At 40.8% G+C, this 288,358-nt stretch overlaps 8 protein-coding genes across 23 annotated transcripts; 4 read left to right on the top strand and 4 right to left on the bottom strand.

Annotated features, from left to right (window-relative positions):
* Positions 1–11,231: 11,231 nt before the first annotated feature.
* On the top strand, positions 11,232–76,156 carry FANCC (FA complementation group C). Of its 3 annotated transcripts, none has more exons than XM_051777364.1 (16): positions 11,232–11,285; positions 12,518–12,614; positions 19,500–19,673; positions 21,260–21,347; positions 26,982–27,076; positions 51,002–51,121; positions 51,898–51,962; positions 54,590–54,754; positions 57,682–57,838; positions 61,354–61,406; positions 63,991–64,090; positions 65,984–66,059; positions 66,863–66,944; positions 70,199–70,370; positions 72,958–73,158; positions 74,961–76,156. In XM_051777364.1, exons 3-16 carry the CDS (start codon positions 19,509–19,511, stop codon positions 75,102–75,104), a joined length of 1,683 nt encoding a protein of 560 aa, XP_051633324.1. In that variant the 5' UTR covers positions 11,232–11,285; positions 12,518–12,614; positions 19,500–19,508; the 3' UTR covers positions 75,105–76,156. The 3 variants fall into 3 exon arrangements, with proteins under 3 accessions (XP_051633324.1, XP_051633325.1, XP_051633326.1); XM_051777365.1 differs by having other exon boundaries at positions 11,272–11,345; positions 12,573–12,614; XM_051777366.1 differs by lacking the exon at positions 12,518–12,614 and having other exon boundaries at positions 11,279–11,345.
* Positions 76,157–78,268: 2,112 nt separating this feature from the next.
* AOPEP (aminopeptidase O (putative)) lies at positions 78,269–239,905 on the bottom strand. 13 transcript variants are annotated; one of them, XM_051777340.1, is made up of 19 exons: positions 239,421–239,898; positions 236,916–237,058; positions 235,487–235,552; positions 233,839–234,801; positions 228,206–228,372; positions 221,609–221,765; positions 217,887–218,135; positions 186,892–187,081; positions 185,041–185,150; positions 181,947–182,049; positions 181,721–181,828; positions 176,259–176,302; positions 170,243–170,303; positions 161,497–161,559; positions 160,787–160,870; positions 107,481–107,597; positions 91,712–91,798; positions 89,094–89,238; positions 78,269–79,731 (listed from the first exon to the last, which is right to left on the bottom strand). In XM_051777340.1, the coding sequence occupies exons 4-18, from the start codon at positions 234,642–234,644 to the stop codon at positions 89,098–89,100; spliced, it is 2,487 nt and encodes an 828-aa protein (XP_051633300.1). In that variant the 5' UTR covers positions 234,645–234,801; positions 235,487–235,552; positions 236,916–237,058; positions 239,421–239,898; the 3' UTR covers positions 78,269–79,731; positions 89,094–89,097. The 13 variants fall into 13 exon arrangements, with proteins under 13 accessions (XP_051633300.1, XP_051633306.1, XP_051633307.1 ...); XM_051777338.1 differs by lacking the exon at positions 78,269–79,731 and adding an exon at positions 85,454–86,205 and having other exon boundaries at positions 239,871–239,905; XM_051777337.1 differs by lacking the exon at positions 78,269–79,731 and adding an exon at positions 85,454–86,205 and having other exon boundaries at positions 239,393–239,898.
* A 4,060-nt stretch (positions 239,906–243,965) lies between these two features.
* Positions 243,966–254,362, bottom strand: CCDC125 (coiled-coil domain containing 125). Its single transcript, XM_051777302.1, has 12 exons — positions 254,336–254,362; positions 253,715–254,096; positions 252,555–252,613; positions 251,853–251,939; positions 250,902–250,979; positions 250,150–250,235; positions 248,094–248,176; positions 247,452–247,567; positions 246,757–246,864; positions 245,628–245,799; positions 244,444–244,577; positions 243,966–244,331 (listed from the first exon to the last, which is right to left on the bottom strand). Exons 2-12 carry the CDS (start codon positions 253,980–253,982, stop codon positions 244,044–244,046), a joined length of 1,479 nt encoding a protein of 492 aa, XP_051633262.1. The 5' UTR covers positions 253,983–254,096; positions 254,336–254,362; the 3' UTR covers positions 243,966–244,043.
* A 739-nt stretch (positions 254,363–255,101) lies between these two features.
* On the bottom strand, positions 255,102–257,577 carry AK6 (adenylate kinase 6). 2 transcript variants are annotated; one of them, XM_051777617.1, is made up of 5 exons: positions 257,492–257,577; positions 256,910–257,002; positions 256,227–256,339; positions 255,999–256,144; positions 255,102–255,886 (listed from the first exon to the last, which is right to left on the bottom strand). In XM_051777617.1, exons 1-5 carry the CDS (start codon positions 257,517–257,519, stop codon positions 255,697–255,699), a joined length of 570 nt encoding a protein of 189 aa, XP_051633577.1. In that variant the 5' UTR covers positions 257,520–257,577; the 3' UTR covers positions 255,102–255,696. The 2 variants fall into 2 exon arrangements, with proteins under 2 accessions (XP_051633577.1, XP_051633578.1); XM_051777618.1 differs by having other exon boundaries at positions 256,227–256,285.
* A 26-nt stretch (positions 257,578–257,603) lies between these two features.
* Positions 257,604–270,266, top strand: RAD17 (RAD17 checkpoint clamp loader component). The gene is made up of 16 exons (XM_051777597.1): positions 257,604–257,901; positions 260,023–260,289; positions 260,954–261,037; positions 261,631–261,787; positions 262,255–262,391; positions 263,474–263,526; positions 263,620–263,745; positions 263,831–263,900; positions 264,481–264,592; positions 265,685–265,879; positions 266,285–266,370; positions 266,661–266,807; positions 267,262–267,408; positions 268,153–268,273; positions 269,128–269,185; positions 269,455–270,266. Exons 1-16 carry the CDS (start codon positions 257,869–257,871, stop codon positions 269,711–269,713), a joined length of 2,052 nt encoding a protein of 683 aa, XP_051633557.1. The 5' UTR covers positions 257,604–257,868; the 3' UTR covers positions 269,714–270,266.
* Positions 270,267–274,494: 4,228 nt separating this feature from the next.
* On the top strand, positions 274,495–276,500 carry EXOSC5 (exosome component 5). The gene is made up of 6 exons (XM_051777616.1): positions 274,495–274,628; positions 274,923–275,036; positions 275,739–275,860; positions 275,960–276,100; positions 276,172–276,261; positions 276,342–276,500. Exons 1-6 carry the CDS (start codon positions 274,523–274,525, stop codon positions 276,432–276,434), a joined length of 666 nt encoding a protein of 221 aa, XP_051633576.1. The 5' UTR covers positions 274,495–274,522; the 3' UTR covers positions 276,435–276,500.
* An 832-nt stretch (positions 276,501–277,332) lies between these two features.
* EMC4 (ER membrane protein complex subunit 4) lies at positions 277,333–279,104 on the top strand. The gene is made up of 5 exons (XM_051777619.1): positions 277,333–277,445; positions 277,526–277,625; positions 278,054–278,207; positions 278,718–278,878; positions 279,030–279,104. Exons 1-5 carry the CDS (start codon positions 277,366–277,368, stop codon positions 279,063–279,065), a joined length of 531 nt encoding a protein of 176 aa, XP_051633579.1. The 5' UTR covers positions 277,333–277,365; the 3' UTR covers positions 279,066–279,104.
* Positions 279,105–281,744: 2,640 nt separating this feature from the next.
* TOMM5 (translocase of outer mitochondrial membrane 5) lies at positions 281,745–282,477 on the bottom strand. The gene is made up of 2 exons (XM_051777620.1): positions 282,288–282,477; positions 281,745–282,173 (listed from the first exon to the last, which is right to left on the bottom strand). The coding sequence occupies exons 1-2, from the start codon at positions 282,406–282,408 to the stop codon at positions 282,139–282,141; spliced, it is 156 nt and encodes a 51-aa protein (XP_051633580.1). The 5' UTR covers positions 282,409–282,477; the 3' UTR covers positions 281,745–282,138.
* Positions 282,478–288,358: the final 5,881 nt, after the last annotated feature.

Raw genomic sequence — 288,358 nt, 5'->3', positions numbered from 1 at the left:
AAGCCCTGCTGCCTCCTCACAACTGTATATCACCCAGGGACTTGCTTAAATTCTGGTGAAAAAAAAATCTGTCATTTGACAAGAGTGGAACTGATTATTTGTACCAATCAGGCTCAGAAACTTCATTTAAGTCATCTGACTTTTAGTCTAAAAATCAGTAGTGAGGTAGAAAACTCAAACATTATAGAATTGCCAGCATGAGAGGCTTCAGCTTTATCAGTACCTGGGCTTATTTCTCTTATCAGAGTACAAACACACTAAACAGTAAAAACCAATATATTTTACTAAACATAAAAAAATTCTTTTTTTTTACCCCAGCAGCAATAGCAAATTTTCAATAACACAGTTTTTACTGTGTTTTCATTCTATTTCTTGAAATCTGAGTATTACAAAAATATATACCCATGCGTGGATGGCTGTTCTGAAAGATAGCTGACTTTTTAGACACAAAAGTTCAAGATCTATTCAGTAGTTTGTAGAGCTTAAGTCAACCTATATTTATTCCTAACTGTGCCCACCTCCACTTCTGAGCAGGATTACTTCCACTGAATGCTCCTCTTCTGTTCTAGCAAATCAATTCCAAATGTATTTTCTTGAATTCGCCTTCTGCTACTACACTGTCTCCCCAAAAGATGTTTTAAATGGAACTATTTATTATTTATAGGCTCTTGTTAAAGCCTATAAAACCCTGCCTGTGTTAAATTTTCATTTTGGCCTGCTGGCCAGCTGGTGTTCTGAGTGATCATGTCTTCATGCAAACACACTAGACAGTTAGGAGAAGATGGAGTACTTACTTCCTTCTGAATAAATGCTCATATCAGGGTTTTTGTTTCCTCAGTAGGCAAAAAGGATGCCATATCTTCCAGTAGATCTGAAATGATAATCAGATAAACTGATCTGAAGGTCAGAGTGCTACATATCCATGTTTCACAATAAGTATAATTAAAACTGTATAACTGGAATGCTGACAGGTGACTCAAATAATTGACGAATTAATGTTAAGAAGCTTTAAATTCTCCAGAAAAACCCTATGCATACCAGCTGAAAATGCAACCCAGGAAATAAATCCATCTGCCTACATTTGTTTTAACAGTAATAGTGACCTCTGAGCAAGGCATTTCTGAAGGATTCTTAATGACCAGCTGGAGTTAATAGGCTCTGGCTGTACCTCAGGCTTTAAACTCTGCCTAGCAAGCCATTAATTCCTATTAAATGCTCTGTTCCTTGATTGTTACTGCTTAACAGCATGACAACCTAGACTGTGAATAGCTCTTAGCAGAGAAAATAATATTATTCTTAAATGCACACAGTACCTTCCTTCAGAAAAGATTCCAAAATATTTACAAGCTGAGGGTTCTGAAAAAAAAAGTAAGCAGGATGACTGTGTTGCTGGGAAAACAGTCTTCCATAATGGACAGGTCCAAGAAGATGCATATTCTCAGTATATTTCTGAGCAATTAGACACCCTTAGGGCTTTCTCATTACCTACTGCTGGTGTTTCTGGCTATAGGCTGGAGAAGTATCAGCATCACTCTCTTCTAGCCCTGGCTATTGGCCAAAGTGATCTGAATTTTGTGGGTATTTACCAGTCTTCAGGGGAAACGTGAAAAGTCTGCAAATGTTTGTCACCAGGGCACAAAAATGGGGGGAAAAATAATTATGGTGGTTAAATCTTTTTGTATAGATACAACACCTAAGGCAGTACAGCCTCATCTGCAGTGGTTGCATGGTGCAGGGGAGCAGAACATGTGATTACTGAAAATGAGGAGACAGACAGAATAAGTCTTGATTTCTGCCATGTCTTCAAGAACGTCCACAAAGACATTAGTAACCAGAAATATGAAGAGACAGAGCCAGTAACTGATAAAACAGAGGAATCACATGGCTGAAGGCCAGATTTTCCAGCTTACTCTGTGCCACTGGTGTGCCCAGAGTGGCACATTTGGGCCACCATTTCCCATTCAAGCCCAAGCCTTAGTGAGGTGCTGAGAAACTGTGTAAGCTCTCAGTTGTGCTGTCACTTGCCACAACACTCTGCCTAACCCTAAGTGCAGGACTTAAGGCTTTGCCAGGATATTAGCAAAGACTGTGCAGAAGGCTCTGCTAGGCATGTGCAGCTGCACTACACAAAAACACAGAACTTCTTGAGCTTGAAATTAATTCATAACAAGACACTGTTAAACTTGCCTTTTTCAAAATTCTGCATGGGAGGAGACTGATACTACAGATTTGTAACAGTGCTAAATACATGATAAATAAATTCTGTCATATGTTGGTTAAGGAATTTTATCATGTGTGTATGAATGAAAACCGGTGATGAACATAAAACTACTAGAGAAATCAACCTCAAATCCACAGCTGACAGAAGAGAAAATGGTTTTCCAAAATAAAATATTTCACAGCAGTGATCTTTTTAATTTTATCATGATTTGTAACTGGCCTACAATGACTTTTCTAGATCTAACATGGTTACAAGTTCTCTGAACAAGTACTAATAGATTTTACTATAATTTTAAATATAGTGCTGCTGAAGCTAGCAAAATGACAGTTTGAAGCCTGTTTTCCATTGGTTGCAGTCTTTCAGAAGAGAACAACCTCTTGTGTTCTCTTCATGCAGTTTCATAATTAGGCTTCCTTTATTCCATGGCAAATAGGTATCACACCATTATGCAGCTACAGATGAGTCTTCACATGTTTTTCCTGTCCTATTAATGCACTAGCACAACTCAGAGCAGCACTTAATCATGTTCCATTTTTGATTCCTCTTAGTGCTTCAGAGCAGCCACCACTGAATAGAGGGCCTGGCAGAGTGAGAAACCCCAGGATGTCACTGCAGCACAAGGGCAGCTCTGACAAAAGGTGCACGAGGTCTTGCTGAAGCAGTTTTTGCTCCGCGCTCATTAAGGCCTGAGAAAAAAATACAGATGGGGTCCAGCTCCCAGACTCCCCATACTTTTGGCCATCTGTTCCCATGAACATCTTAGTTCTCACTGTGTGGCCTGGAGAAGTATTTCTGAGAGGTGACAAGTGATGCTGCAATCCCCACATAGGTTTTGAACACTGAGAAAGTTGGAACCACTGAAGATAGATAATGTATCCCTAACTGACTTAATTACTTGTTTGCAGCATTTCACATGCTGTAATGTATAGCTACCTCTGACCACATTTAGAACATTTCACTGACCTATCCTATATCACGGAACCATAGAATATGATGAGTTGGAAGGGACCCACAAGGATCATCGAGTCCAGCTCCTGGCGCTGCACAGGACACCCCATGAATCACATCATATGCCTGAGAGCATTGTCCAAATGCTTCTTGAACTGTGTCAGGCTCGGTGCCTTGGTGCCCTGGGGAGCCTGTTGCAGTGCCCAACCACACTCTGGGCGAAAAACCTTTTCCTGATATCCAAACTAACCCTCCCTGACTCGGCTGCAGGCCATTCCATTGGGTCCTGTCACTTATGATGAGAGAGGAGAGATCAGTACCTGCCCCTCTGCTTCCCCTGACAAGGGGGTTGAAAACCACCATGGGGTCTCCCCTCAGTCTCCTCTTCTCCAGCTGAACACACCAAGTGCCCTCAGCTGCTCCTCACACGGTTTCCCTTCTAGACCCTTAACCATCCTTGTGGCCTCCCTTGGACACTCTCTAACAGTTTCATGTTTTGTTAATATCGTGGAGCCCAAAACCAGTAGTAGAGTAAGAAACCGCACAGAAGCCTGTTTGCATTCTAGACACCTCCCTAGTGACACTTTAAGTTTCCTTTTCAGTATTAAAGCTACAGATGCTTTAATTTTTTTACTTTTAATTATGGTCTTATAGTACTTAGTTACTGCATGGAAAAGCCAAGAGTTAATGACTTCCTAGAAACCACAAAGCCAATTAATGAAAATTCAGAGGAACCAGGCTTCTTCAGTTCTGTTGTTTGAGTGTGTATTTTTTCCTTTATAATAATTATTATACTGACTTTTTACCTCATGTTCCTTAGTCCACATTTCTAGAGCATTTTACAATGTATCATTTTGCTCATTTACTAGATGGGGAAAAATTGGAGGAAGGAAATAAAATGCTTTCAGCCACCCAGAAAACTCATGATTCATCCAGAGCACTCTCCACAACATTCATTGCCCACTTTGCATTTGGAATATAATTTTACTGCTTATGATGTGCTTTTTCACAAAACATCATGACTGAGGGAGAAAGAGTAACATTTCTAGATAGGACAAAAATGGATGCTTAGCTCCTTAGCTTTTTGGGGAGGTCAGGCTGGACATATCTTACATTCAGATATAAGTGGAGCTCAGAGATGAACAGGTTTTTAACCTATATTCTCTTTAGTCAAATATCACCTGTTTCTTGAGTTTTCCCAAATGTTATTGACCATTTGGTCAATTTGTACTATCTGATCATCTGAAGAGCCCAGTTGCTGAGAAATTTTTAGGATTCTTGATATTCAGAGAATAGAGAATGGCTAGTATTTCTAAACGTTTAAATTTTAAGATTGGAGATACTAATTATCATTTGGTTATAATTTGTACAAACAGTAGTTTAGGAGCAAAGAAACTCCCTGAGTGGATCAGGCCACCAGTATAGCAAGCTGGGTTATCTGCCTGCAGCAGCAGCCCATAGATATGCATCTCTGAGCTGTTATTCATGGATTGAATTGCTCACAATAGCTTTAATACTCACTGCAGGTTCCACAGTTTTATGCCAGCTCAGGTATCAGTAACTGAAAAGCCCCCTTGTCCAGTCCTGTCCTCCCAGCTGGGCACACTGACACACGAGAATCAAGGAGCACCTAAGGACAGAAGGGAAAGAAAAAGGAAAAGGAAAAGAAAGGAAATCAGGGACTCATCAGAGCTTAACATATGGCGTTCCCTGCACAATTTATTTGATGCTCTGTCCAGGCCAGTGAGTTTCAGATAAGAGTAATAGGCAAGAATGTTGCTTGCACTTGTTTTCAGGTCACAATGGTAGCCCTTAGCTGGGACAGGATCCAGCTTCATATTTATGTTTGATATCATATTATTTCATGACAAAAAATATTTTATGAGATCAAATATGAAAGACCCTCTAATGGTATTGTAGCTGCTGCCAGAATTTTTTTATGTCCCATGAAATGAAAGAAATATGTAAATGGAAATGAAATACATACTTAAATTCCAGGTTTGAGCTAAAGGTCTTTGACAAATTCCAAGGGACACCTTTGAGACGAAACATGGAAAACAAGGGTTGTGACCTTGTGGGTACAAGAGAAATGGGGGGGTAGGCAACTGATTCCAAAATTATTAAAATCTTGTATGGAGCAACAAACTCTATACCTTAAACTTTTGATTATATCATTAACAGCCATATCAGCTTTTGGGCTCTTACCTACTATTTCTTAATACAATTAGATTTATTTTATATGTGATAATTAATAATGTGGCATTTTGTTGTTCAAATTTGGGTTAATTCAACATAATTTTTGTTGCACTTATTTATTGCAATTTAAGGATAAAAACATTCAATCTTATCTTCATCATAATACAATATTTGTCTTTGCTATTTCATTTTGCCCCATGTATTTGCATATATATCCTTCATTTATAGAGTTATCTGAAACAATGCCTTCAAACCAGTCTTTATATGGTCTGTACAAAGCTGTATAAAACTTTTGAACAGTATGAATTATATGCTTGCAAGTGATTATCAGTTGTGAACCAGATTCACTATATTAAATTATAGACCATTTAAAGGTGATCCAGTGTAAATATTCAGTTGAAGCAAGAAATGGAACACGGTTTTAATGAGAGAATGATGGAAAACAAATTGATATTTTGTCTGAGAAGTCATGAGAAGGGACTAAATCTTAAGATAGACAAGGTTAAAGAAAGGCTAATACCGATAAAGGAAGAAGGATTGCTAAAACAACTGAGGAGATTTGTGAAAGAGTGCATTCCACAGATTTGCAACTATGAGTATTGCAGGCAAAGGAGTGTGGATGACAAACTATTTAAAGAAGCAGTGAAGGCAATGGAATACTGGAGTTATATTTCCTTTGGGAAGTCAAAGCAGCACGATATTGCAGTGTCCAATAAGCTGGACAAGGGAATGAGACACACGAGGTTTCAGCAAACGTACAGAGACTGTGGTGGCAAAGCTGGCAGTGCATGAACTGCTGTTCCCATTTTCCATCACAAAGCTGTGTCACCTAATTTTACATAATTTGTAAAAGCATGAAGGCCACAGAGGACCCTGGCCTGTGTTACTGTGAACAAAGGATCACATACAGCATTCAGCAAACACTGAAAAACACAGACCGTGAAGATGATTTTTCAAACTGCCTAGCTAAAGAGGCCTGCAGGAGATTGGGTTACAACCAAAAAGAAGTATCTTCTCACTGTCTCTCTATCCAGTCTTCTTCTCCTGTGTTCTGTGGCTTTTTTTTTTTTTTTTTTTTAATATAGAAGTCAGCACTAGGAATACTATGGTGGAAATTCATGCGTTGGGTGAATTTTGGTAATTTCTTCACTTTTCATCTGATGTGTGGGGTTTTGTTTCACTCTCTGGATTTGTTTGGTTTTGATATAGACATAGGCTTGGCAAAGCTTATAGATGAAAAGGCAGTCTCAAGTTTCAAACAAAACCACATCACTTTTAATTAAAGCATGTCATTTAGATGATGAAAGACAGTTATAGAGAAATTTATCTACTTTAAATGCTTTAATTTTTCTCCCTCTATTCTTGTGCTTGTCTTATATTTCATGGACAGTGACTGTTTTGCTGCATTTTTAGTATGGTGGGATGTTATAAGGCTACTTTCTGTTTTAACCTAGTTTATGGTGTTCATCATGACATGATAAGCTGAAGTACAGCTTTTCTGTGTGTGAATTTTGGATTTTGTTTTATTTCAAAATGTCTGTATTTATTGGGACTAGAGCTTACAAGCTGTTTTACTTGCAACACTTTACAATGTTGTGGTCTTGTTTGAAATTTCGGCTTCAAGTAGTGATCAGATTTTTCACACTTTTAAAGTATGAAGAAAAATGAATTTATCGAGATTTAATTTCTTAATCTGAAAATCTCACCTGTAGTAATCAAGTTTGCAAAAGGAAAAGCTAAATACTTTCAGTGTGTGATACCTTTGTGTTCACAGATAAACTTTATGATGGTAACTTCATTTTGTAAGATTTAATGCTTCGTAACATCATTAGTTTAAATAATTATGTAAGTCATGAAATAATATAATGTTTTGTAGCTGCATACTGATTGTCAACAAGCAGTTTCCCACATCTCCAACCCTGTTGCAAGCATGCTCTTTATCACATTTTGCTGATTTTTTATTTTGGCTCCCGCTTGCTGCCAGTAAAAACAGTATTTTTCTTTTTAACATCTGAAATTTTGATAAAACTTCTCAGGTTCTCGAATGTGTAAATGCCCATTCTAGTTAAGGAGAGTATTTTCTATAAAGCAAGAAGAAATATAGTCACACACATGGAATTGAAATGCTCACCAGAGTATTTCATAGTTAGCAGTTGTCAGTAAGAGAACAGGTCATTAACTTTCCATTCTGCAGCAAGTATATGCCACAGCAACTTTTCAGAGTATCAATAGGGAATGCCACAGAAACAAGTAAGCTCTCTGCTTCTCTGCACTGTGCTAATTTCTTGTGGACCAAATTTTGGAAATGCTCTCCAGTATTCATCAAGTGTTCAGCAATCACACAACAGCACAGGACATCATGGAAAATTTTTGTATTTTCTTGTCTCAGTGTCTTGGGGATGATTGATGTAACTCATGCTTATATCCTATAGCACCTGCTGTGAGTGCAGACAGGTACAGGGAAAGAATTTATTTTCAGGATTATTTTCCATGAGGAAGTGTATAAAGTATAGATAGAAACATAATCACCAAGCTAAATACTTCAGCTTCTATAATAACATTTTTGAAAGATACACAATAGGGAAAATCATGAAAACCTTGACTGTGTTAAGGTTAGCTAATTGACTGACATATGGTACAATTTCCAAATTTTATCCTTGTGAGCACGTTTTGTACAAGTCTGAGAAATACCAAGGGATCGGCTTTAGTAGATACTATGAGCACTCCTAAGGTTGGGCTTAAGGAACATTAAACACCATTGCTCTACTCAGGGACAATTTTTTGAACCCTGCAGAAGTTCCTCAGCTAAAGACTCAATGGTATTTGCATTAGGAAGAAACCAAATGTATTCATCTATCACTTGGGACACAGAACATAGCAAATGTCCTGCCCTGCTTAGGAGCAAGTAAACATCCCTAGGATGTCAAATGTAAAGGAACAACTTGCAAATCAACAACAAAAGCAGAGGAAAAATTATTCCAGTGTCAACATAAAGACTGTGTGATATGCACAGCTCACAAAGTTGATGAGCCAGATTTTCAGAGTCTGGTGCCTCCTGGAAGCAACTCCACTTCTCCTTGTTACTGAAGTTCTTTGTTTCTTTCATAGAACAGCACTGAAAGCATAAGAAGTGATGAATTATGAAATTATACTGCAAAGCAACTGGGAACTGTGGGAGAAAATTAACAGCTCGAACTTGAGGATGCTGGCATGCCTAACTACTATGCTAACAGTTGCCCAAAATACAGTATTTTAGTGGGTAAATTTTCAAATATATACTCACCATCCAGAAATGACACATCTGCCTATTCAGAAACCTCCTAGCAAAGAGCACTACACTGATATCTGTTGGTGACTTGTTACACACTGTGGTCTTCTCTGGGAATCTCTCAAGTATGGCTGATGCTTTGCTTGCCACTCCAATAGTCAGGCAGCCCCAATTCCATCTGTAAAGGACAACAATATGTATGCAGCAGCTATGTTAGCTCTGTTATCTTGTACCCACCATTCTGAATCAGCCACAGATCTATAGGAAGGTATATACCATGTTCACTTCAGCTAAGGTGTCTGAAGTCATTTTGCTTGGTACTCTCATGTTGCTTAAAGCAGTTTGTTCTCTTTAGCTGATCACTATAATGTGCATGGAATATATTACAAATGTGGTGGTTGTGGGCATTGATAATTATACTTACCATGAACCTTCATGTCCATTACCTGCAGTTCATCCTATTAATCTATCCACCCCAGTACTGTTCTAACATTCTAAACCTCTGAGCAGCTTCAAGTAACTGGGACTTTTTCTTAATTTTAATTTTTTTTTTATTTTTCCTTTTTCCCCCCAAACCTGTCAAAGATATATTTCCTTCTTTTCCTTCATCAGAAGATTTTTCCTACCGAATTAATACTGGCCAAAAGACAAAATGGTGGTATTTTGCCCTGAATTCAACGGTGGTCTCTGCTGTATCTCATCAAAGTGCAAAGCAGGGGCCTTTTGCAACATCCCTTGAGGCAGAGGAGATTGCCAGGGTTCTCAGGGAGCAGCCACCAATTCTCTGGTGTTTGGAACGTCCTTTCCTAAACACTCACAGTTTGAAGCCATGGCATTCTTATCTACATCAGTACTATTTCTGGTGAATTCTAACAGTTTGAAACATTGTTTGGAAGTGTCGAAGACTTACTATTAGTAATTCTCTAGGACTAGGCAGCTGGATTAGCTCTGTATGCAGTAGCATCTGTTATTAAAGATCAAGGCTAAAAAAAACAGTCCCTATAACATTCTTTTAACACTCAAATGTTTTGCATTTTTTAAATGTAGGAGTGGCAAACTCCATATAGAATGTCTGAAGTAACATAACATTTGTATTGGCATTCACTTGAGTTGTGCTGCCTAATTCACTGCTCATATCATTGCCACTTATTTTGTGACAAGGAGGGTCATTTGAAGATAATATTACCAAGTGTTCCTTCCACCCACTGGAATTTATGCATATTAAGTAATTTATGTTCATCTTTTTTTTTTTTATTTGTTCCTGTTTTTTTATATATCTGTCTATTACACCATTTCCCATGACTTTGTTAAGTGCCTTGGTTTGTTTCCTTTTAATTACCAGGTTTATTTTTCACAGCTTCTGGTATATTACACTGATCTTTGGCCACATGTTCAGGTGTGCATGAAAACTTGTCTGCAGTTGCCTTGTTAGCTTACTGTGCAGCAAGAAGAAAATTGGCTAAATTGATGGTATAAGCATCAAGCTAACTAACAAAAGCAGCTTTTTGCTACACTGACTATGGGGTAGAAATACACATTACACAACAACGGAATATATTCAATCAGAAACATGAAAAATGATGTTATCAATTTTTTTCCGGCCAGGGTTCTCCCACTATACCACAACAGTAAAAAGTTTCAGGAATAAAATAATTAATAATGCTGACATTTAAGGAAGCCTTAACACAGTTGATGGTAGAAAACAAATACAAATTCTCCCATGCTTTCACTTGATAAGAAATAGAAGGAGCAGAATGATTAAAGACTTGCATGAGTTATGACCTGGACACACGGTGAGAATATGGGCATTACAACCCATACTGCAGATGTGTTGGATGTGTGGGAAACATCCCTGATAGTTCGTCTTGATGGGTTAACTGATGAGCAGTTGCTGTCTCCCAGGAAAGAACTTTGAAACTTTCAGCAACAAGACTTTGATTCATCAAGTGTTGCTGATTTTATAGGATGAAACGTAAAAAAGTAAGTTAATATTCATGCATGAGGATTTTACCATACGGGTAGTTTGAATATGCCTTTGTACTGAAGGGGATGTCTCATTTTATAGAAAGTTGAAAGAAGTAGTGATTGGGAAAGATGGCACACTGCAAAAAAAAACTGAATGGAAGAATATGAAAGTTTAATGAGAGTAAGGAGTTGGACATCAGCTTATCTGGTTATATTGTAAAGAGAGAAACGGCAACCTCAGCTTTAGAAGCAGTGATAGTCATATGCTCAAGCAGAATATAAATCTTAAATATAAACCTAAAACAAACTAGCCTGTTAATTCAGATTAATGATGCCACTGCAATTTAATCTAAAATCCATCTGAAAAGCAACATGCCGACCTAGGTTCAAGATAGAGAGTGTTTTCCCTTGGTGACTTCGTTCTTTCAGATAATCTACTTTGTTTTTCTATAGGTAGGATTGCAATGAGTGCCTCACTCTACAAACAGTTTCTTCAATCAGGAAATAAGGACGAATTGGTATAATATTTGGAATATTACACCTGCCCCGGCACAGCCGAGCGGACGCAGGCAGCGCCGGCCCTCACACAGCGCCCGCCCCGCCCACCCCGCTCCTGCGCATGCGCAGCCCTGGCAGCGGCGGCGGCGCGCGCGAAAGTTCGGTGTGGCGGCGCGAGCCGGAGGGCGGGTAAGGGATGGGAAGGGCCAGGAAGGGAGACAGGGAGACAGGGCAGGGGGAGCCTCGACGGCTCCTGCCCGGGGACTGGGAGGGCAGCGGCAGCTCCTTGCTCGTCGCTCCCTGGAGGGCGCGGGCTGTGGTGTCGGGACGGGGCCGTGCCCTGGGGCGGCTCATCCGCGCCTCGCGGGGGCCGACGGCGAGCGGCCGGCCGGGCAGGGGTACCTTGGCCCCGAGGGGCGGCCCCGGCCCTCGCTGCCCTCCCTGGCTCTGTGGGGTTGGCAGGGGAGGCGGCGGGGTCGGGCCGCGCTGCCCCCCGAGAGCTGCGCTCCGGCCGCGGCCGCCCCCGGGCCCTGCACCCCTGCCCGGGGCGCTCCGTGCCCCACGCCCCGCTGCGCTGGGCCCCGTCCGGCCTGGCCGCCAGCTCCTCCGGGCATGGGGCATCCACCGCTTCTCTGGGCAGCCTGTGCCGCGGCCTCGCCACCCTCACTACAAAGTTCCTTCCTAACGTCTAACCTAAACCCAGTCGTTCTAAGTCGTTGCCCTTTGTCACCACACACCCCTGTGAAAAGTCTGCTTCTGCCCTCTTGTATCACCCACATAGGTACTATCTCGTATTGAAGACATCTAGAAAGAGAGAGACTTCCACCTCTGTGCTGTCTGCATCTCACTATTCCCCTTCCTTCTTGGGTCTTTGGAAACAGAGCAATAATGCGTCATTTTGTGATACATCTTTGCAACCATAATAGATAGATACTTTCCTCAATGGCTTATGAATATGGGGGCAGTAAAAAGTTTCCTGCTTTGTTTCTGATTCAGCAGACCTGACAACTTTTGTATTGTGCTGTCTGACACAGGCTGTGGTGGAGGAACTTCACTACAGCATGCTTTTAAAGAATACTGTCTGAAAATGTAGCTGACCTTTTATTTAAACTAAAAACTAGGGAAGATAAGTGCTCTGTAAGTGCTGGGAGAATTTGATGTTTTCAGTTTCAGTTTTGGCTCACAAATGTGAGTAATTAAACTTACACTCCTCTCCAAAATTTTCCAAATCACCATTTCTTATGTGGAAGAATAACTAAAATAAGTAAAATGGGATAATGCTCTATATCTGTGAAGAATCCTCTAGGTAAAATTTCTGTGATGTAACAATCTAGTGATGACCCTTTGAACACTAGGAGAATCGTAAGAATCTGGAAATTATGTCTGTGTGCTTTATCTCTTTCTGTCATTTGTTTCCTCAGTGACTTCGGACAAATCATTTTCTGTTTGTGTCTCTGTTTCCTCATGCTTATGCAGAAATGCTTTTAACTCTGCAAAACTGAAGTATTTCAGTGAAAGGTATGTACTTCATTACTGAACTAAATATTAGAAGTTCTTAAAAAATGGGGAAAAATAATTTACTTAGTGTAAGAAGTACAACTCTACACTATGTGAATATCTCTGGATATAAATACCAGTACTTTACCTTTCAAATACTTGGGATCAAGAGTTTGGAATGTGTCTTCTTTTCCTATACTTGTGTAAGCTGGGAGAATGCTTGAATTTAGCAGTTGCATGGCTATTAAAAAAGCATTGTTGGAAATATGAAGACCTTTAGTGTTCATTCATAATTTAATTGAAGAAAGAAAGGCTAATCATTCTTCTCTGGATCTAAATAGATTGTGTCCCTGTTCCTACTTGTCCTCCTGACCCCTGCAGCTTAGTTGGAATATGTTCTGGCTTTCTCCCTGCCTTCTTGTAATTTTAGTTTGTACAAGTAGAATTGATTGCTGGTCCTTGATATACAAAGGAATACATGTTTTTCTTCTATATTAGAGGTCATATATGACTCCTCTGAAGAGTGGATTAATGTTCTAACTTGCTGTGTACAGTTTAATGTATGTGCTTCTGCACATACATTTGGAAACGAGGGAATTACTGTATATTTTTAAGTGCAGAACTTATATTTCTAAAAAGGAAAAAAAAAAGGTGACAAGGATTAGTGTGTATGCGGCGTCCCCCTCAATGATAGCTCAAAGTATTGCAACTGGCACAAAAGAAATACTGTTTATTTCATGGTGAAACTTTGAATTAGTGTCTAGCTAAGGTGTTCTTCTTCAGAGAAACTGAATTTTAAGGAAAGAAATTTCTCTGTATTCCACTCAAGCAATATACAAATATAGCACCCTTGGATCAGTTTTCTTCTGAAGTGTTCTGTTGAAAAGAAGTTTAAGAAAGCATTTCAGACTTGTGAAGTGGCAGTAAAAAAATCTCAAATAGTGGTTTTAAGCTGTAGGAGATGGTGTAACCACATTTAAAAGTTTAACTGAAAAAGCAGAATTTGTGTTTGGTACAAAAATTACTCATTGTCTAGGTAACTACATTCGCTTTGCTTTGGCTTACGTGAAGCTGTGTGAGAGCATAATAATTTCCAGAACTGTGTAATGAAAACTGTGTAGTACCAGTTTATGTCAGGTAAGCCATGAGGTACGAAGTGATGCATTAACTGGCAGATTTGGTGTAGGAAAATGGGTACAAACAATAAACTTTAACATCAATTTTACAATTATTGCTAAAACATCTAACTTGGTAAGCTCCTGTGGGGATGAGCTTCTCAGTGTCATGAAAGTTTAATGTGAAATTTGGGCTCCTGTGAGACTAGCAAAAATTTTTCCACTGATGTAAACAGAACCAGCATTTCATTCCTTTTCGTGTAACCTGCAAAAGAAGATCTCATTTATGAAGTGTTTAGACTACTGATTTCAGAGACTCATGGACAATCGATGTGTGATGTTACTGTAACTGTTAGTGAAGCTAAACTAGTGTTAGTGATGATAGGACTTTTTGCTAAGTGATGTAAAATATCTTACTTTTATTTTTATGTTACCAGATACCAGAAACAGTTCTGCCTCTTGTAGTTTGGAGGTTGAATCAGACCTAATGCCTCTTTCCAGAGTTGCATTTATTTTTTGTTTGCATTCTTTTTAGGTGCAATTTCCCTTGTGTTATCTTTATTTCGGCTGTTGTCACAGAAGTCAGCTGAAAATGAGCTGAGTGACAAACTAAATCCAAGGATATTTTAGCATTAATTTTCACTAGAGCAATCTTCCAAAAAACTATTCCTCAGGCACAAGGAGAGATTGCCACTTTACAATGACCTGAATGTTACCCAAATAATCTTGTAAGGTTTGCTATTCAGATTGTGCAGAACAAAATATGTAAACCTTACTGAGGCAATACGTTGAAAGGAGATGTACTTCACACCTCCCCTGCTCCATTTCTAGGAGATTATGAAGATGGATGTTTGTTTGTGCTGCGGTTCACCATGCCCAGGATGTTAATTCTGGCTTCTGCTGTATTTTGTCATATATTGTTGTTACCTTTCTGTGGTAGATCACTGTACACTGCTCAGAGGTGAGCAATTCAGATATGGAGGAGCAAGCAAGGAGTTAAAGGGTGAGTGAGCAGCCCCCTGTTTCTTTCAAGTCAGACTTTTGTTTTGGAAGGCCATTTTGATCTGCTTGACATCGGTGTGCCCTGAGCAAATCTGGAATTGAAAAAAGTTTCCATTTTGCACATCCATCTGATTCCCTGTCTACTGGTATGGACAGCTTTATGTGGGCCTTGCTGGGTTTTGCTCTGGCTACTGCCGACATTGAAATTCTTCTTAATTAGTACATGTTATGTTTTGGTACTTTGCTGAATTACGTAGAACCTCCTGACAGAGATGTGAAGGTACCTTACCTCCTTGTCTGTTTTCTCCTCTTAAATTTAACTTAAAAAAACCACTTGTGGTGTTGCAGTCTTAGTAACTTCTCTGGCGTATTCCTTTCAAGAGTGGCTTCCAGTGGCTTGCAATGAGATTTGTAATGCAATTTGTGCCTAAAAATCCATTATGTGGGCTGGTACTTGCATATTTTGTATATGAAAATGATGGTTGATTGCCTTGTTGTCCTGTTAGGATTCATTATGGAAGGGTAACAAATAACATCTGTAAACTTCAGTGATACCATTCCTGCTTTTGCTTTTCCTGTGGCAAAAGATAGGAGCTAGATGGATGTGCTGAGCTATTATTTCTGCTCTTCCCGTTAGAGAAGGTTTTATTCTCAGCCTCTTGAAATGGGGTAAGTCAGAAGGAAGATCTGCTGCTGCCAGATAAGCCTGCCATTAGAACCAGAAAATTTTAGAATTATTTTTGTGTGGTTACTTTTTATCAAGTGAGGCTAATAAATCATATTTTTGGGGTCATGAAGCCTATAACCTGATGAATAGGAATCACAGAATATTCTCAGTTGGAAGGGACCCTCAAGGATCATTGAGTCCATCTCCTGGGCCTGCACAGGGCCATCCCCAAGAGTCCTGAGAGCATTGTCCAGACACTTCCTGAGCTCTGTCATTCTTAGTGCTCTGACCACTTCCTGGGGAACCTGTTCCAGGAAACAACTGCCCTGTGGAAGGGGATGGCTTTATTATGATTGAACAGTCCTTTTGCAGGAACAGGGAGGTGTAATGTTTTCAGAGCGTTCTAGAGAGGGACATGTGGTATGAATCCCAGCAAAGCTGGCTTCCTCGGGGCAGCAAGTCTTCTCTAGTCTGCAGAGCAACAGAAAGCAACTGGAAGCATCATTTTGCTGTTTGCAATGTTACCTATGCAAGAGGTTTAATACATACACTGCCCACGAAAGTGGCACTTTTAGGAACCTGCCACAGTCCCTTAAAGATGAAAATTGGGCTTTTTTTCCAGCGAGACCTGGTAACATAATTCAGAATAAAGCTCTGACAACTGTTAAGGTGTAAATACAGGAAATAAATAAAGAGGAGCAAAATAGAGGAGTTAATTACTTTCTCCAGGAGAATTGTTAGACTAAACACTGAATGATAATGTCAGCCGTCTCTGGTTGACAGCTATTTAGTTTGCCAGATTTTGCAGATTTCTTTTGGCAAAACTGTGTTCTTTGGTTTTATTTACAGAGGAAGTTATATTTACATGCAGTTCATTTCAGTTTGCTATTGCAAATGGAGCAGGTGCTTGTGATAATTTTTTTTTCTGATTTTATTTTACTGTGCAATTAGTGTTGTGATGCAGAAAATATTAGTGCATATTAAATTAATCACATTCTTGATCAAGGATGAATTGAAGCACATACTAAATGCTAAACGAGTGCCAATGGCCTATAAAAATAATACAACCGTTCCTAGAAGTGTCACTTTAATTTACTCTTCTGCTGATTTCAGGATAATTTTATAAGAATGTGAATTGATGGTATTCCAAAGAGATTATATTCAGTTCCTAAGAGTTGCTGTAAGGGATTCTGCTACCATTGAATTGACAAAAGTAGTTCTTGTCTAAAACTTTACAAAAGTGCACAACCTTACCTGCTCCCCCAAAAGAGAGTACAAATAAAGATTTTTACATGTGTCACTCTAAATGGTTTATTTCCCCTTTTTTTTCAAGTATACATACCACAGTTTATTCCAAATATGCACTGCAAATTACCTGCTCTCTTAATCATAGGGATCACATGTTCCTTATTGCTGATAGATTAGAATTTTGAGCAGTTTCAGAAAATAGATTGCAGACAAAAATATATTTATGTGTCCTTTAATCCGCTTTAGAAATGGACATAAAACTCCTCCATGTTTGCCCATGAATATGTCAATGAATTGAGCATTGGACTGCAGCTAAAATTTCTAAACTCTGTTTTGGAAACAGAACTGTGTTTCGCTTTCGTCAAGAAAACCGGGAAACTGTCCTGGTTCAGAACCAGGATAGGTTCTGAACTCTTGAGTGTATAGTTGGAGGGTTTTTTGGTGCTTTTTCCTTTGCCAGTGCTTTCATACAAGACAAGTGTGGAAAATGCACTGCATTTTGGGTGGAGATTTTGAATAGCACTGAATGTAGAACTAGTTTGTTTCCTTTGTGACCAGTGCAGGTCTGTTGATGGGAGAGTACTTTGCTTGTATCCAAGACACTCAGGACACATCTCTTAAGGGAATTAGCTATCAGAAACAATTAAAAGTGCACACTTGCAGTTAGCATTGTGTGGAATAGATACACTTCTTACGTTTCCTTTCACTCATGGTTTGTGCTGATGTTCTCATTTTTGCCTTTTTTTAGTAGTAGTAGATAAAGAAGAATAATGTACAACTCAGTCTTTTTTATATGCCAGTGGCTCTGGACAGGCTGAGGAATTAATAAGGAGTCTCACCAGACCAGCAATCCAGTTTATTTAGCTGTAATTAAGAAGGGAGATAAAACACCTCCCTTACTGTGGAGCTGGGCTTTCAGGCTTCTGGAAAAAACCACATTGTGATGGCTCTGCCATTCTGCATCCTGGCATAGTAGTAATGGGTACTTAGTGTATCAGATTAACCTGCTTGCTTTGCTTACCTCAGATCCTCTGTTGATACACAATCAACTGGTAACTGGTCCCAAAATGCTTGGGTGTTTGTGGTTCCTCTTTTTTGTTTGTTTTGATTTTCCTTCTTTTCTCCTTTCCTAAAAGTTTTAGGAGCCGTTTTGTTAGGGGACTGGTTTTTTAGTTATTTGGGAGGATTCATCTTATCTGGGAAGATCAGATAGGCTCATTAATTTACTCACATGTGTAAGTTCAGTTGCTGGCTTTAATTTGTTCTAAAAGTCTTTCTTATGTCCCTATGATGATAAGTGTGTTTGATGGCTGATTGCTGCTGTGATCTGTGTCCCTTCAGTCAGCTATGGGGATGAAGGCTCTCGTGGCCTGTTTTGGTACTCACAGAAGACCAGGAAGACCTTGGCTCTGCATAGATCCCTTAAGAACTCTGCTGACAGCAACAGTTGCACATAGAAATGGGAGTGTAATAAAGAACACAAAAGCAGTGGCTTTGCTTACTTGGCTTTGCACAAGTTTAGGGCAAATATGCATTGTACTCTAGCAATCCAACAGCTTTACCTCAGTTGTTTTTTTTGTTTTGCTGGACAGGATTCAAACTCAAATAATAGCTGTAATTCACTATGGGGTATTTTTTTATGTATTACTTATAGAAATTAATCAAGTTTATTAATGATCTTCAGATTTTTATCTGGCTCAGGTTCCCATGCTGTACAGATGCTGTGACTGTAAGGGCTAGCTGCATAAAGCAAGCTTGGTTTGCAGGGCTGCTGTGGAGGTTCTGGCTTATTTTTTTGATTTGTAGCTTACAAAGATACACATTCACTGATTTCTGTGGCATCTATGAGTGTCTGAATTTGTTTCCAGGTGGGCAACAATTCTTTTCTAAAAGTGCCACCAAAGTCATGTTACTTGACAGTTGTCTTTACAGTTTTGACAGAAAGAACAATGATTGAATACCTCATTTACCTCATTTGATTTGAGGAGCTCATTTGCTCTTTCAGCCTAAGAACTGTTTCTTTCAGAAGCATTTAAAAGTTGTTGTAGTGCCTGCTGTGCTATTCTCTGTTCTTCTGTCAATGAAAAATATAATAATAAAGCAGAAAAAAAAATTGGCTGTTTTCTTTTTTTATTATCTTTTCCTGGGGCAGTTTGGTTAGATTTTAACATTCTGGCTTGGTGATAATGCTTATCTCTCAAAGAGCCATTTTTTACAGTGAAATGTGCCATTGGGTATAGATCATATATGATAAAGCTTTTATTTATTATTGAGTTGTATGTAAAGCTGCATATGGTTGTATTTTTTCTTTCTCCTTTGTACGGTAGTACAAACAACAACAGAGCTGAAATATTTAATTTGTTTTCTTTAAGGAGAATACTCTTTTTGCACTTAAAGCTAATGATAAATTAGAAATATAGAAATTACAATGAGCAAAGGCCTTCTAATCCCTTTTCTTTTGATTGTGTCTTAATGCTTTAATTTATCTTGGAACAGACATTTTCAGTTTTTCATCATGCATAGCATTCTAAACAAATGCACACTCACATTGTTCTAATATTTTCTGTGTGAGATATTGATGATGACAAACTGAGATAAGAAAAGCATAAGACACATCTGGGTGGTACATTCTGAGATAATTTATTGATTACTGTGTCCCCTTTTGCCATTTTGTCATAATGGGGTTATTAGTTTACCCTCTTTATACTACAGATAAAATTGCCAGCCTCGTGAGATGTGAGCACAGACACCCCCTACACCCACTTTCACTGTGAACACAAAACAAGTTAGCAGAAATCCTTCTTCATAGTTTCATTCTTGGTTTGAAGACAATGTTTATTGCTGCCTAATGTGGAGTTATAATCTCTTTCTCAGGATTGTGTAATGGCCCAGGACACTACAGTGCCCAAACTGAACTTTGAATATTGGTTGGATAAAGCTGTTGAATGGGGTCAAGCCACTACATTGGAATCCCAGAAAGATGTGTGCCTTCACTTGCCCCAGCTGCAGGAGTTTCTACATCAGCTTTATGAAACTTTAAAAGATGTGGTAAGTAACCTTAGAATGAAGAGTAACCTGTTTTGAAGACACCCTGCAAAACAATCTGCACCATGTTTTGATAAAACCAGAAGCTACAAGTAGCAAAGAAGTTTGTGTTGTTGACCTAATGTACTGCTGGATCAGAGGGGCAAATTGGGGAAACAGTCACAGTTAATGCAAACAGGAGTGTGCTTCCTGTTTCCCTGATTTATTGGGAAAAGAGCTTTTTCTCCTTCATTGGTTGATGTCACGTGAGATTTCCCAGCCAGTGCTCTAGCCTCTTAACAAAACTCTTTAAATAAACAAGAATTTGATTCTGGTTGTCAGGTCATAAATTGGATGATTTAAAGGGCTTAACGTGTAAATCTGTAACTGATCCTTAAAACCTTAGAGGGTCTGGTGACACGTTAACCCCGGTGTTATGGCACACACAGTGAATTCTGGCGGCATGGGCAGACCACTGACATGTGCTGCTGCCTGTTCTGCTTAGTAGTTTAATTGTTGCCTGCACTCACTTGAGTGCTTTTTATAAAAGTAAATTTAGTTGTTTCTGTGTTTAGTTGTTTCTGTATTTTTCTGAGCATGGCTTTTTCAGTGTATATGTTCAGTATAATTAGCTTTAGAAATACTGCATTATGGCATAAAGCTTGCTTCTTATGGAGGTACTCCTTTTTAAATATTCTTCTTATCTGAAGACTTCAGAAAAGGGTTTGTTTCTGAACTGAATTTAAATTTTAAATAAAAGATTTTTGGGGAGTGGTGTTTCTTCCTATATTTATGTATCTTTTTCTTAAGAGGGGAGAAAAAAAGAACATTGCTACTTCAGGTAATCTGAGGCTTGGCCTGAAATGGACCTTGTGAATATGGCCCCAGAAAGTCTGGGCCTAGCCCCAAACGTGAGACAAATGTAAGGAATTTATTGCAGTACCAGGAGATGGTTATCATGTTATGCATGTTATCTCAGCACAGCACTATTTTTCAAAGCCTTCATTTATTAGATAGTAAAGCTACAAAAATGGAAAAATAAGACTGATTACACAGGATTGTATATAGACTACACTGTTTATTACTTTTATAGTGAAGCTGCTTTCTATTTGGTTAGAAGTTAAATGTCAGTTTGTTACTGGCTAGTCATTAAGTAAGTTAATTTAAAGAAAGCAAGCAGAAGTAGCAGAAAGATACCTAGTTTTGTGCCATAGTAGGTATTAATTTCTTCTGAAACCGTGAGACTGTATTAAAGCAGTGAGGATCAACAAAAATGTATGTTAATAGGGCTTTTCATACAATGGGATCTTGGTTACTGTTACTGTTCTGGTTGCTGGATGTGAGGCAAATGAACTAATTTTCTACCATAGTTAAGTATTAGGTAAGGAAATTGCTTATGTTAAGTTTTAACTTACTTGAATTATGACATTATAGCAAATTTCAGGAAGTTCTGCTTTTATTACAAACCTGCAGGTGTTTTGCTTCCAGACGATTTCACAGTAAAACCATTGGGATTGTAATTTATAACAATCTCTATCATTACCAGTTCTGCTAACCTACTTTTGACGTGCAGTATAATTACTATCTTTTTGCCTGTTTTTATGTTTTAGCAGGGTTCAGTTGCAGCAATCCAGCAGTTCCCTTTAATTGGACAGCTTTTAGGAAGGCTCTGTTGGAATCCTGTTGTTATAGGATATGGTAAGAACATCTAATGATATTCCTGTAGCAGTTCCATAAACTTAGTTCCAGAGAAATTAACATAATACGACTTGTTATAGACTATAATTTTTTTCCATAAAACACAACATTCTTTTTTACTAAAGTAAAATTTTGAGATGAAAAGACTAGCCATGTTGCTTAAAATATGTGGCTTTGAGAACTGTTAAGTTTGCTTTTGGATCTAATGACTTTCATGGATTAGTTACAGAATCTTGACTTGGGACCAGTAGGTTTTAAACCCAGTGAATGTTTAGGTGCATCATGATCTCCAGTCTTATTTTCTTCTTATATTGATTACATTTTGATAGGATCTCAAAATGTATAAAATCTAATGCTTCCAGTGACTTTCAACAGAAGTCTCTTCCAGTTACGTATCAGAATATTCTATTAGATATGCTAATATAGGAGATTTAACCTTTCTGCTACTTACATTTTTCTAATTAGTGTAAAGTTCTCCTAAGTTATGATTGAGTTTGTTTTTATTAAATTTATTCTGAACGTGTATTTTCCCTACCTCTCCATCCTCAACTAGTGAAAATGCACATAGAGTCAAAATTAAAACAGTTAAGTGGTGGCACAGGAAAAAAACATATGAAAAAAACAAAATGCTGTTACTGGTAGTGAACATGTGTGTGGGTGAGATTATAGAAGAGAAAATAAATTGGGCACAGGAAACCTGTTGAGAGGGAGCAGACACTCCTTGTGCTCCCTCACCAGCAGTTCTGTGCCTTTTCCAGGAATTGAGATGTTGATATTTTGATAAATCACTTGGGACCTCCTTTTGAGCAGAAACTAGTTCTGAGCTTCTGTGTGAGGCCCTTAAAATAACCTTTAATCAGCCTGTTGCTCTTATTAAGAAAAAAAAATATCACATTTTGTCTCTTCTGCTTTTTGCTTCCTTTTGGGGAAATCCAGGCAAGGCCAATGTTGTGTTCACCTAGAGGGGTTATTAAGTCAAGCACAGTGTATGTGCTGGTTTGGCTTTGCCTTCAGTCAGCTCCAAGCACAGGCAGAGGGAACTTGTCCACAAAACACACGGTGTGTGTAATGTCAGCACTTCTCCCCTGAAGGGAAAATTTGGGAAGAGACAATAGACAGAACACTGTCTAAACACAGTCCACAGACCACTTTTGCAGACCAGCAAATGTGTGCTTTTTGAAAAGCCTTTTTGTACTTTATAGATGTATTTTTTGCAATGTAAAGGTTTCCCTTGTAATCATAGTTTCTGAGAATGTAACTGTTGATGTTTACAATTACACACATGCTTTTCTTCTAAATTTTCGTTTGGAATATACAAGTGTTTAGACTCAAATTTTCTGAGCTGACAATATATTGTTTAATAGAAAGTACCTTCATCTATATTTTTCATCAAAGCTGAAAGCCATCTGTGTCTGCTTTTGGCTCCTTTTCACAACAATCCCAGCAATATGTTCTTGGTTTCCTCTACTTCTTTGCTCTTTTTTGTGTCCCTTCAGCATTTTCTGAAGCTGCAAAAGCACTTTTTCTGCAAGTTGATTGTTACCTCTGAAGTTTGCTTGAGAGTAGAGTTTTACTACAGGGTTTTTGGTTTTGTCTCAAAGTGGCAAGCAAGAATTCAGATAACTTTACTTGCTAAAAGTGGAATCCTTCACTTTCATGCTTAAAGATGAATCAAGGGGATTTTCTGACATCAGTAGACCTGAAGATGTCTGCTTACACATTCCCACCACTTCCTCTTCTTAGAGCCACCTGAGCACCCTTTGGACTGCTCCATTTTAGATTCAGCAGTTTTTCGTTTTGTTTGGCACTAGTTCTGAAGATATTCTTTAAGATAGTGCTGGCTGTAGCAGATGCTGACTCTCAAGTGGGTTTCATGTAATTTCTCATTTGGATAAATAGCTCATTCAGGCATGTGTCTGAGGCCAGGCCACCCTAGCAGTAGAAGGAACTAATTTTGTTCAGTTCAGTCTTTCATACACATAAATGGAGAAGGAAAAACCTTATACTTCTGTATCATGTCCAAACCACAATACCTATCACCTTAAATGGCTGTCTGTTGGTGCTGGAAGCTGCCATGGCTGACCACTGAGTGCAGGAAGCGTGGCCTCTGAGGGAAAATAATCTGCTCATAGACACTCCTGGGCAGGAGGTGACCACGTTGACCCTATTTAGAATGCTAACGTGAGGGAAGCACGACTGCAGAAAATCTCATGGCTCTACTTGTGGTCCTAAACCACAAGGGATACATGAGGAATTCAGTCTTGGTAAGGAATTCCCAATGTTTTTTTCTGTGGGCTGGGCTATCTTCTCAGTAGGACCCTCCTGGTTTGGGTTTTGAGCCCAGACTAACACTGAAAATGCTGGGGGCTTTCCTGGGGGCTCTGTGTGTCAGTGTGTGTGTGTGTGTGTGTGTGTGAGTGTGCTTGTGGGTGCATTCACATCCACAGGAAGCTCAGTTTTAGCTAATCAACATTTTCTGATATATTTCAATAAAATTTTACAACGAGCTCTAAAAATAATATTTCTGGCTCTAAGATTAGAGTTTATTTCCTTCCATCTAGCCCCACTCATGACAGGGTTTTTATAAACTGCCTGTATCTCAGGATGACTGAGACTACAGTGTGTTGTGAGAAAAACATTCCCTTTTTTCTTTTTTTCCCTTTTTTAAAAAAAATTTGTTCTGAGATTGGCAGGAAAGAAGTGCAGTCTGATTGATCATAAAGGTTTAGGCTTTTGGTTGGTTGGTTGGTTTGGGATTTTTTAGTTCCTTTTTGTTTGTTTGTTTGGATTTTCTTGGGTTTGCTTGTTTTGTTTTGTTTTCTTTTGTTGGTTTTTTTTTTTACAAAAACAACTTCCAATCTGTCTTAAATTTCCTATAGAAAAGTTTTATTCCCTTAGTTGGAGATACATTACCTACCTATCTAGTAGATAGTTGGTAACCTCTTTTGGGCTGTCATTTCCACCGCTGAGTTTTTAATTTTGTTTCTCTGGACACATTAGTTGGTTGGTTATTTAGATAGTCAGCATTCATTTATGCCATAATAAGATCAAGTGCCTTAATTTGTATCCTGATAATGGTTTTCAGTGCATATCATGATGATATGTTTTCCATGGAGATCACAGTTGCTAGAAAACAGGGAGGAAAAAACGCCCCAGTAAGTTTTCTGTGACTGTGTGTTTGGTCTTTGGATTTGATTTTTTTTTGCAGTTGCTGTAATTATTTTGAGATATTAAAATAATTACCTTATTCTTAATCTTCCCAGCTTTCCTCCACCGTTCCAGAGCAGTTGTGAAAAGAAAGCAGTGAACCTGAGGGTGGCCCTCAGAACGTGTCACTGGGTTCTTCAGCAGGAGGATTTTATGGGCTGTTTTCCTGCTTCTCACAGATCTGTGGGAGGCTGCCTGTTTTGGTCAAAAAGTAATTTTGACTGGGAAAGTTTGAAGCTGTTCCAGTTCCTTATTTTTTGGAAGCTGTTGGCATAGCTATGACACCAGTGTAACTCAGTCTCACCTGGGTTGAGGTTTGAATTTATCTGGGTGAATCTGTGCATATTCATGCTGGCAAGGTGTGCCAGCTTTGTTTATCTAAGGTTTGTTTTCATCATTTTGGTTTTGTCATACTGATTTACAGTTCTGACAGGCAACAGTACATGCAATTTACTTTATAGTATGTAACAAGTCATCATGTGTAGCAAAAAATCTTCCCATCCAGAAGTCTGTTCAAGCGGTTATATGCATTTTCTTCACCTCTTTTCTTTATTTTTTCTAAGTCAAAAAAACCCTATAACTTAAATAAAATGACTGATTGGCATACTATAGACATACAGTATAAACCAGGTGAGTCAAAAGAAGGAATACTTGAACTGTGTGTATGCTGTTGGAGATAGGAGATTTCAACTTCATTTCTTTTTCCATGTCTCTTTCTGTGTAATTCATGTAATTGAAAATTATCTCAATAGCCAGACTTTATAATCAGGCCATATGTTAGTACTAGTAATTAATAATGTTTAAAATCTTCATTTTCCAAGAAGCAACTGGCTATCATTTAGCTGTTTAAACAAATAAACCACTCTTTGCTTATTTTTCCTCCCTTATAATGTCATAATAGAGTTTAGGTGAAATGTTTTTGAAGGAGATAAAGTTGCCTATTAATGCTGATGTCTGAATGCTATTGGAATATGGTTGCAATCAAAGTATAAGGATACTTTGAATTTGTGCTGAGCCGCATGCAATATATGTCCTTTAACTTCAGTCTTACACAACCTAGGAAATTATTAGCCTTGTAAAAATCCTTATTAAAAAAAAACCTCAAACACATAATGTCAGAATACCCCAAATTGTAGTTGGTTAAAAGTGTATGTTCGGGAAACCATTTCTATTGCAGAGATGTTAGTCAGTGGGAGGTCAGTAATGGCCTACAGGCTCGTTGGACATTTATTGAGGAATACTGGTTTAAATCAATGTTAACATCTCTGGTCACCTGGTGAAAATACAGGCATCACTTAATGGAGCTTTTATTTTTTCCTCAGGCTTTCCCAACAAAGCACTTCTAAATAATACTGTTTATTACATCCTGGATAACAAATACACAGAAAACAAAAGAAAGCATTCCTTGGGTTTGATAATCAAACTGTCTCAATATAGTTTCTAAACCTCATGTGGTCTCACTTGTTTGTATTTTTTTTAGCAATCATAGTATTGCTTACTGAGTATTATATCAGAGCTACAATACTACATCCAGTTTTCAGAATTTTCATTTCAATCATGTAGTTTCATTCTGGGATTAAATTCACTGTAGAAACTCTTAGTATCTGCCAAAGAATATTAGAAAAAAACTACCAAAGCCTATTGAAAACAAAGTTGTGGGAAATAATCGTGAGTGAAATGGCTCTTACCTGCTTACTCCAGATAATCAGCTCCTCCGTAATAAAGTCTGTGCATCTGAGCACTGACAGTATTGCTCATTATGGTAGATTCTTAAAGAAGAGAACTCATTTCCAACAGTGGGTTAGAATTAAGTAAAACCCAATCTGAACAGAAAATCATAATAGGACTTTTTTCCCATCAGAATTTACCTACTCTGCTGTCTGCAGAAATGTAGTTTTCCTGAGACATGGAGATTCTCAATATATTTTTACAGAGAACTTGGTATTTTACATTCTAGCTGTGAATGATTTCATACTTCACAAACCTTAGTTTTCCGTAAGTGAGCATACTTTAGATGTGCAAGCTTTGGACACAATGTAATAACTATTTTACTACTGTCGATTATTGTTTATTAATAATGATATTAGATACTGAATTGAAAGTTCCTTGATAGCCTCAGGTATTATTTATGTAAATGAGTTACTAGGTCCTGCAAGTTTCTAAGACCATCTAATTATTGTATAGCTTTTGAACCCTTTGATACCTTTTAAACTGCTATTGAAGGAAATGGTTACACAAGGTGTACAAATGAATAACATTAAATGTGTGGCATGCATCTGGTAGAAGAGGAGCAGTATGAGCTGAGGCTGATATTTAGGGCTTTAGTTCTGTGGATGAATAGGGATTGTTGTGTGTAATTCTGTCTGTGTTTTGTTTGGGTTTTTCTTTTCCCTCTAAATGTATCTTTATTTGCTTTTTTCCCTGCAGATGAAAGCCAGAAGGCTCTGATGTGGTGCTTGTGTTGTCTGTACAGCAGTGAGCCACAGAACCCTGTGGAGGTGAAGGCCAACAGCTGGATCCGTGTAAGTGAGTGAATCCTTCTCAGAACTGCTTTGGATTAAACTGATCATTTAAAGGTGCTGCATCTCTAGACACACTGTCAGTCTGTCAGTTCAGAAACTGCTTCAGACACAACTTGCATAGGTACTGTGTTGGAGTCTATATCAGTCTAATTATGACATAGTCACTGTTAGTTTGTCATTTTAAATCTTAAAAGAGGTGGCATTTTACAGTGAGTAGTTTTGATGGCTCATAACAGTAGTTTCATCAAGTCTGGAATTTGGGAATAGTAAGCAGCAATGACAAATCAGGAGGGAAGCAAGCATTGCTATTAAAAATAAGAACCTTTCAATTAGGATAAAATAAATAACTGGAGAAATGCCATAGTTTGTTTTGAAAGCAGCTTATATTTACTCTGTAATTTTATTGTTTTTTGCTTTTGTTTAATCTCCTGCCTGTGAAGAATTTAATTGTATCCAAACTTCTTTCAAAGGCAGACAAAGGGGAGGGGCAGTGCTTGTGTGTGGATTTATCTTTAGTGACTTAAGAAATAATGAATCCTTAACTGTAATCCCAAATTTAGGGTTTTGCATGCCACATCTGTTCATATTTTGTATATTTCCACACTGACTTAGCAAAACACATCAGCATGTAAATAACTCACAGCACATTGATGCTTAACACTTTACATTGCTGAATAGCAATTTGGGGGTGCAGTGCTGTTGCTTTTGTGTCCTTGCATTTTCAATGGATCCATATAAAAATATGGTATAAAATACAAATGGAATTGTTAATATACTTTTTTATATCTTATAGTCCTCATAACTAGTGAGACTAGCAACCTGAACATTATTTATGTACAGGTCTGCTAAAGCTGAAGATACTTCTAGACTTCTCTAAATAGCTAAGTTCTTACTTACTAGTTTATTTTGTGTGTCAGTTTATCTAGGTGTGCATGTAATACTAAGATGTACAAATGACAATAAAATAATTGATGATGATGGTGATGCAGATTTTCTGTTAGTAACTAGCTATATTTAGCCATGTAATATTGTTGATTATATGCAATAGACTGAGAAATAAATTCTCACAGTCTTTTAGATGCTCTTGGTGCCTGTGTATACCCATTTGGTGGGTTGTACCATGCCATGAAATTCTGAACAATCTAGTACTAAGTAAAATCTCCCTTATTTCCTTCCTGTCTTAGTCATTTTTCAGGAGGCTTTTACTGAGGTTAATATACTTGGAATTCAGAGTGTGGCAATGCTTGAATGCCGAAGTAAAGTGATTCCAAAAAAAATTCTGCCTTTTCTGATGTAATTTTGCTGGTTGGTTATAGTCTTCATAATGAAATAGGAGCTGCATGCACAACAGCATGCAGTTAGTTATCAGACAGAGCAAAATTTGTCTTTTTTTTTTTTAATTTTTTGCATTAATGATGTTAAGTGGTGAGGGAGAGTTGTACCCAGACAGTCTGTTTCTAGGAGGGGAAAAACTACTTGTTTTAATCTAGATCAGTTGACTCATTTGATTAATGTAACTAAACTAGTGGTTTTGCTGATATAAGAAAAATAAATCAGGTAAGCAGTAACAAACAGTTGGGGATAAATGGAGGTGGGGCTGCTGCTTTTGTCAGCACTGCCACCCGAAGCTGTCTTGCATTGAAACAAACGTGTTGAGCATTTGATTCAAGCCTTACTGGAATCTGCAGAATTTTTTCCACCCTGGGTGTCTGAATCAACTGTAATAGCCACTGTGACTCAGTGGGTGAAGAGTTAGCCTAAAAGTTAGGAAAGATTGCATGGAGGAGTTGAAAGCACAAACATGGCTTACTGTCATTCAGCTCTTCCCTTGTTACCTCAAGTTGATGTAGCACAGCACGAGAATACAGCAGTTGAGATTAAAAGAAAAGATAATATTAAATTGTTTTCTATAGTGATTAGAATTTCTTCTCGGTTTCTTACTGCTCAGTGGGCACGATCACAAACCTTTTTGGAGAAAGTGGTTTTATTTCCCTTACATACATCACTGTAATTCTATTCACCAGCAATTGTGATATAGGGACTATCACGCTTATTTTTATAGAAGAACCTAAGTTAAATATTTTGCTACTCTTGAAGGTTTACCTTTACCATATGTGATGATGATTTATGTTTAAAAAACAAAATACACACACAGTAAGTCCATTCACCCACCTAATGTGCACTTAACATTTTTTCCTCCTGAACTGCTTTATTTTCCTTGTTGTGTCTCAGAAGATTGTCACAGAAAGGGATCTAGACACATTTGCTATGCAAGCCATAATTTGAAGTTAGCATCAGCTGTTTTAATATGGATGACCAGTCTGATTGGAAAATTATTTGGCCAAGTTAGCGTTGAATCTCTTCTTTCCTTTGCTGTCACAGCTATGTGTGTTGAGCGTGAAATTCCACCTTGCTTTTTGTCATGGCAAGCATGAGTTCCTGAACAGTATTTTGGGGCCTTTGAGTGCATCTTTGACTAAGGTCACTTATAGGAAGGTTGATCTCAAGGCTTTTGGTTTTAGCTACTAAATTGCTTTTTCAAAGTTGCAAGACACATATTTAATGCCAGGTTACTTTTTAACTTTCTTGCCATTGTCATAGAAAAGCTGTGTTGTTTTTAGTGACAAGAAGGGCAGCTACCCAATTGAACTGCGTTATTGTTACATTTCAGAAATCAAGATTGTGCACGTCCTTTAGTCCTTTAAAAGAATAAAATGTGAATAAAATAAATTACTTGAAATTGTGCAGTGTAGACTGCAGTTGTTTTAGGACTAGGTGCTGTTTAAAATGGTAGATGTTTTTTGTTTTTTTTATGATTCTGAAATTTAGTGTTGAGATCCAGGTTCCCTAGGTCTGTTATGAAGCCAAACACAGCATAGGGAGTTAAGATATGTGCTGTCACAGACCTCTCCCTGATGAGAACAACCATGACCTGGTAAAACTGGTCTTTAAGAAGGTTACTTCGTTCTCCAGCAGGCCTTCTCTGAGCAGAGATTTTCGGAGCTGTGAAGTGAGTGTGGTTCTGAGATGGACTTCTGTCTGGTGGGGCTAGAACAGCTTCCTCTCACTCTTGCAATCACCATGCAGCAACTAGAGAGCTTTTCTGAAGCAGGTTTCACTTTTATGAACTTGGTCACACCTTTTCCTCTGCTCTCAGCTTATAAACCATGTTTATGAATTGCTTTTGGCTTGGAAATTCGTTCCCAATACCACGTTTATTGTATTGTTTTGGAAGACCGTACATGCTTGTGAGAATGCTACAGTCCATCTCTTTTCAAATGGAGTAAAACAGAAACAGTAAATATCCCTCTTTTAAAACATTCTCTTTTTTTTTCTTCATTTTTTTTTAATATGGGATTCATTTTTTCAGTGTTTTACTCTCCCTCAAAGGAATACAAATGAATAAGACAGTGTATACATAATAGCTTAAACATAGGGGTGGAAAGCCTATAAGGCTTGGCCCATGTTTTCAGGGGTGTTTTTTTAGCTTGACCAAATTTTCCTTTCTGAAAATGTGTAGTTCTTTTGTGAATCTGTGCCCTGTGCATGGCCATGTTATATTAATAGGTGTTCTTTGTAAGAGTAATTTTTAATGGCACTGGAATTATGAAGATTATTTTTGTTCTATTTTATAAAAGTACCTAATGCAACTTGTGTGTTTTGTTGTTCATTAGATTTTATACATTTTCTCTTTCCAGTGTATTATGGGTAATTTTTGAACCAGGCATGGTGTAATGCCAAATCCATGTAAAAATTTTGATTCAGAGGGTTTTAATTTTATTGCGACAGTAAGTTTCTAGTTCCTCAACAGAAATGGAGGATCTGCCTTTTTTTTTATTATCAACACTAGAATTTTAATTGTGTTGGTTCGGTTAATGAAGAACTGACCTTTCACCTCTACTTCTCAGTCTGTGCCAGAATTTTCAGCAAAAATGGTTTTTTTCAAGACTTTTGTTTTCTATGTTGCAATATATCCAAGACTGTAATGAATAAACATTGAAAAGGTGGTCTCTTATTTATGGTTCAAAATGGAAATGTTTGTGATTTACTTCTTGGGACAGATATACCTGCATTGAAATGCTGGTTACCTCTCCCTATAAACTTGCTCTTGTGTGTGTTTTTTTCATTTCTCTTTGGATGTCAAGGACTTCTTGGCTTGTACCTTGGATCATCCAGCTGTCTGTTTCAATATTTGTAATTCTTAACAGTTTAATTCATTGACATATGTTTTGGTTAGACAACAGTACTCAGGAATAGAAAAAGAACAACACTTTGAAAACAGAACTTCAGCAAAATTAAATTTCTTAAAATTTTAGGATTTTAATGAACTTACTCTTTGTCTGTCAGGAATGAATTGCTCATTGATTTGCTGGGACTTTCTGAGGTTATTTAGTTATTTCTGAGTAAGTCTCATACAAATTGAAAAAGAACTATTAAAAGAAAGAAGTTAGACAGTAGACACTGATGGATCTACAAGCAAGTTGTGGAGAATAGCTGAGAAAAAACCTGTAAAGTCAAATTAAGAAGAGGCCAAGGAGTCTGAAACCTATGACTGTGTGCTTGTTTTCATGTATTTTGGCTTTTATTTGGAATGAATTACCCACGCATTTCCAATATTTCTGTCGTGGAGGCTTTACAGGGAATCATGAAGGAACTGAGGGTGCACCCTTCTATATAGTCTAAATCTACCCCCTTTTAGTTAAAAACCATTAATCCTTGTCCTTTGGCAACAGACCCTGCTAAGAAGTCTATCTCCATCTTTCTTATAAGCCACCTTTAGGTATTGGTAGGCTGCAATAAGGTCTTAAGACCTTACAATAAGACAACTGTATTTTCTTCTGTGTCTGTTTTATGGTTAGAAGCCTGTTTTGGAGGATATATGGCTTATATGAATTTGTTAAAATATGGTATACTGAGCATGTGAGGCAAATTTTGAAACTGGGCACAGTTTTTTGTAGTACGTAGTGATGACAACCTTTTTGCCTATTATGATAGCTATTTACTAACCCAGTAAATATACACAGTAGTGTATACTCTTACTTATCAGTATGTGGCATTCTTCATATTACATACAGGTACCCATATATTCGTTTTATATTAATATATACACAGTTTTCCATTTCACAGCATTCTAATATATATTCCTCTAAGGAAAGATGAACTTTTTTTTTTAATAGTGGTCTTGAGATGAGAAGCCAGTGTCCCTTCTGTCCATGTTGTGTGGCACTGGTTTTTTTTCATTCTTAGTTGTCTAATGATGCTCACACTAGGGAGAATTCTGTTTTAAGATTCCTGAAATTTTTGGCAACAGTTCAGAATCCTCACTGATAGGAAAATTAATTTCACTGTCTTCTATGCTGTATGCACAGTGCATTCAGTTGAACTGAGTTTTGTCTTTTCTTGCCCATAGTTGTTCTAGGAATGTGGAAGAATTCTACCTGTGTTTTCCCTTGTTTTGATAATGACTAATTCTTCATATTTATGGGTTTTTTAATTCTTAGGGGCTTTGTGTCTCAGGATCTGTTACATCAAAAAGTGTATGAGAACAGTTAAGTAAGCCTTGGTTCTGAAGTGCTTAGAATGAAAAACTCATCATGCAAATAGATTTAGAAAAAAGCAAAAAGAAACGATTATTCCTTTCCTCCAGCCTTCTTCCTCTCTAACTGTTAGAAAATTACAAGTAGTATTCTGAACAGGTTTTTTTGTATTTCCTGTTCTTTGTTTTTCCTTATGACATGGTTTCATGATAACCCATTTATCTATCATCATGCTTTGGCTTTTTTAAGGACTAAGTAATCTGTCTATTCCGAATGTTTGTAGTATGTCTCCTGTATTACTTGTTTTGCTGCTCCGATGCTTTAATTTATTCTGTCACCATTTTCACTGCTGCTAGTTTCGCGAGTTTATTTGCTGTAGGCACGAGATTCTCCCCACGATGTCGGGTACGACAAATGATGCATTGTTTTGTGCCCGGTGCTTTGTTTGGAGCCAGCCTTTCTCCGTGCATGGGCACGGTGGGCGGTGGGAGTGGTGCCGGTGCCGCCCGGGGACGGGAGGTGGCGGTCACTGCCCGGCCGGATGGGGATCGCCGTGTCCGCAGGATCCTGCACCGCTCCCACCCTCTGCCTGCAGAGCAGGAACCACTGCGGCCTTTTCCAGGTTCCATCGGGATGCGTTTTGTTAAAAAGGCTGTGCTATGTGGTAGGCTGTAATTTGTTAAATTTGTCACAGAGTCACAGAATGACCTGGGTCAGAAAGGACCCTGCTGTGGGCAGGGAAACCTTTCACTAGACCAGGTTGCTCAGAGCTCCACCATGCCTGGCCTTGAACACTTCCCAGCTTCTCTGGGCAACCTGTTCTATTGCTTCACCATCCTCACAGAAAAGATTTTTTTTCTAATATCTAATCTAAGCCTGCTTTCTTGTAGTTTGAACCCATTCCCTCCTGTTGCATCACTACATGCCCTCATAAATAATCCCTCTGTCTTTCTTGTAGGCTCTCTTCAGGCTGCAGTGAGGTCACCCCAAAGCCTTCTCTTTTAAAGGCTGATAAATCCCAATTCTCTTAACCTTTCCTTGTACAAGAGGTGCTCCATCCCTCTGATCAACTTGGTGGCTCTCCTCTGGGCTTGTTCCCAGAGGTTGGTGTCCTTGCTGTGCTGTCCTGTGCCGAGGACTCAAAGCTGGATGCAGCCCTGTAGGTGGGGTCTCACCAGAGCAGAGGGGCAGAATCCCTCCCTCACCCTGCTGCCCACCCTGCTCTTGGTGCAGCCCAGGATCCAAGGGGCTTTCTGGGGCAGGAGCACACTGCTGGTCGTGTCCAGCCCCTCATCCACCAGCACCCCCAAGTCCTTCTAGGCAGGGCTGCTCTTGATCTAATCATCCCCAACCTGGATTGATACTGGGGTTGTCCTGACCCAGGAGTAACACCTTGCATTTGGTCTTGGTGAACCTCATGAACCACTTCTTGAGCTTGTCCAGGTCCCTCTGGTTCCTGTCCTTTAGGTGTGATGAGGTGTCATGAGGATGACAAATAAAGATGAGTGCACTCTGTAGGGAAGGACCGAGTTGAACTTAATTTCTGCAACCAAATTAATGAGTATTAAGAATGCTGTTACAGAGTAAGCATGGACAGGCCATTCTCTGGAGCTGGTAAAAAGAAAAATTGGGAATTAGCTGTTGTGCATTCTGCTTTTATCTTCAGCTGTTCTGTGTTATAGAAGTTTTCCTTTCTTAGTTAAAACTAAGAACAATCGTTAAATAAATATGTCTCATAAAAATGGAAACAAACAAGAGCAGTCTGCCATATTTCCTGCTGCTAATGGTTGCCTGTTCTAGAGGCTTTTGTGAACATACAGGAGATTCCGGATAATTACACACGAGTGATCCCTTTTATGATATTGCTTTGTTTATGTATGGAGGGGTTTTAGATGGTTCCTAAAATTTTTGATTGGTTAGAGCCTTGAAGTACTGGAACTTAATGTATTTTTAGAAATTTTATTGTTATGCTATGCAATTATTAATGTTCTCAACATTCATGAAAATTTTAATCCAATTTTACATGACACATAGGCTCATATCCTGTGGACAGAATGGGAAATGCAGATTTTAATGTCATTTTTAAGTTGAAAAGCCATCAAACTTGCATCCAACAAACCTGAATGTTTTATTTGACTTCTGAGTCACGGAATAATAAGTGTATTAGTTTTCTGAATTGGAAAAGCTAGTTTAAAAATGTTTCCAGATTCAAGAGGAAGACATAGACAATACTGTTTCTCAATCTGATGTTTAAAATTCTTCTAACATTTTTATTTTTAATGTGTGGAGTTGAATAAACAGGTTAGCACACCTCAGTGAATGTAAGTGTAACAATAGGTAAACTGACAGTTTTCCCATTGTTTATTTAAGCAATAGAGGATCAGAAGCCTTTGTGCCACCATAACTTCTGGGTAGTTCTCAGGCCCCGGTGTTGTACAAGGAAGTTTGAATATGTAACAGTGGCAGTGACTGTACAGTTCTGTTTGCTCTCCTAATCCACCTCTCTTGATGCCTGGTGCATGTGCACACTTTTAGACTAGATCTCAGGAGCAGAGTGAAACTGGTATCTGAAGGGCATTTTATTCTGGAGGGGTTTATCAATTACATATACTAGCAAAAATTAGAAAACTATTCTGACTGCAGATCAAACATGTTAAATGCCAAGACCCCATGCCAATATGTGTACAAAAGAGTCAGATGTGCCATTTTGTCCAAGGTATTAAAACCCAGAAAATCGAGAAGACAACTTTCCTTTTTCAGTTTATTGATGTTTTAAAACAATTTTATTTTAATTCAGCCAGTGTGATCTCGGTGAACTGTTACTTCAGACTTGTATGCAAAAGCCATGTGCACATGTATTGTGTAAAGTAAAACATAAAAATGAGATGAGGTAGAGACTGCATAAGGGAAGTGAAAATATTAGAATTTGTGAAATAGTTTGTAAAAAAGACTGAGAAAACCTCGGTCTTACAAACTTGAGGGCTGACTTAGGGGTGGTGTGGGTGCAGTGGAGCTCAGGACCAAAAGCCTTGTTTGCAGTTCCCAAGTGAAGCCAGAAAGACCCAGCTTCTTAGAATCCTTGTTCACAGGCACTGTCCCACTGGCCTTGGGCACAGACAGACAAACCTCTGGGAAGTTTCCTCGGCTCCTGGAGGAATTGGTGAACTGTCAGTGGTGGCACTGGGATGTTTGGAGAAGGGTGGCTCTGAAGGTGGTGGCCAAGGGTCCCACCTCTGTCACCATCCCTGTCACCATGGTCCCCTGTGTGACCATCCAGGAGCCACTCTGGCATCCACACTCAGCACCAGAGCCTGTCACTGCTGGCACTGAAGCCCTTTCACAGTGGGTGACTCCCACATGTGAATTTGCATTCAGGTAAGTACACAAAAAGTGAGAGGAGGTTTTCTCTTTACAACCCGAAGAGCTGTTGTCTGTTAAACATTTACTAACTTCCTTACCAGCTTCTTTATAGTAGGAATTGAATTTATTAGGGTGTATACTGTCTTTCTGAGGTCACACATCTACAACAAGGTAGATGATATGCTCTTTTTGATACAACATGCTCTTTTTGCAAAACATTCCCTTTTCCTTGAATGCTCTTCTGATAGAATAAATGTCTGCATGCCAGCACATGTCAAAAAAGCCATAAGATGCCTAAAACCACAAGAGCGAGTCCCAGAAAATGATTAAGTAACTTTGAACTTTAGAAGAAAAGGAATGACATTAATGGAGAGTGTGACTGTCATAAAATAACATTTTTTTGCTTGTTTTTACTATCGTTGCTTGTAAGCTTAGTTTAATATAAATGATATACTATAAGTAAAATAACTGTTATTTAAGGAGATAGTGTTCCATCTCTTCATTCTCTCTCTAACATTACCAACTTTAATTTATATGTGAAGTCGTGGATGCCCCATACCTGGATGTGTTCAAGGATGGGACTCTGAGCAACCTGGTCTAGTTGAAGGTGTCCCTGCCCATGGCAGATGGGTTGGAACTGGATCTTCAAGGTTTCCTTCCAACTCAAACTATTCTATGATTCTGTGAAGGTAGTACTTTGGAATTATGATATTCTCTTTTTAGGTGAAGAGTTTTGATTTGATTTTGTGGCCAATATACTTGTCATCTTTGAAATAAAATTCATTACCTACTATTTTGATGTATATGCACACTTTGTCAGTTGGTTAAGAATACCTCAGAAAATTATAGGAAAGGACATATGTTAAGAATAATTCAAGCATAATGTAAAGAGCTTTTCTCTTCTTTTTTAAAAAGAAGTATTCTTTTATCTTTATAAAAGCAAATCTTCAAGTTCACATTTTTCTAGGAGACAGAAATTTAAGATAATGTGAACAGAATATTTAGTGCACCTCTATATCTGTTCTTTAGTCTCCTTTTTAAGTTAGGAAGAGCCAAAATCATTTGTGATTTGTCATTCCACAGGGGCAAATGGGCCCCAAGACCATTTGATGCAAAAAGTATTAAAATAATGTTGGATTTACAATAAAGGATGTCTTTTTGAGATAAGAATACTATTTTAATGACATATATGGGTAATGTGTCTATTAAAAGGCTTTGGAATTGCTGGAGGACATACTGAGAAACACATTTTCTCCTTCTTATCTAGACAGTTTTGAAAGAGGGAGATTAAGAGCTGAACAGAGATATTTGAGTTAAAATTATGAACATACTTCCCCTGCTATTTATTATTGAGGAAGTTAAAATAGAAAGAATCAGTGTCATAGGTTTTAGCGTGGTTTTATTACAAATACAGCATTTGAAACTTTTTTGTTGTCATTCCCCCCTTCTAAAGGGAAAACAATTTTAGTAACATTTGGACTAAGTTAAATAACTAGTTGCTATAGACTATATGTTACCTTTGTGATAGTATCACTGCAATGTTTTACCATAGGAAAATACAAAATAATCAGAGAGGAATGTCGGTGTGAGAGGGCTGGGGAGGCATGGAGCAAGGGATCTGGTGTTCCCCAGCAGTTGTGGAAGAGAGAGGTCTGTGTTCCAGGGGCACGTGTCCAAGAGAGAAATGGAAAATGTTAAGTCTCCTGGAGGCCAAAGTAGTTCAAAGTTACTTAATCACTTTCTGAGACTCACTCTTGTGGTTTTAGGGATCTTATGGCTTTTTTGGTATGTTTGGAAAAGAGGAGTTGTCATTCCTCCTCTAACCTGTACAAATAATCATCAGGAACTTTGATCACTGCAAAGACCATAGCGTGTTCCTTCAGATGAAAGACATCTGATGGTGATTAAAGGATGTATCTTGTTTATACTTTTCCTATTAATTTTTTTCTGTATTTTTCCGTGGTCCTTCATGAGTCTTTGTGGCATTTTTCCTCAATCATTATATATGGAATTTACCCTTGCCTCCCATCAAAGGTTTATATGAAAGAGGGTCTAAAGACATTTCCCCAGAGTGGTCTGGGGTGGGTGGAGATGAATGGGCTTTTACCCAGTTCTTGATTTTTTTTTTTTTCCTCAGCCTTGCTTTTGATACATCCTCCTTCCCTCTTTTGCTAAGTGATGGCACACTGGTTAGTGTAATACTTCACAGTTATAGCCACTAGATAATCTGTGCTTTTCACAGGAGTATCTGCAGACGACTCTTGGAAAAATTGTTGAAATGGCACAGACTGCCTCATAAATTTGTTAGAGAAGAGTGCAATAACAGCTATGTGTTGTGCTTCCAGCAGTAGTGTTGTGCTGCTTTATTTTGTGTGATAGAGCACTAAACAAAATCAAATGAAAGCACAGAATATAAGTTTTGAACTTCTTTACTACTTAAGGCAAAGATCAGAACTTGAAATAAAATTTCTGCGAAGAGAACTGCTACTTATATTGATGTTTAGGGCTTATTTTATTGTTTTCAAAGTTACTGTTGCTATGAAATATTGAATATTCTTAAAGAGAAAGGGAGAAGTTATAATGCATTTAAACCATAGAGTCTTCAGAAGTGTTCAATACATGTAATCACTTAAAGTGACAGGTGGAATCCTGATATGTTAGTGCTCTCTAGATACATGTCTAATCCACAATTCACATAGGTTTTATGCTTTAGAGATCTGAAGCAACAGCACAGCTCATTATAAAGATGTGGGGTGAAAGGGTGGTGTGTCAGTCTACATCTTTTGGTAGTTAGATTAAAGTGAGTGTTTTAGTGGTAGGTCTGCTTTCGCTATGTCACTGGCTATCCTATAATGCAAAATGTTTTCACAAACTTAAAAGAGAGGTATTTAAAGTATCGAGTTTTCAAATCATTTATGCACATTAAAAATAACTTGGGATTCCTGTGCAGTGGTTTTCTTGTTGGATAGTGTAGGGGGACTTACCAGAACAGATGCAATAGATTATTGAAGAAGACTGCAAGTATAATAATTACAGCCTGGACCAGCCTGCTGGCAGATCCAGGAACGTTGCATTCTCTTTAATCAGAGTGCTTCCCATGGCGTGGGTGGCCACAGACTGCAAACATTTCAGTCAATCCCTTCTCCATGCAGCAGGGTTGTAAAACAGAGCTGAAGTAAACAGCATTCCACAGACCTTTAAGGGGTTTTAATCTTGAGGAAATAGAGCTTCTCTTCACTCCTTTTGGCTGCTTGCTTCTGCCAGCTCTTACCTACCAAATCAGTTCTGCTGGAAGTAAATAGGATATAATGTACTATCTATATGCTCTTCAAAAAGTTTGTTGTGCTTTGTTGGGGTTTTTGTCATTAAAATGTTCTGTTGGTTTTTGCAGCAAGAAATAACTTCTGCACTTACATTAAGTGCTGTGTAGTGTTCAATTTAAAAGCTTTTCTTCTTGGCTTCTGTAGTGGTTTGAACCAGGTTTTTCCCCCTGAAGCTAAGAAAGTGGTAAAACCCCAGGGGGTGGTGACCCCTGGAAGTTTTGAAGTTTTGTCCAATGGGCACTCCTGCGAAATGTAAACATACCACAAGCAAAGGGAAGAGAGGGTTAGTTGTAGTTTGGTTGTAGAAGTGGTAGCCATGTTCTGAAGCCACGAGGAGCAGAGGGCAAGAGCCCCCTGGGGGGGCTCTGCCCCCTCGACCCTGGCTGGGGGACTGCAGAGACTTGGAACAGTGTTAGACTGGGCTAAGTGTCTGTAGTTATGCTGGGAGATGTTTTCTCCACCGTGGGCAGCGGCAGGAGTAGCGACAGACCAACACTGACCGGAGAAATGGTGGCACAGGGCCAGAAGAGATAAGACGAAGCAACAGAGGCATGCAGCACCGCAGAGAGGGCTCTTGGAAGGAGAGCCAAGAAAAGAGAGTCAGCAGCAGAGCTACAGAGTTTTGGGGGTAAGAACCGAACCAGACCCCCCAAACTCCTTTGAGACCTCCGAGAAAGGAGGGAGATGGACTCCTATTAAGGAGAGGAGTCTTGGACATGCAGCACTAGAGAGAGAGAGAGGAGCTGAGAAGCTCAAAAGCGTCCTGAAGCTGGACGGGGACGGAGGGGAATGCAGAGGGGGGTGACCTTGGCCTTCCCCCCCCTCCTTGCCACTGCTGCCAAGGTGGCAGCCTGAGACAGAGCACAGGAGCTCTGGTAGAACTCTTGAGGCAAAGGCTTTCAATTGAATGCTGCCCAAGACGCTCTGACTCGGGGGTGAACCCCCCTGAGGAAGGGACTTTCACAAAGATGCCCCTGCAGTTCGTGATATGCCTGTGGTGAAGCGAGTTTAGTCCCTGCTGGCAGTCCACAGGTGAGGCCTTCGCTTGGAGTCGAAGGAGAGCCAAGAGGGGTGAAAGGAGACCCCCTTGTGTCTTGAAAGACCCTCGTTTGGAGACGACGGGCCAAGGGGCTTGGAGATCCCCTTGTGTGTATTGAAAAGAAATCCAGCTATCAGCTGCTGCATTGTGAAGAGGACAGATGACTGCTGCCTTAGAGACGTTGCTGCTCTGAAGAAGGGATCTGTCCTTCTTCCCTCCTGGACTTTTATTTGGAGGGGAGAAGAGATCTGATCCATTGTAAATACTTATGTCATGGTAGAGATAGTTGTGATCGTGTGTATAATGTATTATAATATTTATTTGTACAGTCATTGTAATATATTCCCTTTCCCCCATTCTGAGTCTTGTGTTTTGTCTGAAAAAAAACCAAATCTTATACTAGGTTGAGATGGGAGGGGGCTTAGACTAGGGAATTAGATTTTGGGTATCTCAAACCATGACAGCTTCATTCTCCTTTTTTCTTTTTCCCTTCAATGCTCAGTGTGGTTTTACTGTTTCTGTAAAGTGCTTTATTGTATGTCTAGCCATTAGAACAGCACTTTTTCTTCAATCAAAATGAAGGGGAAGTTTTGGGAGTTTTTTAACCTTGCAGCCAGTTTACTGCTTTGGAAGCTCATTTTACCTCCTTAGTGTTTAACATAAACTCATCTGAAATCTTCAGTTCCATGAAATAGATTTAAGTGGGTAAACTTGGTGTCATGCAAATAGTTACACAGCATTTACAGGCTTTTTTGGAGTATGTAAATCAACTACAGTTGAGGACAGATAATTTAATTCTATTTTATAAGTGCATGGGCAGGAAAGGATATATTTGGATAGATGAGTTCTTACATTGTATTTAGGCATATGTGGAATTAAGTATGTAAATGAGCTTGACAGAAATGTCTTAATTTTCACTGGGTAAATAACAGATGGTTCAAAGTCAATTTTCTTTTGAATCAAACCAGAGGACAAGAGACTGTTAAATCAGACATAAGCATGTGTTGAAGATCTGACATCATTAAATTAAAGACCAATGACTTAATGAACTCTTAATGTGATAAGAGACCTTTCAACTTTTAAGTTATTGGTTAAAATTCAGTTTTAAGAACCAAGTCTGCTTGCTTTGCAATGTGTCCCATGGGAGTAAAGGGTGACACAGGAACTTCTCTCTGTCCTTTGTGCAACTTCTTTGTGTCCCAGGTCCCAAGCCCTTTATCCTGTTGAAGTGTGTGCGACTATGCTGGGTACACACCTTGGGAAACCTCCTTCTTACAGCACTACTTGCTTGAAATTTTGTATATCTGCCTCTTAAACTTACCAGTATCGGTTTTGTTTCTAGTAGATAAAAAAACCCCAAGGTTCTTAGGTGTGGTTAGGGCTCACACTTCCAGGCGAAGAGGAATATTGCAGTGAAAATGGGAATTGAATTAATCAAAGATGAGTAATTGATACAGTGACAGTATATATTCAAGATTTCTAATAGACTCTATTCTAAAACAATTATATTCCAAAGGATGGGAGGGTGATAAAAGATGTTAAAGCTATTCATACAAGAGATTGGGGCTGCATCTTTTTAATGTAGCAAGAGAACATTTAACAATAAGGGGGCTTTTCATACCCAGCACATAAATGATTTCTGATGGTTGTCTTGAAGTTTACTGAGAGTATTTTCCTGTTGCTGTTCTTTCAGTTTTTGGAAAGTCAGCTGGAGGGAGTTCTTGGTCGTTTCTAACCTATTGAAGATTATGCATCTAAATTGTTACTTAGCCTTCTCACTAGCTGCTTTGAGAATCAGCTTTCTAAACTGATTTGGACCTTCTCTAGTCACCTATAGATAATCCCATTGGTAGCATGTAAGAGAACTTGCAATGTTTGCAAATTTGCAAGTATTACCATAGTCTTCTGGTTAAAAATAGTATGATACTATGAATGGGCTGGGAGAAAGCAGACCTCTCTTCTTCAAATAGATAATTCTATAACAATGCCAAGCTAGCATGAACATGAAGAATTCTTGGCTTCTGGGCCAAAATAAACAAAAGCTAAGTATCTCAAAGAAAAAAATGGGAAACTAAGGATTCTGCTTTCCTGCAAGGCTGTTTGAGCTTAAACAGCAAGTGTCAAAATTTGCTAGCCATCTGACATTTCTCAGAGCACTTTAGTAGTGTCAGGTGAATCTAGTAAAGAATAATGATTTGTAACTGACAGACAGAAAGAGGTCTCTATTTGAAGAAATTCTACTGGCATTGGATATTTTTGCTGAACCTAATATAATTAGTGACCAGCAGATGTTGTATCACTAGTATTGTTGTATTTTGTGCCTTTTTTGCTATATTCAGTGGACATTTTTCTCCCCTTAAACTTTTAGCAGCTTGATACGTATGAAGTCCAAACCCAAGTGGTTAAAAGCAAATTTCTGGAATATCATCCAAAGTTATGTGATCTTTCAGTATTTGCAATGAATACCTGTTGGAAGTACAAACATCTGACATTGGGCAAATACATTCATTGAAAAAAAAAACATAAATTTGAGTTTATATTTTTTCTAGAAATTATTGACCTCACAGATTTGAACTAAAAGTGAAGCAGTTTGTGATCCATCCACTCTTTCTAAACTTAAATTTATTCATCCCTCTTTTCCACATAAGTTTTGTGTGGATTTAAGGAATTATTCAGGGGGAAGCTTGCATTCTGGCTTTTGAAAATTGTGAAGGGAAGAAGGAAATTAATTCTAAATCTCTGGCTAGTTAAACCAGAGAGCTTTAAAAAAAAAAAAAAAAGAAAAAAAGAAAAAAGATTTATGGTTGACTCTGGAAAAGCTATTGAATTTCCTTTTGTAAGTTAGTGTAAATGTGTGTTTTATTTCAGCATCAAAAGTCTCTCCTTTTTTAATACAAAGAGTAATAGCTCTTTCTAGTTGGGTGTTTCTTAAAGAGAAAGGAGAAAGAAAAAGGAAGGAGATTTGAAACTGCTTTTCCTGTCTGAGGCCAAGAGTAGACTCAAAGCTTGCCAACCCCACAGCTCTTCTTTCTGATGATTTCCGAGGGTATTGTTAGTGATTTGCAGATGGAGCTTAGACTTTGGAACTCATCCATTCAAAAGTTGTGTGGTCTCAGCTGCAGTAGTAGTGCAACATGTTTTCACTGTACTGCTTTCACAGAAGGTAACTGAGCTGGAATTGGGGAAGGAACAACAATGCAGCCTCCTCCTCCCTTCCCCATAATTTTCCTTCCCACATTTCATTTGGAAATTAGGATCAGATTTAGTTTCAATTGTAGGGACATATGTAACATTTTCCATCCCTTTAAAGAAACAGAAGTAGAATATGAGCCTAGTCTTTTCACTAAGCTACATTTATCTGCAAGAGTAATACAATTCATGGCGTACATCAATGTCTAATGGAAAAACGTATTTGTCTCAACAAGTTTTTGAATTTTTTTTCAGTTAATTTATTCTGATAGGTTTTCGTGGTCCTTTAGTGTATTTTTGCCATTATTAATTTTTTACTTAAAACTACAAACAAGTTGTAATTATGGTTGTTGAAGCAAAGTTAAAGAAGTCGGTCTATTGTAAGAGCACTTAAAGCAGTTTTACTGCAAGCACTGGCTGAAGGTGAGCCTGCTTACATGCATCAAGGACAGGACAGGGTAAAATGCACTATTGCATCAGGTACAGTGGGGAGAACTTCACAGAGTCTATGTTTTCCTTTCTGGGAGTATGTGAAATCCAATGAACTCTGTGCATTAATTTTGTGAAAGAATGATAATATTCCTGTTTTGGTTTGTTTTTTTTTTTTTTAACTTGAAAGTAATATTAATTCAGTCTAGTCATTTATCTATAGATTTTCTATAACTTGATCACATACTTAAATGGCAAACTCCTTGTATCTGTGGAAGTGTTTAGCAGAATAATTTGTTTATGAACAACTAGCCATTCATGATTATCAGTGGCCATTGAGATGTGGGTGGATGTCAGACTGTTGTTCCAAGGGAAGAAGGATTCAAATGAGAAGCTCCAATAAATCCTAAACATGTACTTGTGGCTAACAGTTTTATTTAGTGTGCTGGTGTAGAATTTAGCTAATGAAAACCATCCCAGAGATGCATGTATCCATAAACTGTGCTGAAAAAAGAAAACTTCCTGACCGGAGATGTCAGAAAGAAATGTAGGAAGCAAACCTCTCCTAACCCTGTACTTAGGCACTTTGGCCCTGATCACTGAATTACCCAAGAATATTCCAAACTTCCTTAATGTTGAGTTGAAACTGAAGTGATTTCTATTTGCAAAACCTCTGAGTTGTTACTGGAGTAGACTCAGTTTGGTAAAAGTGGGAGGTTGTGTTGACTAGCTAGTCATTGAAATATATGTAGTAGTTCAGCATTTTGTCTGTTTGAAATGTGTTTTAAGCAGTTTTAATTTTAAGGGAGAAATTGGACATTTTGGTTAGGTTATTGACGGTAAGTATTTAAAGATTTTCTTTAATACCTTATGAAGTACACTCTCACATATTGATAGTAATTAAGTTGTTAACAAATATACACCATGTAATTTTCCCTAAGTTTAAAATTCCCCACTGAGAAATTTAGAAGAGATTGAGAAAACCAAATTGTTTAAAGTAAAGCAGTACTTTGAAAGCTAGAATATGTTTAAATCTGTATGATGTTTTACTACCTTACATTCTTTTACACTTTGATTTTGGTTTGTGGAAAACTTTGGTTGTCTTTTTCTGGAACCAAGGGCAAGTGAGCAGAAGGTTTTATAAGCAAACTTAAAAGTTACAGATTTTGTTATGAATGGATAAGTGTGTGTAAATTATATGAATTGTGTTATATCAGCATCCTACTCACAGAATTGATTTCATAAACAGTTGGTGTTGAAATGGTCTCTAAATGAACATGGTGCTCTGTCATTTACAGACTTAGCCACTACAATTCTTCAGAACTAGCTGTTTATTTCATAGTGAGAAGTTCTAAAAATGCCAGACCTGTTTGTCTTTTATTGTCAGTCATTTAAACTAGAGGACATGGGACACAACAAATCTCTTAAGCCTTCAGGTAGGATTTTTAAGAAAATATTACAAAAAATTACCTGTAGAAATTTGGTTTGGATTGAGCTGCTGAAAGCTAGCAAACAAAAAAATTAATTTATATTTTAAAAAATCAGAGCATTGTGTACCTTGCTTACTGAGGACTCTGCTTAAATTCTTTAGAAAATAATGGGATGTTAGAGTCCTATCTATTTAAGAAAGAAATAGTACCTAGTATATAGTATTTTTTAATAATGACTGGAAATCATATTATCTGATTTACGTTAGTGTTGTAATTGGTTATAATTTTATAGTTTTAAAGCCAGGTTGGAAATAGAATTTGACTTCGTGTCTTCTGTGTTGAAAGCAATGGGCCTTCTGGCTGTACAGGGAATACCTAAGAACAAGTTGGCTATTCGTGCTGTACTTCGGCGAATTCACATAGATCGTAATTTTCAGCAAAATGTCATTAGTGGTCTCTTCTCAAAAAATAATAGCACTCTGTGTTTTCAAGGAGAATATACTAGAGAGAAGTATTCTTTAGAATAAATGATAGATCCTTCAGTTCCATCCTGCTCTACCTGTTGCTTTGACAGACTCATTCCAGATGTCAAAAAAGAGCCCAGTAGCATCACTGGGAAGTCTTAATCATTATCAGGTTTGAATGGCTCATCCCAGTGAAACCATCCATCTCCTCCGTCCAAAATATAGTGGAGGTGTTGATTTTCACATCTGCTTCTTTCAGAATCATAAATACTTTGGAAAGAGTGTGTTGAGAAGTTTCCAGAAATAAACTGGTTTATCGGTCTCCCCTGGAATGTCTTATGTATTCCCCTGGAATGTCATAAATTCCAGGACAGTTTCTACACAAATACAGTTATTAGCATAAAACTTCTCATGTCATCCTATAATAAAAATCAAGTTCTATTTCTATGTTGATGCCTAATTTCATAAGTAATTGTGCCTTTGATTCAAGTGTCTGTATTTTTCCCCATCACCATGTGCAGGAAGATAATTGGCTATTGCAGAAAGAAGAGGTAAAAGGCTTCAAAGCTCTTGGATCCCTGCTTAGTGAGGACAATATCAGAAGATTAAAGCACCTCCTTCCTCTTTCTGGAATTGTGGACACTGGCTGAGTTGGTGTCTGCCTGATGCTGACCTATTTAAATCAGTGGAGGGGCAAGTTCTGCTCCAGAATATTTCCAGTCTTTCACAGATGCATGTGCTCCATGTGATGTTGTCTCTGAGAAACAAACTTCATGGAGTACCTCAGCAAACCCCCTGGAGCACATGGAAGTCAGCCTTCATCACTGAATGAGGAGGATCAAAAGAGTTGGCTTAGCTTATTCCAAAAAGTTTGAGTTGCTCAGTCCTCTTTAGAATCACAGAGTCATTTAGGTTGGACAAGACCTGTGAGCTCATTGAGTCCGACCACAAACCCAGCACTGCTGTGTCACCACTTAACCTGTCCCCAGGGGCCACATCCACATGCCTTTGGAACACTGGCAGGGGTGGTGAGGGAGGGTTTGGATGACCCTCTGGGGCACAGGGTGCGACTCCTGGGGATAGGCACGTGCAGGGCCAGGATTTGAACCCTGATGATCCTTGTGGGTCCCATCCAACTCAGGAGATGACTCAATGAATCTGTGACAGTCCAGGTAGACAACATGCACAGCCTTTCCCTCATCCACTCAGCAGGTCACCTTGGCAGAGGAGGAGAGCAGGAGAGCTTTAATGCAGGAGAGCTTTATTGACAGATACAGAGAGATGATAACCAGGGAAACAACATGACTTGTTTTCTCCATTTGTATCCTCAGAAGTCTTTAGTTTCAACTCTACTCTCATTCCCTCCACCTTCCCTGAATGTATTAATTTGGGCCACCCTCGTAGCCACCCTTGATCTGTAGATCAGAGGAGTAAATGTTAAATCAGGCCTCCACTACAAATTCTCGTGGATATGAACAGTGTGTATACACTGATAAAGAAAGGAGTTTATGTCTTCATGCTAATGCTCCTAGGACTATCTGCCTGTTAAAGATATCAGAAATCTCTGTGCAGCAGTGGATTTTGAATTATCTGCACCATTACTCAGTATAAATTGCATCAATAAAATAAAGCCACTGGCAAGGCTGTTCAAGAAAGTTGGTCATTGTGGAGGCTTTATGAAAATTCATTAATTTAATTTCAGGTTGAATAGGATTTTTTCATAGAACTTTAATCCTAGGCCACGGGGATGGATTTATTCTCTTACAAGTAGAGTCAAGGTGGTTTCCTTCTTACTTATTCAGTGATAAGGGAAATCAAGAAAGAAATGCCTTCTGATATGACAGTGTTGCTGACTGCTGTTCATCTTCCAGAATCAGATAAGTGATTCTGGAAATGCAATAACAACAGACACTTTGTTATTTTTCATTTTGAATGCAGCACTTCTACTGCAGGCTCACCCATTTTTCTCGCTTGTAGAGTGTGGTATTAGTGGATTAGACAGTAAGTGTTAAATGATTTACTGCCAGAAAAAAATGATAATTATGTAGAACTCCCAATTGCTAGTTTTGCTGAAGTAGTGTGGGACTCATTACTAGTATAATCAATACAGGAGTGCATTTAGTGTTCTATGTATTAAATTGAATTTAGTACTGTATGTACTTGAATACCTTGTAGGTATTGGGCTTGAAATGATCTCTTAAGAGTAACTAGTGTCAAATTACTGATCTCTCTGACCTCAGAAATCCACACCGTGGCTATTTAAAACATTATGGTTTTTTTTCCTTTTCCAAAATGCTTTTGGTGGTTCATAATGTAATAATGGAACCTATCACTGGATTTGAATATTTCTATTATTTCCTATACAAACCCTGTTGAACAAATCTCCTGAAATCTTTCTGATTTCTCTATAGTATTTTCTGAAAGTTGATTTTAAAAGTGAAGGAAGAAACATACATGTCAGAGAATATTGTTTTACACTCAGTCTTGAAGCTAGTTTTAACCAATTTCTACAGTATGATGTGAAATAACTACTGATACCCCTTAGATCTGAGAATTACTGGAATTTAAACTTCTTGAACTGTGAATCAAAGTCAAAACCAACAGTTATGACTGGTATTTAGTTAAAAATTAGCTAGTCCTGGTTTGTACTGCATTTTTGATAATCAAGTTAATGATATATAGGATGAAAGAGGATGGACAAATATAAGAAAATAACTACCTGATTTTTTTTTTTTTGTCCTCAGTCAGATTTTCTCATTAAAGGTTGTCTCTTGGAACGATTTGCTTCTTATTTCTTTCCATGTTCTAATTCAAAAATTGCTTTTCTCACAAGCATTGAGTTTGTCTTATCCAGCTGACTAGCTAAGTGGCTGGAAAAATAATATGAAAAAAATATTGTCTTTAGTCGGAGGTTATTAAGAATGAACTTTTTATTTCTGACCATTATATTACCCCTTCCACTAAAATGAAATATGTAAGACATAGAGCCAAATCCTAAATGTTTTCCACTTTAACACATATCTGTCTTATATGCATACCTAATGCCTCCTTTCGTCTTGACTCCAGTACCTCCTTGCCTTTGTTTCCCTTGCCCCCTTCTGGCTGTTCAGAGGTTTTGTATGTTCCCCAAAAAAAAAAAATCTGCCTAGTCCTAGCATGGATCTAGTAAAGTGCTCAGAAAAGGAAAAAGAAACAAAAAAAAATCCACACAAGTAAGCAAAAAAAACCCCTAAAGACAACCCAGAAAACTGCTGGAGCTCATATTCAGACTCTGGTGATGTGTAGCAATTTTGTCTTGCCTTTCCATTGCATGGTTAATGGTGACTGTTAAACACCTAGGGTGAAAGGAGTTTGGAAATCACTCTTCACATAAAGACTGTTTGATCACTTCTATCCTTAGGAAAATTCTGGTTACAGACAGGGTCACTAGATAATGTATTTTGTGGTGTTACAGGTGAATATATGGGTTTTTAAGCTACTCCCTCATTTAGCTGTCGTTAGTTGGCATGTCAACCTGTGAAATCCTTTTCAGAGCTTTTTATAGTTACTGTCACTGGGCAAGATTTTTGTGAGCCTTTTGCTGAGCTATCCAACAGACTTTGTACTTTACCTCTAGCAGAAGTGGCATCCCAGGTTTGTTGTGGTTATTGCCTCCTTTATTTTGTTTTCAACTTGCAGTTTTGTCCGTTATCTCATTCTGTTTGGTAAACTGTCCTTTTTGGTAGGAACTAATTGTGTGAACACTTCATGTTTCAGACATCAGTGTTCTGAAAACAAAATTTAAGTAATAGTTGCAAAAGACAACAAAAATATATAAGGTTCACATTCATAAATTGATTAAGGCCTATTTAGAGATTGTAGAATTTAATAGATTTTAGCTTTCACTTTTGACATACTTAGAGGCTTGTATATTTTGAAAATACACCCTTTTATGTATTTTCCATATGAATACAAAAGTTGCATGTAAATTACTTCTTTGAAACTCTGCATTGCCACAGAGTTTTCCTTCCTCTTTAGTTTTAGGGAGGTCACTGGATGGCAATAGAACATCAGTTTCTCCTGTTGAGGGCCACTTAGGAAAAAAATTTACAATGTAGGAAAAGCATATTTAGGCATTTAATGTAAGTCTGCTAGGTAGTAAAAGATTCCTAAAGTATGTTAAATAAAGTGTCCCAAAGGCTTGTTACTTATTTTCGTAGCAGTGAATTTTCTTAGACCTCTGGTGTGCTTGTGCTGATTGTATCTTCTCTCTCACATTAATCAAACAATGAGCACATGGAATGAATATATCCAATTCCAGGACCTCTGAAGTAGTTGCTTAGGGATGTTCAACAAACACATGCATAAGTATTTGGGTCTCTGAAAGGAGAAAATGAGTTAATGAGATTTTTATATTTTTTTTGGTCTCAAAATCTTTCATCAGGCTTCTCTTTTAAAAAGAATACATAGAGTGAAGCAGCCAAAGACCATGGAAGTCACAGAGCTTTCATCTGAACTTTCCTTTAATCATATATTTTTAAATTAAAGTTTTTTTCGGTGTATACTAATCCTGACTCTCTTTCACAAAGAGGTTTATATATTTAGTGAGATGCAAAGTCCAATTTAGTTTATACTTTAATGAGCCCTGGAAGGGGAATGTAACTTGTTATAGCAGCAGGTACCAGTAGAGAACAAGAAGAAAAGAAAGCTATAAAAAATACAGGGCAGATCATTTGACGAGCAACATAGGACTGCTTCTGCTCAGTTATGACACCGGGGTGCAAAAACGTGCTCAAGACCTGGCACAACAGTTTTCATAAATGAGTTTGGTTGGGAAGGTACTGAGGTGTAAGATCTGTACAAAAGGCAGCAGAGCTGGGGTGTGGTGCTGAAGAACTGGGAAAGCAGGAAAGCAGAGTACTAAATTCAGAGTCCTTTGTACATTGCCTGCAAAACCAATGTATCGAATGTGTTAATCTGTCTCTGAATCTGTCAGCAAAGGATTGTTTTGATTATTGTATGATGTATTTAAAATGTATGATGTATTTGAATTTTATATAAAGCAATTTGTAGTGAAATTGGTAGAGAAGTAAATGTCAAGCTAAAATTTTATTATTATATTATTATTATAATTATATTATTATAATATTATTATTATATGTTGGTTTCTCACAGAGTTTGCTGTGCCATCTCCTTTCTTCTTCTGAGTGGGAAAGTAATGAAGCTGAAACCAATCTGTTCATATCAACTCTAGGCTACACGTCAGCAGATTATTATGGTCACTTAGTTAAAAATGTAAGTACTCTGTGCAATTGAGATTTTGTTAATAATAAATCACCACTTTATAAGCACATACATGGAACTGTCATTGTGATAAGGAACATGGACTAAACTTTGTTTATCTTTTCTTACCTCAGTTACTTTTACAACCTTTTAAGGGAAAAAAAGGAAGTGGGAGAGCTCTGGATATTTTTTTATTAGATTACACTCTAATAGATGTTCATAAAACCAAAATTCCCTTTGCTGTTGTGTTATAGCAAAACAAAAATCTGTTCTATCATTATTTTTTCTTGTGAAGTCAAAATTATATGTAATATTTTGTGTATTGGAATGTAACATCTGAATGTTTTCTTTGACTGTATCCACTGCTTTAAAAATGGTAGACAAGCCCTGAATCTTAAATTTAATATTCAAAAATAATGCGAATAATATTTCAAAATATTTTTACTTCAATTAGATAAAACATGTAAAAATTATTAGTAATGCTCTTCTGAAAGTTTTACCTTAACTCTTGGGGAAGTAGAACTAAAATGAATGTCTTTTTAACTTTAAAATGTGTAAGGCATAAAATGTGTTAAAAAAAACATTTTGCAGCATAGTGTATTCAGTGATCTGGAGAGCTTTAGTTTGGCATCAATAATTAAAAAATTAAAAAAATCAAACTAGATGACCAGAGAAGGTTATTAACCTTTACAGTACATCAGTCACACAGAGAACCATGCAACTAGTGTCTGCTTATTGGCGGAATGTGTAATTTATTTAATTTTATTTATTTTTATTTTATTTTACAGATGATCTTTTCATTAGTAACAGAACTCAGAGAAAATCCTTTCAATGGACTTAATATTCAGAGGAGGTAGGTGTTATCTAAACATAATTTTGATATGTTTTGGTTTGTATCATTGCAGTTCAGTGAGGATTGTTTTACAGTCTCGGGCAACTTAGGCTTCAGCTGAGAAGTTTTGGATATATATGTAGATAATTTAAGGTGTGAACAAGCTTTTTAAGTTGGACTTTGCATAAGAGTTTATACTTAACCTAAGAGTCATAGGATGGTTGGAAGAGACCTTCAAATATTATCATAGATCAGCTCCTCTGCTGGTGTTCCCTGTAGGGACACCTCCAGGAGATCAGGTTGCTCAGGGCCTCTTATGACCCACCCTACCAGGAAGGAGTAACTTTTGTTTTATTATGAAATCCACTGGAGTGAATTAAAGTAAAATAATAGTAGATGATCAGTGTTTGCATATACATATATGTATATATATGTGTGTGTGTGTGTGTTTTCACAATTTTTATATATATATTAATTTATTAACATATTATTAATATATTATTAAATCATTAGGGAATAATTGTTATTTATTAATTTAATTAAATTATAAACACTAATAATTAAATTATTAGTGTTTAAATAATTAGACTCCTAGTGATATGCAATGAACTAAATAAAAATATTATAATTAAATAATTAATAAGTAAAATATTACCTATTAATAAAAATAAAATAATAGTTAATGAAGTAAATTAAATAAATGCCTGTGTACATTCTCTTGGTCTTCAAAGTCAAAAGTACTGCTATGAAGAAGTGAGTTTTATGTTTTATTTAACACCACATAGCTTGTAAAGTTACAGAAAAGAGAAGGCTGATTGAAATGTATCCTTCCTGTCATGAGCCCAAAGTTTGGCTGCTCTCCTCCCGTCCTTCTTGCCACCTGGGTGTTCAGTAAGCAAGAGTAAGTGAGCTGAATTAATTCAGAACTGCCTTCAGCACCAAAATCATGGACACAGTTAATGAGGAGCATCCCAAGGGTTTGTTCCGTGTAGGAAACAAACCCCCAGGTTTTGTAAACCAGGGTGAGGCAGCCATGGCTGGAAAGCTCCTGAGTGTTGTGAACAGAAATACCTGGTTCCTACTGGGAGAAAAGGAAAATTTTGAACTGAGGTGGATTTTTGAGTGTAGAAATTATGATATGGTGTTTACTGAAGTTCCAAAGACAAAAGTAGTTTGCATTTAGAGGTGCACATTTTCTCCTTTCCCCATTTAGTGGTGCTTAAAACAACACAGATTGCAAATGTCTGTGCAAATTTGTTGTACACAGTGGAATGCACTGTGCAGGATTCTCCAAGAGCATATTTTGAAGATTATGTGGACAGAGAAGAAAATTTGCCTTTCTGAAGTTAAGTAAGAGTAAACTTTGCTAATCCTAGATAAGGAATTAGAATTTTTTTACAAAGGGGTCTGATTTAGAGTTTCAGGTCTGTGAATTTTACATGTTGATCCTGGAAAGCATTGCTGCACAGTAAATATCAGCCAAATAATTACGATTCCTACGGAAACACTTGTCATAGCAAAATTGCATCTCAAGGTGTTTCAGTGTAAGAAACCTTAAACATATACTTGGTTAGGTATTTACTGAGAAATATGTGTCTTTGAAAACATATCATGTTTTATTTCTCTCCCTGTGGAAATGACAAGTACCTGGTGTCCACACTGAGCAGCCTGCAGTGCAGTTCCCATCCCAGCTCTTCAGAGGGAGTGTTGGTGACTCCCCAGAGAAAATACTTGTGGGTTCTTGCAAAGGATGCACCTATTTTAGTGAACACTGCAGTCAGGAGAAACTTGCAGGAACTCAAGAAACCCTTTTACAGACAATCTAGCACTTTTTAATTTGCTAGAATTCAGTATTTCATAGTTCCTGATCTTCATAAGTGTCTTCTTGTCAAAGCTGCATTTCATGTGCTAGAAACCACGTATACTCTGGAAAAGTTGTGATTTCCTTTTACAAATCTAATCTCTGCCATTTTCCTTTTTTTTTTTAATGTTCCAAAGCTTCCATGTTTTGTTTATGTTCCAGATTCCACTGTCTTTAGTTATTTCCAAGGATGTAGCTTTAGTGAGCAGGTCAAGTGAGTGGTTTGTATATTAAGATCCAAACTACGTATTCCTTCAACTGTAGATCTGTAAGACAAAAATTTTTCAGCTGAGCACTTGAAGACAGCAGGATGCATATTGTTTTGTTCATATATATTGTTTCTGTTGAGAGGAGAGAGGTCAAAAAAGCAACAGGAGGCCTGAAAAGCATTTTGGTGGTCTCTCCTGAGGGTCTAGCAAAGTTCTGTGGGAGCTGTGACTCTGTAGTCTTCCTTCACTGACCCTGGGAAAGACAAAGCACTCCCTGCTAGGAAGGATGTGATGATTGAGCCAACACAACTGGGTTCAATTCAGAATTGAGTTGATATCCTTCACATGGCTTACTTTGAGCACTTAAATTTCAAAATTTTGTCTGACTTCTTGAGATTCTCCACGCAATATGTAATGACATGTCAACAGTCATCCCAGTAAATAATTTTTCAGTAGTTAGGAATGCATCTCTTACATTTAACCTTTTGTAATTAATTCTGTCTTTTTTTAGGTTATCAGTTTAGAGATTAAAAGGTTTGATTTTTCTGAAATAGGAGCTGTGTTTATTTTTCCCTCAGTGTTTCAGCCAGTCGTGTGAATGCTGTTTCCATTTGCTGTGTCCCTCTCATTACTTTGCCTGACCTGACTCCCTTGCTGGAAACTCTTCTTCTTTACCATGGAGGTTCACCAAAAGAAATTCTCTGTCCAGAGTTTCTGGAGGCTGTGAATGAGGCCTTTTTAAAGTAAGTACTGTGGTCTGTATAATTTTTATGCTCTTTCATAAAGATTATTAGTTCAATTAAATGTCTTTTCTCCGGGTTTATATGCTGAATGCACTGTGCACCTGCTTTCTAATAAAATATTTCCCTTGCAGTTGAATAGCAGAGCTGAGGTTGTAGGCCAAAGCAGATTTTTGTATTGCTGATGCCAAATTGTGACATAACAGCTTTAAATACAGACTGGGACTTTGTCCCACTCTTTCTCTAAAATGGAAGTTAAAGTCTTCAATAGATTTTAGTAATTTTGTGAAAGATGTGATCTTTTTTCATAGAAATGTCATTAACCTTTCATGTAAATGTATCACCATTCCTAACTTGACATTTTGGGAACCATTTTCATTTTTCTATGCACAAAATAGATCTTAATGTTCGATGTTTTTGTATTTTGTGTGTGTGTGTGTGTGTGTGTGTGTTCTTGGTTCTCAAGAATTTAAATTCTCCTGTTTTTCATCAGAGTATTTTTAATGAGTCTTAGAGGAGCAATTTGTGAAATATAACTTTGCTTCTTTTGCTGCCACTAAACCCACTGTTCTGATAAAATCAATCTTTGGATGAAAACCAGCTGGGTGAAGCTGAACATCAGCAAGATGCGCTATGCCAGGAGAGGGAAGATGTCAGAGAAAGCACAGCCTACTTTTGTTTGAGAGTTGCTTTATTCAAGTTGTAGCTGAGGAGCTTTATTATAAACAAATTTTTTTTTACTAGAAACCGTCTTCTGGGAACACTTTACTTCAATTATCCATTTCTCTCCTTTTTTAAATAAAGTTTTAATTGCTTCCTCTGTACTCATCATAATTTCTGAGATGTTCCAGAGAGGATTTTTATAGTGCTCCATTGAGGCCTCCAGAAAAAATAAATAATTAATGGAAAGGCACAACTGCTAATTCATGCACATTACTAGAAGCTGAGGAAGAGGAAAGAAAAAAGGAATGTGGAGTCAAAGATGTGCCCAAAAAAGACAGAGCAGCCTTTCACTTTTTCACTTGTGCACCTTTCATGGCTTCAGGTTGTACAAGTTGCACAAGCAGTAATGCAGTTTGGAAAACTTTCCTAGCAGGTTCACAGGTTCAGTGTGGATGGGCTTCTCTTATATCAGTAATGGGCAGACTCCTGACACTTGGTACTGTGAGTATGACCATCCTCTGGACTGAAATAAGTGTCTCTTTTCTTAACTTTGGAGCTACTTACTTATCACAGAGAGCAAAAATCCTTCAGTTCATGTGGCTTTTGACTAAGTGGCTCTTGCAAGGCCCTTCACAAAGTGCTTGGTTTCCCTCAGAGCACAGGTAGGCTCAAACGTGCTTTGTGCTATATATTCCTGGCCTGTCACTGAAGCTCATGTGATCTTAACAGAAATGTGCTTGGATTTTGTTTTTTCCCCCTGAAGACTGAAGTCTCTTTTCCCTGACTGTCCCTGTCATCTTCTTCTTCACCCGTCTTCCTTCTGAACATGGGTGAAGCCTGCTCCAGAAAATAGGGTTATTAAATGCTGGTAGTCACAGGGCTCCACAGAACTCAGCATTGTCCCAGTGGGACCATCTGCAAGTTCAATATAATCAAAGGAGTATAATCACTACAGTTTACTTCCTGCATGGTTTTTAAATCTTAGAGTTGGAACATCTCTGTAAGTTTATTAGCTTTCTTGCTTGGCATAATGTCTGTAATATCTACCATGCTACCATTAAAACAACAAAAAAAATGACCATGGCAAAATTAAATAATCTCTTGTCATTCTTAATTTACTTTGATGTGCATATATGCTTTAATAGTGACACTAAATTAAACAGCATCCTGAAATGGAGCGTTCCTTTCAGTTTTGGAATTCCGGATACTTCAATATATTCCTTGTCTACACATGTACACTTTTTAAGTCATTACATAGTACTGAATGGAAAAAAATAGAGCTTTTCAATGGAATTCAGAATTCGGAAGGCTGATATTTAAATAAACATGTGGCAAAATAAATACGTTGAAAATAGATCCTGACATGGTGTTAAGTATTCTTTCTGCTGGTATTTTTCATTTTTTATCAATAGCTTTAGTTTGCATGCCCTCTCCAGACTAATTTTAGGGTTTTTGATTTAAGACCAAGGCAAATATTTCTCATTGTTTATGTATTCTTTTGGTTTTAACCTTTTAATTTGCAACTGTCATAATAGTTACAAAAGTATTTCAGGATGTATTGTGCTGTGGTTTCTCTTCTTGGGTGGTTACTTTGGCATATTTTGATTTGTGCTGGCCCACACTGTGCCCTTTTTTCCCCAGTGGTACAACACTGTACTTCAGCTGAGTTATAGATGAAGGCTTTAGGTGAAGAGATAACTTGCCTTCTTAACCATTTCTTTTAAACAGCTCTGGACAGTGTTGGTGGGCTGAAGAATTAGCTACCTCTAAGTAATTTATTTTATTTTTTTTTCTTTTTTTCCATTTGTTGTTAATGTGCTTGAATTTTTTCCTTATTTCTCTGCACAGACAGGTAATGCTTTTGTTATACAGCAGAAATATTATGCAGGACCTTCCTGCTTATCAGTCAGCAGCTGTCTGCAGGTACTAGTCCAGTTTTAAAAGAGCACAGGTGTTGGGCAGGACCTTTCTCTAGAGAGGACAGGAAGTCCGGACTTAAACCTTCTTTTTCCATTGGCTGGGATCTATCATGACCAAATTTTTAGGTTTTAAACACACATGGTAAAGTTACATTTGTAGATGATGGTGATTCCCTGTCACCCTTTGCTATGACTTGATGTTAAATAGAGTGCTGTAGGCAGGATTTTCTCTCTTTTGCTTCAGGGTGCTCTTTGTGTCTTGTTTTTCCTCAATATGTTTAAAAAAAGAGGAAATTTTTGTCTTTCTTCCAGTTGTTCAGGGAAAACTATATTTTTCTCTCAAACCAGGAAGAAGATCTCCCTTCCTGACTCAGCTGTCTGCAGCCTCTGGCTTCGGCACTCACCAAGCCTGGAAAAAGCGACCTTACATCTTTTAGACCATTTGGTTTCTATTCAGCTGAACTCACTGGAAGAAGTGGCTTGTGTCATAAAAGACTCATTACTGGTATGTGCAACGTGTGGTACATTTGACACTGCTCTTTCATGCAGGGCAGTTTTCAAATATGTCAGCAGATTTGAAGGAAATGGTTGTTATGTGACATATGACTTGTTAATGAAAACCAAATATTGAGTCTTACAAACATCACTGCTTTTTTAATTTTTACCCTGAATTGGTAAAGGAAAAAAAAAGATTTCATTCAGTATTGCAGAATGGATAAAGAAACGATAATCTCACTGGTGAGGCAGCTGAGTACCTGCCTCTGTCTTAAAAAATTATAAACTTTGGCCAGAGAGGATTTGAATGTGTTTTCGCTTCAGTCTCTGTGCCCTTGGAGTTCAACTGTTTAAACAGTTGAAATTCCTTGTAGAATATTTTATTATAGACTGCTCCGTTACTTGGTTTTGTTTGCAAACCTGAACAAAATTCTCAACGCAATACATTTGCTAAACTGTAATTAAAATTTGTTTTAAAATGCTGTGTTATGCAGAGTACCAAAAATCTTCCCTAAGAGAAAACATACCATAGTATTTTTTACAAAATAATGAGCTACTTTGCAACACTAAATAGAAATGTAATTGTTAATTACAGTGTGAAATAGCATGTGTGCTATGCACTTTAATATATGTTTCATAAAATGATGGAACTAAGGAATGGTATCTGGTATTTTATTTTCAGCCTATGAAACTCCTTACAGAGTATGCATTCTAGCTAGGAAAAGAATGCTGCCTTTAAATTTTCTTCCTTTTTGATTGAAAGGGATCCATTATAATACTTGCAAATCTTGTAAATGCTTGGCATCAACAGCTCTTCATATGTAATCTGGGAATTTAGGTGTTCCAGGAGAGAAGGCTATAGACAGGGCCTATGCCTAATTTTTCTATATCAGGTATGCTATGAGTTGTACATACTATACTGTACTACACCATATACCTGCTCAGGACAAAAATATATCTATATCTTTTATAAAAGGTCTAGGCTACACACATAAAAAGAAGTAAAATATTTAAGAATTGTTTAAGTGTTATTTATTAAAAATGTTAAGTAACTTAAGTTGTCTTCACATCCCTACTCTGAAAAGAATGGAACATTGCTGTGCTAGTACTTAGGTTGTCTTTGCTTGCTCCAAAGACTTTGTACTTTCAAAATAAGATATTCACTGAGTGTCAAGACCAGTGCAGCAGCTTTGAGTGGTGATGTAGAGAGGACATCCTGAGGACAAGGCATGGAATGAATGGAGGCATTAAGGAAGAGAGCAGTTGGCAGATGGATATTGCTGATTGATAGGCATTGATAAGAGGGAGAGTGCATAAATGGGAGATGGCATAACAGTTAAAACCAACAAGATGAGAAGCTTCAGAGAGGCAGTATAGAAGGAAAATATGTGATCCAGAAATTGTGTTTTAAATGCATAATGATATTTTGTATATGTACATGGTACTGTAAAGATACTTGTGTGATATTAAGTCAGTCAGTACTTTGAATCCAACAGTAAAATTAATTTAGCCTGCTTGAAAGATATTTGAATATTTATTTAGGAATGTGGGTGTGCATTTTTTGGCAGTTGGATTATGGTATTTGTAGGATATAAGATCTGTTTGCCTTATGGATATGGTAATAGAAAGGAGAATCATGAAACAAAACTATATTTACATTTTTCTATTTGGAAGGAAACCTTTGGAGTACAAATAGGCTGAAATATGTTAGTGATTTGATTATAGTACATTATAAGCAGGAAATTTCAATAATCTCTCATAAATGTATTATCAGAGTAATTTATCTAAATAAAATGTCTTGATACAGTAACCATATTGTACATAAACCTCATAGAGATCTGAGGTAGCCAGATAATTGTAAACCACCATACTTATTATGAAAGAAACTAGATATGAAATACTCATACATTTTAATTCCAAGAGTAATTGTAGTGTGATGGTCCACTAACTTGTGTTTATACGGTATGCTATTGTGTTTGTGGGTTTGGGGCTAAACTGAAATTAATACTGGAAATTCTGCAGTTACTCAGAAGTAATAAAAACAAGTGAAGTGACCATCACAGATGATCTTTTAGCTTTTTCAGCATTGGATGGGTGAGTAGATGTCTTCCTTTCTGACATAACTTTGAGGTTTGTACAAGGGCATTAACAACTAGAATTTTATGCTTTACCAAGAATGGATAGGTATGTATGTACACAGACTTTTAGAGCCCATGTATCTAAAAAGAGATGTGAATGAATGGGTGTCATTTATAGTTTGTGTTTGCTTCTGAGATAGCTTTCCAAATAAGTTTTATTTCTTTCAAAGTTACTTTGCAAGAGAAGTGCAATAGGTTGAGAGGGCTTAAAATTTGTTGGCTTCTTCTTCATAAACCGCCTGTTTTGCTGCATTTTGTTTTTCCACCTTGTTATCTTAGAATTATAGAATAATTAAGGTTGGAAAAGACTTCCAAGTTGATCAAGTCCAACCTTTGACCTAACACCACCATGGCAACTAAACCGTGGCTCTTAAGTGCCATGTCCAGTTGTTTTTTGAACACTTCCAGGGATGGTGACTCCACCACCTCCCTGGCCAGCCTGTTCCCATGCTTAACCACCATTTCAGTGACAATATTCTTCCTGATGTCCAACCTGAACCTCCTCTGGCACAGCTTGAGGCTTGTGTCCTCTTGTCCTGTTGCTACTTGCCTGGAAGAAGCCAACTCCCACCCGGCTACACCCTCCTTTCAGGTAGTTGTAGAGGAAGATAAGGTGTCCCCCTCACAGAAAGTGAGGATTTTTTTTTTTAACTTAGGCTTTAACTTGGTACTTTGGGCAATGTGTAAATAGTTTTTATTCCAGATGGTCTATAAAAGCCTAAGAATATGGAATTAGAAAGTAGTGTGTCTACTAGTGCATGTCTAATATAACAACCTCCTTAAAACAGTCTTTTGTGTGGTAGCATGGTTAAAAACCTTCACTAGTTTAAAAAACCACATTGTGATGCACTGAGAGATTTAGCTTGTACTAGCAACTCTGAATTCACAGAAGAAGAGAATACTGTGAAAAACTCTTGGATGAAAATGCATGCAATGCTGTTAAAGACAGAGGGGGTAAAATCAATTTAATTTCTGGAATTTAATGTTGAAGATGTAGCAAGAGTCTCAAAGCACATTCAAAAGGGATTGCCTGCGAAGGGGAGAGAAAAGCTTCTTGAAAACTGTGCCTTGCCTCCAGCAATTGCATGCAACAACCTGCTCTTTCTGTCTGCCACCTTCAGTATTTGTGGTGATTGTTGTCATAAACAGCCTGGGATCCCAGGTGTTTGCATTTATCAGCTGTAGAGCCTGCTTGGTCTTGCTGTGTAGAATCCTAAGAATGCTAATCCTGAGAAAATCTGAGGGGTTAGCAAGGGCTGAGCTGAGAGTTGCAGTTTAATAATGGCTATGTAATAGCATCCATGAGTTAAGCTGTGAATTATACAGTGGCAGTTGTGCGAGTTGTTTCTTATTAATACCTTATTTTCTTTCATTTGTTTATCAACAGCCACAAGCAGCGAGCCATCCTGCCATTTTCAGAGTTGTAAATGAAATTTTCAAGTAAGTTTTGAAATGATAGTGGGGAGAGTTTCAAATGATCCACTTAAACATTGAGGTTTTCTTCATGAGAAGAAGCAGTATTGTAGTCTGTGATGTATTATAGTTTCAGGATATCCTTTTCTTTACCTGTATGCTTTAGAGTCGCCTTTTGGGTAGTACACTGCAAATAATGAAAAATGTTTAAAATCTTGTGAACTTTACATAAAAGTTATGTAATGATATAATTGGTACAGTTGACTACATTGTATTTTAGCCTTTAAAAATTATAATTTATTTTGTACTTCAGTAGAGGTTTGTGGTTGAAATATGATTTTGAGGTGAAAATTATAAATGCTGAAATGGCTTGTGCCATGCCAGCATGAAGGTGGAATTTAGCAAAAACATTTGCACTTACCACGGTAGCCTCTTTTACATTATGTTAATGGTCTTCAGGGTTTATATTAGGTACGCTCTTAATGGCATTAGCTATTGATCTGCCTGTGAATAATGAGTTTGGTTTTGAATGCATTAAAATTATTTTGAAGCAATATATACTGGTTGCCACATGGGGGCTTCCACTCCTTTCTACTCAGTTTTCAGTGGCTTTTTCTCTGTGCTTCACTTGACTTAATACTTATTATTTTTAAGTAGATCTACTGCCAGGTCTATCAGTATTACAGATTTGATACAACAATAATGTATTTAGTGACTGACATCCTTTGTTCATCAAGTGTGTACCTTCTTAAGCAAACAGGGCTCCCAGGTACGTGTGTTTGAGGGTGTCTGTGTGTCCATGCATGCTCAGGTTTGTGCAGGCACTGACAGAGGAGTCTGCTGTAGGAACTGCAGAGCACTGTGTTCTGAGAGTGGCAGCACTTGGCAGCTGCTGCTCTGCAGTCCCTCCTGTTGCTGTGGCCCTGTGTCTGCACACAGCTGAGTGTTCTCTGAGGAGCTGAGACCAGGCACTTCCCCAGTGCAAGATGCACTTACAAGTAGATGGCACTTGAACGGACCTGTGCTGATGTCCTAGGCTGAGGCTGCATATTGTGATGGTCCAGGGAGACAAAATTTGTTCAAGCTTCTTGGCTTATTTAGGGTCATGGTGTATAAAATATTTTCTAAAAATAACATGAGAGACTACATAACTCTTTTGCATCCTTTGCCTTTGGTAGATACTGGAAGTGGATAAGATGCTGTTTCTTTGCTGTTTCTTAGCTAATGCAGGACTTTGTCCAGCACAGTGTTTCCTAATAAAACTTTGCACTTCTATTAATGTTCCAAATTGTCTTAAAAAGTCATCACGTTTTCCTCTTGCTCAGCCTACGTTCCTGCTCTCTTGTTTGCTTTGAATTGTTTCTATGTAGTGTGCTTATTCCTCTACATTGCTGATATTGAAATCTTAATATATTTTAAAAATACTTTGTTTCCAGTCCTCTTGGTATTTACATCAAACTGTGTATGTTACCTAGCTTTTGCAGACAATTTGGTTTATGCAGCTTTGTGTTTCTTTTTGTTGTATTTCTCTGATATCCTTCCAATTATTATCAAGTGGTGTTCAGACATTAAGATACTATTCCAGATTTAGTCACATGAGATTTTAGAGAACTGCTGATAAAGAACTTGTTCTTCCTTGCTTGGAAACTGTTAGGTTTCTGTAGCTGGCACAAAACTTGGTTTATTTTTGGGGTTAATGTTCTCTTAGAAGTGTGGATCTAAGCGTTGTGACTTTTTCTGGAATAACTTCTCCTGCTATTTGCGTACATTTATTGAGGTTAATAGTGCTAAATAATTTTATCACAAGGATATTAACTTCTGTTTCTATTTCCCAATATTTTCTTGCTATGTGTGGCTATACAGAAGTCCCTAAAACTGTCTTAAGTTTCTGTGTAAGTTTCTTCTTAAGTTTCTTCTTTTTGCATCAGTGATTATATTTGCCTGTAGGTTTGTAAAATTTATCTGTTGCAGTAATTTGTTAGCTCTTCATATCTTTTAGATCATTATGGAAGGAATGAAACAATCTCTAATAAAAAACATCTCTTACTGGCAACTTACTTTGAACATTTTTTCTCGTTACTGTTAGATGTCTTTCAAATAAGAGAATGAAAATTGCTACCCACAGGGTTTTTTCTGCTCCATTTGGTCAAGGTTCTTATGCACTATGGAAGGCCAGTTCCAGCATTCACCTTCCTGAACTCTAGAGTGGCCTATGGGATGCAGTCCCACAAAACACTAAAGTATGCTTAACCTCATCATGGGAATAGTTGCTCTTAACCCAATAAAACTCTTCAGATGCCAGATTTGACTAATAAAGTTGTTGTAGGGTAAATGATGTGTGTCTGCATATATATTGTAGATGTTTACTAAATCTCGTTTATTTGCTGGAGTTGTGTACAGGGTTGTTGGTTTTTTTTTTAATTAAAAATAAAATCTAAAAAGCCTACAAAGTTACTGTTTCTGTTAGTGTCCACACTTCTGTAATGAGCTCAGACACAGCTTGAACCTACAGCATACAAAGAATATACCTTTTTTCTTCCTTTCGATTAACAGTGATGTGATGGGCAGACTAATTATCTGATCTGTCATATTTTAACTTTTCAATGCCTAGGAATGCACTGCTGGAAACTGATGGAGCTTCAGAAGTTATGACCATAATACAGGTGTTTACACAGCTCTTCCTTGAGGCTCGTCAGAATCAAAACGAGCAGGTAGTCAAGATCTCTTTCTTAACTTCTTTTCAGTGAGAAGATACAAAATTTCACAAGAAAATGAAGAATTTTAAGAGAGGTAACTGAATATAATGAACTACATAATAGCATCTCTCTACAGCTGCATAGATATGCTGAAGTTCAGTTCAAACATTTTCACCTGTGCATAAAATTATATTGTGAAACCAATATGTAAGAGCAGTTTACCTAACTTTACCCTGGAGTACTCCTGCAGCCAGGCTCGTTTCCCCTGATGCTGAAGTTTCTGCCTGTAGAGTGAACATGATCATAAGCACCCATCTTTGATAAAAAAGATGAAAGATGTTAGATGTTTTTTTTCCTGCAGTAGCAGGGTCTCCGATAATAAATGAAGCAGAGAAAACAACCACACCCCCAGTCCCCTAAATAATTAAAAGTAAGATACTGAATAGTCATATTTGTCTATTCAGGAGATAAAAGACACAGAATACATACTGGTTTCAGTTTCTGGTCTTCAATATTGGCCTCCCAGAACTTTTCCTTTATCTAGATCTTCAGATTTCCCAGCTTAGTATCTCTTCTTCTGCACACATTTTTGTACAGGTCTTACTGAACTGAATTAAGTTGAATTACTTTTGGATGTGTTAATTTAAACAAGAGCAAAATCAGTTTCTTGGTTTTAAATTTCAAAATACAGGTATGAAAAGGTCTTGCCTTGTTTATAGGTTGCAAACTTGATTTCAGGTTCCAAAGTCACACTGTCATTTCACATCCTGACCATTTTGTTTGGTTTTTGAACTCCAATTCATATGATGCAAGTTTGGAAAGTATTCTGTCATTTAGTAGCTTTCACTTTAGAGTTAAGAAAATTTCCAGTTCCTTTGATTTTTGCACCTTTTGGGGGAAATGGTAGTTAAGGAAATGTTGGGACTTCTTTTGTAATTTGGGACGTACTGGTCTTTAATAGCAGCGTGATTGGATCTGTATTCCAGCTTCAGGCAGCTGTCCTGCTTAATGCGGCACAATGCTCTCACATACCAGCCACTTCTCCCAGCTCTGTGTCATCACCACACCTGCTGAGGGAACTCTCTGCCCTTCCATCCAGATCATTATTGAAGATGTTAAATAGGACTGGGCCCAGTATTGAACTCTGCTGTACTCTTGGTAGTTGGTGATTTCCAACTAGACTTTATTCCACTGATCACCACCCTCTGGGCCTGGCCATTCAGCTGCTTTTCTTTCTACCTTAGAGGGAGTCCATGTGGCACTTGCACATACATACCACATGTTAGATGTGCCTGTAGTAAGTGTTTGCAGAACGAAAAGATTAAAGGTATGGTGCAACTTGTCTCAGTTACTCAATTACTCAATAACCAGCATTGACAGGACAAAAATTGCACATACCCAGATAAATATAGGGCAAATGTGTTACCTGTGACTACCCTACCTGGTACTGAGTCAGATCCTAAGGATTTTAGGTTTCTGTTTTTGAACAGATGGCAATAAAGTCCTCAGATTCTATAGATGTTATTAGTTCTTAGTTTAATATGATCCATGAATCTGTTTACTCTGGAAAATTAACTTAAACTAATTAGTATCTCTTTTAACCTCTGCATATTAAGAAGAAGACTTTTGTGATTACAGGGCAAAAGCCTAGGACTATTAAAATGTCATATTTTTTTCCATGCTCTGAATCTTTTGTGATGCATATACTTTTAAAATAATTACTTTTCATAAGCATTTCCTAAATATCCCCTTTCTTTATGCAAAATCCTAAAATTAAATATGGTGTTAATTTTCTGTTCTCTTGCTTCAGTCTGTACTGTTAATTACTACCTTAGATGAGATTGTTGACTGTGATTTTGTTTTGAAAACTGATTAGAAACCAGTTAAGATAATGATTTTGTGTCTTAGCATAAATTCCCATTGAAGGCGTACTTCCCTTGCCATCACCAGCCTCTGGTAAGAGCTTTACTCAGACATCCCTCTGGTAAGTTCCTTCATGAACTATTTGCAGCATTACCAATCTGCATGATCTGGATATGTCTTAAAATAACTCTAAAAGGGATGGAGACAAAGATTTGCCATTTCCTAAATAGGGTGGGGTTGACTTAGCAATTTCAACAATATTCTTTTAATGGATTTTTCTGCAGGAACATCTAATTCTTATGTAACAATACTACAGATGTAACTTTAACAAAAACTAAACCAGAAGTGAATGACAGAGTGCCTAACTGTGTAGGAATTAAGCCCTGTTACTGGAATCTATATACTACATCTTCTTATCTTATAAGTAATTGTTGCAATGAAAAATTTCATATGTCTATTACAAGAAAGAGGCTTTCTGTTGGTCTCTGAAGGTTGAATTCTGCTGATATTTTAGACTGCAAACCCAACTTTTTTTCAGGTTTTCCATTCATACACATCAAGAAACCACTTTTTGACATAGTTCCATTTTTTATGAACAATAATTTAAGCTCAGTACAAGAGTCTCTGAGAATGTTACTCCACTGATTTAATATTGAGGTGGCAATTACACAAAGGAACATCAACCTCATTTGAATATTCCTAGCTGTACTTCTTCACATGGCCTTGCCAGTGAATTGTTCTATGAAACACAACAATAGGTATTGTTGAAAATGGGAAAATTTAAAATGAAATCTTAAATTTGGTGTGCTAACTGAATCGAGTGGCAGAAATGTTAAAGTTAGCTTGATGTGGTTGGTTTCACTGTTATGTCCTAGTTGGACAGACTAGGATTTTAAAAGTTTTATTTTCATCCTCCATCCTCAGAACTCCCAACTACATCTTGGTCTCAACACTTGAAAAACATTTCAGATATGCTCAAAGCATTAGTAGAAGATACAAACGTTAGGTAAGCAGTGTAAGATTTTATACCTTTTTGTCCTTTGCATGTTACCTTGCAAAAAGTCATGTCAATTGAAGTCTTTAGTGGCTACATTTCTTCATTTTCTTATTATTCTCTAAAGGGAGCTTTGTTTTAAAGAATAGTAATTAGATTACTTACTGAACCTGAACTTTGTAGGATTTATATACCTGACCAATATGCCTTTGAATAAACAAAATCTTGTCTTCCTTTCAACAAATAACTAGGTGTATAATGGAAATGCTTACTTGCCTATTCTCCCACTTCTCCCCGAAAACTTTTAAAACTATTTGATGAAGAAGCTGGGTTCGACTTTCTGCAGGGTTGCGGAAACATCCAAACTTCAAGCTTCTTGATTGTTTTCATAAATATCTGCCTGCCAGACTGCAGTATCATTGTTGCATTATTCTTTGAGCTGACACTCCATGTCTCTGACCTGTTGCCCTTGGCTTTTTCTTTTTATTGTCCAAATAGTTGCAGTTGTGACTGATATTGTTTATCTGCATGAATTCTGCTTTGGTAGGGGTCTATATGAAAAGAATATATTTCTCTATGCTGCTGCCCTGTAATGCTTTCTAATCAGGAGTGTGATGAGATGTGACTCAGACAGAGCTCAGATACAAGTCTGCTTAGCTCTGCTCTGACAGTGGGCTGCCCAAAGAATGTTAAACAGCTTTTAAATTCAAAGAAACTAAATTAATTTTGATTTAAAACTTGAGATATTTCAAAAGAAACATAGAACACCTTGGCCTAACAGACTTGCAAAATACCCAGCTGTCTCCCTGTGTCCTGGAAAAAGGATACTTGTGACCATGCTTGGTTTCAGTTAACTCATGGGGGCTTTTCTTTGTTGCTGAGTGGCAGAAAAAAAGCTTTTTTTCATTTCCCTCTGAGGCCAGACTGTCTGCCTGTAGCTTCTCACTTTCTGTATGAGCTGCAGCTTGGTGCCATGTCTTGCCTGCTTGTCCCTGAAGTGTGTCAAATCTTTCTGTCCTTGGAATGTGACCAGGAGCTGACTCTGGCTTCTTAAAGAAATACATAACTGAAGCTTAGAACAAATAAATAAAACAAATACATCCATCCTAATGCATTACAATAACCTAAACATGTCTATTCTCCTTCTGTTACCAACCCTTTCTTAGCTTGTATTGTCTTTTTCCCCCTTTGCTTTCATAGTACACTACTTTGAATATATTGTATTTGCCTGAATATACTCTTACTTCCTTTAGAACTCCTGCGACAATGTTTTCTATCAAACCCTCTCAGTTACAAAGAAAATGGATCTAACACATTTTTAAATACTAATATCCATGAGGAAACTGCATTCAGTTTTCTTTTATTGCTTTATTCCTGATTCTACATGCTTTCTACTTAATAAGATTTGCAGAGGAGAAAAAAATACCATTATACAGCATATCCTCTTGCTTCTTATATCCCGTCCTCTCTGTTATATAGATTGGTTTTCAGTAGTCTTATTTTACACCAAATGTGAATCAGAGAACCATAGAATCAGCTAGGTTGGAAAAGACCTCTTAGATTATCAAGTCCAACCCTTGATCCAACCCCCAGCCCATGGCACTGATGCCACATCCAGTCTCACCTTAAAAACCTCCAGGGACGGAGTGGCTGACCACTTCCCTGGGCAGCCCATTCCAATGGCTGATCACCCTCTCTGGAAAGAAATTCTTTCAATATCCAACCTAAACCTCCCCTGGCACAGCTGAAGACCCAGCCCTCTTGTCCTACTGCTGCCACCCCCAGCTGGCTCCCCCCTCCTGTCAGGGAGTTGCAGAGAGTGAGGAGGTCTCCCCTGAGCCTCCTCTTCTCCAGGCTGAGCCCCCCCAGCTCCCTCAGCCTCTCCTCACAGCACTTGTGCTCCAGTCCCTTCCCCAGCCTTGTTGCTCTCCTCTGGACCTGCTCCAGCCCCTCCATGTCCTTCCTGAGCTGAGGGCCCAGAACTGGACACAGCACTCCAGGGGTGGCCTCACCAGTGCTGAGTCCAGGGCAAGAATCTTACAGCAAAGTGCTTTCTATGTCCTTCTAATCAACAGATTTATTATTATATGTAGTCATCTCAGTGAACAGTAAGTGTTATATGACATTTTAAACCAGAAATCGACTCAGGTACCTTTTGTGGGGGCAAGTCTAGAAAAAGCAGAGGGCCACTTTTGGCAACAACAGTGGGACACAGGTACCAATACAGAGAGGGCAGAAACAGCAGTGGGCTCAGAAGTGGAGGGTACCTGACTCCAAAACAGGCACTGTAATGGTACAGGGAAGTGTTAAGATAAAGCTATGACCTTGTCATGTTCCCCAAATGATGTGATGGTCTCAGACAACTTCATTAACTCCTGAAATTTCTAAGGTCTCTTAGAGTTTCCTGGGAAAGGTGGCACAGCAATTTTGGAGTCGCTAGGAATAAAACATAAGAAAAACGTCTATTCCAAGTTTTGCAAAATTTGTTAGGAATAATTGTTCCTGGTTCTTAATCTCCTAGCTGTCCTTCTGTTTGTCCTTCCATATATAGCTTAACTTTTTGTTTCAGACACCTGCCGTTAGTTTGCATGGCATTACTTCTCTTGTCTTTAATCTCTTCTAACTTTAGAGGAGTGCATGTGAGAAACTGCAGAGATGAGAGGTAGTCCATTCTCACTTTTCTTACAGCAATAACCCTGTTGTAAACACCTTCAAAATTTTCATTAAAGAGGACATGAATTTTAAGACTCAGGAGATGAATATCCTTTAAAACTTTGTATTTAGTCCATCTAAAGGTAATTCCTCATGAATTATGAAAAAAGATGTGCTCCATAAATTACCAAAAACCAGCAAATAACCCTGGAAAGCAACAGAGAGAAAGTGGAAGGCAACAGTATGTTAGAGTGTAATACTTGAGATATGATTGAAAGTTTAGAAAATCCTTCAACTGGAGAGTATAAACAGTAGAGTTTAATTTTATTATATGTATTTTCATACATAGTATTTTGTCACAGTTTATTAGAATAATGGATTGTGGATAGTCTGTTCTGCTGCCAAAGTTAATCTCTGGTAGCACTGTGTGTGTCTCACTTGATCACTTCAGATAAGTCCTGACTTCAGAGTAAACAGTACAAAACAGGTGAGGCATTGTCTGTTGAAGAGTAGTTCAAAGATTCCTTTAAAGCAGCACCCTTTGCAGTTAACTTCAGATAATTAAAAATGTCAAATAATGAGAAATACTTAATTTTATCTTCATTATTTTCCAGTTCTTTCACTGACCTTTTTGAAACCTGGTATTTGGTTACTTGTTTTGGAGAATGGCTGGATATTGCAGCAGAACAATTGCTGAAGGCTGCTCTACAACCAGATGCTTTGCTGTGGCTGCTGGCATTTTACTACTGCCCTCAGAATGAAAGTCAGCAAAGGACTCAGGCAATGGTGGGTGATGTAGGGACAATAAGTGGCAATAAGCACTCAGTAGTCTATCTTCTTATTACTATAAACCAAATAGTGCACACCAGAAAAATTAAAGGTATTGACTTTACAAGGTCTCCATGGAATTGTGGCAGTGGAGAACTTGAAAGATAATGTTTTTGAATTTTCTTGTGACATTTAGAAAACATTATTCCTCTTTTGAAAGTATGTTATATAGATTAGCACCTTCTTGGCTTTCTTTGGGTGCTTTTAATCACAAGTAAAACTACCCTGGTGATGGTATTTTTTAAATTAGTGTGGCAGATTCCAGCATTCCTGTGTTGTGACATCTGCTGAGAAGGAAACACAAGAAATCACAGCAGCTGAAGCAGAAAAGATACTTATCAGACACAGCCTTGAATCCTAACCTTGCCTATCCTGATTTCTCTTACATATACTTACTAGTTTTTGGCATGTAATGTAATAAGTAGGTAGTACTCCCATATGCTGTGTTTCTGACAGAAGGAACAGTGTCCTAACCTTATGCACTGCACTGCACAGAGAGTGCTGTGTGTCTGTGTGTGCATGCAAATACTTGAAACCTATTAATTTAAACCTATTATGCAAGTTTGATCTAGCCTAAGCAATCTAATCCACAAAGCCCAGATTCAGAATCTGGCTGCGACTTCTCTGGTTTTCCTTAATTTGAAAATGGGTTCTGTTTGATTTAAAAATGCAGCTCAGTACACAACAATAGTAAAATATGTTTTAATTTTATGTTTAATGGTCCATGTACAACAGTGTATTATGCAATATTTTATTTCCTTTCCTCCCCCTCTCACCACCCAGATGGCACTACAAACACAAGATCATATCCCAATCAACCACTTGTAAATTTTTTTTCTCTTGAGTTTCTTATTGTCTGGTATGTTGGCTGAGTAGAGTTTTGTTAGAGCTATGGTGAAGTAAAGGAGTCAGGGCTGGCTTTAGAATGCAGTTTTAGGAAGGAAGGCAATATGGAAGCATGGATGAAATGGAAGCACTACAGGTGCAGATCAGTGTGTGGAGTATTGTTCTAACTCCAGGCCTAAAGAATGAAATCCCTTTGTCCCATATAGGAAATAATTTCCCTGGCTGTCCCCTATTCTATCAGTTTGTTATTCTGTCATAACATGTGACAAACTTTAGTGAGAAAGGAGCTTTTCTACTGACAACCCATGCAGTTACTCATCTTTTCCCACAGGTCTGATATTTCAGTTCATTATCATTCTTTTCTTAGGTACTTGAACTAAGACCTTTTTTCACACCCCCCCCCATAGGTCAGGCCACTTCAGAGGCATTCCCACAGTTCATGCAAAGCCTCTGCCTATAGTTAGCTGTTTACTTTTTTTTTTAATTTGTCCTTTGGCAGGTTAGCTCTCAGCTCTGTCACATGAAGTGGTTTCCACTTGAACCCCTGCACCACTCACCAGTTAAGGATTAAGGTGGCACAGGAACTACTTCTGCTGTTCACTAGACTTCACTCATATGTGCAGGACTAAATACTCGGCTTCTCAATGAATTTGCTGGAGTCCTTTTATAGCTTTAGGTTCTGAAAGGTTGAAGGAACAATACTTGGAGGTTGGCACTAAGAATGAGACTCCTGGGGTACGTGAGCTCTGCCATCCATCTGCAGTTGCTGGCACACAGGATGCACAGGGGGATAAAGAATCCTGAATTCCAGTTATCTTTCTGTAGATTCTGGTATTATTTGTGCACTTACTTAATTCAAGAATAGCAGCTTTTTCAGACTGTTTGATGTGAAATTATTAAAGGGGTGGGTCAATGTCTGAAACAAATTGTCCCAATGAATATAGTTGAGAAACAGGTGTCCTTTTCCTTTGGGTATGCAGTGGTGTGTTTTTCCATTGCTCCAGCAATCACTCGTTTGTGTTTGTTCTACAAGTTTGTTTGGTTCATTTTTAATACAGTGAACAGAATTATTGTTAGGATTTTTTGCAGTAGTTGCTTATAGTTTTTTTCCATTATGTAGGTGCCAAAATCTTCTGTTTCCTACTTTCATTAAAAATTAGGTTTTATTGGTTAACTCACAACATAAAAACATAAGTTGCAAATAACACAGGAAGAAGGAAAAAACTTCATTCTTACCAGAACATTTTATCAGCTGAGGTCAGGTTGCATGAGGATTTAAGTGATTTATAGCAGCAATGCTGAAATGAGCCCTTGAGGAGCCTCTGTTCTTTTTCCCACAGTACAAAAATCTGACCATGTTCTGCTGAGGGATTTTCTCCATTTCCTTAAATTATTAAAGGTAAAATCCTGGCTTGATGCCTGTCTGCTTTATTTGTAATACCAAAGAAAATAAAAAAAACATTCTGTCCACCTCTCTGTATGTGATTCAGTATAAAAGAAATGTGTACAGCCCTTCCTTCCCTGTTTTCCCAGCTAAATTCAAACTCTTTTCATGTTTGAGTAGTTTCTGCCAAGGATTCAGTTTCCTTTCAGCAAATAAATATAAAAGAAAAATACCACAGATTTGACCTTTACTCTTCCCAAAGGATTCTTGCAAGATCCCAAAGGATCTTGCATCCTTTGAAATTATTTCCTACAGGTAGAAGTTCAAGCAGTCTACAATCATCTAATGATGCTCTTCAGCTGTACAGACCTTTCTCTCAGAGATCTGGAGGCTGCTGTGCACAGGATAATGGGGACAGAGCAGTGCTGGAACCAGCATCTCATGACACATCTTCTGACCAACTTTTTGCTCTTTTCATCTGGTGGACATTCGTTTGCCCAGGAATGTATTTACCATGTGAGTGTTTCTTCTTTCTGTTTTTTCAGGTTATAAATCTTACTATTTTGGATTTAAGTTTCTACCTTTCAATACAGAAAACACAGAGAATTACAGAAGACCATGACTACAGCAGCTATACCCAACCTGCTACAAATCTACCTCAGCTACAGTCAATATGTTTTCCATTCACTTCTTGATAAGATCTCACTGAAAAGGTTGCTGTCCTGACTATACAGATAAAGAAATAGTTGAAATAGTAGCTCGCAGTTAAGAGATAGCTACAGTTCATTTACATATAGCAAGACAGCATGTGCAAACGTTGTTTCTCCAATTATAAATCACTCCCTAAATTATCCAGCTACTGCAGAGATGATGAAACTGTCTTCTCACTGTTTTCCATTAGGTAGAACAGGTGGTTACTAGGTGTTAGCATTGATGTGAGAGAAACCTGGTGCTTTAGCAAAGCCAATGAGGAGAACAGTGTGGTAACTGAGAGAGAAGGAAAGAACGAAGAGCTCAGAGAGTGTCTCTTAGGGTGTGAAAAAAGCTGAAGAGGAGTAAAAGGTTGGAAGCTTGCCACAGTATCTTCTTGTTGCTGATGACAGCCTTCAGGAATATTGGTGCAAACTTCAAAATGTGTTTGTGTCTCTTAAGATAGTGCTATCTCAGTGTGAGATTAAGAATTCTTTCTTAACTATAAAACTATATTCTTTGAAGAAGTTCACGACTCCTATGCAAGCACATCTAGGGCCAGCGTGTAGTTTTAACACTTCCAAAGGGTTTTCCTTTCAGCAGCAGAGTGCTCTTCTATTTTTATAGGGTATATGGCATGTGTAAGGCATCTGATTTTATGATACAACTATCTGAGTAAACAGACAAAACATTTCTCTGTTTAGGAAGGGCTAAGATAATTCTCACATTTTAGGTGCAAGTTTAAAAATGAACAACTTTTTTCTTAGCATAAGAATACAGTGATAAAATTGGGGGGAGGGATATGTATATTTACAGTCTGCTATTTCTAGTTTCTTTTGAGTAGTGCAGCTGTTGAGCTGTGATGCTGCAATGTACTAGCCTGTGACTTTAAACCTCTTCAGAAAGACCAAAGGCAATCTCTTGCTTCTTCATAGAAAGCAACATAACTTTCGAAACTGAGTGCAGGGTGGTTGTGAGCTCTTGTAGGCCAGAGTTTGTCAATCTAATTAATTTTGACTGTATCTGTATAATCATTAATGTGTAGCAAGGCTCTCCATGTGATTTGAAAAGGACTGAAGGCAATATATGAAAGGCAGAATGGTGTCGAACTAATTTGGGGTGCATGGCTGTGGTTTTGGTTAGCATAGTAAACTTCAGGTTTAACACAGCAGATAACAAGGAGTAAAGTCCTTCCTGATCTGCAAAAATTGCAGCTTAGGATCTTTCCCTGGTATTCTGTCATCTTCTGGGGGAGGGATTTATTTTTACGTTTGAAAACTTTACAGAATTGAATTGTCTCCCCAAACACATGCAGAACCTTCATGTGTTTTTAGTTGTTTTCTCTGGAGATAACTTAGAAATGGTTACACTGTCTATCCATTTGTGTTTCCTTTAAATAGTTTCTGACCTCTTGATTTGTTTCACTTAAACTTGAGAGAACAGTAGAAAATCTCAAAGTTGCTCAGTTCCACTAAGGTGAATGAAAAGAGATGCCTTGGGCAGAAGTTGCTTCTCACATGTTCAGTGGTGAGGGACAAATCTGTGGTTTTGTTGTAAATATTAATGGAGAATTTTTAGTATTTAGCAACATAATTGCATTATGTCCCATCTTCTCTGTTTTCCTTCAGATTACTGAGACAACTGATACAAGCAAGGAAGTTTATAGCCTTCTTCTCCGTACTGCATACAGATTTAAACATCATGGAGAAGGAAACCAGAGGACTGTCAAGCTGCTGAATGAACTTCTTCAAAAATTTACATTGAAAGTTTAGATTTTTAATATCATCTATTTATCAAGCCAACAAATCAGATCTTTATCTATATTTATTACTGTCAGAATTCCATTAGCATCTTGCACCACAGGTTACTAAGGGTAGAGAGACACATACATAAGCATATCTCCTAATTTCCTATTCCCTCACCTATATATTAAAATAACCTGTTGTTTGGAAATATTAATCTTTTGAAACATAATAGTTGAAAATTTTGTTCTGAACATCTTCTGTAACATGAGACCTACAATCAGTTAAAGCAGTTCACTCATCTCCTTTGTTGGTTATCTGGCTGAGGATCAGTTTTTCTCCCAAATCACACATGTGGGGTTTTTTTTAAGCAAACCATATCCAATTGTTTGATTGGTAAGTTGTTCCTAAAATGTTTTGTTATATAATTTTGCTTTTATGAAACCCACGATGGTCTCGAGTGATTCATGGTGAAGGTACTCCACGTTCTCAGGAAGTCAGCGACGTTTCCTGAACTCTTTCCTTCTTTCTGAAAATGTTTCCTGTAGAGGATTGGTTAGAAATGCGAGGACATATGAACATGGCTAAGGCTATGGATGAGCTGCTAAAGTATAAGACTACTGCTAAAGTATAAGAAGCAGTTTCCCTAGGCCCATGAGAAAGTTAGAGATAGCAGGGCCGTGAGAAAGCGGCAGTGTCCTTGGGTATCCTAAATTGAGCTGAGAAACAGGAGCTGGGCATTACCAAAACAAAGGCACTTAATGAGCCACCTGTGTAAACAGTGGAAAGCAGTTAAGATGATATCACCACCTAACCGAGTACCAATAATGAGCCTGATTTCTGTAATATTCATGAACCTATTATAGAGTGTATATTAAGCTACTGTCAATCTATAATAAACGAAGTTCCTGGATTCTCATATTGAGGTGTCTAGAGCTTTCCGTCGCGACATTAGTTTCCAAAATGAAACTTCTTCCAGATTTGCTAAATGTGTTTTTTTCAGTACTGCAGCTTCCACAGGAGAGTGTTCCCTGCAAAGTACTATTCCAATAGCTGGTCTTTGTCAGCAGATACTGCAGGTAAAGATTGCTTGCAATAGAGCCCACTTAACAGTGTGCCATGACTGATGTTATTGTTGGTCATTCAAGGAATCTTTTCTTTTATTCAGACAAAATAGGGCAAGCACAACAGAGACATAAGGACGTTTTCCAGTTTGAGGGCCAAATTTCCTAAAAGGAGCATATGGGTGCAAATCATTGCCTTCATTTTTGTGTCCAGAGGTAGTTTGCTTCCTTCTTTGTTTAGGTTTTTTGTCTCCTACAAAGAGCACAAATAGGGAGCAAAGGCTTACTTTTTTACCTTTGGGGAAGTATTTGTCCCAAGAAGTTTTGTGAACCTGTTCCTAGCTTAATCAGAAAAATAAACATGCAGAATAGTAATAACAGAGGATCACAACTTTCCTCAGTTAGTTTGTTCTAGTGTGTTACTTAGGTTTGATGCCAAAACTTGTGCTGTGTTGAAAGATACTCGGAAAACTGTTCTTGCATATAAAATCAGAGTCATGTATCTTGAATTAATACAGCTTTTTGAATGTAACATTTGTTTTTGAGCAAGGGAAAAGAAAAACGATGTACTTAGTGTCCCTTGGCTGTGGAAAGATATTTTCTGTAATGCTGTTGACTGATTTCTTACAATTTTGTTCTTAGTGAGTCATCCCACAGGGGTTACATGCCCTCTCAATGGGTTTGCTAGTGAAGTAAAAGCAAATACTTTTACTTCACTAATAGTGAAGTAAAATAATGTGTGTTTGTGAAGGAAGGGTTTTTTTTTTCCCTTTGATTCAAAATGAAAATTCAGAAAGGATATGTTGCAATTTTTCTGTTCTTGATAGCCATACATATCTAAAAAAGCAAAATCAAGCAACCTAGTTTTCTGTTCCCTGAACACCATACCTGAAAAGCATTGGGATTCTGCTAAATTATTTGTTGATCACAAACTCTTGAGGTATTTGTCTAGTGGAAACACTTGTGGAGTCTCAACCTAGAATGATAAATAATCTAAAATTTTAATCCAAAGGAACAATGATTTTTCTTTTGTTTGTTTAATTTCTAATCTGGTTGTTGGATGTGGGCTCTTTGGTTATCTGTTCTCCATAGTATGCCTATATGTAATATTAACTACTTAGAAAGATTGGCAAAGAATTGCAATACATGATTCTTGCACATTAGTTAGGTGGATGATATGAGTATTATATTTAGATATGTATTACACTTTTTGGAGGGGAGTTTTTGTGTCTTTTCAGTGTATTGTCTTTTATTTTTCCACCAAAAAATGCATGAAAATTCTTCTAACATTCTTATATAAAAATCAATATCCTGATAAATAGGGATAAGTCAATTCAAGAGGAAGGAAATGTGCAGTGAATGCAGTAAAAACCCAAAATCAGTAGTGAATTGGTGCATTCTCATTTTCCTGTGTTTGGCTTCTTAAGAAATACTGCATGATTTAAATATTATAAGGAGAGTTTGCTCGTTTCAGGAGGCTTTAAGGAAGAAACCTAATTGATGCTCTCTGTAACTTAAAACAGATGCATGTGTACTGGCATTCTTCTTGCTATATTTAGCATTGCTGTTCTAAATCTTTGTTTTTTCTTTTTCCTTGCTCTTTCACAGTGCTTGAATTATGATCTAACTTTGATAGAAGCTGTGATTTTGTGGGATGTTGAAGCTACTTTTTTTAGTTTGCCAGTGGAAGGCAGTGGTGATTTGGTAGATCTGAGTAATGGAGATTTCTCATGTCATGGCTCCTGTATTGCCCATCCAATGTGCATCTTCTCCTCTGTAATTGCTGCTTTCTGTAAATGTTCCTTGGAGCCCTCAGGGTTGTACTTTTATGCTGAACCAGCCAACGAGTTCTGAAATCAGGCTTCCAGTAGCTCATTCCCTGGCCTTCTGTCTCCAGGTCACACCCTGGTTGTGGATGTGCACTGAGCACAGAGAACTGTTCAAAATCCTTCTGCTTCAAGGCATTGCTTTGAATAAGAACACAGACAGTAAATTTTACTTCCTTGTTGATTATGCTTCTTTCCAGTCTAAGGCTGCTAAGTTACAGCTTTTTGAATTCTGCAAGCTTGCCAGCATGGGGCCAGGTGATTTCTGTGGATTTTCTTCAGGGGGAAAAAAAAAAAGACCACGTCTATGGCTTTCATTTAATCCATATCTCAGTACAGTGCCAGTACAAAGCAGAACACATTTCATTTTGAGATGTATTATAGGAACAGGTATCTTGTCAGATACTGCAGTTTAGCTGACCAGCAGTAACATGTTAATCAGTTACTTCTAGGGTTTGTGATTAAGTTTCTGTACTCACAGCATTGTAAGTGCAAAGAGGTGTTAATAAACAGTCTGAGGATGCAAGTGAGATAATATTAGTTTTGGTAAGCTGAAATTCATGCCAGTGTGGTGTGTTTGGCTTGGTACAATACCAAATTAGCATTATACAAGTTTATGATAAAACATCTAGCAAAAATTACTTGCAGTTATTAAACAAACACTGTTAAACCAGGTTTACTCCATTTTGTTGCTGTATTATCTAACAACAGAATAAAATACTCATGTTCTCTGTGAATAAGTAGTAAGTGAATACGTAATTCATGCTAAAAATGCCATGCTAATTAAAATGCAGTTTTTCTTGTGATATAAGAAGTGTGTAGAAAGGTGATAATTTGTAACATGGAAGTGTAGTTTCCTACTAGACCCACATTTGAAAAGTCAACCCCTGGATTGTTCTGGGAGGAGTCCTCCATGAGAACACCGAGCATGTGTTTGCATCCATGTTTTTATACTTTCCCAATAGTCTGCAATGACTTCGTTATGCAATCTACATGTTTTGCTGGGCAACACCAGTAGTTAAACCACTGTAGTGCTAGAGGCATCCCACACTTAATTCATAGCAGTATTCATATGAGGTCCACTCCTCTGGCAAGTTTGTGATACAGTTTTTCCTTGTGATACAAATTTTGTCCCTTTCCCCCAGCCAAGATAGTTTAAAGCTCTGTCACTGAGCCCCACCGGCTTCTGTGCTAGAACCCTTTTTCCCCTCTGAGATTAGGTGAGATGATAGGAACAATGACCCTCTCTTTTCTATCCTTTTCCATAAAAATATCTGTTAGGCCCATGAACTTCTGCAGATGCACACTGACATCTTGAAGAGATTATGTTTTTACATATTCTTGACCAAACATACTGAAATACACTGTCTTTGAGATTTCCCATGGGTATGTGCCAGTTAGCCTGTATGTACAGTTTACTCACTCCTTGATCCTTTGATTTTATTTCTTAGCTTGTGAGTTTATTTCGAGGCTTCCAAAACAGGTTCTTGCAATATATCATGTGCCTACTACTGTTAGAAGTTCTGTTAATATTTCACATATGAGAAAGCAACTTTTGTTGGTTTTGACTGATGATGCCATGACTTCTACTATCTGTAAGTTTTCTGAAAACAGGACTTCAGCTTTTTTATTTCAAACCAACTTGTAATGGTAGCTTGAAGATTCAATTTCCCCTGTGCACTGTCATTCCCTGTAGAAGCCACCAGTAAGTGTTTAAGTGCTTTTAATCTCATGACTGTGCTGCACTTCCACGTCAGCTTCAGATGCCTGTGAACAGAGAGAGAAAAGCCAGTATTACATTCCATGGAGGAGGAGTGAGGCCTTGGAATATGGCCATGATGTGTGTCTGCAAGTTCAGGCACTTTGGGGATTCCCAGTAGGCAGAACCATTACTGTCTTTTCTGGAGGCATGACAGAAGGACAAATCTTGTCTCTATAAACCACTGATTTTCTTCTTCAAATGCATTGCAAAACCCACATAACAGTTTCACATGATAGTTTCAACCTTCCTTTCTTTTGTGCTTCTCTGCTAGAACACAGTGGTCAGTGCTCAGCAATACCCTGCACCACACACCTCCCAGGCCACACTGAATTGCTGCAGTTGCTTTCTCTGACTGGCTTGACCCAGGCCATGAGTGGACACTGAGCAAATGTCAAGCCCAAACCTTGCAGTTGAGCTATAACAATTGTTTTGGAAAGATAATTCTGTTGGGATTTAAAGGTTTCAGATGATAGCTGCTGACTATTTTTCATCATAGTTTTTCTGATCTTGATTTCTTTGCTTGCTGGATTGGCAGAGCAAGCTCTCAGACATGGTTACTCTTCAGGCAGAAGCATTACCTTTTTTTTTCTTCTCTTCCTTTCTGCCCAGGATCCAAGATGAATGTACAAATGGTAGATCTAGTCAGTTTATCTTTTTTGTTGTTGGTGGTTTTATTTTTAGAATGGAATACCCTGAACTTACATAAACATTGTAGAATGAAGTTGAAGAACTTGCATATAAAATCACACATGGGTTGAATATCTGTTTTTTCTACTGAGATCCTTCACTCATATACTTACACCTAACCATGCAGTCTGTAAGTCAGCTGTTCCCTGCTCTGATTTCTTCAGATTTGGCAAACTTAATTGTTATCAGAGAGAAATGAAAGAAGAAGAGAGTTTGGTGTTGATGCTGTCTCCTCTCTGCTTCAAAAATCATGCATTTGAACAGGCCAGTAACTGTCCACCACTTAAACTTTAACTCCACTTTGGGACAGTTCTTCAAAATGCATTGCAGAGTCTGGCAATCCACATCTGTTTAAAGAAAATATGAAAAGGATTGCCATGTGACATCCTGTTGTTGTGCCACTTCCATGATTTTCCTATCAATTCAGTTTTCTTTTGTGAATCTGAAAGACAGTTTAGCTCCAAGTTTTCAGACATTCACAGAGCAAGCTCCTCCTTCCTGACTGCACTGGGAGCAGTGGGTCCTCACCACCTCTAAAACATAATCAGAAACCACAGTCTTTAACAGCTGTATTTCAAGACAGAGAGGGGTATAATTTTTGGTGATTTTGGGTTTTGCATGTTACAAGCCTGTGGTTTTGATGCTGAAAGCTCTTGATGCAAAAATATGCTAAAAATACACCAACTTCCAGCATTTACCTTTGTTCTGCTGTGTGGAGCTTTTCTCAGTGTCACATCTCTCCTTCAGCTGGTAAAAGAGAGAATCAGGTACCCTCAGAACTAAAAAAGACTGGTCTTACTATTTTCTTAGTATGACTGATTCCCCATTCCCATTCTTTCCTCCCAGCTGTCAAGTGGGAAACTTGTTATTCCTGTGATTTGACTGAAGAAAGGAGAGGCAAATGCTAGGGGTAGGTGGGTGTAGGAACCATAAAATGTCAGTAGATGGGCTTTCTTGTTTGTGCATAAAACTGACAGTCTTGTGATTATTCATCTGACTCTTCATGCAAAGAAGGAAAGAGTTCAGCATTTATGTCATGTAGTTGCATCTTTTTTATATTCAAGCCAAGAGAGACAATTTTTTCCCTCAACTAAAATTGGGAGCTTATTAAAAAGCCTTTGTATAGTCAAAAGGAACAAGAGATGATAATGATGGGCAGTTTCAGCTCGAGTGGTGGCAATGACAAAATCTTGATGTCAGTATTGTGGAGTAATATTGCCATGTCACTTCTGGGAACAGAAATTAAGGAGGATGCCAGGGCTGTAGGACATGTAGGGAAATGTTGGCTGAAGGGGCATGTGAAAGGCAGAATGAGGGGCAGTGAGGTTCCCTACAGTTAGGGAACAAGAAAAAGTAATAGTGTTTTTCAGATGTGAAATTGAGTAAATTGGAATGAACTTTGATTGGTCCTGTTTGGCAGTTAAATAGGTGAGTTTGGGGCACACCAAGAGACAGATGCAGACTGGAGTAAGATGGTTGCTGGCAAATTGTAATTTTTAGTTTTGTTGTATTTGCAGGAGTTGGCTGTAAGGGGGTACAGTTGTAAAGCAAATAACTCTTACTACCAGATACAAGACAACTGCCAAACAGAGTTACACATTGCTGTGATGTAACAACCTGAGGTTAAAAAACAAAAGAAAAAAGGTTTTTTCTGTGTGGCAGATGATGACCCCTGTCCTTTCAAGATTAAAGATGAAGTGAAATATGTTATGGTGCCAAACACCAGCTTCTCAAAGCAGCCTGTTCAGAGGGAGTCAGGAGGGCTGGGGATGATGACAGTGGCAAAGCAGCAACGGGCTCATGAATGGAATGTCCCACAGTGAGTGTCAGGAGAGACACAGGTCCCAGCAGGCCCAGAGGAATAGCCTGGAGCAGTCAGACATGGAATTTTCAGAGATGACTGAAGTGAGCTACATTAAACAAAGTGTGCAGTGATGTTCAGCTGCTGCTCAGAGGGTGCCAAAACCAGCAGAGCTGGCATGGCCACAGTGGGGCAAAAAGCAAACCAGGCTTTTGCATGGTGGTGCTGTTGGGGTACTTTGCTAATACACTGCAGTGCTCAGCTGAAAATTAAGTTCTGTTTCCTGATGTATAAATTACCATGCAAAAGCAAATCTTTACACAACTGCAATTTCTGCATGCTTTCAGGTAATAGTTAGAGCAAATGCCTGTGCTGGCAGCTATAAGCACCAGGAATCAGGTCTTAATTTTGTGCAGAAAATATGCACTCAGTTTAAGCCACAGCAAGCACACAAATGAAGTTAATCTCCCAAGCAGTGTACAGATGTCTCAATTTCTTTGTGCACTGGCATATTTCAGTGATGCCAGCCTGGCAGCAGGGTAAGTTTTAAAATAATTTTTCCAGCATATTGAGCCCACAGAAACAAAGGAACATATCCATGTCAGTGTCTATGTTCACTTAAAGTATTTTGTATATGTGCCTAAACTCAGTATACTTGTGGTGAAATTCTAGATGAGTCAGGCCCCTCTATTTAGTTGCTTCATTGTCCTTTCTTGCAATTTATTATTTTTATTTATTTATTTATTTTACTACTAATCTAGGCATCAAAGACTGGGGGCAAGAACAGAAATGCACTCAGGTGTATGTTAAAATCTTTTCCTGTTATGGAAGACATCAAACATAACTCATGAATTCTAGATATTTTACAGCTTTAAAAGACCACAAGATTCATTATAAAGACCAAGAGATTTATTAATTTGCATTTAGATATTAAGAATCAGTGTTGTGGAATAGGGTTTTCTTTAGGCTTAGTAAGCCTTCTTGTTTCCTCAAGCTGCCCACTCGCTCAGTTTGCATTTCTGGTTAGATTTGCTTCCAGACCTTTTCCCTTCCCCACTGTGTGTGAGGAATGGACAATAGGGTACAGCTAATTCCCTGCTAAAGGAGAAAGCATAGAGACAGCAGCAGCTGCAAACACCTCCCAGCAAAGCTGCAGAGCAAACAAAGCTGTCAGCAGAGTGGTCTGTGTCACTCTGGGCTTGGAAGAGAACATGTGTGCCCAGGAATTCATGTCCTGTGTGGGGCCAAGGGACTGCCAGGTCACCCCTTGTTGTGCTCTGCCTTTATTCTGAAGAAGTGACCCAGTAAGTGGCACAGGACAATAGATGGTGACCCTTGCCTAACTGTATGGATACAGTTTTAATTTCATCTGAGATTCATTTTTACAGTTAAAAGCTACATCCAGAAAAGAATCACCCTGATCCCAACCAGATGGTGGCCTGATGGGATAAGTGGGAGATAGTCTGGACTTTCTAGTGCTATTCAGGGTAGAATTGCCACTGTGCTTGGAGAAGACTGAGTTAGGGATGGGCCTTACCCTCAAAAACCCACCCTTACAAAATGGTGTATTTTATTCAGAGAGGGCTGACTATGAAACAGAGGTAGAATGAAACATAAGTAGAGCAGAAGCCACCTCCAGGGGTGTCTGTGTTTGTCACAGTCACACACACTGACATGGCAATGGACACCAGACTTCAGGTCTTAAGTGTTCACCTCCAAATGCCCATTTAATGTTGTTACATTTCTGCCACTGGCCCCAAAAGCCTGACTGTGCTTAAGAACAAACAACAACTGTGCAGTTCCATTGGATTTTACTGTGTTGACAGTCAGCTCTGGATTGTAGAATCATAGAATACACTGAGTTGGAAGGGACCCACAAAGATCACTGACTCCGATTCCTGGATGGAGGGATCATTTGATAAAACATGTTTTCCAATAATTATTTTAGTTACAGTAAGTTTGGAAATGTTTGGGGTTTTTTTTGTTCACTTATTTACTACAATTAGAGCCTACAGCTCAGGGAAATAACATAGAAACACCCACCTGGAGAGTAAAATCTTGAGTAAAATGAGTAACGTTGGTTTTTTTCTGCTAAGCTTTCAGTGGGGCCTATTAAAAACTCAAATAGTTAAATGACAGTCTGTGGCTCACTTCCAGTGGTTTTTTCATGATTCAGAAGGATTTTAAACTAAGGAAATGCTTGTATCATGATAATGACCCTACTATATAATACATACATGAATCTCCTATTATCTCTTACTCATGATGAGTAAGTCACAGAACTATTCAATGCTGCCTTTAGTTTTCTTCCTAATCTGAAGCCTTACTGTATTTCACAGTGCTTGGATTAGCAACAAAAGGCCCTATAAAACCTGATAAAGGGCCAAGATTGCCACCTCTTTGCCATTTTTTTAGGTTGTTTGGTGTTAGTGTTTTAGTTTCTGTTCATTTTCTCAGTTGCTACCATGAATGATGGATCACAAAGTTGTGGTGAGGGAAATATTCAAGTTAATACTGCTGAGACAGACTGGAACAGCTGCAGCAAACAGAACAAACTACTGCTGTGCTCAATATTAACAAAAAATGCAAGTAGCTTGTTTTGAAAGAAACCAAATGTGATGATATTTACAGAGGTGAGGAGTGCCTTACTCGCCCAGTAGTTTTAACAGGAGTGGCTATGAAGAGGCTTGCAGTGTATTTTATTTCTGTGTGTCTTATGCAAGAGTCTTATCCAGCTCTGGGTTTTTTCCCTAACACAATGGAAAAAGCAAAAAGCAAGCTGGTGGCCTCTGCAGAAAAACCTGTGAAATGAAGCAGAACTCTTTTCTGAATGGGCTCCTGTCAGAGCTCCATCTCTGACTGTGACCACAGAAGTCAGTGTGGTGTCTGGGCCATTCTTGGACAATTTCCTCACTCTTGCTGCACTTGAAAGAACTCGCTGAGTATCCCGTCACTCAGGTTTTGACACTGTAAGCCTGGAAAGGGAGAGGTCAGAAAACGTGGTGAGGTGAAAAGGAACTGTACTCTTTGTGCTGAAGTCACTGATGAGGAAGGCTCTTACTTTAGATGCTGAGAACAAAAATTTAAAAGAAATTACCACATTTAATTTTTCTTGTTAATATCCATTAACTAACATCTTTCAGCTGCTTTTCTCCTGCTGCAAAACCAGAAATGGGGTCATTCTTTTTCCCAAGTTTGTGAGTGCTGAACCACTGTGCAGTGGAAAGAACTAGACATACTTGAAAAAAAATATTTATTTTTACAAGATCATTTTATGTAAAACAACAGAGTACAAAGGAAATATGTTCACAGATTTTTGTGTTTTAAATTCTTACTCTCTGAAAGGACCAATTAAAATGTCTTCTAGAAATGTAGTGCTCCACTGATCAGGAAAGAAGAGCTAAAATTGACATATCACTGTGCAAAAGGAGCAGCACAGGGGTATAAAAGACACTTTCAGAAAACAGGGCTGACATTTCTGGTAAAATTTAACCTAAACATCACAGAGAGAAAATGCTGATCTTTGTTTTTCCTTCAGTCCCATCCCTTCACCAGGATGATGGTAGGTCACTTTCCACAGATTATTTATGCTTCTACTTAATCTCCCAAGTCCCATCCCAGCTCCTGCTGATTTTATGTGAGGCATTTTTTAATATGACGAAGTATACAATACAGTTTAATCAAATTTCAGAATCTCCAAATTACTGCAGTGCATAAATTGTTCAAATCAAGAGCCCTTGGAATCTGCAAACCCCAAATGTCTTGAATCAAAGGATCACCTAAAGCCAGAGTAACACGTGTGTGTGTAGTTTTTGTGTGCATGTGGTCTCAGTTACAGTGAGCCTCTGGAAATACAGAAAGGTAAATATTTCTGTCAAATGATTGTTTTAGCAGTCACAAAATCCTTCCTTTGATGTTCCGGGTCAGTCAAATCCCAGTACCATCGGGGTTTAGAAGCAGATCTATTAAAAGGGTTTCTCTGTGATCTTTCCTGCAATGGAAACAGCATTTAAAGTTATTACTCTGCCACGGTGAAGGAATATCTGTGCATTCTTGATTGCCCCAGCTTTCCAAAAGGAGTTGTTTTCCAGGTTACCAGCAGAGAGTGGCTGTGGCTGCAGAGTTAAGAACTGCTGTTCCCTGCAGTGTCCTTGAGCTACCACAGGGGCTGGGGAGGATGGGGAGGGTTCATGGTGGAACCATATTCTCTTGCTTATTAGCAGGTTACTCTGAACATGATGTTGGAGGCAAGTTCCCAGAACAATACTGTGTGATGTGCTACATAACCACACACAGTTCTCTAAACAGTACTGAGGCAGCTTTTCCACCTCAGGCCATTCAGTGTTTAACATCAGGACATCACAATGTACACCGGGGCATTTTCTGAGAGAAAACGGCACCAACATTTCTCAACGGCTCCTAGAAAAGGTACAGCTTTTTTTGCTCTAGGGCTCGACTCCTGTTCCTGCTGAACTGAGCCAGTGTGTAAAATGAGAACTGATATCAGCTCAGTAGGCACCGGAGGACGGGTCCATCCACAGCCTGGAACAACAGCAGCACCGTCAGTGGTGTCCGACTGGAGCTGCCACCGTTTCCTGCGAATGACACACAGACTAAACTACAACTGCAGAGAGAGCAGGACAGCATCCATTAAAGAGAAGACTATAAAACAAAGCTTTATTGACAATTTCAGCTTAAAGTCACAGACAGTATTTCCTCTGACCTTTAGGGAAGATGGAAACCAAATTACTGTAGGCAACACCTTACGCTTGCAGTCAGACTGAGAACTTCAGGAGCGCTGTTTATTCTCAGCTAAAAGTCTTTGGTCCTCCCTAAGTCACCTCTGCCTCTTATCCTCCATATACTGAACCTCACACACATGCATTCACTCCAAATCTACCCATCCAGCAGCAAGGTATCTCAGCCAGCAAACACTCTCTGCCCTGCACAGAGTCTCCTCTCCTTTCTCCTCAGGTGCAGAACTTAGCCACTGTGAACAAAGAGGGAAACAATCACTGTTCACCAATCAGCTAAGCTCTGCACCTCACCAGAGAGGTCTCCGACTCGGCAGAGATCATTTTCGGAGAAGGGTCTTCTGTGATGCTCTGCTGCTCTCCTCTTTTTTGGTTTGGTTTTTTTTTGGTTTGGTTTTGTTTCCTGGCTGGAGAGGGTTCCACGCTGTGCACGGTTCAGACAGTTATGGTGAGGTTCATGCTAGCAGCTGCGGTCATGGCTCTGTGGTAATCCCTGGCAATGTGATTTTAATCTTAAATCACAAATCATCATGCCAGGAACCCAAACAGCCACAACATTAAAAGGAAATGGAGCAGTCACACAGAGTATTGGACTCAGTATCTTTAGACTTTATGTCACAGCTCATCACACACTTCTAGTCTGTCTGGAAAGTCCAAGGGGCGATTCTAGACTATTGCTCACACAGACACACCATGTCATCTTCCTGTGCTAGGTACTTACCATCAGAAGCTTGTAGAAATTTTGATTTTATTATTCAAGGAACTATAAGAAGTCAGTTCCTAGTACAGTAGTACCAGAACAAACTGCATCTCCATGTTTCTGGCCTTCAGAAGGTGGCCTTCACTAGAAGACATCTCACAGATTAAGAATTGTTGAACGTAACTCAAATTCCTGTGAGTCCTTGGGAACTGGGAGTAGACAAGAGTCTCTGAGCTGTACCTGTTTTAAAAGGTGGCTCCCCTACTCCACAACTGATATCCTGGCACTCTACAGTCTGATCCACCTTTCCCAAAAATTTTTCTTGGCAGGCACACTTCCTGTCTATACAGAAGAATAACATGGCTTTTCATAAACAAACTTGCACTTGCTTTCATAGAACCTGTCATTTGCTGTATTTCATATAAATGTAGTAAACCCCAAGAAATCAAGTGGAAATCACTGTCAAATACTGCTTAAACAGGAGAAAATTGAGATTTCTACTTGGTACCAATTAGATGATGATGATTTTGCTAAATTAGATGCCTGAATTTTGATACCACAAATTAACCATAAAGTTACATGAACAACCAAGGCAATCAGTCTGTTGGGTGAGTGAGTTGTATCAAAGATCTGAGGTGTGCTGTGCTGTAAGAAACCTTCACACCATTCTTAATTCATTGCTTGTATGTTGAACGTGCACGTGGGACACTGTAAGGTTGCCTCTGACTCCTCAAACAGACTGAGAAGTGGGAAGCACCTTTGCAAATTACCAGTTTATAGTCTACAGCAATTATTCCATGAATACTTTTTGCAATTCTGCTTCTTCTCTGGTGATTTCTCCCCACCAATTTGGTAAACAAGCCAGCTTCTTCATGTTAAGGCTACTCTTCTTACCTCATAATCAATCTTCAAAAGCCTCACTACCCTTAACACAAAAACATTTGAATTATCAGCTTGCTTCCAAATAATTCAGATTTGCTTTCAAGCCCAAAGCTTCATATTTCCACTGTGGGATAAGACTCTTTTCAAAGACTGTGCTGCCTACCAAGTAAACAGGCAGCTCCATTAAACAGAAATGCTCCTTGCACAACTGCAACGTCTGTAAGCACTGTTAATACAGAATGGGAAACAACTGCAGGCAGAGCCTGGCCTTCCTTGGCCCTTTGGACTTACAGTTGCCTCTTGTATAGTCCATTACAACATTTACAACAAGGCCTGTTCTCCAGCTGGTGCCTACATGTGTGTCACTCACTGCTCCTGCAACTGGGCTTAAAAAAAAGAAAAAAACCCAACAAGATATTTAACAAGAGTTACTTCTCGACCTGAGCAGCCCCAGGCAGCACAGTATGCCAAAGTTTAGTGAGCTCTGCATGTTCTTTCTTTATGAAGCAAAATCAGGGTGTTTAGATTAAAATGAAAAATCACCTCTTCAGAACAACATCTCTGCCACCACTTTGGCTGAGGACACATCCATATGTTCCTGTGCTGAGGCAAAGCTTTTACGTGCAAGTTCTTGTTGTTTTGCATCTTCATTCACCATTAATTCACCATAGAGATACACCCCCATAGCCTGAAAGAGGAACATAACACACAGGCATCCTACTACCAGTAACAACTAGTCATTCCATTGACCTCCCAGTACTCATTTAAACTGAAAATGAAACAAAACAAACAATCCAAAACACAGAAAATACCACATACTCTATTACACCCACCCTCCCCACAAAAAGAAGTAGTTTTCCCTGGATCTTTTTAGCCTAAGCATTGTTGTCTATATGCTGTGTTAAGTGTGTAAAAACAGATTATTAATATAAAAGGTCTACGTTACTTAAAAAGAAACAAAACTCTTACTCCACTTTCCTTGCCACTCTTCAAGTTGAATACTCTTTTCTTTTATCCACAACCTGATTTGTTTCCAAATGTCCCTTAAGAAAACAGTTTGTCTTTCCTTCAACAGGCTACACATTTTCTTTCCAATTGGGATGTTTAGACAGTCATCCATGAACAGAGACTGAGGCAACCCACTCTGAAATGCCCATTTGGCAGTTTGGTAACTGGACATCAACTGAATATGGTCAGGTCTGTGTTTCACACTCCCCTTTACACCTGAGATACAACTGAATATGCACAAATCCTGGGCTGGTAAGAAGGCTCTCTCTAACTACTTATTCTGGACACAGCAGCTATAAAAATTGTAATGGGGCACCTGAGCATGAGATCTGGGCCCCTTTGACACTGCCAGGAAAGCACTGGCTACTTAACAGGAAACAAACTGGGGATTGCCTTTTTTTTCTGATGACACAATTTTTTTCAGCTAATTACAGGAATTCAGCGAGTCTTAAGCTGCACTTACCAAAATAGGATTACACATGCAACAAAATATTAGCATCTTAGCATGCTGACTTTTACAATTATTGTTTGGACTTGCAGGATAGGAAAAATTTTGATAGCATGGAGAAAACAGTTTTTAACATAATTAAACACAATTTCTAGCATTGGCTGCTAAGCCTTAAAAAACCAGCTTCAACAAGAAGGGAAATTTAAAGCTTAACAAAGACTGAAATTAAAGGAAAAAGTCTCAGAGTGGCAGAAAGCTGCCAGACTCCTTGGCAATCCCCTGAGGTCTCTGACAGCAGAGAACCAAGGACTCACATTTCCAAGGTCTGCAGTTGCACCAGGTCTGGCAGCCACAGCCCAGGCCTTGCAGAGGCTCCACTCACTTCCACTGAGGGTTTAAAAATGCTGGAACTTCCTTCCAAATAAGAATCGCCTTCTCTACCTAGTGCTAATAATTTTTCCCCCAGGCCTAAATATTAACATGCTGTAAAGAAACTGGTGTTTTGTAGACCTGAAAAGGCTTTAAATAGTCACATCTGTATTTTTGCCCAGACGTTTCAAAAAACTGTCTTTCATGATCAGTAAGGGCCTGCAACTGCTCTGAGTGGTAATCACTCTAGAAACTGGTTGTGCCATAAACTCTATGCACTGCTGAAGTACATGAAATGAAGATTACATTTAAAAAGTTGCAAAAATTATTTCCCTGCACTGTAGAAAATGTCTTTATTTGGCAAAATATCTATTTCAAACATAATGCAATTCTGTAAGGTTTTTTCAACTCAAGGATTTCCTGGCCCTTCATCCTCCAGGTTCTGCTGGTGGTTATCAATCCTTTCACAGAATAAAAATATGCACAATATTTATAACTCCTTGTGAAAAAATGTTTCTTTATGTCTTTATTTTTTCTATTAATAAAGAGTTTGCCAAGAACTCTGGGACCTTTTATTGGCTGAGATATAAATAGGTGGTATGCTTCAGAGCTAGAAGAAAGAGTAGGCCAGACTGCAATAATTCAATTGTGCTGCATTGCCTGAAAGCACAAAATCCTCATTGGCTGCAAATGGCTTTGTTCATTGTCAGCATAAAAGGTAAAGACATTAATGTCTTGCCTAGACTTTGACATATCTTGCACCATTCTGTATTTTTTTACATACATTTTAAATAAATAACAGTCATCCTAGGCAGAGAATGTCTCAATTTTATAGAGTTCACAGTGAATAAAAATAAATAAAATTGAAATAGAAAGAACAAGGCAGGGGTACAATTAGAATTTTAAGTTCACAATGGCCTAAATAAAAGGCTATTGTAAGGACATGTAAGGACAGCCTTTTAAGGCCTTCAGAATCTTCTGGCAGCATTCCCAGTCAGACCTGCCTTCACCACCCTGCAAAAGGAACCAGTGCTGGGAAATGTCTTCCCAGCATCATTGCTACCTCTAGGTTGCATAAAAGGGAAGAAGAGGATGGATTATATCCTATTTTACCACTGGACAGAAGATTAGGATGCTCGGGGGGGTTGCAGACACCTACCCTCGGTGGCTTCCTTAAACTACAACGTTTAACTGGCAGAAGAGGCAAAAACTGAATACACAGACAAGTTTTTGACAAACTGCAGCAAGAAAATATATTAAAATATTTTTTTTTGTTTCAGATTAAGGGTGTCAAAAAGTTGATTGTTTTCAAAATGCTAATTTAAATGTAACTTACCTGATCTTCTCTGAGAAATCTCTCCACATCTCCATACCCAGGCACATACTTGTGTTTAATGACAAGCTCACACCACCGATGACGAACCTGTGGGAACACAAGTCATAAATATAATTCTGTACTAGTATTTCACCTGTGCAAAAAGGGTAAGAGTTAGATATAAACCCATGAAACAGGGAGCTTTCAGTTAAACTAAACAGTTTTGCCACCATATCTTTGCTAGTAACAGGTTTTAAGCGCCTTGTAAAGCATGTAATATCCATCTGTATTTGAGAAGCCATTATGCTGTTCCACCATGGACATACACATTGACAAAAACAGTCACTGACATTCTGAAATTAAATTTTCAGGTAAATCACAACTGAAAAAATGTTTTTATTTAAGTAGTATGAACATGAATTCCATATGTGTCTTTATGTTGTTGCCTTTACATTTCTGACTTTGTTCTTAGCTACTTTTTGTAGTGTCATCTGACTCTCCAGCAAGGCTTGCCCAGTTGTGGGCAGTGACCAGACTAACATTTGATATTCCATTAGTGGTTCAGCACTGACACAAAAGGAAAACAGGCAGGGGGAATAACTCCCAATCCTTCTGTTATAGCCTTTGCTCTTACAATCTTTCAAAAGTCAGGGCACCTAAGAACAATCACCTTTCATGATAAGAATAAAACATTAGCAGTTCTAATATTTTTTCAAAACTGAGTCCAAATTGTGCTTATATCAAGTAACTGAGCATGAACCTTTTTCTGAATGACAGATTTCTGATAACATTGAGAATGGGAGCCAGAAAGGGAGGGGGGGAAAGGCACACTAGAGTATTCTTGTGCTTTTGGAAATAAGGTATTTGAAAATAATTTCCTTTTCATACTAGTTCTTAGCAACTTTACATCTCAGGAAAAAATTTCACAGATTTATGTAATTAGATGTTAATTCTAGTAGCATAATTAATAAATTATAAACGCTCACAGGTCGTGGAAGAGTCCTTTTTGTGTACTTGATATGCCTTTCCACCAACCCCTTACACACAATAGTTTGAATGAAATAAATTCACTCACGAATGAAATAAAAAGCTGCAGGGTTTTGGGGCCAAGTGGATTTTGCGCTCACTGCGTGTAAGATCCCTAACAGTTACAGTGCAGTGCATGGTAAGGAATAATTGCTGTCTCTTAAAGCTTTTTGCTGACAGAATAACAGCTGTTAAGATTCCTGCCAGTGGAACCGAAGCTCAATTTACAAAAGAAATAGCTTTCCAAGGTTCAGCTCACTTTGCAGTAGATGCCCATATTCATAATGTAGACTTTCAAAGCCCTACCCAGCTGCTGCTTCTCCCTCGAGACACTAAATGTTTCAGCAGTAAAACTCTTCCCAGGCAATCCAGCTTTGTCACAGGGTGTTTCTCACAGCACCAAGTAGCTCCATGCCTGGACAAAACTATCCAGGCTCAAAACTTAACATACCCCTCTCCCATCTGTAGAGTGAATTAACCAAACAGAATATAAACACATTTAAAAGACTGCAGATATATTTTATTTTGCACATTTTGCCATATATTAAAAAAAAACCCAACCAAACAAAAAAAACCAAACAGGATTTCTTATGTATTCTCAAAGTGATGTGGAGAACTGTAGGGAGGAGAAAGGGACTGTGGTCCCCTCCTGTGATCACTGCTCTTCTACTTCTCATGGTCCAGCAGTTACAGCACTTACCCAGGAGGTGAGCAATCAAGTCCAGCTTTTGTAGCTGCTCAAGATCTCAAACTGTGCCTTCAGTGGGGATATTTCAACAGCAGATTATAATGTATTCTGGGATGGGGCTCTCTTCATGCCTCCTGGTGGAGCTGGTTTTTCCCCTGAAGTTATTAAAACATCTATTGCTCCTAAAGGAGGAGTCACAAGACTTTAGGGCCTGTATTTCTGAGTACTCTCGAAAAGAAGTAGGGACCTGGCTCACAAGCCAGTTTGCCCCCAAAACATATTTTGTGGTGCAACCCCTGTAGCTGCATGGACAGCAGAACAGAAGTTCTCTCTGTGAAGCCACTCACATGGTCTTACTTCACATACCAACGTCATGTGGGACTGACTGACATTTGCACCGTGGCCTGATCATCAGAATCCCAAGGACTTTGGAAAACATGGAATTAAGCTGTGCCTACTCCCTTAACTGTTCTGTCTTTGGCAACCAACCTCCTTTCAAACAGTTAAAAACTATTTATTTGCTGAGTGAGGTCTGGGACAGAACACACTTTCCTTTCTCTCCTTTGCCTTTCTTCCTTTCTTTCCCAGGGTGAGCACAAATCCCAGCATGTTCCCAGATCCGAAATGCTGGCACTCTGCCAGCTGGGCCAGAAGCAGCATGTCTGTTATCCTCAGATTACACGTTTGTCTCCTGTCTCCCCAAGCCCCAGATGCTCCCATGGCAGAGCAAACTGGGGAGAATCACACCGTGGAACCGGGGGCTCAGTCAGCCCGGGGGCCCCCCCATGGCTTGTGTGGGACCTCAGGGAGGAGAGCACGGGCATCAGGGCTGGCTGGAGCCCAGGAGGGGCAGGGGGTACCCTGGATAACGTGGGCTGCACTCACACCTTGGTTCTCTCCTGCCCCTGCCCACGACAGCCACAGTTCCCAGACCTCAGTTACAGCAAAGGCATTAATTCCCCAGATACTCCACTGCACTATAAAGAAGCAATTTTTCTGGGATACTCCGCGCCCTAGGCTGATTCCATGAACATAAGACTTTTAGTCACATAACAGTAGTGTGGAAAAAAATAATTCAATTCCCAGAGTCTCGTCCAACGCTTAGAGTGGGAAAAGTGAACCAGGCCCCACATCCTCCCAGCCCCGTGAATGAGTCATGTGAGCAGGCACTGTTGACAAAACAGACTCAAAAGGAAATTTTGAAAACTGAGGAGCTTGTGGTAGGACTGAGCTAACCATACTGCATCCTGTGTGTACTCTTCTTGGCTTTTCTTTTCCTCCCAGGAGCAAATACTCAGTGGCAAAAATAAGAATGCATTAGTCCTCTCCCAGTTTTCTCCCTGCATGTTTCTCTGAGCTGTTCTGCACAGTTCAGAGATGCACACCATATGTCACTTTGGCTGCTTACACCATGAACAACAAACCAAACCTGAAAAGTAATGTACAGCAATCCATCCTGTTATTGCTGGCAGAAAGCACACAGGACTTTTCTGGATCTGAAGCAACACCTTCAACTGTCCAACCACCCACACACACTGTTACTGGTCTGGCAGCTGCAAGGACCCACATGCCAAAGTTGGAAACACAATTTCTTCCCTTAGCCTGCAGGAGCTGTCCTTCCAAGCCCATGCCTGACCCCCCCCAGGATGGGGAGCAGTGGGCACAGGGGTGATGGGGGCCTGCTGACACCTCAGACTCCTCCTGGATGGATCCTCATGGCTTGGAAATAGGTTTTTTTTCCTCCTGCCCTGCTTCTGGAGGTGGTGCAGACATTGCCACTGCCGGCTTTGTAAGCTAAATAGAGTTTGTTACTGTGATTTCTGCAAGACACTACTGCTATTAGTAGTGCATTTCTGAGGCACAGTCCAGTGGCAGGAAGATACTGAGACAGTGACTGTCTCAAGTACAATATTTGATTTTCATAAACATCAACCACACTGAGATGTAAATATTGGCTAGCACCTCAACAGAACATCTTGGAAAGGATGCTGCCAGACAGCAGAGTTCTAAATTTAGGAGCAGCATCTTATACAAATAACTCCAGGGGCCTCATAGTATCTTTTAATTTCATTTTAATATAAATATTATTTGTATCTCAAACATTACCTGTTTGAGTTACAGTGCTATGGAAGATAACAGGAAACCAAAATTATGCTTAGTCTGTTTTCAGACAATACAAGCTGCTGCATGAGATTAGTTAAGGGAAATAAATACTTACATAAAATATACTAATAATCCATCTCTAAGGACAGTCCTCTTGTTTCAACAATCTGGGCCAAGACCTTTGGGAAATGGTGCTTGAAGCTGATGGACTAAACCCATCTAAGGCATCACATGGATGGCTTGACTTTCGAAAGAAAAGCTCCCAGTGACATACATACCAGGGAAACAACATTTTTGAGCTATTTTCAACACATCTTAAATGAAAGATATACTAATTTTTTCTGAGCTGGGTGATAAATTCCTTTATCTAATCCATATTATTCTCCCCTGTGCCACACAATCATAGAATGGCTTGTGTTGAAAGGGATCTTAAAGATCATCCAGTCCCATCCCCTGCCATGGGCAGGAACACCTTCCACTAGACCAGGTTGCTCCAAGCCCCATCCAACCTGGTCTTGGACATCTTCAGGGATGGGGCACCCATAATTTCTCTGGCCAACCTGTTGTACTGCCTCACCACCATCACATTAAAGAATTTTTTTCCAAAAACATCTAATCTAAAACATCTAATCTAAACCTGCTCTCTCTGAGTTTGAAGCCATTCCCCCTTGTCCACTCCCTCCAGGCCCCTGTGAAAAGTCTCTCTCCATATTTCCTGTAGGCTCCCTTCAGGTACTGAAAGGCTGTAACTGGGTCACTTTAAAGCCTTCTCTTTTCCAGACTGAACAATCCCAGTTCTCTCAGCCTTTCCTCATAGGAGAGGTGCTCCATCCCTCTGATCACCTTGCTGACCCTCCTCTGGACTCTCTCCAGCAGCTCCATGTCCTCCCTGTGCTGTTCCCCAGGGCTGGAGCAGCTCTGCAGGGGGGTCTCACCTGAGGGGGCAGAGGGGCAGAATCCCCCCCCTTGACAATCAGACAAGCCTAGAAAACATCCTCAAAGAAAGCTTCACATGTTACATTGCAATGATCAGGCTTGCTCGTGTTCTCAATCATAAAACAAAAAATAAATATTTTACTTCTGAGGTCTACCAGTAAGATTTAGAAAACAAGTAATTTAAACCATGCCTTTGTTAAGAGGAGAAAGGAAGCTAGACTTTACTAAGCCTTTTGGTCTGCAAACAGGAGACTGGCTTCAGGGAAAATGAGTACATTTTGCTAATAGCTGGATCCAATTTAACAGGCGCCATGAGACAACAAATCTAAATCACTGAACAAAAGCAACATACTTAGAGACCTTAGAAAATGGGGTACTTTGAAATAAATAGAGTAAGCTATTGTGCAACAAAATGGAACCTTTATTAAAGGTATGAGGCATATGTGACTTTTATAAAACACAACAACTTGGCTCTTAAATGTTAATTAAAGAGCCCCAGAGGTCAGACTACAGTCTTTTTTCCATAGAGGAAAAAATACACAGAACTTTTCCAAATAACCAAGCTATGCTACTACAGATTAGTTTTAATTAACAATAAGGAAGTTTTATCTCCAGAGCACCGGAATTTTGTTCTGCTCCATCTGAAAGCATTTATCTCCAGTCTCTTCCTATCTACACATAAATTGGATTCAAATATTAGATCATTTTCCTAGATAATTAAAGAACAACACCACATGTTACAGGACAATACTTGGACTAAAGAACAGGTTTTACAATTGCTTAACATGGGATAATTACAGTTTAAGAATTGCAAATTTTACAGTGCATTTAATTACTTTTTTGCCCCCTCTATCTTAGGTGAAATAGTTACACTTTAATACACCAGCCAGGTTGCACCACAGACTTTTCATTCTATATAATCTGATTTTCAAATGGGCACTCCTATCTTTTATGCCACAGTACACTCATGCACGTGAATTTGATTTCATTGCCACTTGCCCAAGTAAGGGATGCTGAAGCAGCTCACAAGGAGCAATGAAACAGCCATGTTACAACTGTGTTGACAGAATACCAGTCTGGCAATCTGAAAAAGTGTACTTATTAGCCAAAAACCTACTGGATGCAAGGAGAATGGATTCATAATTTTGGCAAGGATTCCATAATTGTGATTATTTTGTACGCCAAGGGTTTGTCAGAAGACTCCATTAAACACCCCATTTTCCAGAGCTATGGTCCAAGTGACAATTTAACCTTGAATTCAAAAACCAGCTTTTGGTAGCCTTACTCCTGCTGGATTTTACTGTGAGCACTGGGATGGACCCCTGTTCAGCAGCTGGACCTGAGGCAGATGGAACTCCCTGAGCTCCTCGTGCCCTGCCCTGGCCCCTACTGGTTGCACAGGCAGACCCCAGCGCCGATTCCTGCAGCCTTGGACAACTTCCCTTCCCTCTGTGCATCCCAGCATGAGTGTCTTTGCCCACTGGCAACCCAGCAAAATGAAGCATTGTTATTCAGGAAACCCTAAGGCAGCAATGGGCTGGCTAATCAAAATTTTCATCAGGAGTTAATTGTCTTTCTGCAGGGAACTTTGTAGGTCTAAAATAATTTAAAATCTGGAGTACAAACTGCTCACTAAAAGATCACTGAAAAGCTAATTTTAGTGGAATACCAGACTTTAAATTTTGGTAATATGGGTATCAGTATTCTACTTTCTGTATTTCATTTTACTCCTTCTGATTTGTACTTCTGCACAGATCAAGCAATTGCTCACTATGAGGGGTGTTGACAACAGGGGAGAAGGACTTGCAGGCCTCATCTCTCCCTTCTCCACTCATCTGCACTGATGAAGGAGCCATTGGTAGAGCCCATGCAACAACTGCATTTTATTTAGTAAGAGAAAAGAAAGATGTTGTACAATCAAGCTTTTGAAAGGCAAAAGTTGTTTGTTCAGCATCAGCCCGTGGGACAGCTGGTGGTATTTGAAGCTGTACTTGTGCCAGTGGTCAGGCAGCACAATCCCACAGCTCTGCCAGCCTCAGGGAGCAACAGATGCCTGCTTTTCCTTCTCACCTTTACAAAAGCGATTATGGGCATGTGTTTCCTTCCCATCCCTTTTCCTCCCCTCCAACCACATGCTCCTGTTGTAGTATTCACCCAGTTCTACGCAACACAACTGAACTTTACTATTAAAAAGTTTCTGTAGCACCACACCCTCGCTGAAGAGTAACCTGATAAGCTCCCCCAGACCGTAAACATGACTCCACTTCCAGCGGCAAATCAAACAGGTACCTTTCCCACAGCCAGTGCTGGAGGTTCTTTCCTCCATAAGCACACAGAAGCCTGGGAATCACAAAACATGCTGCTTCAGAAAGCCCAAGCAGGGCAGGGGGCATCCCTGCTGCTCTCCATGATCATAGGGCGCAGCGACCTAAAGATAGCACTTCAGGACAAGATTCATTCTTGGCAATGAGGCAGATGCTGAGGGCTTGCTTGGAGAAGACAAATGTCCTTTTTGTCCCACCTCAGGTTCACAGAGAGCTCCCAATTACAGAGCAGACACTCTTCTCCCTATGTGGGCCCCATCTGTGATCAATGACAGCTGTGTTGGGAGAAGAAAAATTTTCCAAAAGAAGTCAGAAAAGGCAAGAGACTAAGAAACCATGTCTAATCCCTTTTCAAAGGTGGCACAGGCCGTGCCTCTCTTCTGATGTCAAAGCTCTCACTGAGAATAAGTAAGTGGCTTGGTTGGGATGCCTAATGCTGTAATCTCAATGCTCTTCAGCTCTGCCAACCTGGCCTTGGACACTACCAGGGATGGGGCAGCCACAGCTTCTCTGGGCAACCTGTCCTAGTGTCTCACCACTCCCGCAGTAAAGAATTTCTTACTAATAGCTAATCTATCTTTCAGTTTGAAGCTATTACCCCTTATCCTATCCTAACAATATCTCTGCAATCAGCAGAAAATTTTTTTGTATCAACATAGCAAGTGATTCAAATACTTCCTCTGACCACTGTCTCTCCCAGTTGTCTCTGGACAGAGTCTGCTTACAGTTTTTACCCATACAGTGTCTGCATAAGTGTTTGAACATAAGTTATTTACATATGCACATGAAAGTGTGCTGGGCTTATAAAACCATACATTACAGTGGGAAAGAGCACATAAACACATACATCAGATGCAGAATTCCAACTCTGAAGAGTCTGAGATCAAGCACACGAACTGTCTGTTACCAATTATGATTAAATTATAACTCCTGTTCAGCAAAAGGAAAGGTTGCTGCAAGTATTAAGGCAACAGTAAGCTACCCTGTTTGCCTATGCCCCTCTCTCCATCCCTCTGCTTCTATCTCCTCCCTCCTGTAACTAGAGGCAACAAAAAGAGTCTTCCTTTTATCTTTGGTCTCCCACAGAGACTGTGGTCAAATCATTTGTTATTTCCAAGCAAGATTACTGTCACAGATGGAATCTGGAGCTCCATATGAAAAAAAGACTCAAATTCCAAGCAATGAACAACGTGGCTGCCTGGTTTTTCCACAGTTTAGGTCACACCCAGTCTATTCAGCCCATGCTCACGACCTTCTAATTTCACATAGTTTAAAACCTGACTTCCAATTTTCAAAACAATTAAACATAAGATTTTGACTCCAAAGACAAAGACCTTTCACTATCACACGCCCCCCCTTCTCCAACCCCCAGCAAAAATTCATGAGAAATACACTGATTTTATAAACTAAGAAGGAATATGGTCATTCCTGCAATGACAACACCTGGATCTTACTCCATGTTACACATTTTTAAGTCATCTCCTCCTCTTCTATTCCCTGCTGCTGGATTACAGTGACTGTTGTTGCTCAGGATGATGCTCACACCATGTTGGACACAACAAAATTCCTCCCCAGCACCACTGCAACTCCAAATGGCACAGAGCTGAAAGGAGCACAGCAGACTTTCCCCCACAAGTTAAGTCAGTGACTGAGTGGTGGAACAAGATGTGTGGCTGAGGCAATGATGTCAGAACCAGCTATGGTCAGCAGTTTTGAATTGTCCCGTTTCTTGAACTATTTAGACCTCAGAGGGCAGAGCAGCTTTTTTCTGAATTGTGGTCCTATTCAAGCATAACCTGCATCTGCAGGCAGTCTTTAATCAGGAATGAGAAGTACTAGATGAGCTATTTGGAGGAAGCCACAAAATAGGTTTATTTTAAATAAAAAGTATTTTCAGATTTTTTTCCCAGAACTAAAAAACCAAACCAAACCAAACCAAACCTCCTCCCACCCCTCCTTACCCCCCCAAAAAACCAACCCAACCCTACTGCTGATAGCTAGGGGATTTTGTTTGTGCTTAAAAAGAACCCACACCCTTCCTTGACATCATGGCCACTATACCAGTGCTTCATTTATATGCAAACAGAGTAATCTTTTAAATTTCATGACAAGGCCAGGTTTGTATTACAGTGCTGTTTGTACTGCCCTACACAGAATACTGTATAAAATTTTATATAAATCAGTTCCATCGAATTCAGAACACCTTTGGGATTGAGTTCAGAAGCCCAGAGGACTCCACCACTTTATTCTCCTGCTGGACAGCAGGACATAGAATTATCTCCAATGCCTTCCTCCATGGATTATCTGCATAAGCAGTAAAAAGAGGCCAAATCAACCCAGTTACATACTTGGTTCCCTCTTACCATCAGCTCCCCTGCTTTCCAAGTCTCACTAAGTTGCTGGGCTGCCAGATAAAAACGAAATTAAGTCCAAAACCAGTTAGAAAAATAAGGGGTGACAAGTGCCCAGCAGCAGTGATGGCACCAGCCGGGGGCACAAACACTCCTGTCCATGTCTCTCAGCAGCCAGGGAGATCCCTGGGGACAAACCTGCTGCTGCTGCCTCTGCAGGGGCTGGGACCACAACTGCTGACAGCGCAAAGCTATTTTCAGTGCTCCACAAATCCTGTGCTCTGATCGTGCCCTTCAGCTAATGCTGAGGGAGGGATTTGCTGTTCTTAAGTGGCTGGAAAAGCCCCCCTACTTCACATGTAGCAACAAATCTGCCCAAATTATAGCTGCTGGAGATTATCCTTGGTTCAGTCTCACGGATTCATCCCAACACACCCATTCAGCCACGACAGGCACATGAGTCAGAGTCTCACGGGACGACTCCCACTGCTCTGACTGGAAGAGCTTTTCCCTCATCTTGTTCCAATTTTCTCAGCTTCACACTGAATTTTGGACCTCATCTTTGGCAAGCAAGTCGTAGAAGCTACTCTTTTCAAAGCTCTTTTCATTGGAAAAAGATCCAACTCCCGCACATGCACACTTGTGAAAAACTATCTTAATTAATATCAGTACCAATATCACCTGTGCCAAAGAGCCTGCATTTTGCATTTAGATGCAACATGAAGAATATGAAACAGGTTGAAGACTCAAAATTTATCGAAATCACAGAGGACCTTTTGCAAGTGGCTGCTCCTTCAGTCAATACATTTATCAGGGACAGGGATAATTTACAGTACCCTGAAATTAGTGAAAATGGGAAAGATTTTCTATGACAGAGATATATTCCTTGTTAGGGTTTGCTAGGGGAAGTATGAGGAGAAGGGCTGGGAAAGAAAAGTGTATTTCTGCGAGGATGTGTGTGAAAAGCATCAAACTAATGCTTCACTTTGTGAAAACTTGCATTTGTTCTCTCTTTTTTCTATTCCATGTAACAAAGGTACTGTCTCAGTAATGGCTGGGTATACAAATCTCAAATATGATTTATTCCAGAAACAAACCTGGCATGCAGACTGAATCACCTAGAGAGCCTTTTCTAGGTTCCAAATTCCTAAATATTGAAGTGCTAATTGCAATTCGATTGCAAATAAAAAAATCATTCAATGTAACCTCACCTATCTCTAGTGGCACAATAATGCTCTGAATAAAACATTCAGAAAGGAAAAGGCAGGTGGAATTTATTTTGCATTCCTCGTAAATTTTCACAGCAGCTTTGTAAGTCCTGCAAAACATACTGTCGTATCCAAAATAAGGCATCTCCTCCTGATTTGACTTGAAATTCAATAATAAACTGCAGGTTTAAATACAATATAAGTACAAGAAACTATTTTTTACTTTTGCAGAAACAAAAACAAACTACTGTATTCACAAGAAAGTAATGTCCTGTACTATGGTCATCAGCTCAAGCTGTCACCTTTTCCATCTACTGAGTTTCATACCAACAGTGACATCGTGGATCTCTCTGTTTGGCTGCAACACCACTATCTGAATCATATCTACCTGTTGCTCCACAGTCCAGTCAGGGACTGGCAAGCCTGTGGAGGTATTTGCAACACATTAGTAATTTTATTCCAAAGCTGGAGGCTGCTCCTGAGCCCTTGCCCCAGGGCAGGGCTGCCCCAGTGGCTGTGCTGAAAGAAAAGCTCACCAAGTACCTTGCGCAAGTGTGAACTGAACTTTTCCCAGCAGTTCCCTTTTCCCACCCAGTTTTACGGTGCAGTCTGCAGAGCTCTGTTCCATGAGGGTGCCTTCAAACAATGCCCAGCCCCAGCCAGGACAGCTGAATTGTGCAGGCTGAGAATGTGCTCAGCTCCAGGCAGTTGCCATCGCATGGGAAGCGACCAGAATCCATCTGTACTTCCACGCCTGCCAGCTTTCTACAGGCTAGGAAAGATCAATGAATCAAAGTTATTTTGTCCTAACAGAATTCTCACCACTTCTGGGATGCCAAGCACCTTATATGGTTTGTATTAGCATGACTGGATTTCTGTCAGTGAAATAAGATGCCACCACTTTATAGCCCTGGCCTCCCAGGCAGAGCTCCTGCACAATGCAGCAGTTGTGTGAGAATGGCTCTGTGCCACCCACATGACTGACCATGTTATGATCTTAACTCATTTCACTCACAGGCACTGCAGAAAAAGCTCCAGCCTCTCTTCTCTCCCCAAAATATACCACATTATGATCCTGAATACAGGGAAAGCATTATATAAGCGAAGAGCATTTCAGTCAACTTGCTGAGACAAGGAAAACCAACAAAGAAACTTTCCATATGCTGTGCAGGCAAGATATTTTAAAAAAGCGATACCTACAGTAGGAAAGAAAAGAAAGTTGAGTCTACAGTGAAAAATCTGGGGAAACACACCATAAATCTTTCTGCTCCATCCACATTCTGTATTTTTTACAGAATTACTGAATGATTAGATAATTCAGTGACAAGTAAAACACACTTGCAGAAACATTGTCAAGTCTTAAATAGGACTGAAAGTGCCTCACCCACTGTTCTTCTCCTATGGCCTATGTGATCTCCCTCTTGACTTTTTCACTATTCTGCAGGCCACTCAGCCATCCTGTGACATTGTATGCACACATTATAGGCCTATCTGACCAAATGAAGAACAGAAACAATGACAGGGGTCTTCTACTTAACAATTAACAGATATTGCAGTGTTGTATTTTGTAGCTAACTGACTCCATTTTATTTAAATGAAAGTCCTCAATAGCTTAGTCAAATCAGAAGAGATGTCATCAAGGTTAGGCAGATTTAAACAACTACTAGCAACCCAAAACTTTCCAAGTGTCCACATTCTGCCAGACCCTGAATATTGAATAAATGAAATAGCTGTATAGAACAGCCACCTTGGAAAGAAACAAAACAAAAATAACCCCAGACCCACCTTCAATTCTGTTATGCTACTGTGCTGTGTGATGGCAACTGCAGCTGCTGCTTAACAACATGTCCCATTTCTCCTCAGACAGCTGAACTTTCAGCTGGACTTTGTCATGTTCAAACTGCAGCCAGCTTCTATAATGCTTCTCCTGGATGCAGGATGTGGTACATCATGGAGATGTCTGTAGAGCCTGTCTGTGAGCTATTTTGTTATGTAGTGGGAAGCAGCATAGTAAGAAATTAGGGAACAGGAAGGAAAAACTGAGGACCAACTCCAAATAATTGCCTCCCACTTGTCTGACAAGGTCTGAGCCACAATGGATTCCAGGCACAGAAAGAAGATGGAAAAATGGCTTTAAACTTTGAAACATTCATTGCTTTCAAAATACTGTTCAAAGGTATCTTGGATATGCTCAATTCAAATAACTCACATCAGTGAATTAAATATCTGGAAAACTAACTTTTGTAGTTTGGTGTTTTCTCAGATGTTCCAAGGTTTGAAGTGTAAATGGAAAATGAAATCATGATTTGTTATAGAAGTGGACTGCAAAAAGCACGAGAGAGTCACAAATTCTGCAGTTTGGCAGATGCCCTGCAAGCCTCTCTTGGCATCCAAGCCTGGGGCAGACCAGTCTGAAACGAGATTTAAGCCATCAGCACTTGTGGCTCAGAAGTTATGCACTGTGAATCAGAAATACCCTACTGAACTTTTTTGGTTTGGTTTGGTTTAAGGTTTTTTTTTGTTAGCTGAAGCATTTAAATCAGTGTCTGCCTTAGAAGGGAGAGGCTGCCTACCTGCTCTGATCCTACATATCTGCAGTGAGACCCAATTTGAGAGAGGACAGGAACTATGCTGAGCTGCTGAGAAGACCCGGGGCAGGACCAGCTTGAGCACTCCTTGAAGAGATAAACCCTTACATTCCAGGCAAAGGCTGAGTCACACCTCTCTCTGCTCCTGACTGTCACAAAGAAATCAAGACAAGTTAGACAACCTGCTGCAAACCCTCTTCTTCTTTTTTAAGCAAAGTGTTCAGTGTTACAGCGTTCAGTGGTCAGGAGTACCAAACAGTGCTGCTGGTAAACCACTGGCTGAGCACAGACTCACATCCCTCTGTGAGTGCAGACATCATCAGGGGTGCAACACTTTACAACAAGCATGCTCCACTTTAAAGTAACATATGGATGCTTCAGCAATACAGATAGAAAAGCTTTAAGAAATATGAGTCAGGACTTCCCGTGCTGTACTTGTGCAGGACAGAAGGACCCCCAGTAACAAGCTGCCAACTCCTAAGCAGGCAGACAAAATTTTATGTACAAATTTTAAGACCAAACTTTGTTTAAAATACAAAAATGGACAGAATGCAGTTGACAATCTCACTTACAAAAATCCTGGAATAAACCCTCTGACACTGACAGTTTTCTTATTTTTATTGGCCTGGCTGCAATTTTTTTTATAGTTTTATTTTTAATGATCCATTTTTGATGTTTAGTTACTGAGAACACTTGAACTGCAGTAACACAAAAGGATGACTGTGAGTGATTTGTGTCTTCACAAATTAAATTTAGACAAGAACAGGCTCGGACTGCGGATCTTTGTCCCTGGGTAGTGACACTAATAATCCCCTATGCACACACTGGAGAATGAGGCAAGAACAATCCCTTCCTCAGGTATGTGTGGCCATGGGAGCTAACGTTCCCTTTAAAGGACTGTAGGTGTCTGGTGTCTGATGACTGGTAAAATGCTAATGGTAATGTTATCTCAGTTGTACTTCTAAGTAAGTTGTCTGCTAAGCCCTTGGTTTCACCTTGTAAAATAAAACAGAGATTATGTTCATTTCATAGAGGCCAAAATTTTGTGGGTTTGTTTCGGTTTTTTTAAACAAAAAATTCTGTCAGACTGCTTGTGTACTTTTACATGACACTGCAATGAAAAAAGAAAGCATGAAAGTGGAGAGAAAGGAAAAACCTGAGAAACTGAAGCTTGTGGCCTGGTGCTCACAATCCACAGGCATGAAGCAGCAACACCACAGCTATTGCTTTGATCTATCTCCCTATTAATCCCTCTTCCCACAATAGAACCACTGACATTTCACTGGTATTCAGATGTGATTAAAATATATTCTAATACCTATAAATAGAAATGTTGGTTCAAACACTAATTAAAACCAAATATAGCATTTGGAAAACTGTATCAACAAAAAAGTAAAAGGGTGCAGTAAACAGCAGCAGTCGAAATGTTGCCCCTTTTTTTTTTTTTTCTCTGAGAAAAAGCTAGACCTCTGTTCTATAGATTTTTATGTTAATGTTTGGATTTCCAAGTGTTTACAAGCATCCACCCAGCAACTTCAGCATAAGAGTAACAAGACAGACTATGCTCTCTCCTTCAATTCTGATTATTACCATAAAGTTCCAGTGATAACAGGGCAAGTCATGCACACTGACTTTCTGCAGCCTTCATGGTAGTTTTTAATTAAATGTTAAGTTACCTTGTTCCCACATTAGTTTGATCATATGACACTTCACAACCAACCCTTGTTTCTATATACATGTATCTACACATCCTTTATTTTCCTGACTATTCTACCTTCTTACCCTCCCTCCTGCATTACTATCTACTTGGAGCAAAGGCTTATTGCAAGGCAAGGGGGACTTTACAGCTTTGCTGCCTTAACTGTCAAAACTCTCACAGCTTGAGAAAACCATGGGAGTTCACGAAATAGCCAGCTCTGCATGTGGTAGTAAATATGTAGTGGTTTGTCCCCCAAAGATATAGAGCACTTTGGAGCAGGGATGGAGCCTTTACAATATTATATAAAACAGTGTTTTCCTCAGGGAATGTTCATATCACTGGCACTTACTAGAGACAACTGTAAAGAACTGAATCTCCCTTAAACTCAAGCCCCAAACCAGAGCACACCACAGTCTCTCTGGAGAGCCGAGTGAGACTTCTGAGCACACAAAGAGGGACAATATGAGCTGAAAATGGGGAATAATAATTTTAGAACATGACAGACACATTTGGAGACAACATCACAACTAAACGAGACCGGGCTCTACTATACAGTCAGCATGCTACATGAAAAATTGAACACTTGAGTAAATGTGCTGCTTGAGGTGCCTGTACAACAGTTTGGACACCCAGGCTGGCCTCTGCTCCCTTGGTGTGCAAACACACCTGAGCCTACACAAAACACACAGACACACTAAGTCGTTAAGGCACGTGAAGATGCAAGAATAGCGGAGTTCAGATCATCCAATTTCAGATTTAGGCATGTGAAAAGAGAACTTGAGTAAGCCTGGTTCCTGGTGAACACTGTCACTCCCAGGCAATAACACAATGGGGTGTGTTGGGTAGATTTTTTCTGAAGAGACTTACCTCAGCATCCTGCTCCCGGAGCTGGTATGTTCTCTCCAAGCACTGCAGTGTTCTAGGACACAATGTCTTCTCCTCCAACAGAAACTCCAGAAGTAAGACCAGCTGGTCAGGGAGAAGCTAAGAGAAAAATAAATGCCATGTGTGAATGAAGATCTCTACTGACTGAGCAATTAAATGGAAACAAACCACAGAGGACAGGGTTGTGATAACAAGTACTTCCAACATGTGCTCAAAATACAACATAGACTTCTAGTTGGTTTCTGAAAATCCTCAGGGTTTATGTGTCTGTATTCTGAAAGATTGTGCTGGGGCACAATTAAGACTTGTTTGTCATGGTTTTCGTTACTGTGGTTAGGTCAGATTTAAAACGTGTTTATTGAAACATAATCGTAGCTTAATAAGTAAGATTTGTATTGAATGAATAAACTAAGTAATTCCATTTTGTTTGGGCTTGGAAGAGATAAGTGAATCATTTACAGTGCACAATTTCAGGAATCAACTAGGCACGTGAATGTATAATTTTTTAGTAGTGCTCATATATAAGCATTTGCAGGATACATCTACAGCAAACAAAGAAACACAGTACAAATAAGTGACCCAGAGAACAAGTGTTGTAATGACACATTTTGAGGCACATTTGTGGGCAATGAGTCCCAAGTCATTCATCATTACATGGTAAAGATACATGAACATTGTGTGGATATATACATATATACAATAGTTAGTTGCCTGAACCTATGATTTTCAACTTGAACCTAATGTAACCTAAAAAGAAAAAGCATAAGAAGTCTGTTGTAGCAAGTGCTTAAGTGCTTTGTTTAATAGGCTTATTGGATGAACAAATAAATAATTCAAACAGAGCTCAGAGAGAAATTACACCAGCTGCCAAGAAAAAATCTACTGGAAATTCAGGATACAAGGTGATCAGTCAGAAGTTGTTTATATGCCCCATAACTTTCCCCACTATTCGTCATTGCAGGGCACCAAGAGAGAAAGGGGAAAGGAAGGAAGGATGTCAGTTTAAGTTTTTGCAAACAAAAAGAAACCAACACTGTTCAGTTCTAATGTTCTGAAGACAGACTAATGAAAAAAGACATCCTGTTACTCTGACACCCCCTCCAGTTTTTACCACATCTGGACTTTCTGCTCCCACTTTGCTGCCTGCCCATGTCCCCAGCCCTGCTGAGCAGGGATGAATTTGGCCACAGGAAATGCCTGACATCCCACAGCCAGGGCTGTTCACGTGGACCGAGCAAGTCTGGATCCCTGATCTCTGACAGCAAGTCCATGAAGGTACCACAGATCTTCTGGTAAGTCTTGATCTGTAAAGTATTGCCATTAACAACCAACACAGCAACATGACATTTTCTTCCCTTTGAGACTGATGTAATTTAGCATTAGTACCTAAATCAGAACAAAGAGAAAAAGGAGATTTTAAGGCTCTGCCTCACATTTTGATTTTCATTTTTTTTATTATTCAAGTTAGTTGCATTCCTGAAGACTAAAAAAACCTCACATCTTACTGGCTCCTACTGGAACATTTTCTAAGTGATACCGAAGCCTGCTAAGAAAATGGCACATTAAAAATGGTCAGACATTTAAAAATATTGAATATTTCAATTTCAGGACAACTATTAAAATGACAGTTTGGACGTTTATTACATAGGTCAACAGCAGCTGCCTGGGGGTTGGTGAGACAGGCTAAAAAATATAAAAGGGAAAGCTTCTGGGAAGTGGTTCTGCTTGGAAACTGAATTAATTCTGAACACTAATAAAATCTGAAATGTTGCAGAACGCCACACACAAAAAGGTAACTTTTGATTTAGAAAGCTTTGCCTGCTAACTACAAAGACAGCAGAACAGCATTTAATTTAACCATAGAACAGCTGCTCAAATACATAGGTGCAGACCAGCTGAGGGTTACTATTTTATAACATATTTCCAGTGTAATAGCTATACGGATTCAGCCACAGAAAGATTGTTTAGGGAAACATTACAGAATCTCACTGAAGTCAACAAGAGCAGTAGCAGAGCAGCAGCCATGCCCTTAATTTACCCCTGCTTAGTGCTGCATCATGGCTGAAGACTTTCCAGAATTATAGGATAAACACTTATCGGTTCAGATTTGGGACTGCAGAGTAAAAAAACCAATCAATCAAACAAAACAAACAAAACCCCCCACCAACAATAATAAAACCGAAACCAAACCAACCAAGCAAAAAAAACCCCACAAAATCCAACCCAAACCTGCCTGAGCTCAAGAAGCATTTGGCCAATGCTCTCAGGCACACAGGGGGATCTTTGGGGTGCCCTGTCAGGGCCAGGAGCTGCACTCAGTGATCCTGATGGTCCCTTCCAGCTCAGCATCCTCTATGATTCTATGATATGAGAACGTGGCTTCTGCTATTTACCCCCATTCCAGCTGCTCAAGATTACACTGTACAGGCCAGTTTCCAGCTCGAGGACTAATGACAGTCCAGGGCAGGAGCACAAACCCCAGCAGAGGGTGGGGGCACGGGCAGAGGAACTGCAGGCTCCTCACGGCACTGGCACTAGTGGGCGCAGCTTGTTTGTTCGCCGGCTGTTTCCAACACAAGTAAAAGTAGGAACATTCTCTTCTCCGTCTTACCCCTTCCTTTCACTAAAAGAGACTCCATCAAAGAGAAAAACCCATCTTAAGTAAAGACACAGAAAGCTTGGCCGAAGTTTCACGACAGAGGCTGCTACAAAATTCACCCAGGGATGTAGAAATCCTCCTTTCCTCAAACAAAGCAATACGAATATCACTATCTCCAAAGCAGCTTTTTAATGGTTATAAATAAGCTTAAAAAAATCGCACTTGAATTTTCTGCCAAAAACCCCACTCTTCTTATTTTTTTGTTTTCCCCACTACCATCTTATTTGTCCTGCCCATCTGTTACTTCTCATCTTCATACCTGGATAATTGTTTGGGGTCAATTTTCCATTTGTTTGCCTTATGCTTTAATACAAAGGGGCCCATGCTACCAAAACATAAATGCTGTAGAGAACAGAACAAAAATTTCTTTTCAAGTATCATGAAGCCATTTTCCTTTACAACTCATATTCTGTGAATGCATAGTGAAATATCTAACACACATAAAAAAGCACATAACACAGCTACAACAAGTTACAGCAGCATAAACTTCACTTTATGAATGTGTTTCCGTGTTAAAGGCATTCAGAAAACAACCATAACATCCTAAACACAGAATTCCAGTGTTCCTCTAAAGTAAGTTTAAAAAAATCCCCATGCTCTGAACTGCATTGGAGAGTGCTCAATCAAAATGTTCAAATATACACAATTATTAAAGCAGATCACTTCAATCAGGAAATGTGGTCAGGATCAAGAAATATTTTCATTACGTCGATGATTGCTGCAACAGGATCTATTTATATTGTAAAGTAGATAGTTCCTGTCCCAACCTATGGCTGCTGCATGGAAATCATAAACTTTTCCCAGGGCTGCCCCTCCCCCAGTTGTGAGCACTGACACTACAAAGACAAAATAAATTAATAACCTGCGACCAAGCACAGCAGAGGTTTTCTGTCATGTCCCATGTAATCAAACATTTTCCCCACTATAAAGCTGTATCCCAGCACTGTACACATTATTCTGCCCTTAAGACAATAAAACCTCTGCTTGCAACCTTTTGAAAGAGTTCACTTTGTCCTGCCACTAAACAGCCACTTGTCCCCTGCTCCCCCTACTACCTGATGTGGCTCTTTTAAAGTGTGAATAACACAGCTGTTACCCTTAAAACAAACTGCAGATTATATCATTTATATCAGTGAATATCAAAACTAGGTCTTGTGTTTGAAAAAGGCAAGATGAAAGAATTAAAGAAAATGTAACCAAATAGAAAATATAACTAAGACTATTACAGAAACAGCTTACTGTGGCTGAGATTCACAGTACACTAAGTATCTGGGAAGTAAGAAAAGCATACTTTGTATTTTATTCATATCAGCACACAAGACACTCAAGCCGTTATACCTTGTTACAAGAGTATCTCAATGCATTAGTAGCTTTTACAGGGTTTCTGCAAATAATCTTTGAAAATAACTCCTATGAATTTTCTGAGTACAACCCCTAACCTGTAAAAAAGCACAAAGAAAGCAAATCTTTCCTCTTCCAAGATCTGGTACAGCAGCTACGGAGGTCATCAACCTCACATCTCAAACGACCACCCACGTGAAGGAGTGTATTTATCAATTCCTACATTAACAAATGAAATAAATGCCAGATTCACCCTTTATACTAGAAAAAAAATGCCACTGAAACATTTGACCACTGACCTTTCACAGCCATGAAATGGGACACAGATACATCTATCTGAGTATCCATAGTCCCAGCACTTGCACTGCACCCCTCAGCCAGGACACAAATCACTAAAGCTGTACAGCTGGTATGCTGAATATCCCATTTGCTCCTGCCTGCATTTGAATGAAGTCATTGAAAGCCTCCTTGGAGGGGAAATCTGCCTCAGACTAATGCAGCAACCGATTGACAGTGGCGTGATTTCTATTATTATTCCATTATCACACTGGGATCTGTGCCTAAATGAGCATACTTCCTCCCTGATGCCATTTCCTTTTATCCTGGCTCTAATCTAAAAGTGGATCAATGAGAGTAATATACATGATGTCACTTCAATTTACAGCCATTGCCTCCTTCTCTCATAGGCACAGATGGATCGATTCTTCCCAAAAATGGTTAAGAAATGCACAGGGAGATTCTCCTCCGAGAAAAGAGTTCTCTGCTATATTTGTCTGTGTAACCACAGCAAGGAACTGTTTACATGGAGCAAAAAAACAGGGGGGAAAGGAAAAAAAAAAGTCACTACTGTGCACTGGAAAATGCTGGCCGAAATACAAGAAAAACAAGGCCCAACAACACTGAATTAAAGCAATTTAACCTTTGAAAATTATACAGAAACATTTGAAATTTCTAAGGCACAATATATTTCTCCTGTATTTCTTTGGGGAAGGTAGTCTTGAGTCCCATTCCCAAAAACATGAAATGTATTTTCATTTACACTTTCACAAAATTTTCCAAAGTCAAATCGAATTCCTTCCCACTCCTCTCTTAGGAAAGAAAGGGAAAACTCCCATTCCATAGTTCATGGGCTTCCTTAAAACAGTTTAATCATAGAATTCTTTAGGTTAGAAAGAACCTCTAAGATCATCGAGTCCAACACTAACCCTGCACTGCCACGTTCACCACCAAACCCTGTCCCTAAGCACCAAGTCTACATGTCTTTTAAATACCTCCAGGGATGGTGACTCAACCACTTCCCTGTGCAGCCTGTTCAATTTTCTCCTAACTTGCAGATAAGAAAGCAATGCCACTAGTCCAGGAGACAGGATTTATAGGTCCAGGCCATCTCTGCAGCTATACTCCAAACCAGTCAAACAAATTCCCTGAGTGAATCTCATGTTGTAAACTCTGCCCATAGACAATTTGCCTTGAAGGCTCTTTTCTGCAGGTTAAACAAAAAACTTCTGTAAAACAAATCCCCCATTCCTCAAACTGTCCCAAAAATTGTTAACTCAGAAATTCAAGAAAACACTATTTACTCAACATTTTTAAACAGACTTTGTCACTGTTTACCTCAAAGCTATAATTGTTTACCTCAATATTATTCAGATGCTGATCAGGATAGCCACTTCTTTTAAATAAAAAGGCCTGCCCCACCCCCAGGGCTAAATGCACTCATATCAAGTAACACGTGAATTCAATAAAAATGTCCACGCTAACAGCTGCTCACTAGCACAGGGCAATACTCTACCGAGGAGTCTTGCTCTGAAAGAACTAGCCTGCAGTTGGATTAATACGCAGAAAAATAATCTGAAGTTGACACAAAAATGCTTTGAACTGGTTTGCAAAGTAAAACCCATCTTTGCCAGAGGCTGACAAAATTTCAGAAGCGTGTAGTCTGTTCAACTTTATTTGGGTCAGTTTGTTTACGACTTTCCTCTTGCTGGAAAATCAGCTCCCCATAAAATGCTTATGAAACATAACTAGTCCTCAGCATATTTAAGAGCAAAATAAATATCTTAGTCTGTAACTGATTCTCATCCCCTTAGGAACTGCACTTGTGTGGTGTCTCCTCCTGTGTGCAGCTTCTCTCAGTCGCTGCACAGATGGCTCTGTCTGTGCTCAGCAACTTATTTTTCACATCCATTTCAAAGACAAAACCCAGGGATCATCCTGGCTAATTATCATGGAAAAAAAATATTCCTAGGAACTTGGCTTCAAAAAGCCTTATTTCAAAAAGTAATGACTGCAACAAGTTAATCACCATGTCATTTGTGTCACACTTCCAAACGCTTTTCCTTGGACATTTATGTCTGGCATGACTTGCTTCGTACCAGTAGAACATAAAAATGACACTGAGATCAATTTATTTAATAAACAATTGCACTGGCATTTTGTTCCCAGTTTATAACATAAAAATTAAGGTTATCTAACTGATAACCTGTCAGAAATAATTTTACAGCCACTACCTACTCAAATAGAAAGGATTGGTTTACATATAAACACATTGCTGGATGAAGGACACAAATCCCTGTTTTACTATCTGTGTTGATAGTCCGGTTACACAATACCAGTAAAATTTGTAAAAGGCCAGCCTTTTACTGCTACCAGTTCATAACCTGAATTTTTTTTTCTTAACCTATAGTACAAAGTATTTTCCCATCATTTACTTAATGGAGAGAAGATCCACTTACAAAGAAATTCAACATCTGCAACCTAATATAAATGCACTGAAATGTCAAAAATTATTAAACTTTTATGATCTAACATACTGCTGAGCCAGCAAAATGAAAAACAGGTGGCTTTCCCTACAGGTTCAGTCAGGTTATACAGTGCTTTCTCTCAACCTTAGTTTTTTCAAAGAAACGTTTCACCGTAACTTTACCCTCAAGCATAATAATTCCCTTTTAAGCATAATAGGCTACACATTTCTCCATTCTATCCAGATTATCATCCCTGCCACTTACCACCATGCTTCCAGCATGTACTCCTTCTGCTTTCAGATTAAATGGCCACAACAAGACAAAGTGGACACAAGAAGCCAGATTCCACACCTGAAGTCACACATCCCAGGACCATCACTGAGGCATACCTGGAACAGCACTGCTGTGACACAAACTCAAGTTGAAGCTGGCAACAAGATCTTCAGTCACCCCTTCACCTAATCCCAGAAGAGCCCAGCAGTGGAGAGGTGATCAGAATATCAACCCTGTGGTTAATGTTCTCCAGCTGTAGGAGAGCAGCTGGCACTAAGATTACCTTTTTTCTCATCTAACAACCCACACAACACAGGCACTGCAGGGTCAGCAAACTGTCCATCTAACCACAAAAATCAAAGCCAAGGAGACCTCTGGATTTATTTTTCAGACTCTAGGACTACTGCATATTAAAGGATTCATAGAGAAGACCTGCTAACAAGTCTTAGTCAGCAATTGGTGGAAAGATTTCACACTCACATTGTAGCTGGCATGCAAGGATTTGCCTCCTAATTTGTCCACCCAAAACACTTATAGGTCTTAGCTGCTCCAAATCATGCGCTGATGCTGATCATGGCAGCATAAACCACTTTCCTTGAATGATCATTATCCAAAAACCAAAAGGCTATGGAGTGTCCCCTGACACAACAAAGGGAAGTAGCAGACTACAGCAGACACTGAAAACTGAAGAGCTGAAGAACCATAATCACTGAATACTAGTCACAACCATCAGTGAGGGCACCCTCAGGCCTCAGCAGATTTCCTTTATTTTTCTGACTGTAAGTCAGAAAAGAAGCAGAAAGATGGACAAAAACTTGAGAGCCAAAGAAAATTAACTCATTTTTCTAAGCTTTGAGAAATTGCAAGTTACTGGCCAAGTAACCTCATCCCCAGTACTGAAAATGAAAAATCCTATATCTGGAAACTAGCCCAGGCAGTTAAGCTACCTCTTCAGTCCAAAATATCCTTGCAATAGAACTGAGCAAGGGCTAGCTTGAAGAAGTATCATCTTTTTCCTTGAGAATTTGGCACACAGCTGACAGTTTCTGGAACAGAAATTTGTTCAGCCTATACCTACCACTGCAGGACACAGTCAATGCCCAGAGTTCAGCTAGGATTATGATCATCAAGGATCACAGGAATTCACTGGGGGTTTCCCAAATTTCTTATGTGTGAATAGGTCTTTGGGAAATCACGTGTTCACCAGAACATGTCCCTCTGTGATAAGTCAAGTACAAAGGTACTGTATCTGCCCCAAGCATATGGCATCATTCAGAGAAAGAACCTGAAGAAGGAGAGAGAAAACAACTTCTTCTTCCCCTCAGAACTTTCACCAGCCTGGCTGCTGCCAAATAGAGATTTATCAATTTTACTTTGCTCATGGCTGCACAATACAACACCACTTCACCAGGGAGGGCTGTCTGGGGTTCATCTTAAAGCACCACTGATGTCACAAGCCTTCCTGAAGGAAAGGATTAAAACAGATGGGATCCTGCACTTCCATCTCTTAACCATTTACTTCTGGAATCCACAAGAATCAATTCTGTTTTCTACCCTTTTTACTTCCAGAACAACATCTGATAAGTGCTTTCATGTTTAATTTTGCCACTTGTCTTTTAAAATTCATACATCAACTGCATTTCCAGACCTCAACTAGCAATATTTTCTGGTTTGTCTCCAGTGCACTGTGTGTCCAACACAGCCTGTGCATACTCACAACAATTTTTCCAACACTCCACACTAAGCACAGACAACATTACAACAGATGTAGCTCTAGCAGGCTAAAGATGCAGACACGCCAATCCACGACCATCAGCTTCTAGAATTCTTTCTTTAACTAAGATCTCAAAATGTCCACGACTAAAACTATCCAGTTGATTGAGAGAACTCTTTCACTCTTTCAGTCACCCAGTTCCACAGCCACTTCTCAGCCCAATTACCTCAGCATCCCAAAATGAAGCCTTTGGCACTTTAGAAGATAACTGGCACCAAACACAGCACCAGGACTCCAGCAACACAGGTTACCTTACAGCTGTCACATTGGTCTGTAAGTTCTTACACTGGTTCCCACCACAATCCCCATAAAACCAGGCCCTGCAGCCGACACAGGTGACACCAAGGCAGCCAGGGGAGCTCAGAGGTCAGAGCAGAGTGCTGATAATGCCAGCTAACAATGCCAAGGCTGTGGACTTGATCCCTGTAGAGCCCATTCATTCAGAGTTGGGCTCGATGGTCCCTGTGGGTCCCTTCCAGCTCAGAATGTTCTGGCTGCTGACTGGGGAACACAGGTGACAGCCAAGGCTCTCCCTCTGATCCACAATTCGCCACTCAAAGCATACTGACTTCTTGAAATGGAGTCTGAATTTGTCAAGGGTTGATCTAAAACCTGCACTGTCAGCTAAGGCCTGGTCACAAGCATCACCACCTCCCACTCCAGATGCAGGGCAAGTGTCTCAGTTTTGCCTGCTCTAGAACAAACACATAGCAACTTGTACTGAAGGGGAAAAGGAAAAGAAAAAAAAAAAGGCAAAAAAGTGCAACCCTTTCTCTCTCCCAAAAAACCCTTCCTGAAACAAAACACTTCACTGCACACAGCTCTCTCCAGGGGCAGAGAATGAGACAAGGAACAACACATGATATGTTTGTTCATTGCTTAACACATTGGTGAGAGCTACTCAAATCCTATAGTGATGAGTGTGATATGGAATAAAACAGGCTTATCCCATTACTTTATATTGCTGATTTTAAAAATATGGATAAGCTTTTAATTAAAACTGTTGCAAAAGAAAATTAACACTGAACAAAACCAAAATCAAGCCCTTAAAATATCTGAGAAAAAATGGATGAGTGTTGCATGACACCCTTATTATGCACAGTGCTATTTAAAAATACGCTGTAGTTATTAGCAAGGATAAAGCTGCCAGATTTCCTCTTTCAAAAACTATATTTGCCCTATACCAGAGCATCAGAACTAACTATAAAAATAATGAAAGCTTACTGGACATTAACTTTTCCAAACTGCAATTTGACTTCTGGATTTTTAGCTTGAAGGAGTGCAGGAATTAAGAGCCTGAGACAGGATTTTCACACCATTAGCATGTGCAGGAGTAGGGCTTCTAAATAAAAGAAAGGGCAAACCAAAACCTAAAAGTTAGTTGAAATACTAATGTTTTCAGAAGTAATTACCAGATAAAATGAGCTTGAAGTGTGACAAAAGTTTAAGATGTGATTCTGCTCATGTTACTCAGATGAGACTTTCTGTAATGTCAGGGATGATGTGTGAACTATTAAAAGGGATCGGGAGTTACTTTATCTGTGTACTGACTGGTACCTCCACATATAGACACAGCATTAATAATTACTCTTAGATCCAGATAATGGATTTGTTTCTTGACTTATAACTATGGGAAAACTCTATACAATGTAACAGAATTACACCAAAGCGTTAGCCTCTGAAGAGCTCTCTTGAAAGAAGCCCCAAAATCAGTACTTCCTGGTGTTTATAGAAATGTGTGCTGGTTTTATGACAACATAAGTGATAGAATCTGAAACAACATTTTAGACACACTAAGTAACTACTAAGTTGGTGAAGGGGTGGGAATAAAAATAAGATATTAAAGGCATACATTCCCTTATAAATTCACTCTCGCATCTGGGCTAAAACTAGAGACTTTAAATATGATGCCTCAGAGTTTGTTGAGTTTTTTAACTTTTGTAGATTTTAGAAGTAGTTCTATAGTAAATGTAGATCTTAATGTAGCTGTATTATATCCCTTATCCTGTAGCATAATGTTTACACATACCCAGCCCTATTATCCCATTCCACAGCAATCCCTCTAAATTCCATTAGTGTGTTTAGTCTTCTTTTCAAGGCAGAATTGTAGAAAAACCTGGACCAGAAGATACCACACAGACACAGAGACCTTCAAGTGCAGAACTTTGGAGGAACTCAAGGACTGCACAAGCTGTGAAGAAGATGAATCTGAGGAAGAAGGGGTTCCAAGGATCCCAGACCCAATTCCCAAAGGGGTGCGTCAGGGGCAGAACTGGGGGTGGACAAATTGGGATTGGATGGACCTTCTTATAAAATCACAGAGCCACTGTCTGGGGGTATCAGGAGTGTTCCCTGGCCTGCAGGCTGACTAAAGGACCTGCTCTCTTCATCTTATCTTACACACTACATTGGCCTCGAGTCGTTTTCTCTGGCTCTCTTAAGGCAACAATATATTAATTGCATGCAATTTATTATGCTAATTTGTAGTATTGGTATATGCATATAAGCATACAAAGATGCTGACATAGTCACTCACTGACATTTTTTTACCTGTCTCCAAACAGTGGAGGGGAGGGTTGGGGGTTTTTGTTTATTTGTTTGTTTGGGTTTTGGGGGGTTGGTTGGTTTGTTGGTTTTTATGTATCTGTAAGGAAGATTCAATGAGGTGCTTAAAATACCTTTATTTCATACCCTCCCTCCATCAGGTTTATGCATCACATTCCAGAGTACCTGGAACCATTTAACATATTTATACAAAATGCAGGTACCTGCAACTTGATTTCCAGAAGCAGGTATAAAGACAAGTTTTCATGCTGAAATGGAAGAGCATTCTATGTTCTCCATTTTAAAACAGAGATTTTCTACCATGTTGTCCATCAATCATTTACTGCAACTTTCATTTTTAAAGATACTTGAACATTTCCAACACTTTACAAATGACTGAGAAAGCAATGGGAAAGGCAGTTGTTGCAGAAAAATAAAAATAAATCCTTAGCCAACACCTACACTCTGAAGTTTATTTTTATTCTATAAACATGCAGAGAAAATATTCCATTTATTGTCATTCATTTCCGTCCTTTTTTCCCCCTTAGCAAAAGGTGCTAACATGTGTAAAGCAGAGAGCACTCTGTATTCTGACCTGTGCATTTTTGGGTTCCATCCCAGATATTTAATGCCCTGCTTAAGTTGGATTCTTGTATATGGACTTGGAGGAACCAGTATGGGCCACAGCAGGACTTCATGGTAAGAAGGCACTTGGGAAAATCACTGCTACTGATAGCAGAGGAGCCTATCCTCCACAAAACAGCATTTACTTATTTATTTCTAAGGCTGCATGCTATTTAACTTCTCCCTCTTCAGAAAAGGAGGGGGAGGAGGAAATATTGATCTCCAGGAAGGATATGTGGAGAATTTGCTGACCTATGGCCTCATTCCATACTCCTTATGGAAGGAGAGCTCCCACTAACTTCAAGGGATTACTTTCATGAGTAAGAAGAACTTAATCACTGAACTTACATAGAAATGTAAAAACAATCAAGCAGACAGTGCCAGGGAACAGTGAGCTGACTGTGCAGCAGTAGAGTGTTATTTATAATACAATGGCTGGATAACCATCAAGTGCAGAACTTCAGCAGTAATTCATATTCTTATCTACTAATGGAAATAGTTGACTGAAAGTCAGCTTTAGCAGGAACCTGCGGTGCTGTGCACAGTGACAGAACCAAGTTAATCACATGAAAATTTTAAACAGTGCAATCCCACAACTAATTTAAGAAATGTCTTGGTAACAATCACTTAAACCTACTTTAAGGTAAATAATGAATGCTTTTGAATATTGAAATGCAACCCATTCCACTGTACAAGCAAAATATCTGCTCAGTATGGATCTTGCTCTTGAGAAGCAAAGGCAAGCAGCCACTCTATCAGCTCTTTTCATCTGGCAAAATCGGTCTCTAGAAGTTTCATTTTAGATATATGTATGCTGCTAAATGGATGTACGTGACTAAAATGGACCTTAAGTTTCCGTTATAAACTGCAGCTCTCAGGTGTTTATAATTTAACCATAAAAATTTCCCTCCAGCAAGAAACTTGGCATTGAGGTTCTCAGTCTATAACAGATTTTAAGAATATTACTTTAATTATTATTTTTCCAGATAAAATGTCCAAGGCAGTTTGCTGATCTAACACAAACGTCTTAGCACCAAACTCCTACTTTTTAAAAATGAAAACTTAACAGTCGGTTACTCCAGCATGAGTCTAATGACATTTGCAAGTCTTTGAAGCTATGATAACAAACAGTGAACAGCTATGGCTACATTAAAGAGTAAGCATTTTCCACTGGCAAAATTAACCCTTCATTGTTCAATCTTAAAAAACACAAAATGATAGCACTTCTCTCTTTTCTTTCAAATTAGGCAGTAGAGATTTTGCTTGCTGTGTGTTTTTTTCCCCATGTTTAAAGGTAATCCCCTGAGTATACCTTAAAATCCCAGCCACATCATCACCTGCCCCAACAATACCCCACAGCACAGCTGCACTGATGGGCACAGGACTGCAAGCACTCAGGGGTGATCAACTCCACCTGCATGAGTTCCCCACCAAAAGGACGAGCAGCCTACACCTGCCCACAAGTTTAAGCATTTGGGCCTCTTAAACGTCCCTTTCACAAGGACATTGCAGGGTTAATAAATGAATTGCAGAAACACTTCAGAATTTTGCAGCAATAATATAGTTATCGTTTTTTCAAACTAGCTCAAAACATGAGGATTCTATTTTATATTATACAGACTCAGACCAATTTCTAATGAAAGCTGCTTATTCTCTGCAGAATCTGATGAAGTCATTAATTTGTACACTTCTTTAGCCAGCCCAGTCTGAAAATATACTGAAATAAACAACTTATCATTGGAAATTCAACACTTCTTACTACCCTGGTGTTTTTAAACACTGACATCTTAGCACCAACAATATGTTGCAGGTTCTGGGCACCACTGACTCCATCCTGGGAAGCTGCTGCAGCTCTGACTGTCAGATCTACTCGTACCTACAAGTCCCAGAAAGCTGGGAACCGAATGTGCTCAACATCTCTGAAAATCAAGGATCCCCATAGACCCCCAGTGTGAACATCACAGTGCCCAAGCAAAGCAGGCACTACACACCAAGAGCTGCTTCTCTTTATTCTTGTTCAGCCATCGATTCTTACAAGGGTGAACTGCTGCCCACAACCACCTTAGCTATGAGCCAGTGTATCTGTCTTCATTTCGCCAATTATCTTTGCATAAATTCCAGAGAAGCCAAAAGATCCACTTTAAAGAAGGAAAAACATGTTAAACTGCTTCAGATTTCATCATTAAAAAAATTTAACCTCGAAAACAAAATCCAAACAGGCAAAGGAAGCTGATTACATATGTATTAGACATATTTTCCCCCTATAAACTGTTCCTCCTGAAGTTTCCTGTATTTCATACACCTCTGAAGTCATGAACAGACACCAGCTGTGCTGTAAATGCTGAGTGTTACTGTTTCAATGAGTTAAAAGTGACTGAACTCCGTAAGAATGATTTAACTCTGCCAGAGACGGCGACTTCCTTTCATAAACACACCTGAAACAAGTGATTCGTGATAAAACCAAGTTCTTATCCACTTCTAACTGCAAATGGGCAATAGAGGCAAGAAAGGAATTTCACCAACAGTCAGAGCACTCAACCTGTAACCACTGAATTTCTCCAAGAACTGGTAATGCTCATGACAACAGGAACAGACTGAAAAGGCCAAAAGACAAGGTTGTACTTACTGCAAATGCAATTTCAGTTCCACTCAGTGAGCAAAAGCACAAAGTCCTTTAACATAATTACAGCTGTTCTGTGGTGCCTCTAATATCTGTCTTCTCTTCAGACTAAATACACAAGCTCTTCTTCTTCATCTAAATCCAATCACAGACCAGTCTCGGACATGCTCCACCCTTGCAATTACATATTTCTCTCAGTGATCATGTTCCAGCTCTTTCCTTCCCTCCTCCTTTTCCACACTGTAGCCTTTTTTATTCAACGCTCTTCTGGGAGCATTATCTCTCATCTAACAATCACATCAATTTGAAATTTTAATTCTGGCATTTAAACAACATGAAACTAGTTTTGACAAATCTTACAACTCCAGGGGCAGCAACAACATAAGAGCCTTTTTCATCTCCCCCCAAACGTACATGCATTTCTAGAAGGCAAAAACAAGAGAAGAAATGTTACCCTGTTGCTTTCTGTAACAAGATGAGAGAGTTCATTTATGGAAGGGCTCTATTAATTCCAGGCACTAGTCCACTGACTTCAAGGAAATATAATCAATAAACATACCCTTTTACTTTAATAACTGAAAAACCAAGTAGGTACACAAAGGTTGCCAAGGACATCACGTATTTCATAATCTTTGGAATAACTGTACCTTTTTTCATTGTATATAAAATTTTTATGTATATAAAAGCAACTAAAGGAAAAAGTATCAATCTAATGCAACTGTAGTTTCTGTTAATTATGAATGTTATATAATTTACATGCTTACAGTAAATGATGAGTGCTGGTCTGTGTGATTCCACAACAACAAGCCCAAGGTACAGGGAGTCTGGCTGGAAGAAACAACTGCAGCAATGGTATTTTGGCAGGCCTGGATCGTTATTAGAGCCTTTGCATTACATATTGCCTTTCTGTATTAGCCTTTGTAGTAAAAAAATAGTTTGTCCAAATAGAAACACGGTGTTTACAACGCTGATTAGTTCTGAGTGCATCTGCATTAGCAAAATATCCAGGATCTGAACCGCTCTGAGATGTGTCTCACGGGGAGGAACAGGAAAGTGGCAACAAAGACATGCTGGGATACAACACAGAGCAATTTTTTCACAAGGTTTCCCAAGTTCCATACAGTGCTTATGACTGTTTTCCTCTGGAAAACTGGCTTTCCCTTTTCTCAGTGCCCTTGGGATCTCTGACCATACAGTTTGACATGAACAGTAAGCAGGGGCAGAGGGAGGGGTGGTTGTACAGGGGGGGGCAGATAAACTCCCAAGCTGTTGTGACTGGGTTTTCAGCACTTACACGACTAAATCTGTATGGCCAAGGCAATTAGAGCCTATTGGCCTGAACACTGAAAATCACTGACTTATGCCTGGCAACCCTGCAAACACAACCCTTGCTGCTCACGGTGAGGAACCCAAATTAAGGGCCTCTCAATGTACATAATAGTGCCATTTACGTATTTATTTTTTAAAGCTCGGGTTTCCAGTTCCATCAACAAGTGCTCTCTGTGTAGACCAGTGATAACGTGGTGATCACACACATGCTGTGTATCACAGCATGGCTATAAATTGCAGGGGCAGACAGCAAGAGGGATTAGTTTAATATATATTTTGGGTATGTAAAATCACAAAGGCCAGAATGGAAGCTGGTGAGTCAGGCTGTGGAAAACATGGGAAAATGTACCTTTAGCTGGCTTTTAGCCAGTTACTTCTTGAATGCCTCTCCCTTTTTCAACCTGTACCTGCTACTGTTTAAAGCAGTAAATCAAATACTGTTTTTTTAAAAAATGGGTTGTAGGTTATTCATAAGAGAAAAATGTGAGTTCTATTACATTAACTTTTTTTTCCTCCCACTTACTACACAGACATTGGGTTTTGGGGTTTTTTTCTGGTTTTGGTGATTGGATTTTCCTCTATTTTTGGAATGTTTACTTAATGTTTGACATCTTACTGTTTCCTCCGGACAGGCAGTTCCTCTACTTGGTTTTGTTTTGTTTTGTTTTTAAATTACTCACACAGCAATAGGGAAAAGAAAAAAAAGAAACAGTAATAACTTTTGAAAGCCCTTTCCAGGAAACTGGGTTGTAAAACCACAAAATCTGGCAGAATGACAAGGCAGAGGGGAGCCTCATATATCTTTATCTAACATTTTGAAGCTGACAAAATTTCAAGTTGAGCACTTAGAAAAAAAAAAAAAAGAAAAATGAACATACTTTGCTCAATTGAAAAAGAGGGCCTTGGCAGGGAATAGAAGAGATGGGAACAACAAAGCATGCTTGTACTACAAAATTCATCAGAAGGTAAGAAAACATTATGGAAAAAAAAATCCATTGATAGGATGACATCTTCTTCCCACAGAGACTTTAAACATTCCACCCCTTCACCACTTTCCAGAGCACCCACATTTTTTCCCAGTATTTCAATATATCTCCAGTTGAAACTCTACCTTGCTTCTTGTTTTGCTGTATGTGACCCTCAACCAGGACCATGCACTTCTGCCTAAAGGCCTTCAGTGGTGCTGTCTATGGAAGGGAGACAGCTAAACATCCCTGGAAATCGGGAAACACTACAAATAAATTTTTGTTATTTGTGGTCGAAACAACTAAATTCAGTTGTAATTCAAAGTAATGCACAATTCAAGGCATAACATGATGCTACCCAACACCTACAGAATGATTTTGTCAAACTGTATTTTGCTGTTTCTCATTTTCTACCACGTTTGAATATATAAATTTTAATAAAAAGCAAATATTGAAGCAATTAAATGGCTATAAACAAAAGTGAAAACTGTTGTATTTTGTTTGGTAATTACTATGAAAAATCTACATACTTCCATTTCTCATACAAAAAACCTTCCATACTCCACAATGAGCTTAGATTTGAAACAATGCTTAAAACTCTGTTTAAAGTACCTGGTTATGAAAGGCAGATAGAAATACTCTTGACTGAAGGGGAATAACTATTCAGTGAAAAGTAAGAAGAAAAAAAGATATTAGAAACAGTCATACATGGAGACCACAGGTTCAAAACAAGTCTCTGCACTTTTCCACATTAACTTTGATACTAATTTTCCAGCTATATTAACATACCCCATACAATTTCATAATTAAATTATATAATGTGACACCTCAAAAAACATGTTCGGTAAATATCACAGGCACTTTGATTTAGCACAAGAGAGCTTGGCCCCTTATTTAAAATTAGGTTGCTGTTACTGAGAAACTGCTACTCTGAAAGAAGTCCTACAGTGAATAACTATAAATCAATTTTCTTCATTTATACAAATCAACAAATACATAGAAAAACTAATATGCAGCACATTTTTAAAGATAGATTTTATTGCAACTCCAATGGAGTAACAAGAGAAGTTACTGTTCAGTTGTCTGATACGGACATTTTTTGCACATTTGCAGCTTTATCACAACTTGCAAACAAACTGTTTTGCAGAGCAAATTACCTGGTCCTGACGTAAAATACAGATCGTAGTTTTACACTACTTTTCTGACAGATGTGCATGCAATACTTTGCCATTACTGAGAAAATTATAAATTCATACAAACTCTTTAAGAACAAGCAAGACAGCATTTAAAACACGATACACTGAACATATACTTGCAGCAGTTGATAAATGGCAGAATAGATCTGACCGAACTGATTTTGGGCTAAAACTTCTGAAGAAGACATCAGAGAACCAGCTTGCAACAATAACGTTAAAGAAACAGAAATAACTAAAGATAGGTGACAAGCTATTTTGGACAATATATTAAAGCCAAACAAATTTGTGTAGTGAACATTAATAGTCACTTTATTTTTCTTTATGCTCCACAGACTATTTACTGCTCAAAACCAGACTTGCTCACAGTTTTTAGGAAGTAGGGAATCTGAGCTGCAACTGCCTTGCTTTGTGCTGAGATTTACACGTTGAGCACTTCAGACATAACAACCTTGATTTTACATCAGTACTTGTTGACACAAAATTCCCACAGATTTCAATGAGACTCATCTGCATGAGGATTGTAGGGTGGAGCACACAGCACCTTCTGAGTAATCATTTTAAAATACACACACTCTGATCATTTAAATTTATTTTGACATGTTATGCTCTTTGGCTTACTTTAAACTTTCATCGCAGTGCTGAAACATGAAAACATTAAAGAGTATAACATAAAACAAAGTGCTGCAGGCAACAGACTTGCTCAAATCTAGTAGAGCTTGAAGTCACCACATCACACTCTCCCAACCACCTTGTTCATGGATTTTATTATTCAGGACATCTGTACACGGTGTCCATTCTCATTTGGGGATATCAAATATACCAGTATGGGTCAAACTAACTTTATATATTGGAATAAAAAGGTTTTAAAGTAATATCTGTGTGCAGAGCAGTATATAATTATGCGAACCTATATGCCAATACAGTGATAAAATTCACTACAGTTATGTTTTCCAACTCATAACACAAAAAGTTTTTAGAAACTAGCAGGAAGCTGCTATGGAATCTAAACCAAGAAAGCACGTAACCAGTGCCTAAGAAGCATGTATCATCAAGGCATTTTCTGACATATGTTTTGGTCACCAGAGATCTACCCAAAAATTGATTTTAGATGTCTCTAAATGCTCTAGAGAAATGATTCATGGCCATGAAGGTAAATAGACAGATGATAAGCCTTGACTTCAGCAACTGGAAATGTCCAGATTTGCATGAGAAAACAGAGAAAACAGGAACTCTGAAAGGCTCTAGATGGAACACTTACAGTTTACATCTCAGCTATAAACCCAAAATACAACATATGGTTACAATTAGTCATCGCATGAAGAAAATTAGAGGGTTTTATTTATACACACACTATGCAGCCAATCCTGACACCTTTACACAGCCAAACTTCCATGATTTTCACTTGTACAGCAGTGGCAGAATGGGACCTCCAATTCTGGTACTATTCCTTACTGGCATTAGGAACAAATTCAGACCGAGACATTCCCAAGAGCCCTGTGAGCTGTGTGAGTCTGGGTTTCTGAGCTACAGGAAACACGTTCCCATTGTCTATTCTACCTTGTCCAGCTTTGTAAGGGATAAGTGTACTTTTGGCATATGGTCTTGTACGCAAAAGAAATTGACAAAATGGAGAGAGAGGCTTAAATATTCATAATTCCTTTCTGAAGAAATCCAACCAAATGCAACCCAAACCAACCAACCAAAAACATATCTAAATGACTTAGCTGAGTTGCCTTGGTTCAGACCCCACTGAAAAGCCCATCTAAATGGCAAAAACTGCCCTCACAACTTGCAGCCTTGGTGGACATGGGGATTGAATGACTGTGGAAATGGAATTACACCTTCTCTCCCTGAAGGTGGTCCCTATGGATCAGTGCACCGGAGTGAGTTAGAAGCTGGTACCACTGCTGTCCAGGATGCATCTGCTCTGTGGATGCAATCCTTCAGACTGCAGCTCTATTCAAAGGGAGATGAACACCATTTTTTAAAAAATCTGTCTTTGAAGCAGCAATTGAAGATAAATATCTATTCGCAACAGACATTCGCAATAGAAACTAATTTCAGGCTCCTACTACAAAATCATGATTTAAGCATGATTTTGTTTCCATTCAGGAAGCTTAAATTAATTTAGCAGTTCCTGAACGCTGCTACAGAAAGACAAAGTATCCAGTAGCTCACAGCTACAATTCCTAGTTCAACAGCCACATTTGCCACACAGTTAGGTTACGCTGAAAATTTGTTTGCTTTAGCTACCATTACACGAGGGATTTATGCCATTCCACTGTTATCCCATTACATTCAGACTTTAGACGTGAGCAGATTGCCCAGAGACGGAAAAGCGGAAGAATTCCGATGCTCATGCACGTCATGCATGCTAAATTACATCTGTGAGGAAACCACACTGAGGAGACTCTGTCAGTAATGCACCCCAACACTGACAAGTCTGACGTGTTTTCCCACTATTGTCTGCTTTCACGTTCCATATCCAATAACAACAACAATGAATACACTCATAATGATCACCTGATTATTGTTATCATGATTCAGTAAGCTCTCAGTCCAGGGCTACTTTTAATTTTAAAAGTCGTGGTTGGTAATTTATCCTGTACATAGAAGACGTCTTTTTGGTAGTAAAGGCAGGCAGGACAGAAACTATGATCAAAAATGTAAAAATAGGTAACAGTCTGTGAAGCGCAAACTGAAGTCTCAAATTGTTTTTCAGAGACTTTCAGAACAGTTTTTGAATAAAGGCACTTCTTCCCTTCAGGTCTTCCATAATTACATGGAGGAGTCCATCAAGTCAATTGGAAAATCAAGACACCTAACTGTGTTAAATTTCCTAACTCCAGGACTTCCACTATTCCTTTCAAAATGAAAGGTAAATACTGACAATCAAATTTAAATAACGAATTAAGATAGTCAAAATCACTGATCAAGGGATGTCTAATTAGATTAATAACTCAGTTCACAGGGTCAAGTCTGTTCCTCTTTGCATGCCACCCCTGCTACTGTTTGCTGTTCCCAGCTGACATAGCGAGGCTCTGCTTGCTGCTGCTTCATTTAAGCTCTCTATACATACACATACACACAAACACATCCACACATATACACAAACACACACACATGACCCCCACTCTCTGTTCCTGTGTTCTTCACAGCTTTCTCCTTAAAATAAAAATTCAACACAGCTCAGGAAATACTGTAAGATGAAGCTGTCTGCACTCCTAGAAATAAAAAACTAGTTTCAGTAAAAACTGACATCTCCCTGTAAATTACTCTTAACCCCCTCCAAAACAAACAGGAAAAGGTACTGTTTACCTAAAGTCCGAAAATTCAGAAAATATATTAATTCGTGGAAAACACTTCTGCAAGTGACATGAACTAAAATTATTTCCTCTGTTTATTACACAGAAAACAAGATATCCAGGTATCTTTTTAACTGTGCCTTCCTGGAAATAGTACATTCTCCCTCTTATCAAGGGAAGTGAGCATTGGTCTTGTTGCAGCTAATATTACTAACACAAAAACTTACTCAACAAGACAGAACTGGACACTGTGTTTTTACAGAAGCATATTATAGCAGTTTCCAGCATGTCCCAAACAGTTTCTACCTCCAGTTAAGACAGCCAGTTGAATTTGTGCAACTGAGGTAAAAACATCATACCCTCTATGCTTTCAAGTGTATTTGAAGGGAAATAACTTCATTTGCAAGCAACAGACCAGAGTTCATTCATCACTAATCTTAGTGAGTAATTTAATCCCATGACAATCACATCACCATTGAGATCACTCATGTGGCCATGACTGTAAATGCACTATTTATGGCCAGTCCAAAACACAGCCAGAATCAAAGGAACTGTATGAAAGTGGCCCCACCAGAGCAACTTTACATGCTGTCTCTCTAGACTACTGCTTCCATGGCATGGATTTTTCTCCACATCAAAGTTGTGTCAGGCTTCATAACATCTGAAGCAAACAGAAGTTTCCTTCTCAGGAAAATAAGTCATGATAACCCCTGCATTTGCTCAGAGGAACATACTGTCTTACTGCTTTACCTCAGAGTACAACTATTTTATTTCTAAGACAACAAGAAACTGCAAAAACCTTGTGCATGATGGAAACATACTGTCAGCCCTTCCTCTTGCCCTGTATTGCTCTGGTGAAGGGAAGGAATGGTCCAGGCTCACAGGAGCTTGTTTCCTGGAGAGCTGGCACAGCCCTGAGCAACCTACACACAAGGAATCTCCCTCCCAGAGGCAGAGAGCCAGGGCACAGGACTGACATTTTGGACAAAGCCTCAGCCCTAATTATAAGTTTAAAACTAAAGCTAAGTGTCACTGGACCATAGTGGAAATTAAAACCCATCTGCTCTGGCTTGGCCTGACATTTGTGTCACTAAGGAGCATTGAATCACTAAGGAGCATTCACTAAGCCTATTAAGACACCAGTTGGCAGCAAATAGATAGGTGCAAGCATAAGTAGCAAGGACACTCTATCTAGCTGAAGATGTCCCTGCCCATGGCAGGAGGGTAGGACTAGATGACCTGTAAAGGCCTCTTCCAATCCAAACCATCCGGTGACTCTGTGATCTTCCAAAGGACCATGAGTCTTACTCAGCACTGTATGTATAATTCCAAGGTCTGTACTATAAACCCATTGATTACCCCATTCTAGCTCCCTTTTGTTGCAGCAGCCTATTCAGCAGAAATAGAAAGCATAATCAGCAGGGTAAGGTCACATTAACTTGCTGAAATTAGGCTCAAAAGCATCTCTTTTTGGATGAGTCCTATAACTGCAATTCTCATATGAGTCAGCAGCCAGATAAGTAGGTATCAATTTAGCAACCAAATAATTCCAGAATATGTGAAATGAAGTCCCAGTTTCTATTAGCTCAGGCTCAGCTGCCCTTCCTGTTACTTCTGAGCTGCGTAGTGAGCTCTGATTATGCAGAACAGAAAATCAGAATGAGTTCTTCAGAAGTGGCCATTCCTTTCCACAGTCCTTTCATGCCACATGGTTCTATTTAACTCTGTATTATCTCTGTGTAAAGATAACCAAACAAAAGCTACATTTATAAACTCATTCAAACTCTAAGTATCACAGAATGTGGGAGCTGGAAAGGACTTTAAAGATCATGTAGTCCCAACCCCCCTGCCATGAGCAGGGACACCTCCCACCAGACCAGGCTGCTCGAGGCCTTATCCAGCCTGGCTTTGGACATTGCCAGGGTTGGGGCATCTACAGCCCCCCTGGGCACCCTGTGCCAGTGCTTCACCACCCTCACAGTAAAGAATTGCTTCCTAACATCTAAACTACATTTCCCCTCTTTCAATTTGTACCCATTACTCTTTGTCCGACAATTATACCTCCTGTAAAATACAAATCATTAATGCTACATTACTCAACGAGGCCCTCAAAATACAACATATTTAGCAAAGAGGATTATTTAAGGAATTGTAGGTTCAGAAATGCATTGATATATCCAAATATGATTAACAGTAGTCAAATGCACAAAAATGCTACTTTCTACATGGTTGTTAGGGTGAGGAAAAAACCCAGTCCTGTAATACCTAACAGTTTTAACTTGGAATCTGAAAAGAAAAATAGCCATAGTGTTCACTTATTTTGCAACCCAATAAGAACACTCTGTGTGGTATTGCCTCCTTTTAATGCAATATGTATGATATTGAAATCAATTATATTTGTTTCAACCTCTGAAATAGAAATCTACTCCTCAGCTCAAGTCTCACAGTGACCACACCTCAGAGTTTGAAGAGGCTGCCAACTTTATTTTTCATTTGATGGCAGGACTTAAAAAATAATAATTTTTAAAATGTAAGCAAATCAGCAGTTAAAGAAGATATTTTTAAATAGTAAGGAATGCCTTTTCATGACTTAATTTATTTCCAGGTTGTCTTCTGACCTTGTCAGGGCGCTTAAAAGACTTAAGGAGAAACTTGAAAGAAGAGACGAGAAACAAAAAGATTTTACACAGATTCCCGGAAGGCAAATTTGCCCCTCCTTTATTTTTCCTTAAATAAACTCTGGCTGCAAAACAGAACCATAATTTTCAATACCTCTTGAAAGCAGGCAGAAATAGATTTGGCTTCATGATTACGTGGTGGGCAGAGAGGAAAAGAAATACTGTGAGCTGGTAAGGCTGCCAATAAAACTTTGAAGCTATGGAAATCTTATGATTCTTTCTAAATCTGGTTTTGCTATTCAGTTGCTAATAGCAACTACTATTTGAATCAGCAGTAAAAAAGCAGAGGTCTGGCCCACTGCAATTGGCAGTAATGAAGAGGTTAGTTATATTTTCATACTGATCAGTCTAAATATACCAAAAGGAACAATAACATTCATTTGAAGCTGCAGACATCTCCTAATGGGGTAATTTTCCATGTCATGAGGCCAACACAAATGCACAGTTACACCTTCCAATTACATTGCCATTTCTTGGTGACAACCACACAACCAGGGGATAATCAAGATCTTGAAGTTCTGGGTGGCACAAAGACCAACTCCACAGCAGCATCTCCCTTCCCTTCCCAAAATGGTCACAGTACCTGGTGGGGTTTGTGTCCCCTGTAACATCTGGTTCCATGAGAAAATGAGTCTCTGCTAATGCAACTGAAACACAGCAGGAGCTTAGTTTTGATGCATGGTTTACTATGTAAGTAAAGGATTAAGAGTTTAGGAAAAACACAGATGAACTTTAAATTATTTAGAAGTATTCACATCTTCCCAAAGTAGTAAACCAGTATTTTTGAAGGCTGATAAGCACAGTCCTCTGCTCTTTTTTTCTAAAACAAAACCAAATGACAGTGTTCAAAGTTAGCATACTCAAGCATCTAGGAAAGCTGAAGGCCCCTCCTGACAACTTGACAACAAAACACTGCTTAGACATGCTGATTCAGATAAGGCAGCACACTTACAGCACAAAAATCAGCAAGTTCTAAGTTTATACCAATTTCAGATTTTGAAAATACAGTAAGAAGATTCATGCACACAGCAAACCATATTCTCCTCTCGTTACACTCAAAACAGGGCACAGCAGCAAAACCAAGCCTGTTTTAGTCAACAACAGTGCATAATCTGAGCACTATATTTTATTTGAAAACCAGCAAGTTTTGATGCATAATGCAGTCAAGGGCCCATAAAGCTCATTTAACAAAGCACATTCAAGAACAGAGATGGTCATTACTAGTGTCAACCTGGAATCTACTAAGCAGGTGTAAGAGGCTCCACTTCAATTCTCTTGGGCCACCTCTCTTTTCATGAGGTAGAATTCCAGGTGCAAAACCTGGTAACTTCAGGATCAAAACCAAACTCCTATTTTCAAGTAGAAAATAATTCTACAGAAATTTCATTTAACTGCCACTGGGATAGTCACAATAAAATACTTCACAGTGTCAGCTGGAGATGGCAGAGAACAATTTAGGTTTCTGTCCTCAGGTTCTTGTATGATCAGCTTCAGCACAAAAAAAAAAAATCCCTCTGTTATAAAGGAAGAGCACAAGAGATTAAGAAAATCCTGATGTGGTTTCTGTCAGCTCAATAAACACCGAAAGATACATAAGAGTTTTTTTGGTTCGGTTTTTTTTTTGGTGACAGAGGGGAAAGAGACCAAACTGAGGGGGCTCCTACGTTTGTAGCAAGAAGAACTCTAAACTGTGGAGTAAAATGGAAGTTGTTTCCCAAAGTCATTGCTGATATTAGGGTCATCAACATAAAGCTGCATCTTGTGTAAGTAACAGAGAGGAAGAAAGATATAATTCAGTATCTATTCTCACATGAACAACTAGAACATAAAAAACCTTAGGCATGTTTTAAAAATTCTAGGGTTGTACTTGCAAAGTGACCAGTAATAAAACTACAGTTTTTTTCCTTTCACCTTCATACAACGTTATCTCATGAAAAAAGTTCCCAATTGGTTCACCTACAACTAAGGTTCATTTCTGGATGGCATCACTACTCACTGACTCCCCATGTCACAGAGGATCTGGTAGGTTTTGTCGTGGCAGAAAGTACATCTAAAATGAGTAAATTAAAATACCCAGCTGAACACTCTTTAATCGGGACTGGATTCACTGCTTCAGCACAGTTCCCACATGCTGCAATGGCCAAAGTGCTCTGACATTAATGTGAAAGTGCATCATCAGAGGTAGTTTAACAGTTCTTTAAAAAAAGAAAAAAAAAAGAGATGGAAGTGAGAAAATACTGCTGTCTTGCTACATTTTTAGTTAAGAGGACAAAGCCCTTCTCCCAAAATTTAACTTCCAAACAAATGTAATGTTCCCTTCTGTTTTCCCTTGCTTTAGTGAAACCAACTAAGAAAACAAACATGGACAGTGGTGATTAATACAATGCTGCCATTAACCCTCACCTAAACATGGGGGAAACAGGTACCTAACATGAGGTACCCAAATGTTAGGTACCCAACATTCTGCCTGGGAGGTGCTGAGGTTGCATTGTACACCCCTCAGGAAAACATCCCCAAATAGTGCACTCGGGTGACCCCTGGACACCACTGCTGCACTCAGCTCAGGCAGTCACTGAGGCCACAAGAGGGCTGTCACCTCTTCCTGTCTGAGGTCACCAGAACTGAAGTATAATTTTCTCATTAGTTTTTCCACTTATTGTCATTCCCCCACCCACTTACCCAACCCAACAAGTTCTGTCTAAAATCACAAGTCCTAAACCAGCATATTTAGCAAAAGTTTTGACATTTTTCCCCACAGGTTTCTGATCTGAACTTTACTGTTCAAAACATATCCTGACCATATTTGAGTAGAGTAGCACCATACTGGTTCTCTAAATCCCACTACAATATGAATGAGGCACAGTTTAAAGGGTGGACATGAGTTGCCACACATTTCACATGCACAACAGTGATGACACTCTGCTATGCACGTGCCAAATTCCCCCAGAGATGGCTGGCTGTCAACTGCAGTACAAGAGAGGTCTAAAGTTAAGTTTTTTCTGCTGAACATCAAAGTCCCTGAGATCTTGCAACTGGACTAAGAAGTTTTGGTAGACAACTGAAACAGTTCTTCAGGGTAAAATAAAGAGCTATTGGTGTCCAAATGCATCAGGTAACGTTCAGACCACAGCACAAACAGATGCTTTAGTCATACTCAGAACATTTATATAAAGTAAATAAAAAGTTAGCCAAAAAAGTTGCCAGAGAATCCAAAGAATCATGAAAGGAGCTAAAATTAACAATGACTGTTCTCTGCAGGAGAGATAAAGGAATAATGACAAGACCAGGCAACTTCTAAGCACAACATTTTATCTCAAGACACTACGCCCCTGATCTTAAGAGATGGTGTGAACATATATCTAAATACTTGCCTGTCTTCTTGAAACTATTCATTTTTTGCTTTAAAAAATTCAGGGCTGTACTTTATCTCCACCTAAACCCCAAATCCCTTCCAGTGCTGAAATCAATGTTACTGGGAAAATGGACACAGCAGACACTTTTTAAAGCCATGTCTGTAAATAAACAAATGGACATCTGCATTTTCTGCCTTTTCTTCCTTCTTAGGAAACCACTGCTTCACAGTAGAGAATTTTATGCTGTATTGAGCTATTCTACAGGCTCAGCTCTACATTGCCTTCAGCTCCTACCAATGGAAGAATTAAGAACAGATTCTCAGTGTATGAAAGACTTTGGATTACCTGAAAGAAAAAGGGAAGCAGTGACAGCACTGCTGCCAGGCTGGGCAGTGTTACCTGGTGCATGCTCACAGGGGTGGCTGTAAACCCACCAACCCAAAACCAACGTGCTCAGGACACAGTGAACTGGGTGTATTGCACAAGGTGAATGTGAAAAGTCCCAATGGGCACTGCAAAATGTCATTTTTCCTGCTGCACTTCAGAAATTAAGAAAGGTTTATATCTACATCTCCGATCTTAAAGTTTATATTTTCAGTGGAACAATTTCACTGTGATATTTAAAGGCAATTCATATAAGACAGATTCCTTACTATCAGATGTGTAAATTCTTCAGATCTGATCAACACAAATTTTTAGCACTGCTGTGCAAAGCAGAGTGAGGAAGGGTATATACTTCTCAACAGCAAATGCACTGGCACTTTCACTTTAAAATCACAAACTAAAATCCAATCATAGCATTTTACATACACCAAACAAAAAGTTGTTTGTTATACTTTGCATTTACCCAGTGTTTCTCTCCATGGTTCAGGCTTGTCTCACAATCCACATCAGAGATCAAATTATTCTTTGGGCAATTGCTTGAACAGATTCAGCAGGAATTGAATAAATATATCTGGTTATTTCAAAAATTAAGTAAAAGACTGATTTTCTTGTACGTACTTTACCTCTAAAGACTATTACACATCATTCTTTGTGATACAGAAAATATTGCCAAACTACATGGCCAAAGCTGGAACTCTTCCAAGGCATGGTGCCTCACACACGGGCAATAGCTCCCCACAACAGATGCAGCTACTCTGTGCAACAGCAGCAGGCATTATGCAGGTCCTTCCTGTCCTACTGCAGAGGAACTGTATTCCCTCACTGCCAAAAAAGGGAGTCATCTATAGCTTTTTTTCCCCCCCCCCACGGACTTAGAAAGCTGAGCCCGGTCTTTGAAGGACTGGTCTTCATCAGCTGGAAGACATTTAATGGTGTACATTGGGTGTAAAATGAAACAACAAAAATCACCATCATTGCATAAGCCCTTGGCCTGCAAAGCAATAAAATACACTGCACTCAGAATCTGCCAGCTGACATCACTACAGGGGGCTTCAGGGATGAATGTAAGGATTGATTTAAAGCAGCCGTTCTTCACATCTCATGTGAATATTACAAAGAAGAAGACTATTAGGACAGAGAGGCAAAGACAAAAAATTAGGAAAGAGAACAAAAGAAAAAGGCCATCAGAAACCAACAGAGGGCCAGATTGTGACTGCAAACCCCAAATCTTTGTTAAGTTCCCTGTGCCTATCAAATCCTCAAAGAATGAAAGGATTGGATCAGAAGAGGCATAACACCTTCCTTCTGCTATTCCTTCCTTTCTTTTTCTTTTCCATTCTCTGCTATTAGCATAATGAGCTTAAGGTTCATACCATGGAAAACCACAGTGAGGGCTGAGGGAAGGTAATTAAACAACTTTTTTTCTTCAAGTTCTGTAAGGAAACCTGGAAGGAAGATTCATACTCATGGAAGGATGGTCTGTAAGCTCTGACAATTCTGAAAGTTTGATAACATGGAAAATGCTGAGTGGAGCACATAATGCAATGATTTCAGCTTACTTAAAATAGTCACTGATCTACTCTTGCTGACAGCTGCAACAGCCATGACAGCCTCTGGAAAACAGAGCAAAAACTTTCACAGTTTTGATGCATTAGGCACAAACCATCCATATGCACATATGTACCTTACAGCAACAGACTGAGAGAGAAACAGTATTTTCTTCCTCATCCGTCTGGTGCCAGAGAAAGATGGGAATCAACACAAGAAAAATCCTGGAACACAGTTAATGCAATTACCAAGCATGAGAATGAAGGTTTTTCTATCCTTGAAGGCTGTGCACAACATCAAACAGAATCTGCTTCACAGGCCACTGTTGTTTCAGGTCAAATGAGAGATCAGCACAACTCGCTCTGCCCACACAGACAACGCAGGACTTCTGGTTCCTGCTCTGATGGGCTGTCATTTGTCTCCCCAAAGTCACTGTGCATATTAGCTTGGCTCAGTCTCTTCTGCTTTTTCATCAAATGCTGAAGTACACGGAAGAGAAACAGATGACTGGTAAAATTAAATAAGATTAAGGTAGTAACATCCCTATCTGATCAGGCTTCCTTCAAAGAGGAAATTAAGTAAAAATAGCTACACTTGTCACAGCATTTTTAGCAGCAAACTAGATTAATCAAAAATAAACTAAAAATTATTTGTTTACTTTTAGGCAAATTAAAAAATGCTTATTTTTCATTATCAAAGTACAATTCATCTTAACTAATGATGCACACAGAGTATTTAATTGATTACCGTCAAGTGCTAGACTATGAGAGAAATAATATACCTAAACAAGCTGGGATGAGTTTCCATGTGTGTTTTAAATTAGTGTGTAAAACAGTCTGAAAAAATACTTCTGTCTAGTTGATATTATTCACATGCACTGTGTGGGAGATGCCAAGTGGTATCCTTCAAAATTGGCTCAGGAGTCGTAGCCCAGCTTTGGAGACAGCAAACATGAGTTCTACAATAAATGGACAACCTGAGTGGAGTTCAACGCTGATTTAGTCTAAATGAATCCATGTTCACTGTAATTCAACTTTTAGGAAAACAGAAGACAAAACCAGTCTTCTTCACAATGCTGAAAGAACAGCTCTCACACCTCCTGATACAACTTTCCTTAAAATTTTATTCACAAATAAAAACTAGGAAATACATTACCAGCAGATTCTGTATTCCCTTCAATCATCTTGCAAGATATTTCAACATTTAGCCTTACATTATAAATTAATCTGAAAACCTCATCAGCATGTATTTAAGACTTTTGCATTTGTCCTATCACACACAGCTTTGCCTGATCACATTATCTTACCCTGTTTGAAGGAGTGAAAAAGCAAAATATATCAGGAAATCTTGTTAATAAAACAATCTGCAGTGAAATGAGCACCAAGTTGATAACATCACAACAAACAAAACTGTATGTTCCCTTATAAGGCTCTGCGTGCAGTAACTGCATATTATGTAAGGCACTGGTGCAGTACAAACCACGGGAACACCACCAAGAATTTTGAATGATCTCCAGTACTCATCTGTGAAAAAAGTTCTCGATTTTTATGCTCATAGGAATCATTCCTGAAAAAGGACTCCAAAGTACAGGAAAGGATGGATAGGGCTTTGAAGCTGGAAGATAAAGCCAGTTAACGTACGGCCAAACAGCCCATTCAGGGGCAGAGGTCTACAGATCATCCACTGGGAAAAAGCACACTGTGTGTTCTTTGTCACACCTACTGAAATAGGTATTGCAGACACCTGTACTGGACACAGTTATTACACTGAGTCCTTTGTAGAAAACCTAAGGGGAGTTGGTTTGCTTAAAGGCATTCAGCTCATCAGCATCACAAGGAGGAACAGACTTGCACATCCTGCTTACTGCTAACAGGTTGCACTCAACATCCCACCTGGCCCTTTGACAGCACTGGATGAGAAGGATAAGGTCTCACAAGCAAGAGCTTCACTTCATCATCATGGAGAACCATGTGTTGTTCCAGAAGCATAAGAATCCATGAAGTCCACATTTCCTCTGGATATGTGTCCTGTGGTTCATTGTAAACTCACCTGAGGTTTTTCAGATACTTCTGGGATCTTTTTACAGAGAGAGATTCCCTGTATTTCAATGGCATGATTTACATACTCTCCTTCCTCTATCTGGCTAGCATTTACTGCATTAGTTGTCTCTGACATCTGTCTTTCTGTCACACGAATAAAATAAGCCAGGTCATTAGAGAAAACATGGGGGCAAACACAAATACACTGAAATTAACTTTATATGAGCACATGTGATAGTAGACAAGACTAAAATAACCTTGATCCTTTTAGGAGATGAAAGACAGCATCCATAGTATCTCTGAAGAGCAACTATTAATACCCCAATAACACAAGCCCAGGCCCTGCAGTTACCAAAGGAATTTCCTGGGAGCTGATCAGCTTTCCTCTAAAATCAGATGGGAATGTCCTTGAAGCAAACGTATCATTGTAGGAAATTATAATTAAAGAAAAGGGCAAAGGGTAAGAAAGAATGACATGTAATTTAGATAAAACACTTGGTATAAGTGAGCTTGTGGTTGGCATTAAAAGCTATGTAGTGGTGGAGGACTCAATTTTCAGATCTAACCTCTTCTCTGGTAGCACTGCTAGAGAACTGTGAGGTAGACCAGTGCCTGGACTTTAGCAGAAAGGAGAGAAAAACTTGCATGGCACTAGGGTAACTTCTCAAGTCAACTACAAGCTACCAGCTATTAATATTTCTATGCCTTGAAGGATCTTAAGGCTGAAGAATTCAGTGTAGCCTGAACACAGATAGAAGCCCCAGGGGCTGTAAGATCATGCCTTGATATCCTGTGTTGGGCATGCAATGTCATCCTCCCTGAAAAAGAGAGGAATACAGAATGTGGAAAATAAACTGGCAGTTAGTATTCAGCAGCTCAAAAGAAGATATTTAGAATAAGCCATCCTGAATAACAAGGATACTACAGAACTAATGCAAATTTTTCTAATAAGTAAAAAAACCCCAAACAAACAAACAAAAAAACTGTGAATGAAATCCCTGAAACCTACCCCACTGGTAATATAAAAATGAGGTGGTACTAGTTCAGATAAAAAAAAAGAAATACTAATGTCAGCATGTATTACAGTTTTAAAGGAAGCAGGTCCTTTTAGATATCTGATTTCATTTACTATGAGTTGGGTAAAATATCTTGGCTAACAGTCAGTGGGAAACTATCAGTGAACAGAGATATTTGCAGAGAGGATCTGTGAGGCCATTCACACAATTCTCCACTCAGGGGATAGGAAGCCTCACAAGACTCTTACACAGAGCTTCTGACTTCACTGAGGACCATCATCCAGCTGTGGAGATAGAAGCCCCACAGTTTCCCCTCCCGAGCTTATACAGAGCTGCACTGTTTCATCTGGAAAAGGCAAAGGCCAGGAGAACCTCCAGGATACCCAGGAAAGTTCCTTCACTGTAAATTACAACAGCCATGACAAAACAAACATGATGGCAGAAGAACTCTGAATCACTGTCTAAACAACAGCCAACAGAAGAAAACTTGCTATAAAGCACTTGCTAAATGAAATGGTTTTCTATGCTGTGGAAGCAGACTCAGCCCCTGCTGGATGCAACCATTCTCTCCACACATGCTGTACAGGCTCTCAGAGTGATTTATGTTGCTCACACCTCCCCACTGCACTTTGAAAGACACAAACACTGAACGTGCAGGGAACTACTAGAGAAGCTCAGTCATTCTCCTGTTTATGCAGCTGAATTCCTCTAAAAATTAAAACAATAGCTAATGTATTTGGACATTTAAATTACTCTTCCACGACCTTTTAAAACAGATGATTATTTGTTAAGCCACTACTGCGTGAACATTTACATAGGTGAACTAAAACAATCAAAAAACTACTGAGCTTCTCTGCAAGCTTATGCAGAGCACCAAGCTCTATATTGTTTTACATCAGTACAGAGTAATTCCAGTTCACAGTTTCATCACAGAAAATACACATAGTAACATTTGCTTTAGACTAGTGTAGATTAATTCCAAGAGTACATGTGGCTTTTTGTCAGATCGAGTGCTGATCTACTTGATTACAAAGCTTATAAAACATGGAATCACTGAAGTTAAATGTGATGTGGGACTAAACAAAAATGCTTCATTCCAAACAGACAGTACTTCTCCATCACAGCTGAGGGACATCACGCTTTACTCAGGTCCTACAGGTCAAACTCCGAACTCAAAAGTGAACTTAAAACAACAAAAAAAAGACCAGATCTGCAAACATTAATCCAATGGCTGTATTCCCAGAAGAACAATTGTGTGCGTACCACTTTCGTAAAAATATGTACTAATTTAAGTCTGAGCTTTCTTCTGTCCTTCACCCCATCTGACAACCTGCAGACTGCTGTGGTCATGGGCTCACACCCCTGGGAAGAGTTTGTTCAAGAACATAGCACATCACCACAGAGCAGTGTATGAACAGCACATCACAACCAGCCCAGTACCAAAATGTCTAACTGCACAACAAGAGCCAAAATAAGGTTTGGTCTAGAAAATCTGCCTTTACTCTTCTAAGCACTCTCCTTCACAGAAGCATGCAACAGTCTTTGCTTTGTGCTCCTTTGGTACACATGAAAATGAAAAGTGAAGATTGAGCTTCTGACTCAAAAAACAGAATTTGTTCAATCTTGAATGAGATTAGGATTTATGATTTTATTCATTCTCTTTTTCTTCTTTTCATAAAGGTTGTAATTTAGAAACAAAATAAGTATCTACTGACATTTAAGCAGAAGGAGTGGGCCAAGAAGCCCATTAAAATATAACCAAGTTACTGTCAATCCACAATAGAGGAGTGCATGCTAATTTTCTATGGAAATCTACCATCAATAATGTGTACTGCCAATTGACAACTCAGTATTTGTGGATTTTCACTGTCCTGTGGATACATGCACAAAAGATAAGAAGCTTCAGTTTTGTGATTTCCAAGCGATAAGGGGGAAAGAGAAAAGGAAAACAATTATAGTTTAGGGCCAGAACCTAGAAAAGAACACACTTGGCAATTTTTCTGGTATTTATCTTAATGTTTCTGCCTTCGAGTCATGCAATTTATCAACCTGATCACTTTGGAGCATATAAACCGGTAACACAGGGACTCAAAAACACGTTTAAAAGCTTCCAGTCCTTTAGCATTAGCTGTGAGGAACCTCAACACATGGCATGCTTGCACAGGACTGGCTGAGCCTCCTCTGAAGGTCTTACTCAAGCCGAGTTAACTTTGCTGACACAGATGGCACAGAAGAAGACGTGATTCCTGAAGAGGAGCAGGCAAGGAATTAATCACGATTTCTCAACAAAGTCAAACAAGCAGCACTGTCAAATTTCTTTTTAAAACCACTTCTTTCAGACAAAAAAAAAAGTTACAATGAAACCAATTTTAAATGTACAGCCATATTTCTAAAAACACACCACTTCTTTTTAATTTAGGGGGAAGAGAAGGGGAGAAAGCCAAATCACACACACACACACACACACACACACACACTCACACACACTGTACCTTCTTTAAGAACCTCAGTAAAATCTCAGAAAAAGCTTCCCAGTCTGAGAGGACATCAAAACTTGACGAGAGCTTCCTATCAATCCCATTTCACTAATATATTTACATTTCTTTAAGAAATCTATACTTCTTGTGCTATATATTCGTCCAGCATTTTGCTTTCACCTACACATTTTGTCTTCTCAAGCAATAGCTTCAGATTTGTATTTTTCCAATATAAACTGACACCAGCCCAAAACCTGCCCCTTAAATATTCAAGGGCATGTAGGCACAAAAAAAATATTATCCTCCTAAGCAGGCTGGGTGTGGTATTTGAGTGTTGTACATTCCTTCAGCTAATTGAAAATTATATCTCTCTTACCAAAGGTTCAGTAAACAAATGGCTTGGCAAAAAGACACTGAGATATGAGCCAGGAATAGCTATTTCAAATAACTTTTATTTCAAGTATGTCATCAATACATATGCTGATACACGATAGAATTTCTGATGATGTAAGCAAATGCTCCCCTTTAAAAAAGAAGACAAAGAATAATCAGAATATAGGGCACAATCAAAAAAAACCTAAGAACTTGGCAGTGAGCCAAAATGAAGAACTATACGTACAGATTTATTAACCTCAGTGAATCACCACAAAATTGGGACCCAGATCAACACAAAGCCAAAGAAATGCCTTCTTCCCACCCCTCCCCCTTTTTTTCTCTCTAAAGAAGACCCATTTGTGGCAACCATGTTCATTCTCCAAGACATGTCTTGTCTACTACTGACATTCAACTGTTCCACAGCACAGGACTGGGGGAATTTCTCACCCCTATCACTTATTACCAAGGTACACTTATCTAGTAAGCAATTCTCTATATATTCACAGAAACTGCAGACACATTCACAGATACTGCATACAGTTTTAGGAGTTTGTTGCCGGTGTATTTTCGTGCTGAAAAAATCTCCAGGAGCAGTTAATTAGGGGTGAGATAAGAAAGGGTTTATTTGCCAAGGCTAAAATGTTACAGGACGTGCCTGAGAGGTTACATTTTATAACACCATCCATCCAATCCCAGATGTGTCCACCCTGCGGCCCTTCCTCTGGTCCGCCCCAGGTCCATCCCCTGAGAAATGGGTCTGGGGGCTTTTACTTCATCATCTTCACCATCTTCAGAGCACAAAGGGTACATAGTTACCTAATTTTTGACTGTATTCTGTGGTTTAGGCCCTGATATGCTGTTCTGTCAACTGTCTAGGCCTTGCCTTGACAAAAGACTAAACACTTCTACTGTATTCAGAAGCAGGATTGATATGGGGAGCATAGAATGAGGTAAGAGGGTTAGGGAATATATAAACAAGGGAAAGGAACAAGGGACAAGGGGGGGGGAAGATTGCTGCTTTTAAAACTTACTTATAAAACTTACAAGTATTAGAAATATTAGAAAAATAAAATAAAAAAAAACCATTAGGGGCTTAAGGCAACAAGTTCTTAAAGTAATGTCAAATGGATTATTCAGAAGTCACCTGAACATGAAGAAGAAGTATGTATACTGAGATGTGCTGAGCTTGAAACAGCCTGTTTCTTTCAAAGACTTAAGAAGAATAGCCTTATTTTTCGGGCTTTTGAGTCTTAAGCCTTCTTTTTGTGTAACCACACTACCACTATTTCCATCAAATTTAAACACTTGTATCAACTCTTAGATACCTTTTACCTCATATTTTGCTACATTCATGCATTTGCTCCTTAAAACTTCAGGCAGATTTGCTTTTCAGTTGAAATGGATGCAAATTTAGAGAGCAATAGGAAAGGACACAATAGAGAAGGTTAATGTCAGCTGAGTGCAGTCGGTAGAGCCGAACACATTTCAAACAACATGAACACAAATAACACCCTTGCACAGGGCAGTAAGGGCAGCAAGGACAGCCCGGTGTGCTCCAACTCCGGGGAACCAGCCCCACTCCTCCTGTGCCATCACACAGCAGGCAGGGATGGGGAACGCAAATTATTCTCCGTGCTAAAATGTCAGTGCTGGCTCTTCCAGGCTTCAAACTGCAGGCAGGTCTGTTTACCTGTGGTGTTGAAGAAGGTATTTCCTTAACAGTTCTACTGTAAATGGTCAATCAGGAATGCACTCCACGATGCACAGAGTGCTCACCGTATCCTTTGCCCATCTCCCAAAACTATTGGTTTGTTAATTCATTTGGTACCAGTAGTTCAGGAACTTGGAATAAAGTCTCCATATTCCGACAGTCTACTTCCAAATTTAATATCAGAGAAAAAAAACCAAACTAACACTACTATTAAAAAGAAATTACAAAGCTCCACTGGCCACAACTCCAGGCAAAACTCCAGCTAAAAAACTCCAGGTAAAACTACAGTTTTACAGAAAGGATGTGTCGCTCAGAGTGGGAACAGTGCATGTGCTGTCCCCTGGAGGTACTAATTAATCTCTCTGCGTCGCTCCTTAAATGTTAGCCTATTCCTTCCAGGAGCCACCAGATTAGTGTTAGCAGATTAATGGGACTCTTATTCACAGTCATGAGACTCCTCATTGCTCTCTGATGTCAGCACAGAAGGTCAGCTGCATAAATACCAGGCAATCGAAGCTGCACTGTTACGATCAGACATCCTGTTTGCTGTGAATTATATTTTTAATACTTTTGTGATGTTAACAACAGGAACTCCCAGTTTAACCAGTTCACTTTTTCTTATAATTTATCCTGCAGTTAGTTAATCAAAAAACACTTTATAAGAGATCTGAGTGTGTACAGAATCTATTTTTACCGCCAGTGTTAAGGTGTCTTTTCCCCCCACACTCCCTGCTCCTGCATTTCAAGAGCTTTTCACATTTTTCAGAAGCAAAGATAGAGGGTTTTGTAAAGACTTCAAAAGGTCCCCCCTATTACCTAATCTCAAAGCAATGTAGTCAAAGATGACTATAACATTTGGCTTCTGTATGGGAGCCAAGATATTAGAAAGAATACAAAACTCAAAACATTTTAGGCAGAAATTTTCTAACAGTGACCAAGCCAGGAGGCTGCAGAAGTTGGGAATTGCTGAGCACCTTCCACATCAGTGTTTGGAGTTCCATCTGGGACAAAGCCTACCTTTACATTTTCCTTCCCTGAAAACTTACAGCGTGGATCCCACCTGAACTCAGGTTCACATCCCATAATGACTTCCCTTAAACCGTTTCTTCCTTCTCTTTGAGGTAAAAAACAGGCATCTCTCACAGCCCGGTCCCAGTCACTTGTGGTGTGACTAAATATTCATTCACTACTTAGTGGCTGCTCTCTCTCACACACACTTCAAGCTCAGCAGCTCTCTCTGAAAGGCAATCAGCTGCCTCCTGCCCTCCCCCAGTTTACCCAGCATCATGTCAATTGACTTAGCAATGGTTTTAATTTTAAGAGAGCTTTTTGACTGAGTATTAACATTGACTGATTTACACACAACACCCTCAGCCCTTCTATCTTGCTCAATTCAAACATGTCCTCTCTCCCTGTAGTGACTGCAAATTTCCAGAATGAATGCTACACATTAAAGAAACAAACAAACAAACAAAACCCCACAAAAATCCATCCTTCCCTCCAACAACACTAGAACAAAAATGCCAGAGTAAACGGTGGAAAACTTGATCTTTTTTCTTTGAGGGGGAATACCTTTAATGTCTGCAAAAGATACAAGGCTGACAGAACTCAACTCGGAGCCTTAACTCAGATGCTGATATATATCTTCAAGTCTATCCAATCCTTGACTTTTACCGAAACAATCCAAAAAAATATTTTAAGCAATACAATTCTCTTATCAGCTGTTTCAAGAGAATGAACAAGAAATGGTTCACCTCAAACAAAACACTCAGCAAACTTAAATACAGTTAATTTTTAGCTATTGTCAATCTTCTCCATACTTAAGAAACAAAAGGCTCTGTACAGACACCCCAGAAACTCAGTCCAAAAACTCATTACCAAAACTGTCAGCACACTGTAAAACCATTTTAATCTGAGTAAACATTTAAGAGTTGTTCTATTGTCATTTGGATAAAAACCAACCAACCAAACAAAACTCCACAAACAAAAACTATTCTGGAACAGCCTACTTTGTAACAGAAAAGCCCACTTCAAAAGCACGAGTCCTCAGAAGATGAATGTACCTTCCTTTAGAGTCCAAAATGACTGAGAGAGCTACAGGGTGAGACTGAAGTATGCACTGATTTCTTGGCCACATGTAGCCCCTACTTCCAAATTATGATCCTGTTTTCATTACAGACTAAGTAAAGATATTTTACTTTAATAAAATGCGATGTTTTATTCATATTGAATCCATCACATTCTTAACACAATTTCAGTGTTTACATTTTAGCATTTTCTGTGCATCTAAAGACACCTAAAATCCTTCATAAAATTAAACCAGGCATATTCATGAAGAATCAGTTCTCTGCAGTTTGTATTATGTGACTACATTATCTTCCACAAGAACAGATGCATATGGCACAAGAAAAAAGGAAGGACAAGGACTATATCTGTAGTAGTGTGCAGTTGCTCCATACAAAAAGATGTATTTGCTTTCAGTTGATTCATTTAAAAATTACACAGAGGTTAATCTTTTATCATCTCCCTCTTTTTTTCCCCCCACAAAACACTCAGAAACAACTGAGCTTACTTCAGGTTTCTATCAGGTAAACAACAGGTACCGGTTTTACAGTGGTATGCCCATAAACATTAACTGGTCAGAAATGGATTTTCACCCTCACAACAGCCTTTTTTGCAAAGGAAGGATATGCAAGGCTGCTGAAACTCAAGTCCTCCCTAAAAAGTAATGAGGAAAATGGTAAGGAACCGATGTGGAAATGCAAGCAGATGGGATCCGGTGCAAGACAAGAAATGAAAACAAAAGAAGTGCCATGCGGAGAGTGACTCCAAGGACTGTGTCCCTCTATCTTTCATTTCCCCCCAAGCACCCAGTGCTGCTAACCAGACAGCAGCAAGGGATTCATCCAGCAGGAATCGTGGAGAAGATTCAAGTGCAGACAGGTAAGTGCCAGAAACTTTAAGACGCTTTTCTCTAATCACACATCAATCTAAACTTGTCAAATACCCGGCTATTTCCAAAGCATAGCACAATTGTGAGTTAGGGGGAAAAAAAAAAAAAAGTGGTGCGGTGATGGGTCATTTTAAGTACTTTTGGTCATTGCCACATCACAGAAGACATTTGCTAAAGTATATAAGAGTATTGTAAAAATACAAATGAACAGACAAAAATACAAAACCAAACCCCAAAACATTGTCTGGTTGAAATATATATGGAATAATTCTATGAAGCTTTGAGTGTTTAGAAAAAAAGGGAAGCCCTTTTGGGGGAGGAAATCCTCAGAAAAGGGAAATTTGCATGAAGAATTTTGAGGGGAGTTGTTTTTTATTTTAAAGATATAAAAGCTATCTTTTTATCTATGTCCCTTCAAGCCACATAAGTAAGAACCTTTTGTATCCTGAACGCATTTTTGACCAACAAAGAGAATATGCATGAAAACAACTTGCATCCCTGTTGCCTGTTCTGTCAGTTCCACGTTTCATAAAAACTTCAAATAATTCTTGTCTTGTAACCATGACCAATTTAATATAAAAGTCAGAATTTCAGCTCAAACCCTCAGGGAAACTCAGCTGGATTTACTGTAAGTCTTTGCCAGTGCTTTGGAAAGAGTCCACATTGCAAAACACCCATCCAGTCTGCTCTTAACTAAGCCAAGATGGCAATAAATTCAATAAGCTTGGGAAAAAAAAGGCACTTGCATTGTAAGTTAGCTTCCAGAATATGAAGAACATCTTTAACTTCACATTCCCTCTATATATCTTTTAATTTCCATCCCTCATCTCCTAACATTTAAAGCATACAACACAAGTAGACAAATTATCCTTACTTGTAGTTTAAAGCAAGTTTACTTCTACATCCTGTTTTGGAGTGTGTTACAGGCCAACAGTGGAGCTGTTTGCAATCCTCCTGCAGAACAGAAGCCTTCCCAGCAGCAAACACAGGCACTTGCCAGGGAGGTGGAACACAAACAGAAAATCTTGAGCTTTAACTTTCCTTCTGCAGAATCACAGAATATGCTGAGTTGGAAGGGACCTACAAGGATCATCGAAGTCCATCTCCTGGCACTGCAGAGAACAGCCCCAAGAATCACACCACATGAACCTGAGAATGTTGTCCAAACCCTCCTGGAGCTCTGGCAGCCTTGGGGCTGTGCCCACTGCCCTGGGGAGCCTGGTCAGTGCCCAACCAGCCTCTGGGGGAAGAACCTTTGCCTGAGATCCACCCTGAGCCTGCCCTGACACAGCTCCAGCCGTTCCCTGGCTGCTGTCCCTGGTCCCCCCAGAGCAGAGCTCAGTCCCTGCCCCTCCTCTGCCCCTGCCCAGGAATTGGAACTGCACTGAGGTCTCCCCTCAGTCTCCTCTGCTCCAGCTGAACACACCAAGTGCCCTCAGTGTCCTCACATGGCTTCAAAACAAGACCCTTCCCCATCCTCGTTCCCTCCTTTGGACACTCTCTGATAGCTCAGTATCTTCCTGACATTGTGTCCCAGCAAAGTGCCCCAATGTTGCAGGGGAGGTTGCACCACTGCAGGGCAGAGCACGGCAGGACAATCCCCTCCCTTGACCAGCCAGTGACTGATGCACTCCAGGACACACTCAGCCCTCCTGACCAACATATCCTTCCCTTTCTTCCTTTCCTATGCCTACCTAGATCTCCTCAGACAACATGTGGGTAGCAATGAGCATTGTAAAAATCTCAAGGATATTATTTGTGTGATAACTTCCCATTTTGGTGACTTACAAATTTATTAAAATTGTAAATATAGTTAGAATCACAAGAATGAAGGTGAGGTATATTGATCCAACTTCTCTCATTTTCCAGTTGTTCCTCTGTGTAATTAATACTGAGCTGTTCTGTTGTTTGAGGTTTTTTTAAATCTGTATATGAGTAATCCAGAGCTCATGTTTCAGCACCCGCAGTCAGGTTTTCATAAACTTTAGCAGATACTCTCAATGTTCTGGCCAAGTAAAACTCACATAATAGTCTACAAAAGTAACTTTTCCATAGCAGATTTGTTGAGTCACAAGAGATTTTTATTCTGCCATTTTTATAACAGTTTATGCATTTTGCTTGTTCTCACAGTAACAGAACATTCAGATCAAGATAACTCAGGAAGAGATAAGCTGAAAAGCCCTAGCTTTTCACTGATGAAAGGAATACAGTCAAACACTGGCTAGCATATTTTTTGGAAACATCAAGTTGTATAGCATGACATATATGGCTAAGATAGTGAAAAGCTTATGCCTAGCACAAAGAACACAATTCCCTTACTTGAAACCATCTGACACCAGTAACAACAAACAGAAACTCCACAAACTCTCACACTTATCAATCCCAGAATGTTTTACAAATACTAACTTAGTGTCATAAGTAGCAAAACACTCAGCTAAGGATATTTTACCTTACAAAGATGCAGAACTTGAAACTCTTTACCCTCTGCTTATAGCACTGCTCATTTGTGTTGTAGAAGGAGGACAGTAAGATTCAGTAATTCAGCAGACTATGTTTGGTTAAGGTAACATCTCTGCAGAAGTTTCTCAGATTTTAATGCCATAAATGGACTGAGCAGCAATGGTAGGTGTTACAGAAACACACTGATGCACTCAATTCCCCTTTATTTTACAAAGAGGGACACATCGACTAAAACAGCACCATGACATAGGTAGGTATAAAGACGCATTGGGAGCAATAACTTACTCCTCAGCTGAATGCTCAAATGAAAAATAAACAGGATATAAGCTAAGAAGGAAACCAGAATTACTGACTCCTAATTGCTCAGCCATCTTTCTGTCACAGCAAATGTGATGTCATAAAAACAACACCGTTACAGAGCAAGAGAGCAATCCTGTGCACATGATCTTTTACACATGCAGACTAGACTGCAATAAATCAAACCACTTACTGTGATTCAGACACACTATGAGAAGAACCATGAATACATTGAATAGCACTTCCTTCTAGTTAATGTATGAAAATCCAATATAAATTGAAGCTTCTGAGTACTTTATTTTCAAAAAAACCCACAGGCACAGAAAATGAAACAACAAATTTCAAGCATATGGCACTATCGAAGAGTAAACACTATTGCTTTCAGGGCTAGCCAGGGGATTATTGTTACACGAGGAAATCAAGGTTGACTTTTAAAAATCTAAAAATAATTCTAAGAATGCTTCCTGTCTCAATGCTCTGGACAAGAGAAAACAAATGAAAAGACTTAGTGTCTACACGCCATCCAGGTCATCACTATTACACAACCTTCCTTTCTAAAAACACTTCAAACAAATTCCTATATGGGATATTCACAGGCTTTAACTGATTAAAAACAAGTGCAAGATGTGAAATATCTCCTGGAAATACAAAATGGTTTGTTTTCAGAAAAGGTCCCTGTGCTCCTGATGAAGCATAAGAGAATCTGATAGTCTCACCAGACACTTCCAATTAAACATAACTCATTAAATATTTACTTACATGCCACTTTATACCAGAAGGCTGTATCATTAAATAAGACATTCACACTTAACTCTATACTTCTGTCTTACGTAGTTGCAAAGCAACACACATCAGGAGGATAAGTACATCTCTGTAGCAAGTGATTACGTGTGCAATTTTCTTTATCATATGTTCCAGCTCTGTGCTACCTCCATATTAATCACAGGAGCAGACTTGCCATCACACATCCTTCTGTGAAGGATGTGCTGTGAAGACACAACACACAGGCCGATTTCTGATTGTTACTGTGCCTCCAACACCCTACCACACCATGCCTGAAACTTTTACAATCAAAATTATTTGCAATGAAAAAAACCATGATTTAGCAAGCTCTTAGTAATTATTCTACTCTCTCTTTGTGTTAAAAGTTACAGGCTGCATACATACATTTAGACAGTCAAAGACAAAAACGTAACAGTTGTCCATTAAATTATTATTCTTTAAAATAGACTCAAAGCCAACACTTATATTGAATACTTGTAATCTGAAATCACTAACCATAGCTGTTATTCATTACTAGACAGTATGTTCTAATACAATGTAAATATTGATAAAATTAATCCTCCCACGCTCAAGTTAATCTTTACAATTGCACTCCTATGTGTGCTGGGCCTTTCACAGAATTACTGGGAAAATGAAGCCATAGCACTGTTTGTGTTCAAATCTCTGCTACAGGTTAAAATATCACCAACCATACACATCTTGTGCTTCTCGGGAGATTGTGTGGATTCATTCTTTGGTATTTATAATATAGACAGGCCTCAGGTGAAGGTTTGTGTTTGGCCATGAAACTTGATTTCAGTCCATTTCCTTGCCCTGACCAACTTCCTTAAGTATCTTTGGACAAACTACCTATTATCTCCATGCCTTGGTTTACAATCCATAAAATCAAGATGAACATTCTAATTTCAAGTAAACCCTGTTTTGCATTAAAACTGTATCTTCACACTACTAGGTTGTATGTTCTGAGATGTCTTGTATCTCTCAACTACTTTTATGCAAGTCAGTCCTGCAACTCTGAATTGAAGTCAGTAGCTATGCATACAGTACAGAGAAGCATTTTTTTATGGATGTCTCTCTCCTGTGCTGATAAACAAGCATAACAGTTTTTCAAGAAAGAGTAAATGTTTAATTCCTTGAAAAATATTACAAAATATTACAAAAGATGTTACAAAATAAGAGGGTGTATTAAACAAAAGTATGGTATATTAATTATTTAGGCTGAAAAAAGTTTCCAAATGAACCTCCTGTTCCTCTCCATAAAACGAGGCAAGCTGAAATCGCTTCCCTCAGCTTCCCAGTCTCTCCAAGCAATCAGTTCTCTTAAATATGGATGCCTGGGTTGCCTGTGCTCCACAACAGACAGAATTAGAATTTTTTTACTTCCTTCTGAAAGCCTAAGAGGTTTACTCATGGTAACACTTGCTGTCAAAAAACAGGCCATATATACCAAGCCAGACTGAAGGTAAATTTGGGTGATAAACTTATAATCCCATCTTATGTGTTTCTCAAGTATGAACTGGCATACATTCAGGTCACCTTACTTTTGCTTTAATTAGCAACCTCTCTTTAACAAGCAAAAGAGGGGAGGGGACATTTCAGGATGCAAGAGGAAACTGAGTTTTAGACAAATTATTCTACAATTATCCTCCCTCAAATACTATCTCCCCTTCTCCCTGCCTCCCCAGGTGTCATCTATGCTGTACGACAGATAGATAGATAGATGATAGATAGATAGATAGACAGATAGATAGAAAAAAAATTGGCACCATATCTCCCAGTAAAAAACACTCTGGGCAATTGGGAGAAGTCAAATCTCCTCTTCAATGCGGAAGTGGTCACTTGGAAAGATCTTAAGAATGAATAAGTATTTAAATACATCAGTAGCTTCACCACATTTGTCAGAAGTACAGCCAAAACACAGAGAAGTCTCTGGAGTTAAAACAAAAACCCCACAACCATAGTTACTGCATAACTGGCACTGGGCGTGTCATCTTTTCTTTGACATAAACAGGATCTTGAGCATGGAAGCATTTAATACTCTCTTGCTGGTTTTCATTTCCTCTTGAAATATGGATGAGAAAACACAAGCAAGACCTTTATCAGTCTCCATGCTAAGTCCCAAGACCCTTTTTTTGTCAAGTATTTGTGTTAGGATTGAAGAAGAAAACCAACTGTAAGGGAAATACATTACGTGGGCGTTCACCACATTTGGAGCACACAACCTGAAAAGTATGTAGAATATAGTTCATAAAACCAAACACTAAATTCTTTAAGAAACAAAAGTAATGAAATCCAATTTCAACAAGGAACTTGTGCCTCATGACTAAACCATCTTTCAGGCTTGAAGTGGCAATAAAAACGTTTCCTCTGGTTGAGACAGTCAGACCATATTCTCCCTCACCCATCTGTTAGGACTGCCAGAAATGATGGAGCTCACACGTCTGCCTTGCCTTCACGTGGGCTTTCCCCACAGCAGCTCTTACAGGAACATGGTAGAGACCTAACAACTTCCACTGAAAATGCCCAATGGATGCCTAAGTTAAAGGCAGAAAAGGGAAAAGGAGATACAAAGCAACATAATTGCCTGAGCTTCCTTCTCATCAGTACTTTTTTCCACATATAAATAAAAGCTTTTCTTGAAAAATGATTGTGAACTTCAGCAGAGAAGGACAAAAAATTTCTTCTGCTTAATTAAGCAAATTGTTACTGGCAATCATTTTTTAATCAAGACTATGGAAAATTTAAGTATCAATACCCTGTGCTTCAAGAATGCTGTTCAGACATAATGAGTGCCCAGGTGGAGCTCAGTGTAGGTTAACAACTGGGCTCAACAGCACAAAGGGGAAAGTATTTTCTAATCACTCACACATGTGAGACTGCACTCAGAATAAACTGACAGACATTAGGCAGTTTGTGTCTTATCAGATGAAAAGTACTGTCCATATGTATATAGATATATATATTTATAGAGTATAAATATCCACGCTAATGTTGAGCAGTAGTCTAGTTTCAAATGTTGGTATAGGTTTCAGAAAACCTGCAAGTGAAGTATCTGATGAGAGGAGCTAGACACTTGTGAATGGTCACTTTGTTTGTGCCCACACAAAAAATAACACAAGAAAATTACATGCAGTACAGTATAATTTACACATCTTTAATAATTCAATCCTGTCTGTTTAATTAAAGCAACAAAGAATGTACTTGCTTTTAACAGTGAGCTACCTTCCTGCTCTAAAAGAGCTTCTCAGGGGTCTCTAAGGGGAGGAGAGGATTATAAGAGTATTTTAAGTTCTACACATGAGTATTTTAGAATTGTGGCCATCAAAAAGAGGACTAAGAACTACCAAAACCTTTCTAATGTGTTTTGTAAAAGGTCTAGACTTTACATTTCATGCTCACACATTTCTTTAAATAAAAATGTCTACACTTACAGACTCCTATAAATATGCTTTTACTATAGAGTATGTGAACATAATCCAAAACTGAAAACAGACACAGAATGAGGACAATAGTTGACTAGTCATCAAAAAATAGTTAAGCCTATTTCTGAGAATGTGTAATAAATGTTAGACTGAAATAAAGCACACATTTGAGCAAGCAGACCATTAAACCTTCTTTGTCTTTATAGCCAATCACATCAAAAAGAACCTGGGGACATTTAAATCAAGTGGACTATTCAGCTGCCATGCACAAGTGTATATTCTCAACTAGTAAAAAATCCATTAGAAAAGTCCGTAGAAAAAACTTATGGAATGTTTCAAAGAACTGCACCAAACACTGGTGGGGGCATACATTTGAGAAGTATTGAAAACAACTGAATGGTTTTTTTGGTTTTTCTGTTATTTTGGAAAGAACAAAACTGTTCTCACATTTTCCATTTCCTGTATTAAAGACAAAAGTTTTTTCTAAGCTAAGGTATGAAGGATCAACCACCAAAAATAGGGCTTTATAACAAGAAACAACAGCAGAAAAAGTTACTGGCAGTAGTCAATCCCAGTAATGTAATTCATTTAGACAGCATCATATAATAACACATATAAACACCACCTTACTAAAATGCCTCCAAGGAGACTGATATCTGAATAGTATATAACTAATTCTTCCTACAAACCAAAAGGAATAAAACTCTTCACTAAAATTGCCTTTTTCTTTCCCGCAGAAACCCTGTGTTTTATAACAAAGTAGCCTTAACCTTCCCCTGTACAGCACTGGTGCTTGCTGGGACAGCACAACAAGATGCAATCATCTGCAACTTCAAACTACTGCAACAGGTAGCCATGCTGGCCTGAGAGCTCCTCGTTTACAGACGGCCATCTCTGAGTCAGACAGGGAGGAGATGCATCAACAGACCTGTAGCGATAAGTTGCTTCACTGATCTATAAATGCAGCCTGAATGTGGCCTAATAGGAACATTCAATCTCTGACAACACAATAACAACAGCCCTCTGGCAGACTCAATGTCAAATATACTGTGCAACAACAATCTCTTGCTAAGAGAGATAGGTGCTCTTCAAAAGAAAACTAAGGTCCTACCACTACTCCAACAAAAATAAGTTGATACTGTAATCAGAACTGGACTATTAAAAAAAATTATTGCTAAACTAAAAATTCCACTAAAATTTTGAATTTTTATTTTTTTATATACGGACATAGTATTTTCTTGTTTTATTAAATGTTTGTTAATTGAATTCTGAAGCAGCACTATCCTAAAAAACCATAGCTGTCTAGAGCTGCACAATTACAGTTTCCAAACAATTCATAAATACAGACATTCTTACAGGGAAGCAAAACTAAATACTAAAAACATTTAGTTCCAGTGGCCTGAAACAATATTCGCATGTATTCAGAGGAAAAGTTTTTTAAATTACTCTATTTCCCAGATAGCTTAAGAACATTAACTGCAATTCAGACCTTGTGCATGAGCTGGGTATAAAGTCTTCCATTCAAATTCCTGATCTCAAAAGGAATTCAATGTTTTCTGTAATCAGTGAAGGCCAGTTTACAGGGTTCCTAGAAAGTTCTGTGAGATTAATTTGGTACAGCAAATAATGCCACAGAAGACTTTCTGAGTAACACTCGAGGACTTTTCACCATGTTTGTTTTAGCTGTTAAGCACTATGCAGTGCACAAGCTCTGGGATTATTTCAGATTTGATCCTTGCTTTGATTCTTAGTTTGTTGGATTCAGGTAAAAACATTCATTTTGAGAAACAAAAAAATACATGGCAATTGTGGATTTTAAGTAATTTTAATGCACTATATATTAATAGTCTTTACCTGAATTAGCAGAAACACATCATCCTGAATAAACTTCCCTAATGAAGAGCTCTCTTACACCACACAATTTTTTTAATCAATACTTTTTCTGAAACTTCAAAACATTTTCTACTTAAAGTATATCAAGAAGACTCATTTTAGTGAATTACAAGATTTGTTTCTTGTATTTCAGTTACACTGTGAATTTGTTGTTAAAGAACAAAAGAGTTACAGTACTTAGTGTTAGTCATATATATCACAACTCTTTTGCGGTTTTTATTTTTTATTAGAAACTTAACAGCTATTTCAACAGTCATTTTTGCTCAGGTTATTCATAGAGCTTAAATACTGACAGCAAGACAAAATGATCAACAGCAACCACCAATAGGAAAAAAATCAAATGACAGTCACATTGCTGGCAAACCAGCAGACAAACTTTAAACACATTAAAACAATATTTCTGAGAAAGCAGCAGAAATTATTCTGGTAACATTGAATTACTCCTCAAAGTTTCTGTATACAATCAAAATAAAACTGAAACAGACAAATGCAATTTTGATAATTTGCAAGAAACATTTTCCTTACCTAGGAAGGTATATATACTGTGCATATATATATACACACACACACACACACACACACACACACACATTTCAATGTTTTTCCTAAATACTGGGTACCTGTATACCGTGTGTCTCATCCTATTACACTTTTTATACCACTGGAACATTTTCAAAGCAGCTTTTATGTTTTAAGACTGAAAGTCAAGTAAAAGTGAATCGGTCTTCTAACGAAAAATGTTTCCCCTCAAATGCCACAATGGACACAGATTGCATGCTACAATTCCACTGGGCTGACTGAAAGGTTATTTTCTTCTGCCTAACATTCAGCACTGGTTCAAGCAGACACACTCAAGTATTACAACAAAAATAATAATAACACTTAATATTTATTTCACACTCTTCGTAATAAAACAATGTTAATTTTAACTGAACAATTCTTTCCAAGCTCTGTTATACCTTCTCTAAATTTCACATCCTGTATTGGTACACATTCTGATTGCTAACTGTGCTGAGCAGCTAAATGACAAGATGAAAAGACAGCACAGGAATAAATGAGGAGTAAAAAATATAAGAGAACAGGAAGATTGACAAAAGAAGAATGCTAGGGGTGAGTGTGTTTAAACTTGTGTATGTATACACACATTGCAAGAAGAGTATTTATAGAGAACTATAAACAGAAAACATGGGGAGCAAATGACAACTTTTTTTCAATTTTTCAACTTGTTTCTCCTTTTTTTTTTTCAAACAGATAAAGTTACTGAAAGTAAATAGAAAGGAATGAACAGTACCAAAGGTAACCAAAGGAGTCCAAAGAAAACAGAGAAAGTAAAGAGGAGTGAAAAATAAGCAGGAAAAAAAGACTGGGACAAAAGCTGTTAAGAAAATATAAGAAACTGCAGAGACAGAGCAGCAAAAATGTTAGCAATGAAAAAAAGCTACAACAGAAGAAATCCCCATCCAAAAAACCCCACCCGCCCTCCCAAATATGGAAGAAAAGCAAAAGTATGAGAACTCACAGCTATCTGAGTAAAAGTCTCTCTCACCCACTGATTCTGCTACTCTGCTCTAATCCACCACATGTGGGGCCACACCAGAAACCAGCACAACTTTCTACACAACCTTCCCCAGTGGTTCCTATGCCCCTTGAGCACAGTTCACACTCCTGGTCACATAGTTCTTATCCACCACATGGTATCTTCAAATGTTCTTTAAATAAACCTAAGTGCAAGTACAGTCAGCTCCTACAAACGTAACTTTTTCAAGAAGCAATTCCCCGGCAGTTGTCAGCAACCTTTCCTTTACAATTCTCTTTCACTTTTTACTACAGAGTTACCTCTCTGTCCTAGATTTTGTATTTGGATGCAGCAGTTGCTTTGATTTGGAGGTGTGTCAGTATAGTAAAGTCACCCATCTTGTATTAGTAATACAACTTCCTATCACAAAGAAAAGAAATGACAGAGGAAAATCGGACAGCACAGGCACATGCAAGTTTAGAAGCTACATTTAAGAAGTTTGTGCTTGCTTGGAAAGGATAAACAAGACTAAAGCCAAGCTCAGTTTTCTAGATGTAGCAAATCAGTATCCTTAGATTAATCACAGTTGTGATATGAGCTGGTACCAACTCTGACTTCTCTGTTTATTATTGCTCACTTTCTCAGTTCCCTCTTTTCACTCCATGCTTTTATTCCTACCTCTCTACTTTCTGAAAGGGTGCCTCACTTTTCCATTACATGCTTTTCTCTTTCTTGTTCTCTTTCTTATCTTGAAAGATACTTTAACTGCTGTATATCACCATTTCTGCTAAAAACTAATATGGACACAGCTAAAAACCCAGAATCCTGGTGGAACAGAGGTTAGCACCATCCACACTGACTGGGAATGGCACTGACTGGTAAGCACTCACTGAAAACCCAGCTGCAACCAACTCTGAAACTAAACAGTACAATGAAGCACTTCCAGGAGGTCCCTCGCCCTTCTTCTCTTCTATTCTCTCATCTGTAACTGTATTGGAAAACCATCATTGCAATGGCCAAACTTCTACGCAACTTAAAGAATTCCAACCTCAGTGACTAGTCAGTGGTTTAGTCCCAGAGGTGAGGTTATTTTTCTACCTCTTCCTTCCCATGTAGGTAAGTACCCGGCCGATGCAGTGCTGGGAAGCTGCACTGCATCCCCAGGATATGGATACTTATGGATATTAAAAGACAACAGTTATGCTCACCTTCAATTTAAATTCACAGACCTTGCTCTACAATTACTGTTTGAAAAACAATGAGTATATCTTAGGTTTACACATCAGGTTTTGCATTTCTAACACGGCAAGCCTACGTGCTGAAGTTCTCTCTCACAAACAGAGCACCAGGAGAACAACTCCCCCAACAGAAATAGAATTTTATCAGTACTAAGGAAGCTTTCTCCTATAATAAGAGATTAGGACTGGTGTAACAGCATAAGGCACTTCTAAACCTACTGTTCAGGTGTAACACGGGATCTACTTTGTACCGTTTAAAAATTACTTCAAAATGGATGTAGACTATGGTTTGTACTAGGGTTATTTATCCTATCAATGCATTTTGCTCACAAATTCCCAAGATGATACAATTTTTAACCTAAAAAAGTCTTATTCCTCTTAACATAAAATGATAGACCTCTTAACATAAAAATCAGACCTTCGTGATGCAGTCATCATCACTTTGTATAAGAAGAAAGGAATTAAATCAGACTGTTCAAAATTACCGTGGTATTACTCTGCTCTCCATTGCTGGCAAACTCCTGGCAAGAATACTTTTGAACAGACTAATGCTCGCCTGCTATAGCTACACATACATGCAAACAAACATTCACATACAGAAATACAAACAAAAATGGAATTACCTAGTGAAACAGTTTATGCTATCTCTGTTTAAATCACATCATTCCAAAGTACAACAACATAGAACATCTTTCCTAAATTATGTTTTCCAGTTACAAAATGCAAGTAGTGAATAAAAGGATGCTTTTTGGTGGTTTTTAGCTAACCATAGAGCTGGTAAATCACTCCTATACAAGGCACTTTAAGGACATTTGTCATAGAGTTGCAATGTCCGTACTAAGGCAACACATCCCAGGAGTTGGCAGCCATGCTATCAGCAAGAATTTGGCTACAGAAACAGCAATGATTCATCATGCATTCTAGAAGCACTGTCAAAACAGCAAAGCAACACACTGCTATTTTAATCCTTCAGAAGTAACAAGTTTTAAAAAACAATCATAAATTTGTTGCAAAACCAAAACAAGTAAAAACCCCCATAGTTCTAATAATGCATTTGGAAGTGCATCTTTATTTATTTTTTATTCAAATTTTTCCCTCAGAGGACAGAAAACAGCTATTTAGTTAAAATATCAGCTAATTACTTACCTCGCTACATTGCAAGTTAAGAACAAGTCTCTGATAATAGCTTAATCAAAATTGCTGGTTAAAAATAGTTCAAATTTAGCTGCATTCAGGTTTAAGAATCTTCTGTAGTAATTTTTAAAATAACCTTCTAGACACATCAACATTAACTGAAATCTGTACTGCAAATAGATGACTTTCAAACTCACACTCTGAATGAAGTCAACAAGCATAGTCTGAATATTTGTTTCAACATACACATCACATCTCTCATTGTCCGAATATCCACCATGAAAACTGTTTCTCAGCTACCAGTATCCAAAAATAGTGGTGCAGGTCCTGTTAAAAGCTCTCAAGTGCTATATTTCTCTGATGAAAGCACTCTTCTCTTTCTTCCTCAGAATGGTCCAGTTAAACATAATTATAGGAAAATTTTGTCTTCTACACTAACAATCTGAAAAGATTGTTAAATTCTTGGCATTGTAACTACAGAGTGACTGTGAAAATTTATCTGTAACACCCTTTTTTACTATCACCTTGTCGAAGACGGTAAATAACAGCGCTATAGAGCTTAGGGAGGCGTAATCGGAAAGCATTTCGATCTGCTGCCCTTTGTCCCATTACCCAAACAGACATCGTGATCGCTTACCTTCTGGAAAATTACTTCATTCTGTTTTCTTTTCTTTTTGCTGCTTTTTCCGACCCTCTGGTTTGTCTGAATCCATTTTGTGACCTGGAGTTCAAAACCATGGTGCTTTTTTAGGAAGAAGACACAACCTGAGCGCAGCTATTCAGCATTGGTAAAAAGCTATAAGAGACTCAAGACAATTTTTTAATTGCTTCACTGGATAGGGAAGAACACTTTTCCCATACAGAGTGGCATGGTCTTAGGCAATCTGTTTAGTTACTTGTGCACTGACCAAGTGCGAGGTGGTGTTCTTCATCTCAGAGCTTTCAGTTTAAGGTTTTTTGCACAAAGAACGTGTTTGATGCCAGGCCAGGTTGCCAAATGGAAAGTTATCACTGCAGCGTGCAAAAATCCTGAGCAAAATCTCTGTGCTTTATCCCGTACACCATCTAGTTCAAGTAAGAGATTTCTTTCCAGCCACTCACTCGAACGTTGTTCCAGACTATCAACGTCAAATTTGGTTGGTGGGGTTCTTATTATTTCATAGAGCAATGACACTTGGGGTTTTTTGCCCCTACAAATATTTTTATACTTAATACGAAAGCAATTATTTTTTAAAGCAAAAGCGTGGCGGGCTGGGGGTGGTGAGTCAGGTGGAAAACTCCAGGAGCAGATCTGCAAGGGCAAGAAGCGAGGTGCAATGTAACAGCCGCGAAAGGTTCCCTCCTCACCTCGCCGCGCACTTGCCGGACGAGCTGACACTCCTTCCACGTCTCGACCTCCTCCAGCAGGGGCTACACGGGGGAGAAAGCGCAGGTTGAGGCGGGCTCGGGTCCCCGCTCCGCGGCCACGGAGAGCGCCGGCAGAGCCCGGTCCGCCGGCACAGCCCGCTCCGCCCGCCGGCACAGCCCCGCCCGGCCCCGGCGGCTCCCGGAGCCGCGCCCGCCCCGTGCCGAGCTGGGCCGAGCCGTGCGGAGCCATCCCGGGCCGGGCCATCCCCGCTCCCGTCTCGGCAGCGGCACCGCGCAGCCCTGGTAGGAAATGAAACACCTCGGCGGGGTCCCGGAGCCCCGCGGGGAGGAGGAGCCTCACACACGTCAGGGCCGGGGCTCGGGGCGGCCCGGCCGCGGCACCGCTCGGCTGCGATCGGCCCGGCCCGGATCCCCCGCGGGTTCGGAGCCCGGCCCGGCCCGGAGTTCCCGCAGTTCGGAGCCCAGCCCGGCCCGGGCGGTGCTGCCGCCGCCCCGCGCTCCCTCCGTGGGCCGGGCCGGCCCTTCCCAAGCTCGGCAGGCACGCTTGTCACGGGTTTGCAGCCTGATTATTAGAGATACCCACTCTCTTCGAGAACCTTACTATGAAAGCCGCTTTCCTGTGAACCTTCCTATAAACAGCCGCTGTCACAGGTCTGTGGGACAGAGGAATGGCCTAACGGGGCTAGTTCAAGAGAGCAAGTATCACAACTGATCCAAGATTGGCCTCCGTACTTGCTTGCACCTCCCAAATCCAACTATTAAACTCCCTTGGAGGGTCTGAAATGCATCTTAAATCAAGATGCAAAGCAGCTTTTTAGTCATGTTGTAGCACACAAAGCCCACTACCTAGGCCTTGGCTAAATGCTTTATTTACTCGAGAAGATGCTGTGAGGATGTGATTAAATTTGGGACTTCAACAGGTGTACCTGCAGCCTCTGAAGAGGATATTCTAACTCCACCATGATGGGAGAGACCCAAGCCATGTCAGCCATGCAAAATCTGAATACTATAAATCCTTACGTTACAATTTCATAAAGTACTTTGTGTTTATATTTAAAAAACAAAAGGCAATAAAAGATAGACTGTATCATACTTGGTACAGTTAAAATTATGCCAGTAAGGTATTTTCAGTATTTTAGGGTTTTTTTATACTATTATACTATATATGGCAATTCCCTGAAGCTTCAGAAGAAAAATCTGTGCTCTTGTAGAAGAATAGGGTTCATTAAAGCATGCATTTGAGTAAACCTTCAAAAATACAGAATTAGATGGACTTTGCAAACAGATTTAAGTAAAGGTAAGTCCATACTAAGTCTTGAAAGTATCCTTTACCACTTGGAAAAAAAAAAGAAAAATCTACCCTTTTTGTTTTACTGCCACAACATCCTTCTTTCAAGATCAAAAGCTTTAGATCAAAGCCAAGATCAAACTCAATGCTTTAAATAGAAGCAACTTCACTAGGAACTATTAAACAAAGAAGAACTTTTTAACAGAGATATCACAGTAGAAAATCTTACTATAGTTTTTTTTTATTTTGTACTCACAAGGTCTACTTGAAACTGAGTAACATATTTTTATTTTGTAAAGGCATGACAAATTTTTTACTATGATAATTCTGAAAGCTCCTATAACTTGACTCTTGAACTGAGTGCATTTGAATGAAGAAAGAAGAACAGAGCATAGTTCAAAGAGAATGAACAAAATTACAAACAAAAAATGATGTTAATTGCAAACACAAATGAATGCAACTACCTAAACAGTATTTCCTTGGATCAGTTAACAAATTAGATTGAATATTCCCACAGAAGTAGTTATGAGAAACACTGAACCATAGAAACAATGAAACATATTTATACTTTAAATCCTTTAAAGAATTACACTTTCTTTCCTGTCAAATGTTTGGAGAAAACCAGGGAAAAAAAATTACCAGAGACACTGATTTTCAGACCTGCAGACCCTGAAGCTGATTTGGGATGAAAATCCATAAACATACAAATATACTGTGTGTTAAACCCCAGAGGCAGCTCCTGTTTTCTTGTTAATAGCTGCAGAGTAGTGAAAGAAACTCAAGGGGAATTGTTACTGACTTTTTCTATTGGTAATATACCCTGTGGAGCCAACAGCTGGGGTTCCCTGGAGCTGGCTGCTGTGCACATCCTACCTGGGACGCTCAGCTACTGAGATGACAGCCCAGCAGCACAAGGTGAGAGCCAACATGCCAGTGCAGACACCTGCAGAGGGAAGAGGGCAGGGACAGAAACAGGGTGGGCCTAACAAGCTGCAGTCACACCACGCTGCTTGTGCAGTCAACTGTTCACTTATTTATGCTTCAATAAGATTTAGCTCATAACCAGACTAGAAAATTTTGCTGGGATTGGAAGAGAGAGCATGGAAGAGAGAGAGTAGATGAAGAGGAAAAGAAGAAGGGAGCTGGAAAAAAGGAGAGAAGGAGGGTAAGGGAGGTAGGGGGGAGAAGATTTTTTAAGAACATTTTGTCTCCTACTGTATTTCTCTGTACTTCAAAAGCTTACTTACACCAGATAAAAGAGTGATGGTACACCCAGTCTAAAGTGAGAATGACTGCATTACCCTCTATCAACTGTCCTGTTGGCTGTCCACATGACACTGACTGTCATACTTAAATCCCTTCACAATAGAAATTAAGAGATTAGTCCATCCTCTGTGTCCTTTTTCACTTGTGAAGACTTTGTTTCAGAGACTACTAATGGAGCTGTCCTGTATAACAGTTAAAACATGTCAAAGCACGCTAGGATCCTTCAGTCTTGCAACGTCAGGATTAAACATAAATTTTGAAAAATGGGGGGAGAAAGAAGCACTTTCTACCAATTGGGTGAAGGTAGGCCTAATATCCTGGTAAATAACTTAGGCAATGGTTTACACCAGTTCCTCTTCAAGCCAGACCAGATCCCAAGCATAAACGGAACTTTCAGAATTGTGCATAGCCTAGAAAACAACAGGAGATTTGTGCAACAGACAACTGTTTCATTTTACATTGAAACAGAAACTGGTTTTAAATTGTTCTGGCTGTGATGGCTAATGGAGATATTTCATAACTAAGTGAAAAATTATAATCATGCACTTTGCATATGTTGTCTATAACTTCAGTTCCTCTGTGCTGCTCTTATGCAAAGACAGTCAGTATTGATAAACCAAGAAGGTAGTTTTACCTAAGGTGAACATTGAATCAATACCATTTTAGGCTTTCCAACAGTCCTCAGACACTGGAAGGCAAAAAGAAAAAGATGAAAATGTGGAATAAAAATATTTACTGTAAATGAATTTCAGAAGAACTCCTGCAAAGCAGAGGAAATTAATAACTAATGTAGTCATTTTCCAACCTCTCATTTCTAGAGATATTATGTTCCCCTCAATTACTGAAATTTACACCACATATACACCCAGACATTTATATATTCAGAGCTACATGGACACCAGCAAGAGCACAGAAAAGTCGTTTTCTCCTAGACGATGTAGCTAACTTCACCAGTCTACAAATTGCAATTTTGTACCTTTTTACATCTTCCCATTTAACAGAAAACAAAAAAAGGACTCCCTCCTAGTTTCATCCTACCATACTAGAATGATACAGCTTACTTTCTAAGGTTGATGCCATCATCTCTGCAATATCAGAAATGGATAATTTAAAGGCACTACAATAAAATGTAGGATACACATGTTTTCTTACTGCACAGATGATTTACTGGGAAAAAAAGAACACTAGTTAGAAAATTAGCTTACTTGGAGATTGAGAATATAATGTGTCCTCAGAACAGTCTGTATGACCTGAAAATTGTTTCAGCAGGAAAAACCTGGCTTCCAATCTTTTGTAAAAAGAAGTTCAGAAAATGGAAGTACAGAAAAGTATTTTATCCAGTAGCTCACTAGATGATGAAGTCTGGCTTGAAGCATTTGACTGAGAAAACAATTGTAAGGATTTTAAAACACTACCGTTACCAGAATTTGGCAGAGAAACTAAGCAGGCAGTAGGCTACATCTGAAAATGACAAGATGGTTGGTGCATCCCCAGTGCAAGAAACAGTAAATCTGCAGCAAATAAAAATTACTGAAAAAGAAATCCAGCCCAGAATGTTCTCCTGTAAGAACAGTGAGCTCTCCAACTGATTTTGTGCAGTTTTCATGTGTACAGCTTTATTCACTGAAATGGAAAATCAAGTTTTTCTGACATTATTCATTTTCTAAGAAAGATGGTCATGTTCTAAATGTTCTAATTCCTCCAAGAGTTGCTGTGGTGATGTAAACACATTCTTTTCAGGTCAGCATGCTGATCTGATATTTTTCAACACAACATCCCTACAGAGAAATTCTGTTCAAGTCAAACTTCCTCTTCCTTAAAATATGTCTACCTCCAAGAGACAAAACCCTATTGAAACAATAGAATCATAAAATCAGCTGGGTTGGAAAAAACCTCTGAGATCATCAAGTCCAACCCCGATCCAACCCTGCCGTGGTTCCCAGACCATGGCACTGGTGCCACATGAAGGATGTACTCTCAGCACACTGCAACAGGACTTTCACATACTATGGCAGAAATGTTTTTCAAATTTGTAATCCAAATATATCCTTCATATCCACATTAGCAACTCTGTTTTGTGAAGAAAGTTATTACGTAGAGACGAATCACTGAATCCCCAGAACCACCTATTTAGTTGCAAGATCAGATTCATAATCTAATAAAGAAAGCATCTCTAACAACAATATCACAGGATCTCTAAATAATACGCTTATTACTAAATAATTGTATGTAGCATATATATGATATATAGCATATGATATATGATTTATGTATCATATAGGGTTATATTATCTATATTATGATAAAATATTATCTATACTATGAGAATATGTTTAGAGTATGCTAAAATGGTCTCTTTGGTTTCTTCCTCTTCTAATTTCACTGGGTCCTCTCACTACTATACAGTTGCCTCTGGAGCAACTGGAAAAGTAGTTTGCTGGTTTACATTTAGACCTTTCTGCTTGAGAACTACTGCCACGTGCTCTGAATTTCCAACACAGTCCAGAGTATAAGTTACAACATCTTTCTCTAAAAGTAGCAAGATATAACTCTTTTTAATACAATCACATATGGACATAAACCCTCAGATTTTAGGTTGGCCCTGCACTCCGTAATGAATCAGCAGGTCACACTTTTTGGGTTAGCATTACAGAGGGATGCATGGACATCAGGTGCATAGTATGTGTTTTTACATGTGTGAAATACATCTTCCCCACATATTCACTCCTTCCAGTCACAAACATGTCTTTTTAAAAGCCTAGAAAACAGGGAAATTTTCAAGGAAGTAAAATTTAGAGTGTTCTTTTAAAAACCCTAGACCACTGGGAACAGTAGGTGGCAACTTGTTTCTGTCACATAAAATTTCTACCTCAGCTTCAGGCCCAACTCTTTATCCTCCTGCACTAAAAAGATCTCAAATATTATTTCCTAGAGTAGCATTTGACTTTTCATTATTTCATAACCTTGTTCCAATGCAATAAAACTACTTATAAGGAACCCCAAACTGGAGAGATTTCAGACATATTAAAGTTTACTCTTTCCTAATTAATACAGAAAAGCTGTTTTCTTGAAAGGTAGCACGAAAAATATTTTAAACCTTAATGGTTTGTTTCCATTGAGTAAAGAAAACAATGAGCAGGCTAAAAATTAATTGGTTGCTAACTTCTGTGCTTTTCCTCGGATGTTTTTACAAGCAACGAATTAAAATCAATGTTTATTGCTATGCAAGCCCAGCTGTGTCCTCATTAAGCAAGTCTACCTTCAACATTTCTGTAAAAAAGAGGGCCTGTCCTCCCTCCCTTTGCTATGTTTTCACCCCCTGCACATGTAGGTGGGAGAGTGGGAGCTTGGGAATGTGAACTCAATCCAGCATTGATCAGCCAGGCAGGAAACTGTTATTGTTCTTAGATACCAAACATAACTCCTTTCCAGTACGCAGAAGCTCAGCCATTCTGCACATAACACAGCTTTTGTGTTCAGCAATGCAATTAATAGGAAAAGGGAATGAAAATGACTGCCTGAGATTTATTAAACTTAAAAGAGATCCTAATGAACAAACACAAGGAATCCAGCCCACACTTACTGTTGAACATTAGTTTCAAACGCACTTCAACATCTCAACCAAGTTATTACTTGTGCAAATTTACTCTACTACTACAAGTACTTTACCTCTGAGCTGAACACACACGATACTGAAAGGCAGTCTGAAGAAAAACAGAATTGCTTTTGTGAAAATCTGGCTTTTAACTGAAGAGGCAAGCCAATGTTTTAGCAGGTCATAAAACTAAATCCAGTAAAGTATCCTCCTCATCCTTAATGTAGACTCATGGTCCCAGCTGAGAATCTCAAAAGCTTTTTTTTTTTTTCTTAATTATTCACTTCATAAATTGAGACTCCTAAATTAAGACTCCTAAAACTCTGTTTTAAGCTTCACTTTTGGAATTCAGAACAACAAAGGCACTAAAATGTTACAGCCAGTACTTTCAACTCTAACTTTTAAAAGTTACATTCAACCTAGACACCAAGTTAATCAGTGCCCCCTGAGCATCTAACCTGAGGCAGCACGTTACCCCATTTTAGAATGTAATCACACAATACTTTGTAACAACACTATTCGGATCTCAAATGTCTGTGGTTTTCTCCTAAATCAGCAATCACGTGCAATGCAGAAGAAACTTAAATCAAACCTGCCAAAATGATAACAATACTTTAAATCTCACCTGAACTTCAAGAGCTCTGTAACAAATTTGTGTCCTTACTAACACTTAATGATGTATCTTTTTATATAAGCCATTTTCATGAACTTTTGAACTATTCTACAAACAAAAATACACCACTGTTGTGTCTCATTTAGCAGTATCTTAAGTGCAATTTACAGGAATGGCTAAATAAATTACAAGGCCATATTATGCCAATAACCTTCTTTAGATAAATACAGATCTATTTAAATAATAACAGACCTTACATCTTTTTTGACAGTTTGTTGCAAACAAAATTCTCTGTATCCTATGGTCTATCGAGAAAACTTTCCGGTGGATAGTCTATCTTTTTCAGAGTCAACAACATACAGACTGAGTTTGTCTGTCTTGTTTATCTTCATGATTCATCTAACATTTATGCATGCTACAGTACTATATACATTGATAACAGTTTTATATTTTCCAAAAATCTTTATTCTAAGAAAATGGGATGCAATGTTGTCAGTAGAACTGATAATCTCAGAAAAAACACAGCACTAATAACTCACATTCAAAAACTGCTTTCTTATTGTGCTTGCTATCACTACAGAAGACATTAAACAATTGATATTGTTGATCTATGCTCATTTACATTTTTAACAACTTAAGAAAGATCTTTTAATCTTCCAGTCTGCAAACTAATACAAAAAAAAAATACCAATTTTCTTGAGTGGAAGTGCCTATTCATCAAAGTGTGGTTTCCATGTATAAGAACAAGTATATATGTTAAGGTAGCAGTTATGCTTTCTTCAGATTATTTCTCAAACAGAATTCAACCATCAGTTGAATCAGTTATATTCTCTGTGCTGGTATTAAAAACACACACAAAAATCTCCATGTTCAGATAAAAAAATAATCAAGTGGTAAGTATCACTTAAGTATTTAATCAGCAGCCTGCTGTTCTTGGGACTAATACTTAATACTAATTTTGAAATTAATGTGAGATTCACTATTAAATATTATTAAATACCAAAGAAAATGATACCTCTCATAGACCCTTCCCATTTTTTTTCCCCAAATCACACACTTGAATGAGATTTACATACTTAGGAGGTCATTCCCACTGCCAATGCCTACAAATTTACTGTATCGCAACAAACAGCAAGCATTTCACTTCTTTACTGTCTCATGTTGCCAACCACCAATATGTAGTTACTATGTACAACCCAAAAGAAAAACTTCAAGATAAGGCAAGACTAGCAATGACAAGAAATATCAAGTGTTAACAACCCTAAGCCTTAAGTCATACTCTGATCCAATAAGAGTGATTTTTATGCAAGAAAAATTTTCTAGTACCCTCTATAAAACTGGAATGCACAACTGGAGTTTAGTAAGAGCATTCTTTTGAAAAATATTTGAACGTGGTAACTGACCATAACTGCTACCCTGTGAAGCATTCTCCTGTAGAGCCATCCCTTCATCCATATTTTTGTCTTAAAAAAGGGAAACAGGAAATCTATACAGCTTATAATTGGGGCAAAAGCCAGGACCCTTCTTAACAGCAAACTGCTTTATCAGAAATCATATTAAGTACTTGAGCTGCTGCTGTAATATCCTCCTAAAATTTATGAAACCACAGAAGTACTTGACTTGCATTGATTTAGAACTGTTCGCAAATTATATTTCAGCTTAAATTTTTAAACAGTTTTGCCACGAGTTTCCTCTCCAATCCATTTTTTCTTTGAGTAGGACAATCAGGGAATCACAGAATGGTTTGGCTTGAAAGAGATCTTAAGCATCATCTAGTTCCAACCCACCTGCCATGGGCAGGGTTACCTTCCACCAGACAGGCTGCTCAAATCCAAGAGCTAATCACGTACAAACAAAACTCTTTATTTAAAATCATACCTGTTATAAATTCAGGTAATGATTTAAATAACATAATGTAATGAGAAGAGCAAGACTCCAGAAGGGACTGGTATTTTATATTTACCTTTGGTATTCCAGAAGTGTCAAGCCAGTTCTGGAAGATACTTTCAACAGTTAACCCGGATCTTGGGGAGGGGAAAAAAAAATTAGAAGACACGCACAAAAATACCATTTTTTTTTTCCATATACATAAAATAACCCTTCAGAAGCTAAGCAAACTCCCTAATTCCAAGTATTTGTTGTACTGCAGTGGTACTACACTCTTGGGTTTTTAATGAATAATACCATAATGGGTCACATGAGCAAATCAGGCAGATCAGGTTTTCTGTGCTCAAAACTCAAATGATAAATTCAGTGCTTATGAGGATTGACAGAGAAAGTGTTAGGTGGTAAACCACATTTATGGAACACGTGAAGTATGAACAGGTCCTCTGCTTCTCGCTGAGTGGCTTTTTGGTTTCTTTACAGGAAAAAAGTCTTAGGCAAGCACATTTATACTGAAACATTCAAAACCAGTAGTTTATTAAAGAAGTAGCCTAAATGTAAAGATAAAACACTAAATTAAATTAAATACAAACTTCCTCAAACTTTTAGGTTTTAAAAGGCACTGATGGATATTAATTCTCAAAGTTACCAAGTATCTAATAAACTCTAGCTTTGTCTTTTCTGCACTTTCTTTACATCCTGATAACATTCATAGTGAAATCACAGAAGAGTATGGAGCTCCAACAAAAGGAAATAGTCTCTCATGATCAAGCCCTGTGAGACTGAAATAACCACATGCTAAGTATTTGCAAATTCAGACATCATATTTCCCCTTTTACTTTTGTAGCCAACTTCTGTTGCATTTACTTCAGCTCTGGCTGGAGACTTCCCAACTTGCAGGGAACTCAAATAAAAAGAAATTTAAAACAATTTTTTTAAAAAATGGTACTGTCCGTGCTGTGTGCCAGTGCTGGAGAAAGGGAGTTGGAGAAGCCCTCAATGGATGTAAATATTCTGAGGAGCAGAACAGATGTGTGTGGTCCTGTGCATGGCAAGGCTTGTTCTCACACTTGCAGCTACTTTCACATGTGGAATGCAGACTCATAGCAAGCAAAGCATTCATGGAAAGAACAACCATTTCAAAGCTCTGAATCAGGAAGGCAAAGCAACTCAATACAAATTTTTCTCTGATCATGTGATTCAAATAATTGCAGCAGTCAAGCAGAAATGTTTCAAAAAAGCTAGGATTCTGAATTTTAAGGAAAACACCACTGTGCATGTTTGAATATATAAATAAATTTGTTACAGAAAACTTAACATGTATGTGATGCTTGTGTAGTGTTCCACATTCAAATAAATTATTAAACATCCAGGCTTGTTCCTTGATATTTATTCAAACTTATGAAATTTACAGCATTTGACTGCTATATCCTTCAAAGTATAATTGCCTTCACCTTACCATCATGCTCTAAAAATTGGTGTCTAGTCTTAAGTTAGTTAGCTGAGTCCCTTCTACAGGGAATAGAGAAAAGGAAGAGTATTTCCAAACAGTTAATCAATGTACTTTCCTCAGAATAAGATGATGTTCTTGAGTTCTCTTTGCTGTCTGGTTACTAGAAAAAGTGCATACAGGACTAGCTTAAAACTGGGCACCAAAATTTTACACAGTTAAAGATGTATTTGTGGATTGTACCACTTATTCCGTCTCAAGTACTATAAGCAGAATAACAATTTTTTTAATTTGTTATTGCATGAATCAAAACAAATACAGCTCAGTGTTCTAATGCTGAAGCAGAACTAGGAGCTGGGGAAAATTCCCTTATCTGTGCATTTAGTTTGTCTTACCAAAGGATAAGAAAAACAGCCTCACAATACCAGGTAGTCCTTTTTCCTCCCTCCCCCAGAAGCTAAACTTACACTGTGAGATTTCCTCATGATAAAAAAACTCTGCAAAACAATCTATGCTACATTTGCTATGTGGAGCATTTATGTAATACACCCGCTCATTTCAAAAACTGGCGTTTATGACACTGAGGGGAATCACACTGTTCTGCCACTACACTAACCCAGGCAGTAAACCACGAGACAGCTACTCAGCCTTTCCTAAAACTATCCTTTTTCCCAAGGGCAAAGGCAACAGTGCTGCTGTTTCTCTGCCTGCAGCACCCCCAGTTTCAGCCAAACACCTGCCATATGACCATATGCAATCTTCTTTGTCTCTACTTGGACACACCTTTTTTTATTCCAACTTCAGACATTCTTGTTGGCACCTATCAAAAGAAACAACTTGGTTCAGCAGTTTACAGGCATCCACTATTTTTTTTTAATATATTAGTAATAAGTAGACCTGCTCCGAACCTCGTAAGAGTCAGTACTGAAGAACTGTGAAGATGTTGGAAAGGTTTCCACTAACTTGCTTGGCTTCAAAACAACCCCCAAAAATTTATCATAAACTATTGCTATTTCAAAAAAAAACATGGTAGGAAAGGACAGATGGCCTGGTATTTGTAGAGGCTGCAGTTCAGTGAGGGCACTTACCACCCACTTAGGTTGCAGTTAAGCATCTGTAAGGGCTTAAATGTGGTGTTTGTGTGAATTTCTGGATAGGATTCTGTTTAAGGTTCTGCACTGGACTGTGGGATCTGGGTTCCATTGTTCAGGTTCTTCATTGCTTCCTACTGCAGTTCCCTGCTGTAAAATGAGAATGGGTTTACATCCATTATCTCCTCCCTTGTCTATTTGTTTAGATGATAAGCCAATCAGCCTAGGAATTATTTCCTGACATGCATACATACAGTTCATGGTCAGATTCAATGCTTCAGAGCAAGGTCTGTAAAACACTAACATTAATGATAACTTGAAAATGAGTATTTAAAAAGATGTCTATATATCAAGTTTTCATTGCACAAGGCCCCAGGGCACTCTACAAACTTCAGGATAAACCCACTTACTTCCTAAATCAAGAGGAAGAAACCATGAAAGTGTGAAATTTTTTTTATATGTAAAGGAGGATAGAAAAGTCTGCCATATCCAACTGAAATGTATAGCTGAGTAGTTTGAAATTGATGCATTATTTCAGTACTTAATCGACACATTGTGAAGACATCCAAGGAATGTGGTTAGTGAGCCTGGGTTATTAACAGTACAAATAGTAGAGCTGTACCACAAGCCTTCCTTTGTCTATCACATATTATTAAAACCAGAGCTTAGTAGTAGACTTGTTTATTTTATTGAATGAAATGAAATAAAAACTACGAGCACAAAACTCCAAAGACCAGAACTGACCTGCTCAAAAAAAATCTGCAGTCACAAAGTAGCTGCACAAGCAGCAACTCTTTAAAGATTTAAAGATTTATCTGAGACTAGTGAAGCTCCCCCTCTGTTCCAGGGGTAAATAATGAGCCTTGGCCCAGCTCACGTGCTGGGCAGATGTGCAGAGAATGAAGGTGCAGCACAGACTGTGGGTGTGAGCCTTGGGGAGAACAGAGCCACCAGGAGCTTTATAAAACCTAGTGCACTGTATTATATAGACACACAGGAGGGGTTTGTTGGTGTCTGTTTTGGTTTGCTTGTTTTTTTCAATGTAGTGAAGTCTCAAATGATACACGAGCAAGTCAAATGCCTCAGTTACAGGTGGGAAGGTACTGCAGCTGTTCTGCAGAAGGGCCAAGGTAATGTGAGACTCCAGCCAGTGCATGGAATATTTTAAAAATCTTTCTAAACAGAGAAGGGTAATGATGAATCTGTTTGTCCTTCTCACCAGTAGCCCTTCACACAGACAAATAATCTGCCTTAAAGGCAAGTTAAGAAATTATAAAGGCCCAGAAGGCAGCGCTTAGCCTGTCTGGTGTGAGCATTCAGCTGCAGTCCAGAACCAGAAGGATCCTCCTCCCAGGATGGATTCCTGCAGCCAGCATGCCATGATAATTGAATCAGAACAGGAAGGGAAGGAGCCCTATTAACCAGGCATAAAAATCTCCTCCTCTGAACGCAGAAGGCAGCAAAAATCAGTGACTGCCCCTTAAAAAATTACATCTGTATCTTGGAACTACTCATCACTGGGAATGTACTTTAAAATCTCCTTTAAATAAAAACTACAGGAATTAAGTACTGAAAGGTGAAAATCTTTTAGATGTAGCCTCTGTATCCAACAGTAGAGAGTGAGTTCATGTTACATCACTGCAGTGTAATAATTACAGAAAATTTCCACACTCTTGCATGACCATTTTCTGTCAATATTCATCCTGTTCTCATTACAAACATCTCCCATAAGCCAAGTTCTACTGCTAACTACACTAGTTTCCCTCTGTTGCCACAGCTGAGGGCAGGATTTGGATTGATTATCTACTACACATTTCTCCTTTCTTCTTTTTTTTTTTTTTAAATGATTAAGACCAGCCTACATTACAAACTTCGGTGTCTTAGAGTGCTTAATATTTGTCAAATTTGCAGCATTTAGTTTAAACTTTTAAAATTTGCTTGGTAGAATTGCACAAGTCTGGAAGGTTTTGTTTGCTACAAAGAATTTTGTTGCTCTAGTATGGAAATGCACTTCATTCCCACAACAAACTTTGTGCAAAAAAGAACTGATCAATAGATGATCTCTAAAAATATTTCATTTTCTCTTTCCTCCCTTTTCTTTTACCTCAGGTGAGTATTTCTGTACTAGGAACAGAATGCGTTTAAGAATGAAAAAACACCCTTGCAGCAGATAAGAAATAAAGGCCTTCTGTATATCCAGATATTCTATTATTCTTGCATTGCTGTTGAAATCTGCATCCAAGGTAATTTTGGTTCAGATATGCTACATATATGACTGTAAAATGAATTACCATAGATCTGAAATTTTGTTCATACATTCTGGAGTGTGATGCATCACAAATGGAGCCATACTTCTTTTGCATTAGTCTCACTGAAAGTTAAAATATACTAGCACGTGTATAGGCAGAAAATTGGATGCTTATGCAAATAACATTTTGCACTGGGTTTGGACTTCAGAGAAACATAAGAAAAAAGGAAGGAAAACGAGGTTTTTTAAACAAATTAATGTATAATCATACCACTAAAAAATCCACTTTTGTATATATTCCATATAATATTCCTGCTTATATTTCGGTAGGAAATTATATTCAATTAGATAAACAAAGTATCATCCTTCAGTACATCACTGGAAAATGTAACACCACCCTAACTAAATTCAGAGTGTCACAAAACACATTTTCTCAATGATAATGAGCTTCTTTGTCCCTCAACCTTTAGGAACAGAAGTGTTTCACCAAAAACCTCAGCACGTTTGACTTCTATGACTTTCTTCTCTCCTTTTTTTTTCTCCAAACCCCTCATCGAGTTATCACCACTTTTGGAATACTGGTCTTCAAAGTTACATTTTTCAAGTAAATACATTATTTTTAAAAAGTATAATACGTAAAGCTCCACTACAAAAGAATCTGTATTTGTAGCACAGTCTACAGGAGCACAGAACAAACCAACAGATAAGCAAGGATAGACTCCAAGCGCTGCTAAAGACAATCTGAGTCATATCCAACCAGCCACAGTCACACACAGGAGGATTCTGGAGGACATGTCAGGCAATTAATGCTGGATTTCCATCCGTGTTTTCCATCTTTCCTCCCTGGATACACTGTATGACAGGGAGGAGATGGCACCAGACTACTTGAGAAAAATGCATTTTCTCTGGTTTGCCAGATGCATAGCAAGGTTCTGGCACCCTTGCTCCTGGGGGGCACTTGCCAAAGGCAGCTGGCAGGCAGAGCAGAGGGTAATTTGGGTAGGCAGCTATGCCTGGAACTTCAGTTGCACAGTGAACACAGGACAGTACTTCTGACCTAACAGGCAAGTTAAAGGCACTGCTCAGGGAGAGCAGGCACAGCAATAAAACAGCAAGGCCCACAGGATTTTGTGTCCATAAGTACGGGAATTGTCAGAGAAACACACACTTGAAAAAAACAAACAGAACAATACTAAATGAAATCACTAAATGAAATCCCACTATTTCTGGCTGGCACAGCTGATATTTAAATCTGATTTTTACTTTTTTTTTTTTTTTTTTTTTGCTTTTCTAGCCCAGTTCTTACTTTCTTTGTTTAGGGATGTCTTCCAACAGCATGCAAAGGAAATCCTGGAAAAGGAACAAAGCACCACAGTCAGTATGCTTATGAAGATGTAACCCTGTGTCTGCATTGCTAGTGAGCAACGTTTTCTTACAGACTGCAAATAAAAGAATGATAAGAAATAAATTTATATATTGCTATGGTGATATATTACTCAGTTATTTATACAACATACATTATGTTTGGCAGTTTTCCAACCCACTCATGCAAAAAGTGTTAACACTGAAAGAAAATGGACTTGAAAAGCCTGCTGACTGTTTTAACACAATCCCACATTCCCACTTTTATCTACAATATGCACACACACCCAAACTACATTTAAAACTGTTAAAGGCTGCAGATTCACATAGTCAAAGGTTAGGAAACACCAAAATTAAGGGTGTTTACATGTTCTTCAATGTGCTTGTGTTATCACACTGTCTTCAATTATATAACTACATAAGGCTTTTTCTTCCTTAATGCCCAGCCCTGACTAGAAGATCACACCTACTCCTCATTCCACAACAAAATCCACAACGTTGCTGATAACCACCTCAACTAATGAGTAAATTCTTCAATGAAAAAACAACCAGAATTTCTTTCAGGTATTTACAAGGGCATTTCAATGCCAATGGAAGAGCATTATTATCATCCTCACTTCTACCAGTATGATAACCCCCTATAGAAAGTTATGCCTGACATCACTCAAAGGTTTTCTGGCACCCTGTGCTCTACATGACATAATTTTAATGACAATCACTTTGACAGAATACACTCCTCTGAATAATCTCATAATAATAGGACTTATTATCATTCATTTATATGCTGTTTCATAAATCAATACATCCACTTTATTAATACTAATCTTTGTGGATACAAGTTTCAGAGGCTGTTTATGTTCCCCACTGCAGTGTATGAGTGCAGGCTGATTTCTGATTGTAAGTCGTTGCTCTTCGAGGCCTTGAAGAATGTTTCCTAAAAGGCAATCTTTTATTTAGAGACCTTGTCACAGCAGCCAACAAAAGATGCTGTTTCTCTGAGTGTGGCATTGTTAGGGAACCAAAGTAAGAGTGACTGCACACTTGTAGTAGAGTTAAGCCTTCCTCCTTCAGATCATAAGTGAGAGTCAGGTCCTGGAGCAGTGGCTGCAAAATTGGCTTATGACAAAAAGTAAATTGCACAGTGCTGGGCTCCGTGTTGCTGCAGCCAGAGTGGCATCACTGACTGTGCCAGGAGTCCTTCTGTCCCAGCTCCAGTGCACTGCTGACACCATGAGCAAGTGTAACATTCCCTTATTTCATACTCCCACTTGAAGTTCTGTACCATTATTCTGTATGTAAACAGAGAATTCCTCCACTTGTGGAAGTTTTGTTGGAGGTACTGAGTAAGCTTACATGTAAATAAAGAAAATGAAAAGCTCATAATTAGAGTTGTTTGAAAAGTGTGTGAAAAGTAAAACTGCAGTGGACGTCCCTCACACCATTTGCTGTGTCTGTACATATTAATGCAGCATGATTCCCTGACTGGATTGCACAGACTTCTTATAATCAATCACATAGTATACTTAAAGATAGTTCTGGTATTAGAAATGGGTTTATATTCTGTATATTATACTATGAAATTAAACATCTTTGTGATTAAAGTTGTCTTCATTTTTCCAAATATTTAATAAGAATAATGTAGTAACCATCATTCTACACACTGTCTTAAAATTAGGATTAATCTGTCCTATCTTAACTGCTCCTATTTTGATGCTCCAAAACAGAGCAGGAAAACAAATTACCACTTACTCATACTAGCATGGCTTTTAACATTTGCCTATTATCAAGTCTGCATGACATATCTCATTATAGGTCCGACTTTTCAATTGCTTATAATTTTGCCAACTTTAACCATCTGGATTGCAATTTTATCCTCATGGTATTTTTTTCTTCCTCCTTAGACAAAATAGTTCAGCAGTGCCCAAGAGAAAATCCAGAAGGGAATGCAGGGGGTTTTAAGCTTTGATGCCACGTCCTAGGGACCCTACACTTTGAAGCAAAGACTTGGGGACGACCAGGGTAATCATAAATAAATTCTGGATCAGATTATAAAACAAATTATAGTTTGTTCTTTGTTGTAAGTAATTCAGTGAAGGTAGAAAGAAAATATGAATTAGAAGTCATGTGCCACCCCAGTGCTGCAACAGGTACAAACTGGCTTATACTGATATGATCAAATCATCTCACTGCTCCTGTTATTCTTCCCTGGTTAGAGAACCAGAGGCTAGAAAATAACTTTTCCCTCTATAAAGAAAAGATTATTCTGCAGTTTCTGTAACTCTATTGACATTTGGCCAAACTGAAAAAGCCTTAGAAAAATGAGTTCACACACGTTCACTGAGGATTTGCTGGCCTCTTATAATGAAATTCCCTAATGACTCTTGTCTGCTCTCACTATAGCCCTGACTGAAGCCAACAATTTTAATCATGACTACAACTTTGGGCTGCTGGGTAGATCAAACCTGGAGAAGACTGTGAATTTGTGATCAAGGAGAAATTTTCTTTGCACTGTTAATGGCTGTACACATGTTGATATCAAATAAAGAACACTCAATATTAAAAGACAAATTATATCTTCATATGAAAACCTCAAATCTAGATATTTCGAATGCTCTACAACCAACAGATACTTTAGTTTAAATTCTCTGACTGAAATATAAACGAGGTGCATAAAAGCAATGGAGATTTCATGACTAAAAGTGACACATCTAAATGGACATTCACGTGGCAACAAATAAACTCAGATTGCACTTACACCCAATTTCTTGCAGAAATTATCCACTCAAAGTTAAACTACCCCTAACAAATATGTAGTTTGTAAATTACATAACTAAATGGTAAATGTTAATTTATCCCCTCTGGGTGGAAAAATAAATAATGAGCACCATTTGTAGGTCCCTGTTTATTTGGAATTCCCTCCCCATTCATCTTCCTGGCTTTTATTTAACAAAAGGAACAACATTTTTAAATCCTTCTGTTGGGGTTTTGGTGAGGAGCCCAGAATGCAGCTCCAAAGATGATAATTCCTACCAAGAGCAAGCTTGACTCCCCACCTATATGTTCAATTATCAGACAGCAATCCTTGGCCAGACAGTTCAAAAGTTTAAGCCCCAGGGATGGAGCCACTGACTGGCTTCAGTCAAAATTAGGATTTGTTGCCTGTTATAACAGACATAACTACATGAAAATTAAAGTCTGCAAACAATTCAATTCCCAAGATATTCCTATTTCAATATGAAGCAGAACAACAGCTTTAACTGTGTTAGGAGTATCAGTAACTCTCACTCCTTCCTTTTTAGTTATAGCAAATAACACTCCACTCATTATTTTAAAAGTTCCTTCAAAGCAATTAGTAAGTGGATTCTCTCATAGAAAGAAAACTGGCAGATTTTTTTAAAAATCCTTCTCAGAGATTCCAGACTTGCTTTACTCACCTATTGCTAACTCAATTAAAATAAACTACTATTAAAATCTTACTGAGCATGCAAATAAAACCAAGGAAAAAGGCAAACTGATGAACGTTTCACATCTGAAGTAATTTCCTTGCACCTGCAGCTCCCATCTAGGAAAATTACTACAAACACAACTGAAAACAAGACTAGTATTCATAACATGGGTAATTTTTCACTGGTTTTACTTTTCTTTATACCCAGAATTCCGAAGCTGGAAACTTTTACCATTATTTCAGACAAGGTGAAAATACAGCACTATGATATTTAAACTTACCATTTTCACCTCTATTTATTTTAAATCTTTTATTCATTTAAACACTGACAGCATGTTTGTTCAAGAAGAAACTTGAACAAGAAACTTTGTACTAACTTGATTTTATTGCTTCTGCATTTGCAATTCTTGCTGTGATTCATTATCTACCTATACCAGACACTAATATAAACACAATCTTTAAGACTAGTAGTATAATTTGCTGAGACATTTTGCAGCATTCAAACAATCTACTGACAACTCATCTCACATCAACCAGGAGCAACAAGTTAACTTCTTGTCATCAAAATATGAGCACCTTCCTTACCACCAGATTAAAACCCTGGGCTGCTTTTGTTGTTAGCAGTTTCATGATTTCTGTAATTTTCAAAATTTTTCTATCTGTGAAATAGTGAAGCATCATTTTTATGATTTTGGACACCATAACGTAGACAAGACTCCTACAGTCCCCGGCATTTTCCACACTATGCCACATGTGGTTCAGGGTGCCAGTAACAGGCACAGGAACAGCTGCATTAGTGTTCACCCCCCAACACACCAAATATTCCTCCACAGGGCAGAGCTGCTGTGTTGGAGCTGCTGTGCCCGACTCTTGGGTGACCTGACATATGAAAGAATTCCCAGGTCTGTGAGCTGCTTGTAAGATACATGGGCACACACCTCTCCCCACAAGAGTGAGACTCCAAACAGCAAGCATGCAAGCACAGGATCACTGTGGCTGGGAGACAAAGCAAGTGTTGGACTCCAGTCCTGCAAAATCAGAGGCCTTTGCTCTGTGTTGCAAGGAGACATTTATCACCACCCAGAACATCCTCAAAGAATTGAACCATAACTCCATATAAGATAGACCAGTAAAGAAACTGGTTTCGGAAATTCACTCATTCCCCTTCCCCTTTCTCTTCCTTTGCCTCTCATCACACTGCTCTTCCAGCAATGTTAAATATTTGTTGTGTCGTAGGTTTTGTTCCAGGACTGTTTTTAACCATATGAGTTCAGAGTCCTGGTTCACAGACACCCCCATGAGTGGTTGTTTTCACAGCATTACTTGCAGTGCTGTGGAACCAGCTGGATTCATCACCAATGACAGGATTCCTAGAACTTCAGGTTCACAGAGCTATGTAATTTCCTAAATCAAAACAAAACTAGAGCCAACAGTTACAGGACTTTTCCAGAAAGACCTAGAGGGAGGTAAATTTCTACCCATTTGGGTTTGTCCTCATAAGAAGGACACTGAAATGACAAGCATTAAACGAAGCAGCATGCAGAGAGGAAGAAAAGTCAGAAATATAATTTTTCCTCTTTCAGAAACAGAGGATCATCTGGTAAAAGACTGACTGATCAAAAGCAAAACTCATTAGCTAAAAGATTATGGGAGACAATTCCAGTAGGGTAAAATGACCCTATCTTTGATGTCAGTATCTATGAACATTGACCTTTCAGTGTAGCAAGTTAAAACAAATCACCCATTGTTTATATTATCAGATACTAACAAGGTGTCTGATTTATGTATAACTGTCAAAAAAATGTCCTGCCCTCTAGCAGGCAGTAATTTCACCCATATTGCCAAATGACAATTGCCTCTCTCTGTACAGCACAACCAGAAGTGAAGGTTTAGATAGTCAATCCAAAAGTTTGAATCTTTTTTTTTTTTCCAAAGGTGAAGCACAAGCCCAGGCACAGTACCTGAGAAAGGACGAGCTGCCCGTGGAACTTACAGACAAATTTTCGCAAAGACAGAAGGAATGAGGCCTCTCCTGCTGTCCTTGCCAGAGATCTCAAAAGGAAATAACCCTGCAAGACATTAAGGCAGAAACAAACAGGAAATTATGAATTTGCTGATGTCCAGAAGACAGAAATCTTTATCACATTCATAAAGCAACTTCAATAAAAATCAACTGACAACACTCACCTTCAAATAGTGAACCTGCATGAAGATTTTTTCTGCTTTAAGACCATATTTGACAACAGATGCTCCAGACTCACTCAATTCTCCTGTGCTCTCCTTGTTGGGCCTAAAATAGAAACACACTAATTAAGTTTTGGATAAGTAAGTAAAGAAGTAACTCACCCATTACTCATTCTAATAGTTGAAAGCATCGTAAATGGCACAGTAACTGCAGACACCTGTGATCAGTTCAGTCTTCATTACCCTGAATATATAATTTGACTTAGTCAAACAAATGAATTTCCTACTAAATTAAATCCATCACTAGGGTGGTGTACTCTTTTCACAGCCAGCACGACATCAAGTTCAACGTCATCCTCCAGTGCAAACAAGTTATGAACAAAGAGAAACAAAAAAACAAACGAGACATTTTAAGGGGAAGGGAAGAGGAAGGGGACAACAGTGAAGTCATTATGTTCAATTAGAGATTTCTCTTTATGTACCTGATCAGTGGCCTAATAGCTTACATGACTATACTTGCAAGAATAACCTCTTTCATCACATGCAACACTAAGATTTGCTGGTGCTGCCTTTCAGAGTTGCTGCCTGTTGAAAAGACACTCACCTATTTCCTTCTGACCTCTTTTTTCACAGGCATCTTATGACACAGGCATCTTATGACACGCTACTACAACATAATACCAAATGCCATAATAATAAGAAACATCAGGCTGGTAATCAGTTGGTTGAGTGGCTTTCACCTAGTCTAAACAAGTATTCATTTGCTGGATCAAAAGCTAATGGGATCAGCTGACAAGTTTGGGGCATATTTTTCCAGCTGTCAGGAGAAAGCACAGAAAATCATATGATTGTCCAACAGGGAACAAAAAAGTAATTAAGAATAAGCTTATGCTTGGGAAGAGTGGGTTGACTGATTTTTTTTTTCCTGACATGACTGGTAAGAAGTAACAAACAATTATCATTTACTTTTAATATCTGGTACAAAAACACAGGTTTGAACCAGCCCAAGCTTCAGCACAGGCTCAAAACCCAGCTCGGCTTCAGTCCTGTCCCTTCAGGGCAAGGACTGAAATTTTCTCCCTTACATACCAGTTTTGGAAAGCACAAGGATATACTTTCAGAAGGATAAAGAAAATAAAAAAACCCCAAGTAAACATGCAAAGAGAGAACCTATTCAAGTCCACACTACAACAAATAGTAGATAGTATTTATTTGTGACCGAAACCAGTAGAAAGTCCTTAAATGCAAGAAATGAGAGACACTAAAGAAGAAGAGATGGCCAGAATCACAAGCTGGAATCATGTGCCTCTCCTCAAGTGTTTATTAGAGGTATATTTTTTCAAATGAGAAATTATTTCCCACTCTTCTGTGTTAGCACTGAGAATACGACTACATAAAAGGTAAGCAGGATTCTTCTTCAGAGACTTAACTCTACTAACTGTGGAAGTCAACAGAAAGCTTAAGTTTCAATTTCAAAAGAAATCAATTCTTCCTGAGTTTCAATCTACAGGGGATTTTGATCCTTAGAAAAATTATTTTAAAAATTTACACAACATAACATTTTTTTAAAAATAACAGCTACATAATTAACACAAAAGACAACAAATGTGATTCCATACTTTTGAAAATGGAAAACACACATGCAGATAAGCCTCATATCACAAGAACCAATATTAAAACAAAATTATATAAAACAAATCAAAACCCCAGCACCTGTCAAGCAGTAGTTGTGCTGGCAGCAGCTCTATGACAGCCAGGGATAAACCCTGCTTTTGTATTTACACTTGTCATCAAATTGCATACTTACAAATGTGTAAATTCATTTACTCTGCTTACACACAGGATAACACAATTCATCAATAAACGCAAAGTAAACCAGACCATTGAAAGGCTACAGTTACAAAGTTGGTGATATGCTTTCAGATTACAGGAGGTCAAGGAGAAGAATTTCTATGCTAGTGAACAGTCTCTAGTGCCCAAAAGGCTTTCAGTTCCTACTGAGCAAGCACAAAAAGAAGGGAAGACCTTAAACGAATGAAATGGCAACAGTCTTCTAAAAACATTTAAAAGCTGATTACATAGAAGATGGGTATCAATTTGTTCTTCCACTTGGTGAAAGAAAAGAAGAAATCTACATAGTTTGAAATAAACAATATTTCAGCTGTGCTTTAGGAAGCAATTTTTTACTGTTAACACTAAGTTTAGCTGTCTTATTGAGACACTGAGACAGTTTGGCCCTCTTATGAAAACTTTTTTGTTGGAGCTTTCTAAAAACATGTCAGTAACAACCCACTTGGGATGGTCTGTGTGTGTGGCCTGTATTCCAGAGCAGGAAAATGGGCTCCGTAATCTCTTGAAATTTGTCCATATTTCTGGTCACTGTTGGCCTAACTTGAACTGGGATTAGTAAGGTGTTTTTCTTGGTGGAAGGCTGTGGGGAGACGAGCAGTGGAGACTCAGCAGTTCCAGAGTCAGGCAGACACTCCAGATCAGAGGCTGTGGCAACTTTCCAAGCCACCAGTCACAGCTGCCCAGATTATTAATCACTGAGAAAGCAAGAATGTCTTTAACTACCCGAAAAGCAGCCTTGAGCTTAGCATCTCGTACCTAAAGACCAGAATATATTTTCAATATCATTACTAGTAATTTCTAAAGAGAAAGTAGATTTATATAGTTCACTATGCTTTTTCCTTGTGTTTTAAAGCTTCACTCAGCTTGGCAGTTAGATACCATGATAATGTATGTGCTTGTCTCCAGCCACAGAAAATGAATCTGTTACAGCTTCCAACAGAGAACTTTGTTCAGGAAATGGCTTTTTTCCCCCTGAATAGTGGCTCTTGTAAACTGCTTAGAGAGATTTCATATCAAACTAAATCCCATGGTTTCTGAAAGCTTTCTAAAACAAAGGGAGAAGCAATTGCATTACAGTCAAGATGAACAACCTAGTCAATTTAATTTGCATTTTATTTTTTCATTAGAAGGAAATAAGGAAACGCAGTGGATTTAATCAGATTGTTTGGATGTATACCTTTTGAAGGGAGACAATGTGGAAAACAGGAGAGGGAGCACATGCAAGACAATGCTGTCATGCTGTTACCTCAAAACTTGCAGCTCTTCCTCAGAGTTCTGCACCTCATCCCTGAGGCGGTGCCAGCGAAGCAAAGCTTTCAGCTCCTGCTGCCCTTTTACCTCTTCATGGGAGAGCTGCTTGGGACACAAACACACACAGAGCACTGAGTGCTGCTTCCCCACACACAATAACAACCTTCAGAACAAGAAACTTGTTTTGTTTCTCTTTAATATTTAGAAGATGTATGAAACATACCAATATCAATTATTAAAAAAAGGAAAAAAAAAAAAAGAGCCAAAAAATAACGGTTGCTGCTATGAGAGTTAACAGCACCACGAGGTAAAACAAAACCCTCACTGTGCACATCAAATCAACAGACTGTTAAATAGTTCTGACTGAGGAGAGAGATGAGCATGTTGATTTCCCTTTAGTGACTGGCAATGAATGAACTGAATATAGGTTGCCAGTATATACGCCAGTATAGGTACCTGGCATAGAGGATTTTATGGCATCTTTACCCAGCTTTAAAGCTCAGAGCTGCATTGTGTCCTGACTTCATTCCTCTTTCCTACTATTCCTGCTACACTTGTGAAAGCTCCTGTGGTATTTTCCCCCATTTATGTAATATTAACAGAGATTCATACTTATGAAATAAATGCCAGGTTGTCAGCTGACAAATAAATACTAATTCATGTTTCTCTATTATAAGAATAGTTGTGAGATGAGAGAAAGCAAAAGCAGCTAATACTACCCTGAATTACATTCAGTCACAACTGAAATTACTGTCATGCACTATAGAACATACTCATAATCCTAAAATTGTATGATTGAATAGCTTCAAAACTACTCAATAATGTTTAAAAGGTATCCCTTATACATTAACAAGGGAACTCATCACACTGTTTTGTTGCTTACTCCTTTCCATTCAGCTACAAGGAAGGTGTCTACTACAATCAAAATGCTTTCAGGTGACTCACAAAAGTAAAGAATTCATGTAACAGCTCACAGCAGTGTTGTGATGCTCAATGCAAGGGTACAAATGAGTTTTGGAACCAAAATGGAAAAGCCACATGTTTGGACAGCCTCTCTTTTTCCGTTTTGTTTGGTGCTGTAAGTTGCCTGATACTTAATAACATGGAGGTATGGAAGAGTGCATTGTGCTAGATCCCAGTTCAGCCTGCTCCTCCTCAGGTGGAAGCCTGCAGAGCTCAGGGGCAGAACCTGGCACAGCCACAGGAAGAAATGACTGACACACGAAATGCTTGAGGAAGCAGAGGTACTACAAAAGTAAGAACTGCACCAGAAAAACACTTCACAAGCTGACAGGCAACTTAAGAGCTTTTCACCTTAAGCAGGCGACGATTTCTAAGCCTCTGACATGAGAGTAACTCTTGTTGGGCATGTAAGAGAAAAAAAAGTGAAGTTCCCTATTTTAAATCATCTTCCATTCTGCTTTGAGGTTAACTTCTTGGCCATCCCTTGGACAAAACAGAACATTTTCATTATGTACCTGGAATATTACAATATGCAATAAGACTCTGTTGATTGTTCCAGCTTCAGGTACACCATATAAGTGGAAACAATGCAGAGCCATTGTTTGATAGCTGAATTTTAATAACTGAGTAGTACATCTGTGGAAAGGTAATAACTGACAAACAGACATTTCCATTCTCGTTTGCACTGACCTCTACCACCATGAAGATTTGTGTTCAATGTGGATCACATTTTTTTAAATCAAGTTAGCATGCATATTCTAATATTATTTTAAAATACTTTTCTTCACAACAGAGGAGGTTTAATTTATCTCTAATGCATGCCACGTATATAATTTTGATTTCCACGTTAATTCAATTTTGAAACAATGTACCATCACCTTACCTGTTGTGCCCTAGCCCAAAATACATCTTCTAAAAAAGTGGCAAAGCCTTCACTGATCCACTCTTCAGTCCAGTCCCGAGCACCAATGGCCAGCCCAAACCAAGCATGAGCGATCTCATGGCACAGACGAGTTCCACATAGATGGCTCCCTCCTGGCAGGACACTCTGGGACAGGAAGATGATGTGTGGGCTGCACAAAACCAGTGACAGAATACATTACTGACCTGTTACAACATGCATTGCATGGCCACCAAAATAAGGGAACCAAAGTATGGCCTGGATTGAAGGGATTTTAAAGATCATCAAGTCACAGCCCCCTCTGTGGACAGGGACACCTTTCACCACATCAGGTTGCTCAGAGCCCCATCCAACCTGGCCTTGAACAGACCAAGTGATGGGGCACCCACAGCTTCTCTAGGAAACTTCCAGTGCCTCACTGTCATCACAGGGAAGCATTTTTTCTTATTATCTAATCTAAATCCATTCTCTTTCAGTTTGAAAGCGTTCCCCCATGTCCTGTCACTACATGCTCTTGTAACAAGCCCCTCTTCAGCTTTCCTGTAGGCTCCCTTCAGGTAGGCTCTATTAGCCTCTAAGCTTCTTATTAGTATATGCATGCTAGGTCATGACTCACAGTTTATAGCTCAAGCGTTTTTAGGAATTAAGTTGTACTTTCTTGTTGGTTGGCAGAGAATCAAACTAAAATTCCAAGCAGCTGCATTGCATTCAACCGTCAAACAGCTACTACCTGTAAGAAGTAACTGAAACCAAAGTTACTTTCAAACTACAAGACTGATTTATTTCATTAGAAACATTCATCACAGAGAGATGAGCAGGTGTGAATACAGGCAACGAGAATTCACCAGTTAAATGATCAAAGATGGAAATAAATAAAGCAGAAACGTTTATTTAAAAAACAAATCACTATCACTATGTTACTGAAAGTAACAAGAGTAATGTAGAGTAAAACACATGTGCTTGTTAAAGCCTATAACAAGCTAAGAAGATACCATCTCATGGTAACAGCTGATCGTGTCTGCAAATGCAAAGGAAGAACATGTTTTACCACAACCACTAAAGTGAGAAGATGTGAGTATCTGCTTTTCACAACATTGGGGGAACAATCCAATCTGTATCTACTCTGCTTTGGACTCAAATACTGTAAAAAGACATTGGGGGGAAAACTATTATAAATTATCACTCTGCTATTGAAAACAGACTGAACTGCAAGTTACTGCAGTTCCATGTTCTACTGCAAGGCAGATTCTGCTATGCTTACAGACATCAGAGACCTTAACTTCTCAAAAGCTATAAAATTTCTAAAACTAACTATATCTAGGAAATAAAAGTAGCACAATTAAGCCCTCTGACTAATGTGCAAGGTTATTAGTGCACTATGTCACAGACAGAGTAGCAAGGGCACAAACCAAGAGGACCATCTGCAGAGTACTCCTGCACTAACCCAGAGTGTCCATCATCTGCACTTCAACTCTTTTCTCACTTCCAGTCAGTTAGAAAAGAAATAAAGCACAATGGTGATACCTTCAAGACCACATGTCTTTAAAACTTGTTTTTAAAGCATGGGAGGGGAGTGTGTGGCCTTAAGGCATTTCCAAGAGTCAAATATTATTCATCAGCATTCCAAAAAGCTTCCCCACCCGCCCTACCCTTCCGTTGGAAATGTTCAAACACCCACATTTTTCTTGCAACCAGTTGAATGTCTGGAACTGAGACCATAAAAGATGATATGCACTCATACTCAACAACCATCTCCTCATTAAAAAATCATAGTTACCCAGCCAAGCAAGTTAATACATTTCAATCAGATGGTATTGTAGGAAACAATGTAAGAAATTAAAGAACTAAATTGAGGAACCAAGTTAACACAGAACGAAGTAAGAAAAAACAGCAGCTATCCAAATCTTTACCAAAACCAATTCTGATTAAGAGAAGGAAGGGAGGGAGAGAGAGATGGGGGGAAGGTGCAAACACAGAAGCTGTAGAACACGATTGATCTTTTATTATAAAACCTGTGATGAGAAGAATAACCACAACTTTGAGGACATTACTTCAGTCAGTTTTAAGTAAATGATCCCTCCCCTCACTGTGGCACATGTACATGCTGCAAAGAAAAACTACAGAAACAGGCCAAGTAAATAACATTACAGACAAACTGCTGACAACATTTCCATTAAGGACGACAAAAGTAACTTCACACCTTATAAACAGGGTCACTGAACAGTTGTACATTTTAAGTCTACAGCAGGTAAATATATAATAAAAGTAAAGACTGTATTTCCTGCTTTTTCCAATCACTTAAAAACCAGAAATGCTACAATTGTGAACAATATTCTCCTTTATAGAAGGATTACAAATCATTTCAGTGAGAAAAATGTTTAGGAGTTAAATTTTGGCCAAAGACTATGAGTACAGCTTCCTAAAAGGCCAAAAATTAGATTATGTGCTGCAGCAGAGTTTAATTTTAAAATCTGAGTACAGCCAGCAACCTCCTTTCCAGAGAACACCTTAAATGATTCCTTTTATTTTGTTTGCCCTTAAAAACCAGTTCTATCTCCAATTCAGAGCAGTGCAAAGTTCCCATTTGTCTTAAGACCAGTTTTATCAAACTGAACTGTCTCTGGAACATGTCCAGCACCTATTAGTTTCGGGAAAAGTTTCACTCTGTGTATTTCTTTAAAACACAGATTCTCTATTTTCAATGCACGTTTGAACTTCAGAAACTCTGCTCTGCCTCTACTGATACCAACCAAATCTACATTTCTAACATCATCTAGGATGTGCAGTGTTCACAGAATCACCGAATGGCTTGGAGTGGAAAAGACCTTAAAGATCACATAGTTCCAACTCCTCTGCCAGGGGCAGGAACACCTTTGACTAGACCAGGTTGCTCAGTGCCCCAGCCAATGTGGCTTAAACACTCACAGGGATCTACAACTTCTCTGGGAAACCTATTCCAGTGCCTCACCACCCTCACAGGAAGGAGTTTTCACCCAATATCCAATGTAAACCTACTCTCTCTCAGTTTGAAGCCATTTCCCCTTGACCAGGCCTTACATGCCCATGTAGAAAATCCCCCTAGATCCTTCCTGTGGGCTCCTTTAAGGTACTGGAAGACACCAATTAGGTCACCCTGAAAGCTTCTCCTTTCCAGGCTGAACAATCCCAATTCTCTCAGCCTTTCCTCATGGAGGAAGTGCTTTATCCCTCTAACCATCCTGGTGACCCTCCTCTGGACTCATTTGAATAGGTCAGTGTGTTTGGGGAATGTTATGAATGTTACTAATTGCACAACACAACAGTGTTGTTCCTAAAAAAATAATTCAAGAAGGTGTCTAAGTGAAAAATAAGATAACTGGAATGGTAATTAAATTGCAAGACTTTTTTTTTTATTGCAACTTTCTTGTTTTTTAACCAGAAGATAAATTTGGCCTTCCTACCATCTGTTTGATTTACTAGGAACAAATTATAAAGCTTGATATCCATTTCTTTGATTTTAATTGCAAAGGAAAGAAATCCATTCACCCATAAGGAATGGACAAGGGTTTACCTCAGAAATTACATCAAGACCTGACGAGGTCTTTGCATCTTATAAAAGCTTCTAGGAAGTTTCTAAAGCAGGCCAGAACAGGCTGGCTGGATGTGGTAAGAAAGATGCAAAACCTCTCCTAGTTAACAAAAAAAACAACCACCCCACCAGTCCTTGCCAGGAAGCTGGACAAGTTCGCAACAGCTCTTACAGAAAAGGAAGTTAATTACTTGTTTTCAACAAGTATACACTTGGTTACACTTCCACAGCAAAAGAGAATTATTCTGATGAGAATCACACACTCATAACTTAGATGTTTGCATTGCTGGGTTGGAAGAAGGAACAAGTTCCCTCCCCCACTTAAAATGCAGTTAAGGGAAATCTTGACACTGTAACTATGACATGAATACATATAAAGGAAAAACTGAGCCCTGAAGGAAAGAAATTATTGGTGTGAAAGGCTAAAGAGTCCTGATGTTCCAATCATTCAAATCCACCCATGCAGATATTCTCAAGATATATAAGATATTTTTAATAGACCTTATTAAACCACTGACCTCAACCCACTGATTCAGCCTGTCCAGACCCATGTGCAGAGCCTTCCTACCATCCACAGATCAACACTCCCACTCAACTTGGTGTTGTCTGCATATGAACAATCTGGTAGTAATGCAACTAATTCCTTCAAACAATTATGCCTCATACTCTCTCTTATACTCAGGGCACACACTTTGACAGGGGTAAGACAAGCACCTTTCATTGGGTTTTTACAAAAAATCACAACACAGCTTCTGTGTGGCTGATATGCTGCTGCACTCATATCCAATAAATTCTGCTTGTTCAAAATACTCTGATGTGGGAAACAAATCAAGAAGGAAACAGAGAATGTTGTATTTTCCGTGCAGACTTGGGTCTCATGTCTGAGATTCAAGCATTGCCAGTAAACTAACCCAATCTGTAACAGTCATGAGGAACTAGAGGAGACAAGAACAACCAGCAGTCAAGAAACAACTGTGGAGGTGAGGAGTTATTCACCAGCTGACCCCTGATGCTCCCAGGACATCTAACAGCAGGTCTAGCTCACTACTTTTCATCTTACACATTCTGTATCACTATGAAGAATTTGCAGGGCATGAACCTTTCCCATAACTCTCCAGATATTGTTTCCTAATGTCTTATGTAAGCACAGCAGTATCAATTCATTCAGAAATTTCCACAATCCCAGGATTTGTGACAGGCAGCAAATTGCCTGGTACTGTAAAGAGAAAGAAGCAAACACAGAAAATCATGCAGTGGGGGAAAAGAAAGAATTACGGATTCAAAACCTCAAGCTCCCATCAAGAATTTTTTAATACAGATTTGTTTGAAAGCTCCCGCTTCCCAAAAAACACAAAGTAATGCATTCTATTATAAAAATCAATTACACAATACATCCTAGGAACGAATGGCTACAATAGTGCCAAAAATCTTACAGCCAGCTTTCCAAGAGAAACACCTGGAGGGACTACAGCTTTTCATGTTGTATAGCACAGAATGAATTTTTCATATTTAACTGATTATGGGTAAGTGCCAATACAACTACATCAATAAATATAAGCACCTGTTTAACTCAAAAAAACCCAACAATCAAGCCAACTCTATATTTTATGTATCTTGATTTTTAACCTTCACACTTCACTTGCAATTGCTCCTCAAAAAGCACTGACACTGCTGACTATTGAAAATAGTTTGTGACACCAATTTCCAGAGCCCTTAGTAAATACTCATAGTATCAAATTGTACTGTTCAGAGCAGTAATTTCCAAACAAATCCTACAAGCTACAATTCTATAAGGTTATTTTTATTTTTCTTGAAAACCGGATAGATTGGAAGTCAATCTAGAGTACTTCAGTTAAAGAGTAAGAAATAAAGATGAAGAAAATAAAAATATTTCTAGTCCAGATTGTTCAGCAAAATATCTTAACTTTTTTTCATATTAATATCTTTTTTTATTTTATGTAAGACAGCAGATAGATCACAAAAATAATAAAACATCCCTACCCCTGCTTATATAGGTAGGATCACAAAAGAGGGTCGAAGGAAAAATTTTGCTCATGTCTAAGGAGCCAGAGGAAATACCATGTTCCCACTAATTCCAATAAGAATTTTATATATATAGATATAAATGCAATATTTGGTTAACATTCTGAATTTGCTACATTCCAGATTTTATATGAAACTTTTAGCACATTTCCCTGAGTCCTTCCAAATATTAGAGACTGTCAACTGAAGAAAGCATTTAAAAATCCCAACAGTTATGCTATTAGCCATGCGAAAATGCTTAATAAGAAATAATAGTGTGGAAAGTCTCTGTTAGAACCCTTCATTTATACTAATTTTCTCTCACTTAAAACTGATTTATATTAGGACCACAAAATCAACCTTATGCATTTGCTGAAATAAAAAAAGTGAACAGAAAATAGCAATGGATAGACACTGGTCATTGTAATTATTTTAATTGATCATATTATTTTTACAAGAAGTGAGTGATGGAAATAGATGCAGGTACACCTCTCATTTCATAAATATGAAATACTTTTGTGTGATAGTATTTTTGTTTGTTTCCTTCTAGAATGCCAGAGGGAAGGCTTAAAAAGAAGATTCTTTTGTATTATACTAGAAATGAACACATCATTTGTCTCATTGACTTTCCAAACTATTCTTTGTATTCTTGCTAAAAATTATCACTATGATGAACAGTCGCTAACAACGTTCCTCAGTTCTAGTCATTGTGTCACTGATGGATGACATCACTTGATCGTGGATGGATTTCATTATTTGTAGCTTTCCATCATTGTTATTAAGGGATCTGGATTTCCTTTCAGCACATCAGGAAGTTTCTGGCAGATATTATTAGCACAGCTGAGAGACAAAGTGCAAATAACCAACTCCAACAGTGAGACAGAGAGAGCACCACGTGTGAGCTTCCCCACACCCAGGGACAATCCACTCAAGCTCGGGGTCTGTTCATTGCTGGGCACAAAAAGTGACAGGGATAAGGCAAAATAAAATAAGAATGGGTTGGATCTTTCTACATTTAATATACAGAAGAAAGTTTTTACCCACAACAAAAAAGTAAAACCAACAAAAAAGGAAAGAGTTTGCTTGTTCTTGGAGTGTTTCAGGATTCTTTTCTCAGTGTAAAGTCCTGTGGTATCTGAAAGCAACACGGAAATGAAATCTGCTTGAAGGCAAAAGTGATTCTTATTAAATCTCTGTGAAGAAAGAGCAGCATCACAAACCAAACCAAGCCTCAAGAACGCTCTCGTTTTTCAAGCATTCCTATCACAAATACTTCATCTGAAGAATGAGCAAACTCCACATATATCCCTGAATCATTCAGGAAATCCCAAACATTACTGGAGGAGAGAGTGCTATAAATCCCTGATATTTCCAAGAAAAAATAAATAAAAAGGTAAAGCTCAGGTTTTTTTAAAAAAATATCAGAACTTCTTAGATCATAAAAGAGGCACAGATCCAATTCTTTTAAATTTTCAGTTCATATCTATTATACTCTTGCTCCTTGTACCAACTATAAATGTGGGAGCAAACAAGAACATTACCCAATTCACATGTGATCTAATTTTTGCCTATGTGCAATATAACCCATAATTCTTGCTTTTAAGAATTGGTACTCAAAAATCCATTTTCTGAAGTCTTTCATGTTACTTACAAGAACGGTGCAGAATGGTGCAAATTCAACACTGTCAAGTCTATTCTGATTTTCTACATCCCTGCTAAAATGCATTATTTCTATTGTGCCTTTATCCTTTATACAAATGCACGCTCACCTTAAAAATGTTTCAGGCAGCAGAATTTTAACAAATTAGTCCTACTCTCATCCATTACCTGTTTTTTCTTATTTTTGTCATCTATAAACAGTACATAAACTGATATAAATTGCATGCTTATTTCCTTGGTTTACTCTGAGCAGCAGACACACAACCCTCCTCCTTTGTGTGCCTCCATCAATAAGGTATCTGTTGTGCTTTTGCACAAAGAACAAAGATGCCTTTATCAATTCTCAGAAGTCTGTAGGACAAACCATTCATGTTGTCAAACCCCCTAAAACACTCCCAGCAAATAACGAAATCCACCAGTGACAAATGTCAACATACTAATTTGTAAAATACAGAACAAAAGGAACATTCAGAAGAGGTGCTTCATTTCATGTTATATCAGCCCTTCAATTTGTAACAACTTCATGGTAGCCCACAGATAATGCAACATTAGAACAGAAGAGCACTATGATTATTAAAACTAAAACAATCTACTCTTCTTATAATAAATGCTAAGAAGTTCCACAAAACTGTAAACAAAATCTTTTGGAAACATCAGCCTCCTTGTCATGCATTCATTTTCCTCCTTTTTGGAATATTATTTACAAGTAAAATATTACACACAAACACTGATTCTCTTACACACACAGTCCCATTTATTGTTCTGATGGAAAAATAAGATTAAATTACATTATATCCAGTGAAATAAGAGCTTCAGTGTGCCTCAGCAATACTTTATCATTTATACAGGACATCCAGCTATTATTATCAAATCATATAGCAAGGGCATGGTTTAACTTGAAGTAGCCAGTGTGCATGTGAATTACTTCATTCATCATATAAAGACATTGAGCTGTTATTACTGAAGCACATATCAAGGGATGGTGTGACTGGAAACAGCATAACTGAGAACTGTGATCAACTGATATAATAGGAAGTATCACACACTAATGAACTTTCACTCTGTTTCATCTTCTATCAACTCATCTTTTCATACACCTCCAAATTTGTTTCAGATCACCACAAGGACTAAACAAATATTTTCCCTGTTGTCCAGGACGCTGATGCAGAACACATTTACTTCTTCTCTTTGAAGATACCAAAAAGAAGCAAACACCTTTATATTCTATAAACATCGACTGCATCCAACATTTCTTAGATTTCCAACAGTGGCCTGATGACCTGTGCTTTGTGAATTCATCCAATCCACTTGAATATAGAATGGCAGTTCTGAAATTGTTAATTGATAATGCCAAGTTCTGTATTTGGCAAACTGCTAACGCTAACACAGATTCTATTAGCAAGTATTTTTCCAAGTCCAAAAGAATACAGGTGGTTTCCCACCTTGCAAGACCACAGAAACTAAACTACCATGGGTCAAAAGACACTCATTTTGAGGTGTTTTTGTTTAGTTGCTGTGTTGTTGGGGTTTTTTTAAATCACTGAGGAAATTAAATTTTAAAATAAGCAGAGAATTTATGATTGCTTCCCACATACTGTCCTGACAACAGTTCTGCTAATAGACTAAACACTCCCTCTTTTTGTGAGACCATGCATTCATATTTGCATGTGGATATTGACCTCTCACACAACATGACCCTATTCCAAAATTTCTAACAATACCAAAGAGAATTAAGTTTCCAGTTAAAATCCAGTTAATAACAGTTATTGGTTGGATACTTCCCTGAAGAGTCAGTTGGGTCTATGTCTTGCCAAATGGTTAAAATTTGTTTCTACATATTCTTGCCAGCACCGATCAATTTGTTTGAAACCTCCAATGGTATTTGGCATTTACATCAGTTTAGATTTATTAACCTGAAGATCAAAAAGTTGTGTAAAGTGTATAATTTTTCAGAAAGTACAGACCAAAGTTTCCAAATAGGTAGCAATTTTACAGCCCAGTCCAGTCCCACTGCTGTAAATCTAGTCAATCTCCACAAACAGTGTTATTTCTTTACCTTTTTAGTGTTAGCAGAATTTAATGTCAAGTGGGACAACACTCCTTGAGATTCGCTTCAATTAAGAGTATATCTCTGGCACAGTGTATGTACGTGCTTGGCTGCATCTCAAATTTTAGTATACTTGGCAGTTTCAACTTAGAAAACACCTAAAAAGATGAATTTCATCCTGAGGTTATATCCCAGAGGTTATATGCCAAACCTCTGCTCTGTCATGTCCTCACCACCTGCTGGCCAAGTCACTGGTAGAAACAAGAAGCTGTTCCTCTCTCCATGGCCTGACCCCACAGGGTCTCTCAGGGTGTTTCTGAGGTGCTCAATTCCAGATTCTGGAGATAAAAGCTCTTCAGCGACAGCAACACACCCCTCACTCCTGCCAGCAGCCATCACTCCATAGCTGTAACTCCAGGGGCCAAATTTAGTTAACTGAGCAACCATTGCAAATTATTCCAGTTACACAGACATACACAGACAGGATGGAGCTGTTTCTTCTCAGAAAGAGAACAAACACCTCTGAGGCTGCAGTGCCTTTCCTGGGAACTCAAAGAATTTGCATTTACACGTGGGCACTGTTGTATTAACTCAGATCAACTGGCAAAGCAAAAACTTAAGCTTCGAGAGAAAAATAACATATCTAACCTGCAGTACCAGACAGCAGAGTAACACCAGCACCTGTTCAAAATCAGAGACCTGTTTCTCAAACATTATAAAGAAAAGAAGTAAACAGCTATTAAGCAGAGACTTGGTTTAGACAAACAATAAAAGGATGTGTCCACTGTGTTTTTTAATAAAAAGTTGTTTAGTTCATAAAGACAATTTGTTGAGTTCTACTTTCTCTGCCAATAGATCTCTTCTCAGAAAATTATGCAAAGCTAAGATTTTACAAATACTGTAGACCTATAGCACAGTTTCATTTATATTATTTTATTTAATGCTAAAATAGAGAGAAATGTGAGAAAGTGGCTAGCTATGATTTATAATATGTCTCACATTTCAGTCAGGTCAAGAATAGAAAAAAAGATCAGTGTGCTAAGAGTTTATAAACATGAAGTATTTATTCCTGTATCAATATGGAATAGTAAAAGCAAAATCTTATCAGAATGAAAAGGAACAAGCTGGTACACTAAAAAAATTTTAATGTAATAACAGACTTTTAAAAATCTGATATTGTATCATTAACTTCACAACCAGATTACAGCACAACAACATTACATTCAGATCTGGATGATTTGTGCTTGACTATATCTGGCTATGTATGAGATATAAGGTAGAGGGCAACCTTTCTAGCACATCTATACATCAACTGATACAGTTTAATTCAAGGTTTGTTTTTAGTTTATTTTTTATCCAAAGGAAAGTTAAATTTATCAACTCATTGGGAATGATCACAGATTAATCTCTTTCCCTTTTTAAGTGCCAAGGTCAACATCTTAAGAATGCCTTGCATTTTCAGACATAGTATGTTAGATTAAAATATCTAAAACTATGTGTATATTTTTAGCCATTCCAGCCACATGTCTCTATTCAGGTATTTCTCTGGTTTCTATACTCTTGGGTTCTAAGCACTGATCCATATGTTCCGTATGTTATTTTCTACTTTCAAGGTGGTTATTACTGGAAAGGTATTTTTTGTTTTGACAGATTCAGCATTCTTGTTGAGCAGTAAGCTACACTGTTCAGAATATCATTTTACATAGGAGTTCAAACATGTCCATTTTAGGTCAAATTATTACAACAGTCCACAATTAAAAACCAATAAACAAATGCAGCTGGCACAAAATAACAACAAACTCCCTTCTTTACCTTCATAAAGGATCATATTTAAGACAATATAAGACTAAAGACACAGACAAAAGCAAAAAAATTATTTGCTTTCAGATGCAGGAAAATATGAATAATTCCTGCATTACACTCCTTAAGTGCTGCATTAATAATCAATTTTGATTGTAAATATAACAAACTTAGATAGTGCATTTCAGTCTTATTATGCAGATATTAAGAAGTTCCTATGCCAGGAAATGCCAGACATTGTTAAGGATTTGTCAATTTGTTGAATTCTATTTAAAAATAGCACCCAGACTCTGTCTCTAGTGTCAAACAAGTGAAAAATACCTCAGAAAAGGGAAATCTGTCTTTTGTGCTAAGTAAACTACCACTACTATTAACCATTGGAAAAGTTCTCTGTACATATCTATGCACATTTCTACAAAAAGGTGCCACCCACCTTCTCAGGTTTAAATTGAAAACACAACCACTTTTCATCAAAAGAATAGTTTCAAGGTGTCTAGAATGTACTACCCAACCTTGCATAGTACAGTTTCACACCAAATATGCAATGTATTCAATATCTTATATTTAGCACTAATTCACTGCACACACAATGGCTGTGAGGCACATGTATGAAAACAAAAGTACAATGCAGAGTTACCTTAGGACACCCCTTTATGATTTAGCTTTATAAACCTATACAGTGCAACTAAACACTAAACCCAACAATTTACCATTAAAGTCACTTTCTAGAGGGGTTCTTGTTATACCATTGAGTGACCCATGAGGGTATTGGTGGCAGTTTTATGCTCTGTTACACAAGGAATAAGATTTGTATCAATATGTCCTAAGAGCTTTGGTCAGCTTTTGCAGCACTTCCCACATGAATATTAATTAAGCACTAAAAAGACAATGCTATCATAATGAAAATATGTAATTGATAAGAAAAACTAATAAAATACACATAACTTTCAACTGACTATTGCTGGAATAGCAATTAAGATAGATTGCAAAGACTTGCATTGGGAAAACATGCTTTTTTTCATAGTTATACAACTTAAAAAAAAATGTTTGTGTTAACTGCAGAATATAAAAACTCACTTTAATTAAGCTTTAAAGCAATGCTAACAAACAAATATAAGTCATAAAATAAAACCAGACTGCCATAAGATTCGTGATCTCATCATCTTTTAGCAGTCTTTACATGTTTGAGAAAATCATTTCTGAAAATACACAGTATATAAACAAAAGCTCACAACTGAACAGCATTGGTTTAAGTATCATAAACACAAAGTTCTGGAAAGTTTTCCTCAGGCCTTACCATCTAAATAAACCACATGTGTAAGCAGGACTAATTCTGTTGTCTTAAAGTTGTACAATTTGGGACTACTTTGACCAGATTTCAGTTGAGTTAATCTACTAATAACAACAAAACAAAGCAAATTTGTATTCTGCACAGTTTTACACATCATACTAGATTAAGCCATGTGGCTAACATCTGTTACACATTGTTTCTTTTTTGATCTTTCTTCCAGGGAAAAAGCAGAAGCAAAGATGTTTCTTGTTTTGATAGGGTTTGGGGGTGTTACACATCAATATCTATATCTATATCAATATCTATCTATATATATATATATATACTAATACATTCAGTGTTAAATACTTATGCTAAGCAAGCATGGGCAACAACATTCCTCTTACACCTGCCAGCAAGGTGATACGGTGCATTGTTTCCTATTTCCTGAAGTTCATGTGGCAAAATCGGAGCAACCTCACCGACATTTAACTCCCTCCTTGCAGCGCTCCTCAATTTTGCCCTGTGTTGCAGATCACCACAGGTTTCCCCATGGTCTTTCCTACATAGTCTTTCAGGATTTTGTGCCTGTATGACAGAGATGCTGAAAGCCTTGAACTGTAACCTGAATTCTGTGGGAAGCTAAGCTAACCAGAAAAGGTCTGGTACGTCCTCAAAAGAGATTCTCCTGCTCAAGGACATACACTAAGCCCCCTGTTTTACTCCCTATGAATGCTTGGCATGCAGGTGGATCACACTGGCCAGCCAGGAGGTCACAGAGGTGTGAACAGCTGGAAGACAGCCTTCACCTGTTGGGATAGGATGATGTCTCCAGGCCAGCCAAGAAATCATTTCAGCCTTGATGGAAAACGCTTTCCAGCAGACAACACAGCATCAGCAAGGAGTGAAGAGCTAAACGACAAAGTGACAGCCAAAACACATAAAAAACAAAAGGAATGTCTGTCTTACTCCAAACTTTCTGAAATCTCTCTCTGCCTCAGACAGCTTAAAGCTGCATCTGTCAGCTGTTCTCAAAGCACCAGTCAGTCTCACCCAGAAACCAATTTAGGAAGGTACCCACAACTGATTTGGTAGACCCTGCTCTTAAGGACAAAGATATAAGGAAGGGGGAGTTAGGAAGAAACTGAAAACTGCTTTGCATACCCTGGACTTGAGCAACAAAAACTCAGGAGCTCTGATGTACGAGCTTTTACGTAACTGATACTAGAGCAAAATTCTAAGTTACCAGTTTCTCAGATCAAGGTTACTTGGCTTAAGCAATGGATCAAATATATGTGATGTGTCTAGCTCCTGCTGATGTGTACTCAAAAGAGGTTTAATCATATCAAGCTGCTCTCAGGGAACAGACACTGCTCCAGAGTTTTACTAATCTAATTCTACTACATCCTGCTCTCATGGCAAAAGTCTTTCTTTCTATAATCATCCCATGCTTCTCAGACATGGGGATGATATCAACATGTAGTTTTTTATTAAATTTCCAGTTCAACACCTTTTGCCTATGGTCTTGCATCCACACACTGACCTCTGCAAGAGTTCCAGTTAGTTGGAGGCAAATATAGTTAAGTCTTGTGGTCAGCAAAGCTGATTTGATTGTTGTCAAGCAAGAGGCTTTACAAGTATTACTGGCTCACCACAACCAGGTTGTTGTGCTGGTTAACATTTACTCACACGTTCCATTATGGTTCCTTCTGTATTGCCTGGATCTTCCTGGTCCTCACAGGCTCCTGAGTAGGCCTGTTTGACTCACTGGTATATTCTCCAGACAGGAAGTCTGTGTACTCTGTTCATCAGCATCTTTATCTTGCTGAGAAAAAGGCACAGGATTCAGAATGGCTCTGTACCTCCTCCATGTCTCTCTATTCCTCCACGTGCCTCACATACCTGCAGCTTACAGGACTGTTACTGGCTTACATGTCCCCCTGAAAACTCTCCTGGTCTCTGCTCGTAGCCTAGCCCAAATTTAACACTATAGCAGCAAGTTGTCATGAGGTTTACTTTTTAACAAAACTTCTGTGAAAGAATGTCACTAGGAGAGCAAAAACTGAGCCACAGACGATAACACCATCTTAGTGTCTGATTTTTGGCAGGAGTATTGCTGAGTGCTTCACTACGGTGAACGTGAACGAATTGAGAATGAGTGGGAATGCCTGGGTGTGGAAGGAGACCACAGAAGAACACAAGACAAGGCTCTCAGTCCTGTGTTAATGGCATACAATTTAGCAGGTCATCAAGACCCCAGTTTACCCAGGCTTCAAAAGCACATGCAAATCCAGAGACAAGGAGCAGTGATCAAAGCCTGACCACTCACAAAGGGGAAAATGATGAAAGCACTGACAACCTCTGCTCCAAAAAGGCAACCTGCACATGGTTGCCAAGCTGAGAAAAACCCAGGAGACATCAGGACATGTTTCATGTCCTTCATGTCACAGTAACTGATCCAGAGCCTAACATCTGGACAGAAATATCATAGTCCCAGACCACTGGACAGACTTCTTGGACACCACACATATTCTGGTGCTCAAGCGTGATATTGGGCAGGTGAAATCTACTTTGTTTAAGGCTTTATTTTAGATAAAATCACCTTTCTCACCTATAAGATCTCTTCATCAATGTTTGCTACATTGTCACTATGTGTAAATAGTACAGTAAAACAGTATTCCACATAGTTTGTATCCTAACTACTTGGTGCAGTTTGATAAGACAGTTTACTGCTGAGGATGACAATGGTTATGCTCCCATTAGTGTTTTCTTTAGGACCATTAGTACGTTGCTAAAGCAAATCCTACAGTCATTCACACATTCCAATCTGGTTCAGCTACCAGGGAGATTTTGCTGCAGGCAACCTGCATTGTTTCCTGTGGAAACTGGAGAGCTGTTCCAGCTGTGCACGATTTCACTCCAACAGGAACATAAGAATGTGAAAAAATAAGCACTCTTCTAAACAGCTTCAGTGCTTAGGAAGGAACATTTAGCTCAAGGGACCACACTAAATCAACTACAAAGTACATCTCTCCTACTGTAGAGACTTCAGATGCAGAAGTCTCCATGCTGACTACATCAAACTATTTATTCATCCAATACATTGGCACTATATTACCTGTTAACACAGTCAACTCCAGTAACAGTATGGGGGGATTAAGACTATTTTTTGTCTAAGTTTTACTGTTCTTGATTTTTTTTTTGTTCAGGCACAAATACAAAGACACATTCAGAAGCATTTCTAAAGTTATTGATTTGTCTCTAAGCATGCTGATCTCTAAACTAGAAATTAGCTCAGCACTGTCACTGTGAAAATTTAGCTTTTGAGCCTGATTTCGATGCAAAACAGGTACATCATGTGTTTACTAGCTGGGCTGACTTAAAGAAACCTATAATGAGAACTCACGTTGCTGTACTAAATTTCTTAGGTTTACAGGCCTCCATGACAAAACATCTGTGACTTAAGTCAGCACCCATGGAGTTTATTTTAATGAAAACATCCAAAGCACTACTAAATACATCCCTTCTTGTCTTATTACTGATAAAAAAAAATCAAAAGAGAAGACCAGCCAATCCTCTCAACACACACACACACAAAATAACAGAGAAGGACCATAAGATCTTTCCACAGTTGCTAGACCAAGTGTTTCCTATAGCATCTACCAAAAATGTGCATTTTGCTGAAAATGTAACACTGCCCAAGCTGTTCTTAGCAGTTCTGCCACCCATTATGCCTTGTAAACAAACAATGTTTCATCTAAAAATAAAAAACTTTCTCGTGGAGGGTGTAGTAAACCACCTAAATGCTCATATCCAAACGTTCTTGCCCAAACCAAAGAAGCAGAAAGCTACTGAACTTTAAAGAAATAAACTTATATGGTACTACAGTGGTGTGTAAAGTAGCTGGAAGTAACATGGTGGAAAGGAGTCAGAAGGGAAAGAGGAAATTACGTTCCTTGGCAAAATAGGTCCAAAGCTGCCAGCATCTGATAGTGGCAGTGTTGAAAAATTAGTTCTGTGTTCTTAGCCAAGCAGCAGCAGCTGATGGAAGATCACAATCACAGCTCTGCAGTGAGTTCAGCAGCAAATTTAACTAATTAGCATTGAAATGTCAGAACAGAAACACAAGCCAAACAGACTGGGTTAACTCTTCTAAAAGCACAGAACATGTGACAGGTGAAAATTGTGCCTTTGGACACGTGCTGGAGTCTCCTGAAGGTGACAGTCCAGACCCAGAACTGTGAAGGCCCCTAGAACAGCTTGGAGCCCATTGCTGCTGAAATTAGAGAAAAACTCAGACCTGACATGGCAAGGGAATAACAGAACTTTGCTTAGAAAACTAGTAATGAATCATGAGGCAATAAAAGTCTTACCTATTACCTCTCATCAAAAGTAACTGAAATTTGACCCACACCCTTGTGCAGCCCCATGCTAGCAGATGTTGGGACTGAACATAAGGAGAAAGGGATCAGCAAACTGTTGAAGTGAAAAGGATCACTCTAAGATCAAATAAGCTGCTGAAGACCACAGATTCAGTAAAACTGTCCTTCAGGAATGAAGTCTCCCAAATGACAGAATGTTATGAAAGCAAAGAAACAGGAAGAATAGGAAATACAGGAAATATAGGATCCAAGTCATTAAGCAGAAGACTCAACTGAATGGTCATGATCAAAGCTAGTACTAAATCACAACACACATGAGGAAAAGAAACTTAACCATACAATAGTATAGAAAGTGAAAAAAACCAGACTTGTTGCAGCTGAAAGAAGTGGGTAAAAAATCCCAAGTACCAATGCCATTAAAAAGACAACTTAAGACAAGTTTTCAAAGAGGACAAGGATAAATAAGACCTAAAGCTAAACTGACGTCCAGGAAGATAAAGTTACCTTGGTCAGAGCTAATGGGCATATAAAAAAAATACTTGCAGAAGGTCTCAAAAAAAACCCCAAACACAAATAAAACTCCAACTGCGATGAGAGAGGCATTCTTGCCTCCTGACTTTATATAAAGTTAGAGTTTTACCACCGGATTTTGTTTCTGTAAGAATTTCCTGCCGAAACTGGATATTTTTGGGAACAGAAACTAGCCCTAAACCACTGGAAAACCACAAGGTCCAAACCCCCACTGCAAGGGAGTCTAATGGTGAAGGGCCTCATTTAACTCCTGTCTGACCACTTAGCACTCAATGAGAAAAAATTAGTAAGACTTAAACAATGATCTTACAACTTCTACTGGTGGTCATGGAAGACGAACTATTCTTAATGACCAATAAATGAGTACACTAATTATAGACTGTGATAAGTTGTGGGTTTTTTTTCCTCTGAAAGAATGTGTTAATATGAATATAACATGGTACTACAGAAAAGTCAGGGTATATATCTGGCAAGGCTTGTGCAGAAATGTGGAAGAAATACATGCTTACAAGAAAAATTATTAATTGCAGAGAAACAATCTTCAACACTTTGTAGTTGATGTTCTAAATATGCTGTCCGGATTCTTTTGAGTTAATGCTATTTTTTCTTTGAATTTGTCTTCCTTCCGAAGCTTTCTGGAAGCTAAAAAACACCCTCAAATCTTTGCCCAAGAGTAAATAGTTTACTATTTGTGTATTTCAAAAGATTAAAAGCCCCTGTGTGTTGCTCGCTTTAAATTACACAACAATTACACTTCTGTAAAAATATCAAAAACAGTAGAAAAAGTTTGACTCGGACTAGAAGAAATATAAATCTCAAATCAACTTTTCCTTCTGTTTGTAAATGTTCTGTGGTGCTTCCACTTGCTTCACAATCAAGTTAGACTTGAATTTCCTCATATTACAGCTTCTATTTTGAATTTTACTTTAGAGAAGGAAAAGGAACAATATGAAAAGTGGGCTCTTTAAGCACCAGTTCATAGGAAATCCACTCAAACAAGCCCTTCTAACATTTTCCAATAAAGGTCAAAAGAAGCCTTCAACAGGGTAATAATCCCCCTTGAAGTCTTCAGAAATCATAGACTTACACAATGACAAAACATGCTTGAAGTTTATCAAGTTTCAGAGAACAAGTATTGCTGTGGTCTTTGCTTTGCAAGACCATACAGAAGAGCACTCCATGGGAATTGTTTAACAGGGCTCTGTGGTCCCTGCCTGAATTGGGTACTTTTGAAAGACCTGCTCCTTTACTGTGGTTTTTGGTCACTGCACAAAATTAAAATAATACCTGAAATAATATTTATGAAGTGATACTGCAGCAACTAAATTAATTCATAAAGTTTATTCCTCAGTGGTATCAAATACACAATTTGAGAATGCAGAAAGAAATTTGCTGGTAAGCCATGCAAAACACACCTACTGATATGGTTGCACCTGGAATGTGTTCACTAGCTACATTTTCTAGCTTGTTCCCTCACAGGTTCCTATGTCATTGCTTATTTCTATCAGTCTCCTCTCACAAGTAACAGCAACAGGACAAGAGAAAATGGTCCCAAGTTGTTCCAGAGTTAGTTGTTCCAGGGGAGGTTTAGCTCGAATATTAGGAAAATTTCTTTAATGAAAGGGTTACTGAAGAGTGGCACAGGCTGCCCAGGAAAGTGGCTGAGTCCCCACCCCTGGAGTTGCTGAAAAGGTGCAGATGTGTCAGTCAGGGATATGGTTTAACGGGGACTTGGCAGTGTAAGGTTTATGGTTGGACTTAATGACCTTAAGGGGCTTTTCCAAACTAAATGATTCTATGTTATCACTCTTCAGCTAATCCTCTATCTGATTTTCTTCCCCACGTATGTACGTATTTCACAGCTAAGGCTGTGCCTTTCTCCACACCATCTCCCCTGTAGTTTATACACCCCCGCAGCTGAAAGCAAGGGAGAGTAGGCAATTTGGCCTTTGTCAAATGTTAAATAAAATGCACTCAGAACACAGCTTAGCACACACTGAAACCAAGATAAGGAGAAACAGTGAATGGATAATCTCCACCCTTTCCTTTTTCCCCCCATCTTTTTCTTCCTTATGTAAGAAGCAGTGCTACAAATTCCCACTCTTGCAATGGAAATGTCTCAACAGTCTTTCACTGCCCCCTCCAAAGATGCCTCTAACTGACATATATAACAGAAAATTTCATCTCCATTCCCTGTTTTTATCTGATAGGCAAAAAGGGCTCAAGGAAAAGATGTTTAATTGTTGTGTTCACAGAAAGTGACTTAGAGTACAATTGACCAGTCACCCAACAAAGACAACATCTATCTAAGTCACACAGATAAGAGAGTGAATTCCTATTCCAATGTGCCAAAAGTTTTAAATAGATTAGGTGAGAAAGCCATCACAGAATCTACTTTTTGTGTACCGAATTCTAAACCATCATGCAAATAATGATTCCCACAAGAAATCCTACTTTCAACAATATCACAGTATACCTCATAAAAATTAGGAACAGCATTTAACACCTCATCTTAATTAACAGCTAAAAAGCCCAAATATTTACAAGAGTTCCTACCTCTATATTTTTTAGGATTTAGCTGTAAAAGTTTAAGTTCCACAGAGAAATTTTGATCTCATGCACATAGGACAGATCTACCTAGAACTTAATGGAATTACTCATGGTTTACACCAGCATCACAGAGACCATAACATTTACTGTATTACATTAAAAATAGGAAAAATCATCACCTGCATATAATACCTGGTTGTTGAAGTTTTAATTGCATGGGCAAAAGTAAATTGCTTCTTTGGACACATTATTTGGAAAACTGAATCAAAAATATAACCACAAATGTAAAACAGATTAAATCATGAACCGTGTGTCATAGGTATGGGGAAGGAACAGAACCTGCAATTGTTTAGCAACAAACAGTTGTAAAATGCTAGTCATTTAGATTACTTATACATTATTGCCAAATAATTACATGTTCTAAAATAGATAACCAATCTTTGGCTCATGGCTTCATTTTTTTTTCCTAGAGCTACACATGAACACTCATTGTAGAAATGGAGGAGAGAGAGGGGGAAGGAGGGGTTTGTTTGCTTGCTTGTTGTGTGAGGTTTTTTTAAGAGACTGGGTGATGCACAAGGGAGGAAATTAAAGCCTTTTTTTTTTCTATAAATCGATACTGCTGGTCCAGTCAGAGCTCAGCTCTCAGGTAGGAGAACAAAGTTGAGGGTTAGAGATAAAGTAGGACAGAGAGGAGGAATTTGGAAAACCAGTTTCAAAATCTCAAAACTAGTGTTCAATTAATTAATATTAATTGACCAGCAACAATTAATTAGTATTTTCATCTCTCCATATTCTAGCTCCCTATACACACATCACGTTTTAAGAGAAAAGAATACTTTTACTTTATAAATGCCATGCAACTCATACAACAAAAAAATTCATTGGTATTACCTACACACACATACATATATGCACATATATAAAGGGCAGGCATAGATATATAATATTAGGTATCATCATGGCCGGGCTTCGCGAACGAAGATTTGGGAAGGGCTCTACCCACGTTTGTTGCAGGTGCATTGGTGGCTAAAAAGGCCAATACGAGACAGACACGTCCGGTTGCAAAAGGCACAGCAGAAAGACTCCTTAGGTGGGAAATTCTGCAAGACACGATTCTTTCTGCGTTGTCTTTTCTCCTCAAGGGTGATCCTGCTGCGTTCTCAAAGGCATCAGCAGCGTTAGAGATGGGGTGTCTCCAGACCTCCTGATTGGAGGCCAGAGTTATGATGATCAATATGGCCAAGGCTGAGATGTTGTTTCAGGCAGTCCTTGTATCTCCTCTTTGGGGCTCCTCTCTTGCAGCAGCCGGTGGCAAGTTCACCATAAAGCAGGATCTTAGGGAGGGGGTGGTTGGTCCTTCATCCTGGAGACGTGCCCTGCCCAGCACAGCTGTGTTCTCAGCAACATGGCCTCAATGCTTGTGACTGCTGCCTGTTCTAGAACAGATGGATTGGTCACATCATCTGACCAGGGGATGTTTAGGATTGTTCGGAGGCAGCGTTGATGGAAGCGTTCCAGGAGTCGCAGGTGGTGGCTGTAGATGACCCGTGATTCAGATCCATATGAGAGAGTAGACAGCACTATGGCTCTGTAAACACTGACCTTGGTACTTTTCTTCAGGTGTTTATTTCACCAAACTCTTTTATGAAGCTTTCTGAAGGCACTGTATGCCTTTGCTAACCTGTTGTCTGTCTCCCCATCAATCTCACCATCCGAGGAGATGAGGCTGCCTAGGGAATTAAACTGCTGGACTGATCTGAGCTCTGATTGGCCAATGGTGATGTGGGGATGATGGGCGACTTCCTGAGGTGCAGGTTGATGGAGAACTTCTGTCTTCTTTAAGCTGACTTCCAGCCCAAAGAGCTCAGCAGCCTCAGCAAAGCAGGATGTTAAACGCTGCAGAGTTGCTTCTGTGTGGGCAACAAGGGCAGCGTCATCAGCATAAAGCAGCTCCTGGACAAGATGGTTTAAGGTCTTGGTGTGGGCCTTCAGTCGCCTTAGGTTGAAAAGGCTTCCATCAGTACGGTATCGAATATAGATACCGTCCTGATCATCGAGGTCTGCCGTGGCCCTTTGGAGCATCTTGCTGAAAAAGACTGTGAATAGGGTAGGAGCGAGAACGCTGCCTTGTTTCACACCATTCTTTATTAGAAAGGGTTCAGAAAGTGTGTTGCCATATCTGACTTGGCCATGCTGATCCTCATGGAGTGAGATGATCATTTTAAGGAACTTGGGGGGACAACCTAAACGTTCCAAAATCTGCCACAGACCTTTTCTGCTCACAGTATCGAAAGCCTTGGTGGGGTCAACAAAGGTTACATAAAGACCTTTGTTCTGTTCTCTACACTTCTCTTGCAGTTGTCTGAAAACAAACACCATGTCTGTGGTGCTCCTGTTGGCTCTGAAACCACACTGACTTTCAGGTAGAATTTCTTCTGCTATAGTGGGTATTAGTCTGTTCAAGAGTATTCTTGCCAGGATTTTGCCAGCAATAGAGAGCAGAGTAATACCATGGTAATTTGAACAGTCTGATTTAATTCCTTTCTTCTTATACAAAGTGATGATGACTGCATCACGAAGGTCAGATGGTAGTTCGCCGAGTTCCCAACAGCGCACCACGAACTCGTGAAATTTGGTGTGGAGTGCAAGGCCCCCATGTTTCCAGACTTCAGGTGGAATTCCATCAACCCCAGCTGCCTTGCCGATTTTCACCTGTTGTATGGCCTTGAGGGTCTCTCCTAAAGTGGGGGCAGTATCCAATTCATACTTTACCAGATGTTGTGTGATGGACTGAATTGCTGAGTCTTGGACTACACAGTTGGTACTGAAAAGAGTCTGAAAGTGTTCAGACCATCGATTCTGAATGGAGGTTTCATCTGTCAGAAGTGTTTGACCATCAGCGCTGAGTAGAGGGCTTTGTACCTGGTACGTAGGCCCGTATGCTGTTTTCAGGGCCTCATAGAATCCTTTGTGATCACCCGAATCTGCACATAATTGAGTTTTATCAGCTAGATCTATCCACCACTTGTTCTGGATGTCACGGAGTTTCTGTTGGAGCTTGCTGCATGCAAGACAAAAGGCTGTTTTTCTTGTGTGACAGGATGGCAGTGCAAGGTGTGCTTGGTGGGCAGTTCTCTTCTTCCTCAACAAGTCCTGGATTTCTTGATTGTTTTCATCGAACCAGTCCTTGTTCTTCTTGAGGGAGAACCCTAAGGATTCTTCAGAGGATTGTAGGATGCTGTTTTTAATATGGTGCCAAATTGGTTCAGGGGAGGAATCTGCAGAAACTGTGGAATGGTTTTCGAGCCTACTTTGAAGGTTAGCCTGGAATCTGTCTCTTACTGTGGCTGATTGGAGACTGTTAACTTGGAATCTTCTCCTTGGGATACTACCCCTTTTAGGTTTGAATGTGAGATTGAAGCTGAGTTTACAGCGCACCAGCCGATGGTCTGTTTGGCATTCTGCACTGGGCATCACACGGGTATGGAGGACATTGCGGGCATCTCTCTGTCGCCCCAAGACATAATCGATGAGGTGCCAATGCTTAGATCTGGGGTGCATCCAGGTTGTCTTCAAACTATCTTTCTGCTGAAAGATAGTATTAGTGATGGTGAGCTGTTGCTCTGCACAGAATTCTAGCAGAAGTCGACCATTATCGTTGTAGTTTCCAACACCACATTTGCCTAATATTCCTTTCCAGGCTTCAAAATTCTTACCTACTCTGGCGTTGAAATCACTGGGGATAATGATCTTATCATCTGCAGGCACTTTTTGGGTAAGGTGGCGCAGGTCAGAGTAGAATTTGTCTTTTTCGGCAGGGTCAGCTTGGAGAGTTGGGGCATATATACTAAAGAGGACAAGGTGTTGTTTGTTGTGTAGTGGAAGGCATAGGGAGATAATGCAGTCAGAGTGACCTGTCAGCAGATTTTCGAGTTTAGGAACAATAAGAGTTTTTGATCATGAAGCCGACTCCTGAGAGGTGTTTTTCGGTTCTGGGCTTGCCTGACCAAAAGAGTGTGTAACCGGCACCATGTTCTCTGAGGCTGCCTTCCTCGTGAAGGCGAACTTCGCTGAGAGTGGCAATGTCGATGTTGAGACGAGCCAGCTCATGGGCAATTAGGGCAGACCGATGCTCAGGACGTCCGCTATCCGCAGAATCGAGCATGGTTCTGATGTTCCAACATGCTAGAGTTAATTCAGGTACACCTTTGGAGGCAGGTGTGTGCCTTTGTCTTTTGATCTTTGTGCGACCGCATTGGAAGAAGATGCCCGTTGGCCTGTGGTTGACCAACCGAGTGAAGGTGGAGATGAGCTTTGTTTAGGCCACCTTTTCTAGGCCCCTCTCTGAGTGGAGCAAGCAGTGTTGTCCTTGGAAAGGCTGCTTGGTCGTTCAGGGTGCTGCCCCAAGAGACTGTCATCTCTGGTCAGTCTCAAATGACCAATATCCTGAACCACCTGCATGCAGGGTTGGGTCTGCGGCTCCCAGTGCACCTTTCACCTGCCGTTTCGACCTCGCCCGTCGCTACAGGGCTTTTTGCATGTGGGTAAAGCCTTCAAGCCTGTGCAATGGATTTTTTAGGTGAGACACAGTGTGCGCGGAACTGAACCCACCCTTTAATCCTGAGGTTCATCTGCCAGGGCCGAGCGAGCTTGGACAGTGGCAGCGAGATCCTCAGGATGTAGGTTTGATTAGAGTGACCTTCTCTTAGATGGATGGCCTTACAGGGCTAAGCAAGCTCCATCTGCCCAGGTTTGGGATTAGAGTTGTCCTTCTCCGAGGATGACTGCCAGAAGGCTAACGAGCTCATCCTGCCCAAGAATGTATTAAATCTGGTCCTATGGTTTTGACCTGTCTGGCATGGGTGACCCTACCGAAGGCATAGCTTGCAACCACATAGGGGTACACAGGCTACGTTCCTGTTAGAATGGTCTGGGTAAGTCTTTCATTTCCTACTTTCCTATCACCTATCTATAAACAATCTGACGGAGATACCCAGGAACAACCCTTTGTCCTGTCTACCATTACAGGATGTAACAGAGCGAAGTAAATATATCCAGAACATGCCGAACCTGGGCAGTAGCCACAGGTGAACCAAAAACAAACAGACAAGCAAACAAACTAACCGTTCTGGCCCCCGTACCCATCCAAGGCGGGGGTGCCTTTCAAGGCCCCAGCCTGGCCAGGACCCCCATCACTCCGAAAGGACCCACTATCCACCCTGACCTTATCCTTCCACGACTGTGTTACCACATATCTTCAGGCGCACTGCTCACCTGTGACATTTCATATGGGATTCTCCCGCACTACCTCCTGCCAGTCGGAGGACCCCCTCAGCCCGCTCAACACCCTTCCCCAATCCTTCCCCCCCTTCCACCTCCCCCCAGCCCTCCACCCCACACCTGGAACGGCAAACCTCTGTGTGCTCGAAGCTACCCTCTCTCCTCTTTCATGGGGGGGGCAGTACCTGTCGGCAAGGCTCCCCTTTTCTCTCCTTTCTCCTGCCGTGGTCGCGCCCGGGGGCTGAACCGCGGTGGTGCAGGAAGGTCCTGGCAGCCAGGGCTCCCCCCACGCGGTGCAGGGACGTCCCAGCAGCCAGGGGTCCCGCCCACGTGCTGCGGGAAGGTCCTGGCAGCCTGAGGTCCCCCTGTGAGGTGTGGGGACATCCCAGCAGCCAGGAGTCCCACCCGCGTCTATTAGGCATACACATATATATATATATAATATCTCTGTAATATGTAACAAATATAATAAGCATAGAAACATGCTGGCCTCTCACATATGTGTGTACAATACACACACACACTTTTCCTAAGCCAAAACACCTTATGCCAGCTTTAAGCTGGAAAAAAGTCCTTACAGACAGTAATAAACCACTGAAATACAAGTTTATATTGGAAATGCTTAGGTACCCCTAACTATAATGATGCTAGCAGCCTCTTCCATAATTCCAATCCTAGAATTTAAAAATGCAGTTACTATTCAACAGTAGCATCAAAAGAGCCCTACTAACCCTCCAGTTACTCTAAGAAGAAATTACATTTTTTGTTGCTAAAGCCAAGAGGGAGGGAGAGAAACCAGAAGCAATTGCTTCATGTATCAATATATAGTCTCGGTTTAAAGTAATGGGGCATCTAATGAGATTTATTCTATAAAGAATAATGTTAATAGACCAATAAGGCAGCTCAGCACATTAATAAGGAAATATATTATGCCCAAAGTACTGCAAAACCTGTTTTGGTAGTAAAATGACAACTGGATGAAGGACTGTGATTGCAGTGGTAGCAAATTACACTTCAGGCTTCAGCCAAGGGTCAGAAAATGTTGTGCAAAAAAGTGTTCGCTACTGTACAGACTCACAAAAGACTTGTACAGCTGAGTGAAAGAGTCAAACACAGTTCTGCAAGACTGAACAGTACTAAAGGTTTTACATTTAAATTTGACCCTTGAATGTTTTCCAATATTGATTTTCTCTGCACTTATCAGCAGTCACTGTAACTCTGCAGACAACAGAACAGACAAATCGTGGTCACAGAGGCACAGATCAAAGAGGCTGCTTGAGCCTTCCTCCCTTTCAATTTAAAAAGTTAACAACCTTAGTGACAGGGACCGGAAACACTCAAGAGTTCTGCTGATACACCATGCTCGGAAGAAAGGGGTATTCTTTCCTCTTAAATACCAAAGACCACTTTTTTACATGAGAGTAGAAGAGTGAATAAGATCTTTAGAAATACGAATTGAAAGCTGGGTTGCTACACCCATATTTAGCCAGCTAGTTGACCTGATTTACAAATATTCCAAGCATCCTCTATGTTTCCGTCACCAAACATCATCTGGGTTTCAAGGGTGTCCAGCACAGTTGAAAATGAGGCCACTGATTTTAGAGCCTAAATAGAATTCAAACAACATAACATTAGGTTCCTACTTTGACAATGTCAGTATCTTGATCAGAAATTCATTGGTTCCATTTAACTTACTAGCTCTGCTGGGCATAATTGCCTTCAAGAACAGACAAACTAGGTAAGACCAGAAGTCCACCTATACCACAGTCATTACTGAGTGTTCAAGGAAAAACTAAGACCATGGGATTTTTTTCTCATCATATTCTTCTAGATCCCAGCAACATGTGATGTGGCTAGTCAAGTTATTTATACACAGTACTTGGCTAAGAATTTTTCCTTGTGCTAGAACTTACTACAAAACTAGTACATCTGAAATACATTAATTCAAACAGAAAGAGCAGTAATCTTATGTTATTTAAACAATGTGTGCCGAACAAAAGACTTTGAAGACCATTGTTTCAAAAAGAGTACTTCAGCTGAATGCAAACAAAGGCTTACAACCCCCAGGGGAGTAAAATAAACATCAGCATATTTGCTCTGTAAGAAGTAGAAAGCTGCTAAGCAGTTTCTAACACCACCAACACAAGAGATTGGTGTGACTGTGAAAGGACTTATGCAATTAAACACTGACAGGGAAGTCAAGGTCTCAAGCACAGGCTCAGGTGGCACCAGAAGTCAGAGCTTCTGCATTTGAAAGAATATTTTTCCTGAGGAAATGAAAAAGGACAAGGCATTCAGTCTCTTCAGGTTTTGACAAAAGGAAAGGAAATTGAGCTGTAGGTCTGTGGGAAGAGACTTTGGAACAGTGGGTTTGCAAATGTGATCCAAAAAACCAGACTGGGAATGAACTGATTTGAAGAGCACAAATAACCAATGTAAAGACCCTATTTTTAATCTGAAATCAGTAATTCAGCTTTGTTCACAGGAACTGCTTGTTCACGAGAGCATTTGCAACAGTGAAATACCTCCTATATTTAAATGCCAATGGGGTTGCCAATTCCTAAGGGAGTAGAGTACCATCAACAGCATCAAAACATACTGCTACTTTTAATCTCCTGATTCTAATCTCTTAGTTCTCCAAGTACATGAATGATGTGCACCTTTCAGTGTAGCGTGTGGTCAGGGATCTCTTCCTTGAAAAATCTAATTAGGAGCTCTTGGGCTTGCAGTCTGACACACTTCCCTACTCCTTCTACTCAACTTCACTCTCTTCTGCTAGTGAAAGAACTTAAAAATCAGACAATTAAGTACTCTTAGGTGTTCATGAGATTCTCAACATTCTATAGAAAGCATTGAATCTCTGGCTTTTAAACTATTTAAATATGGTCTGCAATGCTTTATTAATTTAATTTATGTACAGTTCAATGTAATATCATCAACAAAGACATAGAGACCATATCCTTCTTTTACTAGCATGAATTTAGGAGCAGGTATACTGAATCACTGGAACTGAAACCATATATAACCAAGAGAGAGTACAAAACTAAATCCTCCAGCTTCAAAGATCTGCAGGAAGCAAGAGGGGATGGCTGCAATTATTATACACAGGCAAGATCCCATTTCCATACAGAAGTCCACAGCCAATTAGAGAAACAGGAAAATGTGTAGAGAAAACACAGGTGAAATGAATATGCTTTCAACTAGTTTTTCTCATAAAGCATCTATCAGACTCCAAGAGAAATGCAGCTGACCCAGAGTAGCTGCCACTAAAACAGACAGCTTAAAATGCCTAATTAGGTCACTCCATGCAAGAACTATCATGAATGTCACCCCAATCTAAAATGCTGGGGAACATCCCTCCCAAATAAAATGAAGTATTTGGGGATATGAAAACCACAGTAAGTATCACCTGATGAGGAACAGACAAAGAAAAATGCCAAATGCTGTCAAGCCCTGATACTTCAGATAATGGCTAAAATTTATTACTTCCTTCACTGGTAGGCAGGAGTACAATTAGAATTCTCATAACAGTACCTCCTATGTGCTGGCATACTATGTTATGTTTATACTGCTACAGATAGACTAGAAGATAAAAAAATTAATACTATTAAAAAGTATCCTTTTTAACCCAAGGTAATAACTAACTTTTTTTCTTTATGTGGGTTTGGACACAGTTTTGCACATAGCTTATTGTTAACTGAAGTAATTTAGGCAATTTTCATTGTATGCACAGGAATTAAGCATTTAAGCAGCTTGCTACATACATAGAAGCCTCTATTTGAAAAATCACACAAAACAAGAACAAACAAGCTATTCTGAGTCACTTAATAATCTCCTGCCCAAATAGAACTTGATAATTAAACAGCTCAAATTATTTCTTAAATTGTTTAAATTTTGAAAAATTTGAATGTGTTTGGCTTGAGGAATTGTTGAATGAAAAGCATCAGGAAGTATGCACACCCATTCTTTCATCCTTTACTTATATTCAATTATATGTATCACTTGGAACTGACAGTGGTTAGAAGCAGCACAGGGGAATGAAAGCATGGGTTTTTCTCACCTTCTTCACAAAGAAAGCACAATTACAGTATTTTGACCACGAGGTCTGGACTCAAGTAATCACAAATGGTTTTGCAACAGAAACCTGCAGGCATCTTTTCCCTAAAAATTGTGGGAAACATGCAGGGAAAGCACTGGCAATTTCCCGAAGAGCAGTAGCGTATCAACAACTGAATCCTGAAGATTTCTCCTACTGTGTGCTGTGATTTTGGCCAGACATTGCTCTCTGCTTTCTCATTCATTTTGTACTGTTTGTGTGTCTTGCCCTTCATGGTTCCCCAGATCACTCTTTTTATCACAAGCTAAGTAAAATGGCCTGTTTCTTAATAACAGCAATGATCCATAAGGACTTGTGTCAACCCTTTAGTACCATGCCTTTGAAGTCAGAGAAAATTGCTAAGCAGCTCTGCAAACTTTGTATGGTTTCAAGAACATCACACTTCACTCCAAATCAAACCACTATGCAAAGCACCACAGAATATAATCTGTGGCAGGGGCCCAAAGCAACTTGATGCTTTCAGTGAAGAAGTATCATTGAAAGCTCAGTAACCAGTAAAACCAGTAACCAGTAAAAAGTATCTACAAAGCAACGAGGCTTATATGACAGAGGAGGGTGACTGACTGTTTAAGTTTTAAATTTTCTAGATCTTCAGAAAAAAAAAAAAAAGGCAAGTAAACTTATACTAAGAACTACAAAATATTGTTATGTGCCAGCATAATTTTCTACTTTTAACCCAAAAGGCTGCCTCATCCCTGCATGAGTTCAAGACCAGGCTGGATGGGGCTCTGAGCAACCCAGTCTCAGTGTCTGTGCCCATGGGGCAGAGGGGGTGGAACCAGATGATTGTGTCTCTTCCAACCCAAACCATTCTATGGTTCTATAATTCTGGTTCACCTACATATCTGAAGTTACAATGAAAGTATTTTATTAAAATTGCTTCAGATATCAAACCAATTTGACAACTGCCTCAGGAGCTCCACAATATAAACTATACAGTCTGGGAATACAGCTTTCCTTTCAGTCATTATTTTCTAACAGAGTTTTACCTTTAATTCTTCTCTTGGATGTTTTGTACATCTGCCTACATGAATCCACTCTACTGTTGGCACTAGTGAATAAAAACAGTGTTTTGATCTCTGCTATTAACAAAAAGTTTCTCATTACCAACTTAAATACTTTTTAAAGAAAAATTAAAAGTGAATGGGGAATTTCAATTGCTAGGCATTGTCTTACAACTAATAGAGCCAAAATTCTATTGTCCTTGCATCACTGGAAATTATACTGCAAAACCAAAAGTATTTAAATTTTTTATTTTTCACAATTCCATGAAAACTTGATAATATGATCCTTACAATCTGCCTTACTCAGCTTCTGAAGACCAATGTTTGAGCAGAAACTCATAAATCACGACAGGCTTATGAGGAAACTCTAGATCTAGACTTTAACATGCCCTTGTTCTATCAAAACATAATGGTAACATCGATGCCAAAAGAAAACAAGACAAAATGAGTGCAGCATCAAGTACTTAAATCAACAAAACCAATAAAACAACTTCAGTTTGGCAAATGAGGAAATTCAGACCTACACAGCTAATAAGCTTATATTTTCCTTCCCTAAAGGAAGTCTTGTTAAAACTAAAATAAAGATCACAAAGGATGCAAACAAACCTACTCACACGAAGTCAGAACAAAGTTTTAAGTTGATTTAAGTAAAACAGTGCAGCAACTTTATATTGACAGCAATTTGACGCAGTTAAAAGAAGTCAAACAAAACACAGGAGATGAGATACTAAGAAGTTTCTTTACCTGGCCATTCCCAGGCTGGAGAAGTTAGAAGGAACTATCAAAACATCAAGCCTGGAGAAGGGGTGGGTACCCAGCGTGGAGAAAGCAGCCGAGAGGCACTGAGGGATAAGCGGGAGCAAACGTTCCTCGCAGAGCTCCACGAGGCAGCAGGGAGAGAAGACTCTGTGAGGAATGACTGCCTGCCAGCTCACTGCAGGGTTCTGGAAACGGCAGGGATATCCCACATGGCCACACATTGCTTCATGCCAGCTGACAACAACAAAACAAACCAACAGTTTAATGTGAGATCAGAAATGTGCCCGACTGACTATGCTAAGACAGGGATGTTCTCCAGACATCAGAAAGACAGAATGAATTTCCATAAAAGCAGCTCACTTGTATTCTCACACTGTTCACACACTGTGAAAACATTCATTAGTACATGAGTAGAACTGATAATTGTTACTCATAACTAAAAAGACAGTAGTCACGTCTTGTTGTTATAACACATATGCATCAAAGGAATAAATGCTCAAAATATATGCAAAGAGAACTAATAACAATAAAAAGCATTTATTCAGAAAATTCCTATTCAAATTTGACTACGAAAATAAAATCCCATACATGTTAACATACATTAACACAAACACGTGCAATTAGAATGAAATTCCATGAGGGATTTTTTTCTGTTGCTGTTACTAAATTCTCTCACTTTTAGTGATTCTTTTTTTCTTCTTAAGTAAAGAACAGCAGTAAATATCAACTCAGGATTATCACCATAGACATTCAATAATGCCACATCAGACTCAGCTTTACTTTATGTTACTTTTGCAGGATATTCAGAGCTGTAGCTGGAAGAAAAGAGGGGTAAATCAAATCCTTCCTCAACACTGAGTCATATACCTTCATAATAAGTTATCTGCCCAAATAGACTCATATCTAAACAGAAATCAACTTCATGTTTTCACCTGTTAGCCTGTCTTCTGTTCAGTGGAGAGCTTCTCTTTGGTTTGAAATTTCAATTTAAAGAACCTGGTTCTACTATGCCTGGACAGGCACCTAGCATTGCCCAAAGCATTTATACTTGGAAGATCATGCTGAAGCTAAGTGCTGGCACAGAAAACAAAATGATAATATCTAGAAAAGGACAAGATTTTGCTGCAGTGTCAACACTTTAGCACCTTACGTAAGTCTTTCTGTCAAAGATGTGGACTCAAAGTTCTTTCATTGATTATGTATGTAAAGAAACCGCATCCATCAGTACACTTTTTTTTTTCTAAGCATGGTCTAATCCAGTATATTTCTGCTCTAAAACAATGTCACTTTGTATTTTATTATCAGAGTTAAGATTAGGCAGGAACACGAAAGCCAGCACCCCCTCTCTTGTAAAAATTGCCAAGTACTTAAATGACCACGAGGAGATAAAGTTAAAAACACCATAGTTCCATTTAACATTTACTTTGATACAGTCTCCTTAAGCCAAACTCACTGGCACCTGGATAAAAATTACATTACATTACACATTCCAATAGCTTCTTTCAGAACTCCTTCCTTTTCCTGATGCCCAGAGTTTATATCCATTACCTTATCAGAGGCATAGGCTTAATATTTGCTTCTCTATCCATTTCACAGCCTTTCTAGAAATGTCTGCTACTGTGCATAATGTTAGTTTGGTAACCTGGTCTCAGAGACTAAAATAAGTAACAATCTCTGTTGTGCTAACCCTAAATAAAGATCAACTGGATGTAACTGTAAGAGCATATTTCTAAGGACATAAGTTTTTATGTCCTAATTAGCTGCAAAACACTTAGGGTTTCCTTTTTTGTCTATGCAATAGACACCCTGCTGCAGAGGATTTGGGGATTTTTTTTATCTTTCCCCCCCCCGAGACACATTAGCTCTGTTTCTTCCACTGTCACCAACTCAACTGCTGCAGATATATCACACTGTGTCAGTTAACTCATCCAGTAACCATTACACAGATCAACTCATAACAATGACCATCGCACGGATTAAAACTTGCACTGACAAAAAGTTACAAAAATATTTCCTCTGTTTCAGAAGTTTTACAAAAGGTAGCAACACTGTGTCAAAATAATCTTTTGCACCAAATCAATAAAAATTCCTATTACCAAATGTGCTGTACAGTAGAGAGGAATACTATAGTGAAGTTCTACAGCTTACTTCAGCAGAGGCAGTCATATTATAAACATAAAAATGGCAAAGGAATAAACACAAAACAATTTCTAGAGGCTTATCAAACCTATAAACTATTTTAAAATTTGCATAGGCATGTCTTACTGATCCCAGGTAAATTATAAAAATTTCTACATTAATAACATTAATAAAATTTCAACATTAATAACAAATTTTTTAACCAAAATTAGCCAGGATGCAAGCCATCAGAATCCTTTAATTTTGAATTCAAAAAAAATAACCCTATTATGTTCTCATGTTCCAAAATCTCACTAGCTTTACCAAAACCATAAGGACTTCCACTGTCTTAATGTTAACACAGCATTAGCCCAAAACAGCTATCTAAAAGGCAAGGCTTTTTTTGGCAAAGTTTCAAATACTTATGACCTGACTCACCTAAAATCACCTTCTACAACAAAATAGCAATTTCTGTTGACAAGGGGAGAGAGCACCGGCAGTCGTTTGCCTGGACTTTTGCAAAATATTGATTAGAGTTTCCCACAGCTGGACAAACTGGCAGGAGACAGCCTAGCTGGTGGTCTGCAGGATGAGCACAGAACCGACCCCAGGCTGCACTCCGAGTGGTGATGGATGGCTCTCACTCCGGCAGGCAGCCTGGCACAGGTGGAGCTCCTTAGGAAATCATGTTGGGCCTCACACTGTTCATCACCTTCACAAATACCCTGGAGGGTGAGATTGGAAGCACTGCCTCCAGGTGTGCTGATGAGACCCAGCTGGTGGTTAGAGGGACACATAGAGGAAGAGCTGTCCTACAGGGAACAGACAGGCAGGAGGAACGGGACTAGCAGGAACAGTGAGAGGAGCAACACAGACAAGTGCCAAGTCCTGACCTGGGGTGACACAAGCCCAGAGCCCAGCACAGGCTGGGACTGTGCCTGGGGAGCAGCCCTGCTGAACAGGACATGGGGGTTCCTGGGGGACAGTCAGCTGAACATGAGTCACTGATGTGACACTGCAGCCACCAAGGAAAATCAGATCCCACAGCTACACTGGCACTGCTGGCAGAGAGACAGACACAACCACCCCCTCTGTTCAGAGCTGCTCAGGCAGTACCTGGACTATCATGTCTCATTCCGGTCTTCACAACTCAAGGAAGACACAAGAGGGTCTAAAGGAGGTCCGTGAGGGGAGGGGAATTGTGAGCAGGCAATATTCTAGCAGGGGGCATTAGGTGTCCAGAGTGGACTGAGTCCAGTTACATGAAAGATCTTAGAGATAGACATTGTAAGAAACAAGACAGGAACTGGCATTGCTGCAGCAACACAGGATGTAGGATACAAATCCTGAGGACAGTGGGATTTATGAACCCTATTGCTCACCAAGCGGCTTGTTTTCACATAAAAAGAACCACACCCACACCCATGAAACAATGCCTTTGGAATTATCTTCCTGTCAAGGTTTTTCTGTTCAGATTAAACAAGTTCTATTTTGATTCATGTACTAATATGACTCATTTTCATATTCCAGAGAATAAATGGAAATTCTACCCATATATCTCATTTTTCAACAATATTATAAACACCAACCTGAAATCAGCTTGTACAGATGGCAATGAAAACTCAGTGTTTGTTGGAATAGCAGCTGTGAAGGACTGCTGCTTAACTTCCTGCCAGCACCCCACAGCAATGGTGAAGGTGGATGCTGGCATTGGCATAGACACATAATAGTACCAGCTCAAGATATCTGTAAATAAAAAGAACATTTGTACAGTCATCAGTCTCGCAGCACACATTAGGTACCTGACATTTTTATGTACTTGAGATTTTGGGCCAAACCTCCCACCTTTAATCCTGGTATTTCTGAGGAAAGAAAAATAATTTCACCGACACACAGAAGAACAATCATACGTAACCACCACGAATTCAGTACTGTTTACCTGCACCTCCAACTTTGCTCTATCTGCTGATGTCCGTATCTGTAAATAAATCATCCATAAGTGGGATGTTATTAATGCAACTTAACCCAATTGTACTGTTACTGCCCAAGAATTACATCAGACATGAAATCTAATAACACCTTTAAATACAAACATACACAAAATATTAAAATTTAATTCTTTCAGCCTTGGACCTACCACCTTATGGTTTTGCCTTGTTTGTATTATGTCACACAGAACAAAACCTTTCTTTGTGTTCTGGACAGTACCAAACTGATAGCCAAATTATAACAAATAACACTAATGCTTGTGAATTGGACCTGGCAATCTGAGATATGTGATGTGTCAACCAGGCAGTAGGAAATCAAAGCTTGGACTCAGATGGGATATTACATAAGCCAACAATTTGCTCATGATATTCAGAATGTGCTAAAACAAGATGACAGTCTATTAGAAGGTAAAAAGATGCTTCATCATTATGGGAACACAGTGTGGGAAGACAAAGAGTATGGTACAGGATGACTGTATGTACAAACAGATTTTGTTAAACTGGAGGACATTTTAGAACAGCACACTTTCCATTAATATAAATGTTGCTTAGACTTTCAGTTTGCCCCTTTAAAAAGGATATAGCTTAAAAGTCACATCCACACATTCATTTATGCCCATAATACAGTCACTACACCATACTAATAGATTAATTCTCTTGGAAAGAGCCTAGCATGAGTTACAACCTGATGAATCATGTGCAAACAACTGTAGCTGGGGCAACTGTGGAAACATACAAACTTCATTTATTTTAAGAGAACATTAATACTTGTTCTTTTGCCATACTATTCTGACTACGGCTATGGAACACTACCAAAAATTTAAAAAGGAAAAATCCACAACTGAGTGGATATCACCAGGGCATAAAGGAAAGGAAATAAAGAACTGCTGCAAAACATCTCTTAATTTCCTACCTTAATGACCACAGAAGGTCAAGCTGTCCAAAGGAAGGACAAGCAAAAACATCTTTGGGCTTAGCCTCAATAAATTTTTCACCTGCTATTTAGTATGAAAAAACAATACTGTTTGTGAAGTCTTCTGAGAGGCAGATAAAGCCTTTGTCTCTTTATATAGACTTATACTCCCTCACCCCATTCCACTTCTGGCAACATTCAAGATCAAAACCCTTTTGTATTGTCAGGTGAATGTATATTACTCCTCTAATTTTCCTAACCTCCCGTCAGTATGTAGCAGAATGAACTTCTTTGCTCCAAACACATTAAGAACAAAGAGGATAACTGTTTGCCAAATTTCACCTCACCTTTTTTTTTTTATTATTAACTTAACAAAGCTACAAATGAGCCAAGACAAGCAAGTACCACCTTGAGAGAAAAAGGTCACTCAGGACTGCAACAATATATTATTTCAAAATACCAAACTCCTGATGTACAGAGTTTCATTGATAGAAACTGTGCTAGAGGCCCAAGCCGGCACACACTGCAGTCAGCAGCAGCTTTACCACTGACTGACGTGCACAAGGCAAGGCTCAGAGGTGCTGCACTTAGCATTGCACCTGTCACACACAGAGCATTCCAAAAGGCTCCATGTAGTTATACTAATGATAAAATCTTAAGAATTAAATAACAGCAGGGGAAGAGTGAAAATTTGAGGAATTGTAATGGAAAAACCATCACGTGTTTTCAACTATGCTATGAAAAAAGCATGGAAGTCAAAAAGCAGTCACAGAAAACTGTTCCAAACAGCACGAGGTGCAAAGGAGAAGGCTCTCACAAATATGAAGAGATTGTCTAAAAGCAAATGGTGTTGGCCTGTGCTAGGCAAACAGAGATTAGAGAGGGTTACAGTGAGAAACAAGTTTAGTAAGACAGGTTAGAGCAAGCAAGACCAAAGAGGCTTTTTTTAAAAAAAAAAAAACAAACAAGTAATTTGAACAGAATGTCAAAATGAATAGCAATCAGTTCAGCAGTGCAGAGAGAGCAGCATGTGCAGCATTCAGAGATTTACACAGAGTAGCAATGAACATATGCTATTTAGAACAAACCATGCAAAAGAGTAAAGGTACCAAAGCCCATCCTATTTTGCAAGCATTATAGAAATCATGGGAACTATGGATCCTCCCAGAATAAGATCCAAGATTTCCATTGTCTCTACACACCTAACCAGAGCTCAATCCATTTCCTGCAGGGATTTTAGATGCCTTCTGCATTCATAGTGTAGAACTGTGTAGGATAACTGTATACTCATCCTACAGTTGTTCTGTCTTGAACCACAAAAATCACATGCACAGGCATGACAAGTGAGTTCTCTCTAAAGAACGACAGAATCGTTCAGGTTGGAAAACGGTGCATTGGCTGATCAGTGACTAAGATGGTCTTTATGCTGGCAATGCTTCCCTGCAGACAGAACCATGAAGAACCGTTTCAAAGGGAGCCTTTGAAAAACTAACTTTTATTTTGTCTTCTCCTCTCACTACTGGTAAAACGGTCTCCCAGCCCGACCTTCTCTCCCATAATTTCACTTCCTTCCTTACATTTTCTTCACATCAGTGGGCTTTGTTTTGTTTTCCTTCATCTGTATCACATGAGTTATCCCAGGACATAGATCGGGATCACAGCTCCACTCGACTCCTTTTCCCCTCCCCGCGTTTGCCCTGTGGTTTTCAGCGTCTACCTTGGAGACAGCACCACCTCTAGGATAACAGAAAACAGCGCAGCGGGAGCAGGGAGGCGGCTTTCTTTACCTAACACAGCATTTTGTACCATAACAACATCTGCAGACTAAGCAAGAACACCTTGGGAAGAACAAGATATTACGCTGGGGTTAGTCCATTGGAAAAATAGAGGAAGATCACCCCAGTCCTGCTATTTGTAACGGTATTTTAAAAGAACTTGAATTCTACACATAATTATTTTAGGCAATTATAATACTTCCAAAATATTTTGTTCTTTTCTCCACAGGAAATTGTGAAAATATTTTTTTTTCAGTTCTGCAGAGCAAATCTATCATGCCATAACTGTAAAAACCATGCAGCAACAATCACCTGTTCTGTGGGTTATAACTGAAAAACCTTCCATGCAAATGTTTAACAAGAGCAGGAGATTTTAATCTATTTGTAATTGCACAAAACAACAATTTAAAGGTTGTTTATTTCTTCTACTTGAAATAATAATGATGAATGATGTAATTCCTTCCTAGAATTTTTAATGCATTTAGTTATCTCTGAAATCATTAAAATTGTTCGAGTCCTATAGAGTTCATTATAACTGTTAAAAATGCCCGAGTTAGTATCTGTTGATGCCAGATGCAAAACCATTGTGAATATTTGTACTTATCAGTATGTTTTCCCTGAAATAGCTTGCACTAACACAAACACCACAAAATACAGATGATGTTCACAGCGTACTGCAACCATGAAGCTCAGCTACCTCTAGGGAAAAGGAGAGGTAACCCTACACAGCATCTGACACACAAAGTAAGAGCTAATGTTAATATAGAAAACTGCAGCTAAATAAGTAGTTATGCAAAAACTACTACTTGGTTGGAGCACCAGGATTAAGAACCCTCCAGCTTTCTGAAACTCTTTGTAACTCGTAGAGATCTTTGATCTCATCTGAAAGCCAGAATTTCCCACAGAGCACCCAGGCATTCATGCCAGAGCATTTGTTCAGCACTAGCTCAGAGGGATGAGCAGATGTGATGAGCTGGCAGCTCCCATGCGGTACTCCCTGATACGTGTTGGAGATCAATCAACACCAGTGCTGGACTCCTTTGTTTTGCCTTCTGAAAAGTGAGAGGAGCAAAACAAAAGCAACTGTTGCTGCTGCTAAGTACAGAACAGCAGCAGTGGCTTCTGTAGCACCCTGTTTCCTCCCAGTAACAGTACACACCTTGTCACTGTCAGAGTGAGTTGAGTGCAGATCTCAAAACAAGCTCAAGGATTCTATAATGGCAGAGTAAGCACGCAGAAGGCAACCCAGCCAACTTCACACCTAACAGCTCAGTATCTGCTTCTTGAACATGAATCAAACACGTGGAAAGGTGTTTGTGACTAAATGTATTTGCACCTTCTGTGTGTTATAGTAGCATGCTGAAGGAGAGGAAAACCGAGAAGCGTTGACAAATAAATCCTATTGTAAATGGCTCCCATTGCACACACACAGCTCCATGCAAAGCCTTCTCCCAAAGGACACTGCCAATGGCACTTTCCTGATTCATTCCCCTTTGCAAATTATTCCCTAAAGAACCACGGTATTTTTAAACACTTTTAGGTCACACTCAAACAGTTACTATTTCTACTTGCATACGTGTCTTTATCACTATTTTCAAACAAAAGTGGCCTCACTCAATTCCACGTGACGGGATCAACCACAGTTTTGTAGAAGGCAGAATGCAAAAATGACACATACGGGAGGAAACACACTCTTACCAAAATCTGCAAAGGAGGAATCTGTGCATGAGAGCACACCCAGATTAGCTGTGCACTGGATTACTGCATCTACACACAGGGAGATTAGATGCATGTCTGTGAGGCAGAATGCAAGCCTCTGAAAGCATGAAGGAATTGACCTTGCTTGCTGTTCTTTTATTGCCTGCCTGCATACTGCTTATAAATACAACCTGTAAGGGCAAAAATATTCAGCTGACTTGTAATTTTCTTCAGAATAGATTAATTCACAACTGCTTGCCTAAATGCTAATTCTTTCCGATAAATTGCATTTTAAAAAATATATTTTACGATTCTGCCAGTTATGTATCATTTTATAATCATGCAACACAGCAAGAGCATACTGCATATAAATAATATGGCAAACTTACTTTAATTGAAGTAACCCTGAAAGGTTTTTTCGTTGTGTAAAGACAAAACTTTAAGTTGGATACATTTCATATGCCTTTCATAATTGCCTAACAACAAGATCTACATGGGATAGGTTATTTAATACAACAGACCATTTTGAGCTTTTTAACTCTTAAAAGTTCTACTAATTAAACTAATGAATTTGTATTCCTAAATTCATTAAGGATGTTTGGGTTTTAAAACATCCCTCTCAATACTACTTCTTTCCCTTTTCCCCCCATATCTGTTTTGTAAATTTTTACAATTCCAAACATCTCCCTGGTTTGCCATTTCCATCTGTAGTTAAGCACCAAGATAATGAGGGTCTCTAATTAAACTAATTAAACATTGATGGCAAAGCCTTTATCCTAGTCCAAAGTCAAGTCTTCTTGCTTTCTTGATGCTGAGACAGGAAAGTATTAATCTCCAAGTGAGCTGAGCAGCTCATCATGGCAGTTTTCCATATTTTAACAGCAGAGACAAGCCTTGAAAAAGGATTCATACACGGCCAAACATAACGAGACAATTCCATGCAAACAGATTAACTGATGGTTCTCAAATCAAGGAGATTTTTATTCTTTCCCCCCCCCCCCCAAGAATAAACTTGCCTATATAAAGGGGAATAGAAGATTCTTTCCCCCAGAAATACTTATTTCTAACCCTTTCCTATATGGTACTTTTTATCAGAACTACTTACACTAGAAAATATTGAACCAGTTTGACACGATATATCAAAACTAATGGGAGCAGGATATACTTTATTAGGTGTAGAACTCTCTTAAAAACTTCCTTCTCTGTGCAGTTTAGAGAATAAAGTTTAACCAACACAGAAGAAATTCCTGTCTGCTTACTATTGCAAAAGGTATGTTCTTTCAATGCAAAAAAAAAAAAACCACCCAGAGATCAGATTTGCAGGGCACTGACCTGATATTCCTCACTTCTCATCTATTCCATGTATTTCAGGAAACAGATATGACACAACGACTGCTTGTAATCACTGGCATGCTGAACTACACTCTGCCTGAGAACTACAACGGAGAGAGAATTATCTACCGAGGCCTGAAGTTGTTGAGAGCCTGATAAGGTACTTCATCTATGAAACATTCAACTACGAAGTGATTAAAACAAAGCCAGTTTATGAAAAGTGAAATCTAGCTTTGGAAACACAGAGTTAAAAAAAAGTAAAAAGCAACACAGTGAAATGTTGATGTTTTCAATTCTTACTAAGTTGTCCTAAGTCCTTGAGCAGGTAACTTTTCCACAGAGTGACGTGAAGATTGCAAAGAGACAGGGAAGTGCTTTTAAGGTTAGGAACTTCATTCTTTCAAAAACCATGCATTTACTAAGCTTTATTTCTAATTATAAAAGCATAGAAAATAATTTGCTATAAAGAATATGTTTCACCTTCTGGAAGCTGGACTGGTTCTGCTGAGTTTTCCCCACTCATTAACACCACAAAGCCTGCAGCTGCTCGGACAGAGGCTTGCCATGTTGACAAGGCAATGGGTGGCTCTTGGCACGGGAAAAGGGCTCTGTTGTTTATTGGTGATCCCATCGTATAAACACATGGCCTAGACAGGAGGAAAAAGGATTGAAGTTGGATTTACAATAAGAAAGACTGAATTAAGTTCTCTAGGAAAAATCAAAACTATTGTTGTACTGATATGTTTTTTATTTTAACCTCAGCTTTGTAGATTTCAAACCTGCATGACATGAACCAATAAAATTACAATCTAAGTCATTTAAGACAAGAAAAGCAAGATTACTACAATAATTTTACATAAACTAGAAAAGACTAACTCTAGTCTTTCCCCTCCACTGCTTTTGCATGAGTCTTCCAGCCTCATACCTGGCTTTCAGCTGAACCTATAAAGCCAAAGAAGACTTCTGAGTATCCTCTGAAGATGCCATTGCAGGGCTTCAACCTGTGATACCTCCCTGTTGTAATTACAGTAGTGCTTTCATTATCATTAATCCCAGTTCCTGGATTAACAACCTGGAGGCTCATGCAAACTCAGCAGTAGATGTAGTTTTTGAGTTTTCTTTAGTCCAAGCCTCAATAAATCCTGACATTTTTACCCTTATTCTTAGAGTAAGGTAATGCTCACCTGTCTTTCAGAATTTCAACCACAAGGCACATAATAAGAAGAAAGAATATCTTCCCTATCAGCTTCAGCCTCCTCAATTTTCACAGGGCAAGCTTCCTTGTAGTACTGCTCTTTTTGCAGTGTCTCTAACCCTTTCCTAGGCAGCAGCCTCTTGATTTACTGCCCCTTTCCAATTTCAGCTGCAAAGTTTTATGCCAGCCAATTTCTTACTAGCCCCTCAGCCACAGCTGGGAAGATAACAAGGCCTTTCATTTAACTCCTCCTACCTTGCTATTGCTAGTGGATGGATGTAATGATTCTTGGTTTACTTCTTTTGTTGCATTTTGCAGTTTTATCTTAATTCCTACTACTTGCATAACAACACACTTAGCTTAAAAAAAAAAGAAAGCTAATTTTTCTAATATGATTTATATAAAGAATCACAGTCAGTAGGTTTCTCCAGTAAAAGAAAAAAATCTTGGATGCATCACTTCACTACATAGTTTTTTAAAACCTATGATATTTAAAGCTAATATTCTGGGAGCACAATCCATTATTTTGTGAATGCTTGAGAATAAAAATGTTCTGATCAGTATTTTTCATTACTTGAGTTTAAAAATCATCATGACACTTTAGCAAATAGGAGACAGGTTGTTAAGGTAAAAACAACTTTACAATGGCTACGATCTGAGCATCTTGTTTACTCCCCTCCAAACTGCTCCTCCATTCAAATTATTCCTTCCCTAAAGGTAACGCTAAAAAAACTGGCAGTCACAGATGAAAAATATTCTGAAGATATTTTTGCCCTTTTGTCATAAGTGCTATCTGCTCTTTCGGACCCAGAGCTGTCCTTGGCACAATCAAGTCACCTTGGTACAATCAATTAGTCAAACAAGTGGTTTAACTAATGCAGGCCAGCTGATTTTCCAGTAAAACAGGAATGGAAACTGCAGTTTAAGTAGGCATGTTGTTAATGCACATAAGCAGAAAAAGAAAATAATCTGACTCCCCCTATCATGTATTAGAGTGAATAGAGTAGGACACAGATGTCAAGTGAAGCTCAGACAACTGCAGTGGAAAGAAAGTCAACTGGTTACCTTTTAACCAGTAAAACAAAATGCACAACTAAATGCAAAAGACCACTCGTCTGTAAAAGTTTTTAATTAACTTAATTTATTTGGAATTAAACTCCTAAAATGGAATCTGTAACCAACTCTGATATACCTAAAAGAATTGGGTTTCTCCCACAAAAATAAACAGTGCACAGAAGTGAATTCACAAGAAAAGGGAAGAGCTTGCTTTTTTACCTTCCAGGAGGATCTGCTTCCTCCTAGTAAGGCCAGCCAAGAGATACTGGACTTATGATTTACCCTAAAACACATGTGTGCTGGGAGAGATGAAGATGAAAAGATGGTTCCTCATTCATGAAAACTTTATCAAAATACAGAGGGTTGTAAAAAGAGATCTTAGCAGAGTTCACAGGAGTGAGAGGAAAGGCGGGGTTAGTGCTGCTATACATATTTGACCAATGATTTGCATGCCTTTTGAAGGCTGTTTTGCTGGGTGCCATTAGTACACCCCAGTCTTAAGAGCAACACAGGATTTTCATATTCCAAAGAAATGTTAGAGGTAAATTCCACAACGACTGAGAAAACTGGCTGGCAGAACTGTGATAAACCAAATGTTGTAATGCTGTGTCCAACACAGTACAAACATTTCATAGAACAGGCATTACCAGGACCATTAATGCTACCTGGCTCTCAGAGAGCACTTTTTACCTTCAGACCATATTATATCAGTCTGCTAAAGAAATAGCAATGAAAGGCAAGTTCTACACATCAAGAGAAAACTATCAGAACAACAATTATATCGGCTTTTAATCAGGTATTATACTTCATTTACAGTACTAATTTCTTTTTACAATATTGGTAATAGTGTAGTGTTACTTTAGGACACTCACTGCAACTGATAATTTGCTTTGATCTGGGTCAGGTAGCACAGTTCCAGCTTGTAAAGCGACCAGAAATATAATTCTTATCCTGATATGGATCAGATTCTTCACTTGATGCAGAAAAATTACTAGCTAACCTAGGTACATCAAAGAATGACAAATAATTATTTTTAGACTGCTTTTGTCAATTGATACAATATTTGCGTTTTTTTTTCCCTGATTTATCTCTACCCCTGCTAGCAAGAAACTTCTCAATTCCTTTCTTCTTTCCTATTATCTACCCTCTCCAACTCTGCTCTTTCACTTTTAATGGTCTTGTAACATTCAGATCATCTACTTACATAATATTTAGGCCACCCATAATCTTTGCCAAGATGAGTTGGAATAGATAAGGAAATTGCATGCAGCAGAAGAAAGATAAGCAGAGAACTCAGACTGTTTGTCTATTTACTTGTTACATTGGAAAAACAAGTGCCTGCAAAACATATCTCCAGTCACTCGTCTGGACAACTTTATGACTAATAATTCCCAGTGAACAGCCATCCAGGCTACTGGAGAGATCAAGTACTAGTTGTGGTATTGTTCGGTTTTGCTCCAAGAGCAGACTTGGGACTGTCTGTTGCTCAGTAATCTCTTCAAGGAAAATTTGATTCATGCAATCCTAAGTCATCAGTAGTCCACATATTTTCATAACATAACAAGACCAGTTCAAAGCAGTTCCTGGCAGATCTCTGTCTCCCATGTAAGCCTATCAATTATAATGACAAACCAAGCTACTGCCTTAAAGCTAATGATAAACATTCAGTTGATGTTCTGTTTTTGGAAAAAACACCAGTCAATAATTACCCATGTGTTTTTTCATGGTCTTCCTCTTAGTTAGGACAACTAACTCAGAGGACCTAATTCAAATTTTTTAGAAATATTTGTTTGATGCCATTCACATTTTCAGGAATATCAAATCTGTTCATTTCGTACTCAAGGTCTGCCTATACTTTTAAAATTATTATTATTTTTGTTTTACTTCTCCATTGTATTCATGACACCATTTGTTGTTCTTTAGGAATCATTGCATATGACATGAGTAATCCAACAAACTTCACACTGCTTCATTAATTACTCAAATATAAATATCCACTGGGAACAAAATTATACAAAATACCAGTAGAGAATTCCCCGCAGCTGAGGACAGCCTCTTAGGATTTGGTGTGTGACTTGCCAGGGTTCTGGAGTATCTTATTCTACCAAACCTTGTCCATGAAGAAAAACAAGCTCTTTATTCCCTTCCTGCATTTCCAGCATGCAACAGCACAGAACGATGCTAACTCATGCCTCTGAAAAATAAACATCTATTTTCATGACACATTTTCTAATTTGTAGTAGATAATGCTACCTTCCAAACCAACCTCAGTAGTATATTCCAAACAAAACTTATTCTCTTCCATTCTCTGCCCCCCCCCCTTATTTTCATTTAGATTAACTACCTAATATGCCTTATCAGCCAGCTGAGCACACACCTGTGTCATCACAGCAGTGTGGAAGGAACAGCATCGGTTCAGAGGGGTCAGGAGTGTCTCTTTTAACAAATGTATTCTGGAAGGCTTCCCGGTCATTGCTTTAGAGCTTTCCCTCTTTCTCTCTTTTCATTAATACAAGTCACTTCTGTGGTTGACTTTTTTTGTTTGGCCCCAAGAGTCCAAACAGGGAAATGCTGAAATTCCACGTGTTCAATTTCTCTACTAAAAACAGAAGTGTGCCCTGCTGTGATAACATGTTTGTATACACTTAACTCGCCTAAACTCATCCCCCAAAAGCTTTGTTTCAATTGATTGTTTTTTGTGTATTGTAATACATCATTGTTTAAAACAAATAAAATTGAAGTCTTGATAAAGTTGTGCATAGGTTAAATTTCAAAACATTGTACTACTGTTAAATTAGAAGAAAACATTGGAGCAGTCAACACAATGTTTGTACTTTGCTATTTACTTTTCTTCAGGGTTGGAACCAAAGTATAGACTCCTCTGGCAAAGGATTTGTCATCTGCCTAAAAAAAGCACCATATGCATAATTTAGAACAATTTAAGGAATTCTCTTCTGAGAATATAATGTAATAATACTTTATACATTATAAATGGGCTTTAATTTTAGAAGAGGCAGAAAATATTGACAGCATTTTGTACAATGACCTTTATCACTATATTTATGGGTTCATCACGTGAAACTTTCTTTTAAAAATGTAGCAAGAAGGTCTGGTGTGAAAATTGATTTTCTGATAGACATTAGTTTTTGGAATATCTTACACAAGCCTGAAAATAAATCAACTTGAAACTATTTGCTATTCCCTCCTATAAAGAGTTTATATTAAAGATTTCTGTACAGTACCATATATTTTCACAACCACTAGATAGAATGCCAATTCTTCCTCTTGTTTCAGTTTGCAGTTCATTTGCTACCATCAATGTGCTTAACACAAAAGATGAAGGAAATTTCAAAAGTTGATTATGAGAATAAACAGGAAAGGACTGCATTTCTAAGCTGATTACAATATTGATAAAGGACTAGCTGTGAAGTAAGGCTGTTAAATGTAACGTGTATTGATCTTCATGCTGTACAATCAGTTGCGTAAGCCAGGAAGGAAAAAGAACACGAAGTATTACAGTACAAATAACCTGTCATTCACACCTTTTCTTCCCCTAAATGATAATTGCCTATTCCCTGCACACACTTATTGACATACACACAAATTATTTATTCCTGCTCAGAATGAAAAGACACAATCACTTAACAGGCCTGAGGTCTTCAAGTCCACTGGAGTTTCACGAGCAGGGAGTTTGTCTGTTCTCCTGGAGGACAGCAAAAGGATTCAAACCAAGGCTGAAATGAAAACTCTGGAAGAGTGTACTCATTATCTTCACAGCTGCTCAGCAACTACACGATTCTGCTACATTCTTGCAGCTATTTAAAATTATTGCACACAAAGCTTTCAGCAAACAGTTACATACCTGCCACTCTGGTCTGTGGTCCATGCCACGGATCTTCCACCCGGGTTGGTTTTGTACCATATTCTTATAGCGTGAGGGAAGTCTGCTGGAGTCCCAATTCCTGGTTTCCTGATCTCCAAGCTCCAAGGGCCAGTAGCAAAGGGAAGCTCTCCACAGCCAGGTGCCTGGCTGCAGTGAGTAAAACAGCACAGCTGTTCCTCCCAGCGCTTTGCAGGTAGAGCCACGAGTTCGTGGACAATGTGATTCCTGAGATTTCCCAGCTCCTTTGAAACATCAGTTAGCTTGGCAGGCCTTGTAAATTGTTCAATGCCTGACACAGCAGCAACATCTACCTCTTCAACCTTTAGCACAGATAAATCACAGCAGTCCAATACCAGCACAAAATCCTGGTTCCCATGATTCTCTCTGTCACAGCAGTCCTCCGAACTGGAAATCCCAGAAGCCTGTTCACTGTTGCTATGGTTACCATTTTCATCAGAAGTATCTTCTTCACCTTCACCACTGACAGCAAAACCATTATATTCCATTTTAGATGAACAGGCACTCACATTTGTCACAGGAACGTGGTAGGGTTCAGATGCCCTCATTTTATGGGACTGATCAAACTCTGACTGGCAGCATTCTCTGCCAGTACTGCTGTTTTTCCTGTGCTGGCTCCCAGTCTCAAAGAATAAAACTATGCTGCCTTCAATAACTTTACTTTTAAAATCCACATCCAAGTCCAACACGTAGTGCTTTACAAGCATGTAGCTGGTGTTTGCCATTAAAGGCAAGTCATCCTTCATAGGGTCTAGCTGTGGATCCATGTTCCAGTCTATTGGGCAACAGTTTTACAAAGCCTTAGACAATTCTTACATAGGATGACTCCAGAAAGAGAAGAATATTCAGCTTTCCAGTGCCAAAAATAATTTTGAATAATATTAGAGTATTGAAATTAATTGTAGTTTCTCCACTTCTCATATTCTAAAAAAAAAAAAAAAAAAAAAAAAAAAAAAAAAATCATTTCACAACCATTTCTGAAATGCACTAATTCTAAAAGCTATTTAAAGTCCAGTTCCCTTTATTAAAAATCATACAGCCAAAGGGTAATTCTAACTCCACAGAACGGCATCCATCTAGGATGGCATCAAGCTAGTTGCTTCAAGATTTGCTGTCAAGAACCACTTGGCTGTATTTTTCAGATAAGAACTCTAGTGAAAATATTTCTAGACAGCTTTTATAAACTGACAGAAACAACCCTTACTATAGTCAGCTGCTGTTGACTCTCTTCACTAATCCTTTAGAAAAGATACATGGTTACGAAACATCTAACTTTATTTATTACTGCACTGTTTGAAGTTTTATTTATTTCAAATGTATCAAGAGATAGTGATATATTTCTACTGTGGTTTTAAATAATGAGAGTAAGTATAACTTACCTCATATTTTAAAGTTTTAGAGTAATAATTTCATATATACAATGCATCTCCACAGATTAATATACTTTCCACATTACAACCACTTCAGCACTTCTGGTAAACAAAAAGAACATGAGCCAATTTACTAGAGTGCATTCCAAGTATTCCTTTGAGATTGTTCATGAAGATTTTTAAAAACTATAAGTAAATACTTAAGGTATATAATTACACCTTAATAGCTGGAAACTCACAATATTCCGGACAAAAGTGCTTTACAGCAAAACAAAAGGTCTTCTCACTGGAAAACATGTAAATACCTATAAAAGCATGAAAATATGAAAATGCATCAACATTTGTTGCAACAAGAAGCAGAAGTTCATCACAGAAGTTAAACTGTCATGTATTCTTTGTTTTGCTATGGCCACTGTGCAAAAGTCATGCAGTCTTTTTTTTTTAGATACTTCTCTTATTCAACATTGTCTTATGCAAGATTCTTTGCTATGTTATGCTCATAATATGAGTATCTGGTTTTCATTTTTGTGAAAGTAATGCATTTCAACTTTAGAAAAGGTGGTTCACTAACTGGACTCTAAGCATAAAAAATAACCAGGAATTGTAATTCTACTACAAACTTCTGATGATCATTTTACAAACACTGTTTTGTGTGACACTTCTTCAACACAGAGATGTAACAAATAACTAGTATACTTTAAAAATAGAACTGACATTCAATGCTCTTTCCTTATCAAATGTACTTTGTAAGTCATAAAATTACAAGGCAAGCTAATTATTTGGTTACGTGTTTTAATATTTTAGAAGACAAGATGTTCACAAAACAACCACAACAGCAGATGGTAGCCAACATGAATAGAGTCACTCTTGATCACCTGCACATAACAGAGTTGCATAAAAGGCTCAAAGAATGGGAAACAGGGGAGAAATGGTCCTTCCTGGAATGATATTTGTATAACATTGTTTTTCCACTTAATACAAAAAGCAGCAATGTGAATTAGAACCATAGGTTCAAATACAAGAAAAAAGCTTCCAGGCAAAATAAAATATGGTTGCAAAGTAGACAAGATTAAACTTTCTAAAAATACCTATAGCAAAAAAAAAAGTTTCTTTGTAACACAGTAACTCATAGTCTTGATTGTTACACTTAAAAGGAAAATGTAATAAAGAGAAAGGGGAAGGGAAGAACTTGGAAATATAATTCCATCCTACTGGGGAAGGTGGAGGAAAAAAACTCAGGGGCACCTGAATTACCCAGAATATCCATTTCAAATGGTGAACAAGAAAATGGAGAATAACTGTTACAAAAAGTAGTCTAGTTAAACTTGCAAATAGCCCACTAAAAACTAGAATCATCAATTATGGTACTTGACACTGAAATTCCATTATTCTAGGAGACTGATACTTGCAATTGCTAACAGCTAATTACTCCAGTTTAACTTCACTCCAACAGTAATAATCCAGATGAGAAAATCAGAAAACTCTGAACTTGTTGGAAGGTTCAGCAGAGGCACTGCTAAATGGAAGCAAATGAAAGGCTTACGAATTTAAAACAAACAAACAAACAAAGCAAACAAAAAAAACCCAAAAAACAAACCAAACCAAACCAACAAAAAACCCCCCACCAAAACAAAAAAAAAAGAAACCCACAAAAAAAACACCCCTCACCTCTTACACGAATGTGAAAGGCACGTGCAAAATGCAGCAGTCAAGATAGTCCTACCTCTTGTCATGCAAACGTGTGCCAAATACAACGCATACACAAAACACCTCTTATTTCAGAGCTGTTTCTTTTCATGCAGTTCCAAAACCTTAAAAAACAGAAATAAGAGGGCTGTATGAGAGAAGATCAAGAGACTGATCTCCAACCAAACCAAGCAGTTACAACTCTGTATTTGACATCTGCCAAGCCCCAGAAAATTCTCTTAAGCTGGGAACTACTTGAAAGTAGTTCCAAATAATTTGAATACAATAACTGGTTAATGCCTTAAAAACTATTTCGACTATTTTTCATCGTGAAAATCAGAGTTGCAGAAACTTATTCAAACACAAATGCTGACACAAGGAGCAGGCAGTAAGCCCCAAGACAGTGCTCATTTCCATCTCATCTCTTCTGTTTTTCAGACAGTACACAAACACATTCCCTGAAATAACAGCCAATTAAAGCAACTCAACAGAAATTTATGCAAATCCAGTTTCCTAGAAAACTAAGGATGGTCAGATGAACCCTACCAATTTATGCTAAGTCTGTTTGAAGATATTTCTCCCAGCAGCTCATTCTGCCAGAATCACCCACTTGGAACAACTGCCAGTAGGGAGCTATTTCCATGCACACAAGCCTGGCATGTGCACCCAAGCAGTGATTTAAGGGAATATCCTGATCTGCAAACAGGGTCCTCTGGAGCACAGAGACCAGCTGGTTTATATTATGTACTCACTGTATTCCTCAAAAGGTGTAGACAAACTTCTGCACCACAGACTTTCCCTACATTCCACTGGCCAATATCCAGATGACACATATTTAAACAACAGCTTTTTATATCAGCAAAACAAAGCCATGTTTGGCCTCTCTTCACCTTCAGTTAAGCATTTGCTTCATCTGTATATAAAAGCTAATTCAATTCCTTTCAACATGCAGGTATTAGAATTATAACCTATAACGCTCTCTACTTAGCATTTAAAGAAATTTAAAAATGAAAAAAAAAAAGAGCCTTTTGGATAAACCTTGTCTTTCATAATTATAAGCAGTTTATAACTAATTCTCTTTAAACTGATTTCATGGCAGCTTCTCCCAAATCCAAGATTTAGAAATTTTTCACACAGTGTAAGACATTAAGATCGTACCCAGAAGTCAGTTTTGAACATCAGCATCAACAATAATTTTACTGTTTAAATATCAAGTAATATGTATCCATTTTTTTGGTAATTACAAACTTTTTTTCCCCCGACACATAACACAAATAGGTAAGACACCTTAAGCCTTTTCAAGGGAAGAATGAGTTCTTCTATAGATGAAAGTAAGGTTTAAACAAGCTAATAGGAACATTTGCTACTGTTAAAACTGCTACAAAACAACCCAGAGAAGAGAGCTTGCAGACCTCACTCTGTGTCACAAGAAAACCACCACATTTTGTAATGAGTTTGGATGCGGAAATTAATTCAATTACTAATGTCCCTGGATATAATAACTGGTGCCATTCCAGAAATTTTCTTTTAAGTATGAAAACTAGAGAAATAATGAGCATAATGCAAGACCTTTGCCAACTACAAGTTACAGCAGGAAGTTAATTCTGATGAGCTGAAATTACAAGTCAAGATAGAAAACTCCTTCTTTCAGCTGAAATAAGAGGGGAAACACCAAAAATCAAAGTCTCCATCCGCCCCCCAAATACTAATTCCTTGAGAAAAACAACAAAAGACTGAAAGAGAAGCATATCTTACTATTGGTAAAGAAGCTAAGAAGAGCATCCTGATATTCCCCTTAACTTCTCTTTAGTCCACTGGCAATTATTTGTATTACACTAGTGACTGAATACCTAAAACAATTAAACAGAGAACAAATACTTGTTTTAAAAGTCCCTACCCACAAATCTACATTACTATGTTTATAAATAAGATCCCAAACACTTACGTAAGGATGGAATTTTTCATGTTTTATTTTACAGAATTATTTCAAGGTGGATGTGATAATCTGGTATACCTAACACTGCTTGAGCTGCAGCAGTCGACTGATGGTCTGCAGCAGTCCCCTCCAACTTCACCGATTCTGTAGAGATGCTGAACAGCATTAAAGAGGAGCAGAATTATTTCCACTCAAAATACACAAGGAAGGGGCACGTGCAACTGACCTTCGGGAGATGGAGCATGCTTGTCACATGATATTGGTATATAGGAAGCATCCAAATAAAATCCGTACTGAAATAGAGCTGTTTTTAACTCAGTGCAGCAGTTGGTATATGATTACCACCTACCATGCCAAAGAACCACTTTCTTAAGGCTGAAATGAGAAAAAGACTCTTCTCTTCCCAATGTTGACAATGGTAAGCCACCTCAGACACTCAACCTGACCTCTGCAAAACTAAGCATTAAACTGAGCAAAGGAACTAACACACAACTAGGCCAAAATCCTAAGATGAATTACATACCATTTATTAAAATACGAGTTTCACCTACATGTTTCTAGTGTTAAAAAGGCCAACGGGTGGGACAGCTCAATAACCAGCTTTGAGTGGGTCGATGTTTATAGCTCTTTCAGGAAACCAGAGGCCCAGAACAGGGGCACTGATTCAAGCGGTGCGACAAAAGGCGGCAGGTACTGCTGCGCATCCCCCTGCGCTGCATTCTGAGCCCTGCGCCGCTCCCCGCGCTCCAGGGCAGCCCTTCAGTTCATGAGCGAAGGCAGTGACGGCAGCTCGTGCCCTCCCGGAGCGCCTCCCCAGCCGCGGCCTGGCGGGAGCGTCGCGGGACGGGGATCCCACCTCGGCCCCGCCGGCCCGGAGCGGGCCCGGCCCGGGCAGGGATGGAGCCGGGGGGGGGGGGGGGGGGGGGGCAAAGGCAAGGAGGGAACGCTCGGAGCAGGAGCCGCTGCCCGCCCGGGGACACGCGGAGCCGGAGCCGCGTTACCTGCGCTCCGCCCGCCGCCCGGGCCCCCGCGGCGCCCTCGGATGAGCTCAAACGGCCCCGCCCCGGCCCCGCCCCGGCCCCGCCCCGGCCCCGCCCCGGCCCCGCCCCGGCCCCGCCCCGGCCCCGCCCCGGCCCCGCCCCGGCCCCGCCCCGGCCCCGCCCCGGCCCCGCCCCGGCCCCGCCTGCTCCGTACCCTCGCCCGCTCCTTCCTTCCCCAGCCCCGCTCCTTCCCCGGGTAAGCCGGGACAGCGCGGTTCTTGCCCGCAGGCCTGGCCTGACCTGGCCAGCCATGGGCTGATTCGGCGGAGGACAAACTGTCAGAGACTGAGGCAGCGGTGTGTCCTGGCGGCCAGGAGGGCCAGTGGTGTCCTGGGGTGCATCGGGAGCAAGTCAGCAGGTCATCTGCAGGTCGAGGGAGGTGATCCTGCCTTTCTGCTTAGCCCTAGCAAGGCCACATATGGAATGCTGTGTCCAGTTCTGGGCTCCTCAGCACAAGGAGCTACTGGAGAGGGTCCAGGGCAGGGCAACAAAGATGATTTGGAGTCTGGAGCATCTCTCTAATGAGGAGAGACTGCAGGACCTGGGTCTGTTTAGTCTGGAGAGGAGAAGACTGAGAGGGAATCTCAGCAACATGTACAAATACTTCAAAGGCAGGTGTCAGGGGGAAGGTGACAAAGTCTTTTCAGTGGTGTCCAGTAACAGGACAAGGAGCAGTGGCCATAAACTAAAATGTAAGAACTTCCACCTCAGTATGAGGAAGAACCTCTTTCCATTGAGGATGGCAGAGCCCTGGAACAGGCTGCCCAGGGAGGTCATGGATTCTCCCTTTCCGGAGACATTCAAAACCCACCTGGACACATTCTTGTATAACCTGCTCTACATGGCCCTACCTTGGCATGGGGCTAGATGATCTCCAGAGGTCACTCAGCCTTTTTTCGTCAGATTCTCCAGACCAACTTTGTAGCCCTCTGCTGCACCTGTTTCAGGAGCTCAGTGTCTCTTAGTCCTGAGCAGAACTGGGCACTGCTCTCCAGGTGAGACCTCACCACGGCTGAGTGAGGGGCAGGGTCACCTGTGACCTGCTGGCAATGCTCCTCCTAACGCACCCCCAGACACCATTGGCCTTCCTGGACACTAGGGCACACCAATGGTTGTCTTAATTCAGCCTCATGCTTTGATACCAGTTTGGCTTCATCAAATCTTAGTGCAGTCATTGAAATATTGGATAAAGAAACTGAAACATCTTGCTTTCAGGAAACCTTTCTCAACCAACACAAAAAAACTACTTATTGCCCTGGAGACTGAGTTTCATTATGGTCAGTGGAGAGATCTCATTGTGAACCCTTACAGCTGGTACACCAAAGGGAAGCTGAGCGGAGTGAATCATCATTAAAAACTTCTCCAAATTAAAAACTCATCTCCAAATGTAATGTAAACAAAGAATGTAAGTAGACATATGCATAATGTAACACTTTGCTGCAGGCCTATGATTTAATAATATGAAATGGTTTGCCACTAGCAAACTGAAAGAAAAGGTTTAAGAACACAAGAAATGCTACAGGGTAGAACTAAATATAAGCAAATGAGGGTCTAGAGAATATTTTGTAATCTGACAGATGGGCTGAAAAGCTTCTGACACATCACTGGAGGAGAATGGCTGCAGGGAATAGCCTGTGGTGCTGTAACACCTCTAGCCCCATGTATGTCAGAAAGAAGTACAGCTGCATTCCTGAACTATATGTGTTGCTCAGTGACAAAATAAGTTTCACTCATTACCTGGAGTTGTCTTGACCATGCAGTATGTATCCTCCCTTTTCTAAACAAGAAAATGTAGAAAACTGACAAAGTCCAGTTTTTAGAGCTAGCTGTCAGCCTCTGGGGCCACCTGACTGCAGAGGGTATCCAAGACACAGCTGCTGGTCCCTCAGCTCTGCTGGCAGCCTTCACCCTTCTGCACATCAGGGGCACCAGCTGCCTTATGGATGTCTGTCACATCCAGAAGAAGCTACAGGAGCACACTGAAATCTTTTGCTGCAGTCTGTGCACTTTTTCCAGACAATACCAAAAATAAATATGATAAAGGGCTCATATATGCAGTTGTATGACTTTAGCTCTCTACATAATTTGATTTAGAACCCGCAAGAAACATTATGCTGAGGTGGTGAGGACATAAGCTGAAGAGTCTGACAGGATTTGTGTAACACTGTCTCTTTTAGGCCAGTGAGCACCATCGCAGTATATCAGATGCACACACACCTGTCTGAGAAGGCACCGAATGACACTGAATGTAAAGTAGCTTAGCACGAAAGTGTGACAGAATCATCTCCCCCTTTCTTAACTGCCCTTCAGCAATGAATTTGGGAACCAAGATCTCAGAACTGGACTGCGAAAATCATAACAGGTAATTTCATTTCAAAATCAAGGTGATTGCATTCGGAATTATTTTTTTAAAAAACAGCACAAGTCTCGGCTTTCTTCCACATATTCGTATTTCTCGCATTCGGAAATGAGCGGGGCCTGCGGGCGGGGCCTGCGGGGTGACTGACAGCGTGGGGGGCGGGGCCTGCGGGGTGACTGACAGCGTGGGGGCGGGGCCTGCGGGGTGACTGACAGCGTGGGGGGCGGGGCCTGCGGGGTGACTGACAGCGTGGGGGGCGGGGCCTGCGGGGTGACTGACAGCGTGGGGGCGGGGCCTGCGGGGTGACTGACAGCGTGGGGGGCGGGGCCTGCGGGGTGACTGACAGCGTGGGGGCGGGGCCTGCGGGGTGACTGACAGCGTGGGGGCGGGGCCGGCTGTGTGACTGACAGCGTGGGGGCGGGGCCGGCGGGGTGAATGACAGCGCGGGGGACGGGGCCAGCTCGCGCTCTTGCCCCCGCCAGCAGCCCGCGACGTCACACAGCCCCCTCCGCGCAGTGACGTCACTCCCGCTCCACCCTCACCCCGCGGTGACGTGTGTGACATCACAGAGTCAGACACTATTAACAATTTGCCCACAGGGTTACGGGGAACGAGATGGGGGCGACGGGCCAGATCCTGTCTGATTGCTGCAAAGCGTGGACTGTGTCAGTTTTCCTAAGAAAGGATGTTCTGTGGTCGATCTTTTTAACTTTCAAGCCCAAGAAGCAAGAGAGGCCATGAAACTTGTTGGCCCTGTTAAGGTTTAGGACTGGATGTGTCTCAATGATCTCAGCCCTGGGGGAGGGTACCACACCTTGGGTGGAAGGATTTCCACTGGCAATGAGCACAGGGAATACAGAATTTATGGCCCACACGGACATCTGGCAGAACTCCCAAGATGAGGAAGGCACTAGTAAAGACAGCTCAGGACCTGGGCTGAATCAGCTCCCACTGGATACAGGCTGATTCCAACAGGGGTAGATCATGAGCACTGACCCTAGAAACCCCCCAACCCAAAGGAAGAAGAGAAAGACTGAGCACGGCATCAATTAGCATGAGAAGTAAGAGAGTCATTAAACAATGGAATATAAAGTATAAAGAGAGCGTGATTAGACATTGGAATGGGCTGCCCAGAGAGGTGGTGGAGTCACCATCCCTGGAGGTGTTTAAGAAGAGGCTGGATGCGGACTCAGTGCCATGGTCTGTTGACAAGGTGGTGTTGGGTCATAGGTTGGACTCAGTGACCTTAGAGGTCTTTTCCAATCTAACTGATCCTGTGATTCTGAAATTAACAACAGAACTATGTAACTTGTAGCCAATGGACATTAACACCTTTGTTTGCTGAAGTGTATAAACAGTGACAGCTTTAGACAGTTGGTATGCTGGATTTGTGGAAGCGTCCACCTTCCACCCCCCACAGAATAAACAATGTCTCCTCTCTAAACCTGACTCTGTGAGTTCAGAGAGCTCCCAAAAATGTCCCTCTTGCTGTCAGCCCCACTGGTTCTCGTGACACCACATCCCCTCCCATGACACCATATCCCTCCCCCACAATGGTGACACCTCTCTCGTGCTGTCACCAGGTAATGCGGGGCCAGGGAAGGGCTCGGGCAGCCCAAAAACACTCCGTCTAGTTTTCAATCACCATTACATTGGCCCACCCTGCCCCTCTCAGCACCGCGATGGTCTCCGGGCCCTCATGGCCTCGGCCATCGCACCCTCACACTGACACAATCACGGGGCGGCTTCTGGCGCTTCCACAAAGTGTTTCTTTTTCACAAACCCAGCGGGTCCTGCATGAGGCTACAGAGGGGCCCCCCTGCCCTGCCCAAGGGCCAGGACAGCGACTTCTGCAGGGGTTTTGCAGGATGCCCGTGGGTGTCCGTGCTGGGAGCTGAGGGGATGCTGTTCCGGGCAGGGGGGCTGTGGCCACAGGCGTGAGCAGGGCCCAACAACCCCTTCCCTTCACCCCATCCCAAAACAGCCTCCTTCGCCTCCAGGGCACGGGCCAACATGTAGCTGACCTTCCTCTGGTGGGCCAGGGCCTCCTCCTTGTCATTCACCTGGGGGTGTTTAACACAGAAAGGAGAGAAAGACGTTGGTCAGCTCAGAGCATGGCGCTGTTTGTAAACTGCATGTGCTCCCCCCGGGGGTCATGGTGAACAAAATACTGACCAAATCTATCAGCATCTTCAGGATCTCGTTGGGGTTGTCCAGCTCCTCGACCCTCCTGCAGTCCCCACCTGAGGAGAGCAGGCTGGACAGCTTTTGACCCAGATTGTTCTTGTTGCTTTGTAACTTGAGACGCTCTAAGGAAAACAAAAGTACATGAGCTGTGGAATTCATGGTAATTAGTTTTTAAACAGTAAGTAGCCTGAAAAAAACACAGGCCATTTGCAACATTTCTAAAAATATTAAAATACATTAAAATTATGGGTCGTATGCGCCAGACTACAGAGCTTGAAAGCGATGATGTTGCTGTAGGGGAAGTCAGGGTGTTTGCTCTTGTAGTACCACATCCCAAGAGTGCTAAAGAAATCTGGGAGACCAACCAAACTTCTAATCCTGGCAGCTCCAGGTCAATTACCAACACAGATATATTCTGATGTCCCATTCCTAAATCCTGCAATGGTTTTGACCAGGACATAAGAACTGAAATACTTCTCTTTATTCCTTTTTTTAAAGAATAAAAGGATTAGTAGAATTCGTCCTATTTTACAGATTCGAATTCTTCCTCTTTTACAGAGGGCTTTGTAACTCTGTAACATATTAAGTGTAAGAATAATAATCAAAAGCAAAATAAAAAGCTAAATTGATTTTAAAAAACAAAAAAAACAATAACAAAACAAACCACCACCACCAACAAAAAAACCCCAACCAAAAAAACCCATAGAAACCTTAAAGTTCATCTAGTCCCACACCCTTCCACCTGGCTTTTCTCTGCTGTTTTTATAACAAGCATCTTTACCAGCCAGATATTATTGTCATCTTGTGTAACAGCTTATTTATTCCACCATGTTTTCAGTCAGATAGTGGAGTTCATACATGTGTAATTTTAAAAAGGGTGCAGTAAAGGCCTGGACTGGGAGCTCCAGTGTCCTACACGACCTGTATATTCCACTTACACACACGCACACCCTGCATTTCACACGTGAAACTCACGGCAGAAATTCCTCAATTACAAAACACACTATTTAGTATCACAGTGAGTATTCACAACTTTGTTTTTTCTTGACTCTTCATAAGCCCCCACCAGCAGCTGAGCCACAGCCACACATCTCACAGGGTAAGAAGGTGCTCGAGCCACGAGCTCCCTCCTTTTGCAGCCAACCTCCCAGACCCTCGGCTGGCCCAGATACCAGTGCCTCTCAGACGCCTCCAGTTGGCAAATTTAGTTTCCTTCTTCATCTTTATCCCTTCTGCAAGTCTCAGGGCTTGGTCCTTCCTCTGCATCAGCTGCTGCTCAAAGGCAATTCTGAAGGCATCTGCCATGAGAAACGCTTCATCCTTACTCTTCTTCAGATTTTCAGTCTGGGTTTAATCCAGGGAAAATTTAAAGTACTTTAAGCAACTTGGAAGCAAAAGCAAATATAAAGTATGTATCAAGACGCAGACAACTTGTAAATAAATATAATCAAGGAAGTAGCAGGAACCAAATGAAGAGTTTTCCTGACATATTTTGAGATGTGTTTAAAGTCCTTTCTATACATATGCACAAACCAGCTGCCATCTATGCTGACAATCATCTCTGTGTATTTACCTCTGTTCATCTCTGCACGTGCAAAAGAGATTGAGGGGGGCAATAACATCCTGTGCCAGCTGGGCCAGGAGCAAAAGGAACAAAGAGAATGAAACTTATGTCAAGGATAATAACTTGGGTACAAAAGGGACAGGACAGTCCTTATTTTCAAAACCAATAAGTCAACTGGAACTTCTGCAGCAGGACCACAAGAACAGTTTCCACATTTGCAGAATCAAATTAAAATAAAAATTCTGAATTCACAGAATTTCACTAAATTTAAAAAAAAATTAAGTGCTTGAAAGTCACATTATTGATTTAAGCCTGAGGTAAATATATACTTTCCAGCAAGATCAGCTTCCTGACATAGCTGTGGGTGCTGATGCCAACCCAAGGGAGGGGTGGAATGCACGTCAGGAAGGAGGAGGGTCAGTGGCAGTACACACCCACAGTGTGTACATTTATGGAGTGTATACACTTAGGGTGTGTTTTCCTTTTATAAAAAATATGGGAGGAAGGAAAAAGAATGCAAAAGATTTTTTTGTTGTTGTTGTTATTGTTTTTCCTACTAGTAAAGCCAAATAGACACAATTACAATGCTTCTACCGGCAAAAGCCAGGGCATTACAAGCACCACAAACAAACTTTACACTATTTGTAAATAGCGTAAAGCCCTTCTGGCTTTAAAACACCTGAGTTTGCTGGTTTTGAGCACCCTGACCCCTGTCCCCCCCCGCCAAGCCTCGTTACCTCTCGCTTGAGATGAAGGAGCTGCTTCCGAGTGAGAGCTGCCACCTTGGCACAGGGGCAGGGCTGCCCCTCGGAGCTGCTACAGGTGCAGGCCCCAAGCACCGCCAGCTGGAAACCCAAAACGAGCCACCCATTAGACATCCCACCCAAACCAGCACCGAAAACACCACACAAACCACCACACAAACAGCCCCAAAACACCCCACAAACAGCTCACCAAAAGGAGCACCAAAACCACCACCCAAGTGTCCCATTGCACCCCCAAAAACGCAGCACAGGGAGGGTGAGAGTCAGGGGCAGCAAAGGGGTAGGAGATCTGGAGGATGGCTTCTGGCTCACAGTGTTTTCCAGACAAATCCTGACAGCCTGGGTGTGCTGATCCCCACAGCCTCACCAGAACACTTCTATGCTAAGCAAAGCATGAGGAATTGGGTTTAAATGTCAGGAAGAAGAAAAACAAGCATCATGGCTTGTGAAAAACTGCTCAATGCTCCTTCTGTCTCCTCTTTCTTTGCAAGGCAGACAACAAAGTAGAAAATTCATGAACAGGCATGCAAATTAGGTAACTAAGTACTAATTAGCTAAAAATGGCTCCAAAGAAAGAGATAGGTAACAAGCCAGCAAATTTTCTCTATGTGTTTTGAATACAAACATATCTCTGAACCAGCGAATTTGAAAAACACATAAATACTTACTTCAAGACCTGTAAAATCAGTAATGTCACTTTTATTCAACAACATGTTCTCCTGAACAACTTTCTGTTGTTTTACATCGAGCATTGCAAGGAATTCCAAGCACTGCTGATTCAGGACTACGAAATAAATCAAAGAGATTAGAAAAATCTTCTGCTCTGATTTCTTAATTTCTGAGTTTAACTGCACCCAAAGCAAAGCATTCTATAGTTCAAGCATCAGTTTGGGAACCCGATGAGACAATGTACAAAATCATATTCCAGTTGTTTTTCTCTCTGTGTTTTCCCAGAAATAATGACCCGCTTAGACACCATTTCATGTATTACTGGGCCTCAGGTCTAAGGGCTCATCTCATTGTACACTCACAAGTCAGCCAGCTGGTCTGCTAGAACATTGGGGAAATAATTATATAAATCAGCTATTTTAAAGGTTTTTGGGAGGCAAAAATAAGGGAAAGGGACTGGAGCCCTCTGACCCAGCAGCTGCTGTTACTTCCTTTCCAATTTAAAGAGGGATTCTGCATATCCACTGACACCAGCTGCCACTAAAAACACACTTCTTCCCACAAGAAGCTTCCTTCATAGCTAAATCATTAATTACTCCTGAGAAACAGTGCATCAAGAAGAAGAGCTGTTGGTGGCTTACTTGCATTTTCAGCTTTAAGTGTTTTAACTTCTTCTGTCCTCAGTTTCAATGCTTCTTTAAAAGCTGCATTTTCACAGTATATCCTGCAGAAGTTAGAAAAAAAGGCTTTATTATCTTGTAAGAAAAAAGAAGTTTTAAAATGGGCACTCAAATAATTTAAAAGAGCAATCCCATTAAAATGTCATATCTAATATTTCTGCAAATTAAAATTAGGATTACTGGAAGGATGGAAGAAAAAATAAAAAGTGAAAGGAGTATTTGGTTTGACAAGTTTTTACCTATGGAGAATTGTACCAGCAGTTTTCTCACTTGTAGTATTTTTCATGGAAAAAGTGGTAATATTTTCCCGTAAGAATGCCTGTACCAACAATCTGTAGTATGTTGTTAGAAGCAAATTTGGTAGCCAGGAGCCAAAAAGCACTGTGGCAGTCCTCCTGAGCCAGGCTAATGCATCAGGTTACACCAGTGTGTGTAACCTGCTCACCCCTCGTTGTGCAGGTGAGGGAGCAGAACCAGGAACCTCCACACTCACACTGAGGTTTCTCAGATGCCACAGGCTGTTCAAACAGGCTCACCCTGGCCATGAAACCACACCCTCACACAGCCAATTTAATCCAGGTGTGTTCAAGTGAATGTTAAAAAAAAATCATTGATGTGTAAGTAGACAGTGCCAACAGCTTCTGGGTTTAAGAAGAGATGGGTTCAAGTGCCCTGTTCTCCTTGGAAACTCAAAGCAAGCAGTAATTATGAACCTCTGAAACATTTGCTAGGAATCTCCTACCTCCTTGAAAGAGCAAACTGATACTGGACATGTGACAGCTCAGCTCTGTAAACTTCCTGCAGTCTGAACCCTGTTTTCAAGGAAAGCTGTGCCCTCAGGGCTTGCCAGCTGAGCAGACACAATGTGCACTGACAATGCATTTTTCTGTGAGGTATTTTAGCATTTTCCTCTTGAATAGAGCAGTGGCATCTGAAGACCTAAATGTCAAAGCAGTACAATTTATTTGGTGCATCTCCTCAGCTGTCAGTAAATGCATGGCTTTGTTAAAAACTAAATAGTCTGAATTACTTCACCTGAAAAAAAAAAAGGGAAATACACATTGTTCTCATCTTGCTATCTTAGATATCAGAAAACCATTTTGGAAAGCAGGCTGAGCCCCTGGCTTTCAGTTTTCTGAAGTTATGTCTCTGTTTTACGACAGTCAGCACCAGTTTTGTTGTTCTAAACTGGGCAGCTACACTTCCAACCTCCTCAGGCAGGAAAGCCAAAGGCTTTTTCCAGAGGTATCCCTCAACAAGTGTAAGTCAACAAAAGAAAAGTTTGTAAACTTTTGGCTTATTCCTGGATTCTAAGTTGAAATATTCTAAATAAAAATATATACCGAATATTAATAACATCAGCAATAATGATAAAAAAATAATTACAATAACAACTCTGATGGTGAGACTTCAGAGATACAATTTCTACTTTTCCATAAGTGAGTCTGCTTGTCACATTTTTCAAGGTCTGTTATACATTATTAGTTTAGTGCCTCTGGCACATTCTTGCCCAACCACACCTGCTGTCCACCCAGAGTCACTCTTAATTAAACAAAGAACCAGTTGATCAGCCTCTCTCAAAATCCTTCTATTTTACCTGTACTTATGCTCAGATCTACAATCCAAGAAAATAAAGCAATGATTAACCAGGAAATTATATTTCCACGTGCAGGCACACCCCATTATTTTCTATGCTCATTTACATTTAAGGTAAATAAGAATAATCTGCCTCCAGCTGGTTGATGTAATGGGATGAAAATGAAAGCTTAGCCTAGCAAAGCCAGCCTATAGACACGCTAAATAATTAAGACAACAATTTTAGTAGTTTTAACTGAAAAGTACAAATGTGACTAGCATGAAAATAAAATAAATCTTCTAAAATTTGGAAGAGAATTAGGAAAACACAAAACCCCCAGAAAACCTGATGAAACAAGTTTGGAACACAAAAAAAGATGACACATAGCATTCAATGAAATTAAAAATGAAAACAAATATATACACAGTGGAAGTAAAATACCTGTCGTATTTTTCTGTCCATGTGTCTTCTATGTTTTTAAATCTATCCTGATCAAATTCAATTTCCCACTGCAAAATATTTATTTCCTGTGGAAAGAAACAAACCTGCAGCAGCACATTACAGGCTTCCCAAAGAAAGGAAGAAGAGAAATCTCAATGACCAGTGAGGATTATTTGTTAATAACAGAATTGGTGCCAGACACTGAAGTGACCTATGGATCCCACACTGTGCGACAGGAGGACTGTGTTAATGCTTCCAGTGGGCTGTAACAAAACCAAACCCACACTGTCACATTTGCCTGTCATCCTTCTGATCTGTGGAAAGGCCATACAGGAGGAGAAACAAAGGACAAAACTCAGTTTGACACAGCAGCTCCATGCCACCTTCCTCCTCCTCCCCATCTTCCCTATGAAAACTTGGCACATGTTTCCTAGACCCCTTGGGAATTTTCAGCTTAATCCCTGAAGAACTGAGCAACTCACTGTGAATGACCAAAACCCACAACTAACACCAGCTGAAAGTAAAGGAAGAACTCTGGTAATTTTTAGGTATTACTTGCACACTCTAAAAAATAAGAAGATCCAGATCAAAGCAGCGACACATTAACGTTTCCCCATTCCACTAAATAGGATAAGAACACTTTCCTAAAAGCTCTGGAATTAATGGCAGGTTTGCATTGATTTAAATGAACAGTCTGTTAATCCCTCATTAATAGCCATGGGCTTCCATGTGTAAAGGATACACACCCTTACCTTCTCTAAAGTCCTCTTTTCTTCCTCAGTTTTTTGAAGCATTTCTTTTGTATGACTAGTGGCTTTATTAAATACTGCCTAAAAAAAAAAGAGAGAAAAAACCCCCACTGTCAAACACTGTCATTAAGTTCACTTAATTTGGCTTTAGACACATGTTCAGTCCTACACACAGAGAAGTTCACATCCTTCGTTAAACAGGAGCGTGCAGAATGACAAACGTTACAACTTGCTTGTAAGCCCTAGTGGGCTCTGATTCCAAGTCACTAAATTGCACAACAAACTTGTGTTCCAATCTCTCCTATTGAAAAATGCAGCACAATTTAAGATGAGATCACGTTGTTCTTCACAGGTTGTCCAGAAAATCCCATCTTTGAACACTTGGTTACAACACGGTTAAGCCGTTGATCCAAGTGTAACTGGCTGAAAATGTCTGAGGGCAGAAACTGCTCAGCTATAAATGGGTTATGCAAGGAGGCAGAAAAGCAGGAACTGATTTCACCAGAGTTCATTGTGACAGTGACCAACAGAACTATTGTAGACTGTGAGCAAAAGAATGACCTGACATTTAACCCACACTGTCCTCTAGGACAACAGATGGAGGAGTAACTAAAACACTTTTGACTTGCAGCAGGATTTCAAGCCCTGGCAAAATCTATCACATAAGGGACTGAAAAAATGGCCTTATTTTTATGTTAAATAGATAAATCCTGAAGGATCCTCAGAGATAAAACTGCTACAACAGTAAAGTTTTCTTCCCTAACCACATCAGATCTGTGGAGAAAAAGCAGCACATTGCAGCAGCCACATCTGCAGACACCTCCAGACTTAGTGCTTTGAACTGCAGCGCTGGGAAATCCTGGTTTGTGAGGTTTGGATGAGGAGCAGCAGGAAGGGTTTTCCCTTTTCCTTCCATCACCGCCACCTACCCAACGGTTTCTGAACAACTCCTACCATGCTCTGCAGGATTCTCAGGGCTTCATCTTTTCCTTCAAGCTGCCTTTGACACGCTTCAAGCTCAACTTTCAAAATTTCAACTTCCTGAAGCAAAACAGAATAGGGACACTGAGTACAGGCCAAGGTAATCCTGCTAAGATTCGACTGTAGCAGCAAAGTGAATTTGCCCTCTTCTGTTTTTACCTCCTTGACTTCTTTTCAGGGGCTCCCCTGAGGTTAGAGAACACAGAGCAGATAAACTGTGTATTTTCACAGCTGAGCTCAGCTGGCTGTGATGCCAACACACCAACACATTTAACCACATTTGGAACTCCAAAATGTAGGAGTTAACCACCTCTCAACAAAAATGCAGACTAAAAAGCCAAAGATTGCTTACATTGCAGATATTCAGGCCCCAAAGCTTAATAAAAAATAACACCTGCTAAAGAAGTATATTACTTTCAATATTCTCTAGTTCCCTCAAAATACCTTCCCCACCCCTCAAAAAGCCCCCCAAAACCCCAACAAACCCCCATAGTACAAATAGCACCTCACACTGTGATTTCCTGCTGTAAAATTTAATGAAGATTCCAAGTACCCCTCTAATTTCAAGAGCCTGGATCCATGCCAAGATCCATGCTCTAGCCATGCCAAGATCCTCTTGCTACATTAAAAGGAAATGCAGATTTGGGGAGTAGCACCCTTGGCACCATTACCAACCTCTAGAGCTTCCTGAAGTCGTTGCTTTAGTTCTTCATTTGACATTTCAGTATTAGATTCTGTAGGATTAACAGGAGATACTGAATGATGAGATACTATAATATCTAAAGAAAAAAACCAAGAATTTGCTTTAACCTGAACACAAGTAAAATGCAGAGGTGAATTTTCATCTTTGTGGTTTGTTTTACCTTTTTTCTGGAGCTAATAAACAGATTTAAGAAATACATAAATATTAATTTCAAACACAGTGCTCACAGTTAAAGAAGTGAAATACAGGAAAAAGGTCAGTTGTAAAGACAGAAAATAAGGACAAATATTTTATACTTTCCTTTGGAAAAATTTGAAAAATTCCTCTTGATTTAAAAAATAATTTAATTTTTTAGATTGTTTTAAGATTGTAACTTTTCAACAACTGCAGTCAACACAACAGTGGCTGGCACTATGTAGAAGTAAGAGCAGTTTTAAGACAGCTCAGTTTATTGTGGCATTGGGATAGTGGGGAATTGTTCTGAAGGAGAGAAATAAGCAAATGATGCAGAAATACCTCAGTCAAAACACTAAAAATGTAAAGGAAAGCAGCTGAAGTGTAATGAACAGCACTGCCTACACCTGATGGTATTTACAGCAGCGTTTCCTTCACAAAGAAAAAGATGAATGCCAACATAGGTTCTGAAAAGAACTTTTTAGCCCAAAAGGAAGTCAAATCACAAATTTCAACTAAATAGCAAATGAGATTTTCGAATATTTAGCCACAAGCTCTAGAGAGGATACCTGAGAAGACTTAAAGTTACTTAAAAAAAGCAGGAATCCAAGCAATTCCATTCAATTTTATGTATGTATGTAGAGAGACGGCCACCACAGGACGCTCTTTGCTAAATGTCACTTTAAAAAGCAAAAACAAACACTTTAAAACCGGGCGTTTTACACTAAGAAGGGCCAGAGCCTCGATCTCTGAAAAGCAACTGTGCCATTAATGTCCCGGGGGGAAGGCGGAGATTCCCAGCAGGCACAAGACGCACAGGCACTTACTAGAATCCTTCACCGACTTCGGCAAATGGTTCAAATTAAACTTGATGACAATATGTGAATCAGCTGAACGGCTCAGTTTATCTAACAGAGGTTTTTCCCCGGTGAATAATTAACTTCCCAATTACTCTTACCACAGCTGTTCTGCCGTGTGGAACTTGCAGCAGGTTTTCTGAGTGATCCATCGTAAAAACTGTTTCGTTTTGGACCAGGAAGAGCTGCAGCATCACTTTCTTCCGCTCCCTTTGCTGACAAGAGGGAATTACAAGCCTTTCCAGATCCTTTCCTGGATCTAATTGAATAGGGATTTTGTAAGTTTTCCCCTTCATAAACACCTCCAGGTCTTCTCCCAAGGCCGTTTCCCAAGTCTCCACATGTCATGTCATCCTCCTCTCCCTCCATCTTCTCCTCCTGGTTTTGCGTTTGTTTTTTGTTTCTTTTTTTTTTTTCTTTCCTGACCGAGGGCCCTTCACCACGGCCAATGCCAACAGCACCTCCTGAAAGCGACTGTTTTATCTAGAAGAAAAGGAAAAGCGTTTATTTAAAGCAGCAGGACGACGCTGCAGTGAGACACACGGAGCCGTCGGTGCGCGGCCGCTCCCCCGGCGGGTCGGGGCTGCCAAAAACATCGCTCCCACCCCTCGGTGGGAGCCGGGGCCGGAGCGGCAGCGGGGGCAGCGCCTCGCTGAGACCCCCCTGGGTCTCCCCGGCCCCGTTCCCGTCCCAGAGCACCCCTGGATCCCCCCCGCACCCACCTGCGCACCCACCGGCACAGGGCGACGCCGGTCCCGCCTCGGGGCGGGATGGACGGAGCGGCGCCGGGAGCGGCATCCGGAGCTCGGCGGAAGGTGGGGTTGGTTATTCTTACCTTTTAAAAGAGGTCCCTGTTTTCCTTGCAGCCCCCGCCCCGCCGCAGCCCCGAGAGGTGTCAGGCAGCTCTCGAAAACGCGACCTGAGGTGACCTGACGTGGTCACTCCAGGCGCTCCCAAGAACTGGGGCTGTCCTCTCCACCCCACAGACCGCCCTCCCCCTGCTCCCTAGTGCCGTCTAAGATCAAAGCACTTCTGCCTGTGTTTCCTCAGTGCTTTTTCTTAGTTGTGCCAGGAAACTCCAGATTTATCATCATTTTGGTTTATAAAATCAAGTTGCTGATGCAGTATTCCTCTGAGTCCCACCCAAAAACCCTATACCCTATCTGCAATAATCTTAAATACCTAACAATAATACTCTTTATAACAGAAATCTTTAGGAAAGTGGTTTTACTATATCATGTATATTGAGTTTATTAGCAAGCACTTCCTACAGCAGGCTTTTCAGTGAAGGAAGGTTTTTATCTGCCCTGCCCTGCTGGGGTCCAGGCTGTACAAGCAATTAGAACAGATGGCTGCCAGTGTTTTAATTGTAGCCACATTCTGGGGCTCCACAGGTTTTCCTGCCCAGGGATGTATTTCCGGGGTAAACCTGCAGTGATCTGTGTTCCACTACTGGTATAGGTGATCGGGAGTACAGAGAGAAAAAGGGAAAAGAAAGCTTATTGCTCTTTATTGTTCAGCATTCCACACCAGTGCAGATACAGCCCATGTGTCCTTACCCATGAAGGAATTCCCAAAGTTCCGTGAATTTTAAAATAAATGTTACCATGTCACTTCCTTCCTTAACCTGAACCAACCCCTCGTCTGCATTAGCCTCACACCCAAGGACACGGTAGGGCACAGCAGTTTCCAATCTCACAACTCAGCTTTAGATTAACCCCTTTTCAGGACACCGTTGCACCCTCTAGAAATCCAAAGTGCCACCAGTTATCAGTATTTTACAGTTTTTCTGGGGTGAGTTCATGGTTTGGTTTTAATTGTGAGGCCCAAAGAGTTCTCAATTATTGAACACAGCTCCTCTACTGAGAAATTTGGTGCTGTTTCCATCCTTCCATTCACTTGTGTGTGTCTCTCCTAGGGTGCTTCAGAGGCTGTTCCAAACATTCACAAACTTGGCTGTTCTAAACCTTCTACTCCCCAACCATATCCAGTTACAGTAAAATTCATGTTAACTGATACAAAATGAATGTCATTCATTGAACGCTCCCAGGAAGAGATTCAGCAGTTACTGTTCCACCCAGAGTCAGTTGTTGTCCTTCATCCATTGCTCAATCCATTGCATAATCTGATCCAAGTTTCTCTCCAGGTCCTCTGGAGTGTTGCTGGGTAACTGGTGCACAATTTCCTTTTTGTATGACTCCATAGCTTCTTCATAAAGAGTCTGAAAAATCTCACACTGAATGTTGTCTTGCAGCTTTTTCCCTGTGTAGCCCCTAGAAAACAAGAGCACCAAGGGAGAGTGTGAGATGTGCAGAAGCAGTGGAGATTCTGTGACTGACACCCTCAAACACCCCCCCTTTGCCCTGGTCTGCCCCCCTGGCACACCTGCTCTCCAGCCTGTCGTAGAGGAAGGAGTTGTCTGTGCGGAGCACGAACACGATGTGGAACCAGCGCTCGGGGAAGAAGTCGCAGCCGTGGTAATCCACCACCACCCCACCCTCCCTCATCCTGTCCTCCAGCTCGTCGATCACCTGCAGGGCAAAGGGACACAGGCAGGCTCCCCTGGCACTGCAGAAGGCCCAGACACGTGGGTGCTTTAGGGGCTGCACTCACCCTGTCCTCATCCAGAATGGGGCAGTCGTACTCCTCATCAAAGCCCTCGTACAGCTCCCCTGCAGCACAAACGGGGTCAGGGCAGTTTGGGGGGGCAGAGCCACCACAACTGTCTACATGGGTATGTTCATTGCAGGAGGACGCAAACAAAAGGCAGAGCTCAGCAGAGGGAACACTTGGTTTACAAATCTGTGTAAGGGTAAGTTTGTCATTTACTACTGACCACCAAGGGTCCTGTTAGAGAAAATTAATTGCCTTTTGATTTAATATATAGAATCCCAGAATGGTTTGGGTTGGGAGGGACCTCAAAGCTCATCTCATTCCTCCCCCCTGCCATGGGCAGGGACACCTTCCACTAGCCCAGGTTGCTCCAAGCCCCATCCAACCTGGCCTTGGACAGGACAGCCACAGCTTCTCTGGGCAACCTGTGCCAGGACCTCCCCACCCTCACAGGGAACACTGTCTGGGAGCGGGAAGCTATTTTTCTTTATCCTTCATACCATCTTTTGCCCTACATCCCTCTCCAGCATTTTTGGAGCCCCTTTAGGCCCTAGAAGGGGCTCTGAGTTGTTCCTAGAGCCTTCTCTTCTCCAGGCAGCACAACCCCAGCTCTCCCACCACAAGCAGACAGCTGCACAGAGCAAAGAATCCCCCGTGCTCTGGTGACTCCTCTTTTCCAGCACCTTCCTTGGCCAGGTCCCCCACGTTGATGTAGCTCAGCCCTGCTCTGGATGCCAGTTCCTTTCCCAGCGTGGTTTTCCCAACGCCTGGAGTGCCTGGAGACCAAAACCACAGGACAGGGTGAGGGAGGAGGTGCAGGTCCCCCCAGACACCCTCCCAGCAGGGGAACTGGGGCCTTTGGCCAGTGGACGTCGAGGGATTCGCGTGAGGGAAAAGGGCCCAGAGCTGCACCCCAAAGAGAACCAGGGAGGGCAACGGGAAACCAGGGAGAGAACCCTCACTGTGAGCAGGAACGTCACCCACACCGGGGGGGGGGCGGGGACAAAGAAAACCTCGGGACGGGATGGGAGCGTCTCGAGTTCTCGGGCAGGTGTGACACCCCAAATCCTCCCAGGCCAGGACTCAACACCCCAAATCACCCCGACTGCAACCCCAAACCCCAAACCACCCCGGGATGGGACCCCAGACCCCAAACCACCCCGGGATGGGACCGCCGCCCCCAGTGACTCTAGGCTGTGATGGGGCTGCGGTCTCACACCCCAGATCAGCCCAGGCTGGGACTGGGCCGAGCCCCCCGTGCCCACCGGTGATCAGCACGTTCGGCCGCCTCATGGCGCCGCCGTCGCCCTGGAGACACGTGCGCGGGGCCTCCGCCGCCGCCGGCGCGCGCCGATGGCGTCACCGCGCGGGCAGGCGCGACGCGGGCAGCCCGGCGACGGCCGGAGGGGAGGGACCGCGCGGGGCCAAGGGGTGACGGCACCGGCACCGGGGGGACGGGACGGACACACCGGAGAACACCGAGAGACCCTCCGGGGCACCGAGAAACCCTCCCGGGCACCGAGAAACCCTCCCGGGACACCGAGAGCTCCCCAGAGTCCGAGGGCACCGAGACCCCGGGAGTGCCGCCGCCCGGCAGGGGGGAGGAGCTCCCCCGGCGCCCCCCGGTGCCCCCCGGCCCAGGATGTCCGGCAGCGCCCCGGGAAGGCCGGCGGAGGTGGGTCCGGGTCGGGGCTCTCGCTCAGGCGGTTCCTGCCCGGGCTCGGCGTTGGCGGTTCTCCTTTGCCACGGAGTTATTTTGTGCCGAGAGTAACGTTCGGTGTCTGTGTGTGTGGAAGGGACCCCCGCTCTCACGGGGCGTCGCGGGTAAATATGCAAATTCCACCAAAAACGGCTTTTGTGCGAATAACGGCCTCTTGCAGCCCCAGCAGACGCTATTTCCCGGGTGCTGAGGGTCACGGGCACGGCGGGAGTTTCAGACAGAGTTCACCAGAGAAGCTCCGTGGAGTCGCGAGGTGCAGAAAGGACCCTCAACACCCCCAAGGGGCCCCCAAACCGCCTCAAGACCCCCTGGCTTCCCAAGCCCCTTCTCCCAGGGCAGCCTGGGGGCGGCTGGATCCAGTCCCAGCCTCAGATCCGGTCAGTGGTTCAAGTTTAAAGTGTTGTACAAGTGTCACTGTACAACTCTGTCCCGCGGGATTGAGGGCAGCAAACCATTATCAAATATATTTGTATAAGTATGATTGGACAAAGAGATTTTGGTCACAATTATTCACTACACAGTATAGGAGCTGTAATAACTGTGCACTTGGAAGCAATAGTTGGAATATGAATGTATAAAGAGTTGAAATGTGAGCATGAAGCTAAGGGTGGACTCGATGATCTCAGAGGTCTTTTCCAACCTTAATGATTCTGTGATTCTGAATATTTAAGCAATTGTATTAATGCAAAACCAATTATTAATTAGAGATGATGTCACTCACCAAGACCAATGACCAAATCTCTTTGGCTCAGCCTGGAGGAGTGACCTTGAAGTGTGTCCCCACTCTGGGGAGGAATCTACATACCCACAAGAAGGGATATGTCACAAGATCCCACCCTTAAAATTTGGGCCTGGGCTTTTCTAGTATGCAGTGCTGGACTGTCAGTCAGGTGTGTCCAGGCTGTGCAGCTCAGCAGCTTTGGAGCAGTTCTCAGTGGCGTCACTTGTTTGTTGCTTTCTCTGGGGATTTTCCCAACTCTGCCACATCTTCCCCTCCCTCTCAGGATGTTTCCCTTTAGGATTGATGAGTCAGGCTGGTTTCAGCTTTGTTCAACCCAAAAGCAGTGTGACCCCCCCCTTCTTCATTCCCCACTGGGGACTTTGCAAACAGGGCCTTGTTGTAGTTGTTTTACTCCATTCCAGGCAGAGCATCCTGGCACCCCTGGCTCTCGGACACTCTGCTGTGTTGGTCGATGAGATGTGTAAACTGTGGTTTCCCGGCCCTTTTCGGGAACCTTGTGTCTGTTCTGTCACTCACATTTTCATTGAGGGCTCTGTTGCCATCCATCCTGTCTCAGCCCTGCATTGAGGGGCTGCCAGTGACCCCTGTGATGGTATTTGGGGCCTTTGAGAAGTGCTTTGGAGTGTAAGTTTGCACCCCTATTCCAGCTGGGAGCTCCTCAAACCCAAAATTCAGTGCTGAATGGTTCTGCGTTGCTGTCACAGGCTCTGGTGCAGTCACAACTCAGCCCAAGCTGCCCTATGCAGCAAACAGGGAACAATCTCTGATTTTATTGTGCTGCCTCAATAGCTGTTCTCTGCCATCTGCTTCCAACTTTGAATCACAAATGCCTGCATTGTAAGTGTTAAAGAAGAGGGGAAAAAAGTGCCTCATACTGAAAGCTGCACAGAGACAATGTGAACATGACCTTAATGTAAACACAGTCTGAGTAAGCTGATGCTGCTTCTTCATTCTTATCTCTGATTTAATTTTACTTCTTTAGTTTGGATGTGTGTTTGTGGAGTTTTCTACTTGTTCTGTTCTTGACAATTTGCTGCAAAATACTCTTAGCACAACATATGAGAGGAGGCTTTATTTTAATACTGAAGAATCTCGGAATCCCAGAATGGTTTGGGTTTGAAGGGCCTTAAAGCCCATCCAGTCCCACCCCCTGCCATGGGTAGGGACACCTTCCACTGTCCCAGGTTGCTCCAAGCCCTGTCCAAGCTGGCCTGGGACACTTCCAGGGATGGACAAGTGTACACTGGATAAAAACCTGCCATTTTCTAGGGACAGCTATGGCCAGATAAGGGGAGGAGGTGCTGCTTCAGTGGCACAGTGTTTGTGTTCTGCAGGTGGCAGACTGGCTGGGGCACCCCTTCAGTGACTCCTTTGGAAGCACCAGTGTCGCTGTGAAGGCCCTGAGAGGCAGCTCTGGGAGAGGCCGGAGGCAGCAGCAGAAGGACCCAAGTTCTGTGCCAGAAAACAGCAAAGCCAGGGCTCCTTCCAGGAAAAGGGCAAAGCCCTCTGTGGTGGATCTGCCCTGTAGCAAGTCCAGGCAGAGCTGGAGCCCGTCCCAGGATGAGCTGCCGTGGGTGGAGAGATACAAACCTGAGACTCAGGTGGGACTTACTCTGAGTTCTAACGTAGTAGTAACATTATAGTAACATGCTGTGCTTCTGTCCATAATTTGTGTTGGTCAGGCTCCCAGAATATCCTATTTTGCTACAGCAAAAAGGTGCTGGTCTGGTTTGTTCGCTGCCAGGAGCTCTTTATCTGTAGGAGACAATTTCCCTCAGGCCTCCTGAGGAGGCAAAGCTGCTGATGAGATGTTGTTTCCTGTCCACATCTAAACTTCTGAACCTGTTACTGAATTCCAGCCACATCCATCTGCTCCAAGCACTGGGAAAACCCAGCTGTCTGGGATTTGCAAAGGTTACAAAAACCTGTGCAATAGTAGAGTAAAAGGAGCAAAAGGTACCACCTCCAGCAGTAGCTATGAAGCATGATGACACCAATAGGCAAGATTGTAGTGTTGTTACTCTGAGAATAATTAACAGCTCCTTATTTCCCAACTGCAAACAATGGAAAACAGGTTGTTGGAGGAAACAGGTTGAGCAGATCATCCTTAACTGTAGCACTTGCCTCTGCAGAGCGTAAATGTAACTGGAACACACACCAGCATGTCTGTTAATATTTCAGTCAGCATGTATTTTATCCTTGAATCTTATCTTTAGAAACCAAGAGGTGAATATATGAATTTCACATATTTTAACCTTGTTTCAGAATGACCTTGCTGTGCAAAAGAAGAAAATTGAAGAAGTTGAGGCCTGGTTAAAAATGCACATATTTCAGAGGCAACCAAAGCAGGTAAACATGCTAAAGTGAACAGCCAGAGGTATCAAACCATACAAATGAGCTGGATGCAATTCTAAGTTCTGAGAGGTGGTGATTGCGTATCACTGTAAGAAGTCTGTTAAGAACATAGGTTAGAGCTTGTACTTTTGTTTTGGGCCTGTGCTGGTAAGAGGTGGACTCTGATTTTGGTCAGAAATATTATTTTCTGGCATCCAGTCATAAATCACAACTCTTTAGTGTGCTTGAAACTTCAGGTTAATTTTTAGGTCTCTTGGCAAATGTCCAGTTGCACAGGGTTGGTGTACTAGGACATTTTTAGTTTGGGTGGATGGGAGCTGTTCTTGTACACAGGCATAAATTGCCAGTGTTGCCCAACTAACCAGGGGCTTTGGGAACAGAACAGGATTCTCAGAGTCCTGGCCTGGCTCTCTCTGTCTGAACACTCAGCAGGTAAATCAACAACACAAAATATGTGACTTGGGTTTCATTGGGAAAGAGAATCATTGCCAGAGAAAATACAGGGGAAATTCAACCAATGTTCATTTCCAGCCAACTGTCATTATTTATCAGTCACATTTGGGATTATTTCTGTCCCTCTGTGTCAGGGTGGCTCTGTTTTGTTGCTGACTGGTCCCCCTGGCTGCGGAAAAACTGCAACTCTGCAAATTCTTGCCAAAGATCTTGGCCTTCAGGTGCAAGAATGGACCAATCCTGTATCTTTAGACTTTACAAAGGAAGAGTTAAGAAACATGTTTGACCATGGTAAGTATTTTGGGTTTTTTCTCTTATTTTTTCTGTTCCAGTTACTTTTGTGGTTTTCATATGCTGTGGTTTTGTTTCTTTTGTGTCTGTCACATATGAAATCAGATCCACATCTGTGTAAATCCATTCCCTAGTGTATAATAAAAATTTTTCTGTTGCTTTTATCTGGAAAGGGATTTAGGTTTTTTACAGTGTTAACTCCAAAATAACTGACAATTCAGATCAGTACAGAGAGCTCTGTAATAGCATGGATATCACTTGAACCAACTAAATAAAACCAGGTAAATGTCTTTATTGGGGTCCTCACTTGAATTACACCTTTTAAAAATTCTCTTGTATTTGTTTGCCAAAGGGCTTCTTCAGTGGTGCTTTCAGAAAACAGCGTGGGTGGGTATTAGTTCTTGTGGGTATTTTATTCTACTTGGTATAATATAGAATACATATTTTTAATTAGTTTTCTCTTTCAGACTCCAATTTTCATATGTTTCCGAGCCAGGCCCAAGCAGCTCTCTTTCAAGATTTTCTATTAAGAGCAAATAAGTATAACAAACTTCAGATGCTTGGGGAGTCCTCAGAAAGTGATAAAAAGCTTATTCTTATTGAAGTAAGTGAAAACTTGTGAAATCTTGGGTTGAAAACAGTACCTGATGTTGTAATACTGACATGCTCACGAGCTTCAGCTGGTGGACTGGTGTTTTCCAAAGTTCATCAGCTTTACTGCAAATGAGGTCTTTATTACTCTTTGAGCCTCTACAGCAGTTGAGAATCACGTTCTACTTGTAGATGAACCATATAACCAAAAGTCAGGAATTGGAGTCTGATTTGAGTACAGCAATAAGTAACAGAGTGTCATAAAGGAGATCAACACAACATTGAAAGTCGTTCCCACGTTTGATTATTTGTCTAGAAGTATCTATGTGTGTAAAAAGGAAGAGTGGGAAAAAATCCCATTATTCCTGTCCCTTAAGGATGCAGGAGAGTGTAGGAGACAGATGAGGATGAACACAATGAGAAACATTTGCAATTTAGCACTTGGTCCCTGATCTTCACGGGGTGTTATTTAGGTCAGAGGTGTGGACTAAGGGGTTTTGGGCAGGTACAGGATAAGACTTTATTTGTACTTGCTCAGGAATGTGTTTCAATAACAATTTATTTCTGACCCTTTCTTCCTTTTCTGGAAGGAATTTTAGAAATTGATAGTCAAGTTGTCTGTAAACTTCCAAGACAAAAACGGCAAAAATTCTAGTTGGATACTGTAGATTTTAGGAGTTTTGTGTGACTTGTCTTCATAATGTCACCTTCTTGTGTAGGTCCTGTCACACCTCACATGGTGTATTGTGCCCTCTTCCCCAGCAGAGCTGTTTGGAGTGTTTGTCCTCTGGGTAAATCTCTGTCTGGCAGGCAACGTGATCACCCAGGGCTGTTTCTTAGGAAGCAGAGACAGAAAGAAAGGATTTATTTTTAGATATTTGTTTTCTGTAATGAAAGACATACTGTGCTTTGGGTTTGGGTTCTTTCCCCTCTCTCTGGCTCTTTTCTGCGTTGGCTGCATTCAAATTTGGTTGCAAGGAAGCTAGCCAGGAATCACAAATGTGCTGCAATGTGATGTGCCATGACAATCTTGATGTCTGTGGGAGGGAATATTCACATCTGAATGTAGTGTCACCAGCTTTTTCTTTTGGGCAGGACATTCCCAACCTGTTCTACCGGGACCCAAGCAGTCTGCATGGCATTCTCAGGTTGGCACAAAATAAGTTTTTAATTATTATTTTTGGCCACTCGCAGCAAACTGGGGTTTTGTCCTCACAACACTTGCTTGTTTTTCACTTCAGGAGATTTGTTCGTACAAGTAGGTGCCCCCTGATATTTATAATCTCTGACAACTTCAGTGGAGACAACAACCAGAGGTTACTGTTCCCAACAGAAATTCTAGAGGAGCTTTGTATATCCACTATTAGGTAAGATCTTTTCTCTCATTAAAACATGGTTAAAATAAGAGAGAAGTCAGAAATTAATTGATTTTTTTTAAATGACATTCAACAGTTTCAAGCCTGTTGCACCAACAAATATGATGAAAGTTCTCAATCGAATATCTGCAGCAGAAGCTGGGATGGTAAGTTGTCAGAGCTGCTGGATTCTGTGCAGTGTTAGGACCAAAAGATTTCACGCTTTTATATCTGAAATATGGTATTTTTGTTACTGTATTTGTTTGATCTTTTATAGAGCCCCACACTCCCAAAAAACCCCTCACCATTCGCCCCAACAGAAAACAAGGAACAAGCTTGTTTTTCAGATTAGTTTCACTTGATCCTTGGGCTGAGTCTACAAAGTTACTTCTGAAAATTTATAACAGTATTTATATATATGAAACAAATAACAGGAATAGAATTCATTCCATTGGTTTGTTGTATCCAGCAAGGCTAGAAGAGGTCTTGAACTTAAACCCTGTATTATTCCTGAACTGTTTTGATTACAATTAAGTACCTTATTGAATGACGCCTTGCAAAGAGTTCTGTGCCTTTTTCTCTTCAACATGGCTGTGTAACAATGGATTAAATGTTTTAAAGTGAGCAGCGTTCCATGGTTTGAGCACATGGTGGATGCTCCTGTGTCTGTGGTGTCCGTCTGCAGCCATATTCAAATACACCTTTTCCCGCCTTTTTTGTTGTTTTTAATGTTGCTTTTCCTTGTAGAACAAAGAGAAAAATCATGCCCTTGATAGAGCTTCTCTGGAGCTGCTTTGCAGAGGTTGTTCAGGTGACATAAGAAGTGCAATAAACAGCCTTCAGTTTTCCTCAAGGAAAGGTAAAAGAGTTTGGCTTTGTTAAATTAACGATGTTTTGGCCATTTTTGCTGAGAATGTGTTCTGTTTGGTGTTGCAGCACGGCTGGGTGAGCTGTGCACAGCATTTCTGACACACTTTTCTGGAGCAGGAATAGACCCAGGGTGTGTAAGGGAGCGAGTGAGTGAGTGGGGCTCAGTGGCTGGCTGGGGCTAAACTGGCAGCAATGCATGTGCTGACCTAATTTAGTGAAAGACCCTCTTTTCTTCTTGGTATCTTTGCTATTTGTGTTTGCTGTCATAAAGACTGAACCTTAATTTGAGAGCAATATTTTCATTGACTCCTTCTTACATTTTTTATCCTGCTTATTCTGTAAGCATTTTATGAGTCAGTAATTGTTAAGAAATTGATGTATGGGTAAAAAGGGTCCATGGTAATTGTGGGAGAAAAGAAAAACAAATACTTAAAAGATAATTTCTCTCAGCTCACTAAGGAGCATTCACTAGCCACTAAATCAAATTGTGGGTGAAAATTTCCAAGTTTCTTAAATTACAGTAGACTAAGGGGTTTATTTCTAGAAGCTCAAAACATTGTGTTGGTTGTAAAACATTAGTAGGCTGTTGGAGGAATCACCTAAATGAAAGGTTTTCTTTGCCACCTTGTATTTCAGTGAGGATGTTGTACAGACAATGCAAACATAAGACAAATTAATAAGTGAAGAGGATGTAACTGAAACATAATTTACATATATTTGTACTTATGCTTTGTAAAGGTGAAATTCTAAACAAAGGCAAGTGGGGGACATCAGAACTAGATGGAATAAACCTGAATGCTTTTTTTAAAGACAGTTGTTTGTTATTCAGAAAAAGTAGTTGGTACCTCAGCTGTGGCTTAAGGGACAGAAGTGGAATGAAGCCAATGAATGATGCTAATTTAGGTGACTGGATTGTCTTCCTAATAAAGGAGTTTTCCCTTATGCCTGTATTTATGTAACCTTTTCTGTTCTTTTTATTACTATTATTGGTTTATATAAAGCATTATCAGTACCAGTGTAATAGAAAACTTCTATGGATTCATGTACTTTCTCTTGATTTTATTTTTGCTTTAATTGATAGACTGCTCTTTGGAGAAGGAGTTTTGGTCGAGGAAGAAAAGGAGTTCCACAATAAAATGTGAGGAAGCTGCAGTATTGAAAGAAAGAAAGAAAAGTAAATGTGATACCACAGAAGACCAGGAGATACAAGCCGTTGGTGGCAAAGATGCATCCATCTTTCTTTTCCATGCTCTGGGGAAAATAATTTATTGCAAAAGTATGAAAACTTTGACTTATTCTCCCTTTGACTGGGTAAAGCGTGTCAGCTGCTGATAGCTTGATTTGCTAAAGTAAGGCTTAGGGTGGCCTCTGATGGGGATGTTTGGTCAATAACAATGGTATGAAATCCGCTAAATAGGGGATCCCTAATTCCTAGTAATTCACAATACTAGCTCCAAAATCAACTGAAGAGAAGTAGTGGGGTGAGGGAAAACTAATACATGGAGCTTAATGTAACCAACTGTGTGTTGATGACTCTAACATTGACTGTATAGTTAAGGATCTGTGCCTGTTTCAGGATCTTTTGGGAGCTGGAAATGTTGTAATTTAGGTGCTGTAGAGCTGGCAATTGCTAACAATGTTTCTCATGCTAAAAGACTAAAGACTGTGAAATCCTTTGTAGGAGAACCAGTGTCAGAGGCAGAATTCCCTCAGCTTCCTGCCCACCTGTCAGAATTCCATCGGGACACATTGCTCATTCAGCCTGAGGTACTCCTGCAGTTACTCCATGAGTTCAGTTGGGTTGGAAACACACCAAAGCAAATTCTCAATCACATGGTTTAATCAAAATGTGTGTCTGTTCAGTCTAAGTTACACAATAATTGATCTGGAAGGGAGCACTGTCCCCCTTCCCTGGGGCAAACCAACTCCCTTTGTGTCTGAACACCACTGCTGAGACCTTGTGTTCCAGCTCCCTGAACATCTAATGTATCATACCTTTAACTAGGGTGCTTTTCCTTACCTACCTCTAAAACCTGAACTTTTCTTCTTTCTAATAGGATATTGTGGAAAAATCACATATGTCAGGAGCCATGTTTAATTTATACCTCCACCAGAACTATGTGGACTTTTTTTCTGATATAGATGACGTGGTGAGAGCCAGTGAATATCTGAGTGCTGCTGATGTCCTTTGCAGTAACTGGAGTGTAAGTGTCATCTTTCTATAGGCACACACTTGTTTTTAAACACTTGGACATTGAGCTTTGTGACATCTCACTGCATTTACGAATGTTTGCTGCAGGCTTAGTGTGGGTGACAGTGAGTTGTTAATGAATGCTGAAATACATCAGCTGCAGAAGAGACGCAACACATTTTTTGTCCAGCTTCTGTCAGCATTTTATTATAGTGGGTCGTAGTGTTTGTAGAATGTTCTACAAAGTATTTTTAAGTAGAACATAATCATGATAAAAATGTGTGGGCATCCATCAGCCTTTCCCCTGAAGGAATTGAACCAGCTCTTTTGTTCAGCTGCTTTGAATAAAAGTTCCACAGTAATCTAAACTGTAAAATTCTGGGCAGGTTGCGTCACTGCAGTTCCTGAGGGTGTTTCAGTTCAAATGAGGCACCTCGAGGTCACACAGTGCCCAATTTCTCTCTTAGACACGTCTTGTGATGGAAAACTACAGTGCCTCTGTGGCTACCCGAGGGGTGATCCATTCCAACACATCCAGGGCCTTTGCCCACCAGCAGGGAGGGATGGGATTCCGACCCTTGCATAAACCCCAGTGGTTTTTTATCAATAAAAAGGTAAATGCTTGATTTTTATTGTTTCTTTTTGTTTTACCTAAGGTATGACTATTGAGTAGTATGGTATAGATGAGATTTGCTCACAGTGCTAAACTTGTCAAATATCCTATTTTGATATCATCTGCTTCTAAAAAGCACTTGCTTGAAGAGCAATTTGTATCACTCCTTTAATGTAAAAATAAATTGGAGGCCTCTGACAAAGGATTACTTTGTCCAAGTTGACATGCTGCTGGGAGAGTCTCGGTCCTTCCTACATTAGTGGAGACACGATCAGCATTCAAATACTAAAAAGTATTCCTAGGACTGAGTGTGAGCTTTTTGCACATTGAACTGTTATGTAGGTTTCACAATTTACAGTTTATGTGTTTATCAGAAGTAGCTTGTTCAGGATATACCAAAGGTCTGGGCAATTTTTTATATTTGAACTCATGCTTCTCTTGCTTTATGTGTCAAAAACTATTGGCCTGGATGGACAGGGAATCCTGTAATCAAAGGATAGCTATTTTCTGGAAGTGTTAATACTCAGCAAAAGGCAAAACAAAGGATTTTACCATTTTTATGATTGGTCTATGTTAACTCTAACTGCTTATCTTTTCTTCTAGTCTCATTTTTCAGTAGCTTGTGTGTAGTCATCTAGCAGGCAGGAGGAAGGTCTATGTATTTTGGTACAGAATATCTATGGTAATCATGTTCCACCAGGTGGTTTTACTTGTGTTTCTTCTCTCCCCTCCCCAACTTTTACAGTATCAGGAAAATTGCCTTGCTGCCAAATCTCTGTTCTCAAGCTTCTGTTTACCACCCGAGTGCCTTCAGACAGAGTTGCTGCCTTATCTTGCAATGTTAGCAAACCCAATGAGAAACCAGGGTAAGATGGGTGTAACTTGATCTTAGACTCTTTTTGGCACTTGAAACATACTGAAAAATTTTGTAAGCCAAAATGTCAATACTGTCTATGCTTTTGCCTCAGAAAAAAAAAAAAAATTATGGTAAATGTATAGAGGTGATACCCAAAGGTGCTTCTAGTAACAGCCAAAATTAAAGCTGTTCTGGTAGGATTATCAAACCTTACTAATTAAGTTGCTCTCTAGATTTAAGGCTTATTTTAAATCTGCTGGAGGAATTGAGAAGAAGATGACTTTTGGAAACCAGTGTGCAAAATTAACTGGATTTTTGTTGCTTACTGATATCTTTCCAGTAACATCAACAGACTTAAAAGGCTTTTAAAAGCCTTTCCCAGATAAACAAAATTCGAGTTTATAGTGCATAAAAAAATGTAAAATCCAAGGTAATCCAATAGCAGACCATTCATGCAGAAAAATTTAAATAATTCACATAATTCAAAAATTACTGTTTAGTCAGCTAGGTCACTTATGCTACGTTGTTTCTAAAAAAAAGCTTCATGTCTTAACTAAGGCCTTGCCATCAGGATGAATTAATTTCGTAGGCTGTGGAATAATAACTCTGTGTCATAAATAGAAATGGATGAACGTCAGGGGGTTTTTAGGGTCTTGTGTGTAGGCAGTCTGTCAGTATGGTGGTAAACTGTAGCAGTTTGGGAAAAAAGTTACATATATGCATGTGCAGTGTTTTGGTATCTAAAATGTTTCAAATGTATGTAGGAATACTTGACTAACACATGAATTGTTTATTTTCCAGTATGTTTAATTGTATGTTAATTATGATCTGCCCACTATGACACTGGTGGTTCTTTGTTCTTAGCTCAGATCGCTTTTATCCAAGACGTGGGGAGGCTGCCACTGAAAAGGCATTTTGGGAGGTAAGGTTAAATTCTGTCTATACTTAGAGAAAGTAAGACTTCATTACTTTACTATATTAAGGGGAAGAACCCTTTCGTAGAGAACCCTTCCACAGTAAATCATCTGTGATTTACTTAAGTCCTGCTTTAAATCCTTGTTTAACTTTCTTTTCTGTTGTATTAAGTATTAGACCTGTCCTAGACACTGTTTCTCCAGTGCGTGATCTGTGAGCTCCTGTGAGACAGCAGCTGTCTGTGTGTGGTCATGCAGTGCTGCACTGATTTCACAGGTTAAAGCTGGAAGCTCTCAGTGACAAGGACCCCGGGACCCCGGAGCTGTTCCGTGGGGAGGGTGATGGTGCCGATGCGGAGCCGGAGCCAGGGAACAGCAGGACAGGAGAGAGTGATCCCAGTGATCCCGAAGGACTCCTGCTGCCCTCCAGCCAGTGCAGTGGCAGTGACCTGCCTGGCAGCCAGCCCCAACCCGTGGCAGCCCAGGCCATCATGGAGGAGGAGGAGCTGACAATAGAGGAATTCGACAGTGACTGAGCTCCAGACCCCACCCACTGCCTTGCCTGGCCGAGGTGCTGCAAAGGCCTCGCCTGAAGAGAGTGTGGTCTGCCCCAAAGTGCTGCCTAAGCCACAGAGCGGGGCTGGGAGCCAGGTCTGAACTGTCTCAGCATCGTGACAGCTCTCTTCAGCTTCCTCCTCGCTGTGCAGGATCAGCCCTGAGCTGAACACTGAATCTCGCACAATTTCCTGCCTCTCCTGAGCCACCAGATCGTCTATAAAAAGAGAGTAATAAATGACTGAAATCAATCTGAAAGAGACTGTAGATCAGCAGTGTCAGTCTTAAGTTATTTTTAGTTTTCGCACATTTTAATTTACCTTGCAATTGTACACTGTGTTTCCTGAGTACATGTGCCGTAAGTTGTCAGCATTTGAAGGTTTTGTTCAAATTCTTACCTTCAAATGAACCTGCTGTTTGGAAGTTTGTACCTTCATGAAATAAGAGGCTGAAATGTACACAGAAAAAGTTTGATGTCCCATACGGATAATGTAAAGAAAAATCCTACTGTATTAATACTGTTTAGTACTCTGATTCAGATTTTTTTGTCTTTATAAGTAAGTTTATATGTTGTACCATAGCTTATTTTGGATTCCTTGTTGAAAGATATTTTCATAACTTATGGAGGGGAAAATGCAACAATCAAGCTGAAGTTGTTCTCTCTAGGAAGTTTAAAGTGTATAAAGTGCAGTTTTTCTCCTTAGGTTGCACTTGATTTTGTGTTTGGTAAGTGACACATGGTACAGTGGTACAGTGCTGGGGATAGTGATACCACAGGAGTGAAGAAAAAAGTGGAACCAAATTCCTTTGTGTGGTGCACGTTTGCATTTCTGTATAGCTCACAGCCAGAGTTTAGTAAGAGAAGACACGTGTTTATCCACCCAGACCTTGGGTCAATGCTATTACACCTAAGGGACAGGTGTAGTCTTTCCATCTACAGCTGTTTAATTTTGAAGAGAGAAATTTCCCTCCTAGTTCTAAAATTCTGTTGCAGCTCATTGCTGCAAAGTCAAAATGTCTTTGGTTGTTGATGCCCATCAGCACTGTTCTTCCTCTCCACGGTGCTTTGGATGGGCTGTTTCTGGGGTGCCTCCAGTGCAAATGACAATAAGGCAGGAAATACTGTCTTTTGTTTTGCAGGCACAGCCCCAAGCTCCTTCGTTGTGTCTTTTCAGTTTTCCTTACTGTAGTGCCAGGTATTAACAGTTACTTTCACATCAGCTGTTTCCCGTTGGCCTTGCCCTTGGTAGGGCCAAATTCAGTCCTCACCTGGCAAATTACACCCTGTAATGGCAGAGACTGGGCTGTGTGACTATACAGTAATTACATAAAACCTGTTTCACATGAAAACACCACACACACAAAGAGAGCATTATTCTCTTTGAAGCCCCAATTTCTTGCTGTGCTGGTGAGTGCCCCGTCAAAGCAGTGCCCAGTTACCATCCCCTCAGCTCCAGGTGAGGCAGAGGGCAGTGCTGGGAACATGTCAGTGCTGCAGCCCACCCTCTTACCTCTCTCCAGGGTCCATTTCGGTTCCTCAGCAGTGTCCCAATTACGTGGTAGGGAAAGAAGGTCTGTCCTTTGGATAGGGGTGATTTAGGAGCATCCCACAAAGGACAGATACGTGGGCCCTCTTGGTGTGGTCAGAGCATTTGAACAGCCATGGCAGCCTTTGGGGAGCCCCCGCGGCTCGCGCTGGAGCTCACCCCGCACTCAGTGTCCGGGTGCGGCTGGGGGGGTTTGGTGCAGAGGATGTGCTGCCCTCGGTGCTGGCAGCTCCCACCGAGCTCTGCGTCCCGGGAGAGCGGGGACAGGAACACGGACATGGATGTGGGTGATGGAGAGCAGCACGGAAATGTAGACGTTAAAACACAGGAAACAGTATTTCCTTTCTTTTCGCCCGATTCCGCCCGGGGTGGGAGGGGATGTCGCGTTGTGACATCACCTGCTGGCAGAAGGTGACATCCCAAGCGGCCCGTTGTGACCCCACCGGGGGAGGTGTTGTGATGTCACCCCCCTCCCCGATTGTGTTTGGGCCCAGCAGAGCCCGGGACACTGTGGCTTGAGCCTGGACTCCTGAGTGGGACTGCGAAGTCTGGAGGGTTGAGCGAGGCTTCTCCCGGGGCTGGTGGTGCCTCGGGGGCTCCCCTGGCAGCTCGGTGACTCCTCTGGGGCCATTCCCTGTGTTTGCTCAGCCCTGTCTGGTTTGGGCAGCCGGACACTGCGGCTGTTTGCAGCAGGGAAGGTGAGGCTGTGGGGAAACTCCTCGCGGGTGTCTGTGCATGGGGTGTGCGCTGGGCTCGGGGAGTGGGGAGGGTGTCCTGGAGGGGCCTGGGCATTGCGTCCTCCCCGCCCCGGGACAGCCTCTGACCATGGTCCCGTTCCACCGTGCAGTGCCCGACACCCTTGGGAAGCGCCACAGAATCGCCAGGGTCGGAAGAGCCCTTCGGGACCGTTAAGTGCAGCCGCCCGGCCCGGCCCGGCCCGGCCCCGGTGCCCGCGATGGGCCCCGCCCCGTCCCGGGCGCTGCCCGACCCGCCGCGGCGGGCGAGCCGGGCCACGCAGACCGAGTGGGACTGCCCGGTGTGTCACCGCGTGAGCTGCGACAGCCTGGCCGTGCCCTGCGGACACGCGTTCTGCCTGGGCTGTCTCCTGCGGGGCACGGCCGCGGACCCCGCCTGCCCCCGCTGCCGCAGCCCCGTCATCGCCGCCCGCTTCTCCGTGCTCGGCGACGCCGATTTCCTGCAGTGCATCCTCAGCCCGCCGGGGCGCTCGCCGGGGGCACGGAGGGCTCAGTTCCGCCTGGTCGAGACCTGCCCCTGGCCCCGCTGCCCCCGGAGTCCCCCGGCCCCGGCCGGCCCCACGCGGGCGCTCCCGGCCGAGCTCTGGGCGGAGCTGCTGCACGGGCAGGAGCATCTGCTGGACCCGGTGCGGCCGTGGCTGCGGCACAGCCTGGAGGCGATCCACGGCCCGCGCTGGTGGGAGGCCCGCGAGGTGGAGAGCATTGCCCTCTCCGCCCTCTGCATCTACGGCCCCCACAGGGACGCGCTGGCCCAGATACTGCAGAACTACCTGGGGGAATACACGGCCCCGCTGGTGCACGGACTGGTCCATGTCACCCTGAGCCAGTGTGGCGAGGCCTGGCAGCTGCACCGCTCCCAACCTGCCAGGGACCGGGGCAGGAGCTCCGTGTCCAGCTCCAGCCGCTCCTCCTCACCAGGGGGGACCCCCACTGCCAGCCCGGGGGGCACCCCCACCCACAGCCCAGGGGGTACCCCCAGGCCCAGCCAGGCCGACACTTGTGACCCCCTGGGGTTGGGCCCAGAGGACCAGCTCAGCACATCAGAGGCCCTCCCTGGGAGTCCCAGCCACCCCCCATGTGTGCCCGTCCCTGCTGAGCAGGAGCAGCCCCAGGACGTGGCCCAGGAGCCCACAGAGGCTCCAGGTCCCTCTACTCCCGACCAGGACAGGGGCCATGAGCGCCGGCAGCACCGGCACCCCCGAAAGAGGAGGGCCCGTGACCGCCACGGTTCCTTGCGGCCCAGGAGGAGGAAAAAGAGAAGGAAATAAATTTCCTTGACACAGTCTCTGAGTGCTGCTTCCTCCCCCTTCTCCTGAGGCCCTTTTCCCGTCTTTGAGGCTCTCACACCCCCAGTGCCCCGACACCACCTCCCAGGGAAATCCTGAGTGGAGCCATGGTGATGCCAAAGCTCTCGTGGGCAGAAAGATTCTTGTGTCTCATTTTGCCAGCTGAGGTTCCCATCCCCTTTCAGATCCCTTCAGTCAAATCCATTGCTGACATATCTTCATTTCCACTATGGGAAGTCATCAGTTCTTTCCAAGCAGGGACCTGGGAATGGTGCAGGAGTCCCCAGGAGGGCAGAGAAACCCAAAGGCCCAAGGCTGATGTCCTCAGCTCCCCCTCAGGATGAAGCAGCCTCTGCCTGGTTGTGGGGTTTAAGGATGGTCTGGGCAGCTGCCCACATGTGGGATGTGGAATGGGACAGGGAAAAAGGCAGGCACAGCCTGACAGTGGGAGAAAGTTTGGGTTGGGAAGGGCTTGGGGGCTGGATCCCCAGATGGATCACAGGGTTGAAGAGGAGCAGCTGCAGGAGGGAGAAGGAGGTTTGGCACTGTCCTTTAGCCCATCCAGGCCACCGAGGATGGGGGGGTAGATCCTGCTGCTGCCACTGGGCTCCATATCCCCAGGAATCACCTTGTTATTGCCCGGGGGGTGCCACATGTTCACATAAAAGCGGAGGGTAACAGGTGATGCCACTGGCAGATTCCCGCGTTCCGTAGGCTCAGCGATGTCCCCGTGTCCAGCCCCTTCCTGCCCCGCAGCCCTCGGGGGGTCTCCCCAGTTCCCCTCCCCCAGCCCAGGGTCCCAGCGCGGCCGGGGCAGCCGGCAGGACCCTCGGCTTGTCTGTGGGACCACGGCCGAGGCTCCCAGGAGGATTTTCCGCAGATGACGGAGAGCAGCAGAGCAGCACCCGCCGCCGCCGTGGTTTGCCCCGCCAGGGTGCGGTTCGGGTGCTGCTCGCGGCTCTCTCTGGCCGGGCTGGGTGTTCCTTCCCCCGCGTCCCCCGGGTCCGGGCTGGCTCCGGTGTGAGGGGGAACAGGGGTCCGATCCCGCCCTTCCCGCCTGGCCCAGCCCCGGCTCCAGGCGCGACCCGAACGCCCTCGCGATGCCGCGGGGGCGGGGCCCAGTCGCGACAGCAGGCGCTGATTGGCTGCTGGCCCACGACCCGGAAGCGGAAGGTTCGGAGGAAGAGGAGGAGGAAGAGGAGATGATGGAGACGGTGGCGGAGCCGGGCGGGCAGTGCTGCCTGCGGCCCTTCTCCTGCGAGCAGGGGCTACTCTCGCGGCCCGACGGCTCGGCCGCCTTCCTGCAGGGTCTGTGGGGCCGAACCACCGGGGCTACCCCTCCCAGGGCTCTCCTTCCTGGGGGATCTGTGGGGCCACATTCCCGGGGTCCCCATTTCCCCTTCCCAGCTCTTCCCGCAGGGTCTTCCCCCGTTTCCCGGGGCTGCCCGTCCTGCAGGCTCTGGGGACTCCGCTCCCCGGGGCTCCTCTTCCTGGGTTTCCCCACGTGCCCTTCCCAGCCCTCCGCGGCTCTCCTTGGGGGCTCCCCTCCCCATCCTATCTCTCCCCATCCCTTCCCTTCCATCCCATTCTCCCTGTCCGCAGGTGACACCTCAGTCCTGGCCGGGCTCTACGGCCCCGCTGAGGCGAAGCTCAGCAAGGAGCTGCCGGACCGGGCGGCGCTGGAGGTGCTGCTGCGCCCCAAGGTGGGGCTGCCAGGTGGGACCCCCGGCCCTCCCCCAAAACAGGGAACCGAGGTGTTGGAGTTATTTACAGCTCTTCATTTACAGTTTGCTGGGCAGCTAATCCGCAAATATAGCACTGCGAACTTTGGAACTTGTTACTGTTTATACAGTGTTATACATTTTAGCAAACAAAGGCATTAATGTTCATCGGCTATAGGTTACATAGTTCTCTTGTTAATTACTATTCTGTTGGTTAATGACTCTCTCGCTTCTCGTGCTAGTTGGTCATGCTCAGTGTTTCTCTTCCTTTGGGTTGGGGTGTTTCTTGGGTTGGTGGTCACAGCCTGCCCCTGCTGGAATCACCCTGAATCCAGTGGGAACTGCTTCAGCCCAGGTGCTAAATTGTCTTTATTAGTTCCTTTCTTATCTTGGGGGTTCTGCCGGATGCCGGGCCATAAATTCTGCGTTCCCTGTGCCCACTGCCAGTGGAAATCCTTCCTCCCAAGCTGTGATACCCTCCCCCAGGGCTGAGATTACTGAGACGTGTCCAGCTCTAAACCTTAACAAGGCAGTTCCACCAAACAGGAATTTGTGTTTCCATCACCTCGACATCACTCAGAGCTCGTTGGCTGCTCTCTGATCCGTGGGTTTAATCTCCGTTCTGGAGGCTAGAAAGCACAGACCAATCATCAGACAACAGCCTTTCTCAGGGGCACGTGCATGCTGTGGTTTGCAGGGGTGCTGGAGCGGAGCCGGGAGCAGCAGCTGCGCCAGACGTGTGAGGCCGTGGTGCTGGGCGTGCTGCACCCGCGCACGGCCATCACCCTGGTGCTGCAGGTGCTCAGCGATGCTGGATCGGTATCCTTTGGCGGGGAGGGTTTGGGGGAACAGCTCGGAGTGGTGGGTTTGGGGTTAGGGGGCCGGAGCTGCGCTGTGTCCCTTGACTGTGACCCCCAGCTGCTGTCATGCTGCCTGAACGCTGCCTGCATGGGGCTGCTGGACGCGGGGCTGCCCCTCTCCTCTCTCTTCTGCGGCGTCACCTGCGCCCTCAGCCCCGACGGCACCATCGCCCTTGACCCCACGGCGCGGCAGGAGCAGGTGAGCCCCGGGAGGGGGGTGCCCGGCCCTGTGTGTGCCCCCTGAGCTCCCCTGACCCCTTGGTCCCACAGGAGGCCCGTGCCGTGCTCACCTTCGCCATCGACAGCAGGGAGAGGAAGGTGCTGATGGCCACCACCAAGGGCAGCTGCTCCGTGGAGGAGGTGAGGGACCTCGGGGGTTTGGGGGTGTGGGAGCCCCTCAGGGGGAGCCTGGCCCCCATCCCGCCCCTGTTCCCCCTCAGATGCAGCAGTGCCTGGTCACAGCCCAGCGCGCCGCAGACACCATCTTCCAGTTCTACCGCGACTCCCTGCGCCGCAGGTACTCCAAGTCCTGACTGGGACCCTGCGGGCGGCCGGGCCGGCCCGGACCTCATGCTCAGTAAAGGACCTTTCTGTATCTACTGTGCCTCTCGACTCCATCCCGTGCCACAGAGGCCCCCCAGAGTGGGGGGCACACAGGGACGTGCCCAGGACACATGTCCTGAGCCCCCAAGAGTGGGGGACGTGCCTGGGAACGCCTCTCCTGACACGGCCCCCAAAGTGGGGCCCACACAGGACATGGCTGGGACACGTGTTATGCTGGGACAGGAACAGGCGGCGCCGGTACCGCTCAGAGCCGGGACACCCAAATGGGGTCGCCGCTGGGTGCGTTGTGCCCGTTGCCAGGCCTTGACCTTCTCATAATGGCGGCGCCGCGGAGGGACGGATCGATCCTTCCTGAGCGGGGCTTGCTCTGCCGCGGCCAATAGAGCGGTCGGGAGGAATCACGTGGTTGGGAAACCACGCGCCGCGGGGCGGGGGGAGCTGGAGCGTCTCACTGCGCGGGGGGTGGGGGCGAAATGTGGAATTTTGGGGTGGGGATGATAACGGGGTGGAGTAGGGGGATTGGGGGTGCAATAACGGGGAGTTTTGAGCGTAATAAGTATGACGGTGGAGGATCAGTGGGGGGATATGGCGGTAGTGAGAAGAGACAGTGAGGGATGTGGGATGCAATAAGTGTTACCAATGGGGCCCATAATGGGGTGTAACGTGGAGTGGGAAATGATGTCAAATGGCGTTGCAATGAGGGCGTGCCAACGCTCCGCTTAGAAAAAAAATAATAAAAAATAAACCCACGAGAGAAGCCCACTAAAAAAAAAACAACAAAGAAACCAAAATCAAACCCCAGTAGATCCAAAGAAGCTGCGGTGGAACTTTGGGATGAAAAACAGGAAAGAGGGGTGAACCCCCGGGGTGCCCCACGTGGCCGCACACGTGACTGCGGCCATGGCGGCGGCGGCGGCGGCGGCGGTGCGGGGGCGCCGCTTCAAGTGGTCGCTGGACCTGGGGGCGGCCCCGGGGGGCCGGTGAGGGACGAGGGGACGCGGGGGGGACGCGGGGGGTCTGGGTGCCGGCACCCCCACTCAGCCCCGCCCTGTGCCCGCAGGCCCCGCGGCGCCGCCGAGGGCCGCGGCCCGCTCGGGTTCGCCGACCGGCAGCTGGGGGAGGGCGGCGTCCACGAGAGCGACAAGATCCTCATGGAGAAGGTGGGACGGGGGGAGCCCTTGGGACCTCCTGCGGGGCGTCCCGGCTCCGGGGGCCCCCTCAATCCCGCCCTTCCCGGAGAGTGGCCCCTCTGTGTCCCCACTCCCCGGGCCCCTCACGGGGGGTGCTCCCTGTCCCATGGGAGTGGTCTCTGCCCGGGTCCCCCCCAGATTTCCCATGGAGGGTGGTCCCTACCCCAGCTCCCCCAGTATCCCGGCTTCCCCGTGGGAGGGGGTCTCTCTGTGGCCCTCCACACTCCAGCCCTCCATGGGGGTGGTTCCCTCGGTGTCCCAAATCCCACGTCCCCATGGGGGATGGTCCCTGCCCTGGGTCTCCCCACACCCAAGGGGGTTGGTCCCTGGTGTCCCCCCACTCCCCGAGGTAGCGTCACTGTGGGTGCCCCAGCTCCCCCTCCTCCCTGTCGTTGCAGCGCTGCTGGGATGTGGCGCTGGCACCGCTGAAGCAGATCCCCATGAACCTGTTCATCATGTACATGGCTGGGAACACCATCTCCATCTTCCCGGCCATGATGGTCTGCATGATGGGCTGGCGCCCGCTCCAGGCCCTCATGTCCCTGTCTGCCAGTGAGTACAGCCCCCATGGTGGGGGCGATGGGCCCTAGAAGGACACATGGATAGACACACAGACACCCATGGACACCATGGGGCCATTGGGGACACCCCTGGCCCCTGGGAGTCCCCAAAGCCACCACACAGACATCCCTGGGGGTCCACACAGACACCATGGACCCCTGGGGCTTCACACTGACACCCACAGGTGTCCCCAGAGCCCCCCAGGTGTCCCCCATAGGTCTGTGTGCCCCTGGGTGTCCACACAGACACCCACAGTCTCTTGGATGTCCTCCCCAGCCCCCCCAGGTGTCTCCCACAGCCCCCCCTGACCCCTGGGTGTCCCCATGGTCCCCTGAGTGTCCTCCACAGCCCCCTCACAGTCACCCCCATGTCAGTCCCACCCACCCCCCCAGCACTCCCCCAGCAGCTGCCCACCCCTCACAGCCCCCAGTAACCCCCCATGCCAGTTCAGCAGCCTGGGGGTCCCTGACAAATCCCCCCTGACCCCCTCTGTCCCCCCAGCCCTGAAGGCCCTGGAGAGCTCGAGCCGGCGGGCACTGCAGGGGCTTGTGTTCCTGGTGGGCAACGGGCTGGGGCTGGCACTGGCCCTCTACAAGTGCCAGGCCATGGGGCTGCTGCCCACCCGCCCCTCTGACTGGCTGGCCTTCGTCACCCCCCCGCAGGTGGGCACGGGGTCCCCTGGGGGTGGGGGGCCTGGGGGTCCCCGTGGGAGAGCAGGGGTCCTGGGGATCCCCCAGGGAAAGGGGTCCTGGGCCCCCCAGGGATTCTGGGGTCCCCCCACTCACCCCCTTCCTCTCTCCCTTCTCTCGGCAGCGAATGGAGTTCACTGGTGGGGGCCTGATCCTGTGACCCCCCCATGCCCACTCACCAATAAAGGTGATGGCAGGATGTGATGTTGTTTTTGGGGGGAATTCAGAGGGTTTGAGGTGCCCAAGGAGGCACTGGGATGGGGCAAAGCAAAAAGTGTTTGCGGGGCTGTAATGGCAGTGCTGGGGACCACACTGGGAGCACCATGAGTGCATTGGGGGAGCTCTAGAGTCTGTGCTGGGAGTGCCCTGGGAACCTTGGGACTGTACTGAGAGTGCACTGGAACTGTACTTGGAGCCCCATGTCCCCATGTCTGGGGCCATACTGGGAACCCTGGAAGTGTACTTGAGGCCTTGTAGCCCATACTGGGATCATACTGGGAGAATGGCAGCCCGAGGGTGGCTCTGTACTGGGAACACTGGGGATCATATCAGGATCTTGGTTTAAGTGTATGTTGTGCTGGTGTTGTACTGGGAGTGCTGGGTCCACACTAGGAGTGTAGAGGCCATGCTGTGATCCTACCTGAAAAGCTGTGGTTCAGACTGGCATTTTACTGCCAGCACTGGTGCTATACTGGAAGCACTGGATCCATACAGCAGTGGTGGTGGGGGAGCCAGGGCAGCACACTGCTGTTTTCTACCCCATTTCACCACGTTATTCTGCACAAATTTCCCTGGTTTTCTTCCAGCTTCTTACCCCTTTTTGCCCCGTTTTCCCCCCTTTCCCTTGTTTTTTCATGCATTTTTCCCCATTTTTGCAATAATTTCTTCCACTATTGCTCCCAGTAGAGCCCAGACCTTCCAGTATGGCCCAGTGCCCCCTCCCGGGCTGTGACTATGATCCAGGACTCCATGGTAATTCTATAGGGCCCAGAGTCCAATCCTAGTAAATCCCAGTCTCCCCTGTGACACCACAGCCGTGCTGGGGGGCCTGAGGTGGGGTGGGGGCTCCTTCCCCTATGGCCTCACCTCCCCACAGAGTCATTTGGGTTTGGGTTGAAAAGACCCCCAAGACTGAGTCCCCCCTGTGCCCGATGCCCACCTTGTCCCCCAGCCCAGAGCACTCAGTGCCATGGCCAGGCCTTCCTTGGGCACCTCCAGGGATGGGGACTCCAAACCTCCCTGGGCAGCCCCTGCCAAGGCCTGACCACCCTTTCCAGGGAGAAATTCCTCCTGATGTCCCACCTGACCCTCCCCTGGCACAGCCTGAGGCCGTTCCCTCTCCTCCTGTCCCTTGTTCCCTGGGAGCAGAGCCCGACCCCCCCTGGCCCCCCCCTCCTGTCAGGGGGTTGCAGAGAGTGAGAAGGTCCCCCCTGAGCCTCCTTTTCTCCAGGCTGAGCCCCCCCAGCTCCCTCAGCCCCTCCTGCTGCTCCAGACCCTTCCCAGCTCCGTTGCCTTCCCTGGACACGCTCCAGCCCCTCCATGTCCTTCCTGTCTGAGGAGCCCAGACCTGGACATGGGACATGAGGGGCCTCAGCAGTGCCAGCACAGGGACGGGCACTGTCCTGGGGCTGTGACACCCCATGGCTGGGACAGTTCAGGGGCCACTGGCCTCTTGCACACCTGGGCTCATGTCCAGCCACTGCTCCAGTGGCCTCTCTTGGAGCTTTCTGTGTCTTCCCAGGTGCAGAGGCTGCCCGGCCCAGCCACATCTCACTCAGGACACCACACAGTAATGGCAGGACAAGGGGCTCCTTCCCCCTGTACATTCCCTGTTCCCTTAAGTTTTGGGAAGGTCCACACCCCTCCCCTTGGAGCTCCTTGTGTTGAGCATAGGAGTGGAGGAATCACAGAGCTGCTGGGGGGGACAATGTGACAGCCCCTGGGAATGACAGAGCCCCCCATCAGCAAACCCAATGCCCTGTAGGAGCAGAACACCCAAACTTGAGGTGAAAGTGGGAAGAATTAGTGAAGAGATGCCTGGCTAGTGCTGGGAGCACAGGAATTGTGATGGCAACATAATTTCAGAAAATGCCAAGGCACGGCAGCAGCTGCTCTGAGAGTGCCTGGAGATCCCATGTGGACAGGGTCACATGCTGGATGTGGGAACACCTTTGTTCTCCATCTTCTCCCTGGAGCCAGCCTGGAATAGGCTCACACCAAGTCCAGCAGATAGAGTGAGGACTGTCCCCAGCACCAGGACCTGGACCATGGGATAGAGGTCCCTGGGCCAGAGCAGACAGAAAATTCAACTACTAAGAGCCAAGAGAGGGAAAAGCCTCTTCCTCCTGGGTTCAGCAGCCATCAGGTCACCCCAGAATAGGCACCTACAGCACAACCTGAGCTCAAGAACACCCCTGATTTCATTCCCACTGGAATCCAGAGCCACTCACGGGTGGCTACTCCCCTGGGTGCAGTGGGCACTCAAGGCTCCAGGTGGGAAGTGACCAAGTGACTTGGTTACACTCCCAAATGGACACCCTGTTTCCAAGCCTGAACTGCCCTTCCAACACCCACTGGGGACAGGCACTCAGGACTGTGACCCGAGGGACAGACCCCCGAGGTTCTGGTGCCAGGGGGAGCTGCCACAGGCCAGGCTGCCCTTCCCCCTTGGATTGCTCTGCCCCACCTGGACACCCTTGCTCTTCCTCTGCCCTCCCTCCGCACAGGGTGGATCAAAGGAGGAGTGGGTGAACTCCAGGCGCAGCCAGGGATATAATCCCACACCACCCCCCGCGGTATTTCAGTGCCTGATGGTTATTGTAAACCCAGCGTGACCAGGGACCGTGACACAACTGCTCTCCCGTTTATTTGAAACAAAGTGCTCTGGGCTGGACTCGGCGGGGACTGGGTGTGACACAGGACGGGGTGCGGGGGGCAGGCACAGCACAGCCGGTCCCGGAGCTGTGTCCCTGCCAGAACGGGACGCGTCCCGCGGGATGGGGACGGGCTTTGCTCGCACTGCACGGGGAACGTTCGGCACGAAGCGCTGCTGGATCACAGCAGGGCCCCCTCTGCGCCCGGGATTCACCCGCAGGGACAACAGGCACCTTCCCCTCCTCGGACTGCGCGGCTGCGCGTGCTGGACGGGACATCCTGGGAATTCCGGGCTGTCCGTGTCCCTCCGGCACCGCCTGTGGCTCGGGGGGAGCAGCTGCGGGGCCGGGTCCGCGGGATCAGATACTGTCCAGCTTCTTCAGGATGAACGGCGCTGGGGAGGGAAACAGACGGGACACAGCCCGGATCAGGAGGGGGCGCGGGGACATCCCGGAGCCGGGACACCCCGGGGGCGCGGGGACACCCCGGTCCCATCCCGGTCACTCACTGATCCGCAGCAGCGCGACATAGATGAGGAAGTTGCGGACGGAGGAGAGCACGTCCCGGCGCATCTTCCGCCGCAGCTCCTCCGGGTCCATCTTGGGCCCGAGCCCCTCGATGCGGAACATCCCGATCCCAAATCCCGGCACGGCCACGCGCCGCGGCAACACGTGACCGGGGCGGCCGCGCGTGCGCACGGAGAGTGGTGACGCCGCTTCCGCCCGGCCCGCACCACGTGGAGGCTGGCGGAGGGGGGATCCCGATCCCGGGGGTCCCGGAGCGCCCGGAGCTGGGAAACCTGGACTATGGAAACGTCTCCTTAGGAAAGGAGCTGCTTCGGTGGTTGATCTTTGTAACCTTCAAGCCTGGGGAAAGGCTGGAGCAGGTGACATAGGAAAGTGTCCAGGTGGGTCTGGAGTGTCTCCAGACAGGGAGACTCCACACCCTCCCTGAGCAGCTGTTCCGGGCTCTGCCACCTCCATGGAAAGAAGTCCTGTCCCCTCGTGGTGAGGGGACTTGTTGTGTTTGAGTTTACGGCCATTGCTCCTCGTCCTGTCCGTGGGCACCACCAAAAAGAGTGTGGGACCATCCTCTGACAGCCCCTGGAAATATTGGTGTGGACTAGGGGGATCCCCTCTCAGCCTTCTCCTCTCCAGACTAACCAGGCCCAGCTCCCACCGTCTTCGCGCACCGGGGAGATGCTCCAGACCCCTCATCATCAGATGGGCAAATGCTGAAGTTAATTGTGCCCTTTTTTGGGAGTTGGAGCTGGTCCAGGCCAGCAGCTCCCCAGGGAACTGCACACACCAGCCCCCCTGCTGTCCACAAAAACGGGATTCATAACCTGCTGTGCAACAAGCCAACAATTACACATTCGAGAGACACTGGGTGTTTATTTCAGCACTGAGCAAGCCCTGGGTGCTCGGTGTGTTCTGTGCTCAGCTCTTCTCTTTTTGGGTCGGGGGGGGGGGGGGCTTGATGTTGTGGGTCACAATCTGCCCCTGCTGGAGTCACCTTGTACCCAGTGGGAGCTGATTCAGCCCAGTTGCTGAGTTGTCATTATTAGTTTCCTCCTCATCTTTGGGGTTCTGCCAGGTGTCCGTGTGGCCCATAAACTGCGTTCCCTGTGCCCACTGCCAGTGGAAATCCTTCCTCCCAAGCTGTGATACCCTCCCCCAGGGCTGAGATCATTGAGATGTGTCCAGCCCCGAACCCTTAACAAGGCAATTCCACCGACTAGGAATCCGTGTTTCCTACACCTCGACATCACTCAGAGCTCATGGGCTGCTCTCTGATCCATAGATTAAATGTCCTTTCTGGAGGCATGAAATTTACAAAGATCAAACGTTAAAAACCATCCTTTCTTAAGCGAATTTTTACACACTCCACATCTTGCAGTGCTCAGAGCACCAGGAATGCTGCCCGAGGTGCCTGGAGAGGGGCAGGGGAGCAGACGGAGCCTCGTAACTCCCACCACCCCCCACAACACGCCTGGGCTTCAGAGCCCTCCCAGATAATAAAAAAAAGGAATTTCTCCCAGCTAAGCTGCCCATGGCCTGAGGCAGAGGCAATTACAGAGCAGCTGCTCTCATTGTGCTCGTGATTACAGGGCTAATTGAGCGCTCCTGGCTCGGGGCCCTCCCTGACTTGGAGCCGGGTGGCCAAGGGGAAGGGTTCCCAAACCTCCCACACCCGGCGGAGTCACAGAACGTTCAATCCCCGTCCCTGCTGCAAACAAAGGGAGCCTGTTCTGCTCTCAGAAGGTGTGGGGCTGCCCTCCTGAGAGCTTTCCAGCGAGTCCCGGGGGAAAACAAGCACAGCTGCCCGAATTCTCTGCTGACATAAACTCCTGCCTCTGCCAGGTCCAGGAAACCTCATTAGTCACTCGAGGTTTCATTCTGCAGAGCGGCTCTCTCCGGCCTTGGCTGGCAGGAACAGATTGGCAGGTCCTGATTCCATCTTGGCAGAGAAACAAGGAGTTCCTTCCTATATCCCATGACCGCTGGTCCTCCCGGGCCTGCAGAAGCAGCAGCAAGGCTGTTTCCCCAGGCACTGCTCAGGGGGGAGATGAAGGAACGTGGGCATGTCCAGCAAAGAGTCAAACACGACCAAATGTTGAGAAGACACTGGAGCAGGGGGGAGACAACAGGTCGGGGAGCAGCACAGGTGAGGGCTCTGCCGGGACACAGACTGGGAAGTTGTTGCCACAACAATTGGAGCCAGCCCATTGTCCTTGTCCCTGTTTGAGATGAGGGGATGAGAAACATTTCCCATGGGAGATGTTACTATTGGAGAGGTGGGGACTTCAGGTGTGGAGTGATTGTTGAGGGACAGAAGGCTTTGACCTGGGGTTTTGCCAATGTCCTGAGCTGTCCTTGGAATGTTTGTGTCAGTTTTCCAGAATTCCCTCAAACCTCCAAAGTGCAAAGCTTGGACAGTTCATTGCAGGTCTTTAGTTCCATTCAGTGCTATAATTACAGGAGCATTTTACTTTCCATTCCTTGGAGCTACAGGCAGATCATGAGCCACTGGCCAGGTACTTCCTCGAGGTGTCTCAGCAGAACTTGGCACAACATTGTGTGGGAAACACCTGTGTGTGGCAGGTAACAGCATGAAAAGCTGACAAAAAGTGCAGAGGTTGTCTAAAGGGACACCTGGATCTGCCAAGTGGTTATGGAACAGTGGTGTGAGGAGAGGCCAAACTCCATGGGTAGCTGGAGAGAAGCAGTGGGACCTCCTGGGGCAAGGCCAGGAGTTCCTCTTGTCTGTAGCATATAATGCTGTGGTGGTTTGAACCTTGTTTTCCCCCAGGGGCTAAGAAAAATGGTAAAACCTCCAAGGGGTGGTAACCCCTGGAAGTTTTGAAGTTTTGTCCAATGGGCGCTCCTGCAAAATGTAAACATACCACAAGCAAACGGAAGAGAAGAGTCGTAGTTTGTTGCAGGAGAGGTGGCCATGTTGTAGAGCCACGAGGAAGGGGCTCACAGCCCCACAGGGGGGCTTTGGCCCCCAGCCCCCAGCAAGGGCCTGCGGGGACCTGAAACAGCATAAATGTGAGTGAGCAGAGACAGCAGCAGCAGACGCAGCGTCCAGAGACTGTGGCAGAGAGCCAGGACAGATAAGAACTGAACCAAACAGCAAACGGCATGCACCGCAGAGAGGACTCCCGGAAGGAGAGCCGGGAAAAAGAGAGCCAGCAGCTGAGAGACAGAGTTTTTGGGGGTAAGAACTGGACCAGACCCCCCAAACTCCTTTGAGACCCCTCTGAGAAAAAAAAAGGGACACGGACTCCTATTTTGGAGAGCAGTTTTGGACACGCAGCAGTGGAGAGAGAGAGGAGCTGAGAAGCTCAGAGCGTCCTGGGAAGCTGGACTGGGACGGAGAGGAATGCAGAGGGGGGCGACCTTGGCTTTATCCCCCCTCACACTGCTGCCAAGGTGGCAGCCTGAAAGCAGGGCACAGAAACTCTGCAAGAGGCTGAGTCCCCTGGAGATACCAGACCGTCACGAAGCCCCCTGTGCTCGTGATATGACCGTGGTGGAACGACCTTTGTCTGGGGTGACGTAGTCCACGGAGGAAGACCCCTCGCTTGGTGGCGACGGGGCTGAGGGAGCTTGGATACCTCCCTCATGAGTGCTGGCAGAAATCCAGCCACAGCTGCTGCATGCATGTGAAGAAGACAGATTGCTGTAGAAGATACTCCTGCTTAGAGACTGGAAGGGATCTGTCCTTCTTTCCCTCCTGGACTTTTATTTGGAGGGGAGAAGAGGTCTGATCCATTGTAAATACTATATGTCATGGTAGAGATAGTTGTGATCGTGTGTATAATGTGTTATAATATTTATTTGTACAGTCGTTGTAATATATTCCCTTTCCCCCATTTGGAGTCTGGTGTGTTTTGTCTGGAAAAAAAATGATCTCTCACTGGGTTGAGATGTGGGAGGGGGAATGGAGCTAGGGAATTAGATTTTGGGGTTATCTCAAACCATGACAAATGCCCAGATAATACCAATGTAAAAGTGTCAGAAACACCGAACTGGACACAGACTGAGAAAAACACCAAGCACAAAGCAATAGGAAAAAAGTAGTTCTAAGTCTGTTGTTCCTTTGGGAGGGATGGACAAAGGAAGTGCAAAGACTTGGGGAAGGGTCTAGGGATGGGAGAAGAGATTGCCACGGTACACTAATGTTGTGGCCAGTGCTGGGGGAGGAAGCAGCCAAACAGCCTTGTGTGAGATCACTGCTGGAATATTAACCCACAGCTGTTTTGGCCATGGGGTCACATCACCCCTGACAGGCCTCAGGTCACCCAGGTGAATGGGCTGAATTCCCCAGTATGGGGGAGGTGTGGGTGTATCTTCTGGGTGTGATGCCTTTGGCAGGTCCCTATCACCTGTCATTGTTCAAAAGCAGTTTCAGCATTTTCTGCCTGAGAAAAGATTGGCAAAGTGACAGAGAATAAGGACTTGCTTTGGTGTCCATACCAACCTCCAAGTTCGCTCCACATACTGGCCAGTTCAGGTCCAAGGTGCATTTCAGGGACCAAGGGCAGGCACGGCCTGGCTGCCTCCTCACCCCAAGGGCAAAAACACCATGAAACTTTGGTTCTGTCTGCTTCTTGCCATTGCTATGGGTGGGTGGAATCTTTCTGGAAAACTGCAGGATTTGGGTGCAAACGAGCTCCACCGTCGCCGGGACGGAGCCTGCAGGTGCCAGAGGCAGGGCTGTGTGTGGGGTGGGAGTGCAGAGCAGGGGCTGGTGGGCAGGGCTGCCCTGGCACCTGAGCTGGGACATGCTGGTGGAAACTCAAATTCTGTCCCCACAGGCTCTCCCGCTCCATGAAGGTCTGGCACCGGGGTAAGACACAGCTGGTGCAGAGGGCAGGCAGGAAATAGCACTCAGAAATTACAACTGCCCTAATCACCCTTTCTGAGACCTCAGGTATGTTTCTAAGGGAAAGGAACTCACCACAGTGGATTGATCCTCCTCAACAAAAAACCTCCACTCTGTGGAGTGGCCCTTCACACACTGCCCTGTGGCGTTTCTCCAGGGCTGCTTCCGCATTGTGGAGGTGGCTCATCCACCAGCTGGGCAGACAGAATGCCTCCCCCTGGGAAAGGCAGCATCAGCCTGGCCTGGCCCCCTCTGCATCCACCAGTGAGGTCTGGAGGAGCCCCAGGAATGTCCACTCCTGGAAGTGGATCAGGATGTTTCTCACAGATGCACAGCCAAGGCATTCTGGAGGCCCTGGGAAAGCCTCGCAGAAATGCTGGGGAGAGGCCAGGTAGGTATTGCTGGAGCCTTGGTGGTACGTGCCACATTGGTCTTCTCACCCCCTCCCAGGGGTCAGTACTGATCCCCCACTGATGGCAGCACTGGGCTCTGTGTACAGAGGCTGTCTCAGAGCCTGCCCGAGGAGCTCCAGCCTGTCCTCCTGCAGTCCCCATGGAGCCGGACGGGCTGTGCCAAGGTCGGGGCCCCTCACACGGCACCAGGAGGGGGTTCCTGGCTGGCTGGTGCCTCCTGGCTCCCTGGCAGTGCCTGGGCAGTGCTGTCGCTCCCAGGCACAGCACAAGCCCTGAGTCACTCTCTGCTGAGCTCTGGTGCCCAGGGCTGTGGCTGCCCAGCCCTGGCAGCTGTAGGCTCAGCTTCCCCAAAGCCTTGTGTGGTGCAGAGCAGAGAGGGGCTGACTGGTCCTCTAAGTTTAGTTTTTCTGCTGTGAAACGTGAAGGGGTTTCATCCTGTATGAGATCTTTCCATATCTCTCCAAAGATTTTCTGGGTCCTTAATCTCAGCCATCCCAGAGCCGTTATCTGGATCACAGGACATGGAGGTAGGTGGGTTCACAGGGTCAGCTCACAAATGGGACAAGCTCCCAGAGGTTTCATCCTCCACAATCACAGCTTGGCATGCAAACAGCCACAAGCTGCGAGCTTCCAAGTAGCTCCGAAATGTTTACCGGGACAGGAGGCTTTCACAAGTCATCTGTGACATGATCCAAACGTGAGCAATGACAAATGCTGTTCAGAGACAAAATGTCCCGTAGCTTCCTGGAGAATTGTTTCCCAGGCTTCTGGA

The sequence above is a fragment of the Manacus candei genome, unplaced genomic scaffold (genome assembly GCF_025592945.1).
Source record: "Manacus candei isolate 608988 ecotype Guabito, Panama unplaced genomic scaffold, ASM2559294v1 h1tg000010l, whole genome shotgun sequence".
Lineage (NCBI taxonomy): Eukaryota > Metazoa > Chordata > Aves > Passeriformes > Pipridae > Manacus > Manacus candei.
The sequence above is the reverse complement of the archived record's forward strand: the minus strand, read 5'-3'. Positions and strand labels throughout refer to the sequence as shown.

Coding starts and splice junctions, on each gene's coding strand:
- FANCC (XM_051777364.1), top strand. CDS start 19,509: ATGGCCCAGGACACTACAGTGCCCAAACTGAACTTTGAATATTGGTTG. Junction 51,122..51,897: donor ATGGTCACTTAGTTAAAAAT/GTAAGTACTCTG, acceptor TTTATTTTACAG/ATGATCTTTTCATTAGTAAC. Junction 51,963..54,589: donor GGACTTAATATTCAGAGGAG/GTAGGTGTTATC, acceptor TTTTTCCCTCAG/TGTTTCAGCCAGTCGTGTGA.
- AOPEP (XM_051777338.1), bottom strand. CDS start 234,644: ATGGATCCACAGCTAGACCCTATGAAGGATGACTTGCCTTTAATGGCA. Junction 187,082..217,886: donor TCCAGCCTGGGAATGGCCAG/GTAAAGAAACTT, acceptor GGTTTTGTGCAG/CCCACACATCATCTTCCTGT. Junction 176,303..181,720: donor GGCAGCTCGTCCTTTCTCAG/GTACTGTGCCTG, acceptor TTCCTTTTCCAG/GATTTCCTTTGCATGCTGTT.
- CCDC125 (XM_051777302.1), bottom strand. CDS start 253,982: ATGGAGGGAGAGGAGGATGACATGACATGTGGAGACTTGGGAAACGGC. Junction 251,940..252,554: donor GACTTCAGGAAGCTCTAGAG/GTTGGTAATGGT, acceptor GTTTTGCTTCAG/GAAGTTGAAATTTTGAAAGT. Junction 250,236..250,901: donor AAAAGAGGACTTTAGAGAAG/GTAAGGGTGTGT, acceptor TTCTTTCCACAG/GAAATAAATATTTTGCAGTG.
- AK6 (XM_051777617.1), bottom strand. CDS start 257,519: ATGAGGCGGCCGAACGTGCTGATCACCG. Junction 256,145..256,226: donor CCATTCTGGATGAGGACAGG/GTGAGTGCAGCC, acceptor TTTGCCCTGCAG/GTGATCGACGAGCTGGAGGA. Junction 255,887..255,998: donor TACGACAGGCTGGAGAGCAG/GTGTGCCAGGGG, acceptor CTTGTTTTCTAG/GGGCTACACAGGGAAAAAGC.
- RAD17 (XM_051777597.1), top strand. CDS start 257,869: ATGTCCGGCAGCGCCCCGGGAAGGCCGGCGGAG. Junction 261,038..261,630: donor TTCAGAGGCAACCAAAGCAG/GTAAACATGCTA, acceptor CCTCTGTGTCAG/GGTGGCTCTGTTTTGTTGCT. Junction 262,392..263,473: donor AAAAGCTTATTCTTATTGAA/GTAAGTGAAAAC, acceptor TCTTTTGGGCAG/GACATTCCCAACCTGTTCTA.
- EXOSC5 (XM_051777616.1), top strand. CDS start 274,523: ATGATGGAGACGGTGGCGGAGCCGGGCGGGCAGTGCTGCCTGCGGCCC. Junction 275,037..275,738: donor CCCCAAGGTGGGGCTGCCAG/GTGGGACCCCCG, acceptor TGTGGTTTGCAG/GGGTGCTGGAGCGGAGCCGG. Junction 276,101..276,171: donor CCACGGCGCGGCAGGAGCAG/GTGAGCCCCGGG, acceptor TTGGTCCCACAG/GAGGCCCGTGCCGTGCTCAC.
- EMC4 (XM_051777619.1), top strand. CDS start 277,366: ATGGCGGCGGCGGCGGCGGCGGCGGTGCGGGGGCGCCGCTTCAAGTGG. Junction 277,626..278,053: donor ACAAGATCCTCATGGAGAAG/GTGGGACGGGGG, acceptor CTGTCGTTGCAG/CGCTGCTGGGATGTGGCGCT. Junction 278,879..279,029: donor CCTTCGTCACCCCCCCGCAG/GTGGGCACGGGG, acceptor TTCTCTCGGCAG/CGAATGGAGTTCACTGGTGG.
- TOMM5 (XM_051777620.1), bottom strand. CDS start 282,408: ATGTTCCGCATCGAGGGGCTCGGGCCCAAGATGGACCCGGAGGAGCTG. Junction 282,174..282,287: donor TGTCGCGCTGCTGCGGATCA/GTGAGTGACCGG, acceptor TTCCCTCCCCAG/CGCCGTTCATCCTGAAGAAG.